Source organism: Heliconius melpomene, chromosome 16 (genome assembly GCF_056956725.1).
Source record: "Heliconius melpomene rosina isolate 202511_hmr_F chromosome 16, ASM5695672v1, whole genome shotgun sequence".
In the NCBI taxonomy this organism is placed as follows: Eukaryota; Metazoa; Arthropoda; class Insecta; order Lepidoptera; family Nymphalidae; genus Heliconius; species Heliconius melpomene.
In genome coordinates, this window is record NC_140404.1 from 9,495,963 (window position 1) to 9,712,276 (window position 216,314).

At 30.9% G+C, this 216,314-nt stretch overlaps 3 protein-coding genes across 11 annotated transcripts; 1 reads left to right on the forward strand and 2 right to left on the reverse strand.

The window, feature by feature from the left end:
- Positions 1-93,558: 93,558 nt before the first annotated feature.
- Positions 93,559-128,414, reverse strand: LOC146530992 (putative ATP-dependent RNA helicase DHX57). 2 transcript variants are annotated; one of them, XM_085199150.1, is made up of 19 exons: positions 128,375-128,414; positions 127,964-128,060; positions 103,715-103,871; positions 103,006-103,154; positions 101,954-102,914; positions 101,171-101,377; positions 100,630-100,909; positions 99,903-100,004; positions 99,497-99,675; positions 99,123-99,277; positions 98,716-98,898; positions 98,011-98,261; positions 97,482-97,729; positions 96,853-96,927; positions 96,249-96,455; positions 95,962-96,036; positions 95,301-95,547; positions 94,783-94,871; positions 93,559-94,546 (listed from the first exon to the last, which is right to left on the reverse strand). In XM_085199150.1, the coding sequence occupies exons 3-19, from the start codon at positions 103,817-103,819 to the stop codon at positions 94,403-94,405; spliced, it is 3,657 nt and encodes a 1,218-aa protein (XP_085055276.1). In that variant the 5' UTR covers positions 103,820-103,871; positions 127,964-128,060; positions 128,375-128,414; the 3' UTR covers positions 93,559-94,402. The 2 variants fall into 2 exon arrangements, with proteins under 2 accessions (XP_085055276.1, XP_085055275.1); XM_085199149.1 differs by lacking the exons at positions 127,964-128,060; positions 128,375-128,414 and adding an exon at positions 103,950-104,137.
- Positions 110,686-130,990, forward strand: Ork1 (open rectifier K[+] channel 1). 2 transcript variants are annotated; one of them, XM_085199151.1, is made up of 6 exons: positions 110,686-111,364; positions 125,456-125,635; positions 126,729-126,850; positions 127,380-127,620; positions 127,894-128,156; positions 128,691-130,990. In XM_085199151.1, exons 1-6 carry the CDS (start codon positions 111,220-111,222, stop codon positions 130,644-130,646), a joined length of 2,907 nt encoding a protein of 968 aa, XP_085055277.1. In that variant the 5' UTR covers positions 110,686-111,219; the 3' UTR covers positions 130,647-130,990. The 2 variants fall into 2 exon arrangements, with proteins under 2 accessions (XP_085055277.1, XP_085055278.1); XM_085199152.1 differs by lacking the exon at positions 110,686-111,364 and adding an exon at positions 111,771-111,853.
- Positions 130,991-131,225: 235 nt separating this feature from the next.
- LOC146530994 (inositol-trisphosphate 3-kinase A-like) lies at positions 131,226-216,080 on the reverse strand. 7 transcript variants are annotated; one of them, XM_085199035.1, is made up of 7 exons: positions 195,639-195,846; positions 176,291-176,793; positions 137,959-138,138; positions 134,452-134,524; positions 133,884-134,011; positions 132,703-132,954; positions 131,226-132,422 (listed from the first exon to the last, which is right to left on the reverse strand). In XM_085199035.1, the coding sequence occupies exons 2-7, from the start codon at positions 176,711-176,713 to the stop codon at positions 132,075-132,077; spliced, it is 1,404 nt and encodes a 467-aa protein (XP_085055161.1). In that variant the 5' UTR covers positions 176,714-176,793; positions 195,639-195,846; the 3' UTR covers positions 131,226-132,074. The 7 variants fall into 7 exon arrangements, with proteins under 7 accessions (XP_085055161.1, XP_085055160.1, XP_085055159.1 ...); XM_085199034.1 differs by having other exon boundaries at positions 195,631-195,846; XM_085199033.1 differs by having other exon boundaries at positions 195,591-195,846.
- Between the last annotated feature and the right edge of the window lie 234 nt (positions 216,081-216,314).

A 216,314-nucleotide genomic window follows, 5' to 3' on the forward strand; every position in this document is an offset into this window, starting at 1 on the left:
ATAAAAAGAAGAATAACAGGAATGGCAAAAAAGATTTATGAAGAAATAGTGAGCTTTTCTTTCTTACTACCCTGCTAAGGAGACGACAGTGTAGACCTAATGAAAAATTAAATAAAAAATAATCAAAAATTGATTATTTTAAAAACATTCAAAAATAACCAATAGGACAACCCACAAACCTCAGGGGTTACCTACACTTAGACACCAAACGGAACTAACAGGTCTACGTCTACATTCTCGTCGATTATATTTTTTTTTTATTGCATGTAATAAAATACAAAGACATTTTAAAATTGTAAAGATAGTTATATAGATACTATCGATATACCTTAAAAATAAAATTATATTAATTTTTAATAACTTTTTCTATGCAATTATTTTGAAAAATTTTTTAACAGCTTTCTTAGCATGTGATTATAATAAGCATTTTATTATTTGTATAAAAATATTACGAAAGAAAATATTTAAAAAAAATTCAATGATTGTAAATTGAAATCTTATATAGGATACATTATAATTAATTATTTAAAGATAGAGTAACATTTCATCAGCTTTTTATGAAAAATGTTACCTTTTTAACACGTTTTAAAGTAACACATATTAGAGAAAGAAAAAACGTTCATAAACAGAGCTAGTTCTATCTATACCTAGTATACTTAAATACGTGTAAAAGTATAAAAGTACCAATAAAAAAACAGGTAAAATATTTTCTTATATTATTACATTTTCGATGCGTACCTTCGAAAAGATGCGTGAGAATAAAGAAAATCTGTAAGTATAAGTAAATAATCTACGAATATTTTATACATATTTTAAGTTCAGTCGTGGACCAGGGGCACAAGTGTACAACTATAACCCGACGACGTTTTGTGGGTTCGATTCCCACTCGAGAATATCTCGTAATATAGTAAAATTAAATAAAAATATACTAGGTTGCCCTTGCTATGCGGGAAAGAGCGTGCAGCTAAAAAATTGTATAAAAGTTAAGAAATAAAGCGTGGTTGGACCCTCGTAATGTAAAATTGAGGGAAAAGAGATGGGCACAATGGAGCTAAATTATCTTATGTTTATATATAGTAATAGAAGTAGACTAAGTGAAACTTCTAAATGATTTTCTAAATATTATAATTATTTTAAAGGTTATCTTGATGCGATGGGACAGCATTTATACTCAACTTAGGGAAATTGATTATATTAATTTGATAGATTAACACACAATGTTTCGAAATCCGGCGAAAAATGAGGAACGGAGTGTCTTAGCACTCTACTCTTTCTGCCCATGCCGGGTTCTTGACCAAAAGATGATAAAATAAATAAATGAGAAAAGTTTTTCTTAGCTCTTTAATGTTTCTACAATTATTTTTTTTAAATTACGAAGTCAAAAATCTTCTTTCGGTGTGGAAAATATTATTATAATTAAAATAGTTAGGTAATAATAATACATAAAAATATATGAAATCAAATGAAAAAATATCGAAATTTACTATAATATAGCTTTAAGGTTTAATATAATCAAGCTAGCAAGCCAAGTTTACTTCGATAGTTGCGCCATCTAGCGGCGAGTAGCAGCAGGATTCTAGCGAAATTACAAATACAAAGTTTTTCTTTACTGTAATTTATTTATTGGAATACAGAATAATATAATATAAGCATAATAAAAATGATTTTGCAACATTCCAACTACGATTGTGTTTAAACTTAATATTGATGACACTAATTATTATATATATAACATACTAAAGTACTTTGTTATTTTCGTTTACTATTATTAAATTGAAGTATATAAGAAGCTATTGCATTATTCACACACTTAGAAATTGAATCTAATAAGAAGTCAATAGTGTCATAAATATCGATCCAATAAGAAAATTATTGAATTTCATTACAAAGTTTTGAATGACGACACTAGATGGCAATGTAAATACAAATTCAAAAGACCTAAATAATTTATGAAATAGATGTCGCTATAATAGTATATATTAAAAATATTATGTTATATTAAGTAAGTTTATAATAATTTTAGTACAATGGTTATGGATTGAACCCTCACTTGGTTGCTTTATTTATTTATTCAAAATTTTATTTATTTTTCTATTTGGCTTTCTGCAAAATAAGCTTATAGCTAAAAAATAATGATACAAAAAGTATAATAATACATTTAAAATTTCATTGGCTAAATTATAAACCTAGATTAAAATAGTACTGAAAAAGTAGAAAACTTAAGGTAACTTTTAAAATATTTTGCACATGTCCTAAAAACTTATGATCAATTACCCTTTTGGGGCACATTTAGCTCAACTAATTACGAAGATTACAGTCCGCAATATTTAAAGTTTCATCCGAGCTGTCTCCCTCGCGGCTGACCAGGAAGTGTTTAAAGAACAACAAGAATCAACCCTTTTAATTATTAAAGTACGTCGCATTGCAGTCAATTTGACTTCTTATAATGAAATAATGTTGTATTTAGGATATTTTTTCATAGATATTTAAACAGTTGAATTGTTTTTTCTATAAAAGCATGGTGACGGAGTGTAGGGTGAACGTATTGTGTTGATTAGAAATAAATTTTGTTAGACTCACTTGAATTATAACGTTTGGAAACTGATAATTTAATATTACTCTGTCAGACGTACTTTATTTTGTTTTATTCCAGGCTTGAGAAAATTTTTAAAATATATGTTTTATCTGTTTTAATATAAAAAAGACTGAAGAAATAAGTGCACTTGTACGAACTTCACACTATTGTAAATTCTTTTAAGTAAATGGACTCATATATGCTAGATTTTAGTTAATTAAAATGATATGGTGGAATAGCAAAAGTATCTAATTGGACACACAATGATTACAGCTTCGATTTACATTGGAATTTTTTGTAAAATTGTTGAAAATTTTCAAATAATATAATTTCGATTACTATGTTCCACCTAGTAAAAAGTAGGTAAAATCAAGCAGAGGTTCGAGTCCCTCAGGGGGTGCCCTTGCCGCTTCGACACCCTCTCAAGTAGACACGTAGTGTTTGCAATTTCTCAGGAACAGAGTACTCTCTTCCCTACCCAACAGAGCTAACAGCATTTACATCATGCTTTAAAAAAATTATGAATATTACAAATAATGGATATAAAAGATATATAGATATATAATAATAGATATATCCAATAATAAATAATAGAAAATCCATTATAATAAATTGTGTGGTATTTGAACGTGCAAAAAGCATACAACCAGCACTCACTTTGCACTATAACACAAAAAAATAAATTAAATACTGAAATATTATACTAAAAAAGCCATTTTAATTCTAATAGCAACGGTAGAGTTTCATAATACTTCATAGTATGCAATGACCCTTATAAAAATCTTATTGGAATAGATCGAGTGTTTATTCAATGAAGTGCGTCCTTTTTATGTTGACCAATGGGCAGTGGAAGCCACGCCCTCGTCCGCGGGTAGTGTTGGTTGAGTAATAAGCTTTTATAACAGCTTTTACATTTTTATATTTTTTGTATTTTGTAAATATATTTTTTGTTTTAAGTAATTAGGTATATTAAGTATTTATTTTTTTATTTTCACGCTGTAGCGGGATATAGCGGGATAGATATAGGGAGCCTAGTGTTAAGAAAGTATGAATGGCGGCATTCATCGCCGCGCTGTTACCTTGGTACTGAAAAGAGAGTTAAGAAAAGAAAATTACCTCACAAGTAAGTAATTATTGATCTTTTTTATGCATGTACCTATGTGTGTAAATTAAAAAGTAGCATTAAGTTAAATTACAGTTTTTAGTTTTTTTTTCTATATTTTAAAATGCAGATTATGCTTAGGTTTTATCAACAAATGATAAGAACGAATGAAAACTTCTTTAATAAACATTATTTTAATAACTTCAATAAACATTAAACAATGCGCCCTGTTTCCTATAATTAAATTTACGTATTAAACAAAAATAAGAAGAAATAAATAATTATATTTGAATAAAAAAATCGGTTGATTCACATGATTCAATTAATTTTTCTTCAGTATGTAACATAAATCAGCCAAAACATGACTCAGTCAGTATCAATAATTTACAAAAAAAACCATAATTTTAAAACTTTCTTCACTCAGCTCCAATATTTATATAAAAAATAACCGTTACAATATTTAATACTATGTTTAATATCAATAACTTTTCAATCTCGGCCATCTGCCATTCGACAATGCCATTTTTTTATTATATTGAATGCATTTCGCAATATGCAAAGTAGGGTATCATTAGAATAACGAGTAAACTGGTTTGCAAAATTATATAGTACTAGATAATATAAATAAAATATGTTAAAATAAATTTTCTGTTGATATTTTATCAGAATAAGAATCCATAGTAGCGCAGTAGGGCAGCGCTTGCCTAGAAACGTTGTAGATTTGGGTCTTATCCCGGGAAAATGATTTATCCTCATTATTCCGCCCTAATCAAAGAAAATTCGGCATTGAGTTAAAAGTTGTGTTTATTAATGTCATACAATTTCTCAAGCTCCTACCGAAAGCGGAGAGTTGAGTGTTCTAACACTAGCTTTCCTCTGATAGCATTAGTTTGACGATGTATCCTGCTTATACTTGTAACAGGATATAGCATTGCGTCTTTTATTTTTTTCTGTATATGGCAATATGTAAAAGACTATCCTTCTAATAGAGTGAAAACTGTTTTATATCTGTTTTTTATGATTAGATCAAAATAATAATAATTTTTTTTATGCAATAGTGATAGCAAGTGGGGAACGGATTGTCTTAACACTAGGTTCTCTCTGCCTACCCTGCTATGTGCGGGATACAGCGTGAAGCCGTGAAGTGTTATAACCAAACCACACAATCACGTAGTGATAGCAAGATCACACATCAACAAAGCGTTCCTTAATTAAGTGAGTGTTTGAACATTGAGCAATGAAGTTTTTAAATAGTTTTATAAATTAGTAAACTGAATAACTTCTCGTATTCCTACTATATCTTCTTCTTCACTTCAAACAAATACAAAGTTTTACTTTTAAACGTCAATTTGAGGTAAAAACTTATACATGAAATAAAATATTAAAAATGCTTACTTTCTTGGACTGGTGTTATACATTTTCATGTAATTTTTCACTATATTCTTATAATTTCAGTAGAAATAACATTTTACATTACAAAAAACACATAAATTATTACTCGCCATTCTATTACACACGAGCACGTGTTTTAACTAAAATAGAGAAACGTTTATGACCTGTGGGTCAGTTTGCTAGGGGCTGGCTATGAAGGGGTTACGACGCCCTAACTGCCCACGAGCTCACCTAACATATTTGGTAGATGGGGTGATGACCATATGGTACATAATTATTTCATAATATATTATTTTCAGAAAAAAGCGAATTACATGTTTAAAGTGCTGTATGTGATGGTTTTAGATCTCTGCTTGGGAAATGGTTAATTAAAATTACACCAAATTAGTTCATTATTACCATTAAATAAAATAAATTTAGTAAAAATGGAGTATATTATATTAATTAACTTCACTGTATAAAATTTATACAGTATTTTCAATTATATTTATTTAATTAAACACATATATTGGATATTCTTTTAGACAATAATTTATACTTCAATTCATCATTAAGAATTATTTTAAGTAACATGTTAACATAAGAAGAGAGAATAACAAAATAATTTTGTTTTCCCGCCAATGCCTCCGACCACAGCTTCAAAATAGTTAACATCGCGTCACCATTAGAACAAGAGTAGAACTTATAACTAATAGAATAATCTATAATAAAAGAAAAATGAGCTAAAAAATTATAACATAATATAATAAAGTCCTATATATTTTTTATTTAGCATAATTATTATATCAAGTGTGGCATGAACACCAATATTAGACACTAAAAGTATCAAAAAACAATTACATCCCTAAAAACTGTCAAAATCTCCACATTACACGACATTTAAAATCTTTATTAAATGTTATTCCGTACAATGTAATCAAAATATTAAGCAAAATAGGTGTGCATAGATGCTGACACCACTATAACTTGACCTGCCTCTCCTTCTCCTCCTTACCTTTTCTACGATCAGATTAGAAAACAGACGACAAATAAATAAATAAGAGAGTTCTAATTTGAATGGCCACCGCTACAATCCAAATCAAAATTCAAAACCGCGCTTTCTCTTAATCCGTGTTGAGGATCACAATAAAAGGTAATACATTTTAACTCTTGGATAAAGGCTGTCGTACTTTAGGCCTTATTGAAAGGGAATCTAGGTTTAAAATTCCTTGGGAGCTTCAAAAATAAGATTATCCAAGCGAAAGTAGAAGGTGAAAGGGAGACATTTAGTCGTAAGGCGCGATGTGCACTGGTATAGCTTAAATTATTAAATTATTTTTAGGTAAACAATCGTTTTACGTTTAAAAATATATAAATATTTAATTGAAAAACTAAACTGAATATTTTAACTGGTCAAATAAAAAAAAAATATAAAATTTATGATTTTTTTACTTTCTTAAGCTGTCTTATTTTTTTAACTTTCTTAGGTATAGATAATATTAAATTTGCTAAGTAGCTGTCGTTGTAATTAGTTACAACTAACCGGCTTCTACTCTTTATTTTTTTTTGTCTTTTTTTTCGGTTTTACTTGAGTAATATTTTATGTAACTGTGATGTATTTGAAATAAATACAAAAATTCACATTCTTTTATTAAAATGATCGAAATGAACAAATAAAAAGATTCAAATATTAACACTAGATCTTACTCCACCACATTAAATGCAAAAGATACTTTTTTGCGTCATGCCGTTTCCCACTCACAGCAGGGTAAGCAGAGGGAACCAGGCATTGCGTGTTGAGTGGCAGAACTCACCTTGCTATGCTTTACTTTGACACCAGAATGAAGAAATGAACGTATTTAATTGACTGTGACTGGCTTCAAATCAAAATAATATACATAAAAATAAAATATAAGAATGTATGTCTTGGTGTACGTTTCTCCCCACCCCAGGTGGCGAGTAACCAGTGTAGCGCGTCTCATTTGCGATCGCAATTAACTCGCTGCGAGCGTGATTGGAACACGTAATGTGACCAAATGTTGACCGATTTTGTGTTTGCACGGGACTAAACGGTTTGTTTGTTAACCATGGAAATTAAATATATTTATATCTTTGTTTTTTTTTCAGCTTCACGCTGTAACCCGCACACAGCAGGGTAGAGGGAACCTAGTGTTAAAACACTCCGTTTCCTATTTTAAATATTTTATTTTCTCGAGTGGGGATCAAACCCAAAACCGTCGCGTTCACAGTCACATGCTTATGCCCCTGCACAACGATTGGTTAACACATGTTAAGTTAATTTTTAGATTATAATCAATTTATTGTCATTTCTTCAATCGACACTGTGCTATAATAGAATAGGAACTTCTAACATACATATATACTTATATATAGTAATAATTATGTTTTGCTAGCAGTAGGAATGCACACAATACAAGATCTCACTGCATTCACTCAGTAAAAACAAAGGATACAAGGATAAGTGTTGCGATTGACATACAGTGTACGGACTACGGACACAACCCTTCAATGAGAAAATATGGAAATCTAGAAATTCTATTGTATGAAAGTGTAGAAAAGAGATATTTAAGAAATTTGTCATAGATATAATAAGGTATTATTATTTTACCTTTGATAATTCGACGAAAAAAAATATTTATAACTTTAACAAGCATTTAGTAAGTAGCCAGAGAGAATGAAGCAACCCAAACCTTACCCGTTACCTACTAAATAATAGAAAATTTTTATGCCTTTACCAACAAATACTAATCCATATTAAATTTGAACCTGTCCCTATCTCATGCTGGCACTTTTAAGATAACTTAGCTATAACATCTAAAACTTTATAAACATATATATTTTATATAATAAAAATTTTATAATTTTTATATATCCATACAAAAAGATATACATTATTCTCATCTAGATATCAACATCTATTTAATTGCACGTCTTCCTACAAGGTACACGGAGTGCGAGGTAAATAACAAAGAAATATGTAACACAAAAGCCTTTCAGGGGGAGCGTGGACAATTTTACACGAGTATTTACAACCCCGCTGTCCAACGGTCTCGAGGAATTGTGGGGGTAGGCATGTAGGTGGTATTAAAGTTATCGATATAATATGTATTTATTTTTTAAATATTATTGTTTTTTTGTTATTTAATATATGCACTGTATAGTATAGGAAAAAAGAAAACAATATTTGTTGGTTACTTACTATATAATCGAAACATACATTTACATAGGTTTAACAATTTAAGCAATAAACAAGCATGTAAACTATTAAAATTTCTAATGACAAAAGACATTGCTACCACCTTAAGAGAGAAGTATTACGGCCGATTCAATAAACTGTAGTTACATATACGTAATTCATAAAATTAACAGCTACATTTTGTGCTTACATGGATAATGGATATCACAAGCGAACAGAATAAAATAACTAACAAAACATTTATAATTATTTATAAAAATTTGAAATTATTTATTTTATATAATTTCAAAATAAATATATATGCATCATCATCATCAGCCTGAAGAGTCCGCTATTTCACATAGGTCTTTATGGTGACATGTCGTTGACAATGGTATCAAATCCAGTACTTGCCATCCAATTTGTATAGGTATGTCTTCACTTCAACGACTGTCATTTATACTGTCAGAATAACAAATTTACAAGAGATTTATCAAGTAAATAAAAACCAACTCGTACATTAATTTTATTTACGTAATTTTAAATTCTAAAAAAAAAATAACATAGAGATAAAAATAACATATCGATAAAATCTCCTCAATCTCTATCCAACCATCATCAACACCGCATTCGGAAAATCTACACTTAACCAGAAGAGCCAGCCCTCCCATTTATCCTTACTGTCCTATGGGGTGGGACAGAGGGAATAGGAAGGGGGTGGGGGTGGATGGAGGGGGTTAATTCGGGGTGCAAAGGGCAATGGGCGCTCGCGCAACTTAGCGCTTGTAGCGATTTGCTCTTTGACTAAGTTTTATGTTTTACTTTGGCACCAAGTTTTTGGGAACAAACAGATATTAACGCATGAGTGCCTCATATGAGTTTTACTTGAAAGAACAAATATAAAAGTCGATTTTGTATCGTTTTATGGTTTTTATAAGTATTTTGCGTTTGGTGTCAATGAGTAAAAAGGTTACTGTAAAATTACATAATAAATATGCATCTTTGAAAGTTTTAAATAAAAACATGATTTCATAAGAGCTGTCTGCTACTATAAAAATTCAGAATATTTAAATAAATGCTGTTATAATATCATAGTTTCATAAAAGAAAATATAGTTTGTATTCATAGAAACGACACACGTCTTAGGATTTCGATATTTTTTATTACTAAAAAGCAGGTAAGCAAATATTTTTAATCAATAATATAGAACAGTATAGATACAATCTTAATATAGATAACTATTATTTAACTACTACCTTATCTTATATACGTACGTAACTACTACCTTATCGTATAACTATCTTATATACTATTATTTAAAATTATCTAAACATTTACTAATAAAATTGGCCTACCTATACAACAACTACCAAGAGAAATACTAAAATATAATATAACATGTAATATATATTTAAATAATAATAAACCAGAATCATTTGGCCAAAAATTACAATCGCCATTTAAAACTCCATACGTAAATCAGGGCGGGCGGGGAGTTCCCCCCATTTCCCCCCGTTCCGAGCCATCAGTCTGGCCACGGCAATTCGGATGATGAATTAATCCTGCAAATGTGACGCTATCACTTAGCCCTAATGTAAGGATATAATATTACGGAGAAATTTTCGGGGTACATTCGAGTTTTGAGACGGTTTTTGTAAGTTATAGCTAATTTGGTATGTTGGTACTTGGTTTTTTGGATATTTGTGAAAATGTGACATAAGAAAAGTTTGTTTTAATATTGATGTTATTATTAGTTATTTGTTTAAACAATTTTATTAAATATTTATTTTGTAGGTCTCGTGTTAATTTTGTAATTTTTAAATATACAATATTAAATTACAAATCCCCTTTTTTAATGAAATGATATTCCTTAATTTGCAGTATATTTCGATGCTCTATCAAGTTCACTAATAAATATTTTTTTGAAACTCTTTTAGAGAAACATGTATATAAATTTTGGTCTAGTGTCGTACATCTGGGTCATTCCTGATGGTTAAATCTGCTAATATAAAGCGCAGGCAATACGACTACATTAACTACGAATAACGTTGTTAACACAGTGATTCATATCTATATACTCTCTGCCTTTCTAAATGAAATTTTAGCGAGCACACCACCAAAAATAGCATAACACAGTTAAAACCTACACACAAAAACAATAGGACAAACTTCGCTCATCGTGCGCATCAGCCGTGACAGTCGAACATAATCAAAACTTGCCTCTCAATCCTGATCTTTATATATCCAAATCCTTACAAAGAATAAAAGCCACTACCGTCTAAAATTTAAGTGTCTTTATTCTCCGCAAGAATAAGTCCACAAAGGGTAGGATGGAGGGTGTACATATCTACTTTTCTTCAAAGACTATTATTTGAATGTCTTTCAAGCCGTGAGAAGGGTCCGCCCCAGCGCGTGTGCTCCTCTGATAATGTAATTAAAACAACACCTTTATTCGGAGCAGTCACATTTTGTAACAAGTTACACTTTGATGTAGGTTTGTAGGTTCTTTCAACGTTTACCTGAGCTGGGTTTTCAGCTTTATATACGTTTGTACGTTTAAATTGTAATTGTAATTGTAAAGTTTTGTAATTAACTTAGATTATGTGGTGTTTTCTTTGATATTATTTAGTTTTATTTTCTATGTGTAACTGGTTGTGGGTTGTGGATTCGATTCCCACTCGAGAAAATGAAATGTTTAATATGCTCATTTCTTCGCTCTGGTGTCGAGGCAAAGGTCTTAACACTAGGGCACTAGGGTCTACCGCCTGTAGCGTGAAACTAAAAAAAGTATTTTAAATATTTATGATATTTTTAGATTATTACGTAAAATTTGTTCTGTTATAGTATACATTTTTTAGATAGTGAGAATTTTTTGGCGATTGACTCTGCTACTTTCAAATACATTGTGTTCTATAAAGCAAAATCCAATATCTTATTTCATATAATAAATCATCAATTCACAATCATATTTTTTTTTACTTTGATAGGTTATTGGTTTTAAATTTCTCGTACCTTTTGTATTAATGCTATCATTTGCAAACATAATTACAATTTATATTAAATCTTATATCTACCACCAAATAATATTACGATAACAAAATAATAAAACACTTTACTAAAACTCACTAACCTTAGATCTAAAAACAAGAACATTAAAACGCTACCGACACATTCTCAAAGGGGTAAAGGACTGACCAATAGCACGAGTTTAACCCTTCAAGGATTACAGCTTTGTTTCAAATGGCAGTATCGTTTGAATTCGGCATTTTCGCCCGCCGCCATTTTGCTCATTTAAAATGGACGCACGAACAATAGGCGAGCGCTCTAGACGGACTGCGTCTACAAAGTGAACGAATGTTGCCTATTGTTTTAACGTTTTCTAATTTTGAATTTTTAATAACGTTCCTTCCGGTTTGTGTTTTTGAATGTTGTCTCTTTCACGCTTATGGTGGGAGTTCAAGTGGGAGAGAGAGGCGATGCTTTATGACGTTCCTAGGTTTTGTTGCTAGATCGGATGTATGTGTTTTAGAGCTGTTTTTTAAAGGTTTAGAAGTAGCTCTTTTTCTACTTCCTTTGTTCTGTCAAGAGCATCCTAAAAAAGATTTAAAAATGTTTTAAAAGGAAGAGCCAGTTTGAAGTAAGCTTTAGGAAACTTAAATCATCTAAAAAGATGCAAAAAAAATTTATAATGAAAATGATAATAATAAAATTAATATTAATAAAAGAAATATCAAACAATATTTTCTGTTCAAAGCTGTCAGTAATAATGTTCAATCATTATGTGGACTAAATGTAATATTATTTGAATTATAACATAAAAATAACCAGAATTTCTTGTTTCCATTGTCCCTGCGGACATTAGTCCCTTACATTTTGGGGTCAAAACTAGATCATTTTTTTCAATAGACCGGTGCACGTCGGGTTAACAAAAAAGCGTGATTTGGTACAATATTGTCCACTTTTCGGTAATAAAGTTTTGTCAACAGGAGGCGCGTAGCCACATCGAAGGGTTCTCTGACAAATTATCAGAGAAAATAATGGGTGTTGATAGTTGGATTTTAGATACCATCGATCATTTGCGGGTTTATTGTATAGGTATTTATATAAATGGTGTTTTAAATGATTTAAATTGTTGATGTTTTTACGTAGTAAGATTGTTTTAATTACCATAGCATAAAAGAAACTTTTTGTACATCTGATGTTTTTGATAATATTTTACAGTATTATACACGGACGTGTGTTCGAGATCCAAATAAATTTGTAAGCAATTATATCTATATCTAACCAAATAAACATAATATTATTATATGAAATTAGAACTAAATTTAAAAATTACAAGAAGATTTTTATTTTTGTTTTTATTTTATCAGTAAGAAAAATTTGGGGATGATGTCAAAAATCAAATAAAAAAATGGCAAATTCACCACATGATCTTCATTGCATTTAATATGACCATATCTTCTTCTTCTTCTTCTTCCTGGCATTAATCCCGGCTATTACCAGGGTCTGCCTTCCTACTTAACCTACTCCACTTTGCACGATCTTTTGCGTCCTCGGTGGTTAGACCATTGAGGACGCAAAAGATTTAATATGACCATATCATCTTAGGCTATTTCCTACCATACACATACTCCGCAATATATGTATGTATAGGTAAAATAAAAATTAGCTTCACGCTGTATCCCGCAATTAGTAGGGTAGACAGAGGGATCCTTGTGTTAAAACTATTTTAATTAGAATTCTGGAGTCATTTTTTGAGTGGCCTTAATATCATTAATAAATCTATCTATATATATAAAATCGAAAGGTCACTCACTCATCACGAAATCTCAGAAACTACAAGTGCTAGGAATCTCAAATTTTGCATAGGAGTTACTTATAGGACGTAGGTACTCACTAAGACGACTTCTAAAGGGTTGTTTTTGGGGTCGAAAGTTTGTATGAAACTTCGTTACTACAAATGCTAGGAGTCTCAAATTTTGCATAGACGTCACTAGGACGTAGTCATGGAGACAGAAATTAATAATAACGTAGTTCACGCGGGTGGTACCGCGGGCCGCTAGTATATAATATACCTGAAAATATACATACTTTAAACAATTCCATCTATTTTAAATAACCACATTAACATATAAGCATATAAACACTAAATAATCGAGGAACCCTCAGTTACTTTGGCTGGACGCTTCGCTTGTTCCACCTGCGTCCCCTTTGTCCTCCGTTCGAGATGTTCATCTTATTGAGTATCTGTATTGACTGAACTGTAATAAGTATTTGTATCAGGCAATACTAGTAAGAGACAAATAATAATAATAAAAATAATTATTGTTAATATTATATTAAAATTTAATTAATTAAAGACTCCTTAAAAGTTAGTTTTTTTAAGTATTATTTTTAACAAAAAATAGTAATAACATTACATAAATGCACTTATATGATTAATATGAGGATCAAACTTTTAAATTTCAAATAGCAATCCTCTATTATTTTGTCATAATCTATGTCGCTGTTGCAGTTAAAAACATTATTTTTAGACATAAAAAAACAATTATAATATTAAAACAAAAGCTATTTTCGGTAATAGTAAATCTAGATCGTAGACAAGAATTAGTATTAGCATAGGAACGACCGTCGCCAGGCTATCTGACGTACGGATTTAGTGAGCACTATTTGTTTAAGCTACCTCTGTCCACACTACATTTATTTATATATTAACAAAAACTATTTTTATATATAATAGCAGCAGTACTAAAAAAATATGTCTAGTTATCTTAAAAGAGCTATATTTGGAATATCATTAAAACCAATAATATGTTTAAGGCTTAATATATTTAACTCTAATCCCAACACATATGATACAAAAAAATATTTAATAGAAAAATAAATTTCAAATTAACCTTTTTACCTACGTTTCCCTATACAAATAAATATAAAATCTAATACAATAATACTTAATAAAAAACCCACCGCTAGTTCCGATATTTTCAAGTAGTTATTTCGAAATCCAACGGTTGACGGCGCACACTGTTGACATCACCATCGACATCAACACTGTACAAACGTCAATACAACGAGGACTTTCGACGGCTGCAGTGTAAATTACCAATTAGAATTCTTTTCATTCGGTGCCAACGAAAATAGTTGGTTAAGCGAACCGCCTTTGGTGCTTTTGGAGGGTTCCGTTGGTATTTTTTTTTAAGTATATGCAAATAAAATATATGACTAAATTCGTTCTGTATGTTTTAAGAGATTTTTTTAGTGTTTTTAATGGGTAACGTTAACCCCCCACTTGCAGCAGGATAGGAAAAGAAAACCAAGTGTCAATATACTACGTTCTCTGTTTTCCGCCTGAAAAAATATCTATAAAATTTAAAATATACTTTAAGCTATGCTTGATTAAAAAAATATTTTGTATTTAAATTAAAAATTGCTTTTTAATTTAAATACAAAATGTTGCTGCTTTTATAACTACAAAAAACTGAAAAATCACCATTTTTAAAAAAACACAACGGATTTTCAAAACACCCACCAATACCAAAGGAACCCGAACGCATTGCATCGTTTGTAGCACCTTAATTAGCGCAGTACGACCGAGTGGTTCGGAATTGCCACTTTTTTCCCCGATTGTGCCAACTCTCGATTGTACTGGCACGTGGGGCGCTATGCCAATTACGCTGATGACACTCTTTTGATGTTCTTACATCCTAATTAGTTATTACCTTCCTGTAATGGGGGTTGAAAGAATCTGTATAATACTCCTACAGGGATAAGGCAAACATTTTGCCTTTTTATTGTATTTGCCAAGAACTGGTCTTGGTCTTGTTTTGTACCTTTTGTGCGTTTCATTGTTTTTAATTGGTGAAATGAATATAGATGTTTCAGGTAGGTTTTATCATCAAATATTATTTACCAATGTAGTATGTATTCCAGTAATATGTATTCCAATAACTAACAAAGGTAACGTTCTTTTTAAGTAATATTTTTTCATAATAACGCTTGACTATCACTATGTGAGTTTACAAATTAATATTTAAATGTAATACAATAAAGAAAATCATTATTAAAATAAAAAAAAAACACAAGTTCCTTAGATCGTAGTTGTATATGAGGAATAAACAATTTTGTTTTAAACTTTCAGTAGAAATTTAGTCGCTATTTTGTAACATATATAATTCGATTTAAAAATATTACATTAAAAAATAAGAAAAATCTAGCTTCGGTTCACGGTCCTGCTTAGACATTAAATTAGCTCCAGAGGGAAAAGTGCCAATAAAATATAAGCCTTTAGAACCTAACGTTATCTTTCATAAAAAAAACAATTGAATATTGATACAAGTTTAAGCTACTACTACTACTACTTTAACTTCATTGAATTTCGCCCAGCTATATTTATTTAAATAATTTAAATAATTAAAAAAAACTTATACATATAATGAAATTGTAACTGATCACTGTCTGTCTGTAGATGGAATATATATGGGAAAAACTATTATTGGATGCGTTTATAAATGTAATAGAACCCAAAACAATGATTTAATTTTTTTTTGCTCTATTTGTCGGTTTGTTTGTTTATCTAAATAGGTTGATAAAAGAGTTGCGTCAATGTCTTAATTATTGTAATGTAATTCTATTGCATGTGACAATATTCCTAAAACATAACTACTTTACAAAGAAATATGAATTGGCTGAAACCTTCGTTTTAAATCTTTGGATATTATCTTTATAATGATATGTTATAGATCACTAAAGAAATTCAGATAAGAAAATAAATAATTTTGTAGTACAAGCGGGCGAAGCCGTAATCGGCTCGCTAGTTTAAAATGCAAACATTCAAAATAAACATCTGCAAAGTAGAAGTATTATTTTAGAGGCACACAATACTGGAACTACAATTTTCTATAATGTACCTAGAAGCTATTTTCCTACAATGAAAGGTAAAAGTCGATCGCTTATATAAAATTGCAGGTCATATAAAAAGCATATTTATGTAACAATAATAGAGCATCGATTGTGCGGTTTGTACTGTTCACTCGGATAAAACATCTATGGTTTTAAGGGAACAGCACTCAGAGGGACGGCTGTTTGCAGGAGGGAGGCACGTTATGCTATATATTTATTAGTGCTAAAAATATTTAGGTACGTTACGGGGATGAGAAAATAGGAAATGTTCGAATATTATGGGAGATGTGTCAAGACAAAAAAAATAGTAAAAGGTCTCGTGAAAATTATATTTGGTGCTCCCATGTTTCTGGTGTTTTCTGAAACTATCTGTAAATATGCTTCAAATGAGCTTCTTTATAACAATATACAAGTTAATAAGTTAATTTACTATTTACTCTACTTCCCGACAATTGCTCAAGATCCTGAAAATAAATGCAGCATTGTGATTTTTTTTCTAACAAACTGTAAGTCAATGATAATAGCAAACATAAGTTAATCTATATTTATTATATTAAAAACAGAATTTTAGCCATTTTTCTCCACGACTAACCCGACCCGACTTACATGTTTCAGCTGCAAAATACTTAAAAATAACAATTTAGTTTAGTTATTTATTGAAAATTTCCATCTTTAAGTTATAGTACAAAACATTTTAAAATTCTTGGTTTTCTACTGTATAAGTTTAACAGTTGAAAGTCACCGAGCGGCTGTCATTAAAAGGCTTTTAATTCTTGATGCTTTCCCCATTCGCTGGGCCGATACGTGGAAAGGATGTGAGATTTCGGTATTATATATTTTCAAATAGAAATTCATATTACTTCTATTCTTATTTATATCTAGAAATATAACAATTGTAACAGATGTTACTTAGTGAGAAATTTACATTATACCTACACATATATATTTATGTTTCAATTAATAATCTTCTCAAACTAAAAAAAAACCACTTTAACACGCTTTTAGCACGCTTATGCGTCTGCAGTCGCGACAATTGTGGGTTCGATGCTCATCCAGGAGAGTGAAATATTTAATATTTGCATTTTCTCGGAAAACGAAAGTGTCTTAATGGAGAACAGAATGTATTAACACTAGGTTCCCAGGTTCCCTCTGCCTACGAAGCGTGATTTAGCGTGAGGTTAAAAAAATATTATATATATTATATTAGCATACGTAGATACATATAAAAGATCATAAACATAATACCCCTCCAGAACTAACCCCCACAACTGTCACATTGAAATCTTTCAACAAAAATAACCTTTTTATTTGAACGCATAATATCAACAATGATTCTGTTCATCTGCATTAGAGCGCCTAACTCCGCGTTTTCTTTTCTCCTTACAATTTTCATATAAAGCTGGCCTTGTTGCCATACTGCATGCATGCTCGAACTTCATTATAGCATTTCCTCCACATCATTTCCTTCAGACATCTTACTTTGAATAGTCATTTTATGGGAAGCTTGTTAGCATAATTCTTCATAATTCTTCTTTCTTTGCTTCTATGGGATTGTTGCTTGAAATTACTATTGTTGTACACTGTGGAGTAGAAAATAGTTTTTAATTATTATTGTTATCTTTCATAGGAAAGTGGGGTTTCGTTAAATAATGGATTGTATAAAGGCTGTTTTTATATGTGGACTGTTTTCTTTTTTTTCTTTTCTATTTTATTGTATAAAGTGAATGTTTGTAATATACTCATGTATGGGATAACGGTGTGATTTAAAATATATATGTTTTTTTGAGATTTTTTTAAATTACTTTAATTTTTAAAATGGTAAAAGCCTAGTGACATTTATAAATTCGATAAATTTAATTAAATCACTTAGTAGAATCACAAAAATCCATATTTTATTATTACAATGTAATGAAAAGTAAAAATGAAATATAAATTGTTATCCACCACTTTCCTCCAATTTTTTAAATATTGCATGATAATATTGGAACTCAACACCACATTTCAATAACTATATTCCCCGAATGGAAATCAAACACATAATCACCGCATTAACAATTAGACACTATACCACTGCACCACCACGACCAAAATTTATAAAAGAAAGTAATTATTTTTTACTTGAGAACAATAGATTTCATCACAAAGCTATATTTCGACCTCAAGTCAACCTTAACACTAGAAGTGCCGAAGATTGAGACCTCCCTTGAACCGCCGTCGTGACAAATTTGTCCCATTCTACTTATTATGTTGATTGTTGGTATAATACACAAAAAATATTATTAAAATAATGCGTAAAATATGTAGATCATCTTTAATAATCAATTCTTATTCTTTAACAAGCATAAAAGTACCAAAAAACAAAACACAATGAAATAATCAAATATTTCAAATACGTTCTAAGGTCGTGACAACTAACTAATTAACTCTTACAAAATTTTAAGTTATTGAAATTAGTTAATATTATTAGGCCAAGTAATGCATTAATATATTCTTCATCAGTGACACATCACAGATGATTTTTAACATTGCATAGTAATGCCTCCAGAATTCGGCGGAAAATGCCAGCGGAGTGCATAGCACTAGGTTCCCAGGTTCCCTCTACCTACCCTACAATTGCTCACATTTAGTAACGAGTGTTTTTCTGAAATTCAAGCCTAACTTAGTCATCCCTTCATCTGATACCTCACTTGAACTAGCGGCAAAATTTCGTATTGACACCAATTTTACCCCACTTTTCAGGCTATTATTTTTTAAGATTTATACATAAATGTATAGTTTTCAGATTTTTTCCTGTACTAGTACTACATGTAGATGCTAGCTGCCAAATTTCATAATTCTAAGTTAACTGAAAGTACCTTATTAATTTGATTCCCTTTATAGTGTCGAAATACACGTTTTTTACTATATAAATGGTCATATCTTTTTTTAAGGGCGCTTTTTCAGGAAATCAAGGGATTGTAGATCGTCATATAGTTGATATTCATATACTCATATGAATATCAACTCGATTTGTCCACGCATTTCTGAGATAACGGCACAGACAGACGGATGGACAGAAAAATGATCTTATAAGGGTTTTTTATTTCCTTAAAAGCTACAGAACACTAAAAACTTAGGCATTAACTGCTAAACCTACTATTCAATTTTTTTCCGCCCCCGCATCGCCCTTTCACCTCCACCTCGTCCCCGAGGCATGAAAATATGTCAAATTATACCCTCAAATAATAAAATAATAATGGCGGGACAAAAATGACCCAGCGGCAGTTCTAGGTAAATCTAATTTTTTTTCAAAAAGTATGACTGCTATAAAATTATTTATATTTTTAATTAAATAAAGGTTTAAAATTGGTAATAGTAAAAAAATTTCATCAACATAAATTAACAAATAAAAAAGTTATATACAATCAAACTTGCGTTTGGGACAAATATGGGACGGCGGCGCTTCTAGTGTTAAACTGAACGCATCGCTTTGCAAAATCAGCAGAGGCTAATTCTCGACCACACAGACGCGCTAATTGGAAAAACGGAGACTCCGGAAAGAAAGAAAAAAAGAGGTTAGACGTCCGCAAACGTTTCAACACAAACTTTACTTGAAATTAAAAATCATTTCAAAGCTTTGTTTTTATATCTTGACTATATCTACAATGAAGTTTGAATTGACGTTTGTTTATATAATAGTTGTATTTGGTTTAGTTATTTCTTTATATTTTAATTTTTACGCATTCATTTCCTTAATTTTTAGAACGTATATCTCATACAAGATAATATGTAAATTGTTTTAGATATTACCTAGTATGTCCATATGTGAAACAATTATAGCACAGCAGTTAAAAACCTAGTGTAAAACCACCCCAATTTTCGCTTTTTGCTCGCATTTCAGATATTGCAAATTAAGTGGGGAAACAAAAATAATTAATTGCTCTAAATGAGAGTAGAACCCACGACCATCGCATTTCAGCTACTACTGTACTGTACCACTATAAACAAATATTAAATATTTCAATTCCTCAAGTAAGAATCGAACCCACAAATCAATCGCGCTTACAGTCACACTCGTGTACTGATGCACGACTGGCCTCTAATAACTAAAAAACTTACTTTATGTAACAATTGTAACAATCATTTACGTACTTGCTGGTACATGCTGACGTATTTAACCCCATTTCCTCACCAGCTCATCCCACATCCGTCATATCATAATCAAAGCTTGTAGATGAAAAGACATATCACAGTCCAAATGGAAATATCAATAAACGCCGTCAGACTCCGCCATACTTTGTGACGGCACTTTTTAATTAGCATCTCTGTGTGTGGTTCGCAAATTAGCAGCTGATATGAGACATTGCAAAGAGAAAGAGAAACGTTGCCCTCTTTCCCGAGCATTAACAAATTACTATGTTGCTAGATTTTTGTTTGTCTGTTTATACTGTGCCTACAATGGTTGTTTATGGTTTTATGGGACAGGTTTTTTTTTATTATCACGCTTTATCCCGCTGAAAGCAGAGTTGGCGAAATCCAGTGTCAGACATTCAGTTTATCACTTTTTGTTGAATATTTGAGACATTTAGTGTTGATGAAATGAAAATATTTACTAAATTGTTCCCCCGTATAGGAATTAAACCCACAAACGTCTCGCTTAATGAAATGAATGAATCAAAACGAGAAAGATATACCTTTTTGCAAAGGTGCGGTGGTAATACGCTTTTGGTTGCGGATTTGCATGGATTTTGTTAGAATTTTTGGCAAAATCTTTCGATTTCAAAGCGAATTTAAAGTTAGACGGAAATTGGGCAATGTTTTATACTTCTTTTTTATAGTTTATATTGTTGTTAATTTTGTTTATTAGTTGTCAGATGGCTGTACAACTGAAATAATTGAAATAAAAATGCCTGATACCAAAGGTTTTGTTTATTTACGTTTGGCACGATTCAGTTTATTTTAGTACCAATATTAAAATACATTTTTAATTGTAATTCTGACGAAGAATTTAAAGCGATCCAATTATAATATTTGGTTCACATTTACATATTATAAATTTAATAATTATCTAGATCAAGTTAATAAATGATTTCTAAATTTCAAATTAATGTTTAAGAATTACCTAAGCTACGATCGCTCTTGCCTAGTTCTTTAATATATAATAATTATTCTTAACATATTTTTCGTTATTTTATAATAGAATAATCACTATTTCTATACGGAAGGTAGAAAACAAAACAAATAATCAATGGGCTCCCTTCCTGTAAAACACACAGGATGTCTAAGTGTCATCCATACATTATGATATGAAATTATAATGCTATATTAAACCAGTACACACCTACTAATGAATCGGTAGGGTAGAAGGATATCGCTATCAAAAGCTTTCCGCTTCGTTGCTTCGTTAATACATTCTATGTTTATAACGAAATTTTGGAAGTCAAAATACATATAGTATTATGTTTCTTATGGTTCACTATATGTTTATCATATGTTAATATTATATGCTATGTTGAAGATTCAGAATCATTAAAATACAATTTGTATTTATAAATTATCATTAATTTTATAATGATTTTGTAATGATAGCGTAGTTACATTTATGTTAATTATCCATTATTTTCTTTTAAATTATTTATCTATACTAATATAATAAAGCGGAAGAGTTTGTTTGTTTGTTTGTTTGTTTGTTTGTTTGTTTGTTTGTTTGTTTGTTTGAACGCTAAGATCTCTGGATCTACTGGTCTGATTTACATTGTTTTTGTTTTGTATAAAAGCTGCATTCTTCAGAAGTGCTATAGGCTATATAACATTACATTACACATATAAACTAATATATTTTAAAGTACTTTCTAATTTGACATGCAATTTATTCTGCCATGTTAATAACAACCGTCGCGTCGCTACGCAACCGTTACCGCGACATTTTGATATTCATCCTTATGAAGTTTGATAAATAATTAAGGAGATGTCACTGATTCGAAATGACCTAGACTTCGGGCGGCATAGTATGAGTATGACCGACGCGAAAATATTCTTATAGTTCAAGCAGGCGTAGCCGCGTCCGGGTCCACTAGTTATATTATAAATTTCATTGAAATAAATTTTTTATGCCTTTATGTTATACGTAGAATAAAGATACTTCATAAAGATAAGTTTTTCAATCCAAAATATATTTTTTGAGTCGAAGAACTAATATATTTTATCAAGAATAGATATCGATAATTCACCAGTTTTTACTTTTCGCCCAATGTGGGAAAACTTTTATTGTTACTCTTTGTCAAAAAAAGTTATTTTTGTTTTTTTTTTAATTATTTTTCTATTAGCTGAGAAAAAAAATCTCAACATAGACATGATCCGAATAGAGTTAGCTCTTTCAATCTATATCATATGCAATCAAACTCTCTTCAATGCATTACAGTAGCTTCACACTAACCAATACACAAATTCACTCACTAAAACAATAAACAACACCACTCAAACAAAAGAAGTAACAAAAACAAAACAACTACAATAAAACAAACGGATATATCCTTTAAAATATTTAACAGCAGTTTCAAAAACCTACCAATTCCTCATATTCGTATATCCTATAATTAAACGCAGACGTCAGCCATTGAAAGCCTTATGAAACTATGAAAACGTAATGGCCGTGCGTCACATCGTTAAATACCAAAAACAATGGTGCTGGCGACAGAAATTAATATATCATTACGTCAAATCCATGTAGCCAACCCTTATTTAAGGGTGGTCTCTTTCATATAGGAACCTCTCCCTCTTGCCTCTTAGCTGGCAAAGTTTCGTGGATCTCTGATTCGGATTAGCAAATATATAGAAGTGGTATGGAGTTAAAATTCTAATGTCTTGTTATAGTGCCTTCGGGTAGTGTTAGTGGCATAAATTACTTTAGTCACTAATTAATGCTCTAAGTTTAGTTATTATAAAATATGAAAGATAATTTATGAGTTTTGTATATCTTTATGGTTGATTGTCTATGTTAGTTAAGACTTTAGTCTAGCTTTGTTTTATCCTGTGGTTTTTTTCTGGACATATTTTTGTTATGTTTTTTTTTAAATAATAATTTAGGTTGGAGTTTTTGATGATCTTCATTAAAACTTGGTATTCCAATAAAACCAATTTGGTATTAGTGTAGTATAGTATACTTTTTTGAGATTTTTTTAGCGTCACGTTGCAGTCCGAACAGCAGGGTAGGCCGAGAAAACCTGGTGTCAAGAAATTCCGTTCCCTCCAATTTTTTTATTATTTTTTAAATACATAAACGTTATATACAAAAAAAGAAAATAGTTTAACAAAATAACAGTACCAACCCTTCATACCATCACCAAACAAAACTAATAACCAATCTACCAAGTGATAATAATTTTGAAGAATAATTAGCGTGTATAATCCTTTCCCCCAAACATATGGCGTATCGCAAGTCATCTTAGGGGGTACATTTTCTTTATCAATTGATGATGTTATAATATGAGATGACGTATACAATAACTTAGTGTTAAACAATTTATGTACGTATATTTACTTTAAGGGTAGGCTAAGGGAACCTGGTGTTGGGACCGTTCATCGCTTTTCGTCATTCTTTCTTTCATTTTTCTCGTGTGAGGATCGAACCTACAATAATCGTGTTTAGAGTCAGACTTGCTCCCACTTCGCCATGATGATCTAGGTCTTAACATAGATATTCGACTACTGTGCGGTTCTGTTGGAACTTCACTCCATGCGCCAAACAACTGTTGAATGGCCTATGGGTTTTTGGGTCGATATGATTTGGGTAGCTTTAAAAAGCGCCTCTACCTCTACCTCAGAGGCCGGCAACACGTCTGTAGCTCTTCTGGTGTTGCATGGGGTCGTGGGTGGCGATGGTCACTTACCATCAGGTGTCTATTTAATAAGAAATAATAATGAACAAAAAACCTCAGACTAGATTAGTAAAGTATGAGTTCTGTGTGTGTGAGTATATAAAATAATAGGATATGTCTATGTTATTCATAGAGGTAATTTATGATTTATTCTGTAAATAACATGTTTTATTTAATCCACAAAAAATATTTTAAATTATTCATCGTAAATACAAAAAAGAATTATGCAAAATAAACGGAATAAAACAAAAGGATGTTTTTTAAATAATGAAAAAGTACCTACGATATTTTTAATCAAAATTTTTTACTTTACGCTTTTCCTAACCATCTAAATAATACACTCGATTTTCTGCTTTTCAATGAGAGACTGCTATGCATTTAAAATAAGATTTTATTATTATTAAAATAATTATGAAAAACTATATGTTACAGATAAATAAACCAGATAAAATAATCAATATAAGATAAAAACAATGATGGTCAAACAAAATCCTCAACAACACAAACAAACAGACAAAACAAACAGATCTCTACATATTAATTGGCACACGCAAATACAATATCCGAGCTCAAATATTTCACCAGATCCGACATTTCTTATCCAACCCACTTAAAACATCCGAAGGGCAATGGGTCCTCCGAGTGTCATTCATCAACAACTTGCTCCAACTTTATATGTACCTAAACCTCTTATTATTTTCCACCCCCGACTATAAAATTGGTCCAAATTCATCGAAACACATAATAACACTCGCTCTTACGTTCTCAATAATAAGGTTTATAATATATTTTTGGATATAGTCCATACAGTCGTTTAAGGCATTAATTATCGTTGGGTCCCCAGTTTTAGGGGTAACCCTTTTCGTCCCTTGCTGGTCACCCCTCGTCCAGGCGCGTGCCTTTAAGTCATTAGCGATTGTAGTAAGGTATGTTGAAAGGTTGCGTTCTATTTTAATGGCGATCTGGATGTTTGTCTATGTATTCATTTGCATATAATTTAATTTAACGTTGCTCTTCTTGTTTGTTAATGTTTTTCATGAATATTAGGTATTTTTATCTAAATCACTCAACGAAGCAATGTCTCGAAAATTGGTCGAAGTTGGGGAACGGAATGTCTCTAGGTTCCCTCGGCTTGCCCTGCTATAGCGGGATATAGCGTGAAGCTGGGTGAAACAATGAATAAACGTATAAGCATTTATTGAACTTAAACTATATATTTATTAATTTATTAATCTGCATTTTTTTCGTTTTCTAATAATAATATAATTTTAAAGACAATACCTATATCTATATTTACTAAAAGTTTCAGGTATAATTTCAGCCAATTCAATAAAAACAGCTATTTAAAGCAATTTTGTCGAATACTTTTTAATTTATAAACCAATTGAAATAAAACTAATATTAAAAATTAACTTTTAGTGTTTGTTTTATTATAATCACTAAAAGTTAACATTTAGTGTTTATTTTTATTTTCAATCAGTCGTGAAGCCAACAAAAATACAATAGCGAAAACTACATTAAAATCGATTAAGCCGTTTCTAATATTAGCGTTAACAAACGCACAGGCAAACAGACGAAGTTTGTAAGTATAAATATAGAGATAAAGCAATGAAAATATTTTAAAACGAATTACTCTATTACATACAACTTTACAACATAAATTGCACGTTTACATACTTTCACATATATATAGTTGCAAGCCAGTAGCCCGGTGCTCGCTGGAACAAAATTAGTTTTCCAATACAGCCCCCCGAGCTGTATTAGCTTATCTTTCTACTTGGCACGCCGTAAATTGGTCAAAATCTCGCCGCTTTCCATTCGACTATGTAAACGTAAGTGATAGGGTGTACACTCTACAGGGCGCTTGCGATTTAAAGGATATCTTTAGTTTTAGTATTATGTTGTAAATAAGATATTTATTTACTTATTTATGCTTAATTGTAGGCAAAAAAAAAAACAAACATATGCGTGAACGGCGGCTTAAAAAATATTTTCTACCAGCCAGTAGTTTATAGCAGCGTTGCCAGATTTTATATATACATTTACACATACACACCTACAAATTATACAAATTCAAATTCAAAATTCAAAATATTCTTTCTTCAAATAGGCAATTATTATAAGCACTTTTGAATCGTCCAGTGAACATACACAGATTTGACATATTTACGGATGATACATATTTACAAGCACAGATTTTACCATATTTAATAAACCTACGAGTATACCTACAACTACATATAAAAAGACATAATTCCAGCCATTTAATGGCAAAGATAATGTCAAGTTGTAATATATACCTAGTGTTAAAATTTCCGCGAATAAATGGAAATAATTTAAATATAATCAATACTGCACTTACTGCTTGCTCTACTATGATATCAATTTTATTATTTTCAAAATATTAATTGTAAATTACAATTTAAATTAAAAATAAGAATGTTCTATAATTGTCAGAGATATGAGGATTGGTCCAATTTTTTGTCCATCTCTTGCACTAATGACCCGACTGCGCGATGCAAAAGAGGGTAATGAGTTTTAATATACGGTTTTTAAAATGCGTCAATTGCAAGAAGTGCTCTCTAAATATTATATATAGTGAAGTGAGAATTAAATAAGAGGCGTTTGAATCACCATATCAACATTATATTGCTAGTAACCCTAACATGAGCTAGGCTCGAACGTAGGGCTGCTAAGCGTGTTATTTAAAACTTTTCATTTTTTCCCAATTTTTGAATTGAACTAAAATATATATTTTTGTGATTGAATTTAATTAAATATATTTTTTTTTTTGAATGACGGTTAATACTGACATACTCATAAATATGAAACTATAATAAGTATCAAAATAGTTTTTCATATCTTTTAAAAGTAAACAAAAATGTTTTTAACAGTCATAAAGCAACTAAAGTTATTAATTCGAAGACATTCTCAGCAATGTGATATATTTTTTAAATATGCGTATAACAATAAATTCGCTAAAATAAAATATATGGTGCTACATACATATTGATCGTTAATTTAAACAGTATAGGTTAATTTAGGCAGTATATTGCCATTTAAACTAAATTTTAATGGCAATATATTGGCATTTAGACCATTATATATTTTTATAGATGGTCATGTCACACCGGAATAGAGTCTGACAGTGAACGCAACGATTGTGGGTTCGATTTCGACTCGGCTCATTAAGTTATTTTCATTTCCTCACGTTGAATCACTCACCAACCAACTCAAACCTCACGCCTCACGAGGCGTTGAATATCATCACTCAACACGCAATGTCTCGAAACTTGAGGCAGTACATGGGAAATAGAGTAACACTGAGTTTCCTTTGCCCACCATGCTAAATGGGGACAGAGCATGAAGCTAAAAAAATGTTTAACATTATATATAAATACATTTTTGACAACCCTGATCTACAATTGCTTCAAGGGTTTGGTCCTCAACTAGAATGAAGATAATAATCACGAATAATCTTTCATAATTATACGTTAATGACTGTACTTGTATTTTAATAAAGGAAATATAAAATGTTTAAAAAAAAACTATTTGTAGTAAAAGCTCTCTTTCAGGATATATGATAATAATTAATGCTACATTTTATAAGTATACTATTATTTTTTAAATGTTTTTTGATAGTTATTTGAATTTACTTAATGTGCTTGAATTAACCTTTTCAAGTAAGTCATATTTTCAATACAAGCTCGGTGAGTTACTATTAGTCTATAGAACTAGGTAAAAACCTTCAAAAAATCTACTAACAAAAATATTATGAATTAAATAGCACGAACAATAATATCATATATAATAGGTATAATGTAAGCAAATAATCAAAAAGCAATGTCGATGAAGTTAAAGATAAGTGCCTTCCCCAAAGTAATCTTTACACGCACCCCAAGAGCGAAGTCTAAACTCCAAAGTTGGAATAACTGGAAGACCATGGGCTGTTTAGAAAGGACCCGTTGGCCTGAAATATTAATGTAGTTTCACAGAATCGTATATGAGTGGAATGTATAGCTTCTCGATATCAGATGATTATTTTCAAAGTTATATATATGGTTTTTGTTTTAAATGGAACATTTCAAAGTTTTTGTTTTTGTTTGGTATTTATAAATGATTTATCGTTCCTCATGTGAGGAATAAATTAAATTTTAAATTCTAAGTTGTACAATCGGACCTAAGAAGGAAAATTATTTAAATATATTTATTCTTATTTTCCTTTAAAGGTTTATAAACCATGGAACGAATCCGATCCACATGATCACTCAACTTTTCATAGCTGCGCTTCCAATAGCTTTCAATAGTATCTATATTTTTCAGACCATCGAGGCACAGTGGAATATCGTTTATTGAAAAACTCAATGATTCGTTATCTATTCGGGGTAAAAAAATATAAAAATTCCATTCTTTAGCATATTTTAATATATTAATAAAAATAGCAAGTATACGTACTTTCATACATATTATATACATACAAACATACATACACCAAAACCAACAATCATGCATTGTATGCCGAAAACAAAAGCGTAGATGTGGCGTAGACATTACTCGTCTCATATGGAAGTGGACGAACAATCACTAACACTAGCAAAGAATAGAAATACCGCTATACGTATACATACACGCACACATGCAAGAGTTAAGGGTGGACTACACTTGTCCTTCCTTTTGATTGCAATTAATTCGTAGGGTGGGAAGGGGTAGGGTTGGCCATGCGCTGGGCAGAACTGGGAGGTTGGGACTGGTGCAAGTTTCGTTTCTATTCGACAGAAGTTTCTAAGTATTATAATGAATTGGTATGTTTGTATTAATGTTGGAATATTTTAATATTGTTATTATTTGGTTTTAGTGTTAAATGTATGAAATTGTATTTTAAGTAAGAGGTTAAATTAAAAATTTGGTGAACGATTATGATGAAGCTTTTTTAATTGATTTTACAGTGTACAGCGTTTAATTAGAAAAAAGAGAAATTCAATAAAAATGAAAATAAGTATGGTGGTGGTGTATTAGTGGGGTATTATTTCCCATAAGACTATGTCCCTATATTATTTACAACTGTTAACATATTAATTATTACGAATAAATAATATAATATATATTCATCATCATGTAAATGTATCATCATTCATCATGTAAATGTATCATCATTCATAGATTCATTCATTGATCATGTAAATGTATCATCATTCATAGTTTCATATGAAACTATGAATGATGATACATTTACATATTTAATAATTTCCAAACTTAAAGAATTTTCAAGATTATAAGATATATTTTAACATAATTCGTCCCTGTAACTCAAACGGTCTCATTCGCTACTCTTTGAAAAATATCCGGACATTTTTATCCCGTACTTATGACCTGTTAGAGGATCCTCCTTTTGTTATTAGTGGCTCGCAACTGTAGAGGTAAAGACTGTCTCATTTTATCTCATTTTTTACTTATTTTGTAGACTTGATCATTATATTTTTTATTATATGGATTTTTACATATAATTTGTTTTTCTTGTCTGAAGTCTCCTTAAACAAAGGATTTCTTAAATTTGGCAATTGAATTGCAATGGAATTTATTTTTTTGTTGCTCTCACGTTTTAATTTTTATTTAGACAGGCATAAAAAATTATAAATTTGTTTAAACAAAAATATTTTTGTGTATAGTTTACCTAAGAAAAATGTAAGTATTTAAAGTAAGTTTTAATATTTATAACATATATTTACAGTCATTACCTATATTTACAGTCATATTGAAAATGTTTAGATTTTTTTCCTATTAAAGTAAAATCTTATACTATGCTTGAATTATTTTTTGTAATAAGAACTAAAATCCTTTTAAAAATATCGCTTTTCAATAGCGTACTCTGCCAGAAACGAAGCTAAAAATCACTAACTAAATACCCTCAGTATATTAAAATCAAACTTGTTCCTATAAATGTCACAGGTTAAATACATTATCTCCCTCAACAATATATGTATTATAATCATATTAACATTATAGCATCTCTTTGACCATTTGACACGACCTCTGACCTTAACTGAGATGACCTTAGCGCAGCATCACTGTTGGACCAGTTTTATATTACCCTTTGCTCTTCCAAGTCTTTTGAATAGGGATGATACAAATTGGTTAATGTTTGTATTGCTTGATAAATGTATTGATAATTTAATATTACACACAATTATTAGATTATTTTTTTTAGAAAAAAGTAAAACAATTAAGAAATTACTGACATTACATATGCTTGTAATACATGTCTGAAAAATAATTATTATTATTATTATTAATATACTACTAATACTAATTATAGTTTATTATGATAATACTAATTATGAAATTTCTAGTTATTATTATATATCTAAATCTTATATATCTAAAAGTTCGATTTAAGTAAATAGAAAAATGAGAAAGAAATAATAATACTATCTAAAGAAATCTCAAGAACTATTATTAATGTGCTTTGGTGACAAAGACTATTAATAACGTAAGTATACCTAATGAGTACATACATAATATTTTCAAAATATTTTGAAATTGAAATAGCAAAAAAATATTTATGAAAAAAAACAATACATTCTAAAAAAAATTCAATTCAAATCAATAGTTCCTGAGGTTACCGCGTTCAAACAAACAAACTCCAGCTTTATAATATTTAGTATAAATGTACATTTATACTACCATTATTGATGACCACCAAAACTACGGTGTTGCTCAAATCGCAGGTGTTTTAAATGAATGGCTGTATGTAAGATACTCGTAGTTGGGTCGCGAGGCACGCGTACCACGAACTTGGGTTCATTCGTTATTATTATTGCTTTTAGTTTGGAATGAACGCCTTTTATCTCGAACGTGACTGATGGGTGTTCGTGTTACAGATTATATTATAGTTGGACAGTTTCTTTATAGAGAAGTACAGGTTTTTATTATTATTTTTTTTACATTAATCTATATAGGTATTTAAATTATATTTTTTTTATCTTTTAATATTTTTCACCAAAGATAACAACCAATAAGGCACTTACGGTATAACGTTCTTAATTGTTTGTGTAAAAGCATTATGTCATTATTGTTTAGTAACAAAACCAAATAGAGAAGTAAATAATTTTTAAAAATGTTAATTATTAAAAAAAATAATCAATAAAATTTCCACTATTTCCACACAAAAAATATAAATCGATTTAAAACTACCGCACTGCCCAATGCACAGCACAGACGCGTCCACATAAGCACATAGCCCTTCCAAGCCACAATGGCGAGGACAGACCATGAATATGCTCCAACCCTTCAGGTCCATGCGGCAATTATTCAAACAGAATAGTTTAACAGAAAGGATTGCGAGCACTGCTTTTTATAGTCCAAAAAGAGCCTAAAACACCCATTTTAACAACCAATTTTCAATTCCAATGCTTTAAAATAGAGTTTGTTTTGGAAAAATCGGAGAATTTTAGTTTGGTTATAATTTTGTAGGGTAGGGCATGAAATTTGGGGTATATTTAGAATATTTATACATTCGTACGGACAGTCGGATGAGGCTGGTACATAGGTGATTTACTGCGGCTTGCAGTGGCGAAGATTTGCGGAATTAGTACCTCGCCCGCCATTTTGTTTACGTTTACGAGCAAACGGAAAGATGAATTATTTGTATGTAGATATTATGTATGTTTTATTGCTTATACGTTTTATATTATATTTGTTAAGAAATAAAATATATTTTTAATTTCTTTGGGGTGTCGTATATATTTATAGGTTAAAATCATATTAACATTATAAGTAAACATTTAAAAAAATATTTTTATCTATATGAGATAAAGCGCATAAGTGAATTTTGTAATTTTGAAAGGAAAGGTGTTTATTTAAATGCTTCTAAATTGAAATTTTTTTCGTAACTATTGTATAAGTAGGCACGTATTGAGATAAAAAATTAACTATACTAAAACTAATACAAGCCTGTAAATACGAGTATATAGTTTTCTCTTAAAATATATATATAAGACAAATGTTTTAAACTCGCTTAAAATGCTATTATTGTATAAAAATAGAAAAAAAGCAATATGGTAACTTCTTATGAATTAAGTAAAAGTAAGATCTGTGCACGTCGTCGCCAAACTTATAAGGAAGGGTGCCCTAAAATAGTTCGTAAAAGGTTGATAAGACTTGAGATTAATTTCATTTATATAAAAAAAAATAATTCACTTGAAATTCACTAAAATTAAATTATTATACAATCATTTAATTTTAAATTATTATTTAATATTTAACACTAATTTAATTTATCAAATTTTGCTTTTTTAACTATTTTAACAAATTTTGCTTTAAATTTATTTTTCATAATTTCGGGCTAAAATAACAAAAACACCTTAATCATAAGGATTTGTGACTTACGTCAAACAAGAGTCGAACCCGCTAACTTCAGACAAAGAATACATTCCTTGTTAAATATTTGAAATAAAAAAATGTAAAACTACGATCTAAATTAAGCTATACACACTACAAAACTATATAACAAAACTTAGAACATTCAAAGTGAAATAACAACGAAAATAACAGTAAAGGCGTGCGTACAATATGTCCAAGAATTCCTTGCAAAAACAATTACTGCGAGGTTCCCGGCTGTCGCTAGGAAATTATGAGTCGGGGAATGACCATGCGGAATGTGGACCGCCAAAATTCTCCTTCTCCCAGACACACCCCCACTACCCCCCGGCACCCCCTATGGTGGTATGTGAACAAATTACAGCCAGAATCTGTATACGGAAAAGAATCCTCGCTGACGGTTTTAGTTTACAATTTTTAGTTGAATTTTGTTATTTTATGTTGATTTTTGTCTCAGTAATATTATAAAGGTGAAGGTTTGTGAGTTTTCACTAAAAAAAATATCACTGAACGGATTTACATGAAACTTTATAGTAATATAGCTTATACATCACAATAATACGTAGGTTATAGTATAATAATAATTTAAAACGGGTAAAGCCGCATTTGGACGTTAGTGAGTGGATATTTTAAGTGATAAAACGTTAGTTATTTTTTGCTTTTGATGTTTCTTTTAATGTAAAATATCTTCCAAGTACAGACACCGACCCTCTAACGATTTTATTTTAAGTATACATTTATGTATTTCAATACATATTTCTCCTTACTAAACTAGTACAACAGTCAAGGAATAAAAATAGAGAATAGTGTTTTAGAACGAGGTACCCTCTACCTACTTTGCTATAACAACAAATACAAACCTAAAACTATTATTTTTTTTAACCTCACGCTGTATCCCGCATATGACACTGTAGACAGAGAGAACCTAGTGTTAGGTCACTCTGTTGCTCATTTTCCACCGAATTCGAGGCATAGCATATTGAATGGCGGAACTTGCTGCGATTTACCTTGGTATCAGACCAACGAATGAAAATGAATCCACAACCATCGCGTTATAGTCACACTAGGACCCCTGCGCCAAGAGACCTACAGATAGAAGAAAATCTGTAAAATATTTTTCCTACACGCACAAAAACTGTCTGTCTAAACAACATCTATATGTCTGTCTGTCTATGTATATATATATATACATATATTCCTAATATAGGCACATAAAGGGGTGAACATATTAATCATGTACACGGCCGGAACCCGCGCTCGTTAATCATTGGGCGGAACTCCCGCAATCAGAGCATTGCAGGACGCTTTTTGTTAATTAATCTATAGTAACATTATATACGAGTACTTGTACTAGATTGAAGTGCTTAGGATTGTTCTAAGATGATGATATATTCTCTGTAAGCTTCTTTTTTGAATGGAGGATTCAATTTTTTTTTTTGTTTTTTATAGATTGTTTTTATTATTTTTATTGTATGTGGATTTTAATACCTTAACTAATTTTAGAGCCAAAAAATAGATAATTTTGGGTATGTGTCTTTCTGTGCTATTATAATTATAGCCATAACTGAAAGAACAAAGAAAAGAAAGTGTGTTTACGTTTTTTTCCAGATAGCAGGTTAGGCAAAGGGAACCTAGTGTAAAGTCACTACCTCACATACTTACCCTACTATTTTCGACACATTAAGCCTTAATTATTTTAAAAATATGATAATTTATATACCGTAGAAAAAAATTGTATGAATGATTTTAGCCATATTTATGTCAAAAATGTATATAGTTACAAAAATATGTTGCACTGCACTGCACTAAAATAATGCTTGAAAAATTTATTATATTTTTATATCTATGACCTATATTGATATATCTTCACGCTGTACCCTTTACGGCGAAACTTTTGAGACATTATGTGTTCAGCGGCGAAGCTCAACGCGAGGCTTGGAAAGAAATGAAAATATTAATAAATAATAATTTGATCTGATCGAACTCACAACCAGCGCGTTACAATCACACCCTGACCCCTGCGCCTCGACGGCCTCTCACAGTTCTTCATCAGCACAAAATGTCAGCTTTGTACTCCTAAGGAACCTAACAATTTAAGCAAATATAAACTAAGAACACTATCAACGTAGCTATTCCCATTACTACAAAGGAACCCAAAGTTAATGCACCCTAAACTTTTATTACATTCATTGTATTTTACGTACTTCTACATAAAACGCATACGTAATAAACCCTTGGAATTCTCTCTCATTAATCAATGGCTGGACGGAATGTCCGCAATTAGAGCGCCCGTCTTTGGTTCTATATAAAATGGTCTTAGGTATATAAAAGCGACCTCAAATTTATCTAGCGAATTGAGATTTTTTATGGTTTATCTATGTTTTATAATATATTTGATATCAGTTGTGGCGTAGAACACAAGCTTGCAAATGCGATAGGTTGTGAGTTCGATTCCCGGTCGAGGATTTTTTTTAAAATTTTCTTCGCTCTGGTAACGAAGCGAAGCTGAATGAGAACGAAGTACACTAGGTTCTCATGCTCCCTCTGCCTAACTTGCTGTGTGAGGAAATCAGAGTGAAAATGAAAAAGTCATTCCCCCAATAAGGAAACAACCACAACCATCATGTTAGTCAAACAGTGCGCCATTACGGCCTAAAAGAAGAAAACATTACATAAATAACATAATACCGACTTAAAAAATAAGGTGTTATGTTTATAATTAACTTATGTATGTAGCCGACCTCTAAACTCCGTAACACCTTACCTCACCCGTTACCTAATAAAATTACGCGAGAAGCCCTCAATCACGCTGAGGCCTCGCATCCATCAAAATGTGAACAAAGACTCGTTTTTAGGGTGTTTTATGTAAATATTATGTAAAATTATTTATAATATTATATATTATTTTCATATTATTAATGCCGTCGTAGCGCGTCTGTCTGTACTTACAGTATCTGGTTGTAAACGTGATGGTTGTAAGTTCAATTTCAACTCAGGAGAAAATAAAGATATTAAATAAAAATTAAAATAGTAAATATTTTATTCTCGAGTAGGAATAGACGCCATTGGGCCCTCATGTTTCCATAAAATTTCATATATTAATCTAATTAATTCAAAACCACATTTCATATATCATTGATAAATGTTTATATTATTTTATTCTCTCTGATAAATGAAAAGCGAAGCGAAAGTTGAGAAAAGAGTGTTTTAACACTATATTCTCTCCGCCCATGCCGCTCTATACTAAACTGTACTGTACATATAATGTACAAAGATAAAAAATAGATAATATTTACTCACAATATTAGTATGGATACTTCAAAGAAGTACATCCTAAAAGAGTTCATCTTACACATGAGGGCGCAGGAATAATGAGGTAACTACTTACGTACAAAGGATTATTGGATCTAGGGACATCGGTTGAGGTTCTGTTCGTCCTATATAGATTTTCTTATAAGTTGACTGGCTTATAAGAAATGAGTTAAAATTAATAAGAAACTAGTGAGATATAACATATTTTTCTCTGGGTTGTCAACAATTAATATACTTTTCTGTTTTTGTATTATTTTAAAATACCTATTTATTAAATTATTTTTATGAAGAAGCCGCAGCAACGCGTTGAGAACCACCTTTTATTAAAGAGGAGAAAGGAGGGTTGCTTGTAAATACAAAACCCAAAAAACGAATACCAAATTGTATGTTATACCAAAGTAAAATATACTATTTACAAAGAAAATCAATAAAAAATATAACTATATATCTAACGTGTTGTTAACGGAAAACTAACCCACCCACTTACCCGGTTCCTTCTAACGGATGTGAGGGGTAGTTAAAATGTAACTAGATTACTGGAAAGGGGTGAATTCATCTATAAATATTCGAATGTATCAGATACTGTCATGTAAAATGAGAAATAAAACTAAATAAGTAACAAAAATATCAATCTAAATAAACAATTGTTTTGCTAAAGCATGAGAGTTTCAGCTTGAATTGATATCAAAATTGGGACTTTTTAAAAATTTTATTTATAGAAAACAAATAAATATTATTATACAAAAAAGTTTCTGCCAAAAAATCTTATTAGAATTTTAATTTTTATTAAGAAAAGATATAATTCATATAGCACAAATATTGTTCTCTATGTTCTGTTATTTCTATCTTTTAGGGACAGGAATGGATCCATCTGCCTTTTTGATGTATGAATATTGAAAAATATATTATGTAATTAGACTTAGATTAGACATTCCCTGCACACTTTAATTGTCTTAAAGAAAACTACCTAACGCTATACTTATAGCAAGACATTTTTCAACAAATGGAATATTCCACATAAAAACCCATTCAAATCAATATTTCCCGAGATATAACCATTTCACCAAACAAACTCTCCAGCTTAATAATATTTAGTACAGAAGCATAGATTTAATTACATAATAGAATATTCCTAGCACGTCTTTAAAGGAGAAATACCTCATAATGAGTGAACTTTTGACTTTTCCAAGTGTTTGGAAAAGTGAAAAGCGCGTTTTTATCTGTTCCATATATTTTCTATTGCATGTTTCTCCACCATTATATTCCTTTCCTGTAACAAAAAAAATATTTTCAATTAATATATACATACATGGAGGCCAGTCGTGGCGCCGAGGCAAGTGTGACTGTAAATGCAACAGGTTGTGAGTTCGAATCCCACTAACGACAATGAAATATTTATTTAAATTCATATTTTCATTTGTACGCTCTGATGCCGAATACGCAATGTCCTCCTCTGTCTACTTCAGCGAAAAATAGGGAACATAGTGTCTTAACTCTAGGTTCCCTCTGCCTACCCATGCTGTGAGCGGGATAGAGCGTGAAGCTGATTTGATTTTAATTTATATTCATACATTTCATTCCATATAACGTACAGTAATCATCTTTCACGTAATATATTTTAGCTTAGTTAGTTTCAATAACTTTGATAGCAATGCTGGTGCATCAAAGATATTAATATGAAACTTAAGAGTAGTGCGGTTTGGATTCCGTGTTTAAATAAAGTGGAGTGAGAGTCAGTTTATATTATTAGAGAAGTTTTCTACCTATCTATATACATCTTTGTATGTCGTCTTATAAGAAGACAGTGTGACTTTTTAACCAACTTCTGCAAGAAAAGGAGGTTATCACTTCGACTGTATTTTTTTTTTTTATATATGGTCACGTAATAATATTTAAACATACAAACATACATACAGAAAAAGGGACTAGTCATGAAATACATAAAAAAAATAAGTTGAGCTGTAATTTAAAATAAATGAGAAAAAAATAAATAAAAGCTTTTGCTAAATTAATATAAAAATTAAAGAAAATTTCCTTATTTGTATTATTTATTTTATTTTATCTTATTGGCCTGGCAAAAATAAAAGGTACAGAAAGAAACTTGTGTTTATCGTAGTATTTAATTTTTTTATATTTTTTTATTATTAAATAATTATGTAGCAGTAACACAGTGAAAAGCAGCAGCTTTTACACACGATGGTAGTAGATTCGATCCTTACCGATATTAAACAAACTATCGTAAATTTAAATTGAAATGTTTTAACATCATTCTTTCTCTCTCCATCTTCTTCCTCTCGAAGAATATTTATATTTTATAATAAAATATTTATACGTATGGCATGTCCAAGACAAGCAGTCCATTAACCAATTAGTCGATCAGGAGGAGATCAATTAGAGAGGCAATCGCTCGTCGGATATGGCCCCGCCGCGCAGCACCGCCTATTTTAACAGTCTCCAAACGAGTTTTTAGCCAGGAAATTGACAAATGTTTGGTCTAAACCACTAGGGGTGGTGTGTCTGTATGTATGTTTGTATTATATAACTATTATATACAAAACTATAAGTATCTTATAGTATAGGCCTATAGTAGATGATACTAAAGTTTGAATCATTAAATTAAAATTTAATTCGCTTCATGCTATATCCTGCACACATCGGGGTAGGCAGAGGGAACCTAGAGTTTAAACACTCCGTTCCCCACTTTCCACCGAATTCTGGTGGTATTGCTTGTTGAGTGTTAGCGAAACTTAATGTCGATTTTATTAATGGAAATGGATTTCAGTCTTTTATTTGTGCTCAGAGACTTCCTTGACTTATTAGATTTAATGTATATAAGAAAATAGCTTCTTATTAGAAAAAACAAAAAACTGTAACTGTAAACGCTACGGTTGTGGGTTCGATTCTCACTATGAGGAATGAATTATTTTAAATATTTTAAATTTCTGAGCCCTGATAACAAGGCACAACGCGGCGTGGAGTTCCACCAGTCAACAGGCAATGACTCAAAAATTGAGCGGAAACTGAGGAACGGAGTGTCTTAACACTAAGTTCCATCTATCTACCATGAGGCGTACTATACAGCGTACAGCTACCAAATAATTTAAAATAACATATTTGGAAATTAAATCAATTTAAAATATCTTTTAAGAACATCCACATATATTTAAGTAAAATCTTTATTTCTCATGAATTTGTGTGCAAATCTCAGCGGGTGTAAGGTCGGTAGCTCACTCTCCCTTTCGACGAAGTTCGCTGCATTTTTCACTCCACCGTCCGCCCGCCACTTTCACTTGAAAAGTTTAATATTAACTTATTTCCTTCGTTTCTTATTAAACAAACTACTATAGTATTTTGAAGATTACTGTAGTTTATTCCATATTAGGTCGAGATTTGACAATTTTTTGAGAAGTAATTCATGTTTTAATTATAGTTTTTACTCTTGTAAGGAGCGGTTTAAAGTTTTCAGTTATATATAATTATATTTTTTTTTTCATTAAAAATACTTTAATTTTTTAAATACAATAAAATGTAATAAATATATTCATCTAAATAAAAAATAATTACAAATTATATGAAAATATTTTAAAAAATTATAAGAAAAAATATTATTTAGAAAATGTACATGTATAAGAAACCATTCTTATAATTAAGTCGAATAAGAAAGCGTTCTTATATGAACAATAGCGCCCTCTAAAATAAAGTAATAAAGTTGCATGCTACTCTCTCAAAGATGGCGCTGTATTATAAGTAGCACATTATTTTTTTCTTAAATAAATACTGAATAATATTATTCGTTATAAAGTAATTATTTCGATATGTTAAAGTGTTATTTTTTTATTGGAAGAATTAAGAATAATATATTTTACTATACTATATTGCTCTTGTTGTCAATTGGAAATCACTAGGAATTGTGTATGACACATGACAGATTCTAAGTGCCCAAAGTAACTATGACTGCAGGTATACAACCTCTTGCGTGAGTTCTCCATTCAACGTGACACTGGCGAAGTGATTTTGTGCTCAACTGGCACGTTCGGAACGCCATTATAGAAAGAACAGCACAGAACAGACTGCAGGTACAGTAGGTCACAATAGATATCAGCTGTACTTGGTATTAAAAATAAGCAAAAACTTTACACTATAAAATAAAACCAAATTTACAAACTACCACTAAATATTTAAAAACAATTTATTCACCATAAATATTTAAAACGATTTATTATAAAAAAAAAAAAACAGAAATACCCACATAAATTTTTAGCTCTACCCTCTTCAAGAATAAACCTATGATTTATGCCGTTCCTTCATAAGAAAGTACCCAAATAACCCAAGTTTGGGCCGCAAATATCGCGACAGTCGGCGAAACATGAGATAGGTGGAATAGCTAAACTTATATCTTCGGACGACTGGACCCGTGTCAGTTTGTCACACATGCCCTAGAGGGTGTTTGGTTAAAGGTATGAGCTTGCGAGTTTTTGTTCATACTGTATAGCCTTACATTTAAATAAGAAAACTATAGCGTTTATAAAGCTTATCGATTTTTTTGGATAATATTTTTGAAGAAGTTATTGGTCTTCCTATTCGGCGCTTGAAATAAACGTATTTTTTTCTTTTTAATTTACTTAAATTTGTAAAGTTTTGTAGAGGATATTATTATTTAAATGGGGTCTAGTTTTTGAGTGACAGAAATCAACATCCGCACTTTGCTTCAATACTATAATGAGAAAATGAACACATTAAATATTTATTTTCTTTGAGCGGGAATCGAACCCACTACCTGTCATACAGCCTTTTCACTACTACTGCTCTCAATACAGCGTAAAACTATCTATTTAATATTTTTTTAAAATAACAATATGCTGGGTGCAATATAAACCCCAAAATTGCAAAAAACAAGCACTGAACTACCCACCACCAGAATATTCCTAGCAACCAATACACCCTATTACTTTTAACTTGGACAGAAAACAAATAAATATATAAGTTTATAGCTAAGTTTCACTCGCGGGGTGTTTCTTTAACTCGCGTCGGCTACGCGTGTAAACACGCTGTCATGTTGGAAAAATGTTCTACAAAGTAATTTGTGAAACGTACGCGCTAACGTTTTGACGTGGTGGTGGTGCTATTATTAAAGTTACGTCTCCTTTTTTTGTGAGGATAATGATTGGTTCTTTTTTTGTTTTTGTTTTTTTTTTAATAATGGAAATTGGCTTAAATTAAGTTGAAAGTAGGATAAGGAGTGTCTTAGCACTAGGTTCCCTCGGTCTACACTAGTACACAGAATATCTTAAATAATTTTCTTGAGTATTATTATACCTTATCACTAGGTTCCCTCAGTTAAAAGCATCTTCCCAACATACATAATTCACCTGGACTTGTTAATTATAATATTTTATTACTAAACAAAGAGAAAAGACAAAAGTTATATGAAAAATTAAGCAAAATCTGGAATCCCAAACGACATTTAAATGAAAACTACACAATCGCACTATAATTTAGGGTAGACCGTTCGACAAACCCCCTCTACTGCCCACTGTTAACGAATTATACAATTATAACTCTTATTTTAGTTAACATTATAGTTTATAATTGTATGATTCAATTATGTAGTTAAAATCTTTTTTGCTACCCAGTGTTGTTTAGGGTGTACTGCCCACACTGAGGGTGGACTGCCCGTAAAGGGTCGGTCCGCGATGCTTCGTTTAGACGAGACGAGCCAGTCGTATATTTTGCACAATAGCAAGTTAATACTTAAATAAGCTATTTTTTAGCTTCACGCGGTATCCTGCAAATAGCAGAGGAGGCAGAGGGAACCTAGGAACCTAGTGTTAAAATACTCCGTTCTCGTTAAGACATGTCGTTCCTCAGTTTCCGCCGTAGGCATTGTGTATTGACTAGCGGTACTTAACGCCACGCCTCCAAGAAATGAAAATGTTGATTCCTAATTTATTAAGTAGAACAATTTAAATGCATCCAAATTTAACGATATTGTTTATTTTTGTATCAAAAATCCATTTTAAACCCACAATAACTGTTTTTAATAATAAAACAACAAAGTAAAATCGTATTTATCCTAAAAAAGAAGATCTAAATCCACTTGATAGTCCTCATTCAAGTATACTCTCTAATTCACACGAACCTCCGAGGGTCCACCCGTTGTGCATACATTAGGCACAGATATCGCAAGCTTTTCGGTATTAAATTAGTAAACTTATTTGCTGTTTCAAATTACTCTATTTAGAATTAAAGATAAGATAAAGAAATTGGGTAAGTTTATAAAATATTTTTTTTTATTGTAAAATACTTTTTGAGACATATTTTTTTTTATATTTTATTCAAAAACTTATGAGTTTTTTTTTTACGAACAGTGTATGAATATTCAATCTTTGTTTATAAATAAATAGCTTTAGAAAAGTTACAAAAAATTAAACTTAACAGGGTTCAAACCCGCGCCTCTTGGTACGTCGAAGCTTTGTTTATAGCTATAAAAGTCTCTCTATGAACCTAATCATAGATAAATAATTATATTTATCTTATATATTTCTAATAGAGAAGTAAAGTGATTGATCACCCTGATTTAGACTCTCTTTTTACGTTTATTACGAGATGTATACTTAACTAATAAGTATAACCAAAACCAAAATTTCAATAGCCAACTAAACTAACTTTATTAATACAAAGAAAAACAATACAACGAATTATTAATAATATAAATCCAAAACAATATTAGTACAATTTGAATATCGTTGACCATTTATTTTATTCGCAATAGCAAAGTTTTGTCCGTCCCCAAAATGTTTTAATAAAAACAACATGTTTTGTGAGGAAATGAAAAAGGTCCCGAGTAAATAGCGAGGTGGTCGGAACAAGACGTGGTTTTATATTGCAATGTAAAGCGGCAAGGGTCGCGTAATACAACTATATTTGAATTTCAATCCTCTATGGGTGTAGGAAATTATATAATTGTATAATTTTTAGTCAGTCATGGCTCAGTGGTAGAGTGTCTGGTGGTAAGCGACGGTTGTGAGTTGAAGGCAATGTCTCGAAAATTATGCGGAAAATGGAGAAATGGACTTTCTCAAAAATGACATTCTAACTTTTCTAGAATAGTTAAAATTGTTTTTATGATATTACTGGAGAATCTAAAAGCTTATTTAATTTAAAGAGAAAACCGTCACTAAATAATGTTATCTCCAGGCATATTCTACATTTCACTGGGAATATAATAAATTAATCCCCCATTTTCTAAATATATTAGAAATAGATACTGTACCTCATAAAACCAATTTGACTAAACTGTAAATATCATAAATGAACTATTATCTAAAATACATATTAGACCCTACAACCAATCGCAATATTTTTCATGTTACTTACAAACAAAAAGAAAATATTTAAAATTAACTTTTATACACTTTAATCAAGACATTATTAAAACACAAAAGATCTTAACAAATACAGTACAAATACAAAAGCTAATATATCTGTAATATATTTTTATGCGTTCCCGAGTTACACAATGTCTAAGATAAACAAACAATCGCCGTGAGCTTGGACACCGCAATTTATAAGGGCGGGTCGCAAGAAAGGGTTTTGGGAATGGAGGTTGTTATTGTATCGGAAGGTAGCCCGGTCTTAACGGGCTTACGAGGCGAGGGTGTGGAATCTATTAGATATGGCATCGTATAATATATGTAAATTAAGTTTAAGTTGCAAGAGTTAGAATTATTTTCATTAAGTTTTTGTTTATTTTCTTATAGTGTTTTTTATTCTGTGTATTAGAACCATAGAGTCACGGATAATTAACAACAGCATTATCGATTTAAGGCTGCTTTTGGTAAAATAAGGTTTCATTAAAAAATCTGGGATAGAATATATCTTTATATCTCAGCATTCAGATTTATACATACGATCTATTATACTATAATTCTACAAATAAATTATAAAGAAAATGCAAAAACTTAGGCTTTTTCCCGTATACCGGTCAGGCAAAACAAACATAATTAAGACTCCATTCTTCACTCTCCGCTGAATTTCGAAAGATTTCTTGTTGATTGGCGAAACTCTACTAAAAAAAAATTAATAGTTCCTTCAGATATATATATGAGTTGTATCGCACCTACAACCATAGCATAAACCTAACCAAATCAAAAATGACATATTTATTTTTAAAAAAACTAGAAAAAACTAAAAATGCCCTATCTGCCCTACGATAGGGCTACAAGTAACATTTGCAAATAGAACCGTTTGCATAGTACAAGTGTGCAAGTGTGCGCTGTCCCTTACCCACACTGAAGCAAAAGGGACAAAGGTCACTCGCCACCGCCTTCTTATATTTGTCTAAGACGTACTAGGAAGTCGTATTCCTTGCTTTAGTTTTGTTAGCTGAAGTTGATATTCTATGTTATACAGATTTTTTTTGTATTTCATATGAAAAATATTAGTTTTTGGTAATTTAGTAATTTTTAGTTAATTTTCTCTTTTGTAAGTTTATATATTTCAGCATAGATATTTATTTAATTTATCCCCTGCATAACATGATTATAGGCTTGAATCTTAAATATATTAGTTCAAATGTATAAAACTTAAAAATTTGATTTACGAAAATATCTACTTAGTAGCTTTACGTATTGTATAAGACATTTACTATTGCTGAAAATCGAAAAAGAAATACTTAAAAACATTAAAAAAATAATAAATATTCGTAGATCATTTTTAAACAATTACATGTTATATTAGACATAACAATATTATTATTTCCTTTTCCTATATACATACACCTTTAATTTAACTTATTTATCTTTAAGTGTAGGTACATGTTATTGCCGTCGGAACTACCTATCCTATTTAATAAGCCCTCGAGAGGCTCTCAAACGTTCAATCAGAATGATCGGTAATTCAGTTAGACAACCGCTGGACGAATACATGTAGCGTCTCTACAGACGTATGCGAAAGTGCTATAGAGGAAGACGGGTCACATGCATATAGACATATGTGTTTTATTACGAAATACTTACTTGAGTAAGCATAAATAAATTTAGGTTGCCGTTGTATTCCACAGAATAGGTAAATGGAGGCAGTACCTAGTGTTAAGACACTCCTTTGTCAACTTTTATTATTTTTTTAAAATGCTCTCGTGACCTTTAAATATCTCGTAATAATAATGATTTTTTTTTAACCTGATTAAAGAGATTTTATTTAAAAAAATTCTAAATTTATAAAAAATCTAAGTTGTTATTAAAAAAACAGTGAAGTGGTTATAGTAGCAAAGCCTGAAAAGTCAAATAAATTGCCTCAAAATAGGAACTCTACCGCACTACGGAAAATCTTTCTTAGGCAAGTTTTTATGCCTGAAATTTTACAGTTAGTTAGTTAGTTTCGCTTTCTTGACCTATGTAGCACATAGAGTACAACGTTGAGTTCTCTCACTCAACTGTCAATAACTCTGGTTGGATGCAAAATGGAAAATAGGATAATTTTTCATTCCTCCCCCACAAAATACAAGAAAACCCAACAAAGAACACCCTATCACCATTATCATGAAAATCTTAAAACGCAAGTCACTTTTCTACCTGCATGCACCAGCGACCACTATCCCCTATACCTATCTAATTAATCCTGTATCGTTACACACTCCAGGGGTCTTCCTCCCACCGGATGACCCTCTAACTCTAAGACCAAACGATGTTTACTTTGGCCAAATTAAATTGTTGGTATCGAGTGGATTTAAACTGACTTGAGTTGTAAAGGTAAAATTTAATGTTATATTATTAATAGATGACTATTCATCATCATCATCATCATCATCATCAGCCTATCCTTGTCCACTGCTGGACATAGGACATAGATGACTATTAACATTTAATAACTCTTGCAGTGTATTGAAGAATAAATAAACTTTATATCAAAGCTACTCAAATTTCCCAAATTTTTTAAGCTCATGCCGTATAGTGCACAAAGCAGTGTAGGCATAAGGAACCGGGAAAGATACTTCCATACTCCATTTACTTATTTAATGTTAGATTTCAAGTTTTAACAACTATTTATTTTCATCGATTTGATTGCCTCCAATAATAATAAAAGTTTCTAGTGTAGTGTCTAGAAGCAAAAAACAATTTTTACAAGTTTAAAAAGCTCACTATATACTTTTATAAATACCCACCACCACCATTTATTATTTTAGTATTTTAGACCACTGCAGTACCCAAATGAAACCACAAGTAATTCATAATTTCAATTAAATCATTTAACATATAAAATTAAGTAACAACAAAGTTACAGAGAAACTTTATATATTTATCATACATACATACATAGAGCAAGAACATAGAAAGCAATTAATACTTGAGTGAGGCAGTCTATTGACGGCGTCCCGGTTTGACCCGTGGGATGACCCTACCCTAACGAAGTCTGTGCTTCGAGGAAAGGCACAAGTTTATATTTCAATTAATAACTGATACCGAAATATACTGGTGGATCAGATTTGATTGTGGCAGCGATAAACATTAAATAAATGTATGTATTTTTTTTTAAATATTGATTCTGAGAAAGTGCGGTGTTTAATTCCGCCAGACAAGAAGGTACCCAATATTTTACCTCTTCCATTCATAGGTTCAATTTTTCAATTCTAGATTTGGCAAGACTAAGAGAAAACATCATGTATGAAAAGTATTTTTTTTACGTTTAAATAACTATATTTAGTTGCATGTGAACGTATAGCCGAGAGTAGCCGCCACGGCGTAGGGGCAACGTGACAACGTAAGCCCGACGTTTGTGGGTTCGATTCCCACTTGGGTGAATGAAATATTTAATAATTTCATTTCCTGCCTCGAGAATTCGGTCGAAACTGGAAAAGTGTCTTAATGAAAACAAAATGTTTTAACATCAGGTTCCCAGGTTCCCTCTATCTATTCTAATACGTGCTCGATACAATGTGAAGCTAAGAAAAATAAAAAAAGTCTCCTTATTCATTGAGTGATTGAATTGACTAGGAATTCCAAATTAAAATCTAATCTAAAACACAAATTTGAAAAATAAATATATATAAAACAATAATAATTTCAAATATTTCAAAACAAACTTTAATATTATTAATTCCTAAATCCAAAATAATCGTGAGAACTTTATAATCGGTCATCCCAACAACCATATCTTATCCCGAGAGACGATGCGCAAAAAGCTACTATCGGCGAACTTCTGTAATCGATATGCCCTCAGGGCTTAGAATTAGAACTGCCATCCATCACCGCCCTATGCCCACCAGCTCGTGCTTTATCAGTAGTGAATGTTAGATAGTTTTAGTTAAGATATTTTTGAAATATATATATATATATATATATATTGATACTAGTTTCTTATATAGTTTTCTTTAATTTAAATTAATTTTGAAGTTAGTTGAGGCCAGTGGCGCAGGGGCACAAGTGCGTGATTGTAAACGCGAATGGTTGTGGATTTGTGCCCCACTCGAGGGAATTAATTATTATTTATTAACATTTTCATTCCTTCGCACCCAGATACCACTCACGGAATGTCTTAACACTATATTCACTCTGCCTAGAAATACTGAGACCATGTCGATTTTAAATAAATAGATTTTTAAAATTACTTGTTACGATTGTTTGAGATTCAAAATAATCATTTTTATAAAAAAAAACAGACAAAATAATTCTTTAAATAAAAGATACAATTAAGTGCAGAACGATCAAATTTGTCCCGAATTATAAATTCATTATTATTACAACTACAAATGTATAAGACAAAAAATGTTTTCTATAGCTTCAAATAAAAATTATTGATATTTCTTTATAGATACTTTTCTAGTTTTCCAACTTGAACCCATCATATTATATAGAATGATGAAAAGTTGTTTAAATATAACATACTGTATATACTTTTATTATAAAAGAGGAATATATTTTACATTTATAAATAAATATACATATTTTTTTACATTTTTTTAATTATATAATTATAAGTGACTCTATCACGTATATACATAATACAATATTTAATATCACAGATACAAGCAAGTACATATACAGCGTGCTCTATAAAACACAGGTAGAGCACTTAACCCTACTTGGGGATACATTATAGGGGGTCTAAAAACAACATTTTTACATTCCACCCGGCCTGTCTCGTCCGTGCGCATATTTTATTGCGGGTTAGCGAAATGACCCTTAGGCCGACGTAGAGTTAGGAAAAGTAAGATAGGTTATTATAAAAATATATATTTTTTCATATTACTTCTCATATGCTAATGAATTTTAAGTAGGTGTTTAATAAAAAAATCGATAAAATAATTACAATATTAAAAATAATATATATTTTTTTTGTATTTCATCGCTCTGGTACGAGGTAAAGGTCGGAATTGTGATCGCAATCGATAATTCGATGGAACTTAAAGAACTTAAAATTAGGTTCCTATGTCGCCTGTGTCTACTTATTTGTTTTATTTAATTGTTCAGTTTATTTCTATTAATGCGTATCTAAAACATAACACACAATTATATTTTAAAAATGCCTATAATTTTTTTATTATTTTTGTTTTTTATAATTTTAATTTTAAAAAGAGACAATTTTAAAAAATATATAGCTAATTCAGTTCTGGTTGCCTATTTCAAAGTTTTTACATTTACGTACATTTTACTTAATATATTATGTCCTCTCTTCTCTTTCTCCTCCCGTGGACGGTCCCGCGAGGCCCTGATGGACGGACTTCACGGGTTAACCTGTGCCAATATAAATATTTGAGGACGTTGCTTACTTTACCCCTCACTATCAACTTCTAAGTAATGGTTTAGAGGTTAAAATTTGTGGACTTTATGCTGAAAATTGGGTTGAATTCAATGTTTTATATTTTTATATATTATAGTAATATCTTTTTTTATAGCTTAACATTGCGTGTTAAGTGGCAGAACTTAACGCCGCCTGTCTCGTTACCAGAGCCATGAAACGAAAATAATTGATTTATCAAGTAGAAATCGAACCCACTGTCGTAGTATTTACAATCGGAAGCTTCAATATTATGCCAAGACGACTTCGATTGACCATTAGTAGTTTAACCGTTAACGATAGCAATGTGAGAATATTAATTTAATAATTAATGTGAAATCTGTTCAAAATAATTTACATTTTCCAATGAAAATTTCATTATATTTGATCGACAATTTTTCATGCCGATTTGAAAATTTTTTGATTTGTAATAATAATTCTTTTATCAGCTATTTCTTGTTAATATATATATTTTTTGCAATTAATTTTCGATATCAGAATAATCTGTAAAATAAACAAATATGCTGAAACCATCATAAAATTTAAAATAAATAATAATAGATATAAAAGTTAAAGTACGATAGTATCTTCTAAAACATATAACAAGTCAACACAACATATCTAAACTTAAAGTCTGTAACAAACTCAGTTTGTTTGACAAACATATAGGACGTGAGAATTACCCACAATTTTATCCCGGTCCTGTAGCCGGTCCCCTGGGCGGCCACCGTCCAAAACTTTACCCTGACCCTCATACGATAAATATACATCTTGAATAATAAACTTATGTTGAAAATTTTCATACATTTTTCTTTACTGTCTCTTACTATGTGATAGAGTTGTAGAGTTGCTTGTTTAAACTTTGCCGTTTTAAATAACATGTTGAGAGTTTTGAATGTTGGTAGTTGAAAGTTACTTTTGATATAAAAATTTCTTTATAAAAAAGAGATTTTTGTTAGTTATGTGATATTGTTGACTGAATTAATAGTTCTAGGTCCAATTTCGCTTTGTACAATATTTATATCTCATTTTTCTCATCCTCCAGTAATTTTAGAAGTTGCTAAAATAAGAATAGGGAACGGAGTTTCTTAACAGTAGGTTCCAAGGTTCCCTATGACTATCTAGGTTACCTGCTATCTACGGGGTACAGGGTGAAACTAAAAAAAAATCTTAATAACAACTACTTTAAAAATAACTGTTATAAAAGTCAATATAACACATCTAAGTTAATAACATTAAGTTACTATATAGCCCTACACATATGTACGGAGGTACGAATCAACGAGGCCTCTGGGACCTCCGCCTCTTTACGGCCTGTCAATGACTAGTAAATTTAGAACTCGCCCGCCATTGATATAAATGTTTTTTGTTTTCCCAGAACGACCCTTCAAATTGTAATTTAGTGATATTGTTTTGTTAAGAAATCGAAATCCACTAGTTTAAAATAAGGTGTTAAAATGAATTATATTTATCTTAAAACCTTATTTTAATCTATAGTGTTATATTTTCGTTTCTCGCCTAATTTCTAACCAGACTTAATATGACCATCAAAACATAAATAAATATAGGTCTTTCCCAGTGGAAATCGAACCTACGACCTCCACGCTAACATTGAGTTATTCCCACTGAGATATCAGAATACAAAATAATATGTAAGTGTACAAAAATAAAATTCTCCCTGTCGAGTGCATCCATGAATATTGAACGCATTGAGCCCGTAACGACGCGAGTATATTAAATTTCTTGCCGTTTTCATACACATCTCGCACGCCCTCGGCTCTACGGATTATTTCTACGTCGCTTGCCTTACTAAATTAGCTACAATTTTGTGTTATAATGTCAACTGTATACGTTTTTTATTTTTTCTAGGTAAAAAGCCTCGTTGGGTGAATGCGACTCGCACTTGACCGGTTTTTTTTTTGTAAATTATGTATGATTTTAGCTTTAAATGCCGTTTAAATAGATGGATCTATTACTATAGATGGATATCTAAAACTGTGGTAACTCTATGAATTTATGTATGTTAGCTACATTGTAAATATATGATATCTAAGCTAAAGAGTTTTAAATAAATATTTTTAGTATACTAGCTAGAGCGAGTTTTAAATAAATATTTTTAGTATGAGAGCAAAATTATTTGTGAGCATCAAAATAACATTTTATGTTGAATTATAATTTTTTTTTCTATAATAAATTTATTATTTAAATTAAAATTTCACCAATTTTAAATATACAACTGTTGACTAAATCTTCTACATTAACGTTATAGTAACTTAAAAAATAACGTCAAAATCGCACCTTTCAAAAATAATAACCATCCAATCGCGTGCGAGGAACGTGCTCGACTGGACTGACCAATGGCCAACAGGTTTTCCCCTAACCAAAACTACCCTCCAAACACGCGCAGGACAGGTTTAAAACACTTATAACCGTATAAATCGAGAATGGACCTCGGATGTTGGTTCAGCAAACAGATATTTTATAACTAATAGTAAAGTATAGTACAGGTATAAAATACAAGGGAGATTTACACGCTTTTGACCGCCCAGTGGCCACGACTTGACAGGTTATTTGAATAGATTTTATCTCCCTAAATGGTACTTGTTTAGTATACGGGTGACAATTTTTTTTGACGCGTGCTCCATTCATGGTTTGGATGTGGTTAATTGAATAATGGAATGATATTTATATAGCATAAAGAGATTTTAAAGTGATTCATAGTGTTTTTTTTGTCTGTGGAAAGAAAATAGAGTTCTAACTTTGCTTGTGTTTATAACATATTTAATAATTGCATATATAAAATGAAAACAGAAATCAGTGTTTTTTTAATATTATTAGTTTATCAACATTGCAAAACTAAATTACTAAACTAACAACTGTTAAAATTACTTATCGATTTCAAATTTAAAATGTATCGTCGTCCAAGGGAGTTCTAAGGGCCCAGTCCTCATAATCCCGCCCTAATGCCTTGTCCTCTGGAAGGGACATTTCCATTTATTATTGAGCACTTAATTTATGTGTTTTGTTATGGACCGACAGCCGGTGATTGCATTGTAGAAACGTAGAATGTCGCGTGGAAATAATATATAGTAAATTAAACTTTAAGATATAGCCGTAAAGTCCATTTTTGCTTTTTATAAAGCTGTAGCTTGCACTTTTTGAGGTTAAAAACAATGTCTTGTTCAATGGGACATTTTAAAATCTTTGTGAATTATCCATTTTGAACTATACATATTCTTGACAGCGTCGCCTTTAGTTCAACAAGCGCATGTCGTTTTGAATCTTTTCAAATCAAATAATGCGAATTTTAGAAGAATAGTTCCATCAAATATATTTTAAAATTAACTTTTTCTACATATAAATAAAGTTTACTTTCGCAAAGCCTGTTCTCCACATATGCCCTTACATAGTCATACTTCATCACTTAAGAATTGTTTAGACAATGTACACAGCAATCCGTTCGTTTCAAAGCCAGATTTTGTTTAAGAAGGGGCGAAATGACATTTGGAAGAATAGTAAATCCCAGGTGATTTTTCAATATAAATAATTGACTTCACAGCAAAATATAATTTAAACATTTTATTTAAAGCATAATATAAAAAAAAAATACATAAATTATAGCTGTGGAGAGTCTCTAAAGCAATATTCCATATGTAAAGGAGGGCCCTTCAGACTCCGCGCCAACATAAGCCTATGAAAGCATGAAAAAATCAAAAAAATTCATGTGAACCAAAACACATGTAGAATAAACAGATGATGTAGGTAGATACTTACAAAAATATGAAATTCACCTCAACATTTGCTGGGGACGAAGAGTTTCGTACCGATGGAAAAATATAATTGTGATATTTCTTATGTTTTCAAGTTCTTTAAGCTTTTACATTATTGTGGATTTTTTTTTAATTTTATGTAACTTATTTTCAATTTAATTTTAAAAGCTTATAACTACAAAAATAAAAACAATAATATTAAACTCGATACCATAAAATATCCTAATTCTTTTTAAAAATAAAACTTAATAATTTTCAAAACAAATATTCTTATCATACACACAGCAAAACAAACATTTCTTCAGTATTTTGATAACCAAAAATCCATTTTTTTGCCAACAGTACCCACTCGCTCGTCCATAATGTAAGTTGATAGGTAGATGTATTAAAAATAGTATACATTAGACGTGAATACGACAATATTATACATTTATACACAAATGTGATCCACAGAGTGTATCGCACGGGATTACTCATCACATTTATATGGTTGATGTCTTTTTAATAACTTTCCACGTGTAAATTCTATTATAATAATTGTAACAATGCTCGCTGGTTTTTTTGTAAATACAATGTTTTAATTATAATGTAAATTTTTGATGTAAATCTGAGCGAGAAAATTGTGAAAAAAAGAGCGAGAATCGAGAAATAATTATTTCTTATCTGTCTTCTAATAGGAAATTGTATAAATTATAGATAAAAACTATTTTTGTAGAGACATTACATATTATTTGGCAGAATTGAACACAAGGCTAATATAGTCTTTATGTAATTTTAAATATAATTAAACTATATTTTTCCAGCGGCTTCACCTACATGGACAAATGGAAGTAACTAAGAGTTGTGTATGTCACAAGACACTTTATTAATTTTCTCGACAAATTGCTTATTTATCTAATACTAAAAGTTTTCAATTGTAGCCAGTTGTTTCTGAGATTATCGCGTTCAACCAAACTGACTGTTTAATTCTATAATATTAGTATAGATGTAACCAATCTTCAAACTCAGATCGAATATTATTTTATTTCTTAAATTTCTCTACACTATATTGTAAAAAAATAATTGAATTTCCTTATTTCCTAAAAAAAATACAAGTTTGTTAAATTTAAATGAACAAATTCTTATCTCGTCACCTCTAAACTCAATCCATCAATCGTGTGCGAGGCGGGTCGGACCATTTGTTACTATTGACACACCGACGGACCCGCGACTATTTATTATTTTATTATATATAGAGTGAACTTTTAACTGTTTTTTCTTTTTAATATATTGGACGAATCTGATAGGGAAAGCTAAGAGAATCTGCAACAGTCTTTTATGAATATTAGGATGTTTTAATTTAAATATTTTTAAACATTATAAGCGTATAATAAAAATATACAACTTCCTAAAGTAAATTTTTATCTAAATATATTGGATTTATTGGACATTTTGATAAATCTTTGTCTTTGTATTGATTTGTGTCTCTAAATATAGATATAGTATGTGAACATGAGTTGTTAATAAGTTCTCTCTGTCCATGGGACACAATTATTGTAAAAGGAGACAAAGTAGTGCTCAAATGTGTTATTAAATAAAAAAAGAAAATAAGAAATCATAAGCCATTCATCTTATGGCATGTCATGGCGCAGTGGTAGAAGCATACGATTGTAAATCCGACAGGTTTGGGTTCGATAGTCGTTCAAGAAAATGAAATATTTAATATCTTCGTTTCTTCGCTCTGGTAATAAGGCAAAACGCAGCGTTCAGTTCCGCCACTCACCACTCAATGCTTCTTGAGCACTTAATAACAGCCAATGTATTATATACTAGCGGACCCGGACGCGGCTACGCCTGCTTGAAATATAAGAATATAATTTCTATAGAAATATAACTTCAATCTAGATGAAATGCTAAAAGTGACTATTTTCATAAGGATCAATAACAAAATGACGCGGTAACGAACGCGGTCGCGTAGCGACGACGCTTGTTATTAACATGGCAGAATAAATTGCATGTCAAATTAGAAAGTATTTTAATATATTAGTGTAATATATATGTGTAATGTAATATTATATAGCCTAAAGCACTTCTGAAGAATGCAGCTTTCATACAAAACAAAAACAAAGTAAATCGATCCAGTAGATCCAGAGATCTTAGCGTTCAAACAAACAAACAAAGAAACAAACAAACAAACAAACTCTTCCGCTTTATTATATTAGTATAGAAGTATATATGTCAGTCACTTAACGCATAGTCTAAATCGTTCATAATATAAGTAATATCCCTTAAACCAAGGTAAATAGCGTACATTTTCAACCCCAAACATGATAAAAAGCTGTCGTAAAGTAAAAACTGGGTCCCTCTAACTATCTGTAATTTGTCTTACTGAGAACGTCTTCAGTTTAACCCAATACAGTCCTAAGTAAACTTTAGGTAAACTTAAGCGGCCGAGCCCCTTTTCGGCCACATTCTAAATAAATAACATCTAATGGGGGACATTCATCAACATTTCCACGTTTTTGGGTCCTCGCTCCCCCTTCAGTCTACTCTACTGCTTTGGAAAACTTTGCTTGGAACATATTCGTTTAATTCTTTGTACGAAGTTAGTCTTTATGTTGATTGATTTAAAGGTAAATTTAGTTTGTTTAGCTCAAGTATTGCGTTAGTAAAATTTGGAGATTAGCATTGGCGAGTGCAGAGATACGAGGGGGGGAATGGGCGGTTGCCACCCACCACCCTATTTTTGTTGCATTTTTTTACGTCAACGCGTGCCGGTCTGTGCATAGGTAAGTTTTTTTGCTTTTTTGCTTATTCTACTTATTTTATGGTAACAAATTTGGAATTACTTCGTAATATTACTTTCTATTTTAACTGTGTATACTTATATTTTGTGATGGATGGATATTTTATTATTATTCTTGCTTGTTATCTATTGAGCTATGTATGTATTTAAATTGTTTCTTATACAAACTATTTTTAGCGCAATACTTACTATTTATTTTATTTTTTATGCTAATATTTTTTTTTATGCAAAAGAATATTTAGAAATATTTACTTTTATATTAAAATAATACAATTCTATTATTAAAGTTTCTAAAGAGAAAAATCACTCGAAGAAAAGGTTTATTATTGGTACTTTAGCAGAAAGCTCACGCACGTATAATGGATCCGATTAAAAAATGCTAACTAAACGATTGTGAGAACATAATTGAGTAAACTATACTCTTAACTCACTTTTAACATAAAAAAAAATAAACATTGTGTCAACAAACAGTGGTCAATATGTGAATATGTAAGTTAGCTGAAAAGCTAAAACAAGAAACGATAACCGACTTGAGATCTTGTTTTCTATGGTACATTACAATCTGAACCACCAGACTGTAAAATATAGCTTTTTTCCCCACTTAGCTAGTCAAAGGGTAGAAGGGAGGAGGGAATTCACCGAATGAATTCCAATTTTTCTTATGTGAGAGAAAAGTAGAGAAAAATGTTTCCCGCACAATCCTCCATTCTCCAGGGTATGCAGAAGGAACCTAATGTTAAGATGCAAAATTTACAATTCTTCGCGAGACATTGTGTGTTGATTGGCGGATCACATCGCCACGCTTCGAATATACCTACCTAATTAAATACTCGGAATGGAAATCGAATATAGGACCATCACATGTATAGTCAAAGGTCGATATAATACGCCACGATGGCTTCAAACAAATCTATCTCTAATAGTCTATATATTAATAAGTGCAGCAATATTTTTGATTCCTGAAGATGATAATTTTAAATTAAATTAAATTTCAACACAATAAAAAAATCGGCGGAAAGTGGAGAACGGAGTGTCTTACTTAGGTTTTCTCTGCTGTGTGAGGGATACAGCGTGAAGCTGATTTTGATTTTAAACACAATAAAACCTTATACACAGAAATGTATATATTTTTAAAAATTATGATTATAATAAATACTTTAAATTAATTAATGTTTCACTATTTACACTGTTGTGATATAGTGTCATACACGTGTCTAAGACAACACGCATTTTACGTGACACCTGTGCCACGACTAAATTAATAGGCTTAAATAACTATGCCATAATGGCAAAAGTATATTTAAAATATTTATTGTCATGATTTATATATCACAGAATGAATATAAATAGAAAAATGACAGGTAGAAAATGACATCCGCACCGACCACCGTTGTCACAGTCCAAAGATATTTTTGAAGAGGATCACTTGGGTCCAAAATCCATTATGAGCTATAAATATTTTACCCAGTTTCTATCTTTTATTTTTCTTTTTGTTATTCATACTTTATTGCATAATTATCTCTGAAAAATTGCTTAATTTAAATAGTTTTTTTTTCATATCAGTATTTAGAAATAATGACATGAACCTATATTACAAACTTTATATTTTAAGCTTCACTCTTTATCCTACACACACCAGGGTAGTCAGAGGGAACCTAGCGTTAAGACACTCCGTTCCCCATTTTCCCCCGAATTCTGGAGCCTTTGCGTGCTGAGTGGAAGTATAAACGTAAATAAATATTTCATTTCCTCGAGTGGGGATTGAACCTACAACCGTCGCGTTACAGTCACACCCTTGAGCAGCTGCGCCACTATTTAGTATTTTAGTATTTTCTAATAAATGAAAATCTAATTTTGAGTTGCAATTTCCAAAAGCATGAAACTAGAAATTGTAATATTCCGAATTTGTACTGTAACCTACCGGTAACAAGTTACACTGTATTTCACTAAGTTCTCGATCGCTGGAGTGACAATAATGTCTATGACATGTATGAGGACATGTTTTTAATATTAATAGATAGCAAAAAGCATTAAAATACGAAGCCACTTTTTGAATTAAGAAAAAAGTAGGGTTTAATATACAAATAATACTTTTTTGGTATATTAATGTCTGTGTGCAATTTTCTCAATCTAGTAAAAAAAAGACATAAATAGACCATAGACAAAAATTGTTACACTCTTTCAAGCATAATGGAGGAAGACGAGAACGTTGAGAAACTAAAAAAAAATTACATTAGTTTATTTAAATCAATTTAACAATTACAAGATTTTTCACTACAATACAAGATTTTTTTGGTTGCCCGATGTATTTTACTATTATAGCAGAGTAGACAGATGAAACCTAGTGTTAAGACACTCCTTTCCTTATTTCCCCGAGTGAGAATCACAACTGTCGCTTACAATCACACGCTTGTGCCCCTATGCCACGATTGGCCTTGTTAAATTAAAATATTTAATTAAATTTCACCAAACCCCTGGTCACCCTGCACAAAGCAGCTGCCAAAGGCTAGAGAGGAAATGGTAACTGAACGGAACTAAATTCCAACGGTTCGAGAGGTCGAGCTCGAGACCATTCTGCTGGACTCGAGGCGGTGGTATGCACTAACTGCTGTCTGGGCTATGTGCTTATTCACTTGTTTTTGGTACTATAGGAACTGCTTAAATGAAATATCAGGTTAATTTTGTTAGCTAAATGTTTTTATAATTATTTAATTGTTTAGGTCCGTTTTATAAAAGAATTTTTGATCATAAAGAAAACCTATATTTAATTAATAACTTATTTATTTTTTGCGTGGGAGGTATATGTTAGGTACAGAAAAGAAGTCCTGAATAAAATTAAACAACATTAGGTAGAAAAATCGTTGATTAATATGGTGTAACATCGACTCTACGAGAGATTCTACTAGCAAGTTATTACTCGGGCGACATTGAGTCTTCCTTGGCACGTATATATGTAAATACATAGTACACTGGTTAAAGGTTCAAATTGTTTAAAATATAATACATTTTAATACATTTAGCATGCATGGATAAGCTAAGACAACGATATATTAAGTAATACAGGAGATACCTAAGCTGTAAAAAGATTTAGCATCCTCCATGTCCTTAGTACCTTGCCTCTTATATTCCAACTCCATACCACAAAACATTCTCAAACCTCGCGGAGGCGAAATAAGATACCATCTTTTGTTTTCATTGTTCGCCTACCAATAACGAGACGTACGCAACAAAAACAAAAGAAAATGGTTCTATTATGTGAAAACAACCCAGAGACTACTACGGTTATTTTCATCCGTGGACTGAATTTATACGATACATTCAGTATTCACTCGGCCATTTTACTTGGGAACCTCATATGATATACTGTACCCCTTTTCGTACCTCGCGTCTAAAAGGAAAAGGGAGGCGGCAGAGGTCAATATATGGTGGTACTACCACCATATTTCGAATATCCAAATGTATAAATTCGGTCGGTAAGCTATCGACTTACTTTTTATATTCAACGGAATCGCGGTGTTGGAATGGCCCACTGTTTTCAAGACAAACACGCTTTATTTTTGTATGAGGTGAAAATATTTTTTAGAAAATACAACTATCATTGGCTGTATCGTTTATATTTCTACTTTACGCATGTCGCTATCTAAAAGCTTTTTTTATTTCTTTAGGTACTTTAGATTTTGATTAGAATATATTTTTTATATAAAAAAAATAACATGAAAGATTCAACTAACTAAGCCTAACCGATTAGGCTTAACACATTACATAAAGGCAAAAATCATTATTTTATCTATCATAAATAATTATCTTTTCATATTGTACTTGTACTAAGCTTAGCAGAGTTCAGCAAAAATTTTATGACACCACGGAACTCAACGCCGTTCTTTTTCTTGTTACTAAAGAACTTAGTGGAATCAAACCCACAACCGCATTTAGAGTCAGACGTTGTGCCGTTGCGCTACAAATGCTAAACAAAATTTTGTTGTCACTTAGATGTCTTTGTTCTCATTGCACTATGAGGTACACGCAAACAAAAACAAATATATCTATAGGCCTTTATATTCAGATTATTTTAATATACTTACAAAAAATCTACCTATTTACTAAACGTATTGAAAAATATTATAATTACTAAGTTACCTTAGAAATTGTACCTAACACAGTATTTAAAACGAGTGGTATGCGGAACGCAGAGTGATAAGTCACTAAATTATATCTATTTACCCAATATCAAAATAAATATACATAAAAGAACAAGATTTAAATAACTTAACTATACTAAAACCAGCATATTTAAAAATCTGTTAAACGTATCCAGAAGATGCTATAGAGTAGCTATAACCAGCAACACCAACAAAGGCCTCTAAGACCCGTGTTCCAAGCCTTAATCTTTTTGTGCTACTAATTAAATTAACAAAACCCAAACGCGCGGAAACTGGACACGCACACTACGAAACCTGAACTGCGCAGACTTCATACCAAATATTATTATTTATTTTTTAGATTAATTTTAATATATTTCTTTTTATTTATAGAAATTAAGCTATAATTATTGTATATATTGTTACTAAAGCAGTAAATGTTAAATTAATTTCAAATTATGATAGAAAAACTAAAGTCTAAAGTCTACGCTGACCTTAAAACCTTAAAGTCTACTCACAAATACATAGAAATGTAACTGAAATTGTGCTAGTGTGTGTGAAATAGCCGTGCGTGTTGTATGTGTGTGTTTTAGTTAAGGGTCGTCATTTCTCTTGGACCCTCCCCGTAGTGTCCGCAGAAAGGTGAGTTAAGACAGATTTGTATTGAGCTGTTAATACTGTTTATATATATTTTTGAATATATGTTTCATTAAATATCCACATATAATTGATTTTATATACTTGCTAGATATGATGTTACATGTATGTTTTTGATTTAATTAGGTATAAAAGAAGTTTTTTTTAAATATCTACTTAATTACTTTAATTTTATTATTATGGAAGTTTTTATTATAATATGGAAATACAAATGATTCCATTGTATTGATTAGTTTTTCTTACCAACAGCTATTATTAAATTTTATATCGATCCTCATTGGGGATCGTTCTCATCTAACCGGTCAACTATCAAAATTCTTTCTATATATATATATATTTTTTCTTTATTCAAATAAACTTTATAAGCACTTTTGAATCGTCGAATGTACATGTCAACAAAAAGCTACCACCGGTTCGGAAGGCAGTTCTGCTGAGAAGAGCCGGCAAGAATCTCAACAGTTGCTCTTTTTAAAGTCAATGGTATATTTTACTATTACATTAGTTGGCAGCTGTCCTGCCTGACATTCAATAGACATTAATTCCATACATGCTTATCCTCTAATATATCTATATATCTAAAAATGGGGAAAAAAGAATCTTAGCAGTAGTTGAAACTTCTGACTACTTAATCTATACTTTTTCAGTCTATTTACAAAATTGAATCTATATAAATTTAAAATACTTACAAACCTTAAATATATTGCACACTGCAACACTAAAACAAATGCCAAAAACCATCATAAAAAAAACCCCACTCACAGGTGGTACCATCCACTCCATACACAACAAACAGACATCCCCCAGCATCCTCCCTCGGACTTTAATATTGATCAGTGTCCGGCCGCGGTCAGGTACTCGGCCACGACTGGCGCATGCGTCTTGCTTCACCGTTGTAGGTACCCGTTACGTTGCTATTGCCGTTACACTACCGTTGCTTCTCCGATTATATGATAAGTAGTGTACAACTCTGCTTTTTATATGTAATTTATAAATCATATGTCGAGAATAATGAGAAATAACGATCGTCGTGGCTTAGTGGTGCAGACAGATGCAATACGGGCTGTACCTAAGTTCTATTCTCCATCCGTTATTTTTACCATTACGTCGTTGCTAATGCTAACTATAATATACAACCTCGTTTTGTTACTGTCTTGCATGTTTTAGGATATAAGTTCGTAATCTCATATTTAATTGTTATTTTTTTATTTAGCAAATTTATTATGTATTTACATAGATAAATCATTAATTCAAATAAATTACTCAAATATTTGTAGAAAATGGAGAACAGAGTAATACTTCACAGAAAAGGTTCAGTAGAAGTTTCGATGTACGACTTACGAGTACATTCTTATAAAACCACCCTCATAGTCACTATTTTTGCTTATTTATAGAATTTAAAATTACAATTTTATAATATTATATGTAATATCGAATATCTATTTCCTTTTTGGTGGTACCGTAGACAGTATGTCTGGTACATCTTATGCCAGTAATACCTGCCTAATACCCACCTCATTGTAGTCCAAACTAAAATAGAAACTAAATACCTAAATACTGAAAAGTTTCTAAATTATAATAATTATGTTCAAATATGTTTTATATTTGAAAAATATATTATCCATATATATTATATCCAGAAAAAAGTTTCAATAAATGTAAATGCTAAAATAATACCATTCTTCTAACATATTATTATCATTATATAAGAAATCATTGCAAAAACCGAACAAGAGATTCCATATTAAAAATAATATTATCATTACAACAAAAATCACGTAACCCAAACCACTATAACGTTATTTCATACAAGATTTTCCCCGATTTAATATCAGAAAGAAGTCCCTAAATTCCATATCATGTAAAAGAACACTTTCAATATTGGAATTGGTATCCCTTTGGCCGTAACAAGGTTTTATTAGATCCCACTAAAGGGCAACCCGCACAAAGGTAGCGTAAGGAACCCTTTTTCTACCTTCCTTCAAATATATTAACTGTCCTATCGGCCGCTGGTTGCTACTGTTGGTTGTGTTGTAATCATTTAATTAGGTATTTCTAAAAAAAAAACTTTTTTTTTTTCAATTTTTAAGGTCGTCGTGGCGCAGCGGCACAAGGGTGTGAGTGTAACGCGACGGTTGTGTTCGATCCCCACTCGAGGAAGTGAAATATTTATTTACGTTTATATTTTCATTTCTTCCCTCTGGTGTCGAGGCAAAGCGCGGTGTTGAGTTCTGCCACTCAACACGTAATGCCTCCAGAATTCGGCAGAAAATAGGGAACGGAGTGTCTTAACACTTGGTTCCCTCTGCCTAACCTGCTGTGTGCGGGATACAGCGTGAAGCTGATTTATTTATTTTTATTTCAATTCTTAAAGTTAGCCCAATAATTTTAAATTTAGTGTATATCTATATACGAATACTTTTTAAAATTCTAAATGTTGCCAGATAAATTTACTTTAGTAGTAAAAGTCTTATCTTACACACAAATACAAAAACCACACAATATCTCATATTAGCTGATATAATGTAAAAACTTTTAACAAGTAAAACTAACAAATAAAATTAAAACATATTTCATTTTAATCTGGCTACCTCCATTTTTAACATTTATCAGGGGAAATCTCGTCGTGTAGGAAGGTAGGTGGGTATAGGCTAATACGGCGTTGCCTAGATATGGTTGTGATGGTTACAGTCGCTAGTGTACACTACTTTCTTTATGTGCACTTCAGTTGAGTTTGTTGTAAAAATATCTTTTTTATAATAAGTATTCTATCTTTCTTCTAATAGAAAATGTAATATTTAAAGACCCCTCTTGATGCCAGACGAAATGCCGGGGCACAAGTGCTCTGGTAACGAGGCAAAGCGCGGCGTTGAATTCTGTCACTCAATATGTAAAGCCTTCAGAGTGCGGCGGAGAGCGGGGAACGGAAGTATCTCAATGGGAACGGAGAGTCTTGACACTAAGTTCCTAGGTTCCCACTGCTTACCCTGCTATGTGTGGAATACAGCGTGAAGCAAAACGAAAAGAAAATAAGACTTCATTACTGATTTATTTAAGTTATAATTTAGATCAATATTCTTAATAGGAGTTATTATAAAAATAATATTTTTCTAAAATATATTATTTTTATATTTTGTTTACCTATAATGTTGTTAATACTAAAAAATGTTTATATAATATATAAAACAAACATTGCTCTCTACATACATACATACTCGTAGATATCTAAAATGTGCAGATAATAAAAATAAATATAAAAGGCAACCCTTTCCCTAATAACATAAGGGAGTATAATAAGGGAAACAATTGCGTTGTTAGCAGAAATGACTGCCCGAAAAGCAAACAAACTAATGACGTCACGTAAAATAAGCTAACTCGCCAGAATAAAATGATCTCCAGATCTACATATCTCTAGTTTATTGTTAAAGGTTTCTATTTTCTTATATGAGATTCGTGTAATAATAATAGTAAAACTACTTAAAAAACACTACGAGGTCGTTCTAAGTTCAAATCTAGCTTTACACTGTATCCTGCTAACAGCAAGGCAGAGGGAACCTGGTTAAGACAATCTGTGTTCTATTTTGCAGTAAATTGAAGATGACTAATTCTTTTGAGTGAGAATCGTACCCACAACCATCGCGATTACAGTCAGTGCGCCCCGACGGCGTCAAGATCAAATCTGTATAGTGTGCAAATATTATTTTTTATTTTTCTAGGAATTCGTAGCGCAAAGGAATAGTATTTGACTGTAGATACCATAGTAGTGGTCATAGGTTCATTCAGTTAACTGGCTAGTGAACTTACATCTAGTAATATATTCACACAATTAATAAATCTTTTGTGTGCTATTGTGGGAACTTAACTCCGCGATTGGTCTTGTTATCAGAGCAAAAAATTAAGATAATTTATTCCTTCGAGTGTGAATCGAACCTGCAACGGTTGCGTTACAATCAGACGTTATGTCGTTGCGTTACGAATGCCCCAGACTTGTATTTGAACTTACGACCTTCATCGTAAAAAGTAAAAAGTTAGGATAGTGAAGTAAATTGTTACTAAAACAAAACAGACAGTCTAATCAAGGCACATAGGGCAGACAGGACACGGTGAGTTCAAATTTCTAAACGTCTGGACGTTATAGAGGTATTTATATTAATAAAAATGTATAGAATTTATGTAAATTATAGTATACAAATTAATATTAATTATAATATAGGATTTTTTCCAATTTTTATATTATTTTTTTACATAATATAATAATTACAGTTAATCTTTATTTTTCATTATCTTTATCTTTATTTTTCATTATATTGGAAATATTTACAAATTAATAAAAAAAAAAAAAACAAGAAAATCAACATAAAATATTTGCTATATCTAAGTTTTCATCAAAATCTATACCTTGTAAGATCTAATACGTAGCTGTAACTCCATACATTTCGTTCAGGGTCCCAGGGAGGCAGGGTGGTTTGACCGCGACATTTGTTGGCTGTCCCACCCCCTAAGGAAGTTTTGCACACTATTACTGGGCTTTATTGACTACAAATTGCGAAGTTGCCGTATAACGTATTGATTTCAATGTGTTCTGGTACAATTTTGTTAATGTTATTTTTCGTGTATTTCTGAAATATTCGTTGTTTGCTTGTATTTTATATTGATATTTAAAAGATATAGAAAATAACTTAAATTTAATGAATAGTGATTACGTATTCCCTTATATTAATATTATTTGCTTGGTATCACTAGACAAGAACTTGAAGTAATGTAAATGATGATATCTATTTGATAAGCTTTTATTTTACATATACGAATAAATAAAATAAAAGAGTCAGCTTCAGCTGTATATAGTAGGGTAGGCAGAGAGAACCTAGTGTTAAGAAACTCCGAACTAAGTAAAAGAATAAATGTATTTTTATAACTCTTACTTATATCTACTTTAAAAAAATATTTTATAAGTTTTATAGCATTTATTTCATACTAAAATATTAACAAAAACTGATGTTCTTGAGATTCACAAGTATAAAATAACAAAAACTAGCATTGCTAATAATAATAAATGCGATTCCCACCCCACTGGACATACCGATGGGGGGCGGTCCAAGGGGCACTGACCACCCTCTCCCTAGCTTTGACCGATTTATTTGCACACCGATATGGCTGACTGCCAAAAATGGCGACTTAGTTTATGTACAAAATATATGTCTATAATCTTTGAAGAAAATCTGAATGTACTATAAGTTCAGAACTACTAACTACTAAAAGGAAAATACGAAAAATAGAAATTAGAATAATGTAGAATAGAAAAATACGAAAAATAGAAATTAGAATAGTGTAAAAGTAACCTAATTTTTTTTCTCATATATTTTGGCAATCTTTACAATCTAAGATATGTAACTATAAACATAAGTTATTTAATTTAATATAAGATTTATCTTATCTTAAATCGTTTTGTAAACTTGTAACATAGCTAGATCTAGATCTAGATTTTAAAGGATTCGTTTAATATTTATTGACTAACGTATCTAAATAATACTATTTTTTTTCTCTCAAACCGTACAATAATAATAAAAATAAATAATATATAATTTTCTTTCATATCTTTGTTTTAACATATTAAAACTAATAAGGAACACAGCCTTTTTCCTATAAATATATACTTACTAAAAAATATTTTTTATATTTCCAAACCCAACCCATTACTAACGTTACAATACCTCAGCTAACAAGCAATTCCCTTATAATAATAATAATATAGTACAAATAGCAAACTCATATTGAAAATATTCACATGTTAAAAATAATTGGACCCATCCGACTGTCTCAAGAAAAATATCCACTATCAGAACGAATATGTTACGTCGATGCGAAGCCATTGTCCTTTGAAAAAAGTATATCTCATAACGAAGTTGAATTCCAACTTTATATCAAATATCACGCATGACGCCATTCCACCCACTTCCACCTCCACCTCCACCTCCACTGAGGAGGGCAATAAAAAATAATATATTGGAATATGCTGGAAATAACAGCGTATCATCCTTTCTAAGGATACAGGAGGACACTTGTGTTGTGACGCGTCCGGTCCTCTTTTATTGTCTTCAACAAACTGCTGACTTGTGTAATGTAACGCAATTTGTTTTATTTATTCTGTTTTTTGTTTGCGATGACGCCTAGCGGTTTTTGTTATTATTATTGCTAATATATTTTTTGTATTTAATTGTAGTTGTATTGTATGTAAGAATAAATTGAAAATATTGCTTATACAACGTTTTTTTAAATAATAGTTAATTAGCATTCAGTATAACACTTTTGGAAAATTCATGGAAGCAAGTTCACACTATGTCCAAATAAATACAGGAAAGAAAAGAATTTTGTTTAACTTTTCCCCGAACGAAAATCGAACCCGCAACCATTGCATAAAAACGCACCTGTACCACGACAACATTTTATTATAAAAACTAAATATACTAATAAAAGATAAGACTTACCTATATAAAAATTTAAAAACACAACACTTAACATCATTTAAAAAAAAACTTTTAAATTAAACTTAATTATTTTCAATATAGCAATCGATCTGCGCACACGCACTCCCGAGACGGTACAAATAAGGAATGGATGAGGAAGCGACCCTAAGGTCAGGTAGCGCGGTAAGAATTACCAACGCGTTAAAGGGTTAACTGACAAAAGGTGTAATTATTATTAGAAGGTTAAGGTACAAAGACGCTTGAAATCTCAGGTTACGTCGGGCTTATGTTACACGCGTTTGAGTGTGGAGTATAGAATTCATGTAGGATATCAATATATAATATTTTTTTCTTAATAATATTATACGTATGTCTTGCTTTGATTTTAAAAATGATGATGATGATAAATTGTAAGCGAAAAAAATATATTTTTGATACCTTCTATATATAGAAGGTATCAATTTTAGAAGAGCTTTCTAAAATAATTTCTTAATTATTAATTTGTCACATTTAGTCAAATTAACCTAATAATATTTAAGTGACCGACCGACCGTATAACGAAAATATAACGTTCCATTTACTAATTTATAAAATTAATTGTTCAATGCAATAATTAGACGTGCTTAAGCAATAACGAACTTCTTACTTCTTCCTCCTGGCATTAATCCCGGCTATTGCCAGGGTCTGCCCTCCTACTCAACCTACTCCACTTTGCACGGTCTTTTGCGTCCTCGGTGGTTAGACCATTGGCTCTCAGGTCCTGCATCACGACATCCAGCCATCGCTTCCTTGGGCGTCCAGGAGGTCTCACTCCAGGAACTGATATAGCAAGGCACTTGCATCCGACATAGTTCTTAGGCCGGCGCGTAACGTGGCCAAACCATCTCAGACGACGCTCTTGGAGCTTATCCGCTACGTCACAGACCCCAAGACTACTTCGAATGTATGTGAACCTCGAACTTCTTACTATATTTAATTAATTGGACTTAATAATTTCTTTAGCCTTTACTATAAAATTTGTTACAAGTAAAATTACTTACATTTTCTTTTTGATATTTCAAATCACTTTGGCACATTTTCGATTTCTTAACTGATTTTAAAAACATGTCAATCGTTACACATTACCTGACTTCACTTTCACGTGTGAAATTCGCGACTGTCATTTTTGCACGTAACCCTTCACATACTACTCAATGTACCTGAAACGTCCCAACCCAATAATTCATTATACAACAATGGTAACACTAACTTATGTCTAGTAATAGTAATAACGAAACCCTTTATCGCGGTGCCGTTGTCTGAGCGACCCTTGCGAATTTTTGATACAAATAAAACACCCGTACTGAACACAAATATAAAAAAAATCGCATTCTAACTTTGTCTCTAGCCATAAATCAGTTTAGAAATAACAAGCCGCCGCTGATATACGTTTTATATTTTAACTGAAGCGTGATTGATTAATATTTTAAATCATTTTCAATTTTATGTTGTGTTTACGATACATGTTATTGAAAATGCTAACGTTATTTTATAGATAAACTGTAATATAATCTTATATGTGTGACAATAACAAATATATAGAAAATAAAAATAATATTCCACTTATACTCCTATTTTCTTTTATTTCTCCCTATACCGACAAAACAGGTATAGGACTTGAGTGAGATCTATAATCTTTTTAAAAAGATTATAGATCTGATAAAAACACTTATAATGACTTTGTACTTACCATACTCCTAGTACCCACTTACAAATCATTTGCCCAATTTACTTGCATTGTATGCTAATTGCAGATTTCCTGATAAGTAAAGAGGTCCTTCAAACATTATTGTATAAAGGGCTCTAATGTATAGAATAAAAAAGTAGTTGATTTCAAATTAGTCTTCATTATCGTAAGGTCTTTGTCGATTTTACTTCAATTTTATATAAGACGCTGTTATACGTGCAGCGAATTTTTTTTTGTTTCAAAAATACAACTTTACTCTTTATTCATCATTCAGCGGGGTAGACAGAGAACCTAGTGAAAGACTCTCCATTTCCAACTTTCAAAAAATAATTTATATGCTTAGCTTATGTAGTAGATTTTTATATTTCAATTGTATTCTTGTACAGCTTATACTTTCTAATGCAAACTATAATATTACACTTAACCAACGCATCTGCCTCACGTACGTAATACCCGTTAAGCATTAAAATATACCCCTATGCAAAAATGAATAGAGAATTGGCGAGTGTTCGGTATCCCTTTGTCATAGATCAGGTAAACGCAAAAATCGCAACATTCAAATTAATAAAATAATAAAACTAGTCCGCCGGCTTTTTAAGGGTTAAATTTACTTTGTTAGATAGAACTAGTAGGGAATGAATAGCATTAGCGTAGAACTTATTATTATCTATTTGGTAGGAGTACAATAGATAGATGGAATATATTTCAAACTATTAATTATTTCCATTATTAATTACTGCTAGAATCTAAAAAGTTATTAGATTATAATTTTTAAATATCATTTCCAAATTAAACGCAAAAATGACAAAAGGTCGTTTAGGGTCATGAGAACTTTCATGTTTTTTTCCCTAAAATTTCACACCGATCAACTCTTGACGCCATAAAACACGATAATTCTGTCAATTGAGCCAAATGGGGAAATGGGGTTAAAACGATATGTTTTGGCAAAAAATGTGATATATTGTACACATCACTAATTATGTTTGTATAGGTTTTCGGAATAAGGACTTTTGTTAGGGTATGGTTTGCTCAATTTAGTAATTGAAATGATTGTATTTGTTGATACATAGCTCAGTTGAAAAGATGAGTGTTGATATTAAAAGTTATTTTTACGTATATATAAAAAATATATATTTTCCTAATAATAAATAAATAAATTGCACATTTTCGTTTCGATAATTATAAAACAAAGATCTCTTGTTTTGCTATTTATTAAACAAAGAATAAAGGAACTTAATGTCTTCTCAGTCCACAGACATAAAAAACCGTAAACAATCGTAAATATCACTTTTAAGTAAACTACTTACTAACAAATGTAAGCATAAAAAATTACCGCTAATCCTAATAAAGGCTTGAAAGTATTTCTAACATAAAAGATTTACAACTCTAAAGTTAAAAAAAACGTACATTCACTGTTATTTAGTACTTCGGTAGTTCCGACACCTCTCGCTTTTTTTTCAACGCAACTATTGTAACGTTTCGCGAGAGTCAACAAGTGCATTTTTTCTGTCATTTTTTTTAACAAAATCCTATTTTTCGGATTTAAAGGGATTTACACACTTTGTTGTGGCAACAATGACGATTGTATAGACATTTTTTTTTTGTGATTTACTATTTCGAGTTTTTATATTTCCCACGATTTGTTTGCACTTATAAAATTTTAAAACTAGCATTTAGTTATATTTGTAAACTCTTAAACTATAATGACCTATTTTATGTTACTTCAAATACAATTTGTATCTAGTAGGTACAATTCCAAAAATAACATAGAGAAAAAAACACTAAAGTATCCCATAAAATATACGATCAGTTGCTATGGACTAACCTAATCACTACGAAAGATATAAATCAAAGGGACTTCAAAGAGCCTCGTAAATCCTATGCTCAACTTTCGCGACAATTCCAATCATCTCGTGCCTCCCCTATTGGTAATCTTGCCCCAATACTTGGCTTATCAGCATTCGGACACCATAACAGGCCTATTCTGGCCTCATACATATTTTAGGGGCCCACACCCCGTTTGGTCAACTGTCAGTAATGATTTGCTGCTGTTTTCCCCTCCTACGCCCTCGTGTAGTACAACCAATATAGATTGACCTTTGAATTCCTTGCGAATTTCGTATTTAGTGGCCAATTTCACGTATTCACTACGGGTCAGTCTATTTGGATGCTAACAGTAATAAGGGCAAGGGGCGTTAGAATAGTAAGATTATCTATTTTTTCGGACGCTCCCGGGGTGGATATCTGGATGAAAAATATGGCTTCCTATTCGTATACTTTCGGGGGTTTGTAGTTTCTTTATTTGTGCTGTTACGATAGATTGGCGTTTTACGACTGCAAGTTATTAGATGTATTTCACGTCGCCAATATGTTTACTCGTGGTAATAAAATAGATAATATTATTTATCCAGAATTCGGCGGACAATGGGGGACGGAGTGTCTTTACACTAGGTACCATCTCTCTATCCTGCTGTGTGCGGGATACAACGTGAAAAAAATATTCATAGGTAGGATTATATGTACCTACCAGGATTATTTTAGGTCGTAGACTCGATTTATATAAAAAGTGATTGTCCTGACCTCAATCGATCAGAACTATTACCATCAATATCATCATTATCAATAGTTAGAACACTGAAGTATCTATATAAGAAAAAAACAAAATGCTTTTTTGGCCCAAAAAAACATTAACTCTCTCTTTTCCTTTTTTAACATAAGAAAAGCAACATGACGAAAAAGAAACAATTTCGAATGGTATAATATACACTGGACTATTAGCCTATCCATTGGAGACGTCGCCACCAGATATACGTTTTACGTTGTGCAAACAAGAATTTAGATTTATTTGGGTAACGTTCGAGCAACGTGACACCGCCAGTAGTCCACGGATTTTTACAGTAAATAGCATTTGTAGCTCAAACAAATTGCTGTGGCTATCGTATTACTTAATATATTATAATAATATACTATTGAAATCCTTATAAGTTGCCAAATATTAATACTAGTATGGAAAAGAGATTTTAGTTTAATTTTCTTACAATCTATTCCTTTCTTAAAGGGAACTAAATTATAAATTTATAACCGTGTTCTATTCGCTTCTGTCAGCAACTTTTGTCTTTCTCTTGTAGTTATAAAAGCGATTAAATTTAAAATTTTATGTAAAAAATATTTATCTAATGGCGAAATAATGGAAAATTGCCGAAATACAAAATATAAAAAAATAATTTCAATTTAAAATTAACTTAAATTATTTTTACAAAATATATTATTTCCCTTGCAAGCCAACAACGGTGTACGCTGGTAGTTTTACAATAACTATTGTAACCAAAAGCACGTTTTCCCAATTTATAACTAAAAAAAGAAAGACAAAATATAAATCGATTTATAGATATAAACACGTCGATATCGATTCTGTCATACTTACAGCTTTTAACCATATTCTCTTCTACTTCTTCTACTTCTTAGTCTATACAAACATTTGCAATTGACTTCCAACATAAACTTACGTAATAAACAAACACAATGCAACTAACTGCATCTCACCCCTAAATCAAATTCGCTATCGTGAGAACGCGGAAGATGCAACCCACCTGGTATCTTAGACTGTTATATAACTGTTCTGTCAAACAAAAGACAACCCTTTCATATCCGCTGTGGGTCTCTAGGATCTAGCTAGAGACGCCTAATCAAAGGTTTATAATGGCAGGTGGCGGCAGATGCTCAGTGATTCGCGTGAAATTATTTTTCTTTTAGGTTTTTTTATAAAATCATCTTTACTATCGAATCTCACGTTGTGTTATGAAGTGTTAAAATTAATAGCTTTCTTTTCAATTTTGATACAAATTATTAGATAGGGTAGCGCTTGTCGATTATAAATTAAATCTAATTTCAGTTAGGAACGAATTGTGATGTATGATGAAACAAAATAATTAGGTATCTTTAAATTTTTACATATTTTTACATATAGTCTGTTTTCGACTGCTTAACTAATTCAATCACTAATTATTATTATCATGAAAATAAAATTGGATTTCTTCATTTTACCTACGAAGACCTATATTTATAATTATAAATTATGAATTCCCATACTTTGATTAAGATTGGCAGAATAAAAACATTTTGTATGCCATACAACCGCCTACAATTCACGTCAACCCACTCGAATGCCAAATCCCACTTCAAGTAATTAATCCTCATTGAGAACACATCGGTAACCCTTTAAAATGTCAAAAGAGACCGGATATAAACCAACCGCCTTTTCTTTGCGCTCAAAAACTACAAACGCACCGGTAAAAAGGGTAAGCCTCATAAAAAATATAAAAAATGCTGTTGGCAATGTTACGCCAATTTTACTTTCAAGGAAATTAGATATCCTTTTACAATGAAGAAGCCTTTAGCCCTTTGTGAACGTGTGGGAAAAATTGCGAACGTAACTCTTAAGTTAACGGGGTATCACTTTTTTTAAACAAATAAGTATCTTGACATCTGTTCATTCTTTTGTGAACTATTGATAATTAAGTGAAATAAGGGTTCAACCTAGTTTCAACGATTGTTCTGTTGCTTTGAATTATATCCAGATTTTTATTTGACTCAAACTCAAAAGAGAATGAAAAGTCTACAATAAAATACTCAAAACCCATTGCAATTATAACGATGCTTTGTTAAAAAGCTGAACTACAACCACTAAAATTATACAGATATCTACTATCTAGTATCATTTCTTTCTGGCTGTTAGCGACCCGGCGTTGAGGGCATTTCTAGTCCTCCACCGAGAGCTGTTGAGAGCGGAGAGGCCCACTCCCTCTGTACTCAAGACGTCAACATTGTTTGCATTCGTTTGATGTTTCTTGCAGATTTTTCTCTTAAATGCAAGTACGAACCAATTTATATATTACAATGCGATTGACTATTCGATTTTTGAAAATATTCTTCGTTAAATAATATTTGTTTATTTTTTAATGTACTGTTTTTTGACATAAATATTTACTTATTATTCTTCTGATAAAATATTTTTACCCGTGCTAGAATAAAACTTAATTTGACGAGGAACTTAATTTTCTTTTTATTATAAAAAGATTTTCCTCGTCAAATTATTTAAATTATATTATTATATATAATTTAAATATATACTTACTCAATATACCTAAAATATACATAATACTAACCAAAACACTGTCATCGTACTTTACTTTTAAATAAACAAACCCTTCAAAAACCACTTACTTTGAATTAAAACGCTAGACAAATTTTAATTACTCTTATACAAAAAAAAAGCTTAATAATTATACCAGACCAGTCTCTCGATCTCGTTAAAACACTCATTTGCAAATTGTAATTACATAATAAATATCAAACAAAAAGACGCGAGAGAAACGGCATTACATGTGGAACAGCGTCCGGCGGGCATTAGTCATCCTCGTTGAAAGGTGTCCTGTGGGAAATTACTCGCGGGTCGAAGAGACCGCGCCACTGCTTCGCGTTATATTTTGCATGCCAGTATTTTGTTGTTAACTTGATGTTTTTAAAACATTAAATTACACTTTTGAATTACTATTTATTTGACGTTATGTGTTATATGTCGGTGTGTGTATAATAAAGAATATTTTTAAATGTAACGATGATATTTATATTATTTATACAACACGCCATACCTCCAAAATTAGGCGGAAAATAGAAAACAGAGTGTCTTACTTCACAAGATTCCCTCTGCCTACCCTGCTGTGCGTGAAACTAATTTTATTTGATTTTTATTTTCATATTATATTCGAATATAAGGTATTTTTTCAGAGTTTTATTTTTTTTATTTTACAATACTTAAGACACGAGCTATATATGGCTATAAACCTTGATAACTAAGTTAAAATTAAATTCGTTTCTAAACATAAATAAAGACATTTTTATTAAAAATATATTTTGTACACAAAATAAGTTCACAATAAATAACCTTGTTACGTCGACATCAGAATATGAAGGTACACTCGTATTTCATGGGCGAGCGCTCAAAGCTTAGCTCATCGGGACGTTATTGATATGCTTTTAATCCATGTTTGCACAAAATTCTTGTAAATATGAAAATATTCTTTAAAATAAACATAATATCATCTTTCATGATATATATTTTTTTAATATCGAATTATGTATAAATGTTTTCAAATGTTCAATAACATGAAATTCGTTTATATTGGATATGTCTATTAATCTATACGATTGTATACCTTTACTTAGAATATAGGTAATATTAAGAAATATTTTGTTAAATTATATTATATAATATTAAATTTACAGCATCCCACAAATCTGTTATATACGGTGGTAGGCAGTGGGAATATAGTTAGTATCATTTCTTTTGCCTTACTCCATAACATACTATTGGATGCCATATTTTATCTTCCAATTATGTAAATTTCTATATTTTTTCTCTGAGGATACCTTGATTATTTTTGTTATTATTAATAAACGCCCATTGTCTAATTATTCTACTATAGAATAAAAATAACAACCACAGAATAATAAGTCACAATATAAAAAATAAAAATTTCATAAGCTACTTCGAAAAAGTTTTGTTGCTGCCAAATAATATGAAAATGTGACCTACATGCTCACAAACTATGACGTCGACGTTTTTCACAGGATGATGAACTGCCTCCGGGCTCCATACAATACAACTTGGCATAATCGAATTACCAATACATAATCGATACATCGAATATTCGAATCGAGTGCTCGGACGTATCTGTATAATGTTATATTGATGATTCCAGCACAGACTGATTAATGGTTCCGCGTTGTAGCATACAATGAAGACCGAGCCGTACGCGATTTAGGGTTGAAATTACAATGTTACATCTACTATTGTTGTATACATTGCTGTTTATTCGTCTTATATTTTTTCTTTCGTTACCGTATAACCGCCAATGTATGAGAAAAATAAACAAAAAATCGCTTTTATATTATATTTTGATCAAGGATTTGAAATAGGGTTGTCGCCATGAACGTGACTTGTGATTTTACGTGTATTATTTATATATATGGTTATACGAAAAATATGATAGGCTTAAATTTTTGAGGTGGTAGTTTAAAATAATTTCGCTTACAAAAATATTTTTACTAAATTAAATTTATTCAGAATAATAGCATTGTTTACCCTTTTATGTAATCTCGGTAGGTGTCCATTAGGTCCCGTGGTGGGCAAAAATTATCGCGCTCTGGGTGGTAGGCACTCGGCGTAATTGACAAAATATAAGGGCAGCAAGATTATGTATATATTCATATATGTACGTATAACAGAGCGTGTTCCTAAGTATATGCTTAACGAGTGACCGCCCGCGATTCCGCCCGCATAGCGATGCCCCTATTGTAAAAAATATAATAATGAATCTCGATTTGAATAAATACTATAACATTTATATATTTTTTCTTTAATTATTTAGACAATGTAGTGAAAGGTAATTCCGTTTTTTACAATGATTGTTTTATCTATAAATAGATATTGTACTCGTACGTAGGTACATCTCATCAAAAAAGGCCTAAAGTAGTAAAAAAATTAGAAAATTATAAATTAAAAAGTAACGGTGTTCGTTATAACTAAACAAAATAATTTTCTTTTTTCCTAATAGAAGATAGCATTTATTTTTACCTCTTTATATTAAAAAAGTTCATGTTCAACTTAAAATTAACTATACCCTAGGGGTATTAGTATTAGTATCAATGTTAAACGTCATAAGTAATGGCCTCAACCTTTCAATCACCAAATTATTTAATGGAAAATGCAATATAACCAGGCAATTACCTAATGTTAAATTATTATAATATTTTAAAATGAATATAACTATTACTAAAAAAGTAATACGAAATAGTAAGATAAATTCTCAGTAAGTAAATATCAGCTTTTCCAATAATAATAAATAAATAAAATAAACAGACGTCACATACAAAGCTTATACAAGTATATAAATATATATAATATAACAATGTAATAGATATGCATATTGTCTATACATTAAGAGATAAACGAGCCGACGCAAGCTGTCGTACTAAGGCCAATGAGTTTTATTATTAATGGCAATGGGTACCCTTCACTGGCACCAATCGATTTCCGAACCCCGTTCAATACAATGCACATTTTAAAATTTAAAATCCGATATCTGTATGAACTTTTTATGACGCCACGATGCATTTTTAACCCTTTGCCGTATGTCACTGGAGCAGTGGTTCTCAACTGTCAATAAGTTTATACCTATTAACGTGTTAAATTGGAGATATTATTAATAAGATAGAAAATAATTTTGGTATTGACATGGTAGTATGCTACTTCCATTCACGCTATTTTTTAAAATTTATATAAAAAATCTTTTTTATATTTTTTTCAATCATAATTTTAAAAACTCAAATAGGTTTAGGATAAAATAAAAAGGAATAATAATCAAAAAGAAAAAAATCCTATTTAATTTTTCCTTTTTAGTCTATCAGATACATACTACATACATTACATTATTAATATATTTTTTAGCTAACATAATAAATGTCTTATTTTTCTTTATTAAATTTAAATACCATATAAAAATATTAAAATCATTAACTAACATTTGAGAGGCAGCGCTATAGGATTGTGTAACCGCGGTGTCTGTACGTGACAATTTAAACAAATTCTGGGCCATTTGGCTTCTAGGGTGGCTCGCTTTTTAAGGACTTATTTTGAATAAAAAAAAATCTCCATTCAGTCGCACTCAGCCGGCGGATCACATGTGGGATGAGTGTGTGGTCTGGTCTATTATAGATTGTGCAAATGCCTATACGATAAAATATAGATTAACATATTTTTTTGGTAGAAATATATGACTGAAGGGGTTGTTGTTTCTTTAATTAACATTTAACATTTTTAAGGCAAAAAGAAGGCACTAGTCACTGACTTTTCTTGTAATAAGCCCGCAGCCTCGTAAGCCTCGCAGTTTACCGTAAAAGCGTATTTTAAATATCGTACTGATACATATGGAAGTAAATTAATAGATACCAGTGAAAATTTATCATATTTTAATCATAAAAAATATTTATATTTTCTACCATATCTTTAAATAGCATTCTGATGTGTATATCAGTACAATAGTAAAGTAAGAATATTCAAATCCCATAACAAAAGTAAAGCAGTAAGATGCGGGAATCCATTTCTATGTGAATATTTAATATTTCCCGCCGCGCGATCTCTTCGGAGCCCATCAGAGATATCCCAATAATCTCCTCCGCTGGAGATCTTGCACCCTTTGTACGAGCGGACAGTATCTGTTCATCGAATTACTTATCTATGGTTAGAGTTGTATACGAGTGTCTATTAATAGTTTGTAATTTTTTGTTGGTTTTTTTAGTTTTCATGGTGTATCCCGCATGTAGCAACGTAGCAGTAGCGACCCTAGTGCTCCGCTCTCCACTTTTCACTGAATTCTAAAGACATTGCCTTTTTGCCATTGACATTGCCTAAATAATAATTGATTAAGACCCAGTGAGAATTGACCCGACCGTAACCGATTGTACCACTGTTCTATGATGATCTCTTAATTATATAATTAATTTATATCGTCAGTAAGACAAAAATTCTACCACAATGAACATAAGAACATAACTTTTCGAGTATTGCAAAGTATTACCAGTACAAGATAAAGTAAAACATATTTTACTTAAAGAAAATTTCTTTTATCACAACATAAATTTCAAAGAACACAAAATATTAACGAGATCGATTTCAAATAATATAATAGAAACAACTGGAGCAAACTATTTTTATGGTAAAAGGACAACAAACTATATAATCCTGATACTGATTAATGAAATACCGAAAACCCTCAAAGATAAAATGACTATACATAATATAAAATACAAAATAAAAGATTTTTTCTTATCAATTTATTAAAGTAAAACAATATAAAATAAATATTTAAGTAAAACAATATAAAATAGATATTTAAAAATGAAACAAAAAAAAAATATATAATATATATTCTTTCTTATAATAAAAGTAGCACTGTAGCTCGACATTTAAAACGTACGCGTAGTTACAAGTACGCATCTTTTTTCAACCTACCTCACAATCACATTTTTATTTTTTGTTTTGTTAGTAATTTTGTTTATGTTTGTGTTTGTTAAAAATATTTGTATCTTTGTACAGTTTTTATGTTTTCTATAACTTAATGTACTTAGGAATGTGCAGTGGTCACACAAGCCAAATCGGGCTTAAGACCGCGAAGAATAATTAATTTTAATGTACTAATAAATAAATTAAAAAAAAAAAAAAATTAAATGATTGATTAATAAAAAATAAACATTACCGTTTCTAACGATGAATTTCTATTTTATGTCTATGCTGCAGCAGAAAATTAAAAATAAAGTAAATAACATCCCCCCGAATGAGAATCGAAGCCACAACCATCGTTTACAATATCTTATTGTATCTATTGACACCCCCACTGCGCCAGAACCAGAACCAGAAACGTCCGAAATACGCATTTCAACAACAAAAGACATTTGAATGTAGCCAATACATTGCCAGTACATCATCAGTCACCGCCGCCCACACCATGTTACTTCCAGAGCACCATTTATAAGAGGGAGACAGAACAATTTATATAAAACATAAAGAGGGGTTAATAATTGAAAGTATAAAAAAAAACGTCCATTTGGCGTTCGGAGTGGGGCGTGAGAGTAAACGAGTATTTTAATAATAAATAGCTTATGTTTGGTATCAGTTTTAATTTAGTTTGTCGTCGGGTGGACTGGTGTTAGTATTGGAATATACTTAATTGAGTGGATCCAATCGTTGTTGAGTAATGTCATTAATACGTTAATTAATTGAATTGAAAAAGTTGGACAATTAATTTTCTACTAATAAATTGGTTTTATTAATTTTTGTTGTTATTATTTATGAATGATGTTAAGAACCAAACGATAGGTTATATAAGATTGAGAATTGTTTATTTATATTTTTCGTTTGTTAAAGAAGCTGTGATGTATGTAGGAAAAGCGAGTGAGAAGATCAGGCCTAAAACATGAGGATGTCCCGCAAGACATGTAGGTTTATGTCAGTGGACGAGATGAAAGAGGTATGCAGAAGTTGTAGTGCTACCTTCTCCCTGACTACCACGCTAGGGATAAAGCGTGAAGCTATCAAAAAAGCAGTTGAATTTGAACTAACCACCATCTTCATGTCTATCACCATGTCCCAACATAATTATTGTATAGAGAAACAAATGAATTTTTTCTTCTATTATACGTCCATACATATTAAATGACATTCTTGCATTCGCATAGCATATTTATAGTAACGTATCGTATCTTATATCTCCGATATCTCCGGCCAGTTGGCTCGGCAAAGATCTTATAACCTTTGAACTGTGAATTGGATTGGATGGCGCTATGCAGTATGTACTCAGGATCAGGAATATGTTTCTAAATGTATGTAAAATGTATGTAAATATGTTATTCTAGAAATCCAAATGGCGTAAAGTATATTTATTTTATATTTTGTAAATTTTATGTTATATATATATATAGTTTATTTATTACTCTTCATCTCACGCGTTGGCGTATTAGATTGTTTTAAGCTTCAATAAAATGAATCTTCCATCAATATTTTTAATCATTTTTGGAACGATTTTTAGTAAACATTCATCTCAGTTAGTTTTGCAACTAAAGCAACATTAAAAATAATACCTATACTAACTTAGTTACTAATATATCAAAATTAAGAAATAAATTGTTCTTAGAGTCTGTTCCGATTGCACATTTCTATTTTTTTAAATCTCTTCATCCAGTAAATTATGATAGCTATCATATTATTTGTGATATACCGTCCAACCACCCTCTTTCGGACAAGTCGAGTCAGGCCGGTTTATATCTTTGAAAAATCCCATATCCCCTACAAAAATCACACGGTCGCCCGCACCAAACGTTATATACGTTGCCTAGTAAAGATGTCTAGAAGAGTCTGCATTCTAGAAAAATAAAAATGCTAATATTGTTATATTTTTTATTAAAAATAATTGAAAATTTCTTCTTAATATGTTGATTTTTTACTCACAAATTTCTTTGCGGAACTGTACTCTTACGATCGAATTATGAGGCAGGCATAGGTTCAAATAAAACAATACATTATATATAGCATCATACTATTATTATAAAAACATTTAAAAATGCCAAAGCCTTATTTAAGCCAACGCTAGGGCACAGGCTGTAAAGGCGACAGGTTGTAGGTTCGGTTCCCACTTCAGAAAATGAAATAATATTTTCATTTCCTCGAATCAAAGCGTGGCGTTGCTACTCATCAGGCAATTCGTCAGAATTCAGCGGAAAATGGAGAATGGAGTATCTTAACCCTGGTTCTCTCCGCCTAAAAATTAAAAAAAAATCACATTTCTATATACCCTATCCAGTTCAACAGTGTCTTATACAAACTATATTCACAATACTGCTTTTTTATACTGTATTTTCTGATACATTTCTTTCCCAATGCATCTTCGGGGGAGATATTATTGTGATAGTGTCGGTGAGGCGTTATGAATATAGAGTGTGCTTTAATAAAGTACATAGTTTGTTGTAACAAGGAGATTTCTATTGCATTTTTAGTACATTTCGTTCTATATTTGTTGTTAAGATTACACGCAATACGAACAAAATTGTGTGTACGAAATTTTATTTGTCTTATTAAGTCAGTTTCCCGCTGTATCACGCTGTATCCCGCCCACAGCAGGGTAGGCAGGTAGTTTTCCCCCGAATTTTTAGAGTGGCGTCATTGTGTATCGAGTGGTAGAACTCAACTTACTTCCCCTTGGTGCTAGAATGAAGAAATGAAAATATTGATAAATAGTAATTTATTCCCTCGAGTGGGAATCGAACCCATAAGTGTCACGTTGCAAACACATCCTTGTGCCCCTGCGTCACGACAGCCTAAATTAAGATTTTTTAAATTTAATAGATTTTATAGCTTTTGAAAAATCATCTTAAAAAGTAAATGTGAACAAATGTCTTGTCTTTAATTAATAAGTTTTGATATTCAAACTAATTTATTATAGATTATTAAATATATATATATATATATTTAAAATATTTTAAAAATTCTAAACAAATATCCATATTACTACCACAAACATATTCCTTCACAGCTTACCATTCTAAATCACACTAAACAGTAAAGCCGCTAACATTATAACAATAAAGAAGCAGCTATCACGTAAGCAACGTCTATCCACACGTAATCCCACCAGATATTGAGTATTGAGCATTGAGCATTGAGTGTCGTTGATACTCAGTGCGTGCGTTTGTATTTTATACTTCAAGTGCTACGTGATGATAATACATTCGATTTTACGTTTTGGTTATATGTTTTAAGTATATATATAGCAAAGATATGCTTATTTGAAGATTTTTCTTAAAATGTTAAAATACGTTTTATATTTTCAGGTGTTTTTTTGTGAAAACTTTACTGTAATTTCAAAGTCTAGTAATTATTATTTATCTTAAAAAATATATATTTGTTTTATAATATAATTATAGAGGCCATAGCGGCGCAGTGGTACAATGCCGTAGGTAATTAAATTCAATGATTGTAGATTCGATTCCTACTCGGAATAATGAATTGAATTTCCCCTACTTATGTTAGCTTGAAATTAACTCTACCCCGAGAATATGGCGTTTTATTATTATCTACTCGTACCTATTTAAAAATATTTTTAATAATTTAAATGTATTCTGTGCTAAACTAAAATCTATAAATATATTATTAAAAATATATACTCACTTACTAAGTAAATATTACTTTTTTACAGCTTTAGTATAGTCAGAGAGTACCGCGAGAAGACTTTAATCTTTACATTATTAGGCATATAATTTTATAATAATTTTAATTCTTTCTTCTCAATTCTCTCCACAGTAAATTTTCCTTAACTGCAAGAATATTTAACTTACTTATTATTTTCATAGATCCCATAAAGATCTAAAAGACTAAATCCAACAAGCCCCATACAATAAAGTAAGGAAGTAATCAAAGCGTAGTTACGCTGCACATCACGTCCTGCTGCCGGCAGCTCCGCGTATTCTTTACGAGGTATTGGTTTGACTTCAATAAGCACTATATGGGATATTTTGTACTTTAGATGTTACGTGATTATTATTGAGAATAAATAATAGGGAATATTGAAGGTAAAGAAGGAGGTGAAGGTATGTATGTATTAATTCAGCGATAACTATATATGTGTAGCTTGCGGGTTCGATCCAAATCTATATTACTTGAGTAAATATTATAAGTTTTTATTTAAATACTAGCGGACCCGGACGCGGCTACGCCTGCTTGAAATATAAGAATATAATTTCTATAGAAATATAATTTCATTCTAGATGAAATGCTAAAAGTGACTATTATATTTATTTTCATAAGGATGAATATCAAAATGACGCGGTAACGAACGCGGTCGCGTAGCGACGACGGTTGTTATTAACATGGCAGAATAAATTGCATGTCAAATTAGAAAGTATTTTAATTTATTAGTATATATGTGTAATGTAATGTTATATAGCCTATAGCACTTCTGAAGAATGCAGCTTTCATACAAAACAAAAACAAAGTAAATCGATCCAGTAGATCCAGAGATCTTAGCGTTCAAACAAACAAACAAACAAACAAACTCTTCCGCTTTATTATATTAGTATAGATGGTAGGCGCAGGGAAACTAGCGCCCTCGGTGGGTGTCATTTTACGTACTAATTTCAGGTCTACGGGAACTTATAAAAGTTTACAATAATAACTTATAAAGTTTTTGTATGAAATGATCGAATATCGTTTTACCCTTTTCAGGTACGGAACCCTAAAAATGGAGTGACGTATCACTAAGTACTCTGCCCACTACACTTAATTCTGCAAATAAAGGCAAATAAATAAAAACGGAAAAACTGCTCGTATTATTATAATTACGAAGGGACTTAAATGTAAAAGTGGAATATTTGAAGAAATTAAAAACTTAACTAATCGACGTGCATTACATGTCAATAGCCAACAAACAACTACATTTGGCCCACGTTTTTATAACAAATAACCTCAAAAACAACGAGGTAGGTACCCACATCACATACACATACCTATAAAATAACAAAATATATCGTAAAACAAACGTAAGCTACCCACCTACCTCGTCTCGTAAACTCTTCCCAATAATCCGGCGTCAGCGGAAAAAATAGCCATAGTAAAAACTCCTATCCGTACCTAATAGCCCGAGAATATTATCAGAGAGTCGTCGGGGTCATAACCCGAAATTGGTTTCGGGGTCCGTAAGGCCCCAGTTTTATATGTCGCATTATGAAGGCCGTCAAACGAATTCACGTAGAAAATCGAATCTATATACGGTAATATCGCCTGGCCCTGGCTGCCTTGAGATAATAAAATAATATACCTCGTTTTACGTTGCGTATTTATAGTCGATGACCCGTGTGGGATGTATGTAGGTAGATACTGCTGCCTGAAAATTATAGCATTAATTTTACTTTATATACTTTTAATCAAATAAAGAAATAGTAATACTCTTCAATGAAAATATTGTATTTTGAAATAGTTGCCAAAAAATATACTTGTAAAAACGTCTCCACATTTAAGAATAAGGTCATAATTTCATTATATAAAATGCATTTATTAATTCATATGTTCACATATTGAAAATTAAATTTGTAAATATTTTTTTTCTAATGTCCTATTTTAATTGAATTGAAATTTCAATTGAATTAAATAATTTTATACTGTTAGACAGAGGCAGAATATTCTCTCGGGCCATCAACGTCCAAAGTAAGAAAAATTTAAGACGCAAATGTATAAAGCGCCATAAGAGAAATCTCTTTGTGGCACAAAAATCTCTTGGATGGGAGTAATCGGCCATTTTACATAAGAAAATAATATATTATTCAAAATCCACACGAACACACCGCCCCATATACTTATCGGTAATAATGCCCGCTCTTATGACGTCGTCGAATGGGGGTAACTTTGATTTTTAAATTTCCATGTTGCCAAACGTCTTTGTTAAGTTATTTTTTACGTATTTATTAGATTTCTCTCTAATGTAAATATAGTACAAATTAATGTTATCCTAATTTTTATTAACATTTTTTGTTGTAATTTAAACAACAGACGTTTTTTGTAATAAGCGTGCATTACAGTTGTAATTTATACAAAATCTTAACTATAGCTTATATGTCGTAAAGTATTATCTATATATGTAAAGTTCTATCCAAATTCTTTCACAAATTATTACCTGAATACCTACTGAACAAACATACGTCCATCCTTACCAACTTTTACATTTATAATATTATTAGTAGGATTCTTATACCCCTTTACTCGCGGCTGGCTTACCTCATGGTCTCAAATCTGCGCAAATAAAAATAGAGGCAGAGAGGAGCGGCAAATCCTCCGCTCAGCGCCTCCCCATTATGATATCTTATGATTCAAAGGCTTGTTACCTTGGAAATAATCTATGTATCGACCGTATTATATGTTACTTTATTAATATTATGGGACAATGGATAAAACTATTCTTTATTTTCTAAATATATTTTTTAATGATTAAAAAACTCTCTTTTTAGATTTTCAGCATAAATTTATTGTTTAATTTAGTAGGGACAATTGAGACGTTCTGCTACAGACTGATCTGCGAGGACAGGCTGATGATGATGAAGTAAAAGTTACGTCATCATCATCAGTCTGTCCTCGTTCACTGCTGGACATAGGCCACTCCAATGGCACGCCACTTTTACTTAGCGTGGTTTAAACCTACCTCAGTATCGTTTAATTATTATTCTTTCTCCTAAATCATATTATCAATAAGCGTAGATTTACCGTTGTTACCCATTCATAATAGAATTAAAACAATGTCAACGAGTTCATTTATTAATATTTATGTTAATAATTGTCATAATATAGGTAGGTCATTATGTATGTTTAGTAAAAATTTAACTCACTTCGTTAACACAGTCATAGAGGAACACAGAACCAACAGTACACGCGAAGGTTATGAGTTCGATTCTTTCACGGAACTCAGGCCTAAACACAAGGTTCTTAGTCTACCTTCTTATAAGGTGGAAAGTTCAAAACAGGAAAAAATCTGTACAAGTACGAAGCCATATAATAAATTTTATGATTTTTTGTATTTGTAGCAACGGCTCAACATCATGAATCTTAAAAAGCGTAAATAAAAAGTGTCGCGTGTGAGGGGGTCACGTGAATTATGAAAACGAATTGGGGAAGACCGGGATAGATGGTCCACCTCTTGAAAAAATCTCCTAGTTCCAACAATTTAAATATATCGATGAACTACGTCAAGTAGGACGTCGTTTAATAGATATTCAAAAGTGGTTGCTAGGTTCCTTTTATGATATTTTATTTAAACTAATAGGGTATATAAAAACAATTTGTCATAATAAATTATTTTTTTGTTGTTGTTTAGGTCTTGGTTTACTTTCAAATATAATTTTTTTCACATATTAGGTAGTCTACATCGTTATTTTTTCTAAATTAATGCTTATTTTCTTTATACGTGTTAAGAGTGTATTTAACAAAAAACGTTATTCAAAATTTTATTTTTGTAAATACAATTTTTATCTATCCCGTTCTTACCCTACATATTTATACGAGCATTGGGCCGGCATGAGAGATTACTTCTTATGTTATATGAGGATTTATAACTCTACAGACTTTGAATATAACAATATGTTTGACCTTTTGAATTATTTTAATCCTCATTTAAATTTCAAAATTATTGAAATAATTACTTAAAGCATATTACAGAAATTTAATACTTTATTTTTCATGCATGTATGGTAGACGGAGGGAACCTGAGTATCTAGTCAAGACACTCCCTTCATCATTAATCGAATTTTAATTAAAATTATAACGTGAATAATATATTTAAAAAAAAACTTTCTTTAAACAAATATATTATAATTATAATAAATAAACATAAAATTGAAATTGTAATACGCAATCTGACACTTACTAATTCCTCGGGCTTCTAAGTATTGCGATATCCTATAGAAGTACAGATATAGTGTCTTGGGTCTCTCGACCGAAAACTTTGGGGAAGGGACTCGGTCGCTTAAATTGATACATGTATGGTTTCGTAATTTTCCCTTGTGTGAGAGAGGCTTGTGTAGGTTTTATAAGGAACTCTTATGTTTACTTGTTAAAAGGTTTTCTGATGTCATGTAAAATTAAGACAGTAAATTAAAAAAAGTGATTTAAGTTTTCTACTGAGAAAGTACTACAAAATGTTATTTAATATATTAACGTCTTTATAATTTAAATATTGTTTTTTTTTATTTATCTTATGTTAACAAAATGGACGATAATTCTAAATTGCCCACCTAGGTATATTGTATGAATATTCTCTGAGCGGGTTCAAGTCTCGTTTCGTTCAAATTTTATATATTGCCTAAAAATATGTATATATCCTCAATTTAAAATAAAACTTTAAAAATATATCTAAAAAATCCAAGCAAAGATAGCAAATAGGTGTAGTATGTCTTCATATTTAAAATTACTTCTCAAAACCCCCTAAAACGTTTCAATTTAAGTCCACATCCACAACAAATAGCCTAAAAGTAAATAATATAACACATCAACTATGAAATACTGCACGCATTAGACTACTTGTTCTCTGGAACCGCCGGCCGCTGGATCAGCGTGCTAAATGTGCGGAGGACACTGTTCTAGAAACAGGAGTTGCGTGGAGATGATATATTATTGAAGTTTTAGTATATAAGGGTTATTCCGAAACATTTTTTTTGATTATATTGTTTAATATATTTATTATATTAACGCCATTCGTGGTGCAGGGGCGCAGCGTTCCTGTAAACGCGACAAGTTGTCGATCCACATTCGGGGAAATGAAATATTTATTTAAATGTATATTTACATTTCTTCGTAAGAAATACACAATTACAAATTAAAGATACATAAAATATAAAAATTGCGGCGTTGAGTTGCGCCACTCAACTGCTATCGTAGTGTCTTAACACTCTGCCTATTCTACTATAAGCAGGATACAGCGTGAAGATACAATAAAGTGTTGAGACTCTCTACTATCCTGTGCCTATTCTACTACTAAAAAAAAAGGTACATACAGTACCTATATAATTCATGTAACTCTTTCACGATAATATTTATTAAATAACTTAAGTATATAACTACAAGTAATTTATTCCTAATAAAAAACATAATAATCATATAAGTTCGTTTCCACAGACTTCCCAAGGCTTCCCATATCCAGGGTCCGGGCGGTGGGTGTTTGGTCAGCGTCTGAAATATACATATGGCGTGTTTAACTGTATCATGTTAGCACCTAGGGTTGCTAACGTGGATTATAATATATGAAATTATATTTAAATTAATTGTATTATTATAATAATCTGTGAACTAGTTCGGCTATTTGATTTTTCGGGCGCCGAAAGTATTAATATTAATTAATGAATGAAATAATAATAAATAAAACTTCTAGAGAATTAATATTCCAATACAATTAAAATATTGTTATTTAATGATAATAATAAATAATAATATTAAAGTGAATACATAAACAACAAAATAAGTACAAAAGGCCTTATTTATCACAAACTGTTATCAAATTTAAACTTGTCCACTTATTTATTCGGAATAAATTAATATGTATTTATTAAAAAAATAATAAGAAACTAGTTTCCTACCCCCAAATCCTAAACTGGGATGCTGTTTCCGATATCACACACAGGTCAAGCTCCCCCTCATTTTCTTTTCAAGATTAATCATAAATATCAATTAGATGACAAGTGTCCTTTTCATCTGAGATCAAAAGTGTACCATATAGGGATGAAAACCTGTTCTTAAAACCACTTTTCGACCATATCATAAATACCTGAGATCAAAATTGTATCGAGGGATGCTGTGAATAGATCACGGGGTTAAATAGGTTTATTTATGTAAATTTACCTATTGGGGTAAATGGTTGGACACGGGCCGCTTAATGGCAAAGGTCAGGAGTTCATTATTTTTGAATTGCTTTTCATGTTTTTGTATATTGTGTGAGAGGATTTTATTGTATGTTTTATCTTCTTAGAAAAGAATTTTGTTGACATTTTTAAGTGTTGAATGGAGAATTACTTAGATTGAATACTAAAATAATATTATTTTACTGGGTTTAGTAGAACGTCTTAATAAGGGAATTTCATGTGAGATGATGAACTTTAAACCCTCACTCCTAACCTACTTATATTAGATACACTTATTGTGGAGATCGATCAAAAATCAAAATCTACTCTACAAGAAATTATTATTGTCAAAAAAAAACAATATTAATAAGCTAATTTCAGCAGCCCTAAACCCAGCAAGGCAAGATAAGTAACGGGTAGTCTCGACGTGATGTAACACATTTGTAACCCGTAGATGTAAACATAGATAGCGCTCAACACTATTTCCTGGAGGATATGTGATGCTGCTCCTCTGGAACGAGGTCGTGCCTTGTTTTGACTGATTGTATTTAATTTTGTTGAAACTGGTTGCTATTTGGAGTAAGAGGTGAGCTTTCCTTTGGAAAATTAGATGGTATAAGTAGTTGAATTGGGTTTATAAGTTTTAAGCCCATTAAGACGTCATGGTCCTCCTCGACTGCCACTGGTAGGGAGAATCAGCCTTCTGTGGAACACAAGGTACGGCCCCCAGAATTCAGCGGAAAGTAGGGACCGGAGTGTCTTATCACTAGGCTTTCTCTGCCGACTGCTCTATGCAGGATGCAGCGTGAAGCTGAACAAAAAATATTATATTTAGCAAAAAAAATAAACTTAGCAAAAATTATAAAAATCTTAACTTTGCAATATTTTAATTATAACAAACGTTATTGAATATCTTTTTAATATAAAACTAAAAAGTACCCAGACCACCTACCACTAAAATATTATACTGGACTACTCCGCCCCTACGCACACACGTACACAACAAATAATAAAATGAAATATTATTTACATGTGTGCATTATTGTACCAACCAATGGTCAAGCGGTCAACTGTTAGAAAGAGAGAGATTTATAATAAGCATAAGTAGGAAAAGGACAATATAACGATTTGGTAACTTACCCCTTTGTATGTAGATACTTATATGTAGGTGTACTGGTGGAGTAAGCTTGCAAAATAAGGGGAAGGTTTAGAAAGTTAAAGTTTTTAAAATTAAATATTAACAATATTTTTAAGACGCTAGTGCGTTGTTTAATTGGAATTGTATACGTTGAAATAGTAATTATAGATTCAAATACTTATTGAAAAATACTTGTTTACAATGTAAGCAAAGTGCTGAAATAGGATCGGCTCTTATATATCATTGCCCGATTGATGAAAAGTAGAGAAGGTCATGGTTTAACCACTTAGTTCTCTAGTGTCCTACGAGGTGCAAGACAGGAAATGGTTGATACAATAAAAAAAGAAATTAAAGCAGCAATAAATGTTAACGTTATAGTTAATGGTGAAATTATGATAGGAAATAATTTCTTTTCCAAGATCAGAAACTTATCAAGCATTTTAGAAAAGTCTTTTCCTATCGTTTCTCAACAAAAAACATTTCTTACACAAATATTATTTAAAACAAAAGTATTACCAAAATTACCAATTACCATAATTCCCAGATAGAAGTAATATATTTTGCGAGGGCCGAGAGATTACCGCGGAATTACTATTGATTTGGGCACAGCGGGCTCGCACCCGCTTGGCCGCCTTTCGAATGAGCAGACCGACAATTGCAGAAGCTGATGCAACATATAAATGTTTAATTGTTTTTGTACCTTCACGCTTTATCCCGCATGTAGCAGGAGAGGCAGATGGAGCATGTTTAATTTAATAACTCTATATGATTTTTATTTTATGATTTCTATATATTTGCGATATTTAAATGATATTATTTATGTATAACTAACCATATTTGTACATCATTTGGCGAAAGGATATATTTTTATTGATAACTATTTTTCAATAGTTTGTAGGTTCCAACTACCTACTTTTCGTGGTTATTGGTAATGGTGGTGATAATATTTACTTTTACAACACGCAATGCCTTAAGAATTCGACGGAAAAATGGGAAACGGAATGTCACTACTTCGTCACTACAAACACTAAGATCTCTCTGGGAATACAGAGTGAAATTAAACAAAACTCCTGTTAAATTTCTCCGTAATATTATTCAAATTCAACACAAACCAGATCAACTCTAAGCATTTCAGTATAGAAACTTCGTACCCAACTTGAATTTATTAAGCCGGACCCTAGAAAGGTTTGCCGTATGCAGATAAGGGATTTATTTAGCGGAAAGGTCCGTCCCGGGTCTAACGCGTCGGGTCGGCGATGACCAGGATTGCCATCAGATTTATTGTCGGCTTTCGGCTTGGGCTTGGGCTTTGGCTTCAGCTTTCTACTGATTTATTCTGCCTTACTGAATAAAATCTGGGTGATAATGTGCTGATTTCCTTTCTTGGGTATTGATATATGTGTGATATGGATTGTTGGTAGATTTTGTTATATGTTCAAGGTAGAGCGAGGCAGTTTAAGTTTTGTTTTTTTTTTGTTTTTATATGGGATGCTCTTGTGATTAGTTAGTCTTGCATAAAGGTTTTCACATTTGTTTAAAATTGCTTTTTCAAGTTTAAAAATAAAATTACTTTTAATATTTACGATTTAAGGAATAAAACGACATTATAAATGTTCATAATAGGAACAATCACAATACGTAAATTTTAAATGTAACGTACCTCACGACTTACTTCCAGCAGTGGACATAAGTAGTGGACTATTCTCATTTAAGGAAATAAAATATTTAATGTTTTCATTTCCCCGTTTGGGTCACGAGGTAAAGCGCGGCGTTTAGTTCTGCCAACTCAACACGCGATGCGTCCAGCATTCGGCGGAAATGGGAATGGATAATGAATGTTTTAACATTTGTTTCCAGGTTCCCTCTGTCTACTCTGCTATATACGGAAAGCTAAATAACACATTTGGATGTGCCAAATGGCTTCGAATTGTTATTAGAAATTCTATTGATTTTACTATAAGCTTAAAGAAGAATAACTTACATATAAATATTACAAAAAAACTAATTATTAAATACTAAATTATTCAACCCTAGACCTAGACCTAAAACTTATCAGGGTCTAGACAGGCCCTACTGATATTAAAGTAAACCTATCTAACATTGGTTTGCAGCGGACGTAGGACGAACGTGTAAAGAAGCGGCGGCGGACGGTAAATGGCACCAATTACGCGCCAGCTCGGACGTGACGCGATTCAAAATGGCCGAGCGCGATCTAGTTTGTTTTGTGTGGATAAGATGGGGGTATTGTTTTGGTTTATTGTTTATTTTTCTGATTTTTTTTTAGTTATGTAACAGAGTGTCTTAACTCTAGGTTCTCTTTGGCTCCCTAGCTGTGTGTGGGATGCAGCGAGACGCTAAAAAATGTAATGATAATATTGTAATGCTGTTACTTGTGTACATTAGTTGTATCAACGCTTTTTTTTTCATCGAGATTTGTTATGAAATTTAATAACTATTATATACTACTTATAAAATGCAATTTGAGAGTTATGTAAACGATATTCTAGGTTTAGTTCTTCGCGCAAGATAAATAGTTTTGGAAATAATATATAGTCAACATAGTAATAAGTAGTTAGTAGTTAGTTAGTAGTAATAATGTTTACTAATAAGATAAACTCCAATAAGAAATTTTAAACCATAAAATAAATTCGTAACTCATATTGAAAACGAAACCGATCTAATTAGAAAATCTTACGATCGCCGCGCCATCTATTGATGATTGATGATTTTTTTTTCTTTTTCCTATTCTAACATTAGATGGCGTTTACTTTGAAACTAAATGCCATTTGTAAGCTGTACAATTGATATAAATTAAATAAATCAAATTATAATTGATATACTTTTCAATACATCTATCTAAAATAGTTTGGGCTTAATTAAACATAATTTTTCATTGACGATGTACATATTACAATATCTAATATTTTTGAATATTACATAGATGAAATATAAAGTTAATTAACTATAATGGCCAATTCTTCAACAATCTGTACTTAAAAAAATACATATTTTAGTTATATAGCAACATTTCAGTCATCTCCATACAAAACTATCCACACATCCACACGCATCCACATATTACTTACGACAACTCGGACCGAACCCAAAACTTCGCCCTTCACTACAGTACCCATGTAGGTACCACAAGTCCCACAACACGTGTGTTTTACGACCGAACACTATTGGATGTGTGATCGGTCGAGAATAAGCCTCGATTTTTTATTCACTATGAAATATCGACGCCTGTGGACGACGGTAGTTTGCCTTTTAATGGAATAATGCTAATTAAATGGTAAAACTAATGGTTTAGTTAAATTTTAGTGTAGAAAGATGTAACGCGTTAAGATTAAGTGCAGCGTTTAGTTCCGCTACTCTGAAACTAGTAGATATAATAATAGAATAATCGGCGAGCACTAGGTAATGGATATGCCATCAATTGCTTAAATTTTGTCACTAATCAAATAATGTCGTAATACTTACGTACATAGGCAGCATTGGGTATCTTTTCGGCGCAGAAGACAGTTTGACTGTATAGTAGACGCGATGGTTCTGGGTTCGATATTAAAGCTGGTAACCCAATTCATTTTCAGTTTTAACTTTCATAATCTCAGTCTTAGTAATAAGATAGAACGCCGTATTAACTTCCGTCACATAACACACAATGTCTTCAAGCGGAGATAACGGAGAGTGCTAACACTGGATTTTCTATGATCCTTTCTTTCTCTCGGGTAGGACCACAACGACGAGTTTAAATTTCTCAAAATTTTACAAAATGTATAAAATTATAAGAAAAAATAAATAAATAAAGACGCCTGTGACCGACGCCAGTAACGTGTTCCTTTTTGTCCATTCTGATTGATGAGACCATACGTCAATACGTCGATTTGTTTGCGCAAAATATTTGGTAAATAGCCTGTTTGGAGGTGGATTTTGATTGATTTGGCATTTGGTTGGTGTTGGTGTAGTTTATGTTTAATGGATGTTTTTATAGCCTGTACTGTACTGTATCCCGCACATAGCAGGGTAGGCAGAGGGAGTGTTGAGACACTCCGTTCCTCTCTTTCCGCAGAGTTCTGGAGGCATTGCGTGTTGAGTGGCGCCGCTCTTTCCCTCGACACCAGAGCGAATAAATGGAAATATAAACGTAAATAAATATTTCACTTCCTCGAGTGGGGATCGAACCCACAACCGTCGCGTTACAATCACACCCTTGTACCGCTGCGCCACGACAGCCTTAGGTATTTGAAATATAATAATTTTAAAATAATATATTTTTTTCATACTACTCTCATTTTATATTCATGTAATTTGCAATAAAAACGCAGCGTAACTCAACACCGCGCTTTGTTTGTTTACTATAGCGGGAAAATTAAAATAACTCATTTCTCTTGTACCAATACCGAACCCACCACCGATGGCCACATAATGAAACACCATATCAACAAAATATATATTTTATTCAATTGAATTATCACAATAGCTCGTGGATAACTAAAAAATAATTACAACTTCTTAATATACTTTGTATAATACATATTTAACATAATAAAATGTTAATAATAAAAATTGTCCTATCTTTCAGTTTGCATTTCATAAATGATTATTATAAATTAGGCCATTATTTTATAGTTAGCGTGAAAATGTTTTTATATACTTTACATGTAAAAAACACCTTCACGCTTTTTCCCGCATGGCAGGGTAGGCAGAGGGAATCTACTGGCAGAGCTAAACCCCACGCTTGGTGGATAGAACCCACAATCATCAAGCGTCAATGGTTGAGAATAAATACGATAAAAATATGATTATAAATAACATTTAATTTATTTTTAGTATTAAAGCATACATATATGTATGTATATGATATTTTAAAACGGTTTAACACAATAATTCATCGTGAAAGTTAAAATAAAAAAATACTAATAATATTTAACATATCATGTTATTATTTTATTTCGATTTCATATTCAGTAAATGTTTTAAGTTAAAAAAAAACTGTCAAATTGATAACTCCAAAGTATATAGACTCAACTAACACGTATTGTTAGCTTCGAAATCCACGAAATTTGAAAACATGCAATTTTACGGCATTTACCGATTATATAAAAAATGTAGTTTAATTGTATCCTTAGGATGAACATAATTAAAACTTTATTTTATTTGTAATTATTCTCAATAATTATAAAAACTCTGCAACATCTTCTTGTTTTTGTTATCTATTCTCATTATTAAATAAATAAAGTTATGCAAATAAATAATAATTTAAACTAATAGTTAACTTTAAGTTAATCTTTAGTTATTATTTGAACGATAGTTTTTATTATTTTATTTCCTTTTTCGTAATGTAGGAGATTTAAGGAGGGATCGTTGATTTTCTCTTCTAGTAGATTTATTAGTTCTATTCGTATTGTTTTTAACATTTCTGCCACCTGGAAAATAAAGATAAAGATAAGAAGAATATAGATAAAGATGAATGTTATTTATTGTTTAGCTTGACACTGCATAAATATGTAAATGGATAAATATTTATGTGCAGTTATGAAGCATTTGTATTAAACGCGATGATAGTGGATTTAGTTTAAACTTTCCTTACCTGCCTTACTTAGTTTAGAATACCTCATAAAACGACGTCGAAGTTTTAGACCTTTAAATAAAATTAACTAACCTCATGTTTTTCAACTTGAAACATAATCCAACCGTCTTCTAACGACACTATAAACGTTCCATTGTGTAGTTCCACACCTAATGAACAACCTGTAAACAATAATTAGTTTTAAAATGTATTCGAGAGGCTCGTTGGAGAGAGGGGACAGTAAAACAGAAAACCACCTTTTTTTGGCGTACATTAATATAAAAACTCTATATTATATTATCAGTCGTGGGGCAGGGGCACAAAGTGTGCTCCATAATCGACTGGATGTGGGTTGGATCCCCATTCGAGAAAAGGAAATATTTATTTAAATTTATATTTTTATTTCTTCGCTCTGGCAAAGCGCGGCTTGAGTTCCGCCACTCAACACGCAGTGCCTTCAGAATTCGGCGGAAAGAAGGGAACAGAGTGACTAACATTAGGTTCCCTCTGCCTACTCTATTGTGTACGGGATACAGCGTGAAACTGATTTATTTTGATATGGTTTTGAAAAACATATTACATATTTATATACAAGATCTCAATTATATTACCAGAAAACAGTACTAGCGGCAACTGAGGCACCATGGAACATTCTCGAATGAACACTCTGGAAGTTTTCATCTTCTCTTGATAAACTAAATACGGACTTGTAAAGTGTCCTATTGTTGAATTTACAGAGGACGGATGCAGGGCTACATATCCATCAGATTTAGTTTTGAATTTTAATTCATCTGGTGTGGGTTGTCTCGGTATGGCGCCCCCGGCTTGCATGTGGAATGACTTTTCTGGTGTTAAAACCTGGAATATAGTAGATATATTAATTTTATAGTGTAATTATTGTTGTTGCTTTAATGTTTATTGATTTTTTTATTATAATATTTATTTGTTGCGTAATAAAAATTGCTAATTCGAAACGATTCGTAATGATTCTCCACCTTACATATTTATTAGATATGGCTCCTTGTGAGTTTTTACTATTTCTGTAAATAAAAATAACCTCAAAGGGCCGTCGTTTTACAAGAAAAGATGATTTTACAAAATGTGCATCACTGAAAGGCTATCCTGAAGATCAATACGCATATAAAATATGGTACATATGCATAATATCTAGTGGAGACTAATTTAGAAGCGTCAATATTTATGTCGACCAATATTTAAAAAAAAATCCCAGCATTTTCTAAACAAATTATCACGTATAATTTTGAACCTTACCTTCACGACGTTAGGATACAAAGCTGCACATAAAATAGCAGCTAATAACTTGTCATTGTTCCCATTTAAATTTAACTGTAAAGAAAATATTGTTATAAATATTTTTTATATAATTATTTTTGTTTACTTTAAGGCATTTATACAAAAAATATAATTAATAAAGAAAACCTATAAAAATATGACAACTAATTTTATACAAAACAAGAATCTGTGATCATACATACAAAAATAAATCATTCAGTCAAATTGAAACCTCTTTTTCGAAGTCAGTTAAAAAATATACTTACTTCCTCACCAGTTAGTGATAAAACTGAATCTTTTCTCATTTTCTTTCTCAAGGCAGGCATGGCGGGCACGAAGCCAATCGAGGCAAGTAATCCTAAGAACTGGTGTTTAATATCCGCTAACATCATTAACGTTTTGTGTGATAAGAAATGATCATTTGCGAACATTAACGCCGCGTGCGTACTTGATTTTAATCTGTCTTGCCATTTCTGTAAAATATATTACGTATTTTTTACACTATTACTTATTAGTATATATATATATATATATATTACATATTTTTTTTAGTTTCATGCAGCAGAGGAACCGGGGAACCTAGTGTTCTGCTGAATTCTGGTGGGGAATATAATGTATTTACTAATCTGAATTGTTATCGTATCGTATCTAATATATACATTATACTTATAATGACTTTTTATTTTGTAGCGATTTTATGTAATAAAATATTCTATATTTAGTTTTTAATTTATGAAATTGAAAATGGAAATAACACAAATACTAGTGCTTGAGAAATGAAATGTCTTAACACTAGGTTCCCTCTGCCTACTATGCCGTATGCGGGATACAGCGTGAAGCTGCTTTTTAATTTACTATATAAATACTTACTCTATAAGCCCTAAGGGTAGTCAATTGATCACTGTTTGAACAAGCGAATTCTCTTCTTTTTGCGTCAGCTTCTGCCTGTAAATAAATATCGAAACAGAGAACATTATTTACTATGAACTTAACTTTAACTAAAAAGTAATAAAGTAAATTTCAATAATTTATAATGCTATTATAATTTATATTTATGTATAAATTTGCCCAAATATAACCCTATTGGGTTGGGTTTGCCCAAATATAGCCTTATTAGGCTGTCTAACTGTACACTATGTTGGGATAGATGAAGCTAATAAAAAGCGATAAAAGTAACTAACCTGAAGGTTATATTAGAGATGGAGTATAGTCAAAAAATGTCATTATATTTATTGTATTAAAAAAACTTATATAACTGTTATAAAAGACCCTATATCCAAAATATAAAAAAGACAAGATCTAATATGAAATCCAAAACAAATGGAAACTTAACGTCTTTTCATGACATTATATTTTTCGAATCTATTAGCTACTGTCTTTTGACTAATCTGTTAAAAGAATTATATATTTACAATATATTTAACATTCTAAGAGAAAACTATTTAATAATTTATTAATTACTTTACAATTCCCACAAAAAAATGCAGAACCAAACCAACCTTCTTACCAAACGGCGCTACAAACGGACTTTTATGACTCAAAAATGCCGCCATAGTCAAAGCAGAGTCAACACAACAGAATATAGCGCCGAATAACATCAATTTTCCTATTCTAACATCCACTGGTAGTTCCGCAAGATGTCTTCCTAAAGCTGTTAGAGAACATTGCTTGTCTAAAGCTCCCACGTCTTGTAAACGTGTGATTGCACCATCTATGTTTGACTTGAGTGGGGGTTCAATTGTTTTTTCTGGAATAAATTAAATTAAGGATTGATTGATTTTTGCTAAAAATTAGAGTCATCGTGGCGTTGCTCTGATTATAAACCCGACGATAATGAATTATTTTCATTTCCTTGCACTGGTAACAAGATAAAGTTTGGTGTTGGGTTCTGCAACACACAATGTTTTAAAAATTTAAAGTGCGTGGGGAACGTAAAATACTCTAAATAATAGGTTCCCTCTGTCTATCCAACTACAAGCAGGATACAGTGGGCAGATAAAAAAAAAATCCTAAGACTTAAGAACTCACCTAAAACATCATGAACGCTCATATCCTTGAACAAAGGTAAAATTTTCAATTTCAAAATCAATTGTTCCAAGGGCACCCTATGTATTTCAGGCACAGGTTGTTCTGATAAGTGATAAGAATACCTATGAGAGGTGAACAAGTGTATGCAGACACCCGGCATCACTCTCCCGGCCCTGCCTTTACGTTGTTTAGCATTCGCTCTGGACTCCCATACTAGGTCTAGGGATTCCATATTGCGGTTGGAATCGAATCTAAAATGTTATATTGTAAAATTTGTATTAAATGGTGAAATAAATATTTTTTCATACTTTATTTTTTTTATTTTTAATAGTAGGTTTAATAGTATTTTTTTTTATTTCCATTAAGACAAATGCAGCGCTAAATTCCGGCACTCAACAATGTTTCAAAAATCAGACGGAAAGTTAGGATCGCAATATGTCTTAAGCATTAAATACACGCATTCTTTATAGTAACGTTCTGTCAAGGTTGGGATGTAAAATTATTCCATTATAAGTAGGTAGTATTCCATTATATGTAGTACATATATATTTTTTATGCTAATATTGAAAATTTAAAAACATATATCAAATACCTATTAAGATTATTATCATGTAAATAATGCTCTTGAAAAACATAGTTATTTAGAATTTTGACAGACATTACAATTTTATATATATGTTTATATATAAAAAAACAAAAAAATACCTTTTCTCCTTCATCCTGCCACAATCAACAACGAACACACAGTCATCTATAGTAACTGACGTTTCAGCTATATTAGTAGAAAGCACTATTTTCCTAGTTCCGGGCCGAGGTTTCTTGAACACTAATGACTGTTCGTCACTTGATAGTGTTGAATGGAGTGGTACGAGAATGTATTTGCCTGTTCTGAAAGTAAATAAAAAAATATTTTACATTTAAGCATATTTATTAGTTATGCTTTATTATTTTTTTGTGTCAGCCTAGCCTGCGTTACAAAGCGTGAAGCTGAAGAAAAAATATTTTCTCAACTAAGAATAGTCAACCTTAAGTTTTGTGCAAATATTAGGAATATATATTTTTCTTTGAAATCAAATTATTCCTATTATAGCTTTATTATTACATCAACTTACTTTGGACTAAAAGTATGACTTTCCAATAACTGATCATATAAAGACATGATCTCTCCAATACCGGGTAAAAATATCAAAATGGCGCCTTCTTTAGGCCATGTGTGGTCACCTTCTACTAAATAATTTAGAACATGCTCTATTAAATCTAAATTTATCTGAAAAATAAAAAAATGTTTATCAAATTTACGATAGTGTTCTAATGGAGTTGAAAAGGCTACAAGCAATGAAAGTGGTTTTAAGCAGTATTGACATTATTAAAACCAGTTTCAATTTAAAGATTAAAGAATTTCTTTTGAACTAATGTAGAAGATTATTATATTTTTTTATTTAAAAATTTAAATTTAAAAATATATATTTATACTACTACTACTAACCTTCTCGGTGTCGATTAAATATAGATTTTTACACGCAACTTTACTACATTTGGGGTATCTGGCGACCATTTGTGATATATTGAGGTTTTCATCGCGTATGTTGTTCTTTGGCGGTTCCGTTGCTTCTGAGCGTACGTCACATGTTTCAAGTTCCGTTTCAAAATCTTGTTTTTTATCAGCTTCAATATGAAACATAGTCAAAATATAAAATGATACTACCATTACTGAATAATAAATATTTATTACAATTATTTCATATATGCTATAACCTTTACCCTGTAGCAGGGTAGGCGGAGAAAACCTAGTGTTACACTTCATTACGCACCTTCCGCCGAATATTCTTCAAAATTCGGCGCAATGTTAGCTGTGAGTAATAATTTATTTATAGTATTAATAAAAAATATACCTTTTTTGACTTTACGAGCGTAAGTTCCATTTTCTTCTAAAATATAATTTGTCATGTCCATTACGTCGTCTAAAAATAATTGCTCGACAGGAAACGTTCTACCTAAAATTACAAAATGTTATGTGTACAATTTTTTTCTTTTTCAATTTAATACTGTATTTCTCACATAGCAGGGTAGGCAGGGGGAACCTAGTGTTAAGGCACTCCGTTTCCGCACTTTCCGCCGAATCCTCAAGGCACTGCTTGTCAGAATTGTGTGCGTGTGTGTGAGTGGCAGAACTTAACGCCTTGTTTGTTTGGTTACCAGAGCGGTGGAAACGAATATTAAATATTTCATTTTTCCCGTTTAAAATCGGTCGCTTGTTACAACTTATTTATGTTGCTAGCATTTTTATAGGGAGATTTTATCAGATGTCCGTTACCACATATGTGATGATTTATACTATTTAGAAAATATGTAAAATTTCTAACGTAACGGAATTTAAGCCCACGCTGTAGCCCCGCTGAGTTTACAAATTTACGCAACCAAAACATAACTTAGGATTATCGTTTGCCAAGAGAGAATGTTATTTATTAAACATATTTAACATTTCAAACATATTCCACACTTAGGAAAATAAAATACTTTTTCAGTGTTTTTTTTTTTCTATTTTTACAGTTACAAATCCCATTATATTAAAATTTTGAAACTCTAAAAAAACATTTATCAATATTTTAATAAAATTACCTGGTATCTCCAAAACTGGTACTTTACTAAAATAATCCGAAAACAATTCTGCATTCAATGTGGCACTCATTAAAATAACTTTCAAATCTTTTCTAACTTTAATCAAATCTCTTAATATAAGTAAGAGAAAATCACTTTCTTCTGACCTTTCATGGACTTCATCAACTATTATATGACTGACTGACTTCAATTGAGGGTCATATTCCAGTCTTCTCAGTAAAATACCAGTAGTACAGAACGTTAGGCGTGTTTTCGAAGACACTTTGCTTTCTAATCTAATCTGTGAAAGAAAAAGTAAACTATAACTATCGGTTCGGTTCTTTATTTATGGCGCTTCGAGCGTGCCAGTTGAGAACTATAACTATTCAACTATTTTTAATTAAAATTAATGTCAATATAAAACAAGGTTTAATTCTACCACTTTGCACGCTCTATTGTGCAGTATATGGGAAAAAGAGTGTCTGAACACTAGGTTCCTCTTGCCTACCTTGCTACGTACAAATTACAATGTGAAGGTTAACATAAAAATAAAAAAACTCACTTGATAACCAACAACCTGCCCTGTCTTCTCAACCCTCTCATCCGCAACTCTATCAGCTACTCCAATAGCCGATATCCTCCTTGGTTGTGTACAAACTATTTCAACATGGTCATTATCTTTGGCATAATTATTTAACCAATTGTCTAATATGTATTGAGGTATTTGTGTGCTTTTACCGCAGCCTGTTTCACCACTTATTACTATTACCTGGAATTTATAAGGGTAATAAAGTAAATAAACATGATGATTATGTATATTAGTATTTTATAATAGTATGTATTTTTTCCAAAGGTTGGCTGGTAGAAAACGCTAATTAGCGATAAGACCACCTTTTGTGTGTCACTTGTCTCTTATTTTTGTTTTTTATACTTTTTTTTTCTAATGAGGAATTGTGGACAATAAGTGAGTGTGTGTAAAAAGTGTAAATAAATAAAGCTGAAATTAATTATCCAACATTATGTTAGTTTTTACCCAAATTTGAGCGCGAAAGTCATCGCCGTATTTTATTTTGCCAGGACGAAGAAATTAAGATAATAATTAATTAAGCCAAAAACATATATAAGATTCTTTATTGCACTAATGGAAATCTTTATCCATAAAATTAAATAAAATTATTAGAAAAAGATTATACATTCAAAAATGGTCTCTACAATGTGACCAAGTGGACAAGAAAAGAGCTTGGGTCAGAAAATCTTTAAATCGTTATGACATTATCTATTGATGGTGGAAAGTGTAGAAGTTGATTTGATTTTATTTTATTTATCAAAAACATCATATATTTACCTGTGATTTTTTCATAGCTTCTAATATTTCAGATCTCTTCTGCCATGCAGGGAGTTTTTTTCTGCTAGACATCATTTTATGATATCTATTATTATCTCTTTTCTCTAACCACCATTTTGCTATTTCATTATTCTCTTTCAAAATTGCATCAAAATTAACATCAGCCCTATTTTCTCTGGCAGCACCTTTGTTATAATGTGAAGGTAAATTTTCTTTTTGTACATTTGTATTTTCTATTAATTGAGGAAATAAAGCTTTTGAAGTATCAGGAAAGGTTCTTGTATCAAATTTTATAAAATTCACTATGTCTTCCTCATTATTTAATAATTCAACTAAAGAGTATATACTTGGTATACCATCTTGTGATAATATTCTAGCTTCTTCATAGAGTCTAGCTGTTATTTTTAAACAAGTAAGCTCTGGAATCAAGTTTGTATTTTGACCTAACTTAAAAAATATTAATGGTGGCTCAAAAGGATATAAAGTATCATCTGTAAATCTTACTTCTAATTCATATGTTATTTTTTCATTATTAACTTCAATTTCGATAGGTTTATCTTCATTTGTTTCATGTGAGAATTTACATTTAGCACCAAATCTGCAGGAACCTCTTAAAAACAGCTTACAAGCTTCTTTCTTTTTAGTTTTGAAATTTGCATTGTGTTCTTTTTTCTTTATTTGAGGCTGTTGATTTTCATATAGTTTTGCTATATAATCTACATTTAGTTTTACTGTCCATATATTTGTATCTTTAACTTTAAAGCTATTCTCATATATTGATTCCAGAACTGCCTTTTCATCTATTCTCATTTCTAACAGCTCAGTCTGTGTAGGAACATTTTCAGGTTTTTCTTGTTGAGTAATATTTAAATATTTCTTAAGTAATATCTCTAATGCTTTATCAACACTTTCTGCTGCATATTCTAAAGCTTCTGAACAATGTGCCTTGTGAAAACTATACCTAAAGGAATATAAAAATATACATTTAACATATTTATTTTTATTACAAGAAATATAATTCTATATTAATGCTATTCAAATTAAACACTTACTTTTCTAATTTTGCTAAAGCAAATTCCCTTAATCTAGCTTCAGAGGACTTCATATCTGGTTTTGCGGTTAAAGAATAATCACAGCCACCTTGAACCACTAAATTGCCTCTTTCCATCCAGTATCTGTTGCTTAGATTAGAACCTTTATCCTGAAAAATATGAATATAAAAAATATTATATCTACAATTATACAAAATGTTAGAGTATCAAATTCTAATTTTATTTTCACTGAAAAATACACAATTAATATTTTTTAAAATTTTAAACACTATATTTGATGGCAGAAATCAACTTTATCTTAACAAACCAGTGAAATGAAAATAATTCATTCCTCCAAATGAGGTTTGAACAACTGACGATTACATTTACAGTCACTCTGTGCTACAAGAGCCTCATTAGTGAAATAAAATGAGTAATAACCATATCATATCTACAAAAATATAATAACAAATTGATATGATAACATCAAAACATTGCACAACATGTAATAACATAAAAACATAACATTTACTTTTACTTTATGCTGTATCCTACATATAGCAGGAGAGACAGAGGAAACCTCAATACTAACACTCCGTTCCCCGTTTTCCGTCAAATTTCTATAATAATTAAATTGATATGATAACATCAAAATATTGCACAACATGTAATTTACAGACAAACAGAAAATTTGTACTAGATCTAGGAAAAATCCTTGATAATGAAATACCTTGTAAAGGCTAGCACTGCCTAGTTTAAATTCAGGACCATGTATAAACCTTAATGTCTCTAATATAAGCTTTTGTGAATCAGCGTTAAGGCGAACCGTTTGCATCTCAACCTTAAGATTAGGGTGAGGATCTTCTTCTACTTCTTCTTTTTGTTTCCTAAAACAATGTAAAATATAGATATTTAATATTTTAAACATCAAAAAATACTTTTTTAAATCTGTTTAATTATGAAACCTTATACGAGCGTCAACCGGCACTCTAAGGAAGTAGTCTTCGGCGAGTTGTCTGCTATTGTAGTCCATATTTATAAATTATTTGTTTAACGGTAATAAATATGTAAAAATATAAAAATATGTGATTATAACAATCACGAAGGATGAACACGTTCAGGGTTTTTAAATGTCACTGCAAATTGTAACAATTTCAATGTTGCTAGGTTCTACCACCACAGAATACATTTACTCCTGATTAACTAAAATGAAACTTCACAGAATAAAAAAGTCAATAAATAACTTCTGTTTATTTTTTAGTTGTATACCAATTTATATGTTCTATTTATAAAATAATAAAACCTGCAATATATACAATGATTAAAAATTTTGATTCAGTCACCATGATCATGCAATAGATAATAAAAATAATTCTAACGTATACTATCAAAAATTTTAATGAAGAAATAGAAGAATTATAGATGAAATTAATATATAAATATTGTATTTAACTATGAATTGGACTTAAAAGAGTAAAAAAAATATAATAGCAACATATGCTATGTCATTTTAATGGCGGTAAACGTTCAATGTCATTGTTAGGCGCATTTACGGAGATTGATGGCATTTAAAATCTTTGTGGAATACCTTTTGAAATATTTTAACTATTATTATTTATATCTAAAGAGATTTATATATAAGTATGTATTATTATTTAATAATCATATTCTTATGTTTTTACGTGATGAAAATTATTTTATAACACTACTAAAAATGGTTCCTTATTGGTCTTTGTGTTTTTTAAAAGCAAAATTGTATAAAACTTATTTTATGATATAACCTCTAACATTTTTGTGGTTGTAATACCGTATTTTTTCAATGAACTTTTAATGATAATGTAAAATCCTTACTCTACTTTTTTTTACATAGATATAAAATATTAAAAAATATTAAAAGCGTGGCGTTGAGTTCTACCACTTAACACACAATGCCTGTCAGAATTCGGCAGAGAGTGGGGAACGGAGTGTCTTAAAATTAGTTTCCTTCTGCCTACACTGCTGTATGCAGGATACAGCGTAAAGCTGATTTAATTTAATTTATTTTATTTTTTTTCAATAATAACGACATCTATGAAAGTCTGTTAGTAGTTACCTATCACGTAGTTATGATCTGTTAAGGGATAAGTAATAATATAAATGGGAAATAAATTTATATTAAAATTATTATTAGTTTATATTAAACAAATAATACGAATGCCTTAGTCCCTATAACGAAAAACTTCTGAATAAAACATGTTTTATATAAAAAATGTGAAGTTTAAATTTCCTCCTTGCCTAATAACGTATTCCGAATACGAAACCCATCATTCGCTAAAGCGGACCTATGCAATGATTAAAATGCATCGCGGTAGGTACATATAACTGAAATGTATAGAATATTAACAAATATTTAACATTCTACGTAAAATTCAAGTTTAAAATTTCTCATAGAGGATAAAAGGTTATTTGGAAAAAAAAACATTAATCTATGAAATACTTTAAAATAATAAATAATAAAAATCTGAGAAAATACTTATTATTGCCTTTTTAATTTAATCTATATTTCATTTTTAAATTAGTATTAATGAATAAGCACTATTTTTAATATTTTTTTTTAGACTTACGCATCACTAAGATACAAAAAAAAGAAAAAAACATAAATGAAAATTTTCTTTACCGTTGAAAGTGACAATGTGTCTTAATTTAAAATTTACTAATAGATATATAAGTATGTATACACATATATATATGAATGACTTTACATCCTGCCAAACCTTCTTAGCATCTAAGGTCAAAATAAGAGATTAAAGAAGAAAGTCAATTAATTTATGGGATAACACACCTTGAGTTTAGTATTGCCATAATTAGGCCGAAACAGGCTTAATTTGATAAACTTGTTAATTCGTTTTTATAATATGTGCCTATTTAGATGGTTAATATGGTTTTCATAGACGATTTAAAAGGAGGTGAAGTGAAAATATCTAATCATAACTAAGCCAAAAGAAAAATGAAAAAATAATACGTGTGTGTGTAAAATAATAGATAGATTTTATTTATTTTTGAGGAGATTGTTTATGCTTTGAAGTTATGAGGAAGGCAAGCTAGCTTACAATACAATAAAAACTAATAAATATGATGTAACTAATAAATAAGATTCATTATTATTATTACATTCTTTAGCTCTAGGTATATACGATACGCCAACTTTTTATGAATACACTTTAGAGTTACAAAAAAAAACAATTTGGACATTTTAAGACTTTTTTAATTCCTAATTAGCTACATTTATTTATTATTAAAATTTAGTTTTATTTACTGTCAATGTTTAAATACTTTATTATTTGCATGTATTATACTATCAATCAAGGACATCCTATAATTCTAGCTTAAGGTTTAATTAAAACCAAAATCAAACAAAAATTTTCCTAGATTATTCGATTACATTAATTCAACGTCCGTCATTTCGTCCGTCGTGTGTCACAAATATTTACCAGCTTATCTGAAACGCGGCTATGGATTAAGGAATTAGCGCGAAAGCCTTTTTATGAGTTATTCGCATAGTTGCCTGAAGGTTAACGCTATAGTACCTACATAACAATACCTTCTTTATTGGCCTGAACTCTTTTAAATGATTTGGCTTAGAATTTTTTGAAAGTAGGTACCTACCTTGTGCCAGGTACCTACCTGCCACACAGGAAGATAGACAGAAGGGAAAATATTGTTAATAACAAGAATATTTTTTATTAGCATTCACCAATGACTTGTTTTGTAGGAATTAGATTTGCAATGAATAATTTCCTTTTCTTCCGCTCAATTAAAATGACAAAGTCGTCATTTTTAATACACAAAACACCTTGAAAAAAAAATTAGGATTCAATCACCATCTCACGAAATCATGTCTATGATACTAAACGAAAATCGCAGTCTACATACAAGATATGTACAAAGAAATCGTCTTTGACAAATGTATTAAATAGCCTAAAAATATTTATGTTCAAATTTATGTAACTAAATCACTTAATTTAAAAAAAAGGAAATATATAATATTTTTTTTGTTTCTTTGCTCTAGTAACCAGGCCAGATCGACGGAAAGTGGGGAACGGAGTGTCGTAACACTAGCTTCCCTACGCCTACCCCGCTATAAACGTGCTACACCTGGCCTGTAGCCACATACTACGTAATGATACCTCAAGCCAGGTCACACAAAAACAGAGTAAATTAAATGGTCAAATTGGTTAACTTATTATAAAAAATGTCCAAAAAAAGTCTCTTTCACTTGGTCGTATTATGTTTTTTATGGGAAAAGAAAAAGCATCACTAATTTGATTAATGATAGACGAAATCATTGGAGCGTGTACGGACGTTACTATTGGACCTTGACAGTTGACTCTAATCTAGAGGGTGTTTGACTTTAGTTAGTCTTAGATGAACTGAATGATTTGGTACAATAATAAAAAAATGCGACTCTCCGTTTCCCACTTTCCATCGAATTCGGCCTTGGCACCGGAGCGAAGAAATGTATATATAAAATTACATAAATATTCAACCCGTTATAATAATATATATATATATTTTTTATTCTTTGATTTTTAATTCTTATTATATTAATTTTGGTTCAGATTATTATTTTCTTACATACAAACTTAAGGTACAAAGATAAGTTTTAATAGTAAATAAAGATTAAGTACCGCGTGCCAAAATTCCCCTAAATAATTGATAACATACCCAACCCGCATACAAAACTGCAGGGACTCCCCTCCAAAGACAACAACACTGTCTTAATGTATCTATACTATACATAGACTAAAGGCACTGATTTGGTACAATTGTCATTATCTATTAAGAACCTATTTCCTAGGTACTTCTATTCAATTCAATTAAGTATAAAACAAACGTAATAAATTCTTCGTGTAATTTTTATCATTCAAATGAATGAATCCTGTTAATAAATGTCATTCCCAATTTCAGAATTCAATGGATAATTTAATAAATTTAAATCCTGATCTCGGGAAGGTTTTCGCTACTTGAATAGTATTTTAACGACGCTGTAAATAATAATTTACTAAAAATTTACGTTTAACATACTTTTATAATTCAATAGTCACGTTTCGGACTTTATGAATCATTACTATGGATGAATTTTAGAATTAAAATTAAAAAACAGAATAGAAAGATTATTTTGATGAATCAAGAAAGTATGTGTAATATGTGCATTTGTGCATTTAGTTCTGGGTGTATTACTAAACAAATACTTGCATAAAATTTTAAAATGATTAACCAATTTCATGATTCCATTTATAATTTCTGTATAACTCATTCGTATTAATAACTCATGCTTTTTATGTATGTATAATATTAATTTAAAATACTAATCATATAAGAATAAATAAGTTAAATAACCCTATTATTTTTGCTTCACTTTTACTTTGAAATTCTTGTAAACAGTGCGTAATTAAATTACGCCTACACAAGAGACATTTTTCTAGCCCGCATTTTTTTAATATATTCATACTTCGTAGTATAGATCGTTTGAGTAGTAGATATAGGTATTTATAATAAAATGCATAAATATTAATAAGTAAGTGCATACAATACTTTAGTCACATAGCAGGATATACAGAAGGAACCTGGGAATTTAGTATTAAGACATGGAAACGGTCCCATTAAGACAACTCCGTTCCCCCACTTTCCGTGGAATTTTGGAGGCCTTACGTGTTGAGTGGCGGAATTCAGTTTCTCCTATACAAATTATCTTCCGTGACGTTGTGTCCGTGAGATTAATGATTCGCGCAATCAAGGATAACAAAGCATTTTACATTTGTAAAATGTATTTTTTCTCCATTTTCATTTTTAGTGCTGATGTACTCCTTACTCCTCAGTAATTTCCGATGTTTTAAAATATATATACGTAATATAAAACCAGGCAAATAAACTAACGAGTCACTGTATACTACGTGACAACTGGTGGTGGTGCAAACGAATATTTGCAACACTAAAGAAACCATCAACGTTGACGATATTTAACAAACATCTTTCCATAATTTTACAGGTCCGGTCCATGGGAAAAATGGCCAAACTCCCAGGTGGCAAGTTAGAGTACGATTAAAAACAGTATAGCTATGGAAAAATATATGAAACATATTAAATATTTTATACACACCCACATCTTATGTTTTAAAGGCAGAAATTAGGCAAGATATACATATATACTATATAGTAGTAATTTACTGGGCATTTAGTTTTATCTTATCGAATGTACACAGAGAGATAAATCTAATTAGCAAAACTTACATTTGGTGCGTCTAAGAGAGACTTTCTACAAGTACTTTCAGTTGAAATCCGTGTATAATGGCAGCATGTAGGCCTGTAGGCCTATGTCTTATCATTATTATCAAACAATTAATGTTTGTTTATAGTTTCGAATTGATTTGGAAAATTATTGAATGGGTGTATGGGTAAATGTATGGTTTCTTCATGACCTAGATTTAGAAAAATAATATAATATAAATATAATATAAGAAATATTTACAATACTAAGTTAGGTAATTACTATGAAAACAACTTTATATAATGAAATTGAGTATCGGAATTTGTATGTAACTCTGGTTTATTTAGGCAAAACTTAAAAAATATATATATTTTTTAATTTAATTTAATTATATTATATTAAAAAATATATCTAATAAATTAAAAATTACAAAAAGGCCTATAAGGCCAACTTTGTATTAGGTACTAAAGTTTACTTCTATCAATGTGTAAATATATACCGATACTGTAAGAGATATTGAAACAAAAGTGAATTTTAAATACAAAAAACATTTATAATTTTTAATAGGCAATCAATACCTATATTACAGTTAATGAAACGAAGACTATGTATAAGACTTCAATTGAAGCCGATATTTCTTATGGGACATAATAAAAAAAATAGTACCATGACGCACACGCGGGGGCGGTCTGAATAGAAACGACTGTCATTAACTTCTTCAACGTTTGAAGTCATCGATGATCCTCGTGCAAACCCAGCAAATCATTCTATTCTATGTATAAACAACAAAAGGTAAATGGAAATAAAATGGTTTATTTCATGATTTATGTATATGTTTCCCTAATTTGTGTCACCATGAAACGGTTGTTGCTGAATAAACGACTAAACTTTGGGAACTACCATTTAAAATTAGAATAATTTGCGTAAATTGAAACCTATAGGTAATTTACAATTTTTATCTGTTTGTCTGTGCGTTGGTCCAGGCTTATCTCAGAAACGTTGTAATTGCTTTAAATACAATTTCCGCTATAGTATTTTGGCAAGCTTTCCTTAACATTTAGTGTCTGTTTTATTTAAATTGGTTCATAAAGAAAAAAGTTATATAATTATAAAAAAAAAATGTTGTGTAACATTAGTTTTTAATAGTTAGTGTTATTAGAATACAGAAGTTATTCAGATTAGTTAATAGTTTTGTAGGGCCGAACCCGTGATCGGGTCGCTAGTTTTGAAAAATAGCAAGTTACATGCTATCCCCTGGGTATATTTAATAAAAAATAGTAATTTAACATCCATTACGTCAAACAAGGTTATACTTTAAAGAATTCGCTATCACAAAAAATGATGTAACGTTCCAGACCCATTATCAGGCGCAGAATCCTTTTAATCTTCTGTCGTAAACGGAAATCTCGCTCGAACGCTAGTACTATCATTGCGCTAGCGATATCCACTTATACATGTATAATGCTGGCAATAACCTTACATATTATCCTTTACGACGACGACGAGCTAATACTACTTGTCGCCAGTCAAACATTTAGAGCTGTGGGTATAAAAAAAGGACGTGCTCGGCCGACACGCGTTTTGTGCGCGCGCGCCGGGAAAATCATTCGATCGTATTTGCCGCTTGGGTCGAACGTCGGCCAATTGGAAACTGTCATCAGGACGATATATATTTTTTCAATTTCACGTCAATAAGTAAATTTATTATTTTTAAAATGAACCTAGAACCAATGTAAAGTGGTTGTGCGAGTAGCTTCATGGACTTCTGGATATAGTGCTACGGAGTTGAAAGTTGCATCCAAATGAAACCAGGAGTTGTATTTGATGGACATTACGAAATTTATTTACGATGTTTAAAATTAAAAAAGTTTTATTAAAACAGAATATGTGGACGTTAGAATTGTTTTTATAAAAATAGTGATTTTCGCGGGTGATTTTAAGACAGTAGATTATAGCGGCAAAAGTACAAACAAACCAAACTAGTCAAGATGATGTCCAAAAAGCAATTAGCCTGCATGCTGGCATTGCACATAGTGTACCTGCTGGTCGGTGCGAGCATATTTTATCATATAGAGAGCCCCCTGGAGGTAGCTCAGAGAGCCGAAGAAAAACTGGAAAGACTTGAAATCCAAAGTAAGTCCATTACAAACACTAACTAACACCTATTACACAGGAAATGTGACCTTAAAACTACTTTAGAAATTGTATCATATATGCTTTAACTTCCAGTCTTCTCTCGTCCACCATTTAATTGCGAAATCCGTCATTTATCTAGAGCAAGTGTCAGCCTGATAATAAATTTCTTATTAATTGAATTTTATTTCTGTTTTAATGTGAATTTGAATGTCTTATATTAGTATTTTATTAAAATTTTATCAAAATTTAGGAATAAAACACATGCGAAAGCTTACTAATTTAATTAACTCTTAGAAATTCTAATAGTAAATTAAATTAATATATAGTGTGTAGTTGTCAATGCAACCTTGCTATCAGATAAGTGAATAAATGCACTTTTCAATATGGACACTCCGATAGTTTACATTTATCGATCCACTTAAAGGATTGTCGACGAAGTGATGTAAGTGTAACCACGTAAACAATGGAAAATGTAACAATTTTTGAGTAAGGAAATACTTTGATACAATTATAATGTATAGGATATTAATATAATTTGTATTTATCGTTTTGTTATCATTTTTTTAAAGTGACACTACTTATTATTTTATTATTCTGAGTGATATATGCATTCACAATCATCATTTTAAAAACGTAGAGTCCAATTATTTCATTTTTCTAATTTTGTCTTATAAAATAATTGGTGCGCGCGTTTTATTAATATTAAAGGATGGACCGAGCCGGATATAGACGTGATATTTTCCATATAGGGACCAGTATTATTTATACAAGAATGTAACAAAGTTATCCAAAGATTTATTGCTTTCGTTTGAACGTGATAGAATGAAACATAAAATTTCAAAGTTTGAAGTAAAGCATCCAACCTAAAAACCAAGACAGACAGATTTCTTATATTTTATATTTATTTGTATATGTCACTATGTATGTATATAATTCATATTTTGGCACAAATATTAATTTTAGCGAACTCTTCATGATATTTAGAAAATGACGACACTAAGAAAACATCTTGTTATTGACGACAAGACGAGTAATACTTTAAATTATCACAAATACATTCAAAAAGATTCGCCAAAAGAAATTCGTGACTTCGCGTTCAGAGTCCGCCACTTAGATGAGTTAGCAATGTACCGAAAATTGTTATAATTACGCAAGCCAATAAGTAAATAAATAAATAAATATATGAATTTGTAGTTTCGTTCTCCACCAAAGCATGAGGATCCCCCGAAGGGCATGTATGATTGATGAATGATGAATGATGAGATGAATGAATAAAGAGGTTGATGACAGTGGACGAGGCGAAAGAGGTATGTAGAGACCGTAGCGTTTGGCGCTCCGTTCTCTCTGACTAACTATAGATACGTCTAATTATAATACAAGAGAATGAATTTAAATTAATTTGCTTGGACGAAAGTGTAAATGTTAAAAAAAAAACAATTTATACAGTTATTAGTTTGTTAAATATTTCATTTATAAAAATATATGATTTATTTTTATTAAAAAGAAAACAATTTTATTATCTATATAATATAATATAATATCGACGTCTCGTCGTTCATAGAAATAAACAACATATAATACAATTCTAATCTTTCTCTCTCTCTCTAAAAATAAATATAAGGACAAAAATATCTTTATTAGTGCTGTTGCAACAATTAATTTATTTAAATTATACGTTGTTACACTGTTGAAGATAAATTATCGATACTATTGCCAATAATGGTAATAAATGCGATTGCAAAACCTACTATTTGCAATTATACTGATTTACTAGGAGGAGATTTCATCTAGTTATGCTATGATAGAAATTAGGATTTTTATCATAATTGCGTAAAAGTTATTATTTTGGTATTATTATTATTTTTATATAGAGGGCGGCCCGCCCGCGGCTTCGCCTGCGTGAACTACGTTATTATTAATTTCTGTCTCCATGAGTACCTACGTCTTATAAGTGACGTCCATGTAAAATTTGAGACTCCTAGCATTTGTAGTAACGAAGTTTCATACAAACTTTCAACGCCAAAATCAAGCCCTTAGAAGTCGAATATTGCAAATTCCCGTCTTAGCGAGCACCTACGGCCTATAAATAACTCCTATGCAAAGTTTCATATTCCTAACACATGTAGTTTCTGAGATTTCGTGATGAGTGAATGAACTTGATGATTTTATATCTATAGATATGTTATTTTGTTTATAATTACATAAAATTATATACATTGTTGGGTTGTCTTGTAATACTAACAAAATATAGACACAGGTCTGAATTAAAATAAATAAAATAATAAAAATAAAAGCTTAATAAAACTAAAGAAGACAGTAGTACACAAGTAAATAACAATATTTCATGTAACTAAAAAGTACAGTATCTCATACGAGTACATAGCAGGATAGGCAGAAGGCACACGAGAACCTAGTGTTAAAACATTCCGTTCTCCATTTTTTAATTTATGGAGGTATTTGCCCCGTTACCAGAGTGGGAATCGCACCCACAGCATCCGTTTACAGTCGCATATTTGTGCATCTGCACCTCAGCAGCTCTAAAATATTTTTGATATATATGTAAATACTAGCGGCCCGCTCGCAGTTTCACCCGCGTGAACTATATGGACCGTTTATTTTGAGAGTGGTGTAAGTCCATTTTCTTTTGTTTCGAGAAAATTAAAGATTAGTATGTCGATGATTATGCAATTTCATTTACCGACCGATTTTAAGTTGTTCAAAACATGGGTTTTTTTTGAGAAATTAAACACGGACTAGTTATATATAAAAAAATTACATTAAATTAAGCATGAATTACGTGATAGCTCATTTTTCTAAAAATGGACTTACACCACTTTCAAAATAAACGGTCCATATTATTATTAATTTCTGTCTCCATGGTTACGTCCTAGTGACGTCTATGCAAAATTTGAGACTCCTAGCATTTAGTAACGAATGACAAAGACAAATGTCATTAGTAACGATGTTTCATACAAACTTTCAACCCCAAAAACAACCCCTTAGAAGTCGAATATTACAAATTCCCGTCTTAGCGAGCACCTACGTCCTATAAGTAACTCCTATACAACATTTCAGATTCCTAGAATATGTAGTTTCTGAGATTTCGTGATGAGTGAGTGACCTTTCGATTTTATATATATAGATGATTAAAAATACTGAAAAGTATTTAAGATGAAATCGATTCTTCGTTTCTTCGTATTCGTGCTACGTATATAGTATACTATGGATTACAAACATATCTATTCTATTGTTATAATTTCCGCGAGAAACAATGAAAAAAAATTAATTGAAAACGTGAGCAAGTATAGCGGCATAATTATTGAATCATAATTATAGAGAATTTTGTAATTTATTATGTTATTCTTAAATACTTGCATGAGAGATTTTCCCATTTAATGGAGAAACGAGAAAATCTTACAAATGAAATTGTTTATTTAAATCTGCCATTTCTAATCATTATAATTAAATATTAGTTTTGAGGCTTCATTATTAATTTTATATTATAGTTTGTCGTTTCAGTATGTTTCAGTTCTATATTTTTATCCTAAACCGTTTAAGTAACTGCCATGTCTATAAAATAACCCTTAATTAATTATTTAATTTTTTTACGTTCTTTTCGATATTTTTGCTTCGTATGAATACGAAAAAAATTGCATTATTTTGCCTGCTACGCTATTTTTCTTCCAACCTACGTTTGACTCTAAAATTACTTTATATCTAACGTATCTACGTACGTCGAATGATAACGTAAATAAATTCACATGTAATTTTTCTTTACTAAAAAAGCTTAACAATGTTTGCTTAATTCATGAGTAATAAGTGTGAGTGTAAATAGCACAATAAAAATATACATTTATCTTCTGATAAACCAGTCATTTTCAGTCAACAAACGTAGAAATTCGACGTTTGCTGTGTATTATATATATAGATATGCCTATAAAATGTTTATAATTAATTTAAAAGCCCGGTAACATGGCAAAAGCGCTGCGTTGAGTTCCGTTACTCAACACGCAATATCCTAAAAATTCAGCGGAAAGTGTCTTAGCTCTAGGTTCTCTCCACCTACCCTGCTATATGCTATAGGGTGGAGTTGAAGGAAATTAAATAAAAAAACAAATTTCCTTTCACTCTTTAGATTTGTGTCAGAATACCGATTTGTAAGACAATTGCTGTCTTAAGAGTTACTTTATAATAATATCGTTAACTTGTTACATTCAACTTTTAATAATATTTTAAATATCAAAATATTTTTTTAAAAACATTAGGTTGATTATTAGGCTAAATATGTCTTTACAGTGCGATGTAAATACCTAAGTTGATAAATGTGTTTATTTTCTTGGATATGTAATCTAAATTAAAGTTGTCACTTTTATTATCTACATATCTGCGCTACAACAGATCTAAATAATAATATGTTTTGTAACTTTTTTTTTGTTTTTTATAAAAAAAAAGTCAATGAAAATTGGGACAGATTTGAAGTTAAAAGGAAGAGTTATCAATACATGTTAATTTAATACGTATAAGTAAATTTTACGTAGTTATATTATTATATAAGTGAAAAAAAAACATATAGAAACTACCTCACGCACAAATCTCTGAGCCTGGCGCGTCATATACGTACTATTTAAATATGTCTTATAAATTTGAGTATAAACATTGAATAACATTTATTTATTAATAATAAAATAATATTAATAATAGTATCTCGAATTCGGATAGAAAAAACTAGTCTCTACATTAGATTCTCTCCGTATATAATCCAAGAGAAGAAGAGAAATCATTTCACGTCAAAGATAAATTTAAATTTCTTTTAGATAGACAGAAAAGCCTAGTTTAAGACATTCCACTCCTCACTTTCCGTTCCCCAATTCTGGGGGCGTTACGTGTTAAGTAAATGAACATATTAAATATTTCATGTCTTCGTGTGGGAATCGAACCCACAACCTGTCGCTCTTACAATTGATAAATCTTGATAACACATCTATTTTATTTAGATCTATTACAACATCTGTAATTTAATCAAATCGTTTGCAAACAAACGTGTGATATCTTTATTGTATAACTTATTTATCTTTTTAATTATTATAAAATATAATTTAGTAACTAAGGTGGTATAAACGCATCTTGTGACCTTCGTAGCGCAGGAGCACAAGAGTGGGTTCGATGAATTCCACCACTTAATACACAATACATCAAGAATTCCATGGAAAGTGGAGAACGAACTGGAACGTGTAAATGGGAACAGAGTTTTCCAAATATTGGTTCCCCCTGTCTAACCTGCCATGTGCGGGATACAGCATAAAGCTACAAAAAATATATATTTGTAGTTAATGAAATAGCAAGTTTGAATTAAATAATAACAACGAAGATGTTTCTACAGTCTAGAACTATGAATTCTAACTAAATTTGTCTAATTTATTGGTTTACATTATATAGTTTTAGTACATTATTAGTGGACCCGGACGCGACTACGCCTGCTCGAACTATAAGAATATTTTCGCGTCGGTCATACTCGTACTATGCCGCCTGAAGGCTAGGTCATTTGGAATCAGTGACATCTCCTTAATTATTTATTAGAATGTTCTACAGTAAACTATAATTTCAATCTAGATAAAATGCTAAAAGTGACTATTATATTTATTTTCATAAGGATGAATATCCAAATGTCGCGGTAACGGTTGCGTAGCGACGCGACGGTTGTTATTAACATGGCAGAATAAATTGCATGTCAAATTAGGAAGTACTTTAAAATATATAAGTATATATGTGTAATGTAATGTCATATAGCCTATAGCACTTCTGAAGAATGCAGCTTTCATACAAAACAAAAACAATGTAAATCGAACCAGTAGATCCAGAGATCTTAGCGTTCAAACAAACAAACAAACAAACAAACAAACAAACAAACAAACTCTTCCGCTTTATTATATTAGTATAGATTACATCAGGATAGAACTATAATATAGAGAAAAATATTTTCCTATTGTTGCTATTTTCGCCTGCAACCCTATATGCAGAACTACATACAATTTTCTATTCCATAGGACATTACCATGTCAGTTAAGCACAGTATCACAAGAACACGTTCATTAAAAATCCAATCACCTCACAAATTATACAAATGTTGTGGCATTCCATACATAATTGAATAGTTTAGAAGAATAAGAACTAACAAAAGGAAATTATAACTCATTATTATGGAGATATATGGTATTCATAGCGAATATTATAATAATTATTAAAATTTAAATATTGCAAACAGAAAAGATACACGTGTTTGTGTTATTTAAATTTTACAATTATGAAAACTTTTTCTAATTCAAGTGTGTGACTTTAAACCTGGCTGGTAGCCATTTGCCAGCCATTTGAAGAATATTTATTTAAATTTATATTTTCATTTTTTCTCTCTGGTGTCGAGGCAAAGCGCGGCCGGTTGAGGGAAATTCGACGGAAACTAGGGAACCTGTTGTGTGCGGGATACAGCGTGAAGCTGATTAACATTTATTCCGTCATCACAACATAAATTAAATGAATTCATGAATTAAAAGATCAAATTTTTATATTAATTCATGAAAATTAGAAAATTAAATTATCACTATTTTCACCTAATCTGTTTAATAAATAACGTGTGAAAATAAGAAGTGAAGAATGGAGTGTCTTAACACTATATTCCTTCTACCTACCCTAACTATATTATCTATATAATATAGTTTTAAACGAATTTACCTATTAATAAGTAAATAGTTAGTTCCATGAAAGTTTATAATTGTACAGTAGGCGTTATCACTTTAAGAGCATCTTACATTCATTGAAGGATATAAACACTTAACACTCTTGAAAAAGTATTTTTGCGTCATTACATTTTATTGTAACAAGAAAGATATGTAGACAAATAGAAGATACAAATATGACCCACTCTTGATTTTTTTCAATCATACATTCTAATGATGTCATAGTTTTTTTTAATAACTAGACTATACCCGCGGATTCGCCCGCGTTGTGAATTGACAATAACTAAAATTGGTAGTGGTATGACATATGACACATTCTAAGTTCAGGAGGTAACTCCTACTCCCCATTTATAATTTTTGACGTAGAGAAATACCGGGCATTGTGAATGGAGAGCCATTTCCCATTGTGTGACACAGAGCCTTCTAAGGAGACACATAGTTGGTGACCTCGTCTCGCTCTCGTATGTCATCACAAGCAACACGCACTGGTTAAAGACTTTCGTCTTAAGATACGGGAGAGAGATGATGAGAGAGGGTGTGTTGCTTTTCTAAGCCGGGAACACATGGATAGAAAATGGATATTATATTTTAATTCTTATTTACGTTAGGCTTTCGCATAAAAATATCGGGAAGCTTTAAATAAAGTCGTAACAATTTTAAGTACAGTAGCAATGATTGTCATTGTCGATAGACTTTATGGGGTATAAATATCTTAATAGTAGGTGAAGATAGGCTTGATTACCTTAGTCTGTAGAACTTTACTACGTTACTATTACCATATCGAGTACTAAAGATATAAAAATATTCGACCTAAATATTTGTTTAAATGTTCATTAAAATTTAAAAACTATTTGATTTCCAATTATTGTTACATTATGCCAATATTTTCCATCTGTGGCGTATATATATATACAGATGTCTAATTTATTTACGACAAAACTAGACTAGTAAATTGGTGAAAGGCAAAAACTTTCTTACCTTATAAAAAAAGTAAAAATAATAATACTAGGTTAAACTTATGTATTTCCAGGATATTACATCATAATTAAGTAAATACCAACAAAAAAATTTGCAATTGTTGAGGCCAAAACAGTTTTAAGCCGGAAATTTCTAGACACCATTAGCATTCTATAGTCGTGAAAGACATGAGGAAAAATCTGGTTGAGGACATGTCGGAAGAAACAACGTCCTCCCGCACTAAGTTCGCTGAATCTTTGATTTATGGACGGAAAAGTCACGTTTCCTCATTACTAAATGATAGTACGCACTGTAATAGCTGGTTAATGGACATTATTTTCTCTTTCATGTATAATACATATGTGTTAATGTTGATTGGAATCATAAAAGTTTGTACTCAACAGGAATTAAAACTTATCTGGAATTTAAAGCGGAGAATGGAGTGACACGAAATTTAGTATCTTCATACTAAATGCTCTCTGCCTTAAGAGGAGAACTGCGTGAAACGAAGTGAAGAAAATAAAATTTGTACCCATTTTCCATCTCTTTAGAGACATTCTGGTCTAAGTTCAAAACAACGCTACACTGTCTTAACAACGCGGGGAAATACATTTATTGTGTACTTACCTACTTAAATTATCGTCAGTTACAATCAGACGCAGACCGGACTAATTCTTGTCGTTAGTCATTCGGATAATCGAAAATACGGATAATCGGAGTTATAAAGAAAAGCTGGTTTTGTGCATATGTAACACAAAATTGTTAAATGTCTATTAAAAGCAACAAGTACATAATCGCGGTTGATAGTCCAAATAATTGCTAATCCGTATAATTGAGGGCCGGATAATCGAGTTTCTACTGTACTTTTATTAGATTGGATTGTATCTAAACTTCAAAATGTATTGGGGTCTATATTCCTTTTGTCATTGCCGTAAATTTTCTTTTATTTTAATTAATTAAACGGCCACGTAATAGATATTTATATATAATAGTTACTTATTATTTCCAACATTTTATTATTATATTCATAGTTAATAGTAGCTTGATATCATTGCAAACTGACTTTTATTTTTTATGCAAATACCCGCCGGCCTCAAACGCTTCGTGATCGGAAAATTAGGTCTTTAATTAGAGTTGTCGTATGTAAACGGAACATGCATAGAGTTTAATAAGAATATTAAATAAAAAATAGATTTTGTGGTCATTAGTTTTTATATCGGAATATATGTATTGGTCCGTCTGTTAGTCGTTTGGGCGTAACGATTTACATATGTATAGTCTTGTAAATTATTATCGTACTTTTATATTTGGCGCTTTTTCCTTTTATCTATTCAGTAAATTTTAAAATTAATATATGAAATGATAATTCTATATTACAGTAAAACATAGATATATTATAGTAAATATACCAATTTTTAGTTATAATATGGTAAATTCTAAAATTTAAAATTGATATTTTAGAAATAGTAATGTATGTATAAAATAATTATTTTTATCTTAAACTTCATGTGAGTTTTGTTTGGTAAAGTAGATTGAAAACTTTAAGTACGAATAAGCATTCCTCCTCATCCCAGAATAAGTTCCCATTGAAATACTTCCATTTCACACTTTCCATAAAATTCCCTAGGCATATCGTATTATCGGGTAAAAGAGTATTTTTTTAAAAATAACATAAATATATAATATTCATCTATTTAATTAATTGTATATATTGGAGTATATATGGTATGCTATATTATTATATGGTTTATATTTTTATGTATTTTTTTTTTTATTTCTTTTATTTATAATATCCGTAATATTTTATTATAATGATATATTATATGTATAACTATTTATTATATGTATATTTATATATTTATTGGATGTGTATGTATGTATATGTATGTATATTTTACTTCTGCACACCTGCATACTTATTATCCCACATGACAAGGTCGGCTGGGAGAGAATGCTTTTAGCGTTAAGCCCGCCTTTTGTACATTGTTTTTTTGTAATTTTGTGCAATAAAGTATATATAAATAAATAAATAAATCGTATTGAGTAGCGGAACACAACGCCGCACTTCGTAGAGACAACTTACTGTCATTACTATTATAATTCGGAAGCAAAATCTATTTACAGCGAAATACATATCTAAGGTGCTACTTACGTACCATTGTTATAAACGTCTTCGTCACTTACTATGTCCTTATTGTAAACGTAAACATTTAACCTCTAATGATGAGTAAGTACCGTCATTTGAGATATATTTAGTTATTTAACTAAATATTTAACTGTTATCCTTCAATATACAAAAGAATTATTTATAACCTAATAATGTTCCATAATGTAATACGGAAGTTAAAATAAGTAAGGATTAAGGAAGGCTTAACCGGAAGTGGACGGTGGCAAATTTTTAAAGTCATTCCAAAATTCGATGATTCATTATGGTGTGAGAAATATTTTAGTAAATTATATAAAGTGACTTGGAGTAAGCGCGTTCTACAGTGGAGACCACGCCTCGGCAAGCGTAATGTAGGACGTCCTCCAGCTAGATGCGGTGACGATATTCGCAAAGTGGCGTGCCATTGGAGAGGCCTATGTCCAGTACGAGGACAGCCTGATGATGATGATGATGATGATAAAGTGACTTTAATATTTTTATTTATTTTTGGTTCTCTTAATTCCCCCCAGTGAAATCTGATGGTGTAGTTGTTAGGATATCAGACTTGATTTTTTTTACTGGCAGAGAGAAAGCGATATCCAACTGTCCCACTATGGCCTCTAAAGCCTTAGCTAAAAGATCCTCCCCTACAACCATGGCATGGAGTGAGGCACCCGTAGCAGCTATATTATAACCATATTTTTTAAAAAAGTAAAAACTCTTTCATGTTTCATATATACAACTGTACATACATACACACATATATGTAAATAGTACTTAAAGAGGATAATACGTATTTATAAAATAAGTGTCGTAATTAAATGGCGCCTATCAAATATAATATACACTCTAGTACTTCAGTTTCTATTGAACGAACAAAGGCCAAAACACTTGTTGTTGTGTTACAAATATTTATAGTAAACAATCCTGTCTGAAATTTTATTCATAATTTCACTATATTGATTTCCAATTACAAATATTGCTGGTACTATTTTTAATAATATTAATTACAATCATTACAGTTGAAATAAGTTGGGCACAAGCAACGCGATGGTGTGTAGGTTCGATTTCCACTCGAGAAAATGAAATGATTAATATTTTTTATTTTTTCACCTTGGTGTTGAGGCAGAGCGCGGTGTTGAGTTCCACAATTCAACATGCAATGCCCCAAGAATTTGCCTGAAAATTGAAAGCGGAGTTAGTGTAGCACATACCCTGCTGCATGGAGGATGAAGCTGAAAAAAAATTTTAAATTTTTTTTTTTTCAATTTCCAAATAATTATTTATATGAAACATCTAGTGCAGTGCAGCTCCAGGCTAGCCTGGCCTTCATCATGATCTTGACAGTGACTCCGACCTTCACCAAGTACTCGGTCAATTCAACCGCATAAATATAAATCGATTTTATGTGTATTTGATGTTAATCACAATGACTGCCACTCCTTCTTTACAGGCGTGTATAAAAATCATTGAATACCCCCTCTTTAGTATGGTAAACCGCTTAATTGCTTCCGTGACCGCCGCTGAACTTACGGCGGTGGCTCCATGATTTATTTACATAGAAAATATCTAAAAAATATCTATATTTATTAGCGAATTTAAAATACTGATCTATTATGAATACAACAACGTTAATTGACAAAATTGCTATAAATTACTGTTTAAAACAGTTTTGTCAAACAACGTTCTTTAGAATAGTATATTATTTTTATTTACAAAATGAATGAAATAACACAAATAAGTTACGGGAAGCTTGCCAAAATGCTTGCAGAAAATTGCAACTGAATAGGTTAAGCCGTTACTGAGATAAGCGTGAACGAGCACACAGACAAGCAGACAGAAATTTTGAAAGCGCAAAATATGTACATAATAGATGCTAATCAGGAAATATTAGTTTTTAAATATATTAAGCAAAGTGGGAAAACGTTAAATGTGATACAAGAATGATTTATGTATATCTTAATTAGGTATAACACTGACAGCAGGATACTTAATCCTTGTAAATCTTGCAATTTATACATATGTATGATATGTGAACTTAATCTGCGTGCCCTAGATCAAATGTACTGAGATATTATAGCTGAATAAATTTAAATAACAATTGTATTAATAGTTTGTTGTTAATTAGAATTTAATATATATAAGTTAAGTATTTGAGTAAGAAATGAATACACTGATACTTATATGACTAACTTAATTCAAACTTAACAAAGAAAGTAAAAAGAAAAAATATGTTAGTTTGTATTTCTGATATCAAAAATTTAAAATTGAATGAGAAAAAGAATCATTCTTTTTTCGAAATATAGAACACAATACAAGTAACATGTATGGAATTAATGTCTATTGAATGTAATGCAGGATAGCTGCCAGCTAATGTAATAGATTGTACCATTGATTTTGAAAAGAGCAACTGTTGAGTTTCTTGCCGGCTCTTCTCAGCAGAACTGCCTTCCGAACCGGTGGTAGCTTTTTGTTCATATGTTCATTCGACTATTCAAAAGTGCTTATTATAAGTTTATTTGAATAGCGAATATTTTGAATTTGAATACAAGATACAGAACATACACAATACAGAATACAAGATTCGACATAATAAAATAATAAAGAAAAAAAATGTAACTTTCTATAGATACTTTCCAAATCTAAATCAAATAAAAAAATATTGGCTCGGCTTAGCCTACGCTTGACTGTCTTCACAACAGCAAAATCACCAATAATTTAATTATTACAAAACTAATTTTAATATCACATACAAAATGACCAGAAGTTATGAAAAAAAGACAATCTGTCTAATTTGTGGGGAGCGGACCATAAAATTGTCTTCGTAAAACTGTTAAGTACCTAATTAAAGTTCAACATGAACTCTTTGTCGTGATTTAGCAATTATTCTAATACTTTGTTTAACTAGATCCTAAGTGACGATAACTATAGTTATATTATACACAATGTATTAGGTTATTAACCATAAATATCCTTGTTATTCATAATTAACATAAATATTTAACCGCAAATAAGTAATGCTATTGTTTCTTCTTGTATAATAATTGAAATGTTTCGCATGTGGTTACGTCAACACATCAATTATATTGATTCTTCTACAGAATGAGAATTGTGCTAAATTTGGATATTTCAATATTGCCCAATTAGAGGTTTTGTATGAAACAATGATAATACTAGAAATTGTTTGTTAGGTAATCTGTTTTTACTTCTATTGTTAATTTTGTTTGCCGTCTCTACTACCGTCAGGCAGAGTTGAGGGCGAAAATTTTATTCATATTTTTTATTTTTCATATAAATAAAAATACTTTTGTGTGACAATTATCTCATACAAGCGGACGCGCGCAGCTTCGCTTGCGTAATTAGGGGTGAATCCTAATAAACCACGAAACATGTGTTGAATGAAATATTTTTAAGAGTCAAAATTCAAATTTTATAAAAATCGGTGGCGATTTAAAGATTTTTCCATACAAATTTTCAACCCCTTATTTGCACCCTTAGGGGGAGAATTTTAGAAAACCATGAAACATGTGTTCAATTAAATACTTTTAAGAGTCTGAATTTCAAATTTTATAAAAATTGGTGATGATTTAAAAAAAAATCTATACAAACTTTCAACCCCTTATTTGCACCCTTAGGAGGAGAATTCTAGAAAACAATGAAACACGTGTTCAATTAAATACTTTTAAAAATCAAAATTTCAAATTTCATAAAAATCGGTGCCGATTTAATTTTTTTTCCATACAAACTTTCAACCCCTTTTTCGCCCCTTTAGGGTTAAAATTTTTCAAAATCCCTTCTTAGTGGATGTCCAGACTACGAAAGTAAACATCTGTCCAAATTTCACGTTTCTACGCACAGCGGTTACGGCTGTGCGTGCGTCTTACCTCAGTCAGTGAGGACAAGTCCTTTTATATATTTAGATGATAGAAGTATGACCACATCTTGACGGTGCCTTTTTCTTTTAATTAGTCATTTGTACTTTCAAAGAAAATTTACTAAAACGATTTCCAATGTAATTTCAACCAAATATAAATCTTAACAATAGTATAGAATTGATAATTGTGGAGGTAAAGTCCCCAAAAGTTTAGGAGCCTTACCTTGAAAATCGGTATAATGTAAATATGTATTGATTATAATCAAATTTAAATTACACTGAATGGAATTCACAACCTGATACAGTAATAATTAATAATAATAAATATCACATATTCTTTGAAAAATATTACTAAACTATATATTATTTAATTTTTCCAGATCTCCTCTACGAACACTACATACCAAACAACCCCGACAAACAAGACAGTATTTTGCGTAAGCTGTCAGAATATTGCGGTAAATCCATGTTCAATTACACCACTGAGGATGCAGAGCCTCCATACAAGTGGGACTTCTACCATTCCTTCTTCTTCTCTTATACTGTCGTCAGTACAATTGGTAAGTTTTTTTAATAAAATTTTTTTTGGGTTCACTCTGTATCGCGTATGTAGCATGGTAGGCAGAGGGAACCTGGAAACTAGTGCTAAAACACTCGGTTAAGAAACTCTTTACATGAATACCTTCCTCATTTTCACCAAAACAAGGAAGTATAAATAATAAATAATTCATTTCCCCGAGTGGGAATCGAACCAACAACCTGTTGCGTTGATAGTCGCACGCTTGCCCATGCGCCACCGTCTTTATTCAATAATTAAATTATTTATATAGTAGAGTAGATTATTAGTTATATTTTATAACAAAATAACTTTCGTCGAGTGTAAGATGGATTAATAAAATATCTCCGTTTTGCTTGGGAAGGCAATTACTGATCTAGTTTATTTACTAATTTGTTTTTCTTGAGCTTTTAAGTAAATACTACAAACGTTTCGACAGCATTTCCATTTGTTACTTTATTCAATAATCGAAATGCAAAATTCAAAAAGTATTATGAAATTCAAATTACATTAAAACCTTTTCTGTTCATAAATATTTGTGGCCAATGAACCGTTACTTAGGAGTTTCACATTTCATAACGCCATTCTATGAGTCAACAAATAATAATTGTTGACTATAAAATTTGGTAAACAATGACCAAATTTAGAATTGTTAGAGTTACGATATGTCTGTTAAAACATGACTAACGTTATATTAGAGACATAGTAATAAAGATATATGTATGTGAGAGAAAGAGGTATAAAATTATAATCATGACACTGCTAGAAGCCAAATTCTATGGAAATATTGTGTAACAATGGCTTTTATTGTTTTTAGTCATTTAGTTTAGTCATAATAAATTAATTTTACGTTATTTCCAAAATATCCGGGTAGGTAAAGGGAACCTGGTATTGAAACAGTTGGTTTCTCACGTCCACCACACGCAAAAATTAATCATTTCCCGGAGTGGGTATCGAACCCACACCCATCCAGTCAGACGCTGTTGGGTCCCGATGACCTCAACATTGATAAAACTATAATATAAAAAACACATAGTATTTATATGACATATATTATTGAAAATATATTTATAATTTATATATTAAAATATTTACAGGTTATGGAAATCTAGCACCAACAACCCACCTGTCGAGGATATTGATGATATTCTATGGTTTGTTCGGTATCCCCATCAATGGTATCTTACTCGCTAACCTCGGTGAATATTTCGCACTTCAGGTATTAAACATAAATAACATATTAATTATGTAATATTTAATTTTCGTTGATAATTTCTGAAAGAGGATTGTTTACTATTCAAATTATTTTTAACTCTTATAAAGGAAAGGGATAATTACTTTTATACTAAAATTTTAGCTCAAACACAAAAACTATTAATAAAGTAATTGTATGTTTTAAGCACGCTTATCTTAGGCCGATCCTTATTCGGAAGGAAGAATTGCTTTCCTTTCTTGCTCTGGCAAGACAAAGTTCGGCGTTAAATTTCGCCACTATGAAACGCAATACCTATCTGGATTAAAACGAAAAGCAAAGATTGGATTATCTTAACACTAAGCTCTCCATACTTACCCTGCCTAATTCTGTAGTTCAAAAAAAATTTTCCTCCCGACTAGGATTTAAACATGCCACCATATCGGTCAGTCAGATTGTATTACTATTGATACAAATTGATCGACTAGTTGATCGATTAGTCCATTTAATATAATCATTATTTGAACAATTAAAAACAATTACTGTTACTTTCCAGTTGATTGCAGTTTATCGAAAATACAAAAAGAAAAATGAGAAACGAGCTGACAAACTCGATTATTTCTTCCACAACCTTGGCATGTTGGGTCAAATCTTCCTTTATTTAGTGCCAGGATTTCTATTCTTTATATTTTTGCCTGCGTGTATATTTGTTGTTTTTGAAGGTTGGGACTACGTAGCTGGAATTTATTATGCTTTTGTCACTTTAACTACTATAGGATTTGGTGATATTGTTGCAGGTATTTATATAACTGTTTCAAATTATCTAAATTTGTTAATTTTCATATAGTTAAATATATTTTATATTGTGTAAATTTATAGTAATATATTTCTAAATACACTTCCGTTTTCCTGAAGTGTATTAATGGGAACGGAAACGAAGTGTAGTAACCCTCTCCCTAATATAATTATTTAAACAGAATGATAATATTAATTGATAAATAATTATGTTTTCAATTGCCTAATTAAAACGTTAAAATACTAAAATTAAAACGTTATTTTTAAAATTTCAGGAACAATAAACAACGGCTTCAAAGACGGTTATTTCCTTGCTTATCAAATATTTCTCATAATATGGATTACCTTCGGCCTTGGCTATATTGTGATGCTTCTTGGTTTCATAACAAGCGGCATGAGATCAGAACGAGTGCATCGATTAGAACAGAAATTTGCATGTCAACTGAAATCAACGCAAAGTAAAATTTTACAAGGATTCACGAGAGATATTGCCGTCATAAGGAAGATAATAAATGAAGCTAATCTTTTGAAAGTAAAGGTAGAGGAGATTTATTTTATAATACTTTATAGTGTACGAATTAAAAAATATATATTGAAGTACCGTTCTAATCCAAAATAATAAAATAAGAAGATATTATATTGTTAGAAAACGGAAGCGGTTAACGTTTTTAAAATAAACACGATAAAAATAATAATATTCTTTATTGCACTAAAAAAATACATAATAAACAATATATAGACATTTAGTGTACATACCGTCTATATGTTTTTAACGTACTCGGATAGAGGTTCCACGTAATTATAATAAGTGACATGTAGCTCAATAACAACACTACACACTGGATACCTTCCAATCAGGGCTTCCGCCTTCAAGCAACTGTGTCCGTTTGACACAATTCCAGTGCTTTTATTGTTTTTTTTTCACCTAAATCTACCCACTTCTACACTTATACACTAACAATATATATTCGAATAACTATAGTCGAATAGAATAGAATTTCCAAGAAGATATACATACATATTACAAATTAATGTAAATGATATGGATTTTTAATTTTTAATTTATTTCCAGCCTGTCTACGTGGATACGACTCCACATCTATACAGAAGCGCCAGCTGCCCCACTCTCACATTCGATATAACACCACGAGAAACTGTTGTCAAAAGAAAGCGAGCTAACTCAGAAAACATACAACTAAGCGCTAAAGATATGCTCCGTATACAATCAGATACAGATTTACTTGGTATTGATAAAGAGAAAACGTTTACAGCATCTGCAATCGTCAAACCTGTTGAATTATTAGCGCGAGTTGTCAACGTTCTGGGTGGGTTTGAAGCGCAACAAGGCAGGGGTATTAATATATTTGACGACGAACATATTTTGGCAAGTGAAAAACCCCCATTATTTAGTATCGGTCAAGCGTTTTTACCAAGCGCTCCGATGAGAGCCAGAGCTTTAAGTGTAGCTGTGCCTAATTACAGAAAAGAATCGGTTCAGAAATACGATCATGACTTCACATGGACTAACGGGGATACTGCTGAGAAATATAGAAAAGAAGCTAATTTGCGTACTGGGAAATTGTCCCTTCCCACGCATGTTCCACCAACCGATGATTCACAACCCAGAAGCTTGTTTGCAAGGATTTTCAGAAAACAAAGCTCGAGTGATAATCCCGCAGAGTATATTAAAAATACTATGAAAGGCAGAGTAAGCAACGCCCAAGGCTCCACAGAGAATATTAAAGAAAAATCAAGACGTGGAAGTATTTTCCCTACATTTGGCTTGAGCGAAGAAACGAAAAACGATGTCGATGCTTATAAGGAGAAAACTACACGCGGTCGTTATAGTATATTCCCTACATTTGATTTCTCTGAAGACGAAGATCGGGCTGCTGCGACGTCTTATCAGCAAAGACCAAAACGACATAGTATATTTCCCACATTTGACTTCAGTGATCCAGAAGACAACGCGAATCGTTACAAAGAAAATACAAGACGAGGTAGACATAGTATTTTCCCAACTTTTGATTTTAGCGATCCCACTAGCGGCGATGACACTGTAGACGAGGATGAAGTGCGAAAATATCAAAATAAGACTAAGAGAGGTCGTCTCAGCTTACTTCCTACATTTGGCAGATCCAAGAAAAGCGATGACGATACTATGCCGGAAAGCTCCGACGAATTAGTCAATTATAAGGAAAAAACTCGTCATGGTCGCAGGAGTCTGTTTCCTTCATTTGGCAATAGCAGAAAAGTTAGCACGCCAGAACAAAGTAGTAGCGACCTTGAAGCCAGTATTAGGCAATACCAAAATAAAACAAAAATGGGTCGAAGCAGTCTGTTCGCTGGCGACGTTAAAAGCTACAGACAGTCAACAGAAAACGAGGATGACAATGTATTTGTTAGCGAATTAGATAATTATAGAAACAGAACGAATCGAGGCCGCCCAAGCTTGTTTGATCCCGACGTAAATCTTTCAAATCTTCCCGAATCCGAACAGGTTGAAGTATTAGAAAATACCAGTGTAGCTGATTTACTGCGAGCCCTGGCTGTCATAGACACTGTTACTCAAAGCGATGACTTATTAGGTGATTCTAATAGTTCAAGACGTCGCGGATCCATTAGAAACGACTTTAACATACCTCCTCTTAATAAAGATATGGAAGAAGGCATAGGACCTCGTAGAAGACGCATATCTACACGTACTGCAGCTCAACAATTTACCCCAACATTAGCAACAGTGGTTGCTGGTGCAGAATTACAAATAACTGCAGCTGCTCAAAGAGAGAATAGAATGAGCATGTTGAATCAGCCTCCGCCGCCATATTCTGAAAGTGCTGAATCCCAACCAGTTCGTACAAGACGGTATTCTCCAGCGCCAGTAGATACTAGCAGATCAGTTACTGCACCCGTCCCGAGGCTTTACTCGCGAATACGAAAAGATTCAAGCACTTCGAATGTTGGGGAAAGTTCTAGAAGGAACAGCCTAACAGATATAGTAATAGACAATAATAAGGATAAAACTTAAGTGCCTTTTTAGTGCAATTATTATTAGTAGTAAATTATTAATTTATTCCTGAACAAGATACCGTCCAGTTTAACCGTTGTTTCCTTGTGACTTGCTGCTATGTTTGTGTATATATTATAGGCGATTTATTTATTTTGTGTTTAGTTTAAGAAACAAAATAAAATAAAGTATAATATACTACTTTGCCATGAATGTATGAAAATATTAAATTGTGATATTTAATATGTTACAAAAATAAACTATAAGAACTTACCACATTCCATTAATTACGTAAGTTGTGACGTCACTTAGGAATATGTTTAAATATTTATAAATTTACCTAACGTGCCTTCTTTAACTTTAACATTATATATATTACGTAAAATTGAAAATATTTAGTCAAAAAAATAGTTATTATATAAAATGACTTTATTGTTGTAAAGTATTCGTGAAACAAAATTCTAATTCATATTTTGAATTTGAAATATGAATTAATATTTGAATTGAAATGCGTAAATTATTTAATACTACTTTATTTGAAATGAAATTAGTATTAAATAAATTGAAATTTTCTTAAGAGATGAGTACAAACACATTAAATATTTGTGATATGTTTTAATTATTTCTTCAAATAAGTTTATTCTTATATATTTACTTAGCATTAAAGTTTATCTAGTCGTTACACTAATATAGTGTAGGTAAATACAAAATAAATATAACAATATGTTTAAAACATTTGTTTCGTGATTACATTTCTATAAAAAATAAGCCCATTTAAGTTCATATTACGTCAAATTAAGTTCAAAATAATAAAAATATCATTTTATATAAGTATAAATTATTAATAATTTACGTAGTCTCCATTAAATGATTACAGTATTTTTTCTTATAAATAATGGTTGTGATTGTACAAAACAAAGAGCCAGACAGGGCCTGAAACTAAGTCGATAGAACATTTTGGTAGTTAGTAATAGATATACGAAAAAAGTAAAATTTTGAGAAAATAATGTTGAAATGTGGAAGCTGAATAAAAAAGGTATTTACAAAATACGGAACTCTTTGATTTATCAAACCTTATATTTCCAAGCAACATTTATGGAGTATTCTCATAAAAAAATCGTTAACAATGCAAATACACATATAAAATACAATCAGTTTATTTATTTCAATAAAAAATGTCTTTCTTTACACAAACATAAATATATAATAATATTAAACATTTTTACAATGAAAATTAACAACTATGGAACATTTGATCTCATCCTACTCTAAAATGAGTATTTTAATCTTATTAATACAACATCGGTCGTCAATACAATCATTATTTACACCAAATAAATCGTCATTATACAGAATATCGTCAGCTTCTAACAAATCACTTCAGAGTGCAGTAACACTACTGCCAATTCAAATTCCGCAATACAGAAGTATCTTTGTAAGCAAACATTCTCAAGTTGCTAGACTGTCTCTTCTCACATTTTTATCTAACATTGGATTTGAGTAACACTGTTCCACATTACCATTATCGTCTTTTGTAAGAGATTCGAAAATGGATATTAAATTATTTATACCGATTAAGTAACCGTCCTCGTGGTTGCCGACTTTCCAAGCGGACTTGTGGTCGATGCTTATGTCTTCTGGCACAGGAACTGTTTTTGCGAAGTCTATCATCCAAATGGATGCTTTTCTCTTGTCGTGCACGAAGAGCAGAGAGCTGCCGATCAATTCGTGTGTACGGAAGAAGTGGGATTCCTTTAATGTTGACCGAATGTTCTTCAGCCTTTCTAAGTATTTTGGCTGTAAAGAAAAAATAAATTTATATTAAATATGTATACGTGTGTGTGATAATTTTCTCAATGTTAAAAACTGTCAATTTGATTGTCAAATAAAAATATAAAACAAATATAATATAAATAAGTCAACAGATAACAAACAGTCAGTAACTAAACAGTTAAATTTGAAATATTTAAAATACCAAACGGGAAGACTATGAATCGAATAAATAAAAAGTATTTAAAATATAAACATGAAAAATATTTTGAAAATAGAGAAAAAACTAATAAAATTTGATAATTACCACAGCGTTTGGAAAAGCGGCGGTGAAATCTGTAAATGCTTCTACAATTTGCTCCCTCGATTTTGTGGTTTTGAAATCCTTCGTGCTGGTCCCATCAGCTTTCTTCACGCCATCTATGCGAAATCCCAATGTTGATGTGGAACTGATGGTCTCTCTCCATATCATATATCTTGGTTTGGTTACACCTTTACTTCTATGTTCTTCTTCCGTCGGCGCTTTGGGATCTATTTGAATCATTTTCTCATACATGTCCTGAAAAATAAAGATATGAATATTAATTTACGTTTATTTGGTATATTTAATAACTTCAAAATATGTATTTTTTAAATTATATTAAATTAAGTAAAATGTGCATATGTAAATAATAAATAATTGACATATAAATTAATGAGTGAAAGCTTAATATGTGACCCTAAATTAAAATTTGCAATAAGCTTTAATTCGCTTAATTAACGAACTATGACGCAAATTAAAGAGTAATTTACATATATTTATTTATAAAGTTCATTGCTTAACGGTGATGCTATATTTAGACGTAGTGTAGGTACACACAAGTATAAGGTCATTTGGTACGATAAATCAAAATAACAACGATTTACGACAAAAAACAAAGTTGTTTTAATTAATTTATTTATATGTTAAGGTTCGAGTTTAAAATAATTAATTTTTTAATCGTATTATACCTAATTATAATTTAATCGTACTTGAATATTTATTTATAGTTCACATGAAAAAAAAGAAGGTAAATTGTTTATTCCACATTGCCGTACGTCATTGTGAAAACCATAAAAATAAATATAAGTTATGGTAAAATTATATTTCTGTATAAAGTCTGTAAAAAACGTGCCGTATTTGAGTATCATTTGGAATATATCGATTCATAATAATATGATGTTTTTCATGTCATATTTGAATAAAATGACGCAGGTTGTCCTATTAAGGAATAGCCATTCCTCATTCATTGGTTATACTAAAAATAATACCAAGCCTGTATGTATGGGTTCGATTTCCAATTGAGGGAATTAAATATTTAATATTTTTCAGTTCGTTCGTTGAGTTCTGCCATTCAACACGCCACGCCTCCAGAATTGGCGAAACATGAGAAAAGGAAATGTCTCAACACTATGGTTTTCAGGTTGGAGGGGACAGTGTAAAGATAAAATAATAATAATAATACTCACTTTTCTTAACTTAGTCTTCTCTTTAGCTTTTGCTAATTCTTCTTCTAAATAAGTTCGGACTCCGACTTTGCAGTCCATGACGCACGGACAGTCGAAATCACTTAAGAGATCTTGTAATTGTAAGTACACTGTTACATAATTGGTTAAGGAAATGAAAAGTATAGAAATTGTTTTGCTTATATGAGAAATTGTCACCATTCAACACGGGAAACCCAAACCCCAAAATAACCCCAAAAAACCCAAAAATGGGGAACGGAGTGTCTTAACACTGTTCCCTCTGCGCGGGATACAGCTTGGAGCTGGTTTTCTTATAAATAATATATATATAGGAAATTATAGGATCACTTTGTCGTCCGTTTGTATGTCTGTAAAAACCTATAAGGTTATTGCCGTACACTGAAAATTGGTAATGGTCATGGTGACTTGCAATCATTAAATTAGTGCGGAACCCACGACCAAGGAGTCATCTTAATAAACAAAATAACCGGTCAAGTGCGAGTCGCATTCGATCAGTTTTTTAAAATTTATAGTATAATATAAACATATGTATTTATTTGATAAAGGATACGTTCTCCATCTTCACAAGTAACTTGTCCTTTATATTCAGGTACAAACGGCCGCAGGACGTCTTTCATCAGTAACTGAAACAATAAATTAAAATTTCTTAAGCTTTGGTAATCCATTATATATTGCATTTATTTGTGTTAATACTAATAAAAAATAACATTTTAAATACAGATTAAAACCTAAATAAAACTCCTAGTAATGTATAGATAAAAAAAATATAAAAAAAGAAGATTTATCTAACTCTTTATTGATTAACATATGATATGCGAAATCTAAGTTACTAATTATTTCATCATTATAAATACTAACTTTTAATTGCGACTTCACCCGTGTGGTCAGAGGAAAATAACTAAGACTTATATATGAAATATGACGTCTGACGTGACCGAGGTATCTCTGACCACATTATAGCATAGTACAGTGACTTACATAATACAAATAGCAATTGATTATAGAATAGTATTTTCTATAGTCTATAGCCTTCCTATGGACTATCCAACGCAGAATTTTCCGATTAGAATAGTTTCGGAGGTAAACGCATTCAACCAAACAAACTCGTCAGCTTTAAAATATTAGTGCAGAAGTATAGACTATAACATATAAGAGTTACATTTTAACTGCACTTTCTGCCCGAATTCGAGACATTTGTATTTAAAGTTAAAATTAAATAATAATAAGTATACATATATAATAAATATAATATTTTTTTACTAATAATGTTTTAAAGTATAAACAATTAATAAAACAAAAAAATATCTCTGAATCATAAAACTATTTTCGTAAATCAAATTTATTCTATTTATCTATATAATGAAAGTTCAAATACCTTTAAAAACATTGTATGACGCATTTTCTTTTATTGAGTAATCCAAAATTTTATATGTAACCAATTGACGTCAACGAAGTAAAGTAATTCTTACGAAATGCTTAGTAGGGAAAGTGGCCAACTTAACAAGAATTTAAAAATAACAATAAATTATAAAATAACATATTTCGTAGCAATTAAAACCAACGTTCTGAAGTTAGGACGTGATGGCAATCCAGTGGCAGAACTTATCACCGCGATTTGCCTCATCCGCAACTTCAGAGCGAAGAAATGAAAATTTCCTCGAGTGGGAATCGAACCTACACACAGTCGCGTTTACAGTCACACGCTTATGCCACCACGTTGGCCTCAAGAAATATATGAAAATATAGAAATTATTTCTCAATTTTGTTGCACATAAAATATTTGGTTATCATCACGTACAAATACTTATGTAATAATAACTAATTCTTAATACAAGAAAAAAATACTACTTAAAAAATAATACTTTTTACTACAAAAACATTAAAAAAAAAACAAAAAATTAGGACTAATACGATCATTTTGATTTTGTTCTACGCGCAAGGAACTAAATGTTCTTCTTTCATTACAGCTGTTATCACAAACAGTCAATTCCATCTCTTTATCAGTACAATATAAGAAAATTAAAATGAGTTCATTTATGTATGTATAAGTAAATAAATTATATAGGTACGTGTCTCGAATACATTTTCATTAATTAATTAATACATTTGAATTTGGTTGATTTTTCTCACAAAATAAATAAAGCCACAACTAGGCGCAGGGGCATGCGACAGGTTGCGGGTTCGATTCCCACTCGAGAAATTAACATATTTATTATTTTTGTTTCTTCAAAAAGTAAAAAGTGTAAAAGTGCAGCTCGAGTACCGCCACATACGCAATGCTTTTTGCAAAATTGGTGGGAAGTGGGAAACGGAAGTGTCTTAATAAGAACGGAGTGTCTTAACACTAGGTAACCATATTACCTCTTACCTAGCTATATACGACGTTCAGAGTGAAACTAAACAAATATTTAGATATTTAGAGAAAAACAACAAACCTAAAACAGCCTTGTTGACTAGTTGGCGGTTTATGACACAATACTAAGGACCGCATGGAAATTTATTATTCTTGTATTAATTAGTTAATTACGTATACAATTTGATTATATTCAATTCTAGTAATAATTATTCTATGGCAAGTGACGATTACAGAATTCACAGATCACGTACAGGAAATATTGGAACGGGACTTGAGAAATACCCTGTACATATAAATTAATCCTTCCTTAACGCTTAGGTCTATAATTTACAGCTTGACGTTCTATCCTTCCTAAAGATAGGCAGGGAGAACCCAGTGACAAGACACTCTGTTGCTCTATTGCGACTGAATTCAAGATATTGCCTGTTGTCTTCGCTCGCCAGTTACTAGGGAGGCGAAACGAAATTGATTAATTCTTTCCAGCGGGAATCGAACTCACAACCGTCGCGTTTACATTAACAGCGCCCCATTGCACTACGATGGCCGTAAATTAGTAAAAAAATTAAAAATAGTAATATCAGCAACTTCTTTTAATGGATATAAGTTATACGTAACTACATATATAAACTCAAATGTGACGTCACTTCTTGTGTAGCTAGGAAGATTAATGTATCATCTTACGCGTGAGTTGCATGTCTTACATAAAATATACCCTTATTATATCGATATATTGTATTACTCTATACTATAGCAGTATGTGCTTGTTAATCTTTTTAGCTTCACGGACTGTAACCCGCATTTAGCAGTAGGTAGCCGGGAACCTAGTTTTTAGAACCTTTTTACGAAATTCTTGAGGCATTGCATGTTGATTGGCGGAACTTAACGCCGGATCAGTAAATTAATAATAACGTTATAATAATATTATCATTAAATGAGTATCATTCTGTTACAAAGAAAACAATTAAATATTCGTGAGAAAATAATAATGCGCTATGAATTATGTGGATGATTCATAGTGTAAAGTTTTAAGAAACATATTATTTTTCCCCATATCCAAAAATAAAAACGGAAGTACCATAACATGTATGTATTTTCCACGTTTTTACTTAATTTCATACGTCAAAGGAATATACATATATGTATATATTTTTGTTTAAGTTATAAATACAATAATTATCTTTCACTTACAAAATATATATTATAATTATATATCTAGGGGTAGTGCTTTTATTAATGTGGCTTAGATAAGCTTTACCTAAGCGAAGATCTTAATATATAAAATTTAAAGTGACATCAATGCAATTTCTATAACATTATTAAATTGGATTCTGTTAATGATGCAACTGGTATTCATTTTTGTGGTTAACCAATAACTTAAATATATTTAAAGAATCATTAAGATAATATAGTTAATGATAACAAAATACTCGTCAATGATAATTAAACAAAAATGAAATTACTTTTTAATTATTAGATTTGAAATGGAATTGTCCAGTCTTTATGCTAACGCTTGTCTATTTTAAATTGTTATTTTTGTCAAATTCTCTTCTGTTCGTTCTCTTCTGTTACATTGTTTTCCACAATCAATAAGCTATCAAACACAAAAATATTTTCCCGTAAGTAATGGTTATAGTTGAGGAGTATTTGAAATTAGCCAAACAAATATTAGTATCTATAGATTAATATTCATATAATATTTACCTGAAAGCATCTCTCTTCTTGTGGGCTGAGCTTCTTCAATATCGTGCCTTGGTCAGGTCCAGCTTTGAAGTTCCCTTGGTGGCCGGCGAGCTGGACCCAGGGGTACCGTTGTTTTTTGTAAGTTTGGAAGAACGGCGTCCATTGCACGATATTGCGGAGTTTCCGCCATCTTTCTGATTGCTGAAAATAGAAAATAATTGTGTTATTTTTAACTTATAAGTTTTATAATAGATAGTCTAAAATTTTATTTTGTTGATTATTTGTATTGATAACTAAATCTATGCTGGCTTAATAAAAGGTCAAAAATTGGCAAATTTCATAAAAAAAGAAAGGCTGTATAAGTTGACTTTGTGACGTTACAAAATTCTTATGTATTCATTTACACCATTTTACTTAGAAATTAGTGAAAGTGTAAACTCACGAGGTATTTTGTTTTACATTTTGTTTAAATATTTTGTAATCGACTATTATGAGTGAATGTTAGAGTCAGTAAATATTGGATTATGTACGTATATTCTCTTGGTAACTGTATAGGTAGTGTTTTGACTAAGTGAATAGTTTTTTTGCTTCACGCTGTATCCCGCATACAGCAGGGTAGGCAGAGAAAACTTAGTGTTGAGATACTACATTTTACACAAAAGTGGGGAAAGTTTCATCCCATTTTGGTGTTATTGCATGCTGAATGATGGTACTCAACGCTGCGCCTTTTGCTCTGGTACCAGAGCGAAGAAATTAATATATTAATAAATAATAATTTATTACTCCGAGTGGGAATCGAACCTACAACCGTCGAAAAACCAAATTTTATAAGTGAACAGTTTATGTTTTAATATGTTACTGAGCGGTAAGCATTTTTTTATTATTTTCGTAAGTTATACTTAATTATGTTACAAAAATAATACAATCGAGCTTAATAAAAATATTTAGGTATGTACTAATATTTGAAGTATGCCAATTTCAACAAAATTATAAAATACAATTAAAATAATATTTTTAAACTAACAAGATTATATTATGTAACAATTTAGATAAAATTTTAATCGAAAAAAGAAGGAAACTTTATTAGGCTGTGGCATTGGAAATCTTGACCGTGAAATAACGGTAAAAACAGGATTTTGCAATGAAGACAAGAAGTGGAAAATGACTTGAAATGCCGTCGCCTGTGACATTTGTAATCAGTAATAAACATTCATTAGATAAATGACAACTATATTAATATAACACATATAAGTACTTCTACTCAACAAATTATAAGGAATTGCTTTAAATTTTAATGTTATGGCACTAAAACTCAATAGGTGCTAATAAAAATAAACTCAAATTATAATTAAATATAACTTAAAACATTAAAACTTAAACTTAAAATCGTTAAAGCTATATCCAAAAAAAAAAACAAACCTTTTTTGACTTAAGCACGTACACACAGTACACAACATCCATAAAATCCTTTATACGGAAACAAATATCACCGGAATACATAGTCACTATCACAATAAAGTCACTAGGAGTCACTAAAAAGAGACACTAAGTCACCAACTTATCAACCGCAAGGCTTGATGCACACTGAGGCACGAGGGGCATACGTAGCGAATATAAACGTATACGAGTAACTGAGTCAATGGTTAGTTGAAACCACACTGTGACGTCAATGTAATACGAACCAAGTAAAAATGTACTATTGGTGGAATACCGGATTGTATTACTAGAAATAGGAGGCCAATTGCAGGGGCACGGAGTGTGACTGTAAACGCACTGGTTGTGAGTTCGATTCCCAGTTGAGGAAATTAAATATTTGTTTAAGTTTGTATTTCCATTTCTGCTCTGATGTTGAGGCAAAGCTTTTCGAATCCGGGAACCTAGTGTTACGACACTATTCCTGATTAAAACACTTCTGTTCCCCCATTATCCACTGAATTTTTGAAGCATTGCGTGTTGAAAAGCGGAATTAGAAAGGAAAGGGAAATATTAAATATTCTATTTCCTCGAGTAGGAAATGAACCTACAACCTATCGTGTTTACAGCCGCGTGTCCCTTATTTTTCTTTAAATAATTTAAATATATTAAAAGGTAAAATCTATATTGTTTTGTTTGTAATAAGATAAAAAACATAAAAAATAAACTTATAACTATTTGGCTCAACAGCTTGATAGTCATATTTTACTTGTAAAGTTATTATAATTCGAAAAAAAATTCATCGCGTGTCTATGAACATACTTAAGTGCGACGTATCTTTTTTATGAAAACTACCCATTTTGAATATTTGTCAATAAATTGTATGATATAAAAAATATACTAACTTACAAAAAATACAAGCAAATATTTTAAATGTATTTAAACCCTTTTACCTATTTAATACCTAGAAGAATATTTTATTCTCATTTTCACACATTAAAAATAAAGAGAGAATTCACCAAAAACGGTAATATAACGTGTATTCGTCATTATTATTCAATAGAATGTATTATGATCTCAGAGACATTCATAAATGACACAAAAATTTAAACGTAGCGGATTTTGTAGTTATAAGAATAATAAATAATTCTCAGTACAAAAAAAAATATAATTCCTCTTTAAATGTATTCTTCAATTAGATTTTCAGGTAACGTTGTATCTCGTATTTATCACTCTCTCTCCGTTTTTTCATCCAATTTAAGATTCATTTTGTGTTAGGTGGCAGAACTCACCACACCTTCTACAGACTATCTTTGTCGGGGAAAATGAAAATACGTTCCCACGAGTGGGAATCGAACGGCCGAACGCTCGATCGAACGCCTTACCTACTCATATATTCTGATATAACCTAAATGTTTGTGCAACGTTTCAGATTAATTACTTAGGCCCGTATTTATAATAGCGATGCCGATGTCATTTTCATTGGTTGATATACGATTTAAGAATGAAAACGGAATTTCAAGATAAATCTCGAATTTGGGAGCAGTTTATAAATATGGGCCTTAAAAACTGAACAGTAGACAGGTAGGTAAATTGGTTTAAAAATGTTAATTGACCAAAAAAAGTAATTTACTCAGTAAAGTCAGCATAAATGTTATTTTAAGTTAGACCATTGGTAACAAAATGGAACTTTGTCTAACATTTATCAGCTTCACGCTGTATCCCGCACGCAGCAGGGTAACACAAGGGCAGAGGGAACCTAGTGTGACACTGCGTTCCCCACTTTCTGCCGAATTCTGGAGGTGCGTGTCGAGTGGCAGAACTCAACAAGAAAATATTTTCCAAATGCTCTTAAAATAACTACGAATACAATATTCAGTAATGTTAAAACATGGGCCCAATTGCATTAGATCATGTATACATATATTTAATTGAACATTGATAAATTATTTATAAAGCAACTGATAGACAGATTTAGGTCACTTTTACTGTTTATAAATAAAAAAAAGTTTTAGAGGCAGTAAGTTGTGTTTGTCTACCTTCCTACATCAAATGTGGGATATATATTGACAATTTTCTTTTATATTTTATTTATTATTTCTTTATTTATTGCTAAATTTATAGTATGCCTCGTACTGTAAATTTATCAATTATTATTTTTTGATATTATCATTTCTTCGTTCTGGTATCATGGCCTTTGACCTGTTTATTTTATATTAATTTCAGCTCAACATTCATTAATGGTAGGTACCATTAACCACCATGGAGGTCCATGGGATCTCGGGATTAATGGTATTGACAGACGGTCTTGTCCATCTAGAAAAAAACTGAACCTATGAGCGTTCCGTTTTTCGTTTTGAGCTACGGATCCCTAAAAACTGAAACACGTGTCAGTAGTTTCTACTTGTCAAACCACACAATGTAAGAGATGCGTGAAGATAATGACATAACCATGCTAGTTAGTTCTTTTAAAGATAAACAAAGGCATTAATCTTTAATTATTTCAATAATGCCATATAATAGTTAAATAACAGCATAGGAAATTGTGAATGATTCTCTTTGTAACTGTGAGTCATATGAGAAAAATTTAAGTTAAAAATGTTATTGTCCAAATCGATACGTTACTTTTTGTTTAGCTCTTTGAACAGCTTTTACGAAATATTTTATATCTTTTTTAATATTGATGGAAAATAAAAATTTAAATGAAAGTAATTTATTTTATATGCAAAATATAAAATTGTAATAAAAAATAGCACCATAATTCAAACCTTAATTTCCTATAAACTTATAACAACATATTTTAAGATGCAGTTAAGGAGGAAGATATGTTAAATTTGGTTTTAAGGAAAGACCAATGTGTCCATAAAATTTGGGCTAATAATTACTAACACAGCGTCATTTCAAGTTTACCGGATTATATTATTATTTTTAGCTTCACTAACAGGTATGCAGAGGAAATCTGGCAACCTAGTGCTAAAACACTCCGTCCCCCATTTTCCATCATCACTTGAAAACTGAAATACACCTAAGTATCTAATGTAACAAGATTGGATATGACAAAATAAACTCATCAACATTTTGCTATCTCATTAAAAAATTGTTTTAGTCAGGAAAAATACCGTCAAGATGACGTCCAACCTGGTAAGCCAAGATTATGAGTAGTTTCACTTGGAGCAATGGTTTGTGGGAAATTGTTATTTTATGAAGGATTTTTGTTGGTGTTTTTGTACTTGCGACCATTTTCATTATTTATATTGCAAAATATTAACTTATTTTGATCTGTAATTGAAAATCTGATACTAATTTATTTAACATAGTTATATATCTGGTGTTCTATATACGTATGTATGTAATTACACAAAAGCAAATTGTAATTGGTCATACAAAAATTAAACTTGTACTTGAACTGAATTAAATTAATTTTAAGAGTATCTGTGATATTTAGCCCTTTATCCAGCAGGACGGAGACACAAAAATAATTCATTCCCCCAAAGGGAGATTGAACCCACATTCATCGCTTTTGTAGTTACACACTGTGCCAGTACGACACGTAAACAATAAACATATAGTAAAAGCTCACTTACCCTACATATTTATAGCATTTTATGAGCACTATATTTCCCTTTCACCTTCAAAGGTGTCTACGCAGAGCCCCTACGTACAAACTATATAGAAAACTTGAATTTGTAACAAATTATATAAAATCATTATTAGTAAAGCACGTCATATCTGACGCACTATTAACTGGTTTTTTCATATATATTTATATATTTATATAGATATTTTTTTTTTCTGAAATAAATAATCTTTATGTTTATGTTTATTTTTATGTATATTTTGGTTTTGTACTTTATTTTATACTTTCGTAATTTTGTGTTGTTGACGGTGATCATTTCGTAAATTGAAAATCGTGTTCGTAATTGGTATTGAATAAATTTAAATATATTATAATTATATGTGCATTAATGTTTGTATAATATAAAAATGTATACTAGCTATAAGTCTTGATATTTTTATGGATCACTATTTTTTAGCTTCAACTTTTGTTTATAATTAAAAATAGTAATGTTTTGACTCTATCTGGTAACAAAGCGTAAAAGGTTGTATTTCTGTAACTGATTCAGAAAATGTTAAATCGACTGATGTATTTCTAATTTCTCTCTGAAAATTATCCGGATGAAATATATCTTATATTCTTCCCCTAACATTTTAATTACATATATATATATATTTTATTTCAATAAAATTCGCCTTTTTCCATACACAAGTAATAAAAATATATTTATTATAAGTATATAGTATGTACAGACAATGTACACTTTAAATACAATATTTCCTTATATTAGTGCTGTACAATTTTCATCTATAGTTAGATTGTAGACAAAATGGAAAAAAAATCGTCATCAATGAAACACGTTTGAAATACGATGACGTAAATTATATAATTATTATAACACAATTAAAAAAAAATTGAAAAAAAAAACTAAATCTCTTGAATTACTTATAATTGTAATAATTGTATTAAATTACAGTAATTAGGAAAAAAAAGTATGAACACCTTGACTGTTCCACTACTGTATACATAATTAGTTTAGCTAGAAATAGCTTCTATTAGCATATAAATTGAGGCTATATTCCTTCGCATGTATTAAGTTATAGAGACGCCGTAATGTCAAGAGCATTAGTGACGCAAATCGTCTTGAATCCGCTGCCGCTAACAAAACAGACCTTCCCTTAGGACTTGTTACTTGTTTATTCTGAATAAACAATGTATTATATTGTAAATTATTTAATATAATATCTAAGATTGTATAGGAAATGGTTTATTTTATGTTTTTATTATATACGTGTTAAAATAGTTAAGTTATTCCTTATATTCTGAGGAAGTATTTTTTTTATTTTTTTTAGTGTAGGTTCCAGTTCTAAAAGATATTTTGTGTTTAATGTTGAAACCCAATACATTTTGTTTTAACAGATAAAACCAATGAAATTATTTTACTTAAATAAAAATTAATATGAACTTTATTTAAATTAATATTCCCTTAAATAAGATTTGTACCGACATTCAGGTAGGAACGTCAATAACCATTAACGTTAATTATAAGTATGACTTATTAGTACTATTGTAATTAGGACACAAGGGTGTCACTGTAAACGCGACGAGTTGTGGGTTCGATTCCCACTGGAGAAAATGAAATATTTAATATTTTCATTTCTCCGCGTCAAGTTCCGCCATTCAACTCGCAATGTCTTCAAAATTCGGCGAAAAATGGGGATCGAAATATCTTAATGGAAACAGAGGTCTTGGACTTTGAGTTATGAAAAGGGACACACAATTACTTTCTCACATATAATATTAAATTTGAAAAATAAATTATGGTTAAAAATAAACGTTTATTATTATCCAAAATATTTACATAACTTACGTGACAAGAAATCTAAACGGCGATTTATGCACAATTCCATATGCCAACACTGTAGAATATTTGCTTAGACTTGGCAATTGGTATGTTTGCATGCTAATTTATATGGCGCCGACGTGCCGAATGTATATATTCAAAATATTGTTTTTTAATTAATTATGAATAATAAAATAAAACCGGCTATGAGAAAATTGAAAAATAATAACCGAAATTATCGAATTTTATAATATTTATCATTTTTTTATTGCCAAATCCGTTATTTTTCGACTCGGTTCCGTTTTGGTATTTTTTAAATATAAAACAGAATCTAAAAAATCCTTTTATTGATTCTATTTAGTAGTTATCTATTAATTTTGATTTCAACAGATAAAAAATATAGGTGTGGTATATATTTTTTTCTTTTAAAAGTCGCTTATAAATTATTTTTTTATATGATTCAGTCAAATACTACCATGAAATGTAACCTACTCGTTAATTCAGGACATGTACCGGGATAAAAAGTATCCTATACAATAATCAAGGCTACCGTCTATCTGTATGCTAAATTGCATCAAAATCTATTTAGCCTTGCGAATAACGAACAACCAAACATACATAATATAAACATACATTTTTTCCCGTTTCCGAATGATGTTTAAGGTTATATTTAATAAAAAAACGTTTTGTAAATACTAAAAGACCAGTTGACGCTTGTAATAATACTCGAGGAAATTAAATAATTATTATTTTCACTTTGATTTCCTCCACTCAACACGAACGCCTCCAGAATTCAACGGAAAGTGGGGAGCGGAGTGTCCTAACACTAGCAAAACAAACACTAGCAAACCAAAGAAAGCAAATATACATAAATTTGCTATTGGGACATTGGATATTTAAATGTTCTTCTCACATTTGTTTTGTATTAAGTAACTGTTATTCCGTGGCTGAGAGAAATACGTCTTATTCAAATAAATTGAATTCCCATACACATTAATGTTGTTTACAAACGTTTATTATGATATTTGTGGAATAACGGATATACACACCTAGTTGAATAATAAATTAAAGTTAAGTTATTTGTAAAATATATTTTTATAGCTCCCCGCACAAAGAAAGGTGTGCAGTGGGAAGCTGGGAACATAGTGTTAAGACACTCTGTTCCCATCAGGACGCTTGCGTTCCCCAACTTCCAACGAATTTTCGAAGCATTGCTTGTTGAATGGCGGAACTCGACAACGCGCTTAGTCATTACCAAAGCGGGAAAATTTAAATATTTAATATTTTATTCCTCCAAGTAGAAATCGAACCCATAACTGTCGCGTTGACAGTCACACTATTGTGCCATGACGACCACAACTAAAAACAAATCTGCAATAATATGTAATCTAGAAGTACTTACAATCAATTTGTACTAAATTTTGTATTTCAGTATTAAAAGTTACTTAAGTACTTCCACAAATAAATTCTGGAACGTTCCTTATAAAGCTGTATTATGAGTCAGTTGGTAGATTAAAATGGATATGCTTGTTAGCAGGCGCGTGGGTTTCCAGAAACAATATCGTCAACTTCATTGTATGAAATCATCGACTATTTTTTTTTAAATTGACGTGCCAATTAAATTATTCCTTAAATGTATTCTTGGTAATAAGAAAAAAAATATTTTTAGTTCATAAGAATGAAAGAGGATTATCACGATATAATTTTTAATTTTCAAGAAATTTGCGAACAAACATACTAACATAAATGCCGTTACAGAAATACACGAGCTAGACAGCCTACAATAATATCACATACAAACAGATCAAACTGATAACCTTATTTTTGTGAAGTCGGTTAAAACAGGTGCAAAATCAAAAATATAAAAACATCACAAAGTTGTATGCGAGAAATGGGCTAGAAAAAAATGTCCTAGCAGCGGCGCTGAGTTCCGCCACTCAACTCGCAATATTCCAAAGAATTCTGCGAAAAGTGGGAAACAAAACTTTAAACTAAAAAAAGTATCTAAAAGATTCCTAATGTGAAATTTAAATCCATTTCAAATTTTCTATTAATTTTAGGTAACCTACCTAGGTAACCTGCATAGTATCTATACTTTAAAAGTGGAAATGCTACCTAAAAATTGATAAAATTATTAAGGAAAAGTTATAGCCATATATTTTACAGTAAACGGAAATTCCCGAATTGCATTACTGGAATACTACGTTTTAACTACCAAATTGTGACATGGGAAATTTTCTTTTAAAGACCTATGTATTATGTAATAGCGACCCGCCCGCGGCTTCGCACGTTTGAAGTATTCGATTGCTTATTTATGATTATTTATTATATGTATTTTAGAAAAATGCTTATACACTAAATAAATTGGAATTTTTTTTACCGTTTTCTTAAAAAAATGAATAAATTGATATGTGAAGATGTATATGTTACTCCACGACCCTCTCTAAATTCTAGTGAAAGTTTCATAAAAATCAGTTTAACAGTTTCGTAGATTAAGCCGAACAAACAAACGCCAGGTAAACAGATATATTTTTTAAATCGTTTGTTGTTTTCGTATCATGTATGTCCTAATTATACTACTAAAAATACTGTTATTTTAATATCACAGATAGACTCATGTAGTTCAATTTCATTTAAAAACTGTATAGATATATCCATAGATTAAGTAGGGAAATAAAAATAGTTCATTTTCCAAGTGGGAATCGTACCTACAACCGATGGCTTTGAGAGTCACGTATTAAAAATACGTACATATATTATTGATAATGTTATATAATTCATAAGATATTTTTTATTACATATGGGAGAACATGTTGTCAACATTTTCTCTCAAAAAAAACTATTTAAGAAAAAAGAATACAAGGACATTGCGATTGGCGCCAACCGAATAATTTTAACAATTTGCATAATAAGTACCGTATTTTGTTATGAAATATATTATAATTTCTTACTTCAGTATTGATATAAATAAAAAAAAACTAGGTTCCCAAGTTCTCGATTTGGCAAGAAACACTCTAAAGTTAAAAAATAATAATACACTAAGACTATATTTGATTAATGGAATTGCCGCGCTTTGCCTCGGTACCAGAAAGAAAAAATAAAAATATTAAATATTTCATTTCTTGGAGTACGGATAGAACCCACAACCGTTCGCGTATGCACGGCTGGCTTCTAGTAATTTAAAAATAATATATATATGCTATAGTCAAACATCCAGCTCCAGGCACTCCTAGGTTCAAATCAGTACATAATTCTCAGGTCTGATTGAAGACCTTAGGTCTTCCTTTCGTCAGGTAAACCCACTAAGGCTTTAAGTCAGACCCGACTAACTAGTCAAACCTAAGACCGCCGGAGCTTCGACGAAGACCATAACATACCAATAACCCAATAAGGTAAAAACTTTTAATTTCAATTTCTCAATCCAAAAAAATACATTTCCATTACATTTTCTTACTTAAAACATGTTAAAATCACATATTATAAACATATACATAAATTACATACTTTTAATGTTTTATCGTCTTAAGTAATTCTAAATTATGGTAACAGGGCACTTAATAAGTATACGAGTGGCCTTTTAAGGAAATTGTTAAAGGTTTCGATGGAGTGATTAGTTCGAGATAGTCTCTTTAAACTACAGAAAGAATTTATTACTAGCACATATTTTTAAGTACTAAAAGGTAAAAAAGCTGTGAATATTTAATCGTTTCTAGTATATATATTTGCATATATGTAAATGTATGTCTATATGTTACATAACTATGTCAATTAACTTTTTTATGATTATTGATAGTGTAGTGGTAAATTTTGTTTATTTAGGTTCCCGCACATAGCAGGGTAGGCAGTGGGAACCTAATGTTCAGACATTCCGTTGCCAATTTTCCAAGGAATTCTGGAGACATTGAGTGGCGGAACTCATCGTACTTTGCCTCGTTACCAGAGCTAAAAAATGAAAATAAATAGACACCTATTTATTTAGACATTACAAACAAAATTAATCTTTTATTATTTCTTCACGATTTAATTTAATTTTTCAAGTGAAAAAACAATCGGCTGTTTTTAAAAAAGTAACACTACATAGGTGCGTGTTCGATAAAGTACTTTTATGAGAGTAATAAAATGAATATTTAATAAATCAATTGTTCAGATTGAGTATGACATCATTGGTACCAACTGGGGTTAACGAAGAGTTGTATTGCGTATAACCTTTTAGTTGTTATAACTCTTTAGAACTTTTATTAAATAACCACCAGCCCGCCTACTGAGACTTCCTTTATTTAGCTAAATATAGATTTAAGATGTGTGTGGGGTCGTTGAGACATTTTTACTAATTAATATATCTAAATATAAAATTTGTATATATACAAAAGCGTAGTTAATTAAATAAAAGCGCCCTCAGAGACGTTATGAAACAGTTAATTACGATTACACTTATTTATTAGTAACTCTCGTAATTAACATATCTATGACTTCTTATATTACAGAGAGAACAGAGAATAGTGTCAAGTAATCCCGTTCCCCGAATTCATGACATTGGGTTCTCTCAACTCCACGACAGGCATTGCGTATTAGGTAAAAAAGTAGAGTTAAATCATTTTAAAAAAGTAAAAGTATAAATTTGCATAACAAAAAGAATTCCAATAGTTAAATTTAACATTCTTATCTAATACTAATTATATAATTTTCTTTATTAACAAGTAACAGAGACATAATTATTATGGTAACGTCCCATTTCGCTAGGCGAACCGGTTCATTTAAATATTTTACCTATTCTAGGCAGAGCGTCTATGCCTCTCGGTAAGGCGTCTTTTGGTTAAAATTGAGAGAAGCAAGTCATTTGTAGGTCACGTTTTTTTTGTATATATGTAATATATGCAAATTTTCTATTCAATTTGCAATGTATAGGCATAATACTGTAAAGTCATTAGGTTTATTTATATACAGAACAACTATGGAGGCCAGTGGTGGCGCACGTTTGTAACGTGTGACGGGGTGTGGGTTCGATTGCTCGAAATTATTTTTTTGCTCTGGTGTCCAGGTTCCAGGAATCCAGAATTCGGTGGAAATTGGGGAACAGAGTGTCTTAACACTACGTTACCTCTACCTATCCTGCTACAAGCTGGTTACAGCTTAAAGCTGAAAAGAAAGTAGTATTTTACCTCAAGCAGTAATTTTTGCAGCGCTATAATTCATTTACCTGGAAAAGGAGAGAAAAAAATTGTTAGTAAATTATTTGACAAATTAATTTATACCTATATGAAACCTATATAATAATTAAAAACATATTAAAGAAACTTAGTAATGAAATGTTCGTTCAACAGTTCGCAAAGTGTAAGCTAGCAAGACATTTGTATTTTCATTTGTATTAGAGACTAGCGGACGCGCGCAGCTTCGCTTGCGTATTTAAGGGTCAATTCTAATAACCCATGAAACATGTGTTCAATGAAATATTTTTAAGAGTCTAAATTTAAAATTTTATAAAAATCGGTGGAGATTTAAAGATTTTTCCATACAAACATTCAACCCCTTATTGGCCCCCTTAGGGGATGAATTCTAGAAAACCATGAAACACATGTTCAATTAAATATTTTTAAGAGTCTAAATATCAAATTTTATAAAAATTGGTGACGATTTAAAAAAAACCTATACAAACTTTCAACCCCTTATTTGCACCCTTAGGGGGAGAATTCTAGAAAACGATGAAACACGTGTTCAATTAAATACTTTTAAAAATCTAAATTTCAAATTTTATGAAAATCGGTGCCGATTTAATTTTTTTTCCATACAAACTTTGAACCACTATTTCACCCCTTTAGGGTTAAAATTTTTCAAAATCCCTTCTTAGTGGATGTCCAGATTACGAAAGTAAACTTTTGTCCAAATTTAGAGTTTCTACGCACATCAGTTACGGCTGTGCGTGCGTCTTACCTCAGTCAGTGAGGACAAGTCCTTTTATATATATAGATTATCTAAATTAATTAACTTAACTAAAAAGTAAAAATTAATTTTACAAAGATTTTATAATTTGGAAGTACTACGTAATTTCTTCTTTATATTTTTTATAAGCATAAACAAATTCTCATCTGTCATAGAATATTAAATGTAGATACAACAAAAAACAAAAAAAAATATGTCTAACAGATTCAAAAAAATATATTTAATGTTCATACACTTATGTACTTATTCATACAAAATTTTCCATACACCGCTTTAGATAATCGTTGTGTTATTAGATAATTATGACTGTACTATATTTACAATTGTATTGAATAAGGACTGACAAAAAAGGCTTCTGACGTATTTATTTGCTAAGCAAAAAATTGTCATGTAAAATAAATGTAACAATTCATTACTAAATGATTTTTTTTTATGTTTAGTTTCACACTGTAACCCGCATTTAGCAAAATAGGCAGAGAAAACCTAGAGTTAACTCCGCGCCCTACAGTTCTGTACTCTAGGACTCTATATATGCCTCGATATCAGAGGGAAAATGAGAGACCTCAAATGAGAATCGAACCCACAATCAGTCGCATTTATAGACACACGTTTGTGCCCTAAAGACTTTATTATTTTATACTTAAATAATATTTTGCATTTATTGGAGCGGAAACACAAAAGCTCATTTAAAACGGCTCATGCGCATCGGCCCACGGCGAGTAATGTAAAAACGATCAATTCAATAAAGAACAAAAAATTGTTTATGAAAATATCTGTGCTCATAAAGTAATCATTTATTTAGATCATTGTACTTCACGCTGTATCCCGCACATAGCAAGGTAGGTAGAGGGAAAAAGAAATAACCTGGTTTTAAAACAATCTGTTCCTCTTAGGATATTTCTGTTCTTGACTTTCCACGGATTTTATTGTCAAAGGCAGAACTCTCCGCGCTTTTGCCTCTTTACCAGGATATGAATATATTTCATTTCCTCGAGCGGGAATCGAACCTATCACGTTCACAGTCTCACATTTGTCCCTCTACGCTATATTACTATAATCTAAAATTAAATCTAAATATAATCTATAAACTATTTAGAGATTTTTTTAAATAAAGTAAACATGTAGACTAAAACATTTGCCCCTTTTTACATGTAAATTTTTATAGATAGGATACGTATTTAAAATAATTATTTGTGTAAATACCTAAAATTCGTATTAGCACACCACTAAGTAGGCATTGTAATGTAGGCCGCCGTTGACGTCAATAGCTCCTCAACAGAGACAAATTTGTATTGCTATGAAAATATTTTTGTTTAATAATTCGTAATATGACATACTCGTATGAATACGACAAACATTAAGAAATCCAATATGGTACGGAACGTGATACTTGAACGAAATGGCAAAGTTTAAATAGGGTTTTGTTTAAAATAAATATATATTTTCTGAAATAAAAATAGCTTTACGCTATATACACGCTTCATGGAGCGGGATAGGCAGATAAAACGAAAATATTGCAGATTATTAAAATAATATTAAAGTTCAAGCGGGCGAAGCCGCGAGCGGGTCGTTTTAAAATATAAGCATGCACTCAGACAGGATTGAAAAGTACATACAAACGGTCTTATACAAAAATTACATAAGGTTTCCATTGTAGTGACGTGATAACAATTTAAGCTACTGTATATTAAAGTACTATTCAGTTTGTAGGTTAATAGCCGTTTCGCGCGTGCGCCCTTTAAATATTTTAAACGATTTCCTTAGGAGTCGTTATTTGAACTAGTTTTTGCCCCTGAATCAAAATTGATAAGGCTAACTAACTTTAATAACTTTAATTTGAGACTAAAAAGGTCCCAAATATGTAGTGAAGAAAATTCGAATTACTTATTGCTTAATTTAACAAAATTATTTTATGTACATATATAGACACTTTTCATATTAATTTTGACATTAATTCATATTTTTTTTTAATAAAGCCTTAATGTTAACATTTCGGTTTTCGAAAAGCTAAACAATTCATAGTGAAATTCTTATAGTAAGGTTCACCTTATAAAATACGAGTAGGTACGTGCTAAGGTCACAAAGATACTAACGAGTACTGACTTTTAATATGAAATATCCTACATTAGACAAAATAACACTATGCTATGATCGTTATGCATTTATATGCTAATAATATAAAATACATTAAAGATTTCATTTCCCCGAATGGGAATCGAACCCTCAACTCCTTGTGCCCCTGCGCCACGACTGCCCTCATATTACACCAATAATTATTCTGAACACCTACAGCATAAAAGTAAGAGCCTAACTGAGCATATAAAAATAAAAGTAATTGAAGTTCTCTTGCTTACAGTGCGTGTATCCTCGTGGAGGTCGTACACCCTAAGGTTTTTAAATACTTAATTTGTATTGTCAATTCATCTTCAGTTTGATGAAGAAACATTGCAAGTCAAATTTGGTCATTGCGGCAAAAAGTTTTGGTCCAAAGAAAAATGCCTTGTTTTTCTTTGAACGATAATTTTTGTGCCGCCAAAGATTAAATTTTATTAACGTGCAGGAAAAAAAATGAGATTGTTTGTAAAATGTTTTTATAGTATAATTTTTGTAAATGGGGATCGGAAATGTCTTAACGGGAATGGAGTTTCTTAACATTAGGTTTCTACATATGAATTTAATTCAACTGCACACTGTATCCTATATAAAACCCTTCGCCCCGTTTGCCACTTTCTTTAATAATCAGACATTTGAGGCATTAAATTTAGAGTAACGCAACTCAACCTCGCGCTCTGTCTTGCTAGAGCAAGTATATTAAAGAATTCATAACTTCGAGAAGAACTTATTACAGCTAAACGTTGTCCCAAGGCGCCAAGACGCCTTTATCACCTAATTTCTCCTAATTTAGGATTATTAAATAAAATTTATGAAATTATTCTGTGCAAGTAATATTTTATTTTAGCAAATTTTGAGTATTTCGATATAAAATAACATATTTTTAAAACATAATTATGTATTATTTTGTATTAAAATTTCCGGTTATAAAAGATTACATACAGTTTACAGTTGCATCGCCCACATATAATTTTTATTTAATCATATAGCAGTACTGCAGTAGTCGACAAATACAGATAACTTTGTTTATGAAAATTATATACCTATTAATAAAATATTAAATGAAAACCATATTATTCCTGTTATTACACAAAATTATCTTGTTATTATGTCCTTGTAATCACCTTGTATTTATTAATAATTATATTTGTTAATAATGTCTGAAATATGGTAAATTTACATTTATTTATACTTAAGCTTTATGAAGGTATTTATGTAAATATGAAAATTTCGTAAATTTCAATAAAATAAGAATTTTGGAGAAATTAAACTTTTAAATTATAAACAGTAAACACATACTGATGTGTTGAATTTTATAGTGATTAAAAAATATAGTAATTTTTAGTAATATGGCACAGTTGAGAATTATGACCTGACTACATATGGTTATATATTCGATAGGCAGTACGCCACAATAGAAAATAGAGAGAGCTAACACTACTAACTCTTCGCCTCACTTATTACATAAAATATAGGACGCCGCGCAAACATAAACAAACAAACAAACTATGTTACATCCAGCTCAATTACTAAATGACTTAGTGACCAATACTCATTTTCACCTGCGTCAATTAAACCTGTTAACCACTAGTGACCAGTGACTAGTGACTAGTGACCATTAGGCGTAATGCCCTCTAATCACTCACTTCGACGGCGCGGACGTCAAAAGGTCACCGATGACGTCTAGTTACAGTAACCTTCGACGAAATGAATAATTACAGCGCTAACTCATTTTCATTATAAATTAACTTTATTTACAAAATAACCTTGGATTTGGATATTTTTTATATTGTAGGTAAAGGGAACCTATTAAGGCGGGGCGTCTTAACTAGGGTCCCTTACTTATCTTACTTGGTTTACTACTTATATACCAGATTATGGAGGCATTGCGTGTTGAGTAGCAGAACTCAACGACATGTTTTTCCTCGACACCAGAGCAAAGAAATGTAAACATTAAGTATATACTTAATGTTTATAATTGTAATATTACAATGAGACTCTAATTATAAACTTTAATTTATTAATATTTTTTTAAAGAAAATTAGATGATTTTATTAATATCTTTAAATATTATTATTATCTTTAAATATTATACATAAAATTGGTTTAATAGTATTAATATTATATTATGCAAATGATTGCAAAACAAGTAAACCTTATCACCAAACGTTCCCACAGTTCGTATTCGTACAAACTAAGCGACACTGTTATATGACGACAAGAATATTTAACAACATTCAAATAGTAAGCCCCTAGTGGCACATCCGCACATCGTTTGACTGTAAACACGACGATTGTGGGTTTGACTCGAGTGATTGAATATGTTTATTTCCCTCTGGTAACAAGACAAATCGCGGTGTTGAGTTCCGCCACACACCAGGCAATCCGTCGGAATTAGGTACCTATAGAATGGGGCATTTGAAACTATAATTCTTCTTATGCAAAATAAGTACATTTATAATATAAGAAATATGAAGTTTCTCATATTATAAACCTACTTGTATATAAAACATACATACATACATCTAGTTTTAATTTATGTATATATATTCTTTTAATACCACATTGTTACTAATACGGTACCGGTATTGGTGGTCCTCAATGAACGTATGGTTCTGTTTCCCATAGAGAACTTAATGCTTTGGGATTTCGCTGTAATTCTATTTATAATTATGCTAATTTATTGCTTGTATGTGATTAAAATTGCATAAATTTTGATTGATTTTATATTTAAAACTAAGAGGCTTCGCCCGCTGCTCCATTCGTTCACCAAGCCCCGGCTTATTTTGATCAAAGAATAACATCATTTTATAAATTTTATAAAAGTCTACCGTGACGACGCAAGATATTTTTATAAAACAGAAAGAAAGATACTTTTTATATGCATTAACTTATATTCCTTAGGAGTTAAGACTAAGAATATTTTAAAATATTAAAAAAAAAACCAATTTAAATTATGTTATGTAAGTACCAACTTACATAATATAGAGAACTCACATAATATAGAAACTGGAAGAGTCATTTTACTATAACACATTACATGTTTTGTCTTCAAAGTAGCAATTACAATAACAAAAGCGTTAACATGGCGTCAAAACATTTTCCTAGAGATATGTGAATATATTATAGAAATATGAGTTATAATAGTAATTTTACGGGAAAAACCGAGCCCCCTACGTCTAATACTTACCTATATTATTTTTCAGCTTCACCCTTTTCTCCGGGTTTTTTTTTTATTTTCCCCTGAACTTTCGAGATATTGCGTGTTAAGCGCTAGAACGGAGAAATGGTCTCAAATAGATATGATCTCTAACAATAATTTAATAATAAGCCCCCGACTAATCTAAACCCCACCACCACTTACTTCCAGGAAGGTACTCTACCTTCCTTTAAAAATAGATAGAATAAAAACCGAAGGTCATACTAGATTCTCTCTTCCTATCGCACCTACGAAACGGAAAAAAATGTACTCCTGTAAAAATTTGTGGAATAAACCATTACTTGTTTGTTTACTATAATTATATTATGACAATTTCTCAGTAAATCATTTATATCTTAAAAAATAAAGAAAAAAAAAATTACAGAGAAAATAAAAACAACAGCCTAAGAAATAACATGAATCACTTTTCTTTGCTTTGGCGGAATCGTCGTACTTTGTCGCAAAAAGCGAAATTATTCTTAATATACGGACGTACCTTATTTGGAATATTTATATATATAATTTTAAGACAATACATCTCTTTTAATTCGCTATAAGATGTTAATAAAAATAGATGTGCATTTTTTCTCGGAAACGATGTCGACGACGCATACAGACAGAATGCAATGACGCTCTGCCCAGTTTTTTTTTTATTTTCTTGTAATAACTTACTTACGTATGTTTTAATAATTATTTTAAAAACTTGTAAAAAAAATTTTTTACATGTATTTATAGTACAGAGTGTGAGAGAGATAGAGAGAGAGAGAGATATCTTTTACTTTTCTTCAAGGGTAATGAAATATGCAAACTTTGACGTTACAATAATAAAAAGTTAAGTATTTATAAATATATAAAATTGTACATACATTGAAATACAAAATGTTACATTTCTTCAAAAGATATGAACGGCATGAATTCGTAATAAAAATATATTATTTTTTATGAAAATATGTACAAGAAGTTACAAGAAATATTTATTACTTTGATATCGCATACAATTGTGAGACTATGTTTTAAAATTAAACGAAACAATGATTGTTTAAAGTTATCGTTAATTATTGACTAAATCACTTCAAAATAATAAAAAAATATTAAAATTTACATAAATCAAATTTTGTTTTTCTTAATAAATCAGTTATAGAAAATAAGGGCATCGTAGCGCAGTGGTACCGTGTTGACTGTAAAATCGAAAGTTATGGGTTCGATTACCACTCAAGAAAGAATTACGCTTACTTGCAAGATTGAGTTACGCTACTTAACGCACAATATCTTAAAAATTGAGAAATACGTGAGGAACGGAGTGTCTTCACTATTTGCGGGATACAGCGTGAAAGTATAGAAGCTGAAATATATCAATAATAAGAAAATACCACTTCTCTAATGCAAGAAAAAATAAAACAATAAAAACATGTTTATTTAATCGCTTACGTACGAGAGTGGAGTGAAGAAGAAAAACAAAATGTTTAACATTCGTTATAAAAATTAACAAGAACTGAATGCGAGTATTCTTACTTTTGTTTATTTTTGCTGTTACGAGTACATCATATACTCGTATGTGAGTCATTTTACACTGACAGTGTTAGCGAAATTCCAAAACGGTGATTTCAGGGCAGTCGTGGTGCGTTGGCACAAAGTACTCTTAAACGCGATAGGCTGTGGATTCGATTCCCATTCAAGGAAATGAAATATTTAATATTACCATTATTTTTGCTCTAGTTTCCAGGCAAAGCGTGACGTTAAGTTCCACCACGCAACACAATACCTCCAGAATTTATGGGGAAATAGGGAACGGAGTGTATTAACATTAGATTTTCTCTGCCTATCCCGCTGAGTGCGGGATACAGCGTGACTCACTGCTTACATTAAAATGTTTTTAGTTTCTGTTTTAATTAAGGAGCTTATGATGATATTGTTTAATAAACAAATTTGAAAAGTGATGTGAAAGAGTCAAATGGGTCAACCAACTTTCAACACACTCGAAAGTTATTTTCAGTATGCTAATGATATAGTAAGTACAAAACATAAAAATTATGACTTTGTAAAATTACTAAAATTACCCATACTTTTAGTAAGATTTGAGTTATAAGGCCAAAATAGAAAAATATTCTATCTCTTAATGAAACTAAATAATATTTACACTTATGACAGGTAATAGAAAAAATGTTTAGAAAATTCTCAACTCCAGCATTTGTATGTCTTGATAATAAGTTTTAATATTTTAAGCGTCATACTGTAGCGAGGAAGCCAGAGAGAAGGGAGAAACTCTACGGTCTCTGTATACCTCTTTCACTTCGTCCGCCTTACATGCCCTCCGAGGGTCCTTATGCTTTATACGTGACCATCCTCCAGTATCTTCGACACTGTGTTTTCGAAGGTGACTGAACGTGAACTGACGTCTTCCCCTACATCTCGTACCGCTCAGGTTCCCTTCATAAATCTTTTTAGACATTACATTATTTTAGGTTTATACTTAAATACAATAACAACCAAAAGCCAGTACAAAAAGACATGCGCAGGCGCAGGCGAGCGTAATACGTACTATACATATTTTCAACTCGACAATCTCTAACCTTTAAAGGGTAGATCATATCGGTGTAAAGCTGGTAGCCGATCAATTATCGTCGGTACATAAATAAAATGAAATGAATGGACGTGTTTATTCGCAAAGATTGCTATTTTCTATATTAGTTCTATATTTGTATGTGCAAGTTTATTTATTGTATGAGACTGTCATTAATCTATATATATCCTTTTATACAGATATTTGCAATGTATTTTTATCTTGTGATAATATTCTAAAGTTTGTTTGTTCGCAAGAAATTTGCTAATTAATTTTAAGTTTTATGATTATAAACAAATGTGTAGATCGAATTGTATTTAGAAAATATATTTTTTATAACCATTTTTTTTCAACTTCAAGCTTTATCCTGTACCAGAGGACACCGGAGCCTTAAAATAAAAAATGTTAAATTCCATCAGCCTTTTAAAGTCCACTGCTGGACATAGGCCTCCCCCAATGCTCGCTATTCCGTCCGGTCCTGCGCCCTTTGAATCTAGCGGGTTCCCGCTGTCTTCTTGAGGTCGTCGGTCCACCTGGTTCGAGGGCGGCTGCACTCCTTTTGCCGAGACGTGGTTATATATTAAATATTTTAAAACAATTGCATAAGTTAAATTCATGTCTTTGCAAAGACTTGTTTAACCGTCTACAAAATATGATCAGACATGAAATGAGATAGCCAAAGATAAAAAATATTCCTATTATTCGACATACATTAGAATCTATATCCGTCAACAACTAAACTAATTATAAAGATTCATTATAACTAATTATAAAATGTAACTTTATATGTAAAAGCAAAATTTTAATGAAACCTATTTAAATATATAAATATAAAGATCGTTTTAGTAAATCGAGTTAACGAGAGCAAGACGCGCCAGACGGGCGTCAGGGGTTATCTCCTATTGACGTTACATAGTTATCGTAGACTTTTAGCCGGTACTTACTATTTCACGCATTATTATAAGTAATTTATATATTTTATATTAAGGGGTCGTCATGGCACAGTGGCACCAGGGTGTGACTGTAACACGACGGTTCTGGGTTCAATCCCCACTCGATGAAATAAAGTATTTATTTATATTTTCATTTCTTCGCTCTGGTGTCGTCAATGAACACGCAATGCCTCCAGAATTCGGCGGAAAGTGACGACTGTCTTAAGTGTCAGTGCAGAGGGAATATAGTGAGGTTCCCTCTGACTATCCTGCTGTGTGCGGGATACAGCGTGAAGCTGAACATTAATAAATGATAAATAATAGTAATACTTTATAAAGCTTGTAGATCTAGTTAATAACACAGTTTTCATTCGAAGCACGACTGCTTACAATTATCAATCCGTACAAAGTATAAATTATTTATAACTCCATCTCTTACATAGATCGCTATCGAAAGTCTATCTAGATTTATGTTTTATATGGGGAAGCCGGTCTCAAAGAGACATAACATTTTTTATGAAGTTAATACCAATAATTTTACCATAGTATTTCATGGTAAATTTTATAATATAAACTAGCGCCCCGCCCGCCGCTTCGCCTGCGTGAACGTTACTACTAATTTCTGTCCATGAGTACCCACGTCCTATAAGTGACGTCCATGCAAAATTTTAGACTCCTAGCACTTGTAGTAACAAAGTTTTATACAAACTCTCTACCCCAAAAACAACCCCTTTAGAAGTCGAATATTGCAAATTCCCGTCTTAGCGAGCACCTACTTCCTATAAGTAACTCCTATGCAAAATTTGAGATTCCTAGCACATGTAGTTTCTGAGATTTCGCGATGAGTGAGTGACCTTTCGATTTTATATATGTAGATGTATAGAAGTAGTGTGCAGAGATTAAATTTCTCTACCTAATTGTCACTGAAAATATTTTGATTTATAACTAATCGAACCCACAATCGCCGCGTTTACATTTAGATATGCCGCTACACCAAGAGGGCCCCAATTATACGTGATTATGGACGGCAAAGCGTTAAAATTATCGAGTACAAAAATGTACAAAAAATGTAGACTCTTATATCCTTATATGTATAGCTAAATTACTCAATGATTGGAACTATAATTTGTTTATAATATAGAGTATTTAGATCAGAACTCATATTAATCGAAATATATAGAGGAAATACGTTTCTTTTTTTATCTTTCTGGTTCTTTTTATCTTTAAAAAAGGAAAAATATATACTATAATATCAACTTTCCATAAATCATACAGAAACAACAACATTTATCATGCAATCACTGAGAAATGTTGTAAACATTTTTTTTTATTTTAAATAATCTATATGATTAATTACTTATACAATTAATAAACGATATTGATATTAAAATATAAATATAAAAAAAAAATGTAAAAAAAATGGTGTTATTCGTTTATATGAAGACCGTCGTTGTACAGGGGCACAAGCGAGTGATTCTAACGTGATGATTGTTTGTTCGATCCCCAGTCAGAGAATTGAGTTATTATTTATTAATATTTCCATTTCTTCGCTCTGGCACCAAAGTAAAAGCGGTATTGAGTTCAAGGCCTCTAAAATTCGACGAAGCGAAGGAATTAATTATGGATATCTTTACAATATAAATTAATTAAAGTAAAATTCTGGATCATAAGAAAAATTGATTTCACAATTATAATAATGAACTACCATATTCTATGCCTTACGCCCACACTAGCTAATTGTATTGTGTAAATCTTCTAATCTACGCCTTGTCTGGTTAAGACTAAGTCAACATTTGCATATTATATACTAAAGCTTTCCAAATAAAGATTTGAGCTGGGTCATAAATTGTGTGATACTAGTTTTTAGCTGCAGCTTCGCCCGCGTGTTCGAACGAAATAACTACTAGATGTGTATGGCTAACGTAACCATTCTTTTTACGTATTAAAACAGAATTTGTTTTTTTTTAGTGAATTAACAATAATTTTTCTATTTTTTAACAATTGCAAAAAACGTGATGGTTCAGTTCAAAACGGGGAATTAATTCACATCATACAATATGACGATGACATATTCTTAGTTCGGGGGTTAACTCTAATCGCGAGTAGTTTAGAACAATAGAAACAATTAATATAGTCTAATATTGCCTTTATCAATAAATAAACTATCTAACACAAAAATTTTTTTTTTTCAATTTGAACTAGCAATTCCTGAGATCAGTGGGTTCAACCAAACAAACACTTCAGCTTTATATTCGTGTATATACTATGTACATGGAACATGTAAGAGATCAAATGGACTTGAAAACGTTTTTTAAATTGTTATCTTGTAAGCTTATGATAATTTTGCTAAGTAAATCGTGTATGTACAGTATAGGTGCTTGCAATACAAAGGATTAATATAAATTACTTAGTAAAATTATATTCGTTTAAAATATATATATCTATTTTGTAATTTAGGCTGTTATTTATTGTTATGCTAATGTCAAATAAAATAAAAATTGATTAATGAAAATAAAGTTATAATCATCTATATTATTTTATAGATACAATATGGAAGTAAAGGAAACGCAGCTATACTAGCTATATATTAAGCATTACATACAATTAATTTTAAAGTCATTTATAACAATATATACTAAGCCGCAAGGAAAATTAAATTATATTTAAATTCGTATTATTTTCCCCTATAACATAGCTTTGATAGTGATGTACGTATTAATTACTCATTAGTTAGGTTTATTCGTCATTAAGTTTTAATGATTTTGAGAATCGATATTGACGTATTTCGTATTACATTTGACGTATTCCGATATCTTATATACCTAATATGATGTGGCAACCATATTTGATTCCGATAGTAGAAGCTAATGAAATAAATTATTTTTTAATGATTTCATTTTCATTTGATAATAGCTATAGTCATTTTAATGCGTCAAACTTATAATGTGTTTTTTAAAACAAAATATTATTAGTGTAAGATAAAAAAAATATTTAACAAATTGGAGGGATTTTAAAAGATGGATTTTTAAAATAAAAATTAATTACTGTTGTATAAAACTGTGTTGTTTCTTTTTTCTTTGTATGATACAATTTTTTACAAAACAGTATGGATATCTATAGAAGTATATATTTTTTTTATATTTCAACATTAACCATTGATACGAATTTTGCAATATTTTACGTAAACTGTTATTATCGTTTTTTGTTTTCAGAAAAACTGAAATAAAAATGCAAAAAAATACATGAAATATTTGAAACATATTAAAAAAAATTTAAAACCCACAAATATTTGCACACAAGCGGTATAATTTATGTACTTATACAAAAAATATATTAAGTAATATACAAACTAAATGCTATATGTCATTATTTTAATATAAAATATAACATTTCTAAGTGATACAGAAATACTGACAAGTTTTTCATTCCACAACATGGTAAGTAATTCTGAACGCGTAATTGTAACATGTTTCCTAGCATTCCACTTTAACCAGGATAGAGCTACCTTGCAGCTCACAGAATAAAGAATAATAAAATATATCTATATTTCTTTCATTTTTTTAAATTAAAAAATATTATTTTTTATTATACAATGTGATATAAATTGATGTAACTTCGACGGTGATTAGGAATGTTCCATATTATTTCAGTTGTAACGTGAATTTCATTTTAAAGTCCGAAATAATAACAGATTCTTAAAATACACTATAAAATCTAAAAAAATCTAAAATTTTAATTATTTCTTTATCTACTGTGCCTAGTTTAAATATTAATAAAATAAAATGCATCTAGCATTGTTACTTATTTATGTGAAGCTTTAATTGAGTTTATATTTTTGACATCGTAGCGTTGTTGTTCAAGTTCAAAATTCATTTGAAGAATATACTTTATCGATTTTCCTATTAAATACTCAACGTATATAAAGATATCTAGAAGTAAGAAATAATAATTTAATTAAACTAAAAGAAACCAAAAGTTTAACCGAATTAACGAAGGAACCTGGACTCCATTAAATTCCTCGTGATCTCATCATCAAAAGGCATTAATTTGAAACACGATGCACACTGCAATAGTGCAGGCACTGTATATGGAAGACCACATGAACAAGATAAAGATCAACATCTGAAAGGATTCTTTGACGTACTAGATACGCAAGAAGGCTCGAGGAATACCGCTCTCTTAGAAATGATTATTTATATTAAAAAAACAATTATTTTCCTGCTCTCATAAGACTAATAGTAGCGTTGAGTTATGCCACTTAACAAGTAAATCTCGAATGTCTCTCGAATTCAGATAGAAAGTAAGAAACGGAGTGTTTTGACACAAAATGAATATTATTTAACTATAACCAAGTACTAGTGTAGTATCAACAGAAACAATTGCAATGCGTACGATGCGTATAAAGAGGTCACTAGAACGCAGTAACGGTTAAACAATGTAGTGAAAGTCGCTGTTATCAACTCTAATGAGAATAGATTATATCGATCGAAAGAATAAAGAATAAACAAGACTGTTTGTAGCGTCCTCAGAAAAATATACGAATTACTGAAAATATTAGTTAGGTTTTACCTAGACTTACTAAAGATTTTTTTAAGAATTGCTTGATTGAAATATTCGCAATTAGTCCCTGACAAGAGTTTCTTCTACTAGGGTAATAATCGCTAAAATCAAAGATCTTATTATTGTTAACGTATGTTATCAATTTTAAGTGTTATATCACTTAGAAAAGATAAATACTTATTTAGTACAGTTGAAGCTCTTAAAAACCATCTAAGCTTTCTCACCACTAAGCCATACTACGTAAACGGTTTCCAAGATGCGCGGGTTCAAATCCCGCTACGTTAAATTTAACAAAATTATATGTTTTTTAAGTAAGTAATATTAATGCATGAAGATATAATAATTAAAATTTACATCGCGAGCTACATGAACTGGCCATAAATTATTAATTAATTAACATGATATAACAAACAACAAGCGAAAACGACCACCTGTAGACCCCTACTATATATACTATACAATATATTTCAACGTAAACAAACTTGACCTCGCAATGTTATCAAAATCACATTGGCCAAAGCTTCTTACTGCCATATTTATACGCGGCTATAAATGAAATGCTTAAAATTTTTCGTTATTACATACAAATTTATTCAACGGCTAAGGACGACCGCTTTTAAAACTAGTAATTTTTTTTATGCATAAATGAATACAAAATGTAACAATATGAAACGTTTTTCCATTTATAATATTTTTTTAAAATTCTTAGGCAAGTATTTATAAATCGTTCTCAAGTCTGAAATCGATCTTGAGATGCTGTTTTTACTCAAAAATTGTATATCTACGAATGAAAACGGCTTCCCAAGACCGATCTAATAAATAAATAGAGTGTGAAAAATTATATGAAAATATAAAACTATGTAGATACGCACAATTGTACATAATTAATTATACACATCCGTTACTTCTATAAGTCTGTACTTTAGTAAATAACCACATCGATTTCTTTTAACTAATTAAAAGAAAAACGGCCGACTACTATTTAAAACAATTAAGGCCGTTGTGGCCCAATGGCATATGCATGAGACTGTAAAAGCGACGGTTGTGGGTTTGATTCCCACTCGGGAGAGTGAAATTTTTAATATTTTCAGCTCTCCCTCTGGTAGTGAGGCAAGCGCTGCTTTGAGTTCCACTACTCAACACGAGCAATGCCTCAAGAATTCGGTCTTAATAGAGAGCAGAGTTTTAATATTAGGTTCCTAGGTACCGTCAACCTACTCTGATTTGTGCGGGGATACAGAATGAATCTAAAAAAAAAGTTAATACAATACTTCAACCTGCATACAGAAAAAAAGTACACCACAGTTCTTAAAGCCTCGCTAATTATTTTAATGTCTTTATTGACAAAAGTCAATTGAATAATAATCCAATAAGAAAATTGAATGTACGAAAACGTCCATGCGTTTATTTGGCCTTGTAATTATCCTTCAAAGTAAAATTGTTCTATCCTTGACATAATTAATGCACGTGCTACCAAAATTTTGAGGTTATATTAATATAAGATGTTTCAAAATAGACCTAAATTATGTATGGATTTAAAATAAAAAATCTCAACCATTATTATTTAATACAAATTAAGTAATTCTTATTGTAAAGTGTTGTTTAATTCAAATATAGTAATCATTATAATAATAACCATACAATTTTTTTGTATTCGTGCGAAGATACGCTCAAACGAGCATCGCAAGTGGTAGTACGAGACTATGAGATCATTTCGTGCTTATCTCAAGAATGACAATTGACTCTATAATTATTTCGTGTATTATATCTCTCCATTGCAATTTAATGGCGGCCACCATTAGCCAAATTATACGGTAATATAATTTATTAACTATAATTGTATAAACTCATTCAATCAGTCAACCGGCCGGTGCTGGAGCTGGTTTTTAATTATTCACTTTTTCTTTCCTCGACCAATCAGTGCAGATTAAACTTGTCTTTTACTTTTTTCTGTGCCTCAGTGCGTTTTTTTTTTCACGATTTTATTCATATTTCATATATTTTATGAGTATATATATGTATGTCGAAAATTGACTGTAATTTTGTGTCAAAATAAAGGAAAATTAAAATAATTTCTTATTTAATACATTCAAGAGTTTAATCAACTGCATATACTTAACATACTAAAGTATAAACGTCATTGAATATTTCTTATATCTCAATATTTTTTATTAAATTTGCAAATTAAATTTATATCAGTTATAGGACCTGCCAAGAAATTTATTCTTTTGTTTAATATGCCAATTTTATCAATTCTACAATTATAATTTGTTAGGTATGTAGGTATAATTAAAAATTACGAAACCTTAATGTATGTTACATTTAAATTAGTTTATGCAAATTACCTTTTGAGTAGGTCGAGGTGGTTCGGGTACGTCGGAGTCCCATTCTGAACTAAGATCGTCACTTGACGCTTCAGTAAAGTCTTCATTCCACGGAACTTCAAGTAAAGAAGTCTTCATCTGGTCGTAGCCAGGAGATAGAGTAGGAGGTCCGTATCCGGGGGGTAAAGGACTTGATGCTCTACAATCTTCACAGTTACATGGTTTTGGACCAAACTTTTCTTTACAATTAGAGTCTTTGGAATCTGTTTTAGAGTTTCTTCTGTCACGTTTTCTAGCACTTCGCGGTGACAATCTATTGTTACACTGCGGTGGAATGTAATACCTCGTGGGCTCCGACAGCCTCCTGCCGGCATCCGGCGTCTCAATTTTCACAGGCGCCAGCAAGGACATCTTCTTGGTCATCGGCTGCTGTCTCTCAGAAGCTGATCGGTCCTCCTCCATGGTGTACCTTATAATGGGAATGGTGAAAGGAAAATCGGGACACTCCGGCATTATGGATATCACTTAGCACTGAATAGGCTCCCGTGTGTTTTCAGATGAAGGCACAACGACATTTTAATGAAGTTACAGGCACATTTTCGCTTCACGCGTGTTTACGAGCACGGGCGTCAGTACTGCGCGCGGCGCACGGACTGCGCGGGCGCCGCTATGTGTTGTAAGCAATATTATTATTGAACGTTTGAACGATTCGACAGTTCGACACTCGCGCCGATATACGCAAATGATAGGAAATTTAAAAAGAAACTCGTGATTCGTGGTAGAAAGAATGACATATTGTTTTTTTTTTTTAGGTGACAGATCTATAGATGTGTAGGTACTAGGTATGTAATTAGTGTTGTTTATATGTATATGTTCCTTTTTCATGTTTTCTTGTAAATAGGGAATTTGTTTAGATAATTATTATATACTAACTATATAATAATTATCTATATAATAACTATATTATGTTTAGTTATTCATTTAAAAATGGGTGAATTCATGCCTATGTAGACAATATAAATGATCTTCTTCCTCCTGGCATTAATCCCGGCTATTGCCAGGGTCTGCCTTACTACTCAACCTACTCCACTTTGATCTTTTGCGTCCATAGACAATATAAATGATCGTAAGTTCTAATTATCTACTAAATAATATTAACATAAAATGTTCAAATTTTAATGCCCGATCTAGAGACACCTTCTACATGCCTCAAAAAACTAATTGTTTAATACTAAAGGCTTTTAGGACACATAAAAAAATATTTTGGCGCATTTCATTTGAATATTAAAATATTTCACGTAAAATATTTAAAAAAATTACCAAGCTTAATAATCTTAACCCTTTCTTTTGTATAATGTCTAAATTTTTATGTTTGTGTGAGCGTTTGTGTACGCTACAGAGATACAGCCTGGTGACAGACGGATAAACAGATGGACGAACGTAAAGCGGACATAATAGGGTCCCGTTTTACCCTTTAGGCACGGAAGCCTAAAAAATAACATTTCAGCCAATTTAATAAAAGAGAAACCAAAGTTATTTTACAGAAATTTTGTCGTTCAAAATATAAGTGAAGTTAAAAATCAATTTTCATATTTTTTCATTCTATTAGCGATACTAATAGATTCTATTATTATATACGTAAATAATCAACAATGACGCAAATAAGCAGATGTATAACTACGCATATTCACAAATTTGAAAGTATAATTTTTTAAATTATAATTTTTATGAATATTTAGCATAAGTACATTTATTTCATATTTATACAACTTTATTGTATTAATAAAGGCATTTCATTTTGTACCAGTTGTTAGATATAATTAAGCATTCCTTTCTATTTGAGAAACTGTGAGTTGTGAAATAAAAAATAATAATTTCATCAAGACATTGCGTGTTGAGTGTGATGAGTTGAGTGCTTGAACTCAATATCACTCTTTTTTTTATTTTTCACTTTTTTGTGAAATCCTTGTATGGACCTTGAATCTTGAATTGGATACCCATATTGTGGTATCTGAAAAAAAAAAATTTCCACTAAGTCCAATGGCGTCTCACAATCGCCATGATTATTTTGTTTTAACGTCACCTATCTAAGAACACTTGGGCTGCTAAAACGTTCAGCGGTCCTGGAGATATTGGGTAATAAAGAATATTACATACATACATACAAGATACGCGTGAAAAACATAACCCTTCCTTAGCAGTCGGGTAAAAGAAAGTTGACAAAAGGTTCTATATTCATTTTGATTTAATATTCATAATATTAAGTTATAAAATCAAATTTTTAATATTACGAAACCTGTCCCTTCACTAACAATATCCATGTGATGTTAATTTACGTCATCGCATTACGTATACGAGTACATTTAGCAATCACTCATTGTTAACTTTTTTTAGATGGCACGATCGATAAAGTCTCACGAATAAAAATATTTTACTTAAAATATTTTTCACTATATTTCAGATTTTCCACATTTTCCTACACTTTTTCCTATTTGTGTTAAATATAATTACTCGCTCGATGCCTTTATGGCGCAGTGGGGCAGCGTCCGATTGTAACCGCAATGGTTGTGGTTTCGATGTCATTTCGGGGGATTAATTATTTTCCTTTTTCAAAAATAAAGCATAACATAAAAATATATTATCTATTCTAAATTACACTAGTATTTTTTTTTCCTAAAACATGGCTAATCAGTAGCTATTATATTAATAAATGAAAACAAAACTGAGTTCCCTCAAGGGAGTGAGGTTCTCTCTGCCTACCAAATATATGAAAAAGTATTTATAATAATTGAACAGGAGAAAAGTCATGTAAACAACATGAAGACCCCCGGGGGTATGTATGAAGAGGTTGATGACAGAGGAAGAAGCGAAAGAGGTATGTGGGGACCGTAGCGTTTGGCGCTCCTTTTTTTCTGATTACCCTGCTAGGGATACAGCGGGAAGCTAAAAAAACTAAAAAAATATAGTAATAAACAAACACGTATGAACGTATGAAATTGGAGTGCATCTTTAAAAAATTGGCGACGAAATGCCAATAAAATTACAGCTTAAAAGGAAACTCAATGTCGGTCAATTATGGTAATAACCGTTAAATGAATTATGCTGACCACTTCGATTGACGCCGTTGTATTGAAACCCTCTAGTTTTTTGTTTAAATTGTACATATATATATTTGTGAAATATATTATAAATTTAAAATTACTTGTAAAATGATAAAACATCCATATTTTATCTTGTATTTACGTTTTTTTATTATATTTAATTTTTACACTTTTTAATTAACTTAACTATGCATTGAATAAGCATACAACAGTTTCTTTTCTATTACTAATCTAATCATATGATAATTAAGCTTAATTATTTAAAACTTTGCCAACTTTGTATTCCAAATATTTTAAGAATTAATGCAATTCATTTTTAATCAAACTCATGTTTTATAAATATTTATAATACTTTACGAAAAACAACTACTACTAAAAAATACAGTTCTTACCAATTAATGTAATTTAGCGAATATACCAAATAGATCATATTTAATAAGCGCAGCTATTTTCGGCAAAACCACCAATTAAATGTAGCCATAAAAAATTATCATTATATTCAATTTACCAATCTCATTGATTTATATCAGTTAAATTTTTGAAATATTTTAACAATTATCATAAAAATGGCGTTGAAGGTAAAGTCCTTATTAAGAAAAACACCTTTTGAAGTTTTTTGAAGTTCTCACTAGACTACTTGTATGAAATTCCGGATATTTCCAAAATATATAACTCTACTAAACATTTTTACATGAAAATCTAAGTGTAAAATTGTGATATTTTGTAGAGCAAGTCGTGTAGAGTTCATTCACTTATTATTCTATGTATGTGCAAGTATTTTTCTTCGTATATTGTATATTTAATTATATAGATAAGATGTTTGGATTTTGGAGGTGTATTTTTGTTATAAATACCAATATTAAATAAAAAAACTTATAGCGATTCTGTCAGTTTGTTAAAATTTTATCCCTCTAAAGAGTATAAAATGTATTTGCTTCTTTTTGTTATATAATTATCACAGCTAAAATTACGACTACCAAATATAAGTAAATTAGTTAATTTAAGTTAATTTATGTATTTTAAGTAAGTTAAATAAAAAACTAAAAGTTACAAAAAGTGATACCTCAAATTGTTGGGGTATTTATTTTTTTGGTATAAATTTTTTGCATGAATATGTAACAATTAGTGTTTTTTTTTATCTTTCAGTAATATAATATATGGCATATATGCTATGTAAATACACCAAGAATGCACGGCGGACTTAAATCCATCAATTTAAAGAGTCACATAAATTTTCAGATGAAAACTACTGAAAGTAAGAAGACTTTTTACTTAAAAACCACGTTCAACTTGCCTTATATAATTTAAACATATGTTATTAGCCGCTATTAATATATAATGTTATAATTAAAAAAGTTTACGGAAAAGTTTCCATTTCATCATAATTACGAGAGTGGGGCATGTCGAGGGGAATTCCTTCTGTGGTTTTGTGGTCGAATATTCTATATAAATGGATATAAATTTCGACATAATAATTATAAAGTATGGACAATGAACGTTTGCCTTTATTGCGTAAATTTGTATGAATGTAGGTGTAATAAATTCTTTAGTCTTTGCAATTGTTAGACATTTTTAATGGAAGTATTTTTTTTTATTCATTATGTCTATTCATTACTCGTAATTACAAATTTTATTTATTTATAATGTTGATATTATATTATCCTTCGTTGTTTTTTTTTTGTTAATCGCCGACAGAATGATAGATTTCGCCAAAAAAAATGTTGAAACTTTAGACAGCTAACATCGAAACTCCTCGTGGAAAACTTAAACTCACTCTACCTCGAGATATCCTAGTTTTTAATAAATGTGTAATAAACGTTAAAAATATTATATACACAATAATTAAATTATTAATTTAAAAGTATTTACTTTATCTTAAATAAATTCTTAAAATTTTCTTACAAAATACACTAACATATTGAATATTGGCGTTATTTTAAATTTGATTCAAATTTGCTTATGCCTAACTAAAAACCTGTACCTATAATGTTAAATCTGCAAATTTTACATAGGAATATAGCGAAGGAATTTTAATGTGCCTTGACAAGTTTCCGTTTCGGTTTTTGCCAAAAGCTGAATGTTCTGCATTGGTTTCGGTATTGGCTAGATTGTTTGAACTAGACGCTATTTATTCTATTTATGTTATTATCTTAAAAAATAAGTATGGAACTATAATTTTACAACTATTGTTTTACAACTGTGACGATTGTGATTTTTTTTACAAGTTATTTTTTTTTACACTCAGTAAAATAAACGTAAAAACATAAAAAAATAATGTTATTTTTTTAAATATACTTAGGTAGGTAAGACATATCAAATTTAAAAATATTTGAAAAAATACTACAAAATAAAATGCCTAATTATCACAAATTAAAAAACACATAACTTTACCTTATTTAAAAATATTGTATATATTCATCCTATCCTTTTTTATTTATTATACATTATACAAGAAATTACAAATTGCAGGTACTAAATTTAAATTGGAAATTCGAGTCCAACGACCCACAGCCGTAGAAAGTCGTGGAGAGAGGTATGACGTAGGAGTGACGCACGCGCACGCCTATATATTCTGACCTCGTCCGGTGACGTCACTGGGAACGATTTATGACATTTTTTTTAAATTCCTTTGGCTCCCATTTAAAGGATTCATTTGCGGAGTATCTTAACACTCTTCAGTGTCGGAACACTGGTAACTGGGTGAATATAACAGTGTTAGGTCACTTTGTTTTCTCGTACTTTAGAGACACTGTTCAAAGTGTGACGGAACCCAACCCCGTGTTTTGCCCAAACAGAATGGGAATATGAAAATATTCTAATAGTAAACATACTAAATTTTAGCTTAAGTCAAAACGAATTGTAAAGGTTATACTAAAGTAACAATATCGGTGTTGAAAACGTGCTGTCGAATTGAAAATACAAATACGGCAGAAATACGTCAAACTACTGGACCGTATCTTGCAACTTCATTATAAATGTTAATTGAATTAAATTGTACAGCGGCCATTGAATTAACGATAAATTGATTGTTTCCTATTTTATATATATGGCTTTACTTACTTTAATTATTGTATTAAACATGTTTATATTAAGAATAGTGATAAGTTAATTAGTCCTCCAGGTTAATCAGAAAGAAAAAGACTAGATTACCTTATGATGATTTCCCAGGATAAAGGTGGCATAAAATGGTAAAAAATAATTGGTTATAAATAAATTATGGAAGTTCAAAAATTGTAAGCTTAATTTTAGGTTATTTAAGTTATTATTTAACCAATAACTATTACAAAGATAGAATAATATAAACAAATATAAATATTCCCCAAAGTGGGATACAAATCCACTACCCTCAACTTCGAACAGGCACTTTTATGCCTTACGACATTGTTTATCATGGGCTGTTTCTTTATTCTTATATACGTTTACAAATTTATTTTGACTAACATATGGTCCGATACCTTTTTTCCATATCATGTTTTTTTAATATTTTTGAAATTTTAAATATTTCTAAACCTAAGGCTAAACGATGTCTAAACGATTTTTTAACATATCTTAATGTTATACATATGTAATGCTTACAAAACGTAAACTGACTTCCTTATAAAGGATGCAAATGCAATAAAAAATACCGTTGCAATTTATTACATATATTAGACTATATAAATATAGTGTAGTGCAATGACGTGGAAATATTGCTAGTGGTTGACGCACTCCTGACGTAGGAGAATGATCCCATGAATTTTACATAGCCTATTTGATTTTCTTTAGAGTCGTACGTATATTCCTGAGTATGAAATTCCTGCATGTATAAAGGTTTTTTGAAATAAAATGTTTAAAATCTTTTTTCAATTCATATTGCTTTTTAATAAATTGTTTATAGGTCACTTTTTGATTTTGATTTCGATAATTGACAGTTGGAGTATCTTTGTTATTGATGTCTTAGGTCAATAATAAAATAATTATTATACAATTATGTGACTATAAAACTACATTTATTTAATCCCAAATACATAAGATACAGGTTTATTTCATTTTTTGAATGATTTTGTCAGGTATAAGTTGTTCTCATTTTCCTATCCAATATGCCTACGCTTACATCATTACGGGCGACGAGTAGTGGCCACCCTGCAGTTACGTTATCTAAACTTTTTCTGCCATTTGCCCTTAAATTGTCCTGACAAAGTTATCCTTAAAACTACTTTTAAAATTAACTTCACCAAAACAAATAAGTAAATTATAATGTTGGAAAGCAATCATCAGCTGCAAAAGCTCCTGCGCAACTTCTTAACTCAGCTACTAACGCCATCTAACGTTAGGTAATGAAACTAAAATACGAGAGCTGTGTGGCTTTTAACATTGTACTTGTAACACTACGCTGCTGTCGTTTCGACTGCTCCCTAATAGATGGCGCTTTATGGTACTAATAATAAAATTGAATGTTAGCTGTCACCAATGAAATTGCACTTTCACTTCATATCATCAATATTACGAGTTGAACAAAATAAAAAAAAAGTAAAAAAAAAATTAAGTTAAACGGTTTTATATTGCAGATAAATAAAATCGTGGAGCATGTCCACTTTAAATGAATTTTGGATGACCTTGGAATTAACTGTATCATATTCATTGAATAATGAAATGATAACTTTAAGATAATCTACGGACGTGCCCCACGATTGTATTTATCTGCAATATAAAACCGTTTAACTTAATTTTTTTTTTTACTTTTTCTTTTGTATAGTGCACTGAATTCTACTTGACAAGCCCTTTCATTTGATATCCATATTGATGGGATTGAAAAAAACTAAGTTGTCCGCCATCTTGTAGCGGCGGCCATCTTGGACTCACAATAATATTGAATATGGATAATTGTATTGTCACCAGAATCAAAAGCGTATACCAAATTTCAGATCAATCAGTTAACGGGAAGAGGGTTAAATTTCAATTACTAAATTTGACCCATACTAATATCCAAACAAACGGGGTGAGCTAAATAAAACCGTTTAAAAAAGAAAATAATTAAAGTATAAATAAATACACATGAGTATATTTTTCTTATTCAAATCTTAACTTAATTATCAATCGTAATAACTAAGTAAATATAGACAAAATACCACTGTAATTGCAAATTATCAACAAAAATCTTTTAATTGATCAGAAAATAATTTCAATAATGCTAAATCGAAGGAAGTTTATATAATATATTATAATCATTTCAAGTTCGTCAGTCAGCATACGAGTCTGTTTGGGCGGAATGTAGACAACGCAAAATAATGCAGGTCTACAATCAAATAACTGTTTAAATAATTAGAACTGATTCCTATGTGGCTTGATGTAAAAACGAAAATAAAAAAAAATCGGATTACACCAGATTATACCAAAAAATATCTAGGATAACATCAGATTTACAAAACCCTGAAGACGTACATGCTTCTAAAGTTATGATAATCATTTCAAATCATTGATTTTTTCTTTCTGGCATTACTGCCTAAACCCTAGGTTCCCTCTGCCTACCCTGCTGTATACAATATACAGCGTGAAGCTGATCTGATTTGCCTTTTTGATCTCTTAATTAGCACTTGATCCCAATTTCACTTGTCACATTAGTCAAGCGGACTCATATAATCCGCTAACTAGAATGTAGTCGGCTCTAATAATACCTGTCTCGAGATTTAAGCACCATGTCATATATAAAAGGTGTTTTGATTACATTTAATATGGTGTAATATTGGCTTAACTGGTTTGAAACAAAAAATAATGACTGAGATTGTAACTGCAATTTTACGTTTATTATAATTATATAATATATAATTAAATATATTGCTATACATGTTTATCTTTATCTTTATCATTGTGACGTTAGAGTTAGAATATTTTTTTATTAGAAAAAGGGGGCAGACGATGCCATGGAGTTGCCGACCTTAAGGGTAAAAGTGTACTGTGGACTCGACACTTTCCACAAGTCTTAGAGATAGAAGACCACATAATAAATAAAAATGTGTAAATTAATAAGAATATCAGTATTAAAGCTATAAATATAGAATATCCCAAATAACTGAAACCATCGACATGGACCATCTACTTTAAAATTGAACACAAACATACTCGTACAATTAGGTTATCACAATGTCATTAAAATAACATCAGAAAAAAAATATTAAAAAGTAAAATAATAATATTATTAATAAGTCACATAATTTTTTATTTTTTATTTGAACTAAATCTTTCAATTTCTTATAATATAATAAGATTTAGTGATATTTAGGTCAATGGCTATGCGATTTAAATAGTATCAAGGTATTCGTATCTATTTTTACATTTGGAGAGAGCTGGATTCATTTTATTTCATAACTAAGTATTTGCAAAACATATTATTTTTTTATTATTTTTATCATATAATGTTTTGATTCTTCCTTATCTATTAATATATTTTTAATGATGCAATTCAGTTCCAAAACTAAAAGTTAACTCCAGCAAAAAAACTTCAAACGAGATTTACGGCTTATAGTTAGCAATATCTGCATACATTTACGAATCGTCAATTAAAACAAGATTATGGTCGAGACGAGTGTGCTGCTATGAGCGACGATCGATCAATTATAAATATTTATTTGACAGCTAAATGTATTAAAATGAAAATAGAAATCTCAGATTATCAGGACGAGATTATTTATAGACTGTGTTATGAAATTTAATTACTACCTTATACAATTTTAAATATGTTATTTTAACAATGTTGGAAGAGATTGCTTGCAGTATTTTTTAAAATAAATGTAAATCAAAACACTTAAAATCATAATAAAAACAAAAGAAAAAACATACCTTTCTAAACGTCCTATTCGAATCAGGCGCAGGAAGATAAAAATCCACTATTCCCAGCAGACAATCATCACACCTACACACATCACTAGGAAGAGACGACATGGAGCCGAAACTGCTGCAGCTGTCCAAAGAGTCCGTACGAACTAACCTCCCGGTGCTCAACGCTTCCATTTTAGCCACTAATAGCGTCTCCATTAGGGATCGAGGCCGCGCGGGGGATCGGGACCTTCGCGGGAGGTCCGGGGAACCTATTCTATCTAGTATATCTGGTGATAGCGCTCTGTGACGTGGGAATGTCACGTCAGGAGATATTCCACGGCGTGACAGGTCCGGTGAGCACGGCACTATGTCGCTCGAGCCCGCCCGTGACAGTGGCGGGGTCACGCTGCGGCAGTGTGACGACGTCATTTTCGTCGCCCGCATAGCAACTTCCGTTGTAATTTTGTTTCACAATAGTTTGTCCGTTTGTTCACACATTATTTTAGAGGTAATTAGAAAGTGGACTTTAGTGGAGAAAGTATAATTAATATGTAAATAAAAGTATTATTGTTTTATGGTTACGAATCTGTGTGATGATTAAGGATATATGACAAATATTTTAGTAAAGATTATACCTACTAATCTAATTAGCTTTCAAGCACGGTGTTGTAACGAAAACTTGTGTATAAGAATTCCAATTTAAAACGGAAAAAACGTAAATTATACCATAGTTTACTTTATGAATTTAATATATATTATGAAGTATTTTTACTTGTTTACCGTATATTGCATTATTTATTCACTTCACGTACAAGAGTCAACCTTCGCAATCCTGGCTGTACCGCACCTGCTATCATAACAGCAAAAAATACCGACTAAACCTATAATTATCCTCAAAACTTTTAACTATATGTAATATATTTGTAAAGTAGTTTTCCAAATTGGAGTTAAAGTAGAGAAAAACTTTAAGCTTAATTACTGTTAGGTATAGAACATATTTGGACAACATTCATAGCATTATTACAATTATATCTAATAATGAGTATTACGGCGGAGTTTAAGGTATTTTTATCATAGATTAAGCTGGTTTTTAATAATTTTCTCTCTCTCTCTTTAAATTTTCTTAAGGATTCAATAATATTTCGAAAACGGTTAAACCTAACGTTCAAATAATTTATCTTTTTGACAAGTGATATCTTTCCTGTATGTACAAAAAACACTTATGATATGTTATCTTATCTGTTATCTTTTTAATTTGCGCTTTTGACTATTAAGATAACTCTTAACATGTCCAGACTCTACACTCATAAAACACTCATTTATATTTTTTTAAAATATCGACTTTATTAAATATATGACCAATTAATAAGAAGAATAGTCAAATTATTTATTATTTATAATAATTTACAAGTAAAACTCCTATATTATAGTAGTATAGTTGTCATCTAGCATTTTAGTAATATATTGGAGCGGTAATCAGTCTCTTTGTATTCATAATGCGAGTACATTCCGGGTGGTCTATTACACAAAGCTGTTTTGTCATGTATTTCATCATTGCGAAATAAGTTTTTTTTTTTACAGTTTATAATTATATCTAGAAGAATCAGCTTCACGCTGAATCCCGCACACAGCAGGGTAGGCAAAGGAAACCTCCGTTCTCCACTTTCTGCCGAATTCTGGAGGTGTTGTTTGTTGAGTAGCAGAACTCAACGCCGCGCTTTCCCTCGGCACCAGAGCGAAGAAATGGAAATATAAACGTAAATAAATATTTACAACATTAAATTGTTTTTTTTTCTATAAACAAACATTTTCATTTAATATTCACGATAGAAATGTCATCCATCAACCAGTAGTAATAAGAAGTCACGTTGTGAATGTATTTAAATTATATTATGTAAATAAATATGATAAACGGCTCATGGGAAAAGCTCTATGGTAATCGACGTTACGAGTCCGCTTTCCATATGAGTAAATACATATGTGAATTTAAATATGAACTCATCGATCTTAAAGTATCGTAACTCAGGAAGTGATTATGTCAGACATATTTTTTTAGACAGTCAGACATTTCTCTCATAGAGAAGAGTAACCAGAGAGAATCCAGATTTTCTGGAATTCTGGATTCTCTCTATTAAGTGTCTTAATTCTGGATCCCGATTTTAATGAAAAAAAACTATTACAAACTAATATTGTAGCTCATCTCAAACAAAATGAGTGCAAATGGACACAAACTTAAGTTTCTCAATTTTTATAAATTGTATTTTCCGAAATTGGTACGGAACCCACGGTGGGTGAATCCGCCTCGCACTTTACCGGCTTTATTAAGGCATGTACTCGCGTATGGTGTACTAAAAATCCCATACTCATTCAATTAGACAGGAAATTGAACTAACATTTACAGCGTTTACTATGTCTAAACTAAGAGGATTTATGTCAAAGGATTTATGTCATTTAGAGTACCTTCAAGACAAAACAATTAATATCTTTATATAGGTATTTATTAAAAACATTTTTTTAATTATGTATAAGCAATATATTCATATTCTAAAGTACAGGTTTTTTAAAATCTTTTTGATATATTATATTATCTAAATGTTGCTCCATTTTTCAAACAATTTAATTTCCACCATATATTACAATTACACGTAATATATTTATTTAGTTAGTTAGACCACTTCAAGTTGCAACACCTCATATATTCAATACAGGAGGTTTATGCCAATTTAAACTGAATCGCTGATCGATAAGACAGTTTTGCATAACTCGATCTTTATCGATCGTTTCTGCTTTTAAATGTTTATAATAAAATCAGACACTTTTCAATCTATGTATATCTTAATAATATATGTATATATTTTTAAAACAGCTTTACCGCGTAGAAAGGAGAGAAAGAGAAGAGAGAGTACATTGCACGGAGAGGCGACACACAATGCCATCTCTTGTCTTCTTATCAGAACTAGAAAAAGAAATCAATTCAATCCCCCAAGAAGGGATGGAACTCATATATTTATGTGGCTATTTGTATATAATATGTTAGTAGGTAGATAGATAGATAAATGGTAGAGGAGCGAGATAAATAAAGTTAATTTTTATTATAAACAATGTATTTTTTAAAATAAAATATTTCCTTTTATATGTATGTTTATTGTATGCAATTAAGACTACCTCTTCTATTCTATTCTAAGATCTCAAGACGACATTCAAGCTGTTAAATTCCAATACTTTAGTTAAGGTGTATATTTCAACTTTATCTTTATACCTACATAAAATATACAAACTAAGTGCAATTTACTATAATTTATCTAATATACTATAACATATCTAAAATAGGACATATTAAATTAAACATGTAAAAGGCAACACATAAAATTGCAATACCTCACGTAACCTAGATACATGAGTAATGTTCAATTTGATATAATCAAGAATAAATCTAATGGGCAGAACTAGATATGGGTCCACCTCCTCCTCCTGAACGAGGCCCCTCCCACCAGGTAGGTAGCTGTGTTTACTACACACGGTGAGTAAAAGTTCCTGGGTATAGGTAGATGTATAATATGTATAATATTATATGGACGAAGGTCTTTTTAGCTATCGTTAGTGGGTTATACGTTGATGATTCTTGTATTTCATGTCAGTTTTTGATGGAATATAAAGTAGACTTTCAGTTCAATTCTTCAATTATAGAGTTTCAAGTGTGCCAGTTGAGCACAACATCACTTTGCTAATATCACAAATAAAATAATGTGAAAAAATAAAATAAGCGAAGAAATGAAAATATTGATAAATAATAATTCTTTTCCCGGAGTGGGGATCGAACCCACTATCGCCGAGTTACAAGCAATTAGATTGATATCCTTAATACGTCACCAGCTAGTGCTACTGCTTCGTGAACAAGTCCAACAAGAAAAGATATTATAAAAAAATATCACGAGTAATTGATGCTCAAATTGTAGAATAATTACAAAGGAATTTATTACTCTTGTATTAAGGAATTTATTACTCTCTTCTCCGAAGAAAAGATCATTTACCTCTTCAAGATATCATTATTCATTATATGCATTCACAATTAATTATTACAATTACGAAGAAGCTCAGATATTCGAAGAGAAAAACTCAATTGCAGAAATGAACGTACTATGTAGCCTTTAAGATCAGAATACGCGAAAGAATCCTGTAGAAAAGGTTTCTAATGATACTTATTTTCTTTTTAAAAGGAATGTCTTTTTTATGGTTTCTTTTTTCCTGTTAGAATAACAAAGTAATAGCAATGTAATAAACTGCTTCATTTTTACTATTCATCCACCCATCCTGTGTCAGGCTGTACTCATTTAACGTCAGTTAGTACCTACTTATAAAGTAAATTTAAAGATTTACTTGTAGTTTTGTTTAAAAGAACATTTTTTATGTAAAAATAATGTTTACTTATTTTTTTATTTACTTATTAGTTAATTACTAATACAGTAGGTACTTACTGAAGAAGAACTGTGTAATAGATCAGAAAAATCGAATTTAAGATACCTTTACGAATATACAAATCATACCAATAATAATTTTAATTATCTTATCAAAATTAACATTTATTTTTTTATATTAAAATATAATTCGCCATTGACGTTTCTTTTGTACTTTAAAAGAAATTTCAAATTACAAATCCACCCTAGTTATCATAGATACAAATTAAAACCATAAATAAATAACCCACACATAATAAAAATAAAAGCATTTCATTATATCTCCTAAATGCAGCTATATGCTATACTTAAAAATTACCAATCGAAAAAATATCTTAAACATTCACATTAAATTACAATTTCCAAAGCAATTTAGTAAACGAGCAGTCAGCAGTAAACACTAAGTAGATATTTAAGTATTTATTTAGCACCACCGCCGCTGGCCAGCATGAGCTCAGCCAAATTGGCATAATAAAGTATACCTCACCAGGTAATGGCACTAAGTAGCTGCAATATTTTACATTAATGCAATATACGCAAAGGTAAATGGAACACATATTTTATTCTAATTGCATTGACTGGTTTATATGGTCAAATATGCATGTTTTAGGTTTGTCCGTTTATAATGTTTTAAATGCTAAGAGTTTAACTATAGCTTTTTTAAATATTTATTGAACCTATTCCGATTTTTTTTAAATATATAATAAAATTCAGTATGAAAAAATATGAGAGTGGCAAGTGTTGCCATATTATGAAATTTCGTTTTAAGATGTGAACGGCCAATTCTGTTGTCTCAGATCGATTGGACATTACAAAGGATGGATCCTATATAGGATGTCTTTCCCAATTATTCATGTACTTCATTATTAATTAAAACATTTATTTATATAATGTCCACATTTGCAAAGTTTATATTTATTATATTCAATTGCGTAGACATGGCAGTATCCCAAACATATGACAATAAAAAAATAGCTTTAAAAAATAAATACTTATAACAATTTTTAGAAAATTGCAAATTTTGACTGCGTCTCCAGCAGGACATAAAAAATCATATAAGTACCTATTAAAATATGTAAATATATCAATATTGCATTAAACGATGTGAAAGAATATTAACAAAATAATTTCTTTCTCCTACTTTATTTGTAAATACTAAAAAACATAATTATTACTAATGATGATGATGGCAATAAGTTGTAGATCAGCACTAATTTATCTCTAATAGAGCACTTTCCGTTCCATTTCTTTAATAACTGCCATATCCTGTCATACGTTCAAGACCAGTCGTTATTGTGTTATATGGTTGTCATATTTATTTATTTATTGTTTTAACTTTAACCTGCATCTCACAAATAGTAAGGTAGGCAGAGGGAACTTTAATTCTGCCCAACTATCGAAATACTGCATGTTAAGTGGATTAAGCGCTGACGCTTGCTCTTCTTATCAGACTGAAAAAAAATATAAGTCATTCCCCTGAGAGGAAATCGAACTCACAACCGTCGCGTTTACAGTCAGCTGCAAAGCCACTGTGCCAAGACGGCCTCATACCTAATCACTGTTAATCCTAATAAATTATTGGGATTATTATTTTTCTTTTTAGTTTTACGCAGTCGAGGTTTTTTGTTTATTAATTAATTTATTTTTTTGCCTTTTGAGGTACGATACCTTAAAAAGCAACATCATCAGTTAAGTCCAGCACTTATTTATACAATTTAAATTAAAATTCTGCAAATATTAAGAGCATTTAACAGATATTTTCTTTTTTTCTCAGAGAAAGTTTACTGTTTTTAAAATTCCTTAATTGCCACGAAGACTTGTTTTTAGCAATTTTTCGAAAAGAATTCGAATTAAGCACCTAATTATCACGAGAGGGCGTCAAAATTCAATAATTACGAGTAAGTACACGAAATATGGTATGTTCGCAGTTCACACCTCTTGCGGTAAATAAAAAGAAAATACTCTTATTATATTTTTTATCTGCATTCCTATATTATTATTAAAACAGAAAACACTTCATTTACTACTTTTTAATGTCTAAAATCATTTCCTACTTGGCAACACAAAATAAATTTTAAAAAAATCCCATGGACTTAAGCCGAGGGCTATATTTTGATATATTCTTTTTTCAGTCTCACGCTTTTTTCTTTTTCTTTAAGTATAAAGAATTACTACATATCCTAAAATATCAACTTCGCCCTGTATCCCGCACACGGCAGGGTAGGCACTTTCTGCCGAATTCTGGAGGCATTGCGTGTTAAGTGGCAGAACTCAATGAATGCCGCCGTTTGCCTCAATACCAGAGCGAAGAAATAGAAATATAAACGTAAATAAATATTTCACTTCCTTGAGTGGGTCCACACGAGGAACCCCAATCAATCTCAATCCACAACCGCCACCTCATATCCTAAAATACGAGTATGCTACTAAATAATAATAATTTTGCTTTTAAGGAAAAACATTGCATGATCTGGTAAGTAAGATAAATGGACCAGATCTCAATCGTTGGACTCGTTTGAGTCTAAACGCCTAGAGCTAAATACATTTTGGTTTCGCAAATCTTTTAAATAATAGTTATTTATAGTTCCTTATTATTGCAAGTTCCTCTAAATTATGTCATAATAAACCTATAGGCTATAATTTATTTGAACGCTACTGCTTATAAAGAAATTGGTACTAAAACCCTCCGTTACTTATTTTCCGCTCATTTTTAATGACATAATCTGTAAAATGGCGTAACTGAACGCCACGACACAAAAAATGTCAAAATATCACATTTACTTATACAAAAATAAATTATAGTTAATTTTTTATTGCATTTAACCTTACCGAAATCGTAATATATAAAGTATTATTATGGATTCGCTTAAAAGTAAGAGTTTTATAAAATGAATTGAATATTTTTACGATAATGTTTGAACTGTTGACATTTACGTATAACGGTACAAGTATTTAACATATTAAGGGCGACCAATTAAGGAGTAATCGAGATAAAGGTGTTTACTTTATGTCCATTTCTTTTATTGTATGTGAAATAAATCAGATTAAACTTATACGGGAAATTGGAAATCGAAAATTGCTTGTCAAAATATTTAAATTTATTTAAATGAAATTAAATATTTAAATGATTTTATGTTTACTTTTTCTCTTTAATATGACTTTTGAGAACTTTTGAGAAAGAGCAACTGTTGAGTTTCTTGCCGTCTCTTCTCAGCAGAACTGCTTTCCAAACCGGTGGTAGCTTTTTGTTCATATGTTCATTCGACTATTCAAAAGTGCTTTTAATAATAGTCTATTTGAATAAAGAATATTTTTTGAAGAGAAGAATTTGAATTTGAATTTGAGACATGACAGGATTCAGGAATTTTAATTTTCTTCATTAGTACAATCTATCTATATATATAAAAGGACTTGTCCTCACTGACTGAGGTAAGACGCACGCACGGCCAAAACCGCTGATGGTAGAAACGTGAAATTTGGACAGATGTTTACTTTCGTAATCTGGACATCCACTAAGAAGGGATTTTGGAAAATTTTAACCCTAAAGGGGCGAAACAGGGGTTGAAAGTTAGTATGGAAAATTTTTTAAATCGGCACCGATTCTTATAAAATTTGAAATTCAGACTCTTAAAAGTATTTAATTGAACACGTGTTTCATGGTTTTCTAGAATTCTTTCCATAAGGGTGCAAATAAGGGGTTGAAAGTTTGTATGGAAAAATTCTTAAATCACCACCGATTTTTATAAAATTTGAAATTTAGACTCTTAAAAATATTTCATTGAACACATGTTTCATGGTTTATTAGAATTCACCCCTAAATACGTAAGCGAAGCTGCGCGCGTCCGCTAGTATCTTTATAAATATAGCCTCTTTATTTCTAATCTTCTGATTACGGCATTCGAGGCTGTAGATAATTGTGCTGGGTAGAGACAGCAAGAAACTCGTTTCAATATAAAAGTTACAATATTATTACTTAATAAAATAATACAAAAATCTTTAAATATTCTGAGAAGAGTAAAAACTTTACTCGCTTTACTAGCATTGAAACAAAAAAAATACAATTATACAATACCCCACAAAATTATAAAACTTAAAACCATTGCGTTCCCTACACCTAACTCACATACATACATTTCCATAGCACAGAATAATAATTGTATAATAGCTATAGCTATATATTATGTAAAATGACAGGTAATTAATTAAAACAAACAAAAATAACTTGTATTGATTTTAACTAGTAGTTTATTTTAACTAGACCACCAGTAACAGCAACAACTCATTTAACGTGTAATTAATACTGCCGAAGTGAACATTAATCTATTTACTATACTATGCTGGACCTGTGTATGGACTCGCCTTATTTATTTTAGCCGCTAAAGCTTAGAAATTATAAAGTCGTTATGTATTTTCAACACATTGCGTGTTGACTGGCGGAACTTAACACCGCGCTTTGTCTTCTTACCACAGTGAGGAAATTAAATTAATTTACTCCAAAGAATGGAAATCGAACCCACAACCGTCACGTTCACATTCAGACTGTCGCTAATCACTACGTAGAATATTTAGAAGAATTAAGGCCCTTATTTATAAATCGCTCTCAAGTCTGAAATCGAAATTGAAATGCCATTTTCATTAATAGATACCCAATTTACGAACGAAAACGGCATCTCAAGATCGATCTCAGACTTGAGAGCAGTTTACAAATCTACTTTAGGTATACTCATTAATATCAAAGGTGAGTGTTTTAATTTGACAGACTAACAAATGTACTGGCGTGAGCAAACCATTCATTAGACTAATTGCCTTTACGTCTGTTAAGATGGGAGATAAAACTATCATACGATGTGATTGACATCCACCTACTAGCCTTAGCTTTGGTCAGTTATAAACATTTTCTATAATTTTATTTTCATTAATTATTAGATACTCTACACACGATGGCTATGGGATCGATTCCCATTCAGAGTAATTTTCATTTCCTCAGACTGGTGACAAAGTGCAGCGTAACAACGTTTTATTTAAATATTATTTAAGTATATACTTAGGTACTATTCCAGAGAAAATTCATCTGTTTATAAGTTTCTCACAAATATCTGAAGAAATTATTATTCTATAAATTATTAAATAGATATATTTAATTAAGAAGTAGAGAGTTTTAAATATTCTCTAGAGAATATTTCTATATGATATAGATATAGATGTCGTAGAGCCGACGGCCTTAGAGTGGAGACCCCATACAAAACGACCGGTGGGACGACCTGCCAGATGGACCGACGACATAAAGAGGTTGGCGGGAAGCGGATGGGTCCTAAGAGCTGAGGATCGAGTGTGGTGGCAAGAATTGAGGAAGGCCTATGTCCAGCAGTGGACAAAAGATGGCTGTTGATGATGATGATGATGATGATATATATCGCGCTAAGTTTCGCAACTCTACACGCTATGTTTCCAGAATTCGAAGGAAAGTGGTGGAGTGTCTTAAAAGTAGATTCCCTCTGACCAAAACGTGAAGGTATAAAAATTTGTATTTTTATACCTTCAAACATACCTATATCATTAATTATCTACTATAACTCATAATGTGTGGTATGCATAAAAATTGTAGCGATTAACCGTAATGTCTTTATATAGTCTTTATATATATTTTTACGAGAATTTACGGTAATTAAATAAGAATTAACGTTTAACGAAATGAATTAAATTGTGTAATTCCACGGAAATACCATAAATAAATTAAGATAAAACCTCGGTGAAACTTAAATTGAGTTTCTCACGAAAGTTTGTTTCCAAAGAACGCCCCAAAAAGTCAAATTGTTTAAATTACTGAATGCAATGACAAATTTTAATACTATCTTGAGTTTTCTTATGAGGAACAAACGAAGATTTCTTATGGTTTTGGCTAACCATAAGAACCATAAAATTGTGATTATAAAAATGTTGTAAAGTTTATTCAAAATAATTGATAGGATTCTTCTCCTCCTGCTTGGTTTACTCGTTATAATAATAAAAATCATAAGGATTACTTAAATTAACAATTAAGAATTCTAAAGATTACGAATGTTATTTAAAGTTTTATAATAAAAAGAATCAAAAAAACAAAAAATATTTATTTTAAATATATGCAAAATGTAAAATTCTTTTTCTTTAAAATCGTATTGTAAAAGGAGAAAAAAAAGCGTAAAGCCAGTTAAAAGAATTCAAAACATCGATTACACGATAGCATAACATAGCAAGGTTTTACATCAATGTTTTACATATTTCTTTTTGTTAGAAAAAGGTAAATGCTACGTAAAAGTCGATACATCCATTAGAATTAGATGGAACGGTTTAAAGCTAAATAGTTTTCTTGTAAGCGATCGACAACATAGAAATACCTAGATCTCATTTAAATACATCAATTAAAATACTTCCCTAAGTGCTCATGTTACGACTTCATAGGTAGGGTAGCTTAGTTAGGTAGGGTAGCCCTACCTATAATTAGTGATTGATGGTCACGGTTTTCCTTAAAACAAATAAAAAAAAATATTTTGAACTTTTTATAAATGTATAAATTAACTCTTCTTCTTACATTTGTTACTATAATGTTGATTCTAATAATCAAGCTGATGTGTTTTATAAGCGTGGCGTTGAGCTTTGCCTTTCAGCACGTCTCATTTCAAAAACACTGTATACACATTGCCTACCCAGCGGGAAAAGGCGTGAAAATGTTTTTTATCAATCATATCGAAATCTTACCTTAATGCGAATGGTTCAAAAGTACTATAAGAATAAACAGTTTAAACTAAATCCTGTTTTACTACCATAATTCACAGTGTCCCATTACAATTATAAAATAAACTCCGATAGACGAACTAGCCGCCCATGCAATTAGCTAACAACGTTAATATACTTAGATGTGGGCGTATCGCTCGAGGCAAAGTAAATTAAAAATACGTACTGCGTAGTTCATATTCGCTAAGTATTAGTTTTTAAATATTCGAATCAATATTTTATGAAAATAGCTGGGCGGGTGGTGGTAATTTCTCTCTCTCTTTACTCTCCACTCAAATTCGAAACATTGCGTGTTAAGTGACGGAACTAAACGCTAACGTTTTTTAATATGAAACTGTATACTACAATATTAATTAAGCACATCTCGTCTTATAATGGTCGCAAGCTCCAATATTATAAGAAATATTTTTTGTTTAGAAGTTTCGAGAAATCAGAGAAATAAATTACAAAGACGAACAAATAAACAACATATTTACTGACAATATGAATAATTTTATATTGTAACATACTGATCTGATACTACCATAAAAATAAAACCTACCACCAATTTTAGAAAAATCTCCACACTACTTACATTACAAACATTAGTCTGTTAAAAGCTTTTTGTAATCGAGATAGAGAATTGAAACATAATTATAATAATATTTGCAACTCGATATGACGGCGATGAAAAAATGCAACTACGGTCAGTCACGATCCATTTCATTGTTGTTCACGCGTGAATTGAATACAGTTAGATACTTTATATATACTAAAGCAAAGTAACGTTTTAATTTTTAATAATACTATTTGAAATATCTAATTACTATCAGAACCCCGCTTGAGCTTGTCGCTTGAGGCCAGTTACGGCGTAGAGGTACAAGCGTGTATTGTAAACGCGTTCATTTTTTCGCAAGGGTAAAGCGCGGCGTTGGGTTCCGCCATTCCTAACGCAATGCCTCTAGCATTTGGCCAAAAATTGGAAATGGAAAGTTCTTAACGGGAACGGAAATTAAGGTAAGGTTTCCAGGTTCTCTCTATATGTGCTACGTGCGGGATACAGATTAAAATGAAAATATTTTCACTGTGGCAACGATATTTCATTTGCTCGAGTGCGAATCGAACCTACAACCTTTGCAAATACGAGTAAGGAATAATATTATAAAACGAGCACCTAGTTTTAAAAGTGTAATTTTCTTTTTCTCTAGCCGTGTATATGACAAGCCTTGTAAAGTCTATATTAAACGTGGTCCATTCATTATCACCTCACTACATAATGTCGACCGGCTTTAATCCCATTTATACCTATTTCATACGATTTTGCTTTGGAACATAAATTATTTATGTTATTTTTGTATTTATGGAAGTTTTATTAAGTAAGACTTTTGCTAAAGTAACTTTTTAACTAATAATATATTAAATTGATGATGCTATTCTGATTGAAAGCTGAAAATTTATAGTCAAAATATCTTAATTAGTTGTTTTCCTATTGTTTTCCAGTTTCATCGTATGTTAAAAATTGATATTTTTTTAGCTTCAGTAGACCAATTTCCAAGACATTTAGTAGTGGAACTCAACGCCGTACTCTGTCCTGTTACCAATGTGAGGAAATGAGAATAATTTGTTCCCCCGTAGTTGCATTTACAGTCAAATATTGTGGTTATATATATATATATATATATATATATATATATATACGGCGTCTATTTCTATTGAGATTTTTATTTAAAACACTAATATTTATGTACTTAACACTTCTCTTATAAGAAGCAACACTACTTTTTTTTAAAATACCGCAGTGAAGATAAATTATGATGTGACACAACACTACCATTTAATATCTTCTAATGTATTAGTCATCAGTTATGACTTACGATGTAAAAATATTAGAAAAAAAATCCTACAAGAAAGGTAAACCCAAGTAATAAAGTTGCTCTATACGAGTAAGTCAAAACTAATAAATAATTCAAAATGTACAATAATTTCGATTTAAAATTATAGCTTCATTGAAAAACTTGCAGTTGCCATTGTAAGTACCGAATCTTTGCGATGCGCGACCTAAACCAGTACAGAAATTATAAATATTTATGGTTAATAAGAAATTCTTTGATTTAATGTCTCGATGGAATTTTAGCTGGACTTTAGTATTGAGGTTATCGTGGTGAGGTGGGACTGTCTGGTCTAGACAGTAAACTACTCGCATGAAAGATTAAAATTAAATTATTTTCTTTGTCAAGTCTTAACGGCGTTGAGATCCTCTACTCAAAACTCAGTTTTTTAATTCCGGGTGAAAAATGGGCAACAAAACCTTGCTGCTCAGGAAAAAATGTACCAACGAATACCAGGATTATTATTATCAGAAAAATTGATTAACAAAAAAATTAATAAGAAAATTTGTTCTCCAAAACATCTTGTTTTTCAGCTTCACGCTGTTTTCTGCAAACAGCAGGGTAGGTTCCCTACCTAGTGTTAAAACACTCCGTTCCCCACTTCCTGCCGAATTCTGGAGGCATTGCGTATTGCGTATTGAGCTCACTTCACTTCCTCTAATGGGGATCGAACCCACAACCATCACGTTACACCTTTGTGCAGCTGCGCTACGATGGTCTCACAGACCAGAAAACTTTAATTACGTAAAAATATTAATATTTGACTATATCGCTTTAACATCCATTAAAACGACGAAATGCCGACTCACGAGTTTTTTATCAACATTAAAATATAGTAGCAATTAACGATTGTTTTACATCGTATAAAATTAATTTATTGGTACCATCAATCCATATAAAACATTAAAGCTAAACGGTCTCAGCCATTATTTACTTCGTAATTATAATTCGTATATGGTTATAACAGTAATTAAAAAAACAAATATAAAATGTTATATTATATTTGTAAATGCCACACGTGACCGCCGTTTATTAATGTTGTATGGAGAGAAATGTATTGAAATAATAAATAAGGTTGAGATAATAACAGGCTTTTACGATGTTTGAGCTTTTAGAGGTTTCATTATTATATTTTTTTGTTGTTGTTAAAACTGTATTGAAATTGTAGGAATTTGAGTGTATTAACTCTATACTTTCACTATTTTTTTTTCGCTTTACGGTGTACCTCTTATGTAGCAGGATAGCAGAGGGAACCAAGTGTTAAAACATAACCCGCCACTCACCACGTAACCTAACATTGCCTGTGGATTGGTGGACTCAACGCCGTGTTTTGCCTCGACACTAGAGCGAAGAAAATGAAAATATGACATATTTAATTTCCTGGAGGGGGAATCGAACCCTTCCCACCCACCTCTCACACTTACAGTCGGACTTTGTGCCCTGCGCCACGACTGGCCTCAAACTACTTACAGGTTTGGCGTAATTCCACCTCACCTCTATATCACCAACAATTATTGAACAAAAAACTAAATAACATAAACTAGGTGTAAATCGAGATTAAATCACAGTGTGACTTCCCATTAGGGTACCGTTCAACCGTACTAAGGTTACGATAGAATATGTATTTTTGCAATTTTTTATCTAAAAACTTGCGGGAGACATGTCAGGCGAATGAGGAGACGCGCGAAAAGAAAATGTATGTACATATAATAAATATTAAATAAGCTTACGGTTTCCGAATGATGGATATATTTTTTTAGTCGTTAAATAACAGTGTTTTCAAGAATCCTTATGTATGGATCCTGCCTTGAAAGATTTAGTATATATTATTGCCTAAAAGTAATGGGTATTTTTTTCAGCTTCACGCTATATCCTGCAAATAGCAGGCTAGGCAGAGGGAATATACAGTTCGTTCACCGCTTTCCGCCGAATTTTTCAGGCATTTCGTGTTGAATGGCGGAAACCAACACCGTTATTTTACCAGCGCGAAGAACCCCCCTCCGCCACGACGGTGCACGGATTTAATTTAAAAGGTTAAAATATGGCCTATATGTAATAAAATTTACCTTGTCTATATTTTTTTTGCGAACTAAATATAACCTCAAGAAAAAACAGATATTTCTTAATATTAGATACCAATTGGTACGTCGGTAAACTTAAGCAATACCATATTTCTATGCATATTCAAGCATAAATAGATTTGAGTTAGACATGCAATATCTCGATATTACTGTCATTGTCTTAACCATGGCCACGCCTTTTCCTTGTTTGGAAATCAATAATGTTTGAAATACACGCAATCCCATTACAAGACAACTGCTTAGAAGATATTTAAAGAAGAATAATGTGTGTGCGGTCGTACGTGTATAGCTCCCTAACTGGTCAAATTATTCAGGCTTATATTTTCTTACTGATTCTATAGATAACTGAAACTAATTTCATAAATATATTTAATAAATATTCGTATAGTTCAAGCAGTCGAAGCCGCGTCCGGGTCCGCTAGTAGTAATATATAGGATTAATGAAATTATAATAAAGTAAAATAAGCAATAATAAGTATAACATTATTAAAAAAAATCTATGCGAATTCAATACAAGTTGAACAACAAGTAAAATAAAAAGAAAAATAAAAATAAAAAGAAAAATAATTATTCCTCACAATTATCGTGTTTACAGTCAGCTCCTGCCCAGTGAGTCAAGATGGCTTTTTACACTGCAACGAAGTCCAAAAGCAGGGTTATGGTTTAAATTTATATGTATGTATGTATGTCCGTTCCTTTGTTTTCTTTTTACTGTTAAACTAATGAACCAATTTAATAAATTATACACCGTTGGATAAGATTTGATGGCGCGGGTGTTACTTAAAATATAATTTTGTTTAATAACATCACAATACGAAAAATACGAAAAATCTCTTAAATTCTAGTCGCTCTATCTGTCCGCCATAAAAGTTAAGTAAAAGAACATATTTTATGGCGTTAAATATACATTTTTTTCCCTATATATATAATTTATAAAGAAAAACTTTGGATTATATATTATACCTACATATTATACTCTATTTAATTTAAAATTAGTATTAGTTAGCCTCTTTGGTAAGAAAACAATTTAAAAAAAAACTATCAAATCATTACCAGTAAACAGGTTACCTCATAGGTACTAGTTAGCGTAATGTGATACCATCAAAATTGTGCAACGTCGACGCCCGAAGTGCTAGATACGCTCGTCTGTCTGTTCGTCTTACACAGTACAATGATTATTATAATATAAAGAATTTGACAAGTAAATTTGAGAAAGGTGCTTTAACGAATAAGAAACGTGTTGAGGATATTAAAATTACAATAACTGAGTTAACTCATACTAATTCTTTTCTAATATTTTCATTTCTTTAGCATATAATAGAGATATATATATGTACACTTGCTACCAATATAGAATGATGCAAGTAAGAATAATGGTGCAGTAGAACAGCGCTAATTGCAAAGGCGACGGTTGCGAATTCGATTCTTACTCAGGGAAATGTATAATTTATACATGCAATAAGTCTAAAATTGAGCGGACCCCTCTAGCTTCAATGCTTTATGTAGAAAACAGCGTAAAGACAAAACAACGTATAAGCTAACATAACATGGTACAAAGCATTTTACCATTGTATAAATATTATCGATATTATAATCTAAAACTAAAAACAAAACAATTAAATTACGGTAATTCAGCAATGTCATATTTTACAAACAAGTGTTAAATTACCTAAATTGTGTAAAAAAATTACATCATCCATTCGACTTATACAATAACACCTCTACCGTAATCAGGCTAATAATAAATCTTAATTAACAATAAATTTTCATTAAATAATGTATAATTATTTAAATTAGTACAAAATACTAATTTAAAACGCGTTTCCAAAGAAGAATGGACGTCAAAAATGTCAAGTTAATATAAATAACATCCTGTGAAAGGCGTGAAATTTAAAACAACTATTTTGACTGCTCATTTGAATATCTTTGTTGCGTATTAAATGTCTTGTCTATCCTCAAATAAATACATCACAAGGAACTTACACGTCAAATTTCATCTTTTAACGCCATTTCTGTCACTCACTGACAGAAAAAGTATTGTTTGTAGGAAAAATATAGCTAAGAAAACTAAAAATTAATTTTGGTTTTCTTAATTTAATTATCTTAATTAGTTCTCAAATATAGGTGCTTTTTAAGGTGTAATTACTTTTTGACCGACCAGATTTTGCTGAATTTAGCTTTGCTTAGCGAAGGGTTAGTTCCTATTCATAGTTTGAAAAAACCTTATTTCAGGAACAGAAGATAATGTTTCTTTACATAAAAGTATATAAGACTATAGGATAATATTCGTTCAATTTATTAAAAAAAGCTCTTGATAGTTAGGATTCATTGTGTGTTAAGTGGTGGAACTTAACGCAGTGTCTTTCTTGCCTCGATACTGTCATTCCCCCACGTGAGAATCGATCCCACAACCGTTGCATTTACAGTTATGCGCTTGTGCAACTGCGCCACAACGGCCTTGTTAATATACATACTTATAATATTTTAAGTTCAGGCAGGTCGTGACGCAGGGGCGATTTCCGCGCTAGGAAATGAAATATTAAATATTTGAGTTGCTTCGCCTGGGTAACAAGACAAACTGTAGTTATTACTTATTAGTTTCACCAACCAAGACACAATGCCTCAAAATTTGGGCTGAGCGTAGAGAACGGAGTAATTTAACACTAGGTTTCCTCTACCCACGCTGCTACAAAAACTAAATAACTATATCAAAGGTTCGTGTGAAACCGTATGATTAAAATCGATTTCTCATATAATAAATAGACTTAAAATAATATATGTATACATTGTTTATAGCGTTAAATATGCCAAAACAGTCCTTACATGTGTTGCGCAGGTTCCCTACGATGTATATTTTTTTTAATCAAAATTCTTGTACACTATAGAGAGTTATGGATATAAAAACTTTAATGACGCAGTCTGTTTAAAACAACATTCCCAATTATATTTTATAGTAAAGTATAGAATTACATTTAATACTTACTTCATATTTGCTGTCAAAACGCTAAAGTTGATTTATAAGGTACAATTTTATTATTTTTAATCAATAAAGGTTTTCATATAAATAAATTATAGAGCAATTAAAACATTTCTGGTCACAAGGAAAATTGTTACGAGTTTTTTTATTAAAAAAACAGGAGGGTTCCGTAACAATTTCAGAATTGTATGTCAACGGGAAGTAGAATTTATGAAAATTGATAAACTTAAGTTTGCATGTAATACAAATTTAATATTTGTTTCAATATTATGAAATATCTCTATTAATTTTCACTTTTTCGATTTGTTCCTATATTTATACTGGAAGTTCTCTCTCTTGCCAAACGGAACGGAAAGTTCCCTATAGGTTTTGTCTACGTGGCGAATTTCGTAAAAAAATCACCAAAAACTAAATACAAAATAAACGGTTATTGCTTTTGATTTCTCTGTGGTCTTGCGGACCATATATATTTAAATATTTGATATTATTTTAGACTGATACATGTGTTCTCAAGATAAATTCTCTTGACAGACAAACAACAAAGTAATCCTATAAGAGTCCTTCCTCCTTTTGAGGTACGGAACTCTAAAAAGGTGTAATACATCGGAGTCGATATAAGAATTATTTTATGATGCAACGTTTGTCGTTTACACGCGCAATAGTTAAACGGAAGTGACATTGAATTACCAAACAAGATTGCAAAAACACAACACGCTCGAATGCAATTATTGAACCCGCATTACCTAAATGGTAAATAAAAAACATTTTTTACCGACAAATTTTCGATTATTAAAATCAGCTTAACGCAAGGTTGAATTCTGGAACTAAACGCCGCTCTTTGCCTTGACACTAGAGCGAAAATATGAATCTAAATAAACATTTCATTTCCTCGAGTGGAGATCGAACCCACGACCACGCTTACAGCTACGACCGGGCTCAATCATTAGTTTTATTGTTTTAATAATACTTATAGTTTTACAGTACGAGATTGTTAAAAATCGATAAAAGTATTGCCGCAATAAACGTCAAGTGAGAAAAAGATTGACGCACCGATTATTTCTATTAAACCGAGAAATCTGACACGCACATATCGATTATCATTATCGATTGTCATATTTATATTCTTAAAAAAAAACCATTTGCAACACACAGATTCGTCTATTTACTTACAAAACAACGTATTTAACAGGTGATGATTGATTAAGCTTACTAGTTAACCTCTGGATATGGAATTTAGTGAAACACTTATTGTCTAATCACTTACACTTTAAAATCACTTATCACTTAAGAATATAGAAACAAATATCCACTATCCACTTGTAAAGGTGGTTTAAATAGTAAAGTTTGAGAAACATTTTGTATTTTCGTCGCTAAAATCGTTCAGATCGAATTCGGGCGTGCTATCTGTGCACCAGCCGTTACGCTACTAAGTACGGTAAGTTCCGTTGAGCCCGCTGGAGGTTGCAAACGTATTAATTCATGATTTAAGATAACTAAGTGCAAACATGGAGTAAGGCACCGTGAGACCGATATAGTGAGTTTTTTCTCCAGATTGGCACACGCGTCTCGTGGTGGTTATCGTAAGTCTGGGTAACTTGTTGCCTTGAACTTGCAGGTGATGATGGAGCAAAAAATTTAATGGGTTTTCCTAGAAATTTTTGCTTCTTATAGATGTGAGTTCTTTTTGAAGCTTTCAATTTAATTAATTTTAAAATTACAATGGATTTTTTCGTAATAATAAAATGTGTGGTAAATTATGAGGATAATATATAAGGACAAGTGAACATAAATATTTCTATTTTCATTTTATTATAAAAATGTAAAAAAGTTTAAAAAAATATAAAATACTCTTTATTGTACACCAGTTATAACAATTACAAAGATGTTCATAATTATTGATACGATAGTAGGCTTTATAGGCGGCCTTGTTGCTAAATGAGCAATATCTTCTTCTCTAAATGTGCTAACTTAATTTCAATTAAACTTAAATTGATTTCTTTAAAATCTTTCAAATAATAATTTTAATTAAATTTAAATCTAAAAGTCAATTCTAAAAGTCCTAGACAATACGGCAAGGCTATTTTAGTGAAAGAGTAATTTATTATAATACTTGGTGTTAAATGTAATGCAATTTTAATATAAAAGGAAAAATCTGTCATTAATTTATTCTATTCTTGGTCTGTCAATAACAAATAGTTGCATTATTCATAGTAATATTGTTTAAAATAATTAAATAGAGAAGGCTCACTTAATAATTGAGTGCGTTGAAAATAGAGAAAAATAATGTTACAGGGATTTGGTGGCGCAGTGGGACAGAGTTTAATTGTAAAAAAAGGAGTACTCCACATGTAGAAGGGATGGCAAAGGGAACCTGGTGTTGCTATCCTCCAATTAAAACATTTGGGAACGCCAATCAACCCATTTGGGAACGCAGCGAACAGAATAAAGTGTGTTCAAAATGGATATATTATGTTCTCTTATTAGCCCAAGTACACTATTAATATTTAAATTATATGGCCGATGTAGACCTTTGTATTTTTAATACAATAGAAAAAAAAGTTTTAAATCGAAAGACTTCCCTATACTTTCAATATCTACCTTATGTAAACAGCGGTAGGAGAAGTTTCTGATATAACTTAGGTACGACAACTTAATATTTACTTATATCCTTTATTGTATAATAAATTAAAAGAAATATCGCAAAAACGACCATAAAATTGATAGGCTAGTGTTTTTTTATTAATAAATGTCAAAAACAAGTGTCAAGGGCCAATCCATAATAACCTTCCTAATTATTTTCTTTGTGTTATGTTTACATTACAGCACCTACAGCTGTCGTAGAGACCTTAAACTTTCGATTGTGCCAACCATTGAATATTTTAATAATTTAGCGCCGTTACTTAATCGAGGTCTCTGCCTCGTTTATCATTAATTTCGATGTTCAGCTTTAATTAATTATATATTTAATTATTTACTTTTTTCATATATATAATTTAAAGCTATTATAATTTTCGTCAAAATTCTAGAACAAACTCTACCTATTTATACACATATTCGTTATCTGTTATAAGACTTTATAAACTAAGAGCTCGCTAACGATAGATATAAAGTAAAATTTCAATATATTTCTTAAGAAATACAGCAAAAATCTTGAATCGAGATTAATCTTTTTTTAGCTTTACCCTGTTCACAGTCAGTCCACTGTCCATTTATTCTTCTAAAAAAACTTCTTGATCGAAAGAACATAAATAAATTCCTTTTTTTTGTTAAAACTTGAACTGACTCCTTTAAAGTATGCATAAAATCTTTACAGCTTTTTACAAGACTACTTTTAATGAAATGAATTTGCACTAAAAACATCGACACCAAAGCTCGTGTTATAACAAAATTTAACAAAAGTAACTTCCAATTTGTTTTTTCAAGTATTTATAGGAAAATACAAGCAAATAAAAAACTCTGCGGGAAATTTAACGATCAAATGATATCAATCGATTCCATTGAATATGAAATTATACAAAATGAACATTCAAAGAGAACCGGCGGTCTTTATAAATATTTACACTGCCGTAAACTGAAAATTATCATAAAATTTTGTATCGTAAGTGAACCAGCGGTGTTTAGCGGCGTGTTCGTTTATTAAGTGAAGTAAGGTTATGTAAACGTCTCTACAAGATTTATTATACTTCGCACTTTGTCTAAAATATGCACTATTTATGGACATTTCTATATCGATATAGTATATACACTATAATATTATAATTATTTAAATTATATTAATAAGAAATGGTAAGGCTAAGTATATACAAAAGTTTAAATAAACATCGAAATGCGAATTACATTTTATAAATTTTCATTGTTACATACAATTTTGGTTTTTATTATCTGTTAAAATCAAATTCATTAATTATTGTCACTCAATATCTAATATACTAGGGAATCGAACCTGTAGACATGGAGAGAGAACACATAAGCACCGCTACCAGAGATAATAGTAGTAAAATATATACAAAATAAAAATTACAAGTAATATAAATAACAATCATACATCATCGGAGTAAACTACGTAAACGTAACTAATAGATACATAGTTACGTTTACGTAGTTTACTCCGATAAATATAATGCAGCGTTAAGTTCCACCACTCCACATAAAGTCTCGGAATCGACGGCATTTTAATACATAGTATTATTTTATTTAGTTTTGATGTCTTACAATATTATTACCTGAAAGTAATTAAATTAAACAATCTATAGACATTATTCTCAAAAGTAATAAAATATGTACAGACAAATATTAATAAATGGGTAATCTCCTTGATTCGAAATATTTTCTCAATAAAAATAATATTTTTGACTTGTATATACTTTTATTGTTTTAACGCTTTTTTATACGGCACTTAAATATCGACGCAATTTTACAGTGAGGTGTGCGAACCAATAACATTAGGTGTTTAATGAGTATAATAATAAAATGTGTACTGATTCTTTACAGGTACCTAAAAAAAATTAAAAACAAGTATCTACAATTTTTTTTTTCAATATATTAATAATTTGAAAACTTCATTCCTTGCAGTGGCGAAATTCAATGCTGAGTTCTTTTTTGTTACCAGATTCGAATAATTCTTTCTTCTAACTGGAAATCGAACCCACGACGCATTTATTTAGCCAGACGAGGTGCCGCTCCGCTACGACGGCCTTACTGCTCTACAAATATACATAATAATTGACACTAGCACTAAATACATGATGTATTCAATGCTAATGCAAATTTCGCTTATAGTGCCAATATTAGTTCTATCTGAATTTCGAAATTGCAACAAAATATATCATTCTTTATTTATTAAAAATATCTTGACATTTCATTTGGAGATGAAACCGAGTGATAAGCGTCAAATATTTTTATGTTCTCATTATTTCCAATAAAATAATATAAATGTCGTCCAAAATTGGTATTGGGCAAGTGTGTAAACTACCAACAAGTGGTATATTATGAGCAGTAAAAAGTTTTTACGTTCAATATTGAAGCGTAGTTGTTACGTTATATATGTTGTACATTCTTCGTCGATATCCGTTACTTGTGAAATACAAACAAATTGCAATATCTTTTTTTTTACTCTTTTTTTCTTCACGCTTTATCCCGTACATAGCAGAGTAGACAAAGGAAACCTAGTGTTAAGACACTCCGTTCCCCACTTTCCACCGAATTCTGGAGGCATTGCGTGTTGAGTGATGGAACCCAACGCCGCCTATCTCACCAGACACCAGAGCGATAAAATGGTAATATAAATTAAAATAAATATTTCACTATTACAAAAAATATTTACTTTTTATAGATTTACGCTAGTAGGGCAGGTAGAGGGAATCTAGGAATCAATTACACGGGACAGTTCTGTTTAAAACGGAACGCGCACTTAGTTTGTGCCTTGTATCATATCAAGGCACAAACTAAGTGCGCAAAACAACTTTGGGCCTATGTCCATTTTATCTACTTATATAAAAGAGATTACATCGAAACGATAAATGAACTTTCTATTAAAAGAAAGATATTTTTAATTCGAATTAGTAGTTTCGGAGATTAATGCCCTCAATCAAACATTTTTTTTAGCTTTTTATAACATTAGTATAGAGATAAAGATATTATGCAAACTGGGTAAAATATATCGAAAATCACAGTCATAATATTGAATAACAAAACAAAAAATTAGACCCGATTACTTATTTTTAATGAAAAAAATATATGCGATAAGTTGGTATATTGTGGATAAATTTGGACGGCAAATAAAAACTCAAGAGATTTCGGTAGCATGTTCGATTTTTTTTTCTTATTATTTTACGTAAAAACAAGGTCCACGACATTCTGTACAAACTTATGCTGGTAAAAGGAACGAAGGCCATATAATTTAAATTGACTCTAAGGCTTGAGAATTTCTTTAATTTTCAACAATAGAAGGACATAAAATAAACTGGAAGCCATGTTTCCGATACATTCCTTAATGTTTTGCTCAAATGTCCTTTTAAGACGAAATATTTTATACGTTCGTTGCGTAAAATGACAGAATAAGGTAAAAATAATGTTTTATGGAGGTTCAAGTTAAATTTATTTTGTTAAAGTTTACAATATTTTACTTGTGATTTATTTCACCAATATATTGGAGGTGTTTTGTAATACGATATGTAATTAATATTTGTTGAAATTTTAATTTTTCAGTGTTATTCAGGCTTTGCATTTTTAACGTCAAATTAAGTAAACACATCGAATATTTGTGTATTACACTTTTTTACCTCAAATTTATCCTTCGTCTAGCGAGACAGGCATTGAAAACCTAGTGATAAAACACTTCGGTCTCCTCTTTCATCAAATTCAAAAAATTGCAACTTAAATAACGAAACTCCGTCCGCCGTGCTAAAAAATATGTAAAATATAAAAGAATATAGATTTTGTCTTTTTTCAATGATTACTCTATTCGTCCCTATTTCGTTCATTATTTTCATAAAAATTTGACAAATTCCATTCTTATCTGGTAAGATTATTTCATATATGTCAAAAATTAGTTTTCAAAAAATATATTTATTTATCAAAAAAATTGTTCTTCCAAATATATAATCTATAATTAATAATTAATAATTTTAACTTGTCAGTAAGTATTCATACCTATATTGACATTTGTCCGCCTCCAAACTGAACAAGGTGCTCACGTGCAACAGCTTTTGAAGCACGTAAATAAATCACGCAATGACACGCAATATATCTCTGCAATATTGTTTATATCGCCTTATTCGAAACCCGCACCTCGAATCGAATTTTGATATTTTTTTTTCTACTTTCCTATTATAAATATTAAATGAAAATGAAAAATCAAGTGAATATCTACCTTAGTTTCCGCACTCAGCGTGTAGGCAGAAGGAACCTCGTGTTAAGTAATTTCATTCCCCACTTTCCGTCGAATTCTGGAGGCATTGCGTGTTGATTGGCGGAACTCAACGCCGCGCTTTGCCTCGACACGAGAGCAAAAAAATGAAAATATAAATTTAAATAAATATTTCCTTTCATCGAGTGGAGATCGAACCCACAACCAGTCGATTTTGCAGCAAACTTTGTGCCACTGCGCCACGACTATCTAATTATTAACTAATCTAATATTATAAATATGAAAATTTGTAAGGATGGATGTTAGTTAAAATTTCACGCAAAAACTAGTTAACGAATTTAGGTATAACATTACAGTAACATAGCTTAAACATAAGAATAACACATAAGCCGCAAATTATTTGGCTATAATATGACAAACAAAAATTTAAGCGGGCGAAGCCGCGCGTAAATCTTTAGTCTTTTATCTCATTACGTGTACGTATACGGCTTATACTTTTAAAAGCTCAAACCGGAGCTCTCGTATAATTGAACTGCCACCAGTAGAGCGACTACCCTACATGCTTATCTCTGACAAATTGCCAACTTGCGACAGGTCCTTAGTTCTCCTTAGATAACAGATGACAGGATATATGAATGAGCAAATGTTTGTTGTTTATTTTAGACTAGAGTTTCGAACGTGGCTTCGCTCGTTTAAACTTCTTTTTTAATCGATTTCTGTAAGAGGAGGTTATCAATGAGACTGTTTTTTTTATGTTGGTTAGCTCTGAACTTTTAACTGGAATCTGGTGAACCGATTTTGATTATGCTTTTCTTTTATTTCCAAGCTGGTACTTCGAGTGTGGTCTAGTTCTGATAATTTTATCCATGAGAAAATCGTATAATTGGTGGAGGTATATCCAACTTGCTTAAAGTTTTGTTAAGTAAAAATAGTAATTAAAATTTATAACATATCCTACGCAACGATTTCTTTAATAGCACAAATTCCAGTGTATCGGACAAATGTTTGAAACACAATGTTTTAATTATTTTGCCTTGCTAACATTTTGGCAAAAATTCCAATAATTTTTGAGCAAATTACTAAACTTCTTGTAAATATAAGAATTATTATAATATAATCTATATATATATAAAATCGAAAGGTCACTCACTCATCACGAAATCTCAGAAACTACAAATGCTAGGAATCGCAAACTTTGCATAGGAGTTACTTATAGGACGTAGGTGCTCGCTAAGACGGGAATTTGCAATATTCGACTTCTAAGGGGTTGTTTTTGGGGTTGAAAGTTTGTATGAAACTTCGTTACTACAAATGCTAGGAGTCTCAAATTTTGCATGGACGTCACTTATAGGACGTAGGTACTCATGGAGACAGAAATTAATAATAACGTAGTTCACGCAGGCGAAGCCGCGGGCGGGCCGCTAGTATTATATATACAATAAAACTTGTAATGTATAGCAACCGCGAAAAAATACCTTAAGGTCCTCGTAGAGACAATATTTAAATAAACATCTATGATAACAGATTAGGAACATATGGAACACAAAACTAAAATTCTATCAAAACTGATATTTTATAATCAAACCTTTCATTTTTCGGTAGTATCAAATTGTGAAATTTTCTACGTCGCGTGAATGAAAAGCGCCTACACAAAAAGTGAAGGCAAAATTGAATGTGCTGTAATTGCAATATATTTGAAAATGAATTTAAAATATATATTTTTTTTAAATAATAATTTATTAGTATCTTGTAATAGTTTGTGTAATAAAAATAAAAAATTTTGAGGCCCTCGTGGCGCAGCGGCTCAAGGGTGTGACTGTAACGCGATGGTTGTGGTTTCGATCCCCACTCGAGGAAGTGAAATATTTATTTACGTTTATATTTCCATTTCTTCGCTCTGGTGTCGCGACAAAGCGCGGCGTTGTGTTCTGCCACTCAACACGCAATGCCTTCAGAATTCAGCAGAAAGTGGGGAACGGAGTGTCTTAACATTAGGTTCCCTTTGTCTAACCTGCTGTGAGCGGGATACAGCGTGAAGCTGGATAATGGATAATAGTTTTTTATAATAAAAATAAAAAATCTTATAAAGCTAATTAGGTATAATATTTCATTTCTTTGTTTATACAGAAAAAGAATTAAAGCTAGTTTCAAAGTGATGTCCTCGCTTTCTATGTATGTATTTAATATTTATATTCGCTTTTAAGCTTGTAATAGGAAGTAACAAATGTCATAATTAAATTTGATAATTCTGAAACATTAATAACAGTGTTAAGTATTATAAGGAATCACCCATAAATATATATATAGGCATATACATAGGGAAAAGTTTTTGGAAGCTAATGTCTCTCCACAGGAATAAATATCAAAAGAAATTATTGAATATAATACACAACGACATTTTTAAGTATCTAGTTCACTATTTTCTCCATCAACACTTCATTAACCGACTTCTGTAAAAGGAGGGGGTTATCAATTCGACAATAAAGTAGTTAGGCTTACATAATATTTATTCTTAATTCACAACTTGTTTTAAACAAATTAAGGCCTACGTAAAAACATGGGTAAATTCTTCAATAGCTTGAAGAAATAACTTGAATTGATTGAAAAGAACTTGAATTTTTTTGTACTACAAGGAACACAATTATCCCAAATAAGGATAGGCATTAAAGTAAACAAAAATGTAAACAGTCAATAAAATTTATTATCATATTATTTTTAAATATCATGGACTTAAATCTATACATTGGTATTGCTTTATATATATACACTTCCCATAACGTAATAAGAATTTTAAGGTAGCTCTTTTCATTTTTTATTTTTTTTATAACTTATATATATATTTCTTATAATATTTTTATGAGATTTCGTTGAAAATAATATCTTGGTATTCATGTAATCTATACCTCCATTGATATACAGGAATAATAGTTTAATAAATAGGTAATAGAAATACATCGAATCTAAAAACTCGCGTTTTAATTTATATAGGTTACAATTTTTGTGAAAATTCGTAGGAAAATGGTAATTTGTTAACGATTATTTAGTATAATAATTGCATTATTTAAAATCTGGCCAAGTCATTTTATCTTATTTAAAAATGAATAAAAAGCTACCTTAAAAATTCATAAGGTGGAACAAGTTCTTCATCATGAATCGTTATTTACCTACTACCTTCCCTTACAATTTATCTAAAAAATAAATACAGAGAAGTCTTGTAATTAAAATATTATAAAAAAAATTGTCTCAAGACTTTAATTTGGACTCTTATTATTCATTAAAGAAATATTATTATAGAAACCGGCTTATATCCAAAGGTAAATTGAGGTTGTTGTTTTGGTGTGAACGAACTGAACTGCTTTTATTTCAAATCAATCTATCATATCTAACAAATATAGATGCATAGATAGTAAATATCTGTGCATCTCTTGAAAATCTTTCATTTTAACGTTAATTTCTTATTTTTTTAATCATATACGACAAATATTTCATAATAATTAATTTATTGTAACTATATTTAATTTATTATATACTAATAGGCAGCGGAGTGTCTTAACTCTAGCCTTCTCTCCTACGCTACACGCGGAAAAAAACGTAAAGCTGTATTATAACATAAGATATCGCGTCAAAATATTTAAACAAGTCTCTTGAGTTCACGACTCTACGTATTTTATTGAAATAACCAGAAAAACAAAATCATTTATTATTTTTTTTAATTAATTATGATTATAATATGATACACTTTATCGTTTCCTATGCATTCATTAAAATATAAAAACTCATTAAATTATAAAATAAAAAAACAACACAACTACCTTTTTTTACACATGGATATAAAGCGGTTTAAAGCTTTCATTTGCATCGGCTACGTCAGGTTTTATGTTTTGACGTCAACCTCATTATTTTTATATAGAAACGATTAACGAGTTATGATAAGATATGAATTTTATATTATCCTTATGTTTAATTTAATTATTTTTTTTTTTAGATTCGCGCTTTATACACCGAGAAACTGGTGTTTACACGCTACATTCTTCGCTTTAGCCCGAAATTCAAAATACTGCTGACGGTGGCAGAGTAGAACGCCGCGCTTGAGCGGTACATGAACGACGAAATAATTCGTTACCTCTAGCGGAATCGAAACTACAACCATCGCCATTGGAGTAAGACTTTGTCTCATTTCACGGCGATGGCCGCAAATTTAATAAAAAAATGGAGATATGTCAGGAAATTTGTATAATTTATTATAATTAAGGCAAGAAATAATTTGGTATATGTCATTGCAAAATAAACTTAGCACTTAGATTTTAAAAATAACGATTTATACAATAATAATGATATGTTGGTATTCTGTTATTCTTGATTTTTTTACCTAAACCTAAATGCAGATAAATATAAAGGAATGTCTCAATTAATACTTTAATGCTAAAAATATTTAAATTAATTTAAAATGAAGAATATGTAAAACAAAATAAATTATTCTATATTAATAATAGAAATATAAGAGATCTGAAAGATCTCATTTCCTACTGATTATAAAAAAAGAGAAATACACAGATAATACATAATTTACAAAAAATATATAGGTATATAAATACTTATGTAATTCTAAATAGATATATATATATATATATATATAAACAATTACTGTCTGTACGTCTCTGTTATTATTACTATTTATAAATTTAAATAAGACCATATAAAAAAATCATTGGCATTTTAATAATAGTAACTTTAATATGCATTACAATAGCAAAAACATTCGTGAACGATTTACGTCATTCCAGTTTTTGTACGCTACAATTAAAATTACTTAACAAACTCAAAGCCTATTTGAATTGTCAAGGCTGTTAACGCGTTAAAAATATACTGATTATTGAAGTAATGTTTAAATAAAATTATTATTATTATTATTTTAAAACTGTGATCTTTTTAACTTTAAATATTTTACTAAATTTATTTTTTTTAAATATTTAACTTTTAAATATTTTTCTAACAAAATTTGGTATAGACATTGGAACTTATTCTTTAATATACCTACAGATATAATATTACTACGTTGAAAACGGTGTTTGGGGGAAAATTATAATAATTATTAAATAGACACTATCAGTGATTGGGAATCGAACCCACTGCGCCTTAAAGGCCAGACATTATCACGGCGTGATGGCCGCCTAAGTTTAAGTCTTCATATTTTATTTATATTTCAAATACAATCTACTTCTTTAATAGCATTATTTATTTGATCTGAGTCACAAAGTAGAAGTCGGTCGGTCGCAATGTGAGGAAATACTGAATTTTATTTGGCCACATAAAGCACTATTCTCACGATAAAATGTATTTTAGAAACGTGTATTTTAACAATTCTTGCTTTTATGAATTGAGATCAACTCGTATTATTTCCACAAGCTATATATGTATATGTTATATATATTTTTAAAATAATAAACTCGCCTAAATTAGAAAATTTCAGTGAAAATAATAATAATAGTTCATATATATACAAGACTAAGAGTAAAATAGCGAGGAATGTGACATTTATATTTACAGTATAATTATAAAATAACAATTAATATAACACAATAAAAATCGCCAAAAAGACCACGAATTAACTACTAAAAATAAATATAATACCGTTGTTTCATAATTAAAGATACTACTAAAGATACTATTAAATATTTGCCGATAATTATTAATAATAAAATATATGTAATAACATCAGAGTTTTTTTAACTTAATAATAAATATAATGATATGGTTTACTATATCATTATAATTTCGCTACCCAAAACTTCGCAAACCAAGAAACGATGTATAATTTCAAAGGCAATTTTTAAGGTTAGTCCAGATCCAGAAGACCAGATTTTTCCAGCTGCCGAAGGTCGCTCAGGAGTCAACGCGCCCTCAATCAGCGTTGAGCATCTGGAACAAGCAATTTTACTTTTTAAACTTCATATAAAATTCAATTAATTGAGTCCTGAGCGACCTGACTGAAACCCGCTTTTATAGATATTTCTTTGTATTTTCTTTCTTTCTTCACGCTATTTCCATTGCGGGTTCTGGCAAGTTAAAACTATGGAAAATAAAAATATATTATTTATACTTTTAGACTATACTATTATAAATATTGCTATATATGTATTATAGAATAAGTAGAATTAGATAAAATATATTATTTTAATTTAATATAGTTTAGGCTTCTGCTTCAGTATTTCTTGATAGACTGAGTGTTCACAGTTCGTCGAATCTAAAGTTTATGTAAAAATAACATTATAAAAAAATATTTCTAATTTATCAATATTAGACAAAGGTACTACTTTTGATAAGGATGGTATTTCCGACATATTAGTAGGGGCGGCGAAGAGGGGACTTTGTGGAGTCATTCGAGCGCATCAGATTAAGATACTGGGGATTCCTTGTACTCGGTTACGTACTTCCACCAAATATGAGCTTCCTATGTATGGCCGCGCGTCTAGGATAAAGGTTCAGATTAGTAAAAAAAAATTGATCATCGGACATTCTCGAGCGCGTCAGATTAAGATAGGGTAAGTTAGTTACATGCTAAATCGTGTATATTCCACTAATCTGACAATTTGAGAGTGACGCAAAGGAGGGAGAGGGCTCCAAAGTTGTAAAAAAAAAACGTTATCTGGACATTCTCGAGCGCGGCTAATTTTTTTTTTATTTTGAAGGGAATCATTCAAGGATTACGAAAAACATATAATCTGACAAATTCCACAAACCGAAGTAATAGAAATTGATTGATAAAGTTTAATATACCTAAGAATTGCATATATTCCTCTCACCGTATTTCTATTCCTATCGCACTCTTTTTTTATTTATTGGTCCCTAACTCATCAATGAAGATGATAAATTAAAAAAAATACTTGAAAAAAAAATTTTTTTTTGTACTTTTTTTTATAAATACAAGTATTTTATTTCAAACATACATTCTTTTAGTTACATTCTATTTCTTGAGCTTTTCTATTGATTGCGTTCAATGAATAAAAAAATTGAGGCCAGTCGTGGCGCAGTGGCACAAAGTGTGACAGTAAAACAGACTGGTTGTGGGTTCAATCTCCATTCCAGGAGATGAAATATTTATTAAAATGTATATTTCCATTTCTTCGCTCTGGTGTCGAGGCAAAATAGTGACGTTAAGTGCTGCTACTCAACACTCAATGCCTTCAAAATTTGGCAGAAAGTGGGGAACAGAGTGTCTTAACCTTAGGTTCCCTCTGCCTACCCTGCTGTGTGCGGGATACAACGTAAAGCTGACTTGTTTCTTGTATTGGTTTAAAAAAATATTAATAATTGTCAGATTAAGCAAGTCCCTTCAGATAATCGTCTGATTTTGAGATATCACGTCTAGGGCATGAAGATGAACCATATATATCTTAATCTGACGCGCTCGAGTATTTCAAGATGGCGATTTTTTTTTGCTTTTTCAAACAACGATTACGAGCTTGCGTCACATCCAAATCGTCAGATTATTACATAAGAGCTTTTTTTTAGGTTCACTTAACACCCCCTTAGAAAATCTGACGCGCTCGATAATATATATTTTTTTGCCATTTTTAACTCTTACGTACGACCACCTCCACCACGGAAACTGTCAGATTAACATATTTTCATGCTTAAGAAGACGTAGGCAATTGATGATATCAATATCTGACGCGCTCGAGTATGTCCATGGAACAGTTTTTTTTTACATTTTTGAAAATCTATAACCCCTCAACCCACCGGTGAAACGAAATTTTTTATATGACATTTTTTTCTTGTTATCATCTAAGCTTCGCAACCCAATAGGTCTCCATGACGCTCGAGTGACTCCACAGTTTGCTGCTTCGCCTCCCTAACTATATGTACACTTCGGAAACGTATAAAACTATAAGTAAGTAGTTACGTACTAAACATGTTAGAAGAATTCAAGTAATTTACATGAAGTAACTGCAATACTTAGATTAAGAAGGTATGAGACCTAAATAGTATCGTTTACAAGATATTTCATTGAAAATTCATATTGCATTTTCTACTAGCATATTAGCAACTACGCTAGCGGTACTGCGATAACATAACTACTTATTTTTGTGTATACCATTACTAACCTAATGTGAAGATAAGAGTTAGGTATACCTTAACTTAGAGTAAGTTTCGCTCTTTTGTTGGATAGAAATTAATAAGTTACCTTTACCCTAAGTAAGGGTAAGGTAAGGGTAAAGGTAAAAGGGTAAGGTATTTATGAGTAATAGTATGATCAATATTTGTCTCATAAGTGAATGAAAATCAGCAGCTTTACGATTTGTATAATTTTTTTCCCATTAAAAAAATGGAAATGGGAGCCGAATTCTATAGTAACGATGGTACACTTCACCGATAAAATAATTCTATGTAATTCTGAAATTAATCTATATCCAAGCCCTGGATTCGAATTGATTTACTTTAATTAACGCAAGATCCGCTTAGGGTATACACTCAAGCTCACACGATGTTGAACTCGTAGTGTTTTTAAATAAGCGACATTTCAAGGACGGAGTGTATTAACACATTCTCTTTCTGTTTATACTTGCTACGTATAAACAGAAAGAGTACGCACGGGAGATACAACGAAAAACAATACACATAAAAATAAACATACGTCATATATATATTTTTAAATTGATTATACATACAAGAAATAAAATAAAAAATAACATCATAGCATTATTTTTTTAGACAGATAACATTTTGAGGAATTTTGAGAAAACTAGTTTTAAGTAACTTCTCCAGCAATAGCAGAAGTAGAAGAAAACCAAGTAAATTATAAGGCCACAGTAAGTAGGTAGTACTTAGGTTAAACGCTGCAAGCCCACTCATGTAACACACAAAGGAAATAAAATGCGAATGACGTATTATACATGTTACAGTCAAATACTAAAATTTGCCATTTCCTACCACGTCTAATTGGACATGTGCTGCTACATTATGTTTAAATTAATTAGGTTACAGTGTTTTTTTATGCAAATATATTAAAATATAATGAAAAATGGTGTGACGTATAAGTTTTTATGTCGTTTAATTATTGATTTTTTTTGATAATAAAATTTACATTAAATTCCATAATTATTTGTTAATATTTTTTTTATAGGTCTGTTTTGTTTTCTTTATATTATGTATAGTTTGATGCATTTCATTAATCTTAAAAGCTTGTTAATTAATATGACTTCTAGACTTTTAAAATATTATTCAATTATAATCTTTATTGATAAACCAGTAAGCGCGACGGCTAACCGATTCACACTCGAGCGTATGAATTATATAATATTTTCATGTTTTCGTTCTAGAAACGAGGCAGGGCACAGCGTTAAGTTGCGCCACTCAGGTGCCGCCACTCAACACGTAATGCCTCAAGAATTCAGCGGAAGTGAGAACGGAAATGTCTTAACATTAGATTCCCAGGTTCCCCCGCCTACTCTGCCACGTTCGGAATATAGCGTGAAGAAAAAAAACCTAACCACATATTAACAAGAGAAAATTATACACTCGAAGCCGCAACATAACATAAGTAAGAAGCTATATTTAATATATTCAATAAACGAACTAAATAATGATGTACTGGAAATTGGAATCAATTTTATGTAGTTGATCTCCATCCTGTTTTACAAGTGACTGCAACACGCGTGTACCGAGTGATTTGACACTTGCTCAATCCCCTAGGGCTGTTACCTCTTTGTGTGGAAATATATAATTATACAAATCTAATAATTAGTTTCTATTTTTTTTTTAATAATTATGTAATCTTGTAAATCAAATATCTATCTATATTTCTTCAATTTATTTCTGATGTAAAATATATTTAATAATTTTCTATATTATTATATTTTTTAAAGATATTCCTTTATGTGTTGATAGCAATGCATCTTACAATTGAACATATCAATATACTTCATATTATTACTATTAAAAATTACAAGCGCAAAATCGTAACGTATTACGTATATCATTAATAATAAATATCAACCATATCCTGTTTTTACATATATTAATAATAATAAAAAAATAAAAATATATAGCTAATTATAATAATAATAATCCACATTATATTATTAAGCCGTTATGCAAGCCCTGGCCCTGCACGCACACATGACTCGACTCCACAATCATCAGACCGGTGTATTGACGTCAATGGTGGGTGGGACAGCTATAAAAAAATAAAACTATCAGTTTACTATGGCCGCTGAGTATAACCATAATAAGCTATTGTTTCCCTTGTATATTTATATGTAGTTTCATTTACTTCGTTAAAATAACTGATAATCTATGTTATTAGGTTTAAGACGGATTATTATTTGTTATTTTAAATGCTAACCTATTGTTTATACTTATGTAGAAGTGGTTTTATAAATAAATAGTTTTAAATTTTATTTTTCGCTTGTTGAGCTTGATGCTGTATCCTGCACATAGCTGAATAAGCAGATGGAACCTGGGAAGCTATTGTTAGGACATTCTGATCCCATTAAGGCACTTCAGTTCTCCAAATTCTGGAGATCTTGTGGACAGTTGTGGAACTCAACGCCGTCACAACAGCGAAGTAAATAAAAGTATTTGATTCAAATATTAAATGGTTCGCGTCGCGTTTACAATCGCACATTTGTGCCCCAGCTCTGCTACTGATCTCTTTAGCTAAGTTATTTTATTATTCTAAGAATTGGTTAGAGTAAGAATAGGTTTTCTATTATTATTCTAATTCCCTGTCTAAACTGTCAACTCCCGTCAGACACTGCAAAAAAATAGTTTACCAGGAATAAATTTGTATAATATATAATTAAGTTAACTATTTAATTGTATTAATTTAAATAAATTTAATGACTTAACAATTTATATAAAACAATCATTTAAATATTATTTAATTATATTCTAATAATTTATTCTTATATAAAAATACAGCTAATTGAAAAGTTGCTTATTTCTAAACATTTTAATTTAACGCAATATTCTAATTTGTCTACCTAAAAATGATGACGATAGCAAATTATTAAATGTATGCAGCATAATAAAAGTATTAAAGGTGGAACGCGGGCGAAGCCGCGAGTAGGCCGCTAGTAGTTTCTACATATGATTCTGCACCGGAATCGCAATCCCACATCAAATTGCAGGAAAGATGTGATGCTGCGTGAATGTATGAAGTTTAATTATACACACATACATACATTTAGATACGCTCTATTTAACATTAAGGATAACACTAAACACCGGATGTAGACGTCCGTCCAACAAACAGTATGAACACTACCGGATTAAAGTGATAATAAGAGAGCAATTCGTTATCTCACTGCGGAATTTTACCAGATGCATTTGAGTTTTAGATTATTCTATTGTATATTGTTTTTATTTTTTTTACTATATAAGTACTTATATGCAATTGCTGTTTATGATATTATTTCATGAAAAAAGTATATTTTGAAGTTTTTTTTTTGTTTAATTATTAACCGACTTCTGTAAGAAAAGGAGGTTATCAATTCGACTGTATTTTTTTTTTATTAGTACCTAGATTCATATTTTATATACTGTCAGAACGTAAATTGTTTTTTTTAATTAAATTATTTTAAACATAAATAATCATGGGGTAATGAGATGTTTTAGAACTGTCCATTCTTACCGGTATACCTGTATATATAAGTTACTTCACAAAACAAAAAATGATATCCTTTTTCATGAAAAATATAATAATTAGGAATCAGTACAAGTTTCATCAAAATTGATTCAGTAGTTCTTGAAATATTGGTGTCCACGCATTTCTCCAATATGTATTAACTAGGTAATTGGTAACTATGTGTTTATACTAGTCAATTTAATTATGTTCCTTAATTCTAAGTTACTCTAGTAATATTTTCAATGTGAATGAATTGAAAAAACATGAAATAATAAGAATTGAGACCTTCGTGGCGTAGGGCCTTAGAGTGCGACTGTCAACGCGACGGTTGCGGATTCGATCCCACTCGGGGGAATGAAATATTAAATATTTTGATTTCCTTACTGTGGCAACGAGGCAAAGCGCGATGTTGAATTCTGCAATTCAACAGATCCTCAAGAATTCAGCGGAAGCTGGGAAGCGAAATATCTTAATGGGCAACCTAGTATCTTAACACTAAGTTTCCAGGTTCCCTATGCCTAACCTGCTATGTGCCGGATACAGCGTGCGCTAAAAATAAATAAATAAACAAATAAGACTTGTAGAATGCGAATATTACCTAGTTTGCTAACCACAATTACAGTATATTATATATTATAAAGTTCACCTAAATTAATTATAGCATTTCGTGCGTCATTTCATGGATTTACATAAAGGAGACTGACTATATTAAAACGTATATTATACAAATATTTATTCGACACGTGGTATTTATTATTCAATTTGTATTGCGTGATCTTTGCTATGATATTTTTATGCAAAATTGAAGAAACGATAGAGATGGAAAATACTATTAAGTATTTTTCAATTTAGATATTTGAATTATTTATCTTTTCACCCTATAGCATTGCCTATATTAAGATTGATTATGTCAGCCTCTTTATTTTATCCTGCTAAATGCAGGAGATGCGTGAAAATAAAAAAAAGGCAGCTGTTATATATGTAATTTCCTTGAGCGGGAATCGAACCTGTGGGTTCGATAACACCTGTTATGTTTATAGTCGCTAGAACACTGCGCCACTACTAGCCTTTTTTGTTTTGTATTAACTTACTAATAAGAAAACATCTTAAAGTTATTTGAAATTTTGAAAATTACTTCCAAATGTGACAAGTTAAAAGATTTTATAATAATATGTTCTCTTCTATATATTATCTTAAAAGTTGTATTAGATAAATAAACATATGTACTGACATCAAAAGTCAGTATCCATAAACACATATAGTAAACGCTCAAATCGATCTAATCGTAAGATCTCTACATGCATAAAATGTAAGTAATGTAAGTCAAGGATATTGAGTACGTGTTATTTATATTGCAGAAAAAAAACAAACAACTTCCTTTCCACCTAAGTACGCTAAACCCGTTCTGGATAAACAGATTGACGTCATAAAATTATATAGCGAATGTAATAGCAATATATAATTAAAGTTCACTTTCGTTAGTTTTACATATATATAACTCTTATTTTGCTTCACGCTGTATCCCGTATTTGGCAGGGTAAGAGGGAACCTAGTGTTAATACACTACATTCTTCGTCTTCCGCCTTTCGCACTTAACGTCGCGCTTTGTCTCGACTCCAAAGCGAAGAAATGAAATGAAATCATGAAATATATTATTTCGTCGAGTGGGAATCGAACCTACAAACTCGCGTTTACATGTTTGTAGCACTACTACTGGCCTCAATGTATATTTTTATATAAGTTATATAGGTACATACATGTGTGTTTAAGCGATCTTACTAACCTTTGTCCGCGACCTCGTCACGAGGATTTTATAATACTTTCTAGATGGAAATAAATGAAATATTTGAAAATAAAACTAATAAAACTTCAGATTATGCACTTTTTCAAATGTTACTTTCGAAAAGCTTAAAATCTCTGTTACTTAAAAAAAATACGATTAAAACCAGTGATTGCAAGGAAGTAGGTACGGTTAGTTTTTCTAGCGGTATAAATGTCTGTAAAAGTATCGATACAAATAGAGTTGCCTGAGTAGAAACTGTAGCAAAATTAATATAAAGTCATATCTTAAATGCGCTTTAGAAGAATATTATTTCTAATAAGACTTGGACTTTCCGGAAAATTGTAAAATTTTAATTTAATCATTCAATTTAAATTTCACATCTAGAATTCATACGTTACCCTCCACGTTCATAACATATTATACAATTGAATTGATTATAAACAATCAAAACAATACGCAAATATTGACAGCAGTCACTATTATATTATTGTCTCTATCTATAAATAAACAAATACATATGGGAAAAGCTTATAAACAAAATTATTTAAAACTTTTATCAACTAACAAATAATAACAGAAAACTAACCTTTTTGGGTAGCGTTGGAGACTCGAACTCCTCGTCGTCGCGGCTGGACAACGTAGAACAAGAGGAGCACGCCGAGTCCGCTGACAGAGACCTGGACCTCAACCAGTCCACCTCCTCCTCGGTGGCGCCCACGGCCACGCCGTCCGAGTAGTCACTGACAACCACGCTGGGAGTCCTCACACATCTGCCCCTTGTCTCGCAACCCTCGCTGCCGCGCCGGCCGAGCTCCACATCATGAGCTTCGATAAGGGTCATCTCCCGCCGGGGGGACATGGCGTCCGGCGGCGGCGTGATGTCGCGAGGGTGCGAGTGCCTTCTCCGAGGTTCCACTTCTACTGCCGAGTCGTCGCTCAAGTCGCGGCTGCGGCGTCTCACAGCGGCCCTGTCGTCGTCATCTGAGGAGGTGATGTCTTCGTGGGGGCTGGACGCGCGCGGGATGCGCAGATACTGCATGGGGCCGGGCTCAAAGCGGCGCAGCAGCTCGGAGACGCGCGGTTGCGCGTGTCGCTCGACGCGCCCGGTCGGCGGCGCGCGCATGCCCGCACTGTCGCTCGCGCGCCGTGGTAGAGCCGGCGCGTGCTCGCGGGCCTGCCCTGGAGGCACTCCTGCGCCGAGCTTCAGATAAAACAAGCTGTGGCTTAAGGCCTTCTCTCGTAAAACGCGACGGAAATCGTCCGCGGGAGGCTGTTCGAGACGAGGCATCTTGTCTGGAAATAATTAAAACACTTATGAAATGCCTTCGATGTTTTCTAAACACGTAACACAATACAAATCAATTTCTATAGCGTTAGCTATTATTTTCTTTCACAATCAATCGTAAACAACATGTTGTAAACAAAAACATTATTTATATTTCAGTTTCAATGAATTATTTGTGGGGGGATCTAGTACGTAATGTTTACGTGCGGAGCGGACAAACAATACGCCACTACGCAGCATACATATTTTAGATATTCCCAACGTACGTCACGGAGCGGTCTACCGCCAGTCATTTTGGAATACATCAAAATAGATGAGTTTACGGTAAA

Excerpts from the sequence above, each read along its gene's own strand:
- Ork1 (XM_085199151.1), top strand. The coding sequence starts at position 111,220 with ATGATGTCCAAAAAGCAATTAGCCTGCATGCTGGCATTGCACATAGTG. Across the intron at positions 126,851-127,379 it reads GTGAATATTTCGCACTTCAG|TTGATTGCAGTTTATCGAAA; the intron begins GTATTAAACATA and ends GTTACTTTCCAG. Across the intron at positions 127,621-127,893 it reads ATTTGGTGATATTGTTGCAG|GAACAATAAACAACGGCTTC; the intron begins GTATTTATATAA and ends TTAAAATTTCAG.
- LOC146530992 (XM_085199149.1), bottom strand. The coding sequence starts at position 104,017 with ATGGACTACAATAGCAGACAACTCGCCGAAGACTACTTCCTTAGAGTG. Across the intron at positions 100,910-101,170 it reads GGCAGGTTGTTGGTTATCAA|ATTAGATTAGAAAGCAAAGT; the intron begins GTGAGTTTTTTT and ends TTTCTTTCACAG. Across the intron at positions 99,278-99,496 it reads ATTTAATCGACACCGAGAAG|ATAAATTTAGATTTAATAGA; the intron begins GTTAGTAGTAGT and ends TTTATTTTTCAG.
- LOC146530994 (XM_085199031.1), bottom strand. The coding sequence starts at position 215,988 with ATGCCTCGTCTCGAACAGCCTCCCGCGGACGATTTCCGTCGCGTTTTA. Across the intron at positions 138,139-215,286 it reads CTCCAACGCTACCCAAAAAG|CAATCAGAAAGATGGCGGAA; the intron begins GTTAGTTTTCTG and ends TTCTATTTTCAG. Across the intron at positions 132,423-132,702 it reads CCGCTTTTCCAAACGCTGTG|CCAAAATACTTAGAAAGGCT; the intron begins GTAATTATCAAA and ends TTTTCTTTACAG.